Genomic DNA, 288,358 nt, shown 5'->3' with positions numbered 1-288,358 from the left:
TACCGGACCATTCTGCTGCCTGCAGTACCCTACGTCAGTCACAAAAAAATGGTTCAAATCGCTCTGAGCACTATGGGACTCAACTGCTGTGGTCATAAGTCCCCTAGAACTTAGAACTACTTAAACCTAACCAACCTAAGGACATCACACACATCCATGCACGAGGCAGGATTCGAACCTGCGACCGTAGCGGTCGTGCGGTTCCAGACTGTAGCGCCTTTAACCGCTCGGCCACGCCGGCCGGCGTCAGTCACACAGCCTGGAAACACAAACACGGCACGTGCTCAGAGCAACTTTCATTCGTCAGCGCCATCTACCTTGGCAACAATGCATTCCCTGTTGATAGGGCCTTTTCTCCTCTACTTTCAGTTAAGAACCCGTCCCTGCAGTTTGTCGGTTTTGTTGATGTTATTCCTGTATAAGTAAAAATGTTAACTGTGCCTAGTATAGCCTGTTGGTGGACTATCACGTAAAAAGTTTACATACAGGGTGTTACAAAAAGGTACGGCCAAACTTTCAGGAAACATTCCTCACACACAAATAAAGAAAAGATGTTATGTGGACATGTCTCCGGAAACGCTTAATTTCCATGTAGTTTCGTTCCACTTACGCTCAGTGGAGCACGTTATCATGATTTCATACGGGATACTCTATCTGTGCTGTTAGAACATGTGCCTTTACAAGTACGACACAGCATGTGGTTCATACACGATGGAGCTCCTGCACATTTCAGTCGAAGTGTTCGTACGTTTCTCAACAACAGATTCGGTGACCGATGGATTGGTAGAGGAGTACCAATTCCATGGCCTCCACACTCTCCTGACCTCAACCCTCTTGACTTTCATTTATGGGGGCATTTGAAAGCTCTTGTCTACGCAACCCCGGTACCAAATGTAGAGACTCTTCGTGCTCGTATTGTGGACGGCTGTGATACAATACGCCATTCTCCAGGGCTGCATCAGCGCACCAGGGATTTAATGCGACGGAGGGTGGATGCATGTATCCTCCCTAACGGAGGACATTTTGAACATTTCCTGCAACGAAGTGTTTGAAGTCACGCTGGTACGTTCTGTTGCTGTGTCTTTCCATTCCATGATTAATGTGATTTGAAGAGAAGTACTAAAATGAGCTCTAACATGGAAAGTAAGCGTTTCCGGACATATGTCCACATAAGATATTTTCTTTCTTTGTGTGTGAGGAATGTTTCCTGAAAGTTTGGCCGTACCTTTTTGTAACACCGTGTATAGGAGAGTTGGAATGGCGAGTTGACCAACCACTACAGTACAGACGGAATCTAGGGCGAGCGCCTGGCACTGCAAGTGGAATTTCGCAAGCAGTAAGGAAGACATCACTAACAAGGTAACCTCGCCATCGCAGCCCCCTCAGGTTTAGTTATAAGTTGGCACAGTGGATAGGCCTTGAAAACCTGAACACAGATCAATCGGAAAAACAGAAAGAAGTTGTGTGGAACTATGAAAAAAATAATCAAAATATACAAACTGAGTTGTCCATGCGCAAGATAGGCAACATCAAGGCTAATGGGAGCTCAGGAGCGCCGTGGTCCCGTGGTTAGCGTGAGCAGCTGCCGAACAAGAGGTCCTTGGTTAAAGTCTTCCTTCGTGTGAAAAACTTACTTTCTTTATTTTCGCAAAGTTATGATCTGTCCGTTCGTTCATTGACGTCTCTCTTCGCTGTAATAAGTTTAGTGTCTGTGTTTTGCGACCGCACCGCAAAACCGTGCGATTAGTAGACGAAAGGACGTGCCTCTCCAGTGGGAACCGAAAACATTTGATCGCAAGGTCATAGGTCAACCGATTCCTCCACAGGAAAACACGTCTGATACATTCTATACGACATTGGTGACGGCATGTGCGTCACATGACAGGAATATGTTGTCGACCCACCTAACTTGTACACTTGGCGAATGGGTAAAAAGATTCTTCTACCTTGCCCGATTTAGGTTTTCTTGTGGATGTGATAATCACTCACAAAAAAGTCATGAAAACATAAGAGTTTATCACATAAACTGCAACAAATGAATGCAACAGTTTCACAGTCACACAGTTTTCCCTGTGCTCTGTCAAAACATATGTTTTTAACGTTTTCATATTTTTCCGTGTGTAGACCGTCAGTTACCTCGCATCGGACGGTTGTTGTTGTTGTTGTTGTGGTCTTCAGTCCAGAGACTGGTTTGATGCAGCTCTCCATGCTACTCTATCCTGTGCAAGCTTCTTCATCTCCCAGTACCTACTGCAGCCTACATCCTTCTGAATCTGTTTCGTGTATTCATCTCCTGGTCTCCCTCAACCACATTTCGAAAGCTTCTATTCTCTTCTTGTCTAAACTATTTATCGTCCATGTTTCACTTCCATTCATGGCTACACTCCATACAAATACTTTCAGAAACGACTTCCTGACACTTAAATCTATACTCGATGTTAACAAATTTCTCTTCTTCAGAAACGCTTTCCTTGCCATTGCCAGTCTACATTTTATATCCTCTCTGCTTCGACCATCATCAGTTATTTTGCTCCCCAAATAGCAAAACTCCTTTACTACTTTGTCTCATTTCCTCATCTAATTCCCTCAGCATCGCCCGACTTAATTCGACTATAATCCATTATCCTTGCTTTGCTTTTGTTGATGTTCATCTTATGCCCTCCTTTCAAGACAATGTCCATTCCGTTCAACTGCTCTTCCAAGTCCTTTGCTGTCTCTGACAGAATTACAATGTCATCGGCGAACCTCAAAGTTTTTATTTCTTCTCCATGGATTTTAATACCTACTCCGAACTTTTCTTTTGTTTCCTTTACTGCTTGCTCAATATACAGATTGAATAGCATCGGGGAGAGGCAGCAACCCTGTCTCACTCCCTTCCCAACCACCGGACGGACAGATAATAATTGTCTGAAAATAATAAATTAAATTTGTCACTCGAGAGAAGACTTGAACTAAGGACCTCTCGTTCCGCAGCTGCTCACGCTAGCTACGGGACCACGGCGCTCCTGCACTCCCATTTTCCTTGATGTTGCATATCTTACGCATGGACTATCCAGTTTGTATATTTTGCTTATTTTTTTCATAGTTCCACACAACTTCTTCCTGTTGTCTCGATTGATCTGTGTTCAGTTTTTCAAGGCCTATCCACTGAGCCAACTTATAACTAAATCTGAGGGTGGTGCGATGGGGAGGTTCCCTTGTGAGGATAAGTTTTTTATTTTGTTCTGCTTTTTTCGGCCACGCACCTGTGCCGTTGCTGGGACCTGGAGACTCTGAGGGCTCGGCCTGTGTGACGTCACCGTTGTTGGCCGGCTGCTGCTGCTGCTGCTGTTGTTGTTGTTGTTGCTGTTCTTGCGTCTGCGGCGCAGTCTTCTGTTGGGCCTCGCTGACGTCAGAGGGCGCTGGAACCGGCGCCTTGTTCTGTTCGGCGCTGACGACTTCCGTCGGCTGGGCCACTTCCGTCATTGCGTCTCCTCTTTTTGGCGAAGGCAGGCAGAGAGAAATGCAGATGGACACACACGCACACGCGCGCGCGGATGCGGTGCGGAGTTCGAAAGGAGCGGGCGGCGATTGCGCGCGGAACGCAGACCGGGTTCGAAAGCGCGGGAAGCGGTCGAACACACTCGCGGGCAATAAACGCGGCCGAGCGGCGACGCGCGACTACCAATCGCAGCTCGCGAGCGACACGGACCGCGCGCGCCGGCGACAATTGACTGTCGCGCCCGACTTGGCGCCAGAGGCGCGTAGGGGGTAACGTCGGAGCCGAGCGGGCGCGCGCAGCGCCGCGTTGCGGCCGGATTGCGAACTACGTGGCGCTCGTCGCGAGCCGGAGTTAATACGAGGGAAAACAAAAACTTGTTAAGCGCTACTCATTTGTTATTTATAACTGCGCGGTCACTACATTTTCATGCTACACAACTAGGAAACCTGTTTTACGCTCTCGTGTTTACATTTTATGCCTGAATAGAAGCGTTGAAATGTTTGTACTGCGGTGTTTTTCACAAAACGAGTTTTCAGTGCCATTGTGTTTTCGATACTCTGTTGCATGTCCCTAGACTTGATCCAGATGTCACACCACAGAGAAGTCTTTCAAACATGCGCTAGTAGATGACGCGTACTCGTTGTCTGGAGTTCCGGAAGGTAAAACATAAGAACAGGGGCGCCGACTTATAAAAAATATTGGATGGCCATTCGGGGGGGGGGGGGGGGGGGGGGGCTTCCCCAGGGAAATATTCTAAATTTTAGATGAAAAATTGTGAGTTTTAATGTTTTTTTAAGCATTTTAGAGTCATGTGATCCACATTGGAACCCCGAAAAATGGACTCTCGATAACTGGGAAACTCGACAAGCTCTGGCGTTAGGAACTTGCTTATTCTGTATAAGAAATTGTAGTACATAATAATAGTGATGCTATCAGTGTTTGTAGGTAATATCTACTGACAAAATGCAACCTAACGCTAGATTGCGTACTTACGGCTATCCTGTGTGGCCGTTTTATAGTACGACTTAAAAAGAGTGAGACATTATTAATTGATCACCGATGCGTCGGTTCTCGATTCTTTTCAGGAGACGTACGGATTGATTACGTGAAAGGGTTTTATTAATTGATCTTTTGACGCGGATTGCCTTCACGCAATCAGAATCTTCGATGAAAATACCTAAGGCATCTATTTGAATATAAAAATGGAAATGAAAGCAAATTAGTGGAATTTCGTAAGAGAAAGAGTAATAGATCGGAAGTTGAACACATTAGTGGTCTCCCAATCACAATCGAGACACCGCGATAAAGAGCGAACCTGTAATAAAGCTCGTATACTATTTGAACATCATTTCTAGTTCAAAAATGGCCTCGAGCACTATGGGACTCAACATCTGAGGTCATTAGTCCCCTAGAACTTAGAACTACTTAAACCTAACTAACCTAAGGACATCACACACATCCATGCCCGAGGCAGGATTCGAACCTGCGACCGTAGCGGTCTCGTGGTTCCAGACTGCAGCGCCTAGAACCGCACGGCCACTTCGGCCGGCTCATCATTTCTGGTTAGTGAAAGAAAAGAATAAGAAGAAAATTACTGCATCGTAAGATATTGATATATTGTGAACAAACTGGCTTTAAACTTCTAGACATTGACAAATACACAATAAATACATGACTTATATTTGATATTTCTTTTGTACATGGCGCAGCCCAATAATCGCTGCTTTGCCAGGCCGTTCCTTCTTAAAATTAAATGTCCTTGCGTGTGCGCAAGTACATTATATCTTCACCCTAGTTACCGAAACGTTTGTTCGTCGTTTCACATAGTTTTACACAAAATAAAAATACAACTTGTGGCAATGCTATGTAGTACGTCTTAACATGTCGGCGACCAAAAGTACAAGGGATAATGAAGTCTCTAGAATATTTCTTAACAAAAGATAGCTTTTTCTTCTGTTTCGCAGCTTCTTGCTATCAAGCGCTGCGGCAATGATTTTAAATATCTGCGCCCAGAGGGTCATAGTGTTTATTTAGAGTATTTGAACGCTGGAAGCGCGTTTTGGTATAGGCGGACGTTAAAAAAAATATTTCGTCTCTTTACTCTCGCGCTGTGAGCTTAGCATTTTTACGAACTACAGCTCGTTGGCTGTGCTTTTCTTTTATGGTAAATATCTCATATGCAAAGTATCTGAAATCTAATAATATTACAAAGCCTGACACATTTTTTGGCTTTGAAAAAAGAAACAAACGGTATTTTCGTAAAAAGGTAATTTAATTTACAGTAATTATCATGCTTGTAGACTATTACAGAGCAGTGAATATATAACTCTGTAAAGAATGAAATTATATTTAAATAAAACCTAAACTCATTAAAAGAATAAAACATAAAATATTACTGTCGTACAGTAAAACCACTTTGATTAATAAGTGAAATAGCTAATTTAAGCTTACTTTGAATAAGGCTCAGGGTTCATTAAAAACAGTATCTCAAAAGTTAATGCTTTAACACGGTTAATAAAGTTAATACAGTATGCCTAATACTTTCAGTCAAAAAGTATGTAAATAGCGTGTTTTAATTGGGTCTTATACCCTAAAAATATTTGAAAATAACTAATACAGTACTATAGTAATATAGTAATACAGTACTAAACTAGTACTAATATTTCTAAACTGAAAATTTAACATTATGTATATAGTTAATTCTCTATTTTATAAAGATTCTTAATATTGCTCTAAATGCCACTATTAAGGCTAGAGTGTCTTTAGAAAGGTGCAAATGCCGACCGTCTGACTGGATTACTGAATATGAGGTCGTTGATGACTGGCCGGATATCCAATTCATCCAAATTATCTCGGTGGGCATGAAGAACAGCCAAGCTGTTCAACATCTTCTGTCCCATTGTTGATCGGAGATATGACTTCAGACGTCTAAGGGCGCTATATGACCGTTCTGCTGTTGCTGTCGTGATTGGAAGTACTTGGAGAAGCTTAATGCATTTAACTACTTCACATAACATTTCTCCAACTGCAGGCTCTTGTGTAATGTACTTTCTTACATCACGCATGTTTTTTTTAAGACCAGTTGTTTTTTATTAGCGATATCGGCTAACATATTCAAGTCTAAGCGCAGTCTCTCAATATCTAGGTCATTTTTGAAAACGTCAGTTGATTTTTCCAAATTTGTTTCTCCTTTGTTTACTAAAAGCAAGCACTTTTGTTCAACTGCAATGACCTGTGTGAGTCCAGTTGAAGAAAACCGCTCAGTAATACAAGATTGCACCGTTTCACAAACTTCAATGTAAATAGCTTTGTAGTATTCCTTTGAGGTTTTGAAAGTGTGCAGTGATTTGGCTTCGGTGTTTTCATACTTCTATGTTATACTTCGATTCTTTTTCTTCTCAATACAATTCCCAAAAGTGTTCAAAACTATCCCGTCTTCCATTCAATATACAAATCAAGCCGTCACATATTTTTTCCAGATCAGCAACACTTAGATGAGGGCACTGAATTTTTTCATTGACATCCCCTACTGAGTTCATTGCATGGCAATAAAGACGTAAAAAGAAATAAGTCTCGCATTGTAACATTGACTCAAGGTAGTCTGCACGTTTGTAACCTGCCTCTGTTTTGTCCTCTGCAGAAAAAGTTTCAAAAAAGTCTAAAAGTTCTTCAAAGTGTTTCAGTATTCTCAAGATACTATAAGCTCGCATAGTCCATCGAGTCGGGCAAAGGGTTTGTAGACCAGCTTCGTCGTTGGCGCTCTCACAGCGTATGCTTTTGAAAAGTGCCATCCTTTTGTTGGATTCCCTTACGGTGTTTATCGAGTCCTTGGCTAAAGCCGTAACATCCCTCATAGACGTAAGATGACGGAGACTGTCTACAGCTGACAAGTCAAAACTGTGAGCAGTGCAGTGCACATAATATGCTTTTGGTTGTATATCCAAGACTAACTTTTTTAGTCCGTTGAACTTATCTCTAATATTCGAGGCACCATCATAACACTGTCCTCTAAAGTTATCCACTGACAAATAAAGTCGAGCAAAAACGTCTTTTAAAATACTAAACAGAGTTTGTGATTCAGTGTTGGGGTCATCGTATAAACCAATAAAGTCTTCATTGATGATTAATGGCCGCGCGGAATTAGCCGAGCGGTCTCAGGCGCTGCAGTCATGGACTGTGTGGCTGGTCCCGGCGGAGGTTCGAGTCCTCCCTCGGGCATGGGTTTGTGTGTTTGTCCTTAGGATAATTTAGGTTAAGTAGTGTGTCAGCTTGGGGACTGATGACCTTAGTTAAGTCCCATAAGATTTCACACACATTTCAACATTTTTGATGATTAAGGAACCATCGACAATATCACATTTGTTCGTGAATCGAAGAATCATTTGTTTCGTCAACCATAATAGAATAATGTTCAGTCTTCTTGATTGAAGACAATGCCTTTCTCAACACAGACTTTCCTAGTAGATCAATGATCTCGTTTTGAATGTCGTGGGACATCCACTTATACCCTGAACGCCCTAACCATCCTTTAAACTCAGGTATGTCATTCTTTCGGAGTTCCAACAATTGAAAAAAGTTTGAGCTTACATCTTGGTGCCCTCTAATTGCTAGTCCTTGTCGCCATAGAAATTTCACAGTAGTAAAAATTGTCTCAAGAACTAAACGTCCTTTCTTCATATCACTATCTAACTGTTCATTCAATTGGGAGGCCAAACTTCGGTTAATGATAGAATTTAGTTTCAGAACACCTTCTTTATGCGTCAACTTATTTTCATGAAGATGGAATTCTCCCAAAGCCTTTTTACAGGTCGGAAACCCTACAGAAGTAAATGCATCTTCTTTTTTTGAAGAAAATTTTAATAGACTTTTAGCATGTCTCTTTGCAGGTTTTGCAAAAAACTTTATCGGCAGATGCTTCGTATTTTAACCATGCATACTTTATCAACCAAGACTGCTGAAACTATGTTCCCTTACCGGATTGTCCAGGTTTCGGCTGTGAGTGGCTCTTGCCTGAAGATGATGCAGTAGACGACACTATAATTGTTGGAGATTGACTTGCAATATCATCGACTTCCATGCGCGCCTTTTTGGTAACAAATTTACCCATTGCAAACTTAATTCGCGATACACTTAGAGACTAAAATAAACGAATAAAATATAGTCATATAAAACAGTCCACTAGACACTGAAGGCAGAACACTAAACACGTCTGCAGCATGCACTGAACGAAACTATCCACACTGAATGACTGCGACAGCAGGGTCGGCTTCATACGAGGTGCATTCAAGTTCTAAGGCCTCCGATTTTTTTTCTCCGGACTGCAAAGAGATAGAAACATGCGCATTGTTTTAAAATGAGGCCGCGTTCATTGTCAATACATCCCAGAGATGGCAGCACCGTACGGCAGATGGAATTTTACCGCCAGCGGCGAGAATGAGAACTGTTTTAAACACTTAAAATGGCGACGTTTTCCTTACTTGAACAGCGTGCAATCATTCGTTTTTTGGATTTGCGTGGTGTGAAACCAATTGAAATTCATCGACAGTTGAAGTAGACATGTGGTGATGGAGTTATGGATGTGTAGAAAGTGCGTTCGTGGGTGCAACAGTTTAATGGAGGTAGAACATCGTGTGACAGCAAACCGAAACATCCTCGGACTCGCACAAGCCGGTCTGACGACACGATCGAGAAAGTGGAGAGAATTGTTTTGGGGGATCGCCGAATGACTGTTGAACAGATCGCCTCCAGAGTTGGCATTTCTGTGGGTTCTGTGCACATAATCCTGCATGACGACCTGAAAATGCGAAAAGTGTCATCCAGGTGGGTGCCACGAATGCTGACGGACGACCACACGGCTGCCCGTGTGGCATGTTGCCGAGCAATGTTGACGCGCAATGACAGCACGAATGGGACTTTCTTTTCGTCGGTTGTGACAATGGATGAGACGTGGATGCCATTTTTCAATCCAGAAACAAAGCGCCAGTCAGCTCAATGGAAGCACACAGATTCACCGCCACCAAAATAATTTCGGGTAACCACCAGAGCTGAAAAAATGGTGTCCATGTTCTGGGACAGCGAGGGGGGCGTAATCCTTACCCACTGCGTTCCAAAAGGCACTACGGTAACAGGTGCATCCTACGAAAATGTTTTGAAGAACAAATTCCTTCCTGCACTGCAACAAAAACGTCCGGGAAGGGCTGTGCGTGTGCTTCTTCACCAAGACAACGCCCCCGCACATCGAGCTAACATTACGCAACAGTTTCTTCGTGATAACAACTTTGAACTGATTCCTCATGCTCCCTACTCACCTGATCTGGCTCCTAGTGACTTTTGGCCTTTTCCAACAATGAAAGACACTCTCCGTGGCCGCACATTCACCAGCCATGCTGCTATTGCCTCAGCGATTTTCCAATGGTCAAAACAGACTCCTAAAGAAGCCTTCACCGCTGCCATGGAATCATGGCGTCAGCGTTGTGAAAAATGTGTACGTCTGCAGGGCGATTACGTCGAGAAGTAACGCCAATTTCATCGACTTCGGGTGAGTAGTTAATTAGAAAAAAAACCGGAGGCCTTAGAACTTGAATGCACCTCGTACAGCCGCGGTGAGGGTTCCAGGCGCATCTGCTCCAGGCCTTTTGATGTCACCGCGGCCGCAGCGCTGGCCTGCCGGCGCCAGACTTTACCCGAAGGTTCGCGCACCGGGACTAATTCCAAGTGTACCCGCAGCACCGTAAAACTATTACGATTCACGTCACTCATTTTCAGTTAACCTGCTTACTACTGTGATAATTACAAAAAAAAAAGGTTCAAATGGCTCTGAGCACTATGGCACTTAACGTCTGTGGTCATCAGTCCCCTAGAACTTAGAACTACTTAAACCTAACTAACCTACGGACATCACACACATCCATGCCCGAGGCAGGATTCGAACCTGCGACCATAGCAGTCGCGCGGTTTCGGACTGAGCGCCTAGAACCGCGAGACCACCGCGGCCGGCTGTGATAATTACACTACTGGCGTTTATAATTGCTACACAAAGCAGAAATGCAGATGATAAACGGGTATTCATTTGACAAATATGTTATACTAGAACTGACATGTGATTAAATTTTCACGCAATTTGGGTGCATAGATCCTGAGAAATCAGTACCCAGAACAACCACCTCTGGCCGTAATAACGGCCTTTATAAGCCTGGGCATTGAGTCAAACATAGCTTGGATGGCGTGTACAGGTACAGCTGCCCACGCAGCTTGAACACGATACCACAATTCATCAAGAGTAGTGACTGGCTGTGGTGTGAGTACTGCAAGACCTTCGGTACACACACCATCAGATTATTTGACTTGTCGCTCTAGTGAAGTAGGCGAGTGTCTTATCGTGGCATGTTTATCTTCTGCCGTTAGGTCAGACGATAGAATTGCCACTTGCACGCTTAGAGTAGCAGATTGACGGTGACCAACTATAAACAGAACTTGATTAATTTTCACACACATTTATTAAAATAATAACAAGCAAACAAATAACTGTATTCTGGATGATATTTGCAATTGACAATCTGAAGTTCCTTTGGCCTTAGTACGTTAATCTTATTCTCACATATCTCTCATACTTGACAAAGTGTCTATACATTTCTCTTCATGGCTATGTACAGGAATGTGATAATCTTTTCAGGCGCAGACTGAAACTTGACTACAGACTAATGCAGACTGGTACAGAATAATGCAGACTGAGTAATCGGACGTCTGTACACTCGTTATAATACCTCGAATGTTCAGGTATCACTGCGCGAGTGTGATCCGTGAGGAGAAAAGGTTCTACGTTAGCAGCAATCTCATTGGCTGCGTTACATATTAATATGCGGATTGGCGGAAGCAGAATTTGGTCCGTCTCTAAGGCAGCGCCATCTCGTAGTGCGGAGATGGACGAGCGCTGCGCCTGCGCTGTTGTGCTTAGGGGGGTGCGCTCTAGTGGGAAAGTTGTGTACACGCTGACTACGCGGAACTATGTAACCAACACTAGCGTATTGTCACGAGCCAGTTGCTCGGCCACCATTAAGAAGACGTTTTCAATTGATGAGAGTTCTGGAGAATGTGCTGGTCAGGGCAGCAGTCGTACATTTTCTGAATCCAGAAAGGCCCGTACAGGACCTGCAACATGCGGTCGTGCATTATGCTGCTCAAATGTAGGGTTTCGCAGGGAACGAATGAAGGGTAGAGCCACGGGTCGTAACACATCTGAAATGTAACGTCCACTGTTCAAAGTGCCGTCAATGCCAACAGGAGGTGACCGAGACGTGTAACCAACCAATGACACCCCATACCACCACGCCAGGTGATACGCAGTATGGCGATGACGAATACACGCTTTCAATGTGCGTTCACCGCGATGTCCCCAAACACGGATACGACCATCATGATGCTGTAAACAGAACCTGGATTTATCCGAAAAAATGACGTTTTGCCATTCGTGCACCCAGATTCGTCGTTGAGTACACGATCGCAGGCGCTCCTGTCTGTGATGCAGCGTCAAGAGTAACGGCAGCCGTGGTCTCCGAGCTGATAGTCCACGCTGCTGCAAACGTCGTCGCACTGTTCGTGCAGATGGTTGTTGTCTTGCAAACGTCCCCATCTGTTGACTCAGGAATCGAGACGTGGCTGCACGATCCGTTACAGCCACGCGGATAAGATGCCTGTCATCTCGACTGCTAGTGATACGAGGCAGTTGGGATCCAGCACGGCGTTCCTCATTACCCTCCTGAAGCTACCGTTTCCATATTCTGCTAACAGTTATTGGATCTCGGCCAGAGCGAGCAGCAATGTCGCGATGCGATGAACCGCAATCGCGATAGGCTACAATCGGATCTTTATCAAAGACGGATACCTTATGGTACGCATTTCTCCTACTTACAAGAGGGATCACAGCAACATTTCACCAGGCAACACCGGTCAACTGCTGTTTGTGTATGTGAAATCGGTTGGAAACTTTCTTCATGTCAGCACGCTGTAGGTGTCGCCACCGGCTCCAACCTTGTGTGAATGCTCTGAAAAGCTATTGATTTACGTATCACAGCATCTTGTTCCTGTCGGTTAAATTTCGCGTCTGTAGCACGTCATCTTCGTGGTGTATCAATTTTAATGGCCAATAGTGTATTTGTTTTAACTTATTACTGAATGTAATTGAAAAGGTAAGTATCGTCCAACAAGAAAATAAAAAAGTCCAACATAATTTTGTGATTTTACAAAGTATAATATAACTAATAATTTTCTTAAATTATTGGGGGGGGGGGGGTGGAGTCTCTGCCCCCCAAAATGAATATTTGAGGGAGCTCGGGCCCCATCAGGACCCATCGAGTTGGCGCCTGTGAGCGAGAAATGGTTTTTGTTGACTGCAATTATACCAGTTAGAACCTGATGTTATGTTTCCAGGGTATGAAAAGATTTTTGAAAATATGTCGCTACTGACACAATTTTTAAGCTAGAAGTACAAAATTTGGTATTGAGTTTCTCAGTCAGAAATAAAAAAATACTCGTTTCACCATTTTTTGGGAAATGTACCATGAAAGGGTTAAAATTAAATTAAATCAGTATTACAGAACCTCTGGAGCATTTTTAAAGCCACGTCTATGCTAACTGGTATTTCACTTCTCGCTTAGACATTAGCAAATACATGCAGGATTTAGGTTCGGTGTATTAATACTGTCGAGTGAGTGTCATCCCTTTGCATTGCATACTGTACAGTTGAATAGGCAAATCTGCTCATTTTCGCCACAGTATGTCAGGTGACGTATTCACCTTCCTGTTACGATGTATAAAAACTCCCATGTAAAGTGCCAAATTGACATTCATTTAATACGCCACCTTAAAAAGTTCACTCATCTCAAGAATAAAACTATGAATTTGGCACAAGGGTTCAAAACCTGAGTTATTGTTTAAAATGTTTTCAAACTTTTCTTTAAGTTTTCTGGGGAATAACCCCGGCAATGAGGAGTTCTCTAGAATAATTTTATTCATTAACTGAATAGATTCATTCAGCGACAAACCTTGAGTTTCAAGCTTTTTAATACTTTTAGACATATGGGAAAAATGAGTGTAATCACAGCAATGTCTTTTTTAATATCGGCGTAATTAAAATCTTCCTTGCACTGTCAAACTGCCAAAGCCTCTACACTATCGAAGTTGTTTACTACCCCTCTAATGGCCTCGAAATGTTTACTGTATAACAACACAGCTTCGGCCCACGTACCCCAACGAGTTACCACTGCATCGGGAGGTAAAGGCACATTTGGTAGTTATTCTTTGTAGGTCTTGACACGAGTAGGAGCCGTTAGAAACACTTTCTTTGTGGATGAAATCAGTTTATTTACATTCACAAACGTGGAACGTACTTCAGCAAGACGATGTACTCCATGGGCAAAGCATGTCACATGAATAAAATTGGGATAAAATAGTAGGAGGGCTTTTCTTGCTTTGACCATATATGGAGCAGCATTTGAAATAAATGCAAACACCCTTTCATCTCCAGAAGATTCTGGAAACATTTTTGTAATAGCTTCATTCACAAATCTGGCGATCGCAGAATGATTTACTTTTCCAAGTTCATTGCAGGCCGCTAAATAGGAAGCAGGCTCTTCTTTTTAAAGCATCAAGAATTAAATTTACAATGTAACAGCCAGAAGTGACTGAAGTTTCGTCATCTGAAATCCAGACAATGCTGACCTTAAGTTCATTGCTTATTCCTTTCAGAACATTTACGTAAATTGTCGGTATGTAACTTTCACGCAATGTTGATTTATCTGGTATATTTAGATTTAAGCAATACTTGCGCAGGAAACCTTTGAGGATAGGGTTCGTAAGTCTGTGAGGAGGAATATTGCTTGCAATGAATAGATCTATTTAAACTGACTTTTTTTGGTTATCTTTGGACAAATCCCTGCTACGGCAGCTTGCTGTTGTCTGAAGTTGTTGTCGTGGTCCTTTCTTCTGCATTCCTGCGATATGAAGACTTGTCTTGACATGCTGATCTGTTTGAAACTTTATTTGCACGAAACGTTCTTCTCGCATACTCGGCAGTGTAAAACAATTCCATCATATCTAGACCTAAATGTTCCAGGATGGTCAGCTATCCACGAAACGACGTTTCTCTTTTCGGGTGGCATGGCGCACAACACGTTAAACACTACACGTCGTAAACAAGTTCAGTGATATATACTACTGGCCATTAAAATTGCTACACCACGAAGATTACGTGCTACAGACGCGAAATTTAATCGACGGGAAGAAGATGCTGTGATATGCAAATGATTAGCTTTTCAGAGCATTCACACAAGGTTGGCGTCGGTGGCGACACCTACAATGTGCTGACGTGAGAAAATCTTCCAACCGATTTCTCATACACAAACAGCAATTGACCGGCGTTGCCTGGTGAAACGTTGTTGTGATGCCTCGTGTAGGGAGAAGAAATGCGTACCATCACGTTTCCGAGATTGATTAAGGTCGGATTGTAGCCTATCGCGATTGCGGTTTATCGTGTCGCGACACTGCAGCTCGCGATGGTCGAGATCCAATGACTGTTAGAAGAATCGGTGGGTTCGGGAGGGTAATACGGAACGCTGTGCTGGATCCCAACGGCCTCGTATCACAAGCAGTCGAGATGACAGGCATCGTATCCGCACGGCTGTAACGGATCGTGCAGACACGTCTCGATCCCTGAGTCAACAGATGGCGACGTTTGCAAGACAACAACCATCTGCACGAACAGTTCGACGACGTTTGGAGCAGCATGGACTATCAGCTCGGAGACCACGGTTGCGGTTACCCTTGACGCTGCATCACAGACAGGAGCACCTGCGATGGTGTACTCGACGACGAACCTGGGTGCAAAACGTCATTTTTTCGGATGAATCCAGGTTCTGGTTATAGCATCACGATGGTAGCATCCGTGTTTGGCGACATCGCGGTGAACGCACATTGGAAGCGTGTATTCGTCATCGCCATACTGGCGTATCACCAGGCGTGATGGTAAGGTGTGCCATTGGTTACACGTCTCAGTCACCCCTTGTTCGCACTGACGGCACTTTGAACAGTGGACGTTACATTTCAGATGTGTTACGACCCGTGGCTCTACCCTTCATTCGATCCCTGCGGAACCCTACATTTCAGCAGGATAATGCACGACCGCATGTTGCAGGTCCTGTACGGGCCTTTCTGGATACAGAAAATGTTCGACTGCTGCCCTGGCCAGCACATTCTTCAGATCTCTCAGCAATTGAAAATGTCTGCTCAATTGTGGCCGAGCAACTGCTCGTCACAATACGCCAATCACTACTCTTGATGAATTGTGTTATCGTGTTGAAGCTGCATGGGCAGCTGTACCGGTACACGCCATCCAAGCTTTGTTTGATTCAATGCCCAGGAGTATCAAGGCCGTTATTACGGCCAGAGGTGGTTGTTCTGGGTACTGATTTCTCAGGATCTATGCACCCAAACTGCGTGAAAATGTAATCACATGTCAGTTCTAGTATAATATATTAGTCCAATGAATGCCCGCTTATCATCTGCATTTCTTCTTTGTGTAGCAATTTTAATGGCCAGTAGTGTACAAGCAAATAGAAGGCTAAATTGAAACAATAGATGTGCGACTAAACGCTAGTATAGTTTAATTTAATTATTGCCAGCGCATATGGAATGACAGCGGAGGGGATTAACTCTGCGGTAGGCACGTGCTGTATGGTTACGAGGTGAGCGCGTGGGGCACTCTTGTCCCCCATTTGTGATTCTTAATGACTCAGTGAAATGATTGTCAAATGTTTTTTAGTTGATGCTTTTTCTATGTGTTTATATGTATAGGAATGGAAATGAAACAAATTTCCGAAAAAATATGCCAATAATTTACACTCCTCGAAATGGAAAACAGAACACATTGACACCGGTGTATCAGACCCACCATACTTGCTCCGGACACTGCGAGAGGGCTGTACAAGCAATGATCACACGCACGGCACAGCGGACACACCAGGAACCGCGGTGTTGGCCGTCGAATGGCGCTAGCGGCGCAGCATTTGTGCACCGCCGCCGTCAGTGTCAGCCAGTTTGCCGTGGCATACGGAGCTCCATCGCAGTCTTTAACACTGGTAGCATGCCGCGACAGCGTGGACGTGAACCGTATGTGCAGTTGACGGACTTTGAGCGAGGGCGTATAGTGGGCATGCGGGAGGCCGGGTGGACGTACCGCCGAATTGCTCAACACGTGGGGCGTGAGGTCTCCACAGTACATCGATGTTGTCGCCAGTGGTCGGCGGAAGGTGCACGTGCCCGTCGACCTGGGACCGGACCGCAGCGACGCACGGATGCACGCCAAGACCGTAGGATCCTACGCAGTGCCCTAGGGGACCGCACCGCCACTTCCCAGCAAATTAGGGACACTGTTGCTCCTGGGGTATCGGCGAGGACCATTCGCAACCGTCTCCATGAAGCTGGGCTACGGTCCCGCACACCGTTAGGCCGTCTTCCGCTCACGCCCCAACATCGTGCAGCCCGCCTCCAGTGGTGTCGCGACAGGCGTGAATGGAGGGACGAATGGAGACGTGTCGTCTTCAGCGATGAGAGTTGCTTCTGCCTTGGTGCCAATGATGGTCGTATGCGTGTTTGGCGCTGTGCAGGTGAGCGCCACAATCAGGACTGCATACGACCGAGGCACACAGGGCCAACACCCGGCATCATGGTGTGGGGAGCGATCTCCTACACTGGCCGTACACCACTGGTGATCGTCGAGGGGACACTGAATAGTGCACGGTACATCCAAACCGTCATCGAACCCATCGTTCTACCATTCCTAGACCGGCAAGGGAACTTGCTGTTCCAACAGGACAATGCACGTCCGCATGTATCCCGTGCCACCCAACGTGCTCTAGAAGGTGTAAGTCAACTACCCTGGCCAGCAAGATCTCCGGATCTGTCCCCCATTGAGCATGTTTGGGACTGGATGAAGCGTCGTCTCACGCGGTCTGCACGTCCAGCACGAACGCTGGCCCAACTGAGGCGCCAGGTGGAAATGGCATGGCAAGCCGTTCCACAGGACTACATCCAGCATCTCTACGATCGCCTCCATGGGAGAATAGCAGCCTGCATTGCTGCGAAAGGTGGATATACACTGTACTAGTGCCGACATTGTGCACGCTCTGTTGCCTGTGTCTATGTGCCTGTGGTTCTGTCAGTGTGATCATGTGATGTATCTGACCCCAGGAATGTGTCAATAAAGTTTCCCCTTCCTGGGACAGTGAATTCACGGTGTTCTTATTTCAATTTCCAGGAGCGCATTTCAGAGATATACAGTATGCAAATGAAACAATCACATCCACCTTCTACATTTATGACACCATTTTTAGTTGTCTTTCTGCCTTCCACATTCGTAGCAACGTCCTTTGGAACCTTCTCTGGGACTGTCTTGTGCTGTAACTGTTGAATTTATGCCCAGTAAAACACGTGCCGTAATTCAGTGGGAATTTGAGGGACAGCAGGTGTGTACTGAATTTCAGGCTTCATCATTTCCCAGGCCAACCTCTACACAAAGACCGTTATTTTCAATGAGTTAGGTGTTCTAGAATTTGCTCGATATATGCGCAGTGCGTTGATGGCAGAAACATTAAGTAAATTACAAAAATAGTTCAAATGGCTCTGAGCACTATGGGACTTAACATCTGAGATCATCATTCCCCTAGAACTTAGAGCTACTTAAACCTAACTAAGCTGAGAACATCACACACATCCATGCCCATGGCAGGATTTGAACCTGCGGTCGTAGCGGTCACGCAGTTCCAGACAAGCGCCTAGAACCGCTCGGCCACACCGGCCGGCAAGTTGGCTCTGAGCACTATGGGACTTAATATCTGAGGTCATCAGTCCTCTAGAACCTAGAACTACTTAAACCTAACTACCCTAAGGACATCACACACATCCATTCCTGAGGCAGGATTCGAACCTGCGACCGTAGCGGTCACGCAGTTCCAGACTGAAGCGCCTAGAACCGCTCGGCCACATCGGCCGGCAAGTAAATATTAGAAAACAGCCATAGGCCACCTACGAGTGTTTCGCGACACATCGTTTTTTTTTAATTAATTGATCAAGTAATAAACCCCAATCTTTGTCGTATTGTAAAAAGTTACAATTTCTGGTTCCCGTGAATCTCTTGTATTTTTATCAGAGGTATGATCATAATGTAATGTAGATATCAAGAGAACAGCTTGATTAACTTTAGGGCAGCATGAAATTAGGATACAATTCTGTTGGAAGCCAAACAAAGAAGAATAATGAGGTCTTTGCTTACTAGGTACAAACTCCTTGCGGATTTGCTTCTTGTTTTTCTGGAGTGTTCCAACGTATATCAGTCTCTTGTCTTCTAGTAGCTTCTTAGCCAGCGGTATGCTGCTGAACTAGTTGCCACCAGTAATGTTACGGTGAGTTCCCCTGACACGTTCCACTAATCTCATTACTACATCCGTAGGAGAATTACTGTGTTGGAAAGGACCCTCTGACTGAGTGCCAGCATAAGTTTCTAAGTTGAAAGTATAGGCAGTTTTAGCATCTACCAAAGCAAACGTCTTAATGCTGTATTTGGCGGGATTTTTAGGAAGATACTGTCTGAATTGGCAATGTCATCGAAAAGAAAGTAACTGTTTGTCAATAGTCATATATTCACTTCGAACAAAGTGTTTTGAAAAATTACGAACAACAGTCCCAAAAATATCTCTAACTGGGGCTAACCTATCAGTTTCTTTTCGAAGGCTTCTGTCCTTTACGTCATCAAAACGTAAACATCTCACAAGAAATTTTAATCTTTTCTCACTCATAATTAGGTAACATGATTCTAAGCCGAGTCCTCTAGAGTTTTCCCAGAGAATGCTAGAACTTCTTAGGGTTCGTATAAGGTAGAGTATGCCGAAAAGTGCTTTTATTACAATCTCAACAGTGAATCTAGCATCTCTATGTCTCTGAAATTTACTTTCAAATTTCTTACATAAATATTTTTGCAGTTAACTATAATTTTGCGAACACTGCTGTTTAAGAAAAGATCTAATAACTTGTCTTCAGGAAGTATTGCTGATGCTTGCATCTTGGGGCCAGGTAGATGAGTTATTATATTCTCTGACCTTTTTCTCACGTTTCTTTTAGGAAAAGACTTACACCATTTTGTTTTACTGTCCTTCCCAAGATAATAGGAAATACTAGACTCACCGTTCTTACTATCGTATTCATCTGCAGATTGTTCCATTTCAGTATGATGCTCGCTTTCCAGTTGATCAACTTCATTTGAATCAGATTCTTCAGAATCAAATACATTTTCATCACTCTCTGCATCTTCTTCGAGCCATCTCATCCACACTTCAAGGGTCAGAAGACACACCCACTCTTCTTTTCTTCGGATCTGACATCACTAAAAGAAAAACATGTTTATGAGTATCTGTTTCTGTAAATTATAGTACAAGTTGAAGACTGCATAAGTAATTACTTCAGTTACCATAGCTATTTTATTTAGATTAATAAAATTTTTAAATACTGTGCTTACAACGAAATTTGTATAAAAAATGTCAAAAAAAAAAAAAAAAGAAGAAAACACCTACCTCAAGAAATTGTTACGCAGGTAGGCGCATGGTGGTCAGTTGTGCCTCAACTGACTTCTACGTCCTGCTGTTCTCTGTTTAGCGGTCCAACTGGCGTTAGCTGTAATCGGATCTTCGACAGTGCACCCTTTTGAAAGGTACTGAGCGCGGGAACGCTGCAACTTTAAACTTAACGGAAATAATCACAATGTAAAACCGCTAGGTGACGGGTGTACCCCACGCGCCCACTCCAAGGTCTTTAGGTCCGGTTCCTAGGAACATGTTTTGCGGCAGTGTGTGTCTGGAACAGTTTTCTGTCAACATTGCTACAATGTGACTTCAGTGCACGGCAGTATTTCTGTATGGCCAGGTAATATTGCTGATGTACAAGGTAGTACAATTAAAAATAAATTATGCGGCAAATTCATGTGTTACATTACGATATTGCTAAGATTTATAAAAAGCTCGGGAACACAATCAAGAAAAACTATTCTTAGTTCATCTTTGAGATGTGACACAACTGTCTCTGTATCTACGTGAATAAATATTCCCACTTGTTTTAGCTGCCCTATTGTGCTTTCGGAGATTTTGTTCCAAATAGTTGGATTAGATGAAATTTAGGGTTTCACAAAAATTTCTCTATGTTCTGAGCAATGTACCTCAAGTTCCGCCACATGTCTAACGATAAACCGAAGAAACAGCAACAGACTTAAACGTTAGGACAAATTTAATAACTGAAACTGTTGCAAATAAAAGCCGATTTGTCTTGGCTGTTTCCGTAGTGTAGTGGTTATCACGTGCGCCTCACACGCGCAAGGTCCCCGGTTCGATCCCGGGCGGAAACATAATTTTTATTTTTTTATTTGTAGTTAGTAAGGATTCCACCGATAAGTACCTACGATCATCGGAAAGGAACAAATAAAATAAGCAACTAAAGTTATTCATTTATGGCGTAAAACGTAACAACATTTACACATGTGCAAGCAATTTCCTTTCTTGCATAGTAATGTGAAACAACTAAGAAGATGCATGTACAGTATGTTTCAAAATGACACATACAGACTTCGAGGGATATATAAGGTGTTTTGAGCGAACAAAATTAGAATCGGAATCCGAGTGCAGAAACGCATTCAGTGACGCTACAGAGCGTAGAAGTCTGTACGAGGTCTGTTCAGAAAATTCCGTCCACAAAATTTTTCTTCCCTTATCTTCTACTTATTGTGCAGGGTCTCCTTCGAAAAACTCTCCCCTACAATTGATACGCCGCTGCCAACGCCGTTACCCCTTCTGTAAGCAGTCTTGGTAAGCCTCATGGTGGATCGTGCGAAGCGCCATCCGTGAGTTTTCTTCTATCTCGTCTATCGTTGCAGGTCATCGTCCTTTCAACGGTGCTCTCAACTTTGGAAATAAAAGGAAGTCCGCACGGGTAGCCACGCGAGTCCGCACGGGTAGCCACGCGCCAACAGGGATGAATGTGCGGGTGCGTTGTCGTGATGAAAGATCCATGAACTGTCTCGCCACACTTGAAGCCGTTTCCTTCTCACATTTTCTAGCAGGCGTCGCAACACGTCCCTATAGTACCATCGATTAACTGTCGTTGTGGCACGAATTCATAATGAACTAATCTTCCAAAGTCAAAGAAAACTATCAGCATGGTTTTGACATTTGACCTGACCTGTCGAGCTTTTTTTAGTCTTGGAGAACCATTCCCGACCTATTCTGAAGATTTAAGATTGGTCCTAAAATCATGACTCACGTCTCATCGCTAGTTATGATTCTCTTAAGAAACATCTCGGTCTCGTTTGCGCGGGTGCCTTGACTCGTTAGCCGTGGGACGAACTTCGCGGCGATACAACGTATTCTAAGACGCTGTTTCATGGCACGATCCAAGTGCATGTTACATTGTTGTTCTGCAGTGTCTCGGACGGTCAGTGTTCGACTGACAAGCACAATTTAGTTGACGTTTCTGGTATGAGCGTCGTCGGTAGACGTCGAAGGGCGTCCTGAACGAGAGTCATCTTTAACTTCCATTCGGCCATTGTTAAGGCCGGTATTACACTATCAAATTTCTTTGTCAAAGATTTGATCAAAGATGTGATCCAATATTCCGTCCAATATATTTGACAAAGATCTTTGACGTAGCGCTAGAAGGGGTATTACACTGTCATCAAATTTTTCGTCAAAGTTCAAGATGGCTGACAACAACTTGTTATTAACCGCGGAAGTGGGAGGAGCACACCACAGAACTGCAGAAAGGCCTTCACAAATCTGTATTTCCAATTCGAGTGTTAGCAGACATAGGCAACATAAAAATGCAAAAGCTTGCATACTTTGCCTACTTTCATTCCATAATGTCTATGGGATAATATTTTGGGGTAAATCTTGAAGTCAAACAAAAGTTTTCAGAGTCCAAAAGCGTGTAATACGTATTATTTGTGGAGTAAATTGACGGACGTCCTACAGAAACCTCTTCAAAGAACTGGATATACTAACTACTGCCTCTCAGTATATTTACTTCTTTCTGAAATTTGTCGTAAATAATATATCTCATTTTCCAACAAACAACTCAGTTCATATATACAAGACCAGGAACAAAAACGATCTGCACAAGGACTTAAAAGCACTTACTTTAGTTCAAAAAGGGGTCCACTACTCAGGAACACTCATCTTCAATAATTTGACAGGAAACATAAAAAATGTAGTTAGAAATAAAAATCAGTTTATAAGGAGCCTGAAAGACTTACTACTGGCCAACTCCTTCTACTGCATTGGCGAAATTTTTAATAGAAACAAATGATGTATTGTATTTATTCATACTATTAGTATTGTTATTTCAGCTTAAAAAAAATCGACATGGTCCACATCCACGAGGATCTCCTCAGCACGGATCTATGGAACGAAAAACTAATCTAATCTGGGTGAAGCCGTGGGTTTTACGACGACACGATAAAAGCATTCAACAAAACTTGTTACGTGAGCTTACACTGGAAGACGTCAAGTCGTACATCAATTACTTAAGAATGGATGAGCATACATTTCTGTATGTGCTCAATGAAGTGTATCGTCATATCACAAAGCACAATATTCACTTAAGAACTGCTACATCTTCAGAAGACAGGCTCACTGTAACACTCCGATTCCTTGCTACAGGAGAGGGGTATGTTAGGTTAGGTTAGGTTAGGTTAGGTCAGGTCTCCAATCTTCTTAATCTATTTTTGTATTCAGGTTGCCTCACGTTGTAAAGCGCCTCATCAGCTTCAGACATCTCTATTAATTTTGTAGTTGTCGGCACACACCAATTGTATTTACCGGCAATGGTTGTAAAAATACTACAGACGACAGAACGCTGCAGCGATGCTAGCGCTCCATGTGGTAACATGTCACATTGCAGTGAACAGAAGACAAGCGGTTTCTTTGATCAAATATACAGCGAGGCCCTAGATTTGATCAAATGTTGGACGACATTTGACAAAGTCCCTATTACACTATCAAATATCTTTGACAAAGATATTGGACAAAGAAATTTGATAGTGTAATACCGGCCTAAGCCATATTAACCATTCGCAACACCGAGTGCGGTATAAGCACTCATCACCGTAGGCTTCCCGCATCACTTGGAGTATCTCTGTAAAGGTTTACTCGAGTAATGCAAAGCAGACGCGTTTCTCCTCTCACTCTGCCCTCTCAAAATTCACGAACCGTGCGATACAACGCTCTACTCAATACAGCACTAATCAATGTCTAACAGACATACAACAACGAAACTTCCGGTAGTTAGACAGGCGTGTGCAGGGATGCCAACCGCATTTCGCTCCAACACACCATTGGCGCTAAATTACACGAGGCCATTGGGATCCAGCACGGCTTTCCGTATTACTCTCCTGAACCCACCGATTCCATATTCTGCTAACAGTCACTGGATCTCGACCAACGCGAGCAGCAATGTCACGATACGATAAACCGCAATCGCGATAGGCTACAATCCGACCTATATCAAATGTCGGGAACGCGATGGTACGCATTTCTCCTCCTTGCACGAGGCATCACAACAACGTTTCACCAGGTAACGCCGGTCAACTGCTGTTTGTGTATGAGAAATTGGTTGGAAACTTTCCTCATGTCAGCGCGTTGTAGGTGTCGCCACCGGCGCCAACCTTGTGTGAATGCTCTGAAAAGCTAATCATTTGCATATGACAGCATCTTCTTCCTGTCGGTTAAATTTCGCGTCTGTAGCACGTCAACTGGTATACCAATTATAATGGCCAGTAGTGTACTTAAGGCAGATGTCTGTCTGTTGTAGATACCCACTATTTATGAGTTTTTTAGTGCCTATTCGTGACCGTTGCTGCTCCCGTTTGGGGGTCCATGCCGAGCCTGTTTTGGAAACAGCTGAGTGAGCGGGAGTCCGCTTCTGGGCGTAGTTTGTTGAATCCCACGAGGTTGCTCGATCACATGAGATTTTATATTTTATATCCTACGTTGTAGAGTGACTGCCATTTACGTAACGTGGTTGTGTGCCATGGTATCTGATTTGTTGTTGTCTGCTACATTTCCTCGTTAAATTTTAATAAATTGCTCTTCAGGTTGATCATAGGTTTGAGTAAATAATTTTAACTCATTTCACTAAACATGTAATAGGCCATAAGTGCCGTGGTTTATGAATTTTTAAATTTTGAAGTAACTTGCTCTCACCCGAATGGTAATTTTAAAAGTGTGTTGATGGTTGATTTGTTATTTGTCTTGTTTAAATGTGCGAAATAAATATTCAGTGCGACTGTCGATGATGATTGCCGGCCTGCCGGCCGAGGTGGCCGAGCGGTTCTAGGCGCTACAGTCTGGAACCCCGCGACTTCTACGGTCGCAGGTTTGCATCGTGCCTCGGGCATGGGTGTGTGTGATGTCCTTATGTTAGTTAGGTTTAAGTAGTTCTAAGTTCTAGGGGACCGATGACCTCAGGAGTTGTCCCATAGTGCTCAGAACCATTTGAACCATTTTTCATGATTGCTTGGTCCAGTCCTACCACCCCACAGCCGACAGTGCTGAGCTTGTGTCATTGTGTAAAAGTTGAATTCCATACTGTGCTGACACATCAATATGTTCCAAGATCCTGCTGCGTGTCGACGTTAATGATATGGGCCTGTAATTTAGTGGATTACTCCTACTACCTTTCTTGAATATTTGTGTGACCTGTCCAAGTTTGCAGTCTTTGGGTACGGATCTTTCGTCGAGCGAACGGTTGTATATGATTGTTGAGTATGGAGATATTGCATCAGTATGCTCTGAAAGGAACCTAAGTGGTTTGCAGTCTGGATCGCAAGACTTGCTTTTATTAAGTAATTTAAGTTGCTTCACTACTCCGAGGATATCTACTTCTACGTTACTCATGCTGGCAGCTGTTCTTGATTCGAATTCTGGAACATTTACTTCGTCTTCTTTGGTGAAGGCATTTTGGAAGGCTGTGTTAACTCTGCTTTGCCAGCACTGTTGAAACCTTCCCGTCTCCTGTATACCTCTTTTGTTATTACGCAATAACCGTCTCCTCTATATCTCTTTTGTTAATGATAACCTTCCATTTTACAATAAATTATGAAACCTTTCCTTAGGATTTCTATCTCTTGCTTAATAATAACAAATGAAATCTTCCCTTTGAAATTTATTCTTTTTCTCAATCTTCGCATACAAATTTAATTGCTGCTTATTAAAAGTGATTTTCTGATTATTTCGAAGAAAACATAGAATGTGTCGTCGTCGTGGCCCTAAGTCGTTACCTGCAATAACCCAAAACTGTTCCTTACCTTTTTTACTGTTACTGGATCGCCATCTGACTGCTACATCGAACTGCGACATGAATATACTTACTCTGTTTCACTATACTCTATTAGCTGCTGGTGGGCTTTCATAATAAGTGGCTGTATTTATTACCAAAGCTGGCGTTATTCTTTAATAGCAAAGCTGACGTTATTCTTTAATTAATTTGACTGAAGTTACGTAATTCATAGTTAAAGTTTTTCTTGACAACAATAAAATTTTGCAAAGTTTTACGTTGATGGTTTTTGGGATGGATTATAATTGTAAATGCAATATTGCTGGCAAAAGTTAATTATATTCTGAATGAAATGATTTTACAAACATTCAAACGGGACCTACTTTTTACAATAATCTTACAGCTAGCATTGCGCAAACATACCTTCAGTAGTCTTGAGTTTCTCACTTATTATAATAGTTAGCTGATGTCTCTGTACACCCGTTTATAATCTCTTGTAAATCATAGCTGGTGGCTGGCAGGCACACCGCTCCTCTCAACCTCTCGCTTCAGATCTGCTATCGACTCGCTTCACATCTCGCTTACTACTGACTTCCTACGAACGCTAAAGTGCGGCCTCTCCTGTCAACAATGCTTTCTAGTGCAGACAATCCCTGCCACCATTACAAAATGTATCATTGCGCGGTCTTTCCCGCTCTTTTCTTAAAATGTATCCATACGCGGTCTCTCCCGCCCTTTTTAAAATTATATCAATGTGCGGTCTCTCTTGTCATCACTACTTTGGTGCAGACATTCCCTGCTACCACAATTATTTCCAACATGACAAATATTAATTATTCCCACTTAATCCTATAAATAAAATATAAACATCTTCCATAAATCGTGATTTGACAACAAACAATAGAAATATACACGTCTTACACTGTCTTCGATAGCATTTGTCCGTTTTTTCATTGGTGCAACAAAAACGTTGCTTTCTCGTTGGCATCTGTCGCTTGAGACGTGGGAAATGTCCGCAGAGGTGAGGCGCTCTGCGCTTGCAGCTTCACTTCGGATTCTGCTCCGAGGAGGATGACGTCAGGGCTCTGCTCGCCCTCTGTTTGCGGCAGAGTCACTTCTCGTCTTACGCTCGGTAGAGACACTCCGGCTTACGCGCGCAGCTGGGATTCCTTGTGGTCGCGCCGCTCTAGGTGGAGCCTTGGCCAGCGGAGTCGCGGGTTCAGACCTGGTCCGAGTCCGAAGCAGCACACGTAGTCGCTCTTAGCCTTCAGCCGTCGGCACACGGACCGTGCATCGGAACGTTGAGCGTTGAGCGTGCCGAGTTTCTGACGTCATAGCGTGGAATAGCACGTTCGGGGAGTCTTTCCGAACGCGCAGAGCAATATCTGGCATATTCTGAGCGTGCATCTGAGCGTTGACCAATCAGATGGCACAACGCCACCTACGTCCCTTCAGAATAGACCTGTGAGGCACCATGTTGGCATTCAGTTCAAGCTTATACGTATATATGTCGTTTCTAACAAGGGTACCTCCCCATCGCACCCCCCTCAGTTTTAGTTATAAATTGGCACAGTGGATAGGCCTTGAAAAACTGAACACAGATCGATCGAGAAAACAGGAAGAAGTTGTGTGGAACTATGAAAAAATAAGCAAAATATACAAACTGGGTCGTCCATGTGCAATATAGGCAATATTAAGAGCGGCATGAGTCGAGGAGGACAGTGGTCCCGTGGTTAGTGTGAACAGCTGCGAAACTAGAGGTCTTTGGTTCAAATCTTCCCTCGCCCGAAAATTTTAACTTTTTATTTTCAGTTTATGTGACAAACCCTTATGTTTTCATGACTTTTTTGGAGTGATTATTACATCCACAAGAAAACCTAAATCGGGCAAGGTAGAAGAATCTTTTTACCCATTCGCCAAGTGTACTAGTTAGGTGGGTCGACAACATATTCCTGTCAAGTGACGCACATGCCGTCACCAGTGTCGTATAGAATATATCAGACGTGTTTTCCTGTGGAGGAATCGGTTGACCTATGACTTTGCGATCAAATGTTTTCGGTTCCCATTGGAGAGAAACGTCCTTTCGTCAACTAATCGCACGGTTTTGCGGTGCTGTCACAAAACACAGACACTAAACTTATTACAGTGAACAGAGACGTCAATGAACGAACGGACAGATCATAACTTTGCGAAAATAAAGAAAGCAAAATTTTCAGCCGAGCGCAGATTCGAACCTAAGACCCCTCGTCCCGCAGCTGCTCACGCTAACCACGGGACCACGGCGCTCCTCGGCTCACATTGCCCTTAATATTGCCTATCTTAGGCATGGACGACCCAGTTTGTATATTTTGCTTATTTTTTCATAGTTCCACACAACTTCTTCCTGTTTTCTCGACTGATCTGTGTTCAGTTTTTCAAGGCCAATCCACTGTGCCAACTTATAACTATATCTGAGGGGGGTGCGATGGGGATGTTCCCTTGTAAGCACCAGCAAATTGAGAATCGCTCGAAAACGCGTTGTTAAATGATTCGTTGCAATAAAATGATGAGAGAACCATATTCGTGGCGAAACAATTATTGTACCTTGCGTATTATGAGAGTATGCTACTTGAAGTTCCGCAGCTCGTGGTCGTGCGGTAGCGTTCTCGCTTCCCGCGCCCGGGTTCCCGTGTTCGATTCCCGGCGGGGTCAGGGATTTTCTCTGCCTCGTGATGACTGGGTGTTGTGTGACGTCCTTAGGTTAGTTAGGTTTAAGTAGTTCTAGGGGACTGATGACCATAGATGTTAAGTCCCGTAGTGCTCAGAGCCATTTGAACCATTTTTTTGCTACTTGAGGGCAGCGACACACTGAAGATCCACTCAAAACGCATTGTTCTTGGTAAAATTTGTTATAATTAGATTTCAATTAGTAATATATCTACGATTAACATCTTATCTTTGGCCGCAAATCATTTGTTGTCACTTTAGCGTAATAACTAGCGTTGAAGATTTACTGCAGTTAGTGCAACCTGTCTTGTAGATCAAGCCAATAGAACAAACGCCGGCACGGTAGCTGATCGTGTTCGGCCAGAGGGTTAGCTGCCCTCTGTAATAAAAGAAACTGAGTTAATCGATCGCCGCGCGGGATTAGCCGAGCGGTCTCAGGCGCTGCAGTCACGGACTGTGCGGCTGGTCCAGGCGGAGGTTCGAGTCCTCCCTCGGGCATGGGTGTGTGTGTTTGTCCTTAGGATAGTTTAAGTTAAGTACTGTGTAAGCTTAGGAACTGATGACCTTAGCAGTTAAGTCCCATAAGATTTCACACACATTTGAACATTTTTCAGTTAATCGATCAACAACGAACTTAAAAACGGATGTCTTACGACGTCCGCCCCGAGCAGATGCAACGAACAAAAGCGAACAAAATGAGATTTTAAAAAAAGAAGATTTATGAGTTATGGCGTTTAATGACGGTTCGCGACTCGCTAAGTCTAAATATTCTTTTTCCTAACATTCGTGTATATATTAGGTTCTGATGCTTTACTATTACTTTCATGTAAGTATATACTACAATATTTGATGTTACGTAAATATAAGTTCACCTTCCTTTTGAGGGGTGACTTTGTTCGATTGGCTTAATCTACAGGACAGCTTGCGCTACTAGTATAAAGATATTTTTTTCCTTTTTCTTTTGAGTTTCGTAATTTACAGGTTGTAAAGATTCTGCTACTGGGTAGGAACAGTGATCAAGTAAGAATGACCTTAGAGGTTTTCTAAAATGTGGGAAAGATAAAATAGTGTTTATCTTATGTGGAGAACTATTGCAAATTTGTATCCCACCGTTTGTAACGGAAATTTTATAAGCCTGTGACCTTATTGAATGGACCTGGTTCTTTCCTTTTTGTCTCAAAGCATGTGCATCGATATTGAAGTTTTTATTTGTGTATATTACATATGCCATAGAACAACGTGACTAGGATATGGACAATGGAGGAAATGTGCGTTTTAATAGAGCTAACGTGGGAATTTTCCGCGCCCGTTGAGTAAACAGTGTGATTTACGAACTAGAAACATCCCTCAACTGCCGCTGGAGTGCGTTGCGATCGCGTATATCACGCTGGGGTTCACGTACCGTATGCACAAGTCGCATCGTTCCTGAGCGTTCAGCAGCACGCTGAACTTGGAACGCTCAACGATAACGTTCGACAGCACGGTCCGTGTGCCGACAGATTTAGCCACCCACATCCACCATATTCACACTCGAACGATGGTGAAATTCATGGTCAGCGGTGGCAGTGAAGGTCTCGCTGGATTTAATAACCGTGAATGATTTCACCGTTAGGGTCTACCTGGTCACTGGGCCTGGCACAGTTGCACAACAATTGCACTGGGGTGACAAAAGTCGTGGATACGTATACATATGACAGTGGTATCGCGTGCACAAGGTATAAAAAAGGGCAGTGCATTGGCGGAGCTGAATCATGTGGAAAGGTTTCCGACGTATGGCCGAACGGCGGGAAGTAACTGACCTGGAACGCGGAATGGTTGTCGGAGCTAGACGCATGGGACATTCCAGTTGGGCAATCGTTAGGGAATTCAGTATTCCGAGATCCACAGTGGCAAGATTGTGCCGAGAATACGACCGTCACCATGGAGAACGCAGTGGCCGACGCACTTCACTTAACGACCGAGGGCAGCGGCGTTTACATAGAGGTGTCAGTGCTAACAGACAAGCAACGCTGCGTGAAATAACCGCAGAAATCAATGTGGGACGTACGACGAACGTACGCGTTACGCGGCGAAATTTGGCGTTGAAATGAAATGCCGTGTGGCTAGGGCCTCCCGTCGTGTAGAACGTTCGCCTGGTCCAAGGCTTTCGAGTTGTCGCCACTTGAGTGTCGATGGGGATAAAATGATGATGATAAGGACAAGAACTTTTTTTCCAAGAATTTATTGATACATACATAACTTGTAAGTAGGCTGTATAGGTTTTTTCATCGGTAACGCCACGTAGCGCTCTGTATGAAAATCACTGACTGTGCTGTGTGAAGTCTGTGGCTGGTCTGCATTGTTGCAATATTATTATTGTAGTGTTGGGCAGTTGGCTGTGAACAGCGCGTAGCGTTGCGCAGTTGGAGGTGAGCCGCCAGCAGTGGTGGATGTGGGGAGAGAGATGGCAGAGTTTTGAGAGCGGACGATCTGGACGTGTGTCCATCAGAAAGAGTAAATTTGTAATACTGGATATCATGAACTGATATATATATATATATATATATATATATATATATATATATATATATATATATATATATATGATGACTTTGGAACATTATTAAGGTAAATATATTGTTTGTTCTCTACCAAAATCATTCATTTGCTGACTATGCCTATCAGTAGTTAGTGCCTTCAGTAGTTAGAATCTCTTATTTAGCTGGCAGTATTGGCGCTCGCTATATTGCAATAGTTCCAGTAACGAAGATTTTTGTGAGGTAAGTGATTCATGAAAGGTATAGGTTATTGTTAGTCAGGGCCACTCCTTTGTAGGGATTATTCAAAGTCAGATTGCGTTGCGCTAAAAATATTGTGTGTCAGTTTACTGATGATCAGAATAAGTAAAGAGAGAAATGTCTGAGTACGTTCAGTTTTACTCAGCCGTTTGAAAATCAAATAACGTAAGGGGTTTATCAGCACAGAAATGCATAAATTTTTCTAAGAGGATATTTCAGTTTTACAAAAAGTGGTTTGTTAATGTGATCACACCTCCAAGCAAATAAACTATTCCGTAGTATGTGTCAGTGAACGGCCTCTTAGCCTCTCTGGAATCATCCCAAAGAGCTCCCCGTTCCTAGCCAGGCGGGCCGCTACTACCAGAAAGCCACTCCATTTATACCATTCTTGTGGTCCCTCCACCACCATACCGAACTTACAACTACAACCTACTACCAGTCAGAGACTTAAACAGACAATATATTTACATTTTGCGCAGTAGATCTTGAGTGCGAACACGCCTTTAACCTCTCCCAAGGTAGGCTGGCTGAGCCTCCTTTGAGATTTTGTTTGTCAATTTTGCGAAATTGTCGAACAATTCGCCATTCCTCAATATTTCATCAACGTTTCTTGTTTGTAGAAGCCGCCTCTCAGCTGAGACAGCCTGTTCATATATTGGACAGAAGTCAAACGCTGTATGTTCAGGCGATCCCTCATGGGCACCACAGTGACACTCTGGTGTTGGCCTTTTCCCTATTGGACGCAGGTACGTGGGATGACCTGTAAGGAAATGGACTAGGCCCTGCGAGGGCTTCGTTACCTTGTTCTTTAGTCTTTCCCTCACGGTAGGTAGAAACATGTGGACTCTACGGCCCGTATTAGACCTACCCCATTCTCCCTGCTAAATATCAAGCATTCTTTCTTTAATAGCAACGAGTGCCCATAATATTTTGCACTTTTTTGTTTGTGCAGCCAACAGAAGGCTGCATGCTGCCTTATTATTAGGTCAAGTGGACAGAGACCCACAATTACCAACAGTGCATCTGTGGGACTGGTGTTGAATACCCCAACACATCTCATCCAAACATTCCTCTGTATTCGCCTGACAGCAGCAGAGCTAACCTGTGGGCCCACACACTGGATGCGTGCCCTACTATTGGAGCCAATATACTGCTATGATAAATACAGGGCTATTACAAATGATTGAAGCGATTTCATAAATTCACTGTAGCTCCATTCATTGACATATGGTCACGACACACTACAGATACGTAGAAAAACTCATAAAGTTTTGTTCGGCTGAAGCCGCACTTCAGGTTTCTGCCTCCAGTGCGCTCGAGAGCGCAGTGAGACAAAATGGCGACAGGAGCCGAGAAAGCGTATCTCCTGCTTGAAATGCACTCACATCAGTCAGTCATAACAGTGCAACGACACTTCAGGACGAAGTTCAACAAAGATCCACCAACTGCTAACTCCATTCGGCGATGGTATGCGCAGTTTAAAGCTTCTGGATGCCTCTGTAAGGGGAAATCAACGGGTCGGCCTGCAGTGAGCGAAGAAACGGTTGAACGCGTGCTGGCAAGTTTCACGCGTAGCCCGCGGAAGTCGACGAATAAAGCAAGCAGGGAGCTAAACGTACCACAGCCGACGGTTTGGAAAATCTTACGGAAAAGGCTAAAGCAGAAGCCTTACCGTTTACAATTGCTACAAGCCCTGACACCCGATGACAAAGTCAAACGCTTTGAATTTCCGCCGCGGTTGCAACAGCTCATGGAAGAGGATGCGTTCAGTTCGAAACTTGTTTTCAGTGATGAAGCAACATTTTTTCTTAATGGTGAAGTGAACAGACACAATGTGCGAATCTAGGCGATAGAGAATCCTCACGCATTCGTGCAGCAAATTCGCAATTCACCAAAAGTTAACGTGTTTTGTGCAATCTCACGGTTTAAAGTTTACGGCCCCTTTTTCTTCTGCGAAAAAAACGTTACAGGACACATGTATCTGGACATGCTGGAAAATTGGCTCGTGCCACAACTGGAGACCGACAGCGCCGACTTCATCTTTCAACATGATGGTGCTCCACCGCACTTCCATCATGATGTTCGGCATTTCTTAAACAGCAGATTGGAAAACCGATGGATCGGTCGTGGAGGAGATCATGATCAGCAATTCATGTCATGGCCTCCACGCTCTCCCGACTTAACCCCATGCGATTTCTTTCTGTGGGGTTATGTGAAAGATTCAGTGTTTAAACCTCCTCTACCAAGAAACGTGCCAGAACTGCGAGCTCGCATCAACGATGCTTTCGAACTCATTGATGGATACATGCTGCGCCGAGTGTGGGAGGAACTTGATTATCGGCTTGATGTCTGCCGAATCACTAAAGGGGCACATATCGAACATTTGTGAATGCCTAAAAAATCTTTTTGAGTTTTTGTATGTGTGTGCAAAGCATTGTGAAAATATCTCAAATAATAAAGTTATTGTAGAGCTGTGAAATCGCTTCAATCATTTGTAATAACCCTGTACTGATTGCTTTTGACAGTAAATGGAATCTTCTTTGTCAAACTGATATTAATTTGTTGAACAAAGCTAAGGACTTAGATGTCATTTACTCGATATGCGGAATGAAACTCCATGTCTCATCTATAGTCTGGGAGACGAGTCTTTGGTATTGGCAGCTCGGTAGCGTCTTTCCGTTGCCTAGCGACCGCAGGCAGGCAGCCAATGACGGCCTGACTTTGAGCGGGTAGCAAGGGCCACGCTGCCGCTCTGAAACCCGGTCGCGCGCGCTTATGGAACTTACCAGTGTCTCGCGTGCAGGCGGTGCGGTCGTTCGTCGTTTGTCTGAAGTTGAATTCGCAGTTTATTTCGTTTTTGTTGTTTTTAGTGTTTCTTTGTTTATGTTTCGTTGTAAACAATGTCTAGTGCGGCGGGTAGTACCAGCCCAACACAAGAAGTGAAACGGAGGAAGAAAAGTGCGCTACACACTCAGGCCCGTGAATTCGTGTGCTGTGTGAGGGATTACTTTGAGAAAGAAAAGGACAAAGGTGGGCCCTTAATTCCTGTTGTTCAGGTTGTGAAGAGAACTGCAGCAGCATTGAAAATAAGTAAGAACACTGTTGTAAAGATAGGGAAAGAACAGTATAGTGTAGATTGTGACGAGAGTGGCACAACAAAGCTGCACACACCAGGAAAGAAGCGACCGAGAAATAAGCAGGTGACAGCTTTGGACGATTTTCAGAAAGACGCTATTCGTCGTCATATATACAGCTATTATAAGAGAAGGGAACATCCCACTCTATCTAAATTACAGGTGTCGCTTCAGAAAGACGATCTTTTTAAAGGGAGCAAATTTTCATTGCGACATAGGCTTCAGCTATTCACTGTTTAACGGACGCAAAATACTAATGGAAAGGACAGATGTAGTTGCATGGCGGTGCAGATTTCTGCGCAGGATCATGGGTGTGGAATTCGAAAGTATAGTGTGGTTAGATGAAACTTGGGTCAATGCCAGCCATTCTTTACGTAGAGGCTGGAATGATGGAACGCCCGAGGGGACAATGGCAGTGCCTGTTGGCAAAGGAGGGCGTATTATTGTCTTACATGCAGGAACATCGAAAGGTTTTGTGCCAACCTGCTCGAAAATGTTTCGGTCAAAAAAGACGGGAGATTACCATGAAGAAATGAACAGTGTAGTATTTCAAGAATGGTTCGAGACATCGCTTATGACGAATCTGACAAGTCCATCAGTGATTGTTATGGACAATGCGCCTTATCATTCCGTTGTTCACGATAAGGCACCAACCTTGGCAACAAAAAAAGACGATTTCATTCAGTGGTTGAAACGGTGAAAAGTAGATTTCAGAGAAGATTTAAGGAAGGCGGAACTGCTCGAAATTGTGGCACAAAAGAAACCCCAATTTCCAACATATGTAATTGACGAGATTGCTAAAAGGCACGGGCATGAAATCGTTCGGCTTCCTCCATACCACTGTCACTTCAATGCAATTGAAGGAGTGTGGGCGCAGATAAAAAATTACATTGCTACAAACAATAAAAAATTCACGATCTCTGAAGTGGAAACTCTCCTTCCAGCAGCTATCAATAAAGTGACAAGCGAGACGTGGGCTAAAATTGTAAACAGCACTGCATGTGCCATCAGAGAGGCGGCCAAAACCGAAGGGGTTGTGGAAGAATGCACCGAAAATTTAATTATACATCTGGGAGAGAGCAGTGATAGTTCGAGTAGTGCTGAGGAAGACAATGTCAAATCAGATTCTGACAGTGATGTGAGTGGTGTTTTTCCATTACAGTAACTACAACGTATTCAGGAATGTAAGGAGGGAGTTTGCTATCGATCTACAACCAGATCATCATATTGTGAGTACTTTCTTCAGATTATAACTCTTAATACACTGACCAATTATTCTGTAGCTTGTAGTAGAACAAATTAATAATGCTAATACTTAACAATGGAAACCAAAACTGCTAATGTTCAACAACTTGCGAAAATAGTTTTCATTTCAGTTGTGAAGTTTAAAAAATAACTTTATTATGTTTCACCATCTTAGATACTTGTACTAAATAGCTCTTATCAGTTTTCGAGTTAATATATTTCAAGCATCAACTTTAAATAAATTCACGCGTACCAATACGACTTGTATTTTGTCCCGCTTTTATTTCTGCTGCTAGAGAATGCGTGTAGCAGACAGGGCGCCGCGTGCTGTGAGCCACGTTCGGCAACAGCGCCGCCTGCCCGCCGGAACTGTCACTACCAATCACTCGTCTCACGGACTATAGATATACCCCCAAGTAGCGGGCATATCCCTGACGCGATACTATCCGGCCATTAATTCTGACCTTGGGGCCCTGTTTAACTTGCATATACAGGGTGAAAAGTATTTAAACCGACAAACTCTGGCAGGTTGTAGGGGACATGAAAAAAAATATTTTTCCCTAATGTCATTTTTTCCTATGAGGATTATTTAAACCAGTAGAGGCCATATTACGCTCTTCAGTTGTTAGAGGCGGTATTACGATCTTCAGTTGTTAGAGGGCGTATTACGCTCTTCAGTTGTAGGCGACTGCTGTCGACCAGTGCAGTAGTGCATTGTCTCTGTTTACTAGTGGAGCGATACACCTGGAGTGAGTACACTGATATGGTTGGTACGTACTACGTAGCGCACCACAACGGACCAGCTGCACAGCGGGTTTATCAACAACGATATCCTAATCTCCGTATCCCGCATCATACGACCTTTGCTGCTGTGTACCAACGTCTCCATGAGACCGGGTCATTTAGCAAATTACCTGGACAGGGACGCCGTCGCACGGTAAGAACGCTGCAGTTTGAGGAAGCTGCCTTACAACATGTGGAGCGGGATCCTTCAATCAGCACTCGGGCAATTGCACGTAACACGAGGACGAATCAGACGAATGTAGGAACAGTCCTTCGAGAGCAGTTGTTACGTCCATTTCACATACAGCGTGTCCACAACCTGGAACCAGTTGATTATCCACCCAGAGCACAGTTTTCGCAGTGCTACCTTGGACACTGTGAAATGCATCCTACATTTCCATCCTCTGTATTGTTTACCGATGAAACAACGTTCGGTCGTGATGGAGTCTTCAACATGCACAATCCGCATGTTTGGAGTGAGGATAACACACATGCCACAGTTACTAGCGCTCATCAAGTGCGGTTCTTCGTTAATGTGTGGGTCGGTGTTGTTGGAGACTGTTTAATTGGGACGTATCTGCTACCTAGTTGTTGTCTCTTGGTCATAAAAAAATGGGTAAGAATTTGTTGGTTTAATTAATTTGCCGCGAGAGAAATGTTCCTCTACCGGTTTAAATACTCCTCATAGGGAAAAATGACATTAGGGAAAAATATTTGTTTTGATGTCCCCTACAACCTCCCAGAGTTTGTCGGTTTAAATATTCGCCCTGTTTTATGATTTCTGTGGTGCAATAGACACTTTAGTCTTCCGACACCAACCTGTTAACAGAGCAATAGCCAGCCGAGAACGTTCCTCAATCGCATTACGATTGTCACCCTCTAACAGAATTACGAGATCATTCGCGTATGCAACGACACCCAGAACTGCAGTATCCTCCTGCAAGACATAAGGACAACACGACACCCAGTCCCTGAGCGGAGAAAATCTCCGACCCAGCCGGGAATCGAACCCGGGCCCGTAGGTATGACATTCCGTCGCGCTGACCACTCAGCTACCGGGGGCGCACAATTTTGCGTTAGTGGGCGTAGACCCCAAGAAGCCATGGATTCAAGTTGTTAGAAAGTTGTGCTAGGTTCCTACGGCACCACACTGCAGAGGTCATCGGTCCCTAGGCTTACACAGTACTTAATGTAACTGAAACTAAAACTAACGTACGCAAAGGACAAGACACACACCCATGCCCGAGGGAGGAATCGAACCTCCAACGGGTCGGGGGGACCCGGCGTGGCTGACCCAAGTTGTGAACAAGACACTGTGCAACCTGGTGGCGGCTCCATAATGGTGCGATCTGCGTTTACGCGGACTGTACTGGGTCCTCTGGCTCAATTGAGCCGCTTATTGGCTAGAAATTGCTACACTACTGGCCATTAAAATTGCCTACACCAAGAAGAAATGCAGATGATAAACGGGTATTCATTGGATAAATATATTATACTAGAACTGACATGTGATTACATTTTCACGCAATTTGGGTGCATAGATCCCAGAACAACCACCTCGGGCCGTAAGACCAGCCTTGATACGCCTGGGCATTGAGTCAAACAGAGCTTGGATGGCGTGTACAGGTACAGCTGCCCATGCAGCTCCAACGCGATACCACAGTTCGTCAAGAGCAGTGACTGGCGTATTGTGACGAGCCAGTTGCTCGGTCACCACTGACCAGACGTTTCAATTGGTGAGAGATTTGGGGAATGTGCTGGCCAGGGCAGCAGTCGAACATTTTCTGTATCCAGAAAGGCCCGTACAGGACCTGCAACATGCGGTCGTCCATTATCCTGCTGAAATGTAGGGTTTCGCAGGGATCGAATGAAGAGTAGGACCACGGGTCGTAACACATCTGAAATGTAACGTCCCCTGTTCAAAGTGCTGTCAATGCGAACAAGAGGTGACCGAGACGTGTAACCAATGGCACCCCATACCATCACGCCGGGTGATACGCCAGTACGGCGATGACGAATACACGCTTCCGATGTGCGTTCACCGCGATGTCGCCAAACACGGATGCGACTATTATGATGCTGTAAACAGAACCTGGATTGATCCGAAAAAATGTTTTGCCATTCGTGCACCCAGGTTCGTCTACACCATCGCAGGCGCTCCTGTCTGTGCTACAGCGTCAAGGGTAGCCGCAGCCACGGTCTCCGAGGTGATAGTCCATGCTGCTGCAAACGTCGTCAAACTGTTCGTGCAGAAGCTTGTTGTCTTGCAAACGTCCCCATCTGTTGACTCAGGGATCGAGACGTGGCTGCACGATCCGTTACAGCCGTGCGGATAAGATGACTGTCATCTCGACTGCTAGTGATACGAGGCCGTTGGGATCCAGCACGGCGTTCCGTATTACCCTCCTGAACCGACCGATTCCATGTTCTACTAACAGTCATTGGATCTCGACCAACGCGAGCAGCAATGTCGCGATACGTAAACTACAATCGCGATAGTCTAAAATCCGAGCTTTATCAATGTCGGAAACGTGATGGTACGCATTTCTCCTCCTTACACGAGGCATCACAACAACGTTTCACCAGGCAACGCCGGTCAGCTGCTGTTTGTGTATGAGAAATCGGTTGGAAACTTTCCGCATGTCAGCACGTTGTAGGTGTCGCCACCGGCGCCAACCTTGTGTGAGTGCTCTGGAAAGCTTATCATTTGCATATCACAGCATCTTCTTCCTGTCGGTTAAATTTCGCGTCTGTAGCACGTCATCTTCGTGGTGTAGCAATTTTAATGGCCAGTAGTGTATGTTCGGCTACTTGCAGACCGTTTGCAGCCATTCGTGGACTTCATGTTTCCGGACGAAGATGGAATTTTTGCTAATGACAATGCGCCGTGTGACCGCCCCACAACGGTTCGCGAGTGGTTTGAACAACGTTCTGGACCATTCGAGTGATCGATTTTGCCACACAGATTGTCTGACTTTAACGCCAACGAACATTTATGGCACATAATCGAGAGGCCGATTCGTGCACGAAATCTTGCAGTGGCAACATTTTCGCAATCGTGGGCGGCTGTAGAGGCAGCATGGCTGACGAGGGAACCTCCCCATCGCACCCCCACTCAGATTTAGTTGTAAGTTAGCACAGTGGATAGTCCTTGAAACACTGAACACAGATCACTCGAGAAAACAGTAAGAAGTTGTGTGGAACTCTGAAAAAAATAAGCAAAATATACAAACTGACTAGTCCATCTGCAAGATAGGCAACATCAAGGAGAACTGAGCTCGGGATCGCTGTGGTCCCGTAGTTAGCGTGAGCAGCTGCGGAACACAAGGTTTTTGGTTCAAGTCTTCCCTCGAGGGAAAATTTTACTTTCTTTATTTTCGCAATGATCTGTCCGTTCGTTCATTGACGTCTCTGTTCACTATAATAAGTTTAGTGTCTGTGTTTTGCGACCTCACCGCAAAACCGTGCGATTAGTAGACGAAAGGACGTGCCCCTCCAATGGGAACCGAAAACATTTGATCGCAGGGTCATAGGTCAACCGATTCCTCCACAGGAAAACACGTCTGATATATTCTATACGACACTGGTGACGGCATGTGCGTCACATGACAGGAATATGTTGTTGACCCACCTAACTTGTACACTTGGCGAATGGGTAAAAAGATTCTTATACGTTGCCCGATTTAGGTTTTCTTGTGGATGTGATAATCACTCCCAAAAAAGTGATGAAAACATAAGAGTTTGTCACATAAACTGCAACAAATGAATGGAACAGTTTCACAGTCGCTCAGTTTTCCCTGTGCTCTGTCAAAACATATGTTTTTAACGTTTTCAAATTTTTCGGTGTGTAGACTGTCAAATCCTGCATATGTCCAAGCAAATCTGAACATGTCCTGGAATTTTGGAGAGTGAAGTTGATTTTGTGTGAGTGCCTGCACTTCGATAATTGTCTGAAAATAAAAAATTAAAATTTTTGCTCGAGGGAAGACTTGAACCAAGAACCTCTCGTTCCGCAGCTGCTCACGCTAACCACGGGACCATTTTTTTTTTTTAACGTATATAGACTTTTATTTACAAAATAACAAATTCGTTTTACAAAATACAGTTTACATTTTACTTGTATAGACGAGACAATCCATTCTTTATTTTTATTTTTCTGTTACTGTACTGTCCAGGTAATTATTTCATTTGGTATTTTTTTTTAATTTTTTTAATATTTTTCGAAAGTCTGTCAGTCAGAGGTTTTTTTAGTTGTTTCTTGCACCGTTTATTGTTGTAGTTTAGCAATTTTAGCTTTTCTGAGCCTTTGTACGCTACATTTATACGTATGGCAGAGTGAATATGGAGTAAGCATTGATTGTAGGATCTAGTTATTTACAGAGAATAATTAGTATATAAGAAAACAAAGTTATTTTATGGAGTTTTACTTATTACTAGTTATGGTATTATTATTGTTATTATTTTTGTAGACGTTTTGAGTTGAGGATGTGCTCTATTCATTTTAAAATAATGTTGTGTTATTACTATCCTCTTTTTAAATCTTGTGTTAGAAAACAAGGGGGAGGCATTTTACGTTGGGTCTTCAAAAACGAGACCTTAGTGGGACATGCACTAGGCATGAAATCAGTTTGATAGAAATATTAACGAGTGTATCAGTTGTCAGCTCTTGTTTGATGGGTAAAGTGGTATCCAAAGAGGAAACCCTCATGGAAAAACTATCTTAACATATTAAACAATCCATGACAAAAGAAAAAGGACATTACTATTTTAGCGAATTATTAAACCTATTTTTTTTTTTCGATTGAGCAAAGAGTAGGAAGCATTATATAGTGCAATTTTAGAGCTAGTTTACTATCGGTGGTGCGTGAGAGTGAGGAAGACTGAAAGGAGGAAACTATTCGTGGTGGCAAGACAGACATATATAAGCATGTAAATCACTAGTTTGTTGTACTGATAGACCTGTAATAGTTTTGTGGTACTCACAGTTTCGCACACCTCTCGATTGCACACGATGGAAGGTAGAAAAAAAAAAAAAAAAAAACACAAAAGACGAAGGGACACTCGGAGCTACGGTTATATTGACACTATATTGTAAACTTTTACGCGTTCGATCACTTTTCACTGTCACTTTTTTTTTCTTTTTTTAATAAAAAGCACTTTAGCACTGTAACACACGCATCACTGTTGGTGCTTTTGGGATGTGGGAGGACATCTGCGACTGCGGCAAGGGCGTGGGGGGGTTTGTGGCGGTGGACGGCGGCGATGGCAGCGGCGGCGGCGGCGGCAACGGTGGTGGCGGTGGCGGACACGTCACGTGGCGGCAGACAGGGCGTCCCTGAAGGCGGCGGTCAGCGGGATCTCCAGGAAGTTGTGGAAAGTCTGACGATATGTAGCGCGTTGTTTTGCCCTCTTGTGCTCTTCCCACAAGTCCGTGAGGAACTGCACGCTGTCTACGGCGCTCCTGAGCTGAAACTACCCTCTATGCTGCCTATCTTGCGCATGGACTACTCAATTTGTATATTATGCTTATTTTTTTCCTAGTTCCACACAACTTCTTCCTGTTTTCTCCATTGATCTGTGTTCAGTTTTTTAAGGCCTATCCACTGTGCCAACTTATAATTAAATCTGAGGGGGATGCGATGGGGAGGTTCCCTTGGGAGTATTTGTGCATTACGCCAGCCAATAGGAGTTCAGATTCGTTATCAGAGCTACGTCATGACTTCCGTCGCCTCAGTGTACTTGTTTTGCAAGCGTCAATGCAATGAGCGTCGTTTAGTCACAGATTTGTCCAAGTCAAAATTTAATATACGGTGTAGAACTCTGCTTCCGACGTTTGCCGATAGGTGGCGACAACGGTAAGCAGCGGTCTAAACAGATCGCAGAAGTCGGGCACTTAGCTTGGACCTCGGTCGACATGAACTCATGCAAACATTAGTCGATTTCTGTCTGCATCATAAAGTTGTTCTTGATTGAAAATGTCAGTTTACGAGCCTAATTCTCGTCATTTGCGGGACGTGTTACTGTTTTGTTTCAATATGAAGAAAACAGCGGCTGAGTCTCATCGAATGCTCTCAAGTACGTATGGTAAGGACGCTATTAGTGAAAGAACGTGTCGTGAGTGGTTTTAACGCTTCAAGAACGGTGATTTTAACGTCGTAGACCGGCATAGTGGTGGAAGAGAGAATGTTCTCGAAGATGCTGAATTGGAGACATCTGCTGAGTGAAGACTCGCGTCAAACTCGAGAAGAATTGGCACGATTAGTGGGAGTGCCACAGCAAGCTATTTCAAGACGTCTCAAGACTATGGGCATGATTCAGAAAGAAGGAACTTGGGTCCCGTGTGAGCTGAAACCAAGAGACGTTGAACGGCGTTTGTGTGTATGTGAACAGTTGCTTCAGAGGCAAAAGCGGAATGGATTTCTGCATCGCATTGTGACCGGGGACGAAACATGGGTTCATTACGATAACCCTAATCGCAAAAAATCATGGGGATATCCCGGCCATACTTCCACGTCGACGGCCTAGCCGAATATTCACGGCTCCAAGATCATGCTCTGCATTTGGTGGGACCAGCTCAGCGTCGTGTACTATGAGGTGTTAAAACCAAGTGAAACAATCACAGGTGGTCGTTATCGAACGCAATTAATGCATTTGAGCAGAGCACTAAAAGGCAAACGGCCGCAATACAGCGAGAGGCGCGATATAGTGATTTTGCAGCACGACAACGCTCGACCTCACGTTGCGAAAGAGGTCAAAACGTACTTGGAATCGTTAAAGTGGGAAGTCCTACCCCACCCGCCATATTCTTCAGACACTGCTCCCCCTGACTATCACTTGTTCAGACCAATGGCGCATGGCCTATCTGACCAACACTTCCGATCTCATGAAGGAGTCACACATTGGATCGATTCGTCGATCGCTTCAAAAGATGGGCAATTTTTCGACGCGGGATTCGTGCACTGCCCGAAAGCTGGGAGAAAGTAGTGGCCAGCGATGGAAAATACACTCCTGGAAATTGAAATAAGAACACCGTGAATTCATTGTCCCAGGAAGGGGAAACTTTATTGACACATTCCTGGGGTCAGATACATCGCATGATCACACTGACAGAACCACAGGCACACAGACACAGGCAACAGAGCATGCACAATGTCGGCACTAGTACAGTGTATATCCACCTTTCGCAGCAATGCAGGCTGCTATTCTCCCATGGAGACGATCGTAGAGATGCTGGATGTAGTCCTGTGGAACGGCTTGCCATGCCATTTCCACCTGGCGCCTCAGTTGGACCAGCGTTCGTGCTGGACGTGCAGACCGCGTGAGACGACGCTTCATCCAGTCCCAAACATGCTCAATGGGGGACAGATCCGGAGATCTTGCTGGCCAGGGTAGTTGACTTACACCTTCTAGAGCACGTTGGGTGGCACGGGATACATGCGGACGTGCATTGTCCTGTTGGAACAGCAAGTTCCCTTGCCGGTCTAGGAATGGTAGAACGATGGGTTCGATGACGGTTTGGATGTACCGTGCACTATTCAGTGTCCCCTCGACGATCACCAGTGGTGTACGGCCAGTGTAGGAGATCGCTCCCCACACCATGATGCCGGGTGTTGGCCCTGTGTGCCTCGGTCGTATGCAGTCCTGATTGTGGCGCTCACCTGCACGGCGCCAAACACGCATACGACCATCATTGGCACCAAGGCAGAAGCGACTCTCATCGCTGAAGACGACACGTCTCCATTCGTCCCTCCATTCACGCCTGTCGCGACACCACTGGAGGCGGGCTGCACGATGTTGGGGCGTGAGCGGAAGACGGCCTAACGGTGTGCGGGACCGTAGCCCAGCTTCATGGAGACGGTTGCGAATGGTCCTCGCCGATACCCCAGGAGCAACAGTGTCCCTAATTTGCTGGGAAGTGGCGGTGCGGTCCCCTACGGCACTGCGTAGGATCCTGCGGTCTTGGCGTGCATCCGTGCGTCGCTGCGGTCCGGTCCCAGGTCGACGGGCACGTGCACCTTCCGCCGACCACTGGCGACAACATCGATGTACTGTGGAGACCTCACGCCCCACGTGTTGAGCAATTCGGCGGTACGTCCACCCGGCCTCCCGCATGCCCACTATACGCCCTCGCTCAAAGTCCGTCAACAGCACATACGGTTCACGTCCACGCTGTCGCGGCATGCTACCAGTGCTAAAGACTGCGATGGAGCTCCGTATGCCACGGCAAACTGGCTGACACTGACGGCGGCGGTGCACAAATGCTGCGCAGCTAGCGCCATTCGACGGCCAACACCGCGGTTCCTGGTGTGTCCGCTGTGCCGTGCGTGTGATCATTGCTTGTACAGCCCTCTCGCAGTGTCCGGAGCAAGTATGGTGGGTCTGACACATCGGTGTCAATGTGTTCTTTTTTCCGTTTCCAGGAGTGTACTTTGAATGATACATGTGTAACCAATTTGTTTCATTAAAGCCTCAAATGTTGGGGAAAAAACTGCGGAAGGAAAGTTGTACACCTTGTACATTAGAGAGCTGAACTTACCAACACGCGCTCCACTTCCCGATCTTTACCAGCCACAAGACACTTCAGTTTTATCTTCTTTTGTGTTTATCAGTATATTCATTGCACCTCGAGTAGATTCTACTGAATTACTTGCCAGTGATTGTAACGAAATAAACTTGTGGTAAAAGACTCAGGAATTTATCGTATCTTCAGTTTCTTTCCATAGCTAGTTTATCTCTAGGATTGCTCTCTCACCCCACCCTCAGCCCATTAGCGTTTATTAATTCCGTTGCGCACCTTCTAATTTGCGTGGTTGCTTGGGGAAGAGATCTGGATAAGCAACAAACTACCATCATTTCCCACAAGGAAACCACATTTCTATCGGATTTTTGTTACTTTTCATACAGGGTGATTCAAAAAGAATACCACAACTTTAGGAATTTAAAACTCTGCAGCGACAGAAGGCAGAGCTAAGCACTATCTGTCGGCGAATTAAGGGAGCTATAAAGTTTCATTCAGTTGTACATTTGTTCGCTTGAGGCGCTGTTGACTAGGCGTAAGCGTCAGTTGATGCTAAGATGGCGACCGCTCAACAGAAAGCTTTTTGTGTTATTGAGTACGGCAGAACTGAATCGATGACAGTTGTTCAGCGTGCATTTCGAACGAAGTATGGTGTTAAACCTCCTGATAGGTGGTGTATTAAACGTTGGTATAAACAGTTTACAGAGAATGGGTGTTTGTGCAAAGGGAAAAGTTCTGGATGGCCGAGAACGAGTGATGAAAATGTAGCACGCATCCAGCAAGCATTTGTTCGCAGCCCATGGGGCACTGAGAATCCGCGGGAAACAACTCAGTATGAACGTGACTCGCCTAAGGTGAACGTTTTCTGTGCCATTTCAGCCAATAGAGTTTTTGGTCCCTTTTTCTTCGAAGGTGCTACTGTAACTGGACTACAGTATCTGGAGATGTTAGAGAATTGGCTGTTCCCTCAGCTCGAACAAGAAGCACAACAATTCATATTTCAGCAGGATGGAGCGCCACCACATTGGCACTTATCTGTCCGTAACTACCTGAACGTCAACTACCCGAGGCGATGGATCGGCCGCCAGGCAGCCCGTGACAGAGCACTTCATCACTGGCCTCCAAGAAGCCCTGATCTTACCCCCTGCGAGTTTTTCTTATGGGGGTATGTTAAGGATATGGTGTTTCGGCCACCTCTCCCAGCCACCATTGATGATTTGAAACGAGAAATAACAGCAGCTATCCAAACTGTTACGCCTGATATGCTACAGAGAGTGTGGAACGAGTTGGAGTATCGGGTTGATATTGCTCGTGTGTCTGGAGGGGGCCATATTGAACATCTCTGAACTAGTTTTTGAGTGAAAAAAACCTTTTTAAATACTCTTTGTAATGATGTATAACAGAAGGTTATATTATGTTTCTTTCATTAAATACACATTTTTAAAGTTGTGGTATTCTTTTTGAATCACCCTGTATTTGTGGCAGCTACAAGGGGTGGAAAAAATAATGTGAATAGCACGTTACATAGTACATCTTTAATTTTGTCCATATTTCGCAGCTTCAAACGTGACTGCGTTCAATACACTGGAGGTATGAGCTAAAAAACGCCTTCAGTCACAACTTTTCGTGTTTTATTAAATACACGACACATTTCGGACTCTAAGGGTCCATCATCAGGTGTAATTTGTCTTAATACATACTTTATTTTTTCGCTTGATTTAGGTGAAATGCATATTCCTGCCACGAAAAGGTCTGATACTAGGTTATGAATTCGTAAGTCAAATGCGGAAGTGCGAAATAGTGGAAGAGATGAACAGTGTAAACTTACCACATAATCCAAGAAAAAAGTTTTTAACGTTTTAGCACCAGTAAACATTCTTTTCTCCGTCGTTTTCGTACATGCCACTTCATTCATGGGGTATATTTTCGTACATATGTTTGTAAATACTTCACACATGTTTTTGTACATGGTGTGGTCAAAGATGAATTCATTCCTACAGCTAATGATATATCAGTTGTTTAATAATTATATATTATATATATGTTAAACTATTCTACTACCTAGGCAGCAAAATAACGCGTGATGGACAGACTAAGGAGGACATCAAAAGCAGCCAAGCACTGGCAAAAAGGGCATTCCTGGCCAAGAGAAGGCTACTAGTATCAAACATAGGCCTTAGTTTGAGGAAGAAATTTCTGAAAATCTACGTTTCGAACACAGCATTGTATAGTAGTGAAACATGGACTGTTGGAAAACCGGAACAGAAGAGAATCGAAGCTTTTGAGATGTGGTGTTATAAACGAATGTGGGAAATTAGGTGGACTGATAAGGTAAGGAATGAGGAGGTTCTGCGCAGAATCGGAGAGGAAAGGAACATGTGGGAAACACTAACGAGGAGAAGGGACACGTCTGTTAAGACATGAGGGAATGACTTCCATTGTATTAGAGGGAGCTGTAGAAGGCAAAGACCGTAGAGGAAGACAGAATTGGAATATATTCAGCAAGTTATTGAGTACGTAGGTTGCAAGTGGTGCTCTGAGATGAAGAGATTGGCACAGGAGAGGAATTCGTAGCGGGCCACACCAATAAAAAAATTAAAAAAATACATGGTAATTAGACATAAGATGTGCATTTTTCATAAAACTAACCATTAGGCATATGGGACCTGATGTTCTTCTAGCGAATCCAGTGTTCAATTACCTTACAGGAATGCAGTCGGATGACATCAACAAAGCCCGATATTTGGACCGGAGCACACACTGCGATTTTCAAGGCAAAATAGCAGTAAATAAGCGTAGTGAAACGCAGTGAAGTCATATATGTCTTAATGAGCATACATTTCATGACTTTTTGATATAAGAGACGCAGATATTATAACTGAACGAAAAATAGCGAAACAATAATAACCGTAACGAGACGCGAATCAGTGATTCATCGCCTACCAGTCGCGAGCTATTTTTTCCATCTTTATACGTTTTACGCTTCACTCTAACGCTCATAGAAGATGTGCCTTCGTTTAAAAGTTTGCGTCGACCATAAACCGAACCCAGATCAGCCACTTGCCGTTCAAGCAATCTGCCACAGAGAAAAACTGACCATTAACGTACTAAAGACAGTCGGAATATTTCGCACTCGATTCTCTTGAGTATTTCTCTGAGCTGCATCGAACTGTTTTGTAGGACTGATAATTGAGCTCTGAACATCACGCACCATTAATACAAATAATTACAAAAATCCGATTGCGGCATTGTGTTTTGGTCAACCTTTCTTTTTGCTCCTTACAGCGCTGCAGCACGTAATCTGAGTGGTGGAACAGTATTCTTTCGCCTCTGTTCGAAAGATGGTGTGCTTAGGAAGAGCCGGCCGGTGTGGCCGAGCGGTTCTAGGTGCTTCAGTCTGGAACCGAGCGACCGCTACGGTCGCAGGTTCGAATACTGCCTCGGGCATGGATGTGTGTGATGTCCTTAGGTTAGTTAGGTTTAAGTAGTTCTAAGTTCTAGGCGACTGATGACCTCGGATGTTACGTCCCATAGTGTTCAGAGCCATTTGAACCATTCTTTTTTTTTGCTTAGGAAGACGAAACCGATTCATATGTTATCTACAGGTATCTAGAGGTGCGAAAACGGGATAACTGTGAATTCCATAAATTTGATACGCATATGTATTACCGGAGCTGTGGAACACAGACATTGTAGGCAACAATATGAAAAAGGTACTAGCGGCGTACTACAAGATCTGCGGTAGTCAGCCCTAATTGCACTAAAAAAGAAAAAAAAGGTGCCTCACGAAGGGATTATATAAATGGGACGGAAATGGGTAGATATGATGTACGAGGGTAGTTCAATAAGCAATGCCTACATTTCTTCCTCTAACATGTTTATTGTAAAAGGAAATTTCATATCAGCGCACACTCCGCTGCAGAGTGAAAATCTCATTCATGTTTATTGTTAAGCGTTAGACTTTAATGAAGTTGTACATGAACATGTCTTGTCCATGTGTTATTTTTCTACTTAGTCTCCATCACGTTCTGTGGCCGTATCCCAACGTTATGGAAGAACGTGTGTTCCCTGCTGGTAAAAGCTCTTGTCCTGTAGGCGTAGCCATGTTTTCACTGCATGACTGTGACACTCTCGTCATCTACAAAGCAAAGTGTGTTCCCTGTGGTGTCACCGCCAGACACCACACTTGCTAGGTGGTAGCCTTTAAATCGGCCGCGGTCCGTTAGTATACGTCGGACCCGCGTGTCGCCACTATCAGTGATTGCAGACCGAGCGCCGCCACACGGCAGGTCTAGAGAGACTCCCTAGCACTCGCCTCAGTTGTACAACCGACTTTGCTAGCGATGGTTCACTGACAAAATACGCTCTCATTTGCCGAGACGATAGTTAGCATAGCCTTCAGCTACGTCATTTGCTACGACCTAGAAAGGCGCCATTACCAGTTACTATTGATACTGTGAATAATGTACCGTCAAGAGCGACGTTCACCATTTATGGATTAAAGTTAAGTATTCCACCAGCTACGTCCGTTTTTCTATATTCTAATTTCCTTGACCTGTTCCAGACCTCACGCCAGCCTGCGTGAGCTAAAACGCGTGCCTTTCTGCTTCCTCTAGTAACGGTGTTGGCTCTCCTGCCAACCCACCACATTCCCCATAGAGAATCTTTAAGCGGTCCAAAGGGATGGAAGTCCGAGTGTGTCAGGCCTGAAATGTAGGATGGACGAGGCTATGATGTCCAGCCCAATTTGGCGATGTGTTCCCGAGTTCTCAGACTTGTGTGTGGGCGTGCATTATCGTGTTGGAACAAGATTTCTGCTGTATTCTTGTCCGATAGAACACTTCGGAAACGGTCCTTGACTTCAGAGCCTTCACTTATGCCTCTCAACTGACGGTTGACCCTCTTGGCATCACATCCACGAGAATGACGCCACCACAATACCACAAGACTGTGAAAATGACATTCCCGGCACAGGGAATTGTCTCGAATTTCTTCTTTTGTGGTGAACCCACAACATTCCCCATAGAGAATCTTTAAGCGGTCCAAAGGGATGGAAGTGCGAGTGTGTCAGGCCTGAAATGTGGGGTGGACGAGGCTATGATGTCCAACCCAATTTGGCGATGTGTTCCCGAGTTCTCAGACTTGTGTGTGGGCGTGCATTATCGTGTTGGAACAAGATTTCTGCTGTATTCTTGTCCGATAGAACACTTCGGAAACGGTCCTTGACTTCAGAACCTTCACTTATGCCTCTCAACTGACGGTTGACCCTCTTGGCATCACATCCACGAGAATGACGCCACCACAATACCACAAGACTGTGAAAATGACATTCCCGGCACAGGGAATTCTCGAATTTCTTCTTTTGTGGTGAATGAGAATGATGTCGCTCCACGGACTGCCTCTTTGTTTCTGGCGCAAAGTGGCGCTCCCAGCTTTCGTCCCCTGTAACGATCCGTGACAGAAAGGCCTCTCCGTCGGTCTCAAAACGCTCCAACAATTCAGATGAAATGGCCTTTCTTTGAATGTTGTGGTCCGCTGTGAGCATTCGCGGAACCCACCGTGAGCACCTCTTTGAAGAGAGTCTCGATCATTGCAGACGCACTTCCAATGCTGACCGACAACTGTAGAGGCAATTGTCGAGTTGTGATGCGCCGGTCGGCACGAATAATGGCATCCGCACGATTCAGCACGTCTGGAGCAGTGGCTGTGACAGGACGTCCCGAGCGTGGATGATCGTAGAGTTCCGTTTCTGCATTTCCTCAGGCTTTCCTCACCCATCTCCCAACTGCACTCCTACCAACCGCAGCTTCGCCACGTTCACCACGGTTTCTTTTTCTGCACACAAGAATTTAACAACAGCACTCTGCTTGCAACGTGAGTCGTAGGACGTTGTGCTACGGCTCTGCCATCTGCCAGAACGGTTCGAAACTTCACCGGCGCATAGAACATACAGGGTGTTTCAAAAATGACCGGTATATTTGAAACGGCAATAAAAACTAAACGAGCAGCGATAGAAATACACCGTTTGTTGCAATATGCTTGGGACAACAGTACATTTTCAGGCAGACAAACTTTCGAAATTACAGTAGTTAAAATTGTCAACAACAGATGGCGCTGCGGTCTGGGAAACTCTATAGTACGATATTTTCCACATATCCACCATGCGTAGCAACAATATGGCGTAGTCTCTGAATGAAATTACCCGAAACCTTTGACAACGTGTCTGGCGGAATGGCTTCACATGCAGATGAGATGTACTGCTTCAGCTGTTCAATTGTTTCTGGATTCTGGCTACACACCTGGTCTTTCAAGTGTCCCCACAGAAAGAAGTCACAGGGGTTCATGTCTGGCGAATAGGGAGGCCAATCCACGCCGCCTCCTGTATGTTTCGGATAGCCCAAAGCAATCACACGATCATCGAAATATTCATTCAGGAAATTAAAGACGTCGGCCGTGCGATGTGGCCGGGCACCATCTTGCATAAACCACGAGGTGTTCGCAGTGTCGTCTAAGGCAGTTTGTACCGCCACAAATTCACGAAGAATGTCCAGATAGCGTGATGCAGTAATCGTTTCGGATCTGAAAAATGGGCCAATGATTCCTTTGGAAGAAATGGCGGCCCAGACCAGTACTTTTTGAGGATGCAGGGACGATGGGACTGCAACATGGGACTTTTCGGTTCCCCATATGCGCCAGTTCTGTTTATTGACGAAGCCGTCCAGGTAAAAATAAGCTTCGTCAGTAAACCAAATGCTGCCCACATGCATATCGCCGTCATCAATCCTGTGCACTATATCGTTAGCGAATGTCTCTCGCGCAGCAATGGTAGCGGCGCTGCGGGGTTGCCGCGTTTGAATTTTGTATGGTTAGAGGTGTAAACTCTGGCGCATGAGACGATACGTGAACGTTGGCGTCATTTGGACCACAGCTGCAACACAGCGAACGGAAACCCGAGGCCGCTGTTGGATCACCTGCTGCACTAGCTGCGCGTTGCCCTCTGTGGTTGCCGTACGCGGTCGCCCTACCTTTCCAGCACGTTCATCCGTCACGTTCCCAGTCCGTTGAAATTTTTCAAACAGATCCTTTATTGTATCGCTTTTCGGTCCTTTGGTTACATTAAACCTCCGTTGAAAACTTCGTCTTGTTGCAACAACACTGTGTTCTAGGCGGTGGAATTCCAACACCAGAAAAATCCTCTGTTCTAAGGAATAAACCATGTTGTCTAAAGCACACTTGCACGTTGTGAACAGCACACGCTTACAGCAGAAAGACGACGTACAGAATGGCGCACCCACAGACTGCGTTGTCTTCTATATCTTTCACATCACTTGCAGTGCCATCTGTTGTTGAAAATTGTAACTACTGTAATTTCGAAAGTTTGTCCGCCTGAAAATGTACTGTTGTCCCAAGCATATTGCAACAAACGGTGTATTTCTATCGCTGCTCGTTTAGTTTTTATTGCCGTTTCAAATATACCGGTCATTTTTGAAACACCCTGTACGTCAAATGTGAAAAACCAATAAGGGCGTTTGTCTATGTACGTATATTAATGGCTTTTTATAAAAATATAGGGCGTTAGTTATTGAAAGACGCTCGTAATTGTACAGACAAACAAATGATAACTATTTTAGAAAAAAAGTTGGATAGAACAGAAGGAGGTTTACAAATTCAGCAAGTCATTAACTCATTGGTCCACCTCTGGCCCTTATGCAAGCAGTTATTCAGCTTGACGTTGACTGATAGGTTGTTGGATGTCCTTCTGAGGAATATCGTGCCAAATTCTGTCCAATTGGCGCGTTACACGGTCAAAATCCCGAGCTGGTTGGTGGGCACTGCCCGTAATGCACCAGACATTGCCATTTGGGGAGAGATCTGGCAACCTTGCCGGCCTAGCTAGGGTTTGCCAAGCCCAAATATAAGCAGCAGAGAGTCTCGCAGTGTGCGGGCGGGCATTATCTTGCTGGAATGTAAGGCGAGGATGGCTTGACATGAAGAACGACAAAACGGGGCGCAGAATATCGTGTACGTTTCGTTGTGCCGTAAAGGTGCCGCAAATGACGACCAAAGCAGTGCGGCTGTGACACGAAACGGTCCGCAGCTCGTGGTCGTGCGGTAGCGTTCTCGCTTCCCTCGCCCGGGTTCCTGGGTTCGATTCCCGGCGGGGTCAGGGATTTTCTCTGCCTCGTGATGCCTGGGTGTTGTGTGCTGTCCTTAGGTTAGTTAGGTTTAAGTAGTTCTAAGTTCTAGGGGACTGATGACCATAGATGTTAAGTCCCATAGTGCTCAGAGCCATTTGAACCATTTTTGACACGAAATGGCACGCCAGACCATCAGTACTGGTTGTCGGGTAACATGGCGGGAGAGAGCCAGGTTTGTGTCCTGCCGCTCTCCTGGGCCTCTTCAGTATCAGTATCATTCGGTCTGGAATCTCGTTGAGTGCAGCAGGCTTCTCTTCAGTGATGAGTCCCGCTTCCAACTGGACGCTGATGATTGGATTAAAGATCTATTCAGCATCATCTACACCGGCCGGTGTGGTCGACCGGCTCTAGGCACTTCACTCTGGAACCGCGCGATTGCTAAAGTCGCAGGTTCAAATCCTGCCTCAGGCCTGGATGTGTGTGATGTCCTTAGGTTAGGTTTAAGTAGTTCTATATTCTAGGGGACTGATGACCATAGATGTTAAGTCCCATAGTGCTCAGAGCCATTTGAACCATTATTTTTTGATCATCTACCACCACATTTTTCTCACCACTCTCGACATCCTGTTCTAAGAAAATGGCATCATCTTCATCTAAAAGAACGTCGTCTTCATCATCAGTATCATTTGCATGGAGTACCAGAGGAATTTCCTCATTCTTGAGAGAGAGCTACATTCTTTTTGCAATCTAAAAATTTTTGGTTATCAAATAAATATTAGATTCGTCTGGGATAATCACTTACTAGTGTACCTGTGTTGTACTTGAAAAGAAATAAAAAATATAAACAGTTAAGATTCTAAACTTTTGAAATACATAGGGACCTATCTGTGGCTTGTGAATTAAATAGCTCTGTTACTCAGGAACCTGAAGTGAAGCACTATAAATAAGTCTAAATATCTGAAGATATTAACTTTTAAAGTGTTGTCTCCGCTTCCAGCGCTTCCAGATGATTTGCGTTAAAAAAAAAAAAAAACCACCATAACTGGAGGATATTAAAACCGAAGCTGACTCAACAATATTTGCGACATTATTCTTTCTCATAAGAAAGTTTGTGATCATTGTTGAAAGACAAAGAACGTAACAACAACGAGAGCAAGCTTTCTCAACAGCATGTAGCTTTTTAAAAACAAAGTTTAGTGTATGTTTTATAAGTGCACAAACGTGTCCTCGTACTTGAAATAGATACGAATTCATAGACCGAGTCATCTGAAGAGTGGTACCAGCTCTGTGCAGTATACCTTTTTCGGTATTTATCTTATCATTGCTGCGAGGTACATTTTTTTCCCTTTTGCACTTCTATGTTTTCGAAATACTTCATTTGTTGTTGAGTCTCTGGTTTACTACATACGTATTTAATTTCCCCGATATGTTATGTTATCATCACAACATATTTTTCTTTTTTTAAAATGCATTGCGGTACTGCTAAGCGAGGGACAGCTGTATACGTACAGTACAAGGCTGATATTGCCAGTGTTGCAAAGAGAGAGTTTTTTAGTTTATTAAACAGATACAGTACGAGAGAGAATAATCTCTGGATGGGAAAGGGTGAGAGTGGATGGGGGGGGGGGGGGGGGAGAGAGAGAGGAGGAGGGAAAATTGTCTCTCAGTGTTGCCACGCTGTTAGGCATTAACAGTACAGGTTAAAAAAATTATAATATATTATTTGACAACGTACTGTTGGAAAGAGCAAATTTTCGACTTTTAGATGGTACCCGCAAGGAAGGCTCAAATGGCTCTGAGCACTATGGGACTTAACATCTGAGGTCACCAGTCCCCTAGAACTTAGAACTACTTAAACCTAACCAACCTAAGGACACCACACACATCCATGCCCGAGGCAGGATTCGAACCTGCGACCATAGCGGTCGCGTGGTTCCAGACTGAAGTGCCTAGAACCGCTCGGCCACCCTGGCCGGCCGCTAGGAAGGAACAGTGCGACAACAGAAAGTGTTCTGTGTTCTACGTATTGCGCAGTGCACGTCAGTAATAATTGTTCAGCGTGACTTTCGTACTAGGTATGGTGTGGATCCTCTTACAGCACAGGGCATTAAATGATGGCAGGAACAATTCCTAGAAACAGGTTGTTTGTGTAAAGGCAAATCGCCGGGCCGTGCCCGAGTGTCTGACACAGACGTCGAACGCATCCCCCATAGTTTCACGAGGAGTCCGCAGAAATCCGTTCGCCGTGCAGCTTGACAGCTCAACATACCCCGATGTCCGTCTGTCGTGTGTTGCGTCGACATTTATACGGAAAACCGCACAAAATTCAGCAACTGCGAGCTCTTCGTGAAGGTGACAAACAACAACTTGTGGAGTTCCGTAATTCCGTTCTTGGCGAGATGGAGGATCACAGTTTTCTTCCACGCTTAGTGTTAAGTTACGAGGCAACATTCCATTTAAATGGATAAGTGAAGCGTCATAATGTGAGAATATGGGGTACGGAGGGACTCTCCGAAATTTAATGTGTTTTGTGCAGTTTCATACGAAGTGTATTGACCATTTTTCTTTGCCGAGAACACTGGTACCGGAAGCACATATCTCCGTCTATGTGGAAAGAACTAAACCAAACTCCTCACGAACAGCCCATGAAGGCTCAACGGTACCGACCGGCCGCCGTGTCATCCTCAGCCCACAGGCGTCACTGGATGTGGGTATGGAGGGGCATGTGGTCAGCACACCGCTCTCTCGGCTGTATATTAGTTTACAAGACCGGAGCCGCCACTTCTCCATCAAGTAGGTCCTCTGTTTGCCTCACAAGGGCTGAGTGCACCCCGCTTGCCAACAGCGCTTGACAGACCGGATGGTCACCCATCCAAGTGTTAACTAAGTCCGACAGAGCTTAACTTCGGTGATCTGACGGGAACCGGTGTTACCACTGCGGCAAGGCCGTTGGCTTATTTGGAAAGAAGCCGATTACAAACAACAGATATGTGACAAAAAGAAAGTTGTGTATATCACAAAAAAAATCCTTCCTTCGCTACAAAAAGTGCCAAATCCTTTCTTTAATAAACCTGTAATACTTACTTGATCTGAAGTTATTATTGGTGTATTCACTGTCAGTAATAATCCTGTGCCTCTTTCGTGTTTGTAGCATTATGCGTATGTAGGCGAGTATAGCAGCCACTTAGAACTGGTAAGAGCTGAGGGGAATTTGTGTGCAAAGCTTTTTGGTCCCGCATGCGGGTGGGATACTTTGGCCACTCCAGGTGAACCAGGAGCAGAGAGGAGCGAAGGTCCGTATGTGGGGATAATCCCAGTGTGGGGAATTTTAGCGGTCGACGTTTGCAGGACAGACAGTGCTCCGAGAAATGTCAGAGTGTGTGATGTTACAAAATAGAAGTGATGTTGCTATTCAATGGAAAGTTGGAAATTGAGATTTAACTAACTGTTTTATCAATCACAATTGGCGTAAGAATCATGGATTGACCATTGTCATAAAATATTGCATTATGAGATGTGAATAGTTTTTACTTGCGGTTTCGCGTGGCTTGAGGCAGTCACAACTAGCGTGCTATTGATTAAGAAATTGCGTTATCGTCTTTCTAATTACTTCATGATCGTAGATACGATCATACCCGGTTGTGAAGTTATTGTTATGACAAAACAATTTCCTAAGGGACCAGAAAGTTCTTAAGGGCGCAAAAACAACTGTAACATCACACAAAAGAGAAATTCAATATTAAAGCTGATGCAAGAAGACGATAAAACAGTTTTCTTTTTATCAATGTAACACGCACATTGGACTGCTGATCTTGGAGTCTGTAATATTAGCGAAATGCATAATTAAAATGAAAATAATACTGAGGAGATGATAGGAATGAGCACTGCTAAATGATTCAGTATTCCCAGAACAAATATTTATTATAACTAAAACATATATCGTACCTTAAGCTTAATACTACAATGACGGTAGATTTTTATGTCCATATCATGTCCACTGAGCGCTCTTTTATATAGCCATTGTCCTCTTGAGTCGCTCGTGCTTCGTCACGGTAAGTTACCACAGTTCTTCTTCCTACACTTCACTCAAAACTTAGACGGAACACGTTTTTATTTATTTAGTAAAAATAATTAGATCAGACCGCCACAAATCTGCGTCCGTCTTACTCGAGAAAAACAGTAAAAGTCTTTTTAGCGCTCAAGGCTTCATTTGTTCTCCAGCGAACAAAATAGTGAAGGATCGCATATCCATCCGTACTTTTCTGTTTATATTGCCACCCAAAGACGACGAATTACATTATTTAGAAAATTCCACCGTCGCCATGCGACGCCTTATTATATATTAATCATTCTTTATAAACAAGTATTTGCCTTCTGGCTGAATTTGCTGTTTTAATTAAGCCAAAAATAGCGAATATCACATTGCCTCCCATGAGGAGAGAGGGAATGCCGAAGGATTACCTCGATCCTCATGTCCTCATGAGATATTCGTGATTTTTGGTGTGACATTTACATAACGTTACTGGCGTACAAAGTACATAAATTGAAATCACATTTATAAACATATATCAGATATTTATCATTTTTCAAAATAAAGTTTTTCATTCTTTGTTCATCAGTCACTTCATTCCATAATACCAAGACTAACATTTATGTGCATATTTAAGTTTGGTCCATATTTGCTTATAACAATAAGTGAACGTTCATTTCGCTCTTCATGGGATAGAATTCAGAAATTACTTTCTCTTGAGCTTAACAACTAATACATGAGTACAGTGAGTGCTTATTTTCACTAAACTAGAGTGGACAATGTTCGAGCATCTGTTGACTCCTTGTGGTTCAATTACAGTTTAATAACGTAGCACTACACTTCGTGATGCTTTCACTTTCTGTGTTAGCTGTCTACGGCGTTCATCATGCAGTACATCTGTCCTTTCCACTGTGGTGCCAGGAATTCAAGTGGCTTCCCGGGTTTTTATTTACAATATGAAACAGAAGAAGTGGAAAATTATTAGTATGACTTACAAGCTACTGGATACATTTGTTAAGGATCGGGACTGGTCTGGAGTTTAGGGTCTTCCTATAGTGCACATTCATTTTCTTTGTCCATCAAGAGACAGGATTATAATTCATTTTAGCAGTGTTCAGGAGTGCCGGTATTAATGGCTTTAAGGCCTGAGTAATCTAACAATCTACTTCTCACTCATCTTAACTTCAACTCAAGAAAATTGCTTAATTTACACATGAAAATGTAGTCACACAAGTGTACAAATGTCTTTCCTCCAGTATGTACGATTGAAGTCATGGCGGTTAGTAGTTTAAAGTTTGGATTGTTTCGTCACCCACACGTCAGCCACTCACAGCGGCTGCACAGTGTTGCGTGAGCTCCAATACTTAGTATCCGTTCGCGCTCAGGCTGTAACAGAGCTGCTGGTCGTAGATTGCTCCTTTTTTTTGTGAACTTCGTATCACACGAGTGCATCGATACAAACACCTCGCGCGTTTTCCATCGGAGGAGCTGGACACTGACGCTGCCTCCATACTTCTCTGTCAACTGCCTCCCATGAGGCTCACAGGTAAGTGACGACGAATGTTTTAGCTGTCGCTGCACTTAGAACAACACTGAACTTTGCGTTGCACCTGTTGTCGTAGCCTTGACTTCTCTTTTTTTACACTTGCAGTACAACACTACCACTAGTATACAGTGAACAGTTATTTTTATTATGCACGTCGCACTTTAGTGTGCATCTTCACACAGCATTCGTGCTTAGTTCCTTCGCCGATGGAGTTCATTTACAAAACAATCAATTTTGCAGGTTTCCTCCATTGGTACAGAAAGACTTATATTCTACTATTTACAAAAGATCACTTACGAGCTAATATTTACAATTAATGGTCACTCCTTTTGTTAAGTCCAGTGAACAACTGCTTTATGAATGGACTCTTTATATCTCAAGGTTTACTTTCACTTGTGAACCTAAACATATTCTTTCAAACTTTCTTTTAAGGGCTCATCTCCTCATTATGAAAACTACAGGTTTCGCAACACTCGTTGCATTTATTCTTTAGTGCACCCAAGATCATTTTCTACTGCCACGCAGCATATCTACTACTTAACGAGTACACATTTAACGCTGAATCTTTTTTTTTCTTTTTGTGCTTTCCTTTGTGCTTGCCAAATTTTTTTTATATTTGAGGGCAGACTGGATAACAATAGGTCTCCCTCTTCGCTTCATGTACTCAGCAATCGTTCTTTGTTAAAAAAAAATACGGTAACGCGCGTCTACTATTTTTCGCATGAATGGAATAACCGACAGTTCACTGGGTTTACGCAACCGGTCCATAACAAACATTACCAAAGCTAGCGAAGTTCATCACGCTACGTGTCTCATTTCTCATGAGCACTGCTTTGCCCCGAAGCACACGTGCCTTTTACAAGTCGACCCTTGGTGTGGGTTAATGAACCAAGATCAAAAGGAACGGGCACAAGGAAAGAGGAGTGTCTTAGGAGACATTTTTGCAATTAAATCTGTACGTAAATAAAATTATCATAATAAACATAGGCACATATATAAATTTCAACGTCTTTCATTACAGCATGCTTTGCTACTTCTACGTCTTACTCTGGTTATAGTCAGTATTAAGTTTAAATATCACTGAATTGCTTGTTCTTTAGATTAGCCTTCAATTAGGGTATTGAATGGTCGCTAGATTACACTACAGATCTTCTGAAGATCTTTACTTGGACTTATTTATGATACAGGTGGCTTGCTGTGTGGTTATTTAGTGCCTCGATTCTACTGAAATCAATTCGTCAGCTAACATTCCTCATATACTCTTTACATTGGGCTCAGATCACAGGGAAATAGTTTACTTTCATAGCAATTAATGGCCTCGTGGAGTACTTACGCTACATTATTGATGCTTCATGGTTTGCCTCTATTTGTACTGTATTTCACCTAACTTAGTTTACTACAGCTTATTGTCTCCTTGCGTGAACACATGTGGGTTACCACTTGTTTTTCCATTTAACAGCACGCTTTAACTGAACTTTAAGCTATTTCTTCTACTCCTGTCCACTGTCTGGACTGTTTGAACATGTACCCTTTTTTTTTAAACAGGTAATTTGGGCTTTTACTACAGAACTTCAAGTACTTACATTACTAAAAATAAATCTATAAATATTCTTGTACCTTGAGAGAAGTGCTTATTTACGCATCCTCCTCCATTTCTCACCTTTACATATTTTATTTAGCTCCGGGCAATCACCTCGCAAGCACTTTTTTTCTTATTACTAACTTAAAATTAAATTGAAATTCTTGGTGCAACCTCAATTTCCTGCTTCAGCTTGTTGAAGAAATATCAGTTCATGTCCATCACTATAAACAATTTTTCCATACATAGCATTTAATACTTAAAGATGACATGTAGTAGCCGTTACCATGTAGTCAGTGCGCTGTTCAACACAATACCTGTCATTAACAGTTCACACAAGGAAATTTCCAGTACGCAAGAGGTAAGAAACCAAAACAGATTCTATCTGCAGTTGGAGCTGTGTCTGTAAACTAACTCTCTGTTTCAATGGACCAATCGCTCCCGATATGGAGCAGCCCTGAATCGGCAATGATAAAACTTTTGAAACAGAAGACACCTGTCTGAAAAGACATGATGACATCACATTGATGTTTGCTCCTGTATCAACAATGGCTGTGACAGAAATGTTAGTAATAGAAATCTTAATCGAAGCCTGGACCTGTTCATCATAAATGTCATTAATGTCTTGAGCTTCTAGGTCAGGTGCAAGGTCATCTCGTAAGTCGTTCTCATGGTCGTACCGTATCGCATTAACATACTCAGAATCAGAGTATTTGTTAGTACCCCCACTGGAACCGGCAGCGACCTCTAGGAGGCTGAAAGGCGCTGCCTCTAATTTTCCGCAGGATGTTTAACCTGTTTGTCATTCATGGCCTTAAGTGTTTGTTCCGTTTCATATTGGTGCTGGTTATGTGGTACAAATGCCGGTGTAAAGGGGTCAAATCCACTGGGTGCATTCACTTGTGAATAGAATACTTGAGAAGGCTGATGTCGCCCGATCTTTTGGTTGCCGGCAAAACCATTTCCTTGTGAAGGAAAGTTCGCATTTGGTGCCATTTGAAAATTGTTCCGCGGTCCTCTATCCTGTGAATAGTTGTTCTTATGTTGTGCTGGGTGGCCTCCGCCTTGCCCATGCCACTTGCTATATTTCGACCTATAACTTTGATTGTACACTGGCCCATTTGAAAAATTACCACTAGTTTGTGGAGAATTTCCATACTGCTCAGGCGCAGAATTAAAGGGTGGGTTTCCGTACTGATGTTGTACCTGGTAATTGTAAATTGGGTGGTATCTCTGCTGATTACTGTAATTGGTTTTCTGCTTCCGTTTAAAGTTATTGCCGTTTGCGTTTTGATAACCGCTGGCAGGTTGGTAACAGCGGTCGCAGTAGCTCGCTCTCTCCTTCGGCGCATTGTTGTCCGCGTGCGATGCATTCTGCTGGCTGCTAGGGAAGAATTTGCCGCTGCCAACCTTGGAGCGCACATCCTCGCTAATTAAATCTAAGGAATCCAGCACAGAAAGGAATACATCCGTGTCTTCTTCGGACACATTTACTAATTTCTCTCTAATAGACACAGGGAGTTTGCTTTTGAGAATCATAATTACGTCCTTGGAAGAAATCGGAGAATCCCAGAATTTAATTTTTGCTAGATACTTCTCAAAGTATCGCCGGAGACTTCCATGCTTCTCATTGAAAATTTCCGCACCATACACCTCCTTCCTTAATCTTTGCTGTACCCCATTACTCCAAAATTTTGCCAAGAACATTTTCTCAAACTCTTCATAATTCCTACACGTGTCTACCATTTCCGTTCCCCATAATGCTGCATCACCAGAAATAAAGCCAGTGACGAACTGAATACGCTGTCTGTCTGTCCAGCTCCTGGGAAATATGCCGGAAAAATTCTTTAGGAACACGATGGGGTGTATTTCTCGCTTCTGCGGATGAAAAACAGGAAAAGTGCGATGTTTAATCACACTTTCCTCTTGCATTAAACTCACGATTGTGGGCGGATCATTTATTTTCCCTACTCGGGACTCAACATGACTGTCGTTTTGCATGTAATCAGGCGGTGAACGATAAGGAGTTGACTGACATTCGTCACCGTCTAAAGAGTTGTTCCCTATAGTTTGCGTATGTGTGTGCGGATTTTCTACCCAGTTTCTCAGCATTCTGACTTCGTCCACTACTTGCTGCTTCCACTCGGGAAGATCCCGTGTAAGTGTCCTCCGAATCTGTCCCAATTCAGAAACTACTGTGTCTCCCGACTTACCAGGAGCAGCTAAGATTTCATAAGTTACATCCTTGACAGTCTCCCTAAGCTCCTCCCTGACCTTCTTTTCGATAAAAATATCTTTACCTTTATCCATTCACTGTAGTGTTCCGACAATGCCTCCGCGTGTGCTTTCACGGTGCTCTTAACCTGTTCTTCGATATTGATTGAATCTATCTGCCTCGACAGATCCTGTACTACACCTTCAATGTCAGATACTGCATTTCTAACTGAGTTTATTTCTTTGGTAGCTGCCTGAATTTTTGTGTTTAATGTTCCAGATACTTCAGCTATTTCACTTTTCACCTGTTTCTGCATTTTCTGAATTTGATCACTGATCTTAGTTTGCACCTCACCCAAATGGGTATTTAATTCAGCCGTAATTTCTTTATGCAGATCTGTTTTGATTGTGCCTAGCTCTGTTTTTAATGATTCGCTTACAGCATCTAGTCGGGCGTTAACAGTCTCATTTTGTGTTTTTATAGTCTCATTTTGTGTTTTTATATTCTCATTTACTGCGTCAAACTGTTGTTTCAGCATTTCCATTAACGCACCGAGGTCATTTGTAGCTGCAGCGGGACGAGTTTGGACTTCAGAGTCACTTTCCCCTGTTACAGACATGGTTAGTTCAGTTTCCACACGGGAACCTACCGTTCGCGATCGTAAAGGGTATGGAATACTATTAACGTCTTCACTCCCGTCTCCTGTTGTCACCTGTCTCTGTTTACTATCTGCCATTTTCGTCAGTAAATCAGGTGCTACGCAAGGCTTTCGTCGTTTGTCAGTGACGTGGTGAGTCCGCTAAGAGCACCACTCTCGCGTGAGCAACAAATAAAATTCTATCTGGCGAGAAGACAAGATGGAACCTAAACGTTTCAGACAAACGAATGAAGATGCTCTTCACTGCAAATTGCACACAATATCCACCATGTTGAAAATGCAATACAGGTATACTAACAATGGGGAGAAATAATTTCTATTATCAGACTACGAAGAATTTTACTTTGAAAGATAAAATAAAGCAGATTTTCTATAGCGGGAAGGAGATAGAAAGGATGTGGATCGACTTGGAAAAGCAATGTTGCTACTGAAGCACTACACTGCGTATGCAAAATTCTGACTTACTTTTTGATGGCTTGGTTACCGCTATGTTGTCTCAGCAAATTCACGTCTCTTTTCTTTTCTTTTCTCTCGGTAATTAAACTGCATTATTGACCGTTATTCTCACAGAGAGACGATGTGTACATGAAACGACAGAACATTTATTAACACAAGCACATAGAAAATTTTCCAAGAATTCGAACTAATTTTTGGTCAAGTCCCTGTTCGGGCGCCAAGTGTGATGTTACAAAATAGAAGTGATGTTGCTATTCAATGGAAAGTTGGAAATTGAGATTTAACTAACTGTTTTATCAATCACAATTGGCGTAAGAATCATGGATTGACCATTGTCATAAAATATTGCATTATGAGATGTGAATAGTTTTTACTTGCGGTTTCGCGTGGCTTGAGGCAGTCACAACTAGCGTGCTATTGATTAAGAAATTGCGTTATCGTCTTTCTAATTACTTCATGATCGTAGATACGATCATACCCGGTTGTGAAGTTATTGTTATGACAAAACAGTTTCCTAAGGGACCAGAAAGTTCTTAAGGGCGCAAAAACAACTGTAACATCACACAAAAGAGAAATTCAATATTAAAGCTGATGCAAGAAGACGATAAAACAGTTTTCTTTTTATCAATGTAACACGCACATTGGACTGCTGATCTTGGAGTCTGTAATATTAGCAAAATGCATAATTAAAATGAAAATAATACTGAGGAGATAATAGAAATGAGCACTGCCAAATGATTCAGTATTCCCAGAACAAATATTTATTATAACTAAAACATATATCGTACCTTAAGCTTAATACTACAATGACGGTAGATTTGTATGTCCATATCATGTCCATTGAGCGCTCTTTTATATAGCCATTGTCCTCTTGAGTCGCTCGTGCTTCGTCACGGTAAGTTACAACAGTTCTTCTTCCTACACTTCACTCAAAACTTAGACGGAACACGTTTTTATTTATTTAGTAAAAATAATTAGATCAGACCGCCACAAATCTGCGTCCGTCTTACTCGAGAAAAACAGTAAAAGTCTTTTTAGCGCTCAAGGCTTCATTTGTTCTCCAGCGAACAAAATAGTGAAGGATCGCATATCCATCCGTACTTTTCTGTTTATATTGCCGCCCAAAGACGACGAATTACATTATTTAGAAAATTCCACCGTCGCCATGCGACGCCTTATTATATATTAATCATTCTTTATAAACAAGTATTTGCCTTCTGGCTGAATTTGCTGTTTTAATTAAGACAAAAATAGCGAATATCACAAGTGTCAGACAATCCTGTGGATGGCTAACTTTCAGCTCTCTGAATTTCGACAATACATCACAGTTAAATATTAAAGTGAGTCTGAATACGTCTGTAAAATTAGAAAGAAGGGGTGCATCCGCTGACACAGCAGTATTTCAACGTTTTTAACACTGCAGAAGTTAATATTTCACGGCAATTAAACATTTTCGCCATGAACCTCTGAATTAACAACTTTTAAACGCTTCATGCAATTTCAACACACGATATCTCAGATGATAGCATTGCACATAGCTATCATCTCTGAAAGTTATGTGTCCGCCTCTGTTTTACTTCTTGATTCCGTATGTCTTTTATACCATTTTTATAACGCAAATATTGCTCAGAAGATTACACAGCAAATGAAAACAGTATCAGCACCTCATTTTTGTCATAGTTGTATTTTTACTTAACAAATATGTAACATTTTTTAAAAAAATGTTGATTGCGAATGCTATTAAAAACTGTGCTAATTTATAAATCGTCAATTGGATATACTAGTGGACATCACAACTGAGTAGAGAATGAAAAGGCACTTACGTGAAGAAGGAATAAATAATTCTTTAAATACTGTTAAGTGACAATTCATTTTCATTTAACTTAAGCGCAGTTGTACAAGAATACTAGCTTATTCATTTGTGAACGCTCCCTTACTTGTAATTATTGTGAATGATCTGAGTGTGACTGAATGTTTATAAAGTTTCTGCATTTCAGCGTTCTTGTAATGTATCAGTGTATCCCCAGGAAGCACTCAAGCTGAAACAGATCATGTTTGTTGAAGTTAAGAAAGATGTATTTTTGATGGGGACAGCCTTCAGCCAATGGAAAAGCATACAGTAGCAGAACTTTATGGGAATCAAGTAGAGAGTGGGGCTTTTCGAATGAACTCAAGGTAGCGATTCTGGACATTTTATGTCGAGTGCTGGAAGAAAGCAGACTTACCTGTGGTAAAACGCACGATTCGGTCCTATAGGTGGTTGATAATGGGTGGTTTAACAGCTACTACCATAGTTTAACACCTGGACAGACTTTAAATTTCGAGAGGTCTGAAAGTGCTCCAGTGAAGGACTCTGTCTCAACTTGTGTTACAAAACTGAACATAGGCGCCGTGTAAGTTACTATTCTTTGTACCACGTATGTCAGTTTGGGAATCATCAAGTTGAACTCTGAACTGTTTTCAGCTGATTAATATTTCATGTATTGTGATCGTAAAACGGACTTGGTTTCCAAATATCTTTGATAACTATTTAGCTTGGGGACTTTGCTACCATTCTCGTAATGTTCTCGATGTAACTTTACAGCATTTGATAAGAGTGCTTTTTGTCTCCATTTCAAGTGAATATTGTGCAACCACCACCCATTTATTTTAGATGTCCTTTCTCGAATAAATATTATTCATAATATTCTCTGTCGTCTACATCAATTACAGATGTTTGAGTAGAATTCTTGTTATTAAATTATTCATTTAACGTTTATCTTGTATTCCTGCGTATTTTATTAAATCACAAATATAGCCAGTACATAGGCTATTTGACTGCACAATCAGATTTGCATGCCATTATTTGCAGCGAATTAGGTACGGGGCATGAAAGTAGACATTGCATGGCTTGATCCTATACTACATCGCGGAATTGTTTTTTAAACAGAGCCACGCATAGCTCCAGTACTCAATGTACAAGTAACTGCAGGCAAAGATGCAACTGTTTTGCTCGTGTTGGATGTTGTTTGGAAGAGCAACTTCTCGGCAATAACCATTATGTAACATCGCATGTAATGTACAAAATTATTTCTTGTTGGTAATTCAAAATTTCATAAACTTCACTTATATTATATGTATGTTCTTTTGCTTGTTTTTCTTTTTCCATATCTTTTGATAATTAATTCATTTATATGTATTTGTGCTTTCGGGAATTTGTACTTGTTATCTTTGGCCATGATATTACTTTACTCCGTAATACGAGTATTTGTGCGTTCGCCATTAACGTGCAGGCTCTCAGCCAATCAGGATGCAGCAAGTGCTAAGTTGTGTCCCATTGGCAGAAGTAGTACACAGAACGGCATATTTTAATCAGGAAGCGTTGTCTGACTGCAATGTGCGTTCACGCTTGAAAACGATAATGCGTTAATGTGTTCCGCACTTGTACAACTTCTTTATTAATTCAGCAAAACCGTGTAGATTACAGTCTGCGTGCAGTAGAGAATTTTTAAAGATTTACTTAATTTTTGAAAATATATATACATTTTTTCTGAAATTATGTTAGGAGTTGTGATATTTCGTAGAGACCTTTACAGTAATTTGTCAGATCTTACCACACGAATAATGATTGCCTCAGATTTGTGTGTGGTGTTAAAGACTTTTATCAAAAGTTCGGTGACACAGTTTTAAAGGGAGATGTGATTACCGTGTTAGATGGAACTAGTAGAAATCGTAGTGAACTCTGTAAAGATTGTCACTGTATTTGTTCGACCTGTACAGGGTTACAATTTGTTTGATGTTCTCTTGATTACATAATAGTGTGTACAGTGTACTGAGAGATGCGACGGCGTAGAACTCGGGCACCAATGTCGCCGACGTCGACGACGCGCCGGGCAGCGGCGTTAGTGGTTCATCTTCCTCAGCTTGGCCTCTGATGGAAGCAGCGTCGACAGCACTCCGCAACCTGCCGGACAAGGGAAAGATCTAGCGAATATCGGCCACACGCAATCCGTATTGCTAACATTCATGATTGGCGAATGACATGTGAACCACTGATTTATATTCTGTGGAAGTCAGATCTTGTACACTACAACTGAATTGTACTGTTCTGGTAAACAATATCACAAGATCAGAAAATATTGCTGTATCTACGACACACAATATGTGATGAGAATTATCTTGTAGCAGTAGCACCGTTTGGGATAGAGAAAGTTAGTTTTGTGCGATATTCGGAGCATGAGTTACAGCCATGTGCAGGCCAGATTGCAGTAAGCTACGCATACCAGCAGTTGCGAAGGCAAATAGAGACCACGGGGACGTAGAACTGCCAGAGAGGGCGCACACGGCAGTTTCTATGGCACAAGTCACAGGCAGAAGAGAGCCACTGGCCAACCTAAGTGATATGCGTATTTGACGCGAAGCGGTGCGTTGGCAAAACAGAGGTGCACAGCCGAGTATAAGTAGGTGCCATTTCCTAATGAGATTCATTCTAGTATGGCAGCTCTCGTGGACGGCGGGGCTTATCACACCACCGGGCTACACGCAGCAACAGATAGGCTGCCAGCATCCCAGTCGACGGCAGGTCATTGGTTCGAACCTCTGAGGCCGACGCGTGGTCCATAGCCAGCCGGGGCGGGCCACTCTTCTAACACCAAATGTTGTGGCGACTTCTGCCGAATGTATCAGGATGACCAAATGTAGCAGGCAGACACCAAATGGATGGAGTGCCAGCAGGTGCCGTATTAAACCTTGGTGAGAACTTTCCAAATGATTTATTTGCTTCTACTACAGTGCTCCGTTCACCTCGGTCTGCATCACAGGGGCCCCGCAATGCTGAGGAAGCACCCCAGCGGCCTGTGCAATGCCACACTGTGTCGTGACAGCCTTGGCCGGCCCACTGAGTTCTGTGATGTCAGGATGGCTGCACCAACAGCTGACTCAGCAGCCACTGTCCCCGTTGACTCCACGCTGCTCTGCCGGGAGCTGTAGGCCGGCCCCGCTGCTGCTTCTTCCTCGCTGGCGTAGCTGAGAATGTGGCCGCAACGACCACCCATGATCCGGCGTCCGAATCTGTGGCCCTCGCCTTAGAAGAGCTGAGACGACTGCCCGCAGTAGCAAGCCAAACAGTGGCCCGCCATGGCTGGCTGCAGACCCTGCATCGGCCTCAGAGGGTCGAACCAATAACCTGCCATCGACTGGGCGCTTGGCCCCAACTGTTGCTGCTTGTAGCCCAGTGGTGTGATATGCCCCGCCGCCAGAGCTGCCACACTTTAATGAATCTCATTAGAAAATGGCACCTATTAATACTCGGCTGCGCACCTCTGTTTTGCTAACGCACTGCGTAGCGTCACGTACGGTTAACACTTAGGTTGGCTGCTGTGTGAGACCTCTCCGGCAGTTGTACGCCCCTGTGGCCTCTATTTGCCTTCACAGCTGCTGGTATGCGTAACTTACTGCTATCCGGCCCGCATTTGGCTGTAACTCGTGCTCCGAATATTCTTTAAGAAAAGATTTTGAAAGTAAATTCACAGTTCAATGTGACTGTAGCGACTAATTTCATTCGGTTCTTTTGTTCGACTGAAAAAAAAAAACGACTGGATGAAAAACTATCGACTGACCAATCGATTGTTAAAAACAGTCGGTTGCCCCATCACTATGGGTGGGGTTTTCCCGAGGCCAAAAGATTGTGCGAGGTATTCCGTGTTCGATTCAAGCGAGTAGGTCTGGCGTGCCTCAGTGGCGCCAGCTCCAGTTCGGCCACTCACCGAAGACGAAGCCGCCCAGGATAGAGACGGCGAGCACGCAGCTGGACTCGATGAGCGCTCCCAGCATCAGCGACGTCACGAAGGTGCCCAGCCGGCCACAGCACAGGGACAGGCACACCGCCATCGCCCTGGAAGCACCGTGAGCATAGGGGTCGCGAGCTGTCCACAAGTGTACACACAGTGCCAGCAAGCTTCTTATCAGTCATGGGACAGGAGAAGATGAAGAGGCAGAGGAAGCATCTGAGGAAGTTCAATGGGTAATTGAGTATGAAAGAGAGATGAAAGTCCAACAGTCATCGAGGATTGGAATAGAAAAAGGTTACAGGAAAATATGGGTGTGGAATTGGAAAAGAAAAAGGGGAAAGACTAACTGAGGTCTGTAGTAAATATCATCTACATCTACATCTAAATCTACATGACTACACTGCAATTCACATTTAAGTGCTTGGCAGAGGGTTTATCGAACCACAATCAACTATCTCTCTACCATTCCACTCCCGAACAGCGCGCGGGAAAAACAAATACCTAAACGTTTTTGTTCGAGCTCTGATTTCTCTTATTTTATTTTGATGATCATTCCTACCTATTTAGGTTGGGCCCAACAAAATATTTTCGCATTCGGAAGAGAAAGTTGGTGACTGAAATTTCGTAAATAGATCTCGCGGCGACGAAAAACGCCTTTGCTTCAATGACTTCCATCTCAACTCGCGTATCATATCTGCCACACTGTCTCCCCTATTACGTGATAATACAAAACGAGCTGCCCTTTTTTGCACCCTTTCGATGTCCTCCGTCAATCCCACCTGGTAAGGATCCCACACCGCGCAGCAATATTCTAACAGAGGACGAACGAGTGTAGTGTAAGCTGTCTCTTTAGTGGACTTGTTGCATCTTCTAAGTGTCCTGTCAATGAAACGCAACCTTTGGCTCGCCTTCCCCACAATATTATCTATGTGGTCTTTCCAACTGAAGTTGTACGTAATTTTAACACCCAGGTACTTAGTTGAATTGACAGCCTTGAGAATTGTACTATTTATCGAGTAATCGAATTCCAACAGATTTGTTTTGGAACTCGTGTGGATCACCTCACACTTTTCGTTATTTAGCGTCAACTGCCACCTGCCACACCATACAGCAATCTCTTCTAAATCGCTTTGCATCTGATACTGGTCTTCGGATGACCTTACTAGACGGTAAATTACAGCATCATCTGCGAACAACCTAAGAGAACTGCTCAGATTGACACCCAGGTCATTTATATAGATCAGGAACAGCAGAGGTCCCAGGACGCTGCCCTGGGGAACAGCTGATATCACTTCAGTTATACTCGATGATTTGCCGTCTATTACTACGACCTGCGATCTTCCTGACAGGATATCACGAATCCAGTCGCAAAACTGAGACGATACCCCACAGGCCTGCAGCTTGATTAGAAGTCGCTTGTGAGGAACGGTGTCAAAAGCTTTCTGGAAATCTAGAAATACGGAATCAACTTGAGATCCCCTGTCGATAGCGGCCATTACTTCGTGCGAATAAAGAGCTAGTTGCGTTGCACAAGAACGATGTTTTCTGAAACCATGCTGATTACATATCAATAGATCGTTCCCTTCGAGGTGATTCATAATGTTTGAATACAGTATATGCTCCAAAACCCTACTGCAAACCGACGTCAATGATATAGGTCTGTAGTTCGATGGATTACTCCAACCACCCTTCTTAAACACTGCTGCGACCTGCGCAATTTTCCAATCTGTAGGTACAGATCTATCGGTGAGCGAGCGGTTGTATATGATGGCTAAATAGGGAGCTATTGTATCAGCGTAATCTGAAAGGAACCTAATCGGTATACAATCTGGACCTGAAGACTTGCCCGTATGAAGCGATTTGAGTTGCTTCGCAACCCTTGAGGTATCTACTTCTAAGAAACTCATGCTAGCAGCTGTTCGTGTTTCAAATTCTGGAATATTCCATTCATCTTCCCTGGTGAAGGAATGTCGGAAAACTGCGTTCAATAACTCCGCTTTAGCGGCACAGTCGTCGGTAACAGTACCATCGGCAGTGTGCATGGGACAGGAGAAGATGAAGAGGCAGAGAAAGCACCTGAGAATGTTGAATGGGTATCTGAGAGACGATAATCGACAGTCATCGGGGATTGGAACGTGGTTGTAGGTGGATGCATAGAAGAAAAGTTACAGGAAAATATGGGCGTGGCATTGGAAAAGACAGAGGGGAAAGACTAACTATAGTAAATATCATATGGTAGTAGTGAATACTCAGTTCAAGGATTACAATCGGAGGACATAAAACTTGTCAGCATGACCAGGAAGGATTCAGGATCCACACTCATAGCAGTGGAATTTCAAAAACATAACAAAATAATTTTTTTACATGTGAAATTTCATCATTTTATCACTTACTATTGGCTGCATTTGTTTCTATACACACACTATTCTTAAGTAAGAGAGATTCTTCGATGAGTTTTGTGTAGCATACAAACCATAATTACAGTGTATGAAACTCTAGAATTTTCCAAATCTGATAAGAACTGTGGTAAAAATTTTATATAATTCAATATAAAATTTCAGTTTCTTTCTAAACATGAAGCTTAAAATGCAACAGCTCATTCATTTTTTCATAAATTAAATAAATTCTAGAATTTCATACAGCTGTAAGTACGGTCTGTATGCTGTGCAAAATTCAGTGAAGAATCTCTCCTACTTATGAAAGAAAGTATACCTATAGCAACAAATGCAGCCAATAGTTAGTGAAAAAAATGATGAAATTTCACATGTAAAAAAGTTATTTTGAGTTATGTTTTTGAACTTCCACTGTTATGAGTGTGAATCCTGAACCCTTCCTGGTCATGCTGACAAAGTTTTATGAACTTTTTGTAAAATTATAGGCAATGGAAATTAAAATGTCCTGTGGTGCCTCTCCTACTCCAACTCGGTCTGACGTCGTTCCCCCCGTAAACAAAAAAAAGGCTCTGAGCACTATGGGACTGAACTTCTAAGGTCATCAGTCCCCTAGAACTTAGAACTACTTCAACCTAACTAACCTAACGACATCACGCACATCCATGCCCGAGGTAGGATTCGAACCTGCGACCGTAGCGGTCGCGAGGTTCCAGACTGAAGCGCCTAGAACCGTTCGGCCACCCCGGCTGGCTCCCGTAAACAGCTAAAGCAGTTCTCACACTACAGACACGATTTACATGAAGTTGTAGGTGGATACCGACATGCCTCTGTGTGATACTGAAGGTAGGAAAGTGTTCGTGTAAGCATATATGTCAAGTGAGTGTGGCTGGTGGTGTACAGCTAGTATCGGGTTGGGACATCTCGGTACTAACAGAATCGCCTAAGTGCATGATGGTAGCACCTATCCAGCTGCGAACATTAAAAATACATAATTAAATCCTGATGTAAATCAAATAGCCTTAGCTGTCCTCTACTCAGTGTCTGAATCGCTGTCTCATGCATACTACTCTTAAATGGTGTGATTGTGGAAGACCAGCAGTGATGGTGGGAAATCTAAGTCCAGCTCGACTTCTGTACTCTGCTCTAAGTTGGAGACATTCTCTTTAACGACTCATCGATCTCCATGCAGCAAGTGTTCTCTGACATAACTCTCCGAAACTTAACTGGTTCTAGACTTGATGTGTGCCGTGTGACAAATGGTGGTCACATTGAACATTTATAAGGTTCTTGGTAAAACTGTGAGTTGCTCTTTCATTTGACATGTCATTTATAGCTGTAAGTTAAATATAATAAATACCATAAAGCGTTAAAACCCCGATATTCATTTATGAACACCCTGTATATGGGATACACTGACAGGAAAAAGGGACAGAATGGTAGGAGATCTCTTAAGATATCACAGAACAGCTGTTATGGTACCAGAGGGAGTTGCAGAGACTAAAAACCGTTGAGGAAAACAAGAGATTGGAATACATCCAGCGCATAATTGAGGACCTAGGCTACAAGTGTTCATCTCAGAGTTTGTCACAAGAGAGGAATTAATGGCAGGCTGCCTCAGACCAATCAGAAGGATGATGATAAAAAAAAAGTTGTTTCACTCATTGCAAATTTTCGTTGTAGCACCTGAGGTAGGTGGGGAAGATGTCGATCACGACGCTATTGACGACGGAGATGCACATCCCGGAGAGTACGACGAACACCATGGGCAGCATCAGCACCTCCAGCTCCGTCTGGGCCCACATTGTGGCCACGCCGCATGCTCCGGACACCACCAGGCACACCGCTGAAACACGACACCATTCCAGATAGGGTCAGCTTGGAGTTGTCCAGCTGGACCTAGATGATAGCCACACTACACATCTAGGGCAATACCAGGCATACTACTTCACCACAGTACCATTGTAAATATGGTCAGTTGAGGGTTGTCCAGCTGGACCTGGATGATGGCCACACTACACACTCAGGAGAATGCCAGGCATACCACTTAAACATGATACAGTTCTAAATATGGTCAGCTCAGGGTTGTCCAGATGAACCTAGATGGTGGTGGCACTATACACACAGGACAATGCCAGAAATACCACTTAAAAATGATACCACTCTAAATATGGTCAGCTCAAGGTTATCCAGCTGGTCCTAAATGGTGACCACACAACACACCCAGAATAATACCAAGCATACCACTTAAATATGATACTATTCCAAATTTGGTCAGCTCAGGGTTGTCCAGTTGGACAAACTACACACCCAGGACAATACCAGGCATATCAGTTAAACACAATACCCTTCTAAATATAGTCAGCTCAGGATTTTCCTGCTGGACCTAGATGGTGGCCACACTACACCAAGGACAATACCAGGCATACCACTTACACACAATACCATTGTAAACTGGTCAGCTCAGGGTTGTCCTGCTGGACCCAGATAGTGTGTACACTGCACACCTGGGGCAATACCAGGCATAATACTTAACAGCAATAAAATTCTAAATATGGTCAGCTCAGTGTTGTCTAGGTGGACATAGATGGTGGCCACACTATACACACAGGACAATGCCAGAAACACCACTTAAACATGATACCATTCTGAATACGGTCAGCTCAGGTAGTCCAGCTGGACCTAGGTGACAACCACACTACACACCCAGGACAATGCCAGGCATACCACTTAAAAATGATAGCACTGTAAATATGGTTAGCTCAAGGATATCCAGCTGGACCTAAATGGTGGCCACACAATGCACCCAGGATAATACCAAGCATAACACTTAATCATGATACTATTCCAAATATGGTCAGCTCAGGGTTGTCCAGCTGGACATACTACACTCCCAGGACAATACCATGCATACCACTGAAACGTGATACAGTTCTAAATATGGTCAGTTCAGGGTTGTGCAGCTGGACCTAGATGGTGGCCACACTATACCAAGGACAATACCAGGCATACCACTTAAACACAATACCATTGTAAATTGGTCAGCTCAGGGTTGTCCTGCTGGACCTACATAGTGGACACACTACACACCCAGGAAAATATCAGCCATACCGCTTAAACACGATACCATTCCAAATATGGTCAGCTCAGTGTTGTCTGGCTGGACCTAGATGGTGGCCACACTACACACACAGGACAATGCCAGACATACCACTTAAAACCGATTCTGTTCTAAATATGGTCAGCTCAAGGTTATCCAGCTGGACCTAAATGGTGGCAACACTACACACCCAGGAAAAAAACCCAGGTATACCACGTAAACATGATACCATTCCAAATATGGTCAGCTCAGGGTTGTGTAGCTGGACATACTACACACTCAGGACAATACCAGGCGTAACACTTAAACATGATACAGTTCTATGGTCAGCTCAGGGTTGTCCTGTTGGACCTAGATGGTGGCCACAGTACACACCCTGGATAATACTAGGCATACCACTTAAACACGATACTGTTCTAAGTGTGGTCAGCTCAGTGTTTTTCAGCCAGACCTGGATGGTGGTCACACTACACACCCAAGACAATACCAGGCATACCTATTAAACGCAATTCCATTCTAAATATGGTAAGCCCAGGGTTTTCCTGCTCGACCTAGATGGTGGCCGCAGTACACCAAGGACAATACCAGGCATACCACTTAAGTACAATACTGTTCTAAGCTTAGGAAGCACACGGTTGTCAAGCTGGACATAGATGATGGCCGCAGTACACACACAGGACGACACCAATCACATCCCTGCAATAAGGCGACATTACAAATAGGGTTGCTTTGGCGCTCGGATTGCAGTGTGTATGCTTTCCTGAAATCATGTCAGGCAAATGCAAATATTGCTTCGACACCACATTTCATGTCTGAGGATAGTTCAACAAGTAAAGTAAGAAGAGCCCTTGCTGGTGTGTGAGTACCACATGTGAATTACATTCCATGTCTTATTATAAGAAATCATTGAATCCTTAGAACTGTTCTGATAGATGTGCTGTTATGCTTCAGAATACACTTTCAAGGTGGGGGACTGGCAGATACATGGCCGCCACTGAAGTGAAAAGTGTAGTACCGTATTAATGCAATTTATCAACAATTATTGGAAGTTTATGGGGTGTGTGTAAAGGTAGGTGTGGTTTGCTACAGGAACTGCTCAAAGAAATGAGAAAACGTTAGAGTGGCCAAGCAAGTCTGCCTGATCTGACAATGTCTGACTTGTCCAAAAGTTGATCCAAGAAGACTGTCGTGATATGTAATGTGGGGTTCACATCAACTCAACTTTGCCCTCAGCATTGTAGTCGATATCGCGCACAACATACTGGAATAACAGAAGAAGTGTTCCCGCTGGGCACCATGGCAACTCTGAGATGACTGCACAGGCAGGCAAATGAGACTCACTCTCCAGCTGGTTGGAAAGTCCTGTATTTCTGCACAGTATAATCAGAGAGGGGAAATATTGTGGTATCATGTGATATTCGAGATGCAAAAAAGCGTGAATGTCATACAGACACCTATCATATTCCTCCTACGAGAATTTCAAAACGCCACGACCCGCAAAGACAGTTATAGTCACCATCAGTTGGGACACAGTGGATGTACAGCCAGTTGATATTTTGAGCCAAAGAGAGATCGTAAATGCTGCCAGATATTGTGCCAAACTGGGACGGTTGCAGCAGACTATTGGGAGGAAGCGACTGTTATTGTTTCGAACGGTATCGTGCTTTTGCAAGACAACGTCCGACAGCACACGATCTCTACTACACATGGTTTGGTTCTTTCGCTTCCGATAGGATGTATTGAAACACTCTCCACACAGCCCAGGTCTCGTACCAAGCGTGTGTGATCTCTTTGGACCGTTGGAGAAGGAAGTGAGGTTTTGATGATAGAATGAAGTCTTTCACGACTGGATGACATAGGTGCTGGTAAACCTTTCGGGATGTGAGGTGGTGGTCCAAGAAACTCTTCTACTCCTGACATTTCGTCCAGGACTGCGCTGGACATCCTCAGAGGCGCTTGTCTGCTGAGTCTTGGCAGGTAACCGGTCGGACGTCCGAGGGCGACATAAATACTGTAGGAAAGGGGGCATGGTCCAAGTAACACGTGATGACCAAAGATAATCTTTGTCAGAGATAAAAGTTAACTATCGATTGTCGTCATATCAAAGATAAAACTGTCTAGCGATTCTGCATGAACCATGAACCATGGACCTTGCCGTTGGTGGGGAGGCTTGCGTGCCTAAGCGATACAGATAGCCGTACCGTAGGTGCAACCACAACGGAGGGGTACCTGTTGAGAGGCCAGACAAACGTGTGGTTCCTGAAGAGGGGCAGCAGCCTTTTCAGTAGTTGCAAGGGCAACAGTCTGGATGATTGACTGATCTGGCCTTGTAACAATAACCAAAACGGCCTTGCTGTGCTGGTACTGCGAACGGCTGAAAGCAAGGGGAAACTACAGCCGTAATTTTTCCCGAGGGCATGCAGCTTTACTGTATGATTACATGATGATGGCGTCCTCTTGGGTAAAATATTCCGGAGGTAAAATAGTCCCCCATTCGGATCTCCGGGCGGGGACTACTCAAGAGGATGTCGTTATCAGGAAAAAGAAAACTGGCGTTCTACGGATCGGAGCGTGGAATGTCAGATCCCTTAATCGGGCAGGTAGGTTAGAAAATTTAAAAAGGGAAATGGATAGGTTGAAGTTAGATATAGTGGGAATTAGTGAAGTTCGGTGGCAGGAGGAACAAGACTTCTGGTCAGGTGACTACAGGGTTATAAACACAAAATCAAATAGGGGTAATGCAGGAGTAGGTTTAATAATGAATAGGAAAATAGGAATGTGGGTAAGCTACTACAAACAGCATAGTGAACGCATTATTGTGGCCAAGATAGATACGAAGCCCACGCCTACTACAGTAGTACAAGTTTATATGCCAACTAGCTCTGCAGATGACGAAGAAATTGAAGAAATGTATGATGAAATAAAAGAAATTATTCAGATTGTGAAGGGAGATGAAAATTTAATAGTCATGGGTGACTGGAATTCGAGTGTAGGAAATGGGAGAGAAGGAAACATAGTAGGTGAATATGGATTGGGGGACAGAAATGAAAGAGGAAGCCGCCTGGTCGAATTTTGCACAGAGCACAACATAATCATAACTAACACTTGGTTTAAGAATCATGAAAGAAGGTTGTATACATGGAAGAACCCTGGAGATACTAAAAGGTATCAGATAGATTATATAATGGTAAGACAGAGATTTAGGAACCAGGTTTTAAATTGTAAGAATTTTCCAGGGGCAGATGTGGACTCTGACCACAATCTATTGGTTATGACCTGTAGATTAAAACTGAAGAAACTGCAAAAAGGTGGGAATTTAAGGAGATGGGACCTGGATAAACTAAAAGAACCAGAGGTTGTACAGAGATTCAGGGAGAGCATAAGGGAGCAATTGACAGGGATGGGGGAAATAAATACAGTAGAAGAAGAATGGGTAGCTTTGAGGGATGAAGTAGTGAAGGCAGCAGAGGATCAAGTAGGTAAAAAGACGAGGGCTAGTAGATATCCTTGGGTAACAGAAGAAATATTGAATTTACTTGATGAAAGGAGAAAATATAAAAATGCAGTAAGTGAAACAGACAAAAAGGAATACAAACGTCTCAAAAATGAGATCGACAGGAAGTGCAAAATGGCTAAGGAGGGATGGCTAGAGGACAAATGTAAGGATGTAGAGGCTTATCTCACTAGGGGTAAGATAGATACCGCCTATAGGAAAATTAAAGAGACCTTTGGAGATAAGAGAACGACTTGTATGAATATCAAGAGCTCAGATGGAAAGCCAGTTCTAAGCAAAGAAGGGAAAGCAGAAAGGTGGAAGGAGTATATAGAGGGTCTATACAAGGGCGATGTACTTGAGGACAATATTATGGAAATGGAAGAGGATGTAGATGAAGATGAAATGGGAGATATGATACTGCGTGAAGAGTTTGACAGAGCACTGAAAGACCTGAGTCGAAACAAGGCCCCCGGAGTAGACAATATTCCATTGGAACTACTGACGGCCTTGGGAGAGCCAGTCCTGACAAAACTCTACCATCTGGTGAGCAAGATGTATGAAACAGGCGAAATACCCTCAGACTTCAAGAAGAATATAATAATTCCAATCCCAAAGAAAGCAGGTGTTGACAGATGTGAAAATTACCGAACTATCAGCTTAATAAGTCACAGCTGCAAAATACTAACACGAATTCTTTACAGACGAATGGAAAAACTAGTAGAAGCCAACCTCGGGGAAGATCAGTTTGGATTCCGTAGAAACACTGGAACACGTGAGGCAATACTGACCTTACGACTTATCTTAGAAGAAAGATTAAGGAAAGGCAAACCTACGTTTCTAGCATTTGTAGACTTAGAGAAAGCTTTTGACAATGTTGACTGGAATACTCTCTTTAAAATTCTAAAGGTGGCAGGGGTAAAATACAGGGAGCGAAAGGCTATTTACAATTTGTACAGAAACCAGATGGCAGTTATAAGAGTCGAGGGACATGAAAGGGGGAGCAATGGTTGGGAAGGGAGTAAGACAGGGTTGTAGCCTCTCCCCGATGTTGTTCAATCTGTATATTGAGCAAGCAGTACAGGAAACAAAAGAAAAATTCGGAGTAGGTATTAAAATTCATGGAGAAGAAATAAAAACTTTGAGGTTCGCCGATGACATTGTAATTCTGTCAGAGACAGTAAAGGACTTGGAAGAGCAGTTGAATGGAATGGACAGTGTCTTGAAAGGAGGATATAAGATGAACATCAACAAAAGCAAAACAAGGATAATGGAATGTAGTCTAATTAAGTCGGGTGATGCTGAGGGAATTAGATTAGGAAATGAGGCACTTAAAGTAGTAAAGGAGTTTTGCTATTTGGGGAGCAAAATAACTGATGATGGTCGAAGTAGAGAGGATATAAAATGTAGGCTGGCAATGCAAGGAAAGCGTTTCTGAAGAAGAGAAATTTGTTAACATCCAGTATTGATTTAAGTGTCAGGAAGTCATTTCTGAAAGTATTCGTATGGAGTGTAGCCATGTATGGAAGTGAAACATGGACGATAAATAATTTGGACAAGAAGAGAATAGAAGCTTTCGAAATGTGGTGCTACAGAAGAATGCTGAAGATTAGATGGGTAGATCACATAACTAATGAGGAGGTATTGAATAGGATTGGGGAGAAGAGGAGTTTGTGGCACAACTTGACAAGAAGAAGGGACCGGTTGGTAGGACATGTTCTGAGGCATCAAGGGATCACAAATTTAGCATTGGAGGGCAGCGTGGAGGGTAAAAATCGTAGAGGGAGACCAAGAGATGAATACACTAAGCAGATTCAAAAGGATGTAGGTTGCAGTAGGTACTGGGAGATGAAAAAGCTTGCACAGGATAGAGTAGCATGGAGAGCTGCATCAAACCAGTCTCAGGACTGAAGACCGCAACAACAGCGATTCTGCAGAGCTACTGTCCATACGTCGCTAAGTTTATTGCCTTCCCTTTCCTATTAAAATTATCCTGATGCTTATAAATTTCAGTGGCTTCTCTACATAATCGTGAATAATAATTTGACGTTGTAGAAAACTTCAATTCGTGGTTTCCTGACTGAAGAGCATTCTTCTGCTACAGCTGATTTCTCTATTTTTGCTGGTCGGCAAAGACTTTTATGATCTTTTGCTTTGTATTTACACTCCTTTTGGTAGTTCCAATATAAACTTCGCCACACGTACATGGAATTTTGTATACACCCCATGTAGACAGAAGAGGGCGTGTACTCTTCACAGAGTCTAAAGACCGGTCTGATGTCATGTTTCTGTAAAATCTTACCGATCCGATCCGTTACTTTTTTAATAAAAGGGAGAGAAACTGTATATTTTCGTCGCTGTAGTTCATCCCTGTCTTTCGGTCTTCTGTTCCTTGGTCGAAAATCCTCTTTACCTCTTTCTCTGAGTAGTAATATTTCCCGAAATCCAGCTTCAGATGTCTTATTTCAGCGTACAGGTGTTCCGATGTGCATATCCATTCGTCTCTATCGACAAGACTTTTAAGGACACCTCTCTTCTGTTCTGGATGGTGGTTGGAGTCTTTATGCAAATATGTGTCCGTATTTGTTACTATCCGAAAATATGTTCTAAACTTTCATCGGACCGTCTCCTAACTAAGACACCCAAGAAAGGCACTCTGGCGCTGCAGTCTGGAACCGCGAGACCGCTACGGTCGCAGGTTCGAATCCTGCCTCGGGCATGGATGTGTGTGATGTCCTTAGGTTAGTTAGGTTTAAGTAGTTCTAAGTTCTAGGGGACTAATGACCTCAGCAGTTGAGTCCCATAGTGCTCAGAGCCATTTGAACCATTTTGAAAGGCACTCTGTTATCATTTTCCATTTCCATGGTGAAGTGGATTTTTTGATTAATTTTATTTAGATGATCAAAGAATTCGTCCAAAGCCTGTCTACCATCGGACCAAACCACAAATGTGTCATTTACGACCCGGTACCAGCGAGATGGTTTCTTATTTGCTTTGTCCAGAGCCTATTGTTCGAATTTCTCCATACAGAAATTAGCGATCGCAGTACCTAATGAATTACCCATTGTTACACCATAAAGTTCCACTGGAACTGACTCCAAGTAAGGCAAGGTCTAAAAAGACCAGTCAAATCTCCTGGAAAAATATCCGTAATAAAAATCATAACTTCCTTAACTGGAATCACAGTGAATAAGGACAGTATGTCAAAACTTACAAGAATATCTTCAGGAGCCAGAATTCGGCCTTCAAGTTTTTCAATAAAATGACGCGAGTCTTTTATACACGACCGGCCCTTAAAATTGCTACACCAAGAAGAAACGCAGATGATAAACAGGTATTCATTGGACAAATATATAATACTACAACTGACATGTGATTACATTTTCACGCAATTTGGGTGCATAGATACTGAGAAATCAGTACCCAAAACGGCCACCTCTGGCCGTAATAACGACCTTGACACGCCTTGGCGTTGAGTCAAACAGAACTTGGATGGCGTGTACAGGTACAGCTGCCCTCAGTCACCATTGACCAGGCGTTTTCAATTGATGAGAGATCTGGAGAATGTGCTGACCAGGACAGCAGTCGAACATTTTCTGTATCCAGAAAGGCCCATACAGGACCTGCAACGTGCGGTCGTGCATTATCCTGCTGAAATGTAGGGTTTCGCAGGGATCGAATGAAGGGTAGAGCTACGGGTCGTAACACATCTCAAATGTAACGTCCACTGTTCAAAGTGCCGTCAATGCGAACAAGAGGTGACCGAGACGTGTAACCAACGGCACACCATACTATCAGGCCGAGTGAGACGCCAATATGGCGATGACGTATACACACTTCCAATGTGCGTTCACTGCGATGCGACCATCATTATCCTTTAAACAGAACCTGGATTCATCCGAAAAAATGACGTTTGCCATTCGTGGACCCAGGTTCGTCGTTGAGTACACCATCGCAGGCGCTCCTGTCTGTGATGCAGCGTCAAGGGTAACCGCGGCCATGGTCTCCGAGCTGATAGTCCGTGCTGCTCCAAACGTCGTCGAACTGTTCGTGCAGATGGTTGTTATCTTGCAAACATCCCCATCTGTTGACTCAGGGATCAAGACGTGGGTGCATGATCCGTTACATCCATGCGTATAAGATGCCTGTCATCTCGACTGCTAGTGATACGAGGCCGTTGGGATCCAACACGGCGTTCCGTATTACCCTCCTGAACCCACCGATTCCATATTCTGCTAACAGTCATTGGATCTCGACCAACGCAAGCAGCAATGTCGCGATACGTTAAACCGCAATCGCGACAGGCTGCAATCCGACCTTTATCAAAGTCTGAAACCTGATGGTACGCATTCCTCCTCCTTACACGAGGCATCACAACAACGTTTCACCAGGCAACGCCGATCAACTGCTGTGTATGGGAAATCGGTCGGAAACTTTCCTGATGTCAGCACGTTGTAGGTGTCGCCACCGGCGCCAACGTTGTGTGAATGCTCTGAAAAGCTAATCATTTGCATATCACAACATGTTATTCCAGCCAGTTAAATCTCGCGTCTGTAGCACGTCATCTTCGTGGTGTAGCAATTTTTATGGCCAGTAGTGTATATGAGTCTGTTTTCTGAATATATGATTGTAAACGAGTTGCCAGATATCTTACTATTTCATACGTGGGAGAATTGATGGCACTATGGGTCTCAAAGGAAAATCTGTTTTATGAATATTGGTTACAACACACAGCGTAGGACATGTAGCTTCACTCTTCAACCAAGCTCTTTTATCTCTTTTTTGAATAGAGATACATGACATAATCAGAGTATTTGTTTTCCTCAGTACGCTGATCGTAGGGCCCATCGTGAGTTTTTGTACTGTCCTGACGTTAAAAGGTTCAAAATTTTGCTTCGATAATCGTCTGTATTCACAACAGTAGCATTCCGTAAACCAGATTGGTAAGATTTTGCAGAAACATGACATCAGGCCTGTCTTTAGACCATCAAAGAAAATAAGTCAAGTACTCTTATGTAGGACAGACATAATAGTATTTTCGGAACATAGTAAGTGCTGCATTCCATATGGAAGCTGACTGTGCTTGATACTTTTACGACTTGTGAACTTATATCAGCCACGCAATTGTTGTGTCACAGCAGGACACACTGCAAGAATCCTTGGCAATTTTTATCGTGGTGTAGTTTTTATCTGTTCCACATTAGGATATGGAATGGAAGGTTGGACAAGCATGGGCATAACTTGTAGTGACTAGGTTGTGCCACCATTGCCGCAGTTGCCTGGTATCATTATTTCTCGGAATTGTTGTCAGATGTATGGTCATAATTCTCACTATACATTCTCCAACTGATGTTTTACATTTGAAAATGCCGACGTAGTGCGTTGAAACCGGTAATGTAAGTCCTTTCTTTAAAGAAAAAAATTATGTACTGTGACTATGGCGTCACTATTGCGATGTCAAATGAACCTTTAACTTATATTTAGTCACCCTCCTTACGACAATTATGTCTGAATTTAGAGACAGGTGCACAGTCATCTTGCATTTCTTTGAACTTCCTACCAGTGTCATCTTGAATACTTCGGCGACTGCATCACCAACTAGTGGCGGATGCTAGAGTGGTGGATTAAAGTAATCATAGAGACACTGCTGACAACCATCACTGCTCACTGGTGACCACTCCCAATTCCTGCATGTTACTGAAAAGATTCCAGAATATATTGGCAACATGGACATTGTAGGTCTCTCTCCGTATATCTTGTGATTCCAGGTATTTTACTTCTGTTGTTTCTTATTTTTATATGATTTGTCTGTTTTACATGTAGATATTTACACACGGACAAAAAAAGAAAAGAACGATGCACAATGAAGGAATTATCCGAAAGGGACAGAAATCAGTACATGAGTACATGTGATATTCATTTACAATCAAACAAATAATTACAATTTCAGAGAAATTGGATGATTTATTCAAGAGAAAGAGCTTCACAAATTGAACAAGTCAGTAACATGTTGGTCCACCTCTGCTCCTTATAGTTAGTTAGTTAATTGCGTGTTCCATTGATCAATCGCACCGTACGGTAGCCATTAAGATGTGGAACGTGTCAAGTACACAAGAAATGCACATATGAAACAACATCTATATATATATATTTCTATTATTTACGCCATTCCCTTAAATGGCACAAGATGCATATACTATATTTATAGATTTATTTATTCCTATTCAAGAAGTCATCTATGGTATAGAAGGAGTTGTCAACGAGATATGATTTCAGTTCATTTTTGAAGCTATTACTGCTGTCTGTCAGACATTTTATTTCATTTGGTCATTTGTCGACAATTTTTATAGCAGCATATTTTACCCCTTTCTGTGCCAAAGATAGGTTGAGTAGGGGATAGTGTAAGTCTTTCTTTTTTCTGGTATTATAATCATGTATCACTGTTGTTTTTAAACTGGTCCATGTTGTTGATAACAAATTTCGTTTGTGAGTAAATGTACTGTGAGGCTGTTGTAAGAATTCCCAATCTTTTGAAAAGATGCCTACCAGATGTGCGACTACGAACCCCATACATTATTCTAACAACTTCCTTTTGAGCAGTGAATACTTTTTGTCTAAATGTTGTGTTACCCCAAAATATTATTCCGCATGACATCAGAGAGTGAAAGTATGCAAAGTACTTTCTACATCCTCAAAATTGGCGATTATTCTGATTGAAAAAGTTGCTGAACCTAGTCGCTTTAGAAGATCCAAAGTGTGAATTCTCCAATTAAGATTCTCATCTATATGTACACCCAAAAACTTAGTATACTCTGCCCTGTCTGCTGACTTCTATTGATGTGTTATATTTACTGAAGGAACTGTACAAGCAGTTATTCCGCATTGATTGGCAGAGTTGACGGATGTCCTCCTGGGGAATATCGTGCCAAATTCAGTCAAACTTCCGAGTTAGATCGTCAAAATATCGAGCTGGTTGGAGGGCCCTGCCCATAGGGCTCCAAACGTTCTCAAATGGGGAGAGACCCAGCAACCATGGTGACCAAGACAGGGTTAGGCAAGCATGAAGGCAAGCAGTAGAAATGTCAGCCCAGAATAGCTTGCCATGAAGAGCAACAAAACAGGGCGTAGAATATCGTACCGTTGTGCTGTAACGATGCCACGAATGACAACCCAAAGGCATCCTACTATGAAAAGAAATGGCACCCTGGGACATCACTCTGGGCTGTTGGGCAGTATGGCGGGCGACAGCTACGTTAGTACCCGTCCTCTGTCTGGGGCATCTTTTCTTGTCATCAGCGCTGAAGACAATTCAACCCCATTCAATGACACTCCAGGCTGAAGACGTGACTGTAGATGCCACAGACAACGGTGGGATACAACCCCAACTGTCGTCTGCTATTCGGCAAGACAACCATTTTTTACAGCAGGCCTCCTCTGGTTGTCATCAGTGCCACCCTTACAGTACAGCGGTGCAGTGACGATAGTTTCCGCTCCATTTTGTTGACCAACATTGCGATTTATCCTGCAAGATAATGCCCAGTTTCAACTGTTCGTCTTCGTGCTTGCCAAACCCTACCTCGAACATACAATTTTTCTGAAATTATAATCATTTGTTTGTGTCGTACATGTACATCAAACCTACCAACTCCCATCCCATTCAAATAATTTCTTCATGGTGCATGATTTTTGATCTCAGAGTGTAAGTTTAAATAGAAACCCGCCAGGTTAGCCGAGAGCACTAATGACCTGCTTCCTGTACTCGGGTAGGTGCCCCAGCCCTTAATCGAATCTGCCCAGTGGACTAACAAAGAGGGCCGGTGTGCCAGGCAGCCTGGATGTGGTTTTTAGGTGGTTTTCCACATCCCAATAGGTGAATACTGGGCTGGTCCCCACATCCCACCTCAGTTAACACGACTCGCAGACATTTGAAACACATTCACACTGTAACCACGCTGACCCTGTGAACTGCCGGACAAAGTCGTAAGGAAAAGCAGAAGAAGTGTAATTAATTAATGTCATGTAATACACCAAACTGGAAAGAAATAAATGAATTACGACAATGTATTACGAGCAGAACACACAAAAAAGTAAAATAAAATCTCATGGGGCAAGATGTGTCTAAGGCATGTGATGGTCGACAACTACAACATTCAGGTACATACAGTCTGTTCATTTTAACTAAAGACATTCAAATATCTCGAAAACTACACATCGGATTTGTTTGTTTCAGAGACATCCAATGATACCACACTCGATCCGAACCCCACCGCATGCGTGGTTGCTGGGGGGAGGGGGGGGGGGAGCACCTTTCAAATGTTCAATGGGAATCCCCGTTTTTTATCGCAAATCATAATTCTATGGCAAAATGTTCATACGTTTTGTCTAAAGTATTTTATTGGTTTCTCCACAGATGATGTGGTAATCGGAGGAATGGAAATGGGTACGCAATCTTAATTTATGACGTGGTATTCAGTGGCCCTTGAATATCCAATGCCCTTCCCCCCCCCCCCCCCCACCTCCACCTCCATTCTGCGAGGATAGAATGTGGTGTCACCGCCAGACACCACACTTGCTAGATGGTAGCTTTAAATCGGCCGCGGTCCATTAGTACATGTCGGACCCGCGTGTCGCCACTGTCAGGGATCGCAGACCGAGCGCCACCAGAAGGCAGGTCTCGAGATACGGACTAGCACTCGCCCCAGTTGTACGGACGACGTAGCTAGCGACTACACTGACGAAGCCTCGCTCCTTTGCCGAGCAGATAGTTAGAAAAGCCTTCAGCTAAGTCCATGGCTACGACCTAGCAAGGCGCCATTAGTAACATTGCATGTATCTATGGAGTCTCACTTATATCGTCAATAGCGATGTACCAAGGATGGATTAAAGTTAAGTATTCCAGAAGCTACGTACTTTTCTTTATAGCATTCATTACGTATCCTGTTACAGACCTATTTAGTGCCAACGTGAACTAAACGCGTGCCTTTCGGCTACTTCCGTGGCGTGGCTGTCTTGCTACGCCACAACATAGAACAGGCCAATATAGCATAACTTCTAATTATAAATCCCATTCACAACGTTGTATCCCTCCGACATATCTAACAGGGGAGTACTCGATGCACCACAGTTAGCGTGGCTCAGGGCGAACGCTGCTCTACTTTTCCAGTTGGAGCAAGTATTCAAACGTGGTACTGCCAACTTCGGGACATTTAATATCCACCGAGCGAGGTGGCGCAGTGGTTAGCACACTGGACTCGCATTCGGGAGGACGACGGTTCAATCCCGTCTCCGGCCATCCTGGTTTAGGTTTTCCGTGATTTCCCTAAATCGGTTCAGGCAAATGCCGGGATGGTTCCTTTGAAAGGGCACCGCCGATTTCCTTCCCAATCCTTCCCTAAGCCGAGCTTGCGCTCCGTCTCTAATGACCTCGTTGTCGACGGGACGTTAAACACTAACCACCACCACCACCATTTAATATCCGCTTTTCAATGACCGTACGCAGGACAGAAGTGTTGTGTCTAGACAAGACAGCCTAGACACAATGAGAGGAAGCCGAAAGGCACGCGCTAAGCTAAAGCAGGATGTAATGAATGCTGTAAAGAAAAGTTCGTAGCTGCTGGAATACTTAACTTTAATCCATCCTTGTTGTATACATCGCTATTGACGATATAAGTGAGACTCCATAGATACATGCAATGTTACTAATGGCGCCTTGCTAGGTCGTAGCCATGGACTTAGCTGAAGGCTATTCTAACTATCTGCTCGGCAAAGGAGCGAGGCTTCGTCAGTATAGTCGCTAGCTACGTCGTCCGTACAACTGGGGCGAGTGCTAGTCCGTATCTCGAGACCTGCCTTGTGGTGGCGCTCGGTCTGCGATCCCTGACAGTGGCGACACGCGGGTCCGACGTGTACTAATGGACCGCGGCCGATTTAAAGCTACCACCTAGCAAGTGTGGTGTCTGGCGGTGACACCACAAGAAACATATCTGCGGCAATAGCAGTACAGGCGTTTCTGATGCGGTCGACCTTGTCTTCATCGCCTGTTGGCTCTTGCTGGCACACCTTATCTATAAATATCCCCATAGAAATAAATCCGGCGATGTCAAATCCGGCGACCTAGCGGGCCAATTAATAGGGCCACCTCAGCCGACCCACTGGTCACTGTAAGCACAGTCTAATACCTCCCGTGCTTCAGTTGCACAATACGCTGGGAAACCGTCATGCTGAAACCAAGTACATTGTCGAACGTCCAGGACAGCATCCTGCGGTAGTTCCTGTACCAAAGACGTTCGATATTTGGTTCATTCAACGTGCTGTCGATAAAATATGGACTAATGAGTATGTTCCCCATGATGCCACACCATAAGTTTACCTACCAACTTGCTGCAACGATTGAGGATTATCTACACTCCAGTAATGCATGTTACGCTGGTTAACGCTACCATGGTTTGTGAATGCAGACTCACTGGAAAATGGTTCCCCGTCAGAGGACGTGAGGGTCGTTTGCGTTTGTTGACTTGCCCATTCACAAACCTCTACACGCTTATGGAAATCGGCGCCATGATGTTCTTCCTGCAGAGACACATGGTATGGATGAAAATTATGACGAGGGAGTATTAAGACAACACTACTGACGGACATTTGGAAATTTGTGGTATGTTCCCATGAGGCCAAACTGCTGATGTAATCGGTCCCTAGGCTTACGTACTACTTATCTAAATTAAACTAAGTTAGTAAGGACAAGACACACACACCTATGCCCGAGGGAAGAGTCGAACCTCCAACGGGGCAGCCGCGCAAACCGTGCCAAGGCGCCATGGACCACGCGGCTATCCCGCGATGAAACTGACGGATATACCGGAGTGGAGGTGTAATAGCCAGGCGCTTATCCTTGGTTTCTGGTGCACTGCCACCAGTAGAGTTATTTCATTAATTTCTCGTGTAACATGCGTGCTTCTTTTCCTTTAGCCGGTCTGCTCGCTGCCATCAGGCATAAGGGCGTTCACAACCTTGTAAGAGAACGAACGAGGGCGCGCTTTCTCTGTAAAACGCTCGCCATACAAGGCAACAAAAAAATGGCTCTGAGCACTATGGGACTTAACTCCCGAGTTTATTAGTCCCCTAGAACTTAGAACTACTTAAACCTAACTAACCTAAGGACATCACACACATCCATGCCCGAGGCAGGATTCGAACCTGCGACCGTAGCAGTCGCGCGGATCCAGACTGTAGTGCCTAGAACCGCTCGGCCACCCCGGCCGGCATACAAGGCAGAAGCGGCCTCAACATTTCTCCTGCATTCTGTATAAATCAGGATAGTTTCAGTTTTTCCTCCTGTGGTTTCTTGCACGTCTGTTCACCAAATGACAGGTAGGTGTGCAGGCAGTAAGCCGGCCGCTGTGGCCGAGCGGTTCTAGGCGCTTGAGTTTGGAACAGCGCGACCGCTACGGTTGCAGGTTCGAATCCTGCCTTGGGTATGGATGTGTGTGATATCCTTAGGTTAGTTAGGTTTAAGTAGTTAAAGTTCTAGGGGACTGATGACCTCAGATGTTAAGTCCCATAGTGCTGAGAGCCATTTGAACCATTTTTTGCAACAGTACACACTGCGCGAGTATTGTGATATTAGGAGCTGCTGACTGTTCTACGTCTGCACGATACGTGAGCTCCAGTAGCAGTGCACCGCCTGTTATGAAACATCGTAGCTCGCTACATGGCCACAGTGGGGCGTCACACAGTCCCCTCTTCGATATTATGGAGGAATACAACGTAGTGAATGCGGTTTCCAGTTAGCAGCATGGAGGTGGGGTCCCACGTGCCATTGGATAGTCAAGGGCCATTGAGTAGCAGGTCGCAAATTAAGATTGTGTACCCCTTCCTATTCCTCCGATTACAGCACCATCCGCAGCGAAACGAAAAAAATGCTTCCGACACAACGGATGTAGATTTTGCCATAGAAACGTAATCTGCAACGAAAAACTGGGGTTCCCATTGAAGATTTACAAATTACCCATCAGCACACCACCATCCACGCATTGGATGCGGTGCGTGTCGTGTCGTTAGATGGTCCTCTCCGACAGAAACAAATTAGTGTTCCAAGATGCTACTCCAGGCGGATGTAAAAATCACTGTGTTCCACGGAGAATACTAAACACTAAAATGAAGATTTGGCCCTGTCTGACTACCCCTTGAAGCAGATCTTAGGATTTCTTAATTCTATAAATTGCAATCTAAACATAAATGAATGATGAAGGCAACTAATCCTACTAAATGATAAACGTTGTTCCTGCTTCTATACCAGGTGATCAAAAAGTCAGTATAAATTTGAAAACTGAATAAATCACGGAGTAATGTAGATAAAGAGGTACAAATTGACACACATGCTTGGAATGACGTGGGGTTTTATTAGAACAAAAAAAAAAAAAAATACAAAAGTTCAAAAAATGTCCGACAGATGGCGCTTCATCTGATCAGAACAGCAATAATTAGCAGAACAAAGTAAGACAAAGCATAGGTGGTGATCTTTACAGGAAATATATCCACCATCATTCCTCAACAATAGCTGTAGTCAAGGAATAATGTTGTGAACATCACTGTAAAGCATGTCCGGAGTTATGGAGAGGCATTGGCGTCGGATGTTGTCTTTCAGCATCCCTAGAGATGTCGGTCGATCACGATACACTTGCGACTTCAGGTAACCCCAAAGCCAATAATCGCACGGACTGAGGTCTGGGGACGTGGGAGGCCACGCATGACGAAAGTAGCGGCTGAGCACACGATCATCACCAAACGACGCGCGCAAGAGATCTTTCACGCGTCTAGCAATACTTTTTTTGGGTCTAATAAAACCCCATGTCATTCCAAGCATGTGTGTCAATTTTTACCCCTCTATCTACATTATTCCGTGGTTTATTAAGTTTTCAAATTTATAATGACTTTGTGATCACCGGGTATTTATTGTGGATTAAAAAAAACCTTTATATTACACAGTTTATATTTCCTAAGTAAAATTACTAATCAATTGCCCAACTATACCCCATATTATGACTGCGCGGTCTCATGTAACGCGAAATGACTGACTTTATCTACGTACCAAACACTAGAAGACACTACTTTTAAAGATGATCTATGGTGGTGTGGAACCTCAGAGGAAATAAACTAATGTAATCACAGCTGTTCACCTTTTATAGCCCTTATAAGCCGAAGCATTTTGCGACATCACCGTATGTACTGCGTCCGATGGGTCGAAGTGATGGTTCTCGTACTCGTCTGCGACGATGGAAGAACTCCAGCCACAAATAAACTCTTTCAAACACTAGGACGGCAGAAGGTGTTCCTCTCACCTGCGTCCAAGATTTTCAGCGTTCGGAACTATTATCCGGTTATTAAGCAGGAGCAACACCTGTGCGGGCCTTCCACCCAGAGCTTGAGTTCTGCCTGCTGTTTCATCTCCACTGGAGTTCCAACCTCTACTAGTATTGGCAATCATTCATTACACCGTTTTTATAATAAAGACACTCCGTCACCTTTCATGCAATAAGCGTTAACAATTATTTACAAGACGTACGTGACAATTTCCGTCTCCTTTATACACTCCTGGAAATTGAAATAAGAACACCGTGAATTCATTGTCCCAGGTAGGGGAAACTTTATTGACACATTCCTGGGGTCAGATACATCACATGATCACACTGACGGATCCACAGGCACATAGACACAGGCAACAGAGCATGCACAATGTCGGCACTAGTACAGTGTATATCCACCTTTCGCAGCAATGCAGGCCGCTATTCTCCCATGGAGACGATCGTAGAGATGCTGGATGTAGTCCTGTGGAACGGCTTGCCATGCCATTTCCACCTGGCGCCTCAGTTGGACCAGCGTTCGTGCTGGACGTGCAGACCGCGTGAGACAACGCTTCATCCAGTCCCAAACATGCTCAATGGGGGACAGATCCGGAGATCTTGCTGGCCAGGGTAGTTGACGTACACCTTCTAGAGCACGTTGGGTGGCACGGGATACATGCAGACGTGCATTGTCCTGTTGGAACAGCAAGTTCCCTTGCCGGTCTAGGAATGGTAGAACGATGGGTTCGATGACGGTTTGGATGTACCGTGCGCTATTCAGTGTCCCCTCGACGATCACCAGTGGTGTACGGCCAGTGTAGGAGATCGCTCCCCACACCATGATGCCGGGTGTTGGCCCTGTGTGCCTCGGTCGTATGCAGTCCTGATTGTGGCGCTCACCTGCACGGTGCCAAACACGCATACGACCATCATTGGCACCAAGGCAGAAGCGACTCTCATCGCTGAAGACGACACGTCTCCATTCGTCCCTCCATTCACGCCTGTCGCGACACCACTGGAGGCGGGCTGCACGATGTTGGGGCGTGAGCGGAAGACGGCCTAACGGTGTGCGGGACCGTAGCCCAGCTTCATGGAGACGGTTGCGAATGGTCCTCGCCGATACCCCAGGAGCAACAGTGTCCCAAATTTGCTGGGAAGTGGCGGTGCGGTCCCCTACGGCACTGCGTAGGATCCTACGGTCTTGGCGTGCATCCGTGCGTCGCTGCGGTCCAGTCCCAGGTCGACGGGCACGTGCACCTTCCGCCGACCACTGGCGACAACATCGATGTACTGTGGAGACCTCACGCCCCACGTGTTGAGCAATACGGCGGTACGTCCACCCGGCCTCCCACATGCCCACTATACGCCCTCGCTCAAAGTCCGTCAACTGCACATACGGTTCACGTCCACGCTGTCGCGGCATGCTACCAGTGTTAAAGACTGCGATGGAGCTCCGAATGCCACGGCAAACTGGCTGACACTGACGGCGGCGGTGCACAAATGCTGCGCAGCTAGCGCCATTCGACGGCCAACACCGCGGTTCCTGGTGTGTCCGCTGTGCCGTGCGTGTGATCATTGCTTGTACAGCCCTCTCGCAGTGTCCGGAGCAAGTATGGTGGGTCTGACACACCGGTGTCAATGTGTTCTTTTTTCCATTTCCAGGAGTGTATATTCATATATACGATGTACAGCCTATCACATGATACCTAATTGTGTTTGTAAATCGCGGCAAAGTATGTGGATGAGTTCTTGTAAGATGCGAAATTATAGCCACCTTACAAAATTATAGCTCTTTTGGACAGATGTGTAGTTTTCGTGATATTTCAACGTCTTCAGTTGCAAGGCATACCCTGTATAGTACCGACAGAACCGTTGTCTGGAGAAGCGGGTCCAGGGGCGGCACTCACCAATGATGGTCTTCTTGGAGATGACCCTGAGTAGGAGGACGACCGAAGCATAGGAGATGGCGGAGCCGCAGCCGATGATGAGAGTGTTTTGGAAGCTGGTGGAGCTGATGGACACGGCACAGACGCGGGGAGCCATCTCCAGAACTGGAGGCTCCAGTGAGGCATTCTCCAGCGTCCAGGCGTCCGGCAGGACCCCCGTGGCAGTCTCGGTCCAGTTGAAGGTCTCGCTCCATGAGTTGGCAACGGAGGTATTCAGGACACTGAGGCACAAGACACAGTAGATGAGCCACTCTGACAGGATAGGTGCTGGTGCAGCATGTACGCAGCCAAGCGAGACACCTGCAGCTCAAGAGGGACCCATGTATGTGGAATGAATTGTATGCAATAGCATGACGAAATGAGAAAATATAAAAAAGCAGCAAATTAGACAAGAGAGAATACACAAATATAAGAAATGTGACTGATAGGTTGTGCAAAATGCCTATAGCAGAGACGCGAAGCTGAAGAAGAAGACATGACCAAGGGTAGAATACTTTTCATCTATAACAAGATTATCCGCTGATTGTGCATTACTTACTGAACAACCCTCGTATTTAATCGCTGGCATAGTTTAATACGAAAATATTATGGCAGCATTATGTACACTACCGGCCATTAAAATTGCTACACCAATAAGAAATGCAGATGATGAACGGGTATTTATTGGACAAATATATTATACTAGAACTGACATGCGATTACATTTTCACGCAGTTTTGGTGCATAGATCCTGAGAAATCAGTACCCAGAACAACCGCCTCTGGCCATAATAACGGCATTGATACGCCTGGGCATTGAGTCAAACAGAGCTCTGATAGCGTGTACAGGTACAGCTGCCTATGCAGCTTCAACACGATACCACAGTTCATCAAGAGTAGTGACTGGCGTATTGTGACGAGACAGTTTCTCGGCCACCATGGACCAGACGTTTTCAGTCGGTGAGAGATCTGGAGAATGTGCTGGCCAGGGCAGCAGTAGAACATTTTCTGTATCCAGAAAGGCCCGTACAGGACCTGCAACATGCGGTCGTGCATTATCCTGCTGAAATGTTGGGTTTCGCAAGGATCGAATGAAAGGTACAGCCACGGGTCGTAGCACATCTGAAATGTAACGTCCACTGTTCAAAGTGCCGTCAATGCGAAAAGGAGTTGACCGAGACGTGTAACCAATGGCACCCCATACCATCACGCCGGGTGATACGCCAGTATGGCGATGACGAATACACGCTTCCAATGTGCGTTCACCGCCATGTCGCCAAACACGGATGCGACCATCATGATGCTCTAAACAGAACCTGGATTCATCCGAAAAAATGACATTTCGCCATTCGTGCACCCAGGGTCGTCGTTGAGCACACCATCGCAGGCGCTCCTGTCTGTGATGCATCGTCAAGGGTAACCCAGCTGATACTCCGTGCTGCTGCAAACGTCGTCGAACTGTTCGTGCAGATGGTTGTTGTCTTGCAAACGTCCCCATCTGTTGACTCAGGGATCGAGACGTGGCTGCACGATCCGTTACAGCCATGCGGATAAGACGCCTGTCATCTCGACTGCTAGTGATACGAGGCCGTTGGGATCCAGCACGGCGTTCCGTATTACCCTCCTGAACCCACCGATTCCATATTCTGCTAACAGTCATTGGATCTCGACCAACGCGAGTAGCAATGTCGCGATACGTAAACCGCAATCGCGATAGGCTACAATCCGACCTTTATCAAAGTAGGAAACGTCATGGTACGCATTTCTCCACCTTATACGAGGCATCACAACAACGTTTCACCAGGCAACGCTGGTCAACTGCTGTTTGTGTATGAGAAATCGGTTGGAAACTTTCCGCATGTCAGCACGTTATAGGTGTCGCCACCGGTACCAACCTTGTGTGAGTGCTCTGGAAAGCTAATCATTTGCACATCACAGCATCTTCTTCCTGTCGGTTAAATTTCGCGTCTGTAGCACTTCATCTTCGTGGTGTAGCAATTTTAATGGCCAGTAGTGTATAATGCAATGCATACAAAACCTTAGAAGAGGCTCTTATCTACCACTCGATGTGGAATATCATGCACACTTGTCTAGTAAGGTTAAAAACAAGTCGAGATGTTCTCAGATATCTTCAGCACCCTGAGAATTCGTTTGGCAGAGCGCTTGGTGGAAGAGTGGGCTGGACTCACCTGGGCAGACTGGCCTGTCCAGCGAAGGGCGCCTGCTGCTGGCCAGCCAAGATGGCGATGACGTCACACACGCTGGCCTCGTGGTCCGGGTACATGGACTGGAAGTCCGTCATGCGCGTCATCAGGTCAGGCAGCCACAGGAAGAAGCCACCGGAGCTGCGAAGAGAGCGCAGTTTGACAAGACACAGTTGCTGGAGACTAGGTTACATGAAAGACAAATCAGAAAGTTACTACCACTTTACTTTTTTTTTTTTTTTGAGTCATCAGTCTTCTGACTGGCTTGATGCAACCTGCCCTGAATTCCTGTCCTGTGTCAGCCTCTTCATCTCAGAGTAGCACTTGCTACCTACCTCTTCTGCTATTTGCTGGATTTCCATCTCTGTCTTCCTCTACAGTTTTTTACCCTCTACAGCTCCTAGTACCATGGAAGTCATTCCCTGATGTCCTATTCTGCTGTCATTCTGTCCCATCTCTTTCTCAATGTTTTCCACATATTCCTTTCCTCCCCAATTCTGCGCAGAACCTCCTCATTCCTTACCTTATTAGTCCACCTAATTTTCCACATTCATGCATAACAAATGGCTCTGAGCACTATGGGACTTAACATCTGAGGTCATCAGTCCCCTAGAACTTAAACCTAAGTAACCTAAGCACATCACACACATCCGTGCCCGAGGCAGGATTCGAACCTGCGACCGCAGCAGTCCCTCGGTTCCGGACTGAAGCGTCTAGAACAGCTCGGCCACCGCGGCCGGCCATGTATAACACCACATCTCAAATGATTCGACAGTCTTCTGTTACGGTTTTCCCACAGTCCATGTGGATGTAAGGTAGCATTTATGTTAAGTCAAGATATAAGCTGTCTTAGTTTCGAATTTCATCCAAATCCGTCCATCCGTTTTAACGTGAAGGAGTAACGAACATAGCAACACATACACACACACGTACAAACTTTCGCGTTTATAATACAACGGGCTAGTCACCTGAAACGTGCACCGCAAATATTGCGGAAATTTAAAGCGATGAGCGGTTTTCACAGAATGGGTTGGTCATTAGGGGCCCGTCAAGAGATTGTAATAATATGAGGGTGAAACTTCCTGGCAGATTAAAACTGTGTGCCCGACCGAGACTCGAACTCGGGACCTTTGCCTTTCGCGGGCAAGTGCAAAGGTCCCGAGTTCGAGTCTCGGTCGGGTACACAGTTTTAATCTGCCAGGAAGTTTCATATCAGCGCACACTCCGCTGCAGAGTGAAAATCTCATTCTGGAAAAAATATGAGGGTGGTTTGAAATGTTCTCTGAACGGAATAGAAAAAAAGTACTAAATCACTGAAACGTTTTTTTTTTATTTTTGCATGTAGTCTCCTTGTAGATTAATGTACTTGGTCCAGCGATGATCCACAACCTTGATCCCATCTCGAAGATGAGTTTCCTCCAGGTCTGCAAAATAGTTGTCCGGCTGTCAATTCTTCGGTTGTAGTGAATCTTCTGACGGGGCCATATCAGGAGAATAAGGCGGGTGTGGCAACAATCCATACCTTGGTTCGTGTAATTTTGCCATGGCAACGGCACGCGTGACATCAGGTCCGGCAGCCACAGGAAGAAGCCCCCGGAGCTGCGCAGAGAGTGCAGTTTGACAAGACACAGACTAGTTTATTTCGTTATTAAACATAAACCAAAATGTTACTACCACTTTACTTTTTTTTTGAGTCTTCAGTCTTTGGTTTGATGCAAGCCGCCCCGAATTCCTCACTTGTGTCAACCTCTTCATCTCAGAGTAGCACTTGCAACCTACGTCTTCACTTATTTGCCGGATTTCCATATCTGTCTTCCTCTATTGTTTGTTACCCCCTACACCTCCCTCTACTACCGTAATATATTGACAGGTGTCCCATCATCCTGTCCCACCTCCTTGTCATTGTTTCCCACATACAGGTTGTAAATTTTAAGTTGACAAACCAGAATAACTCGATAATTAAGCTTCACACGAAAAAATGTGTAGAATCCAAAGTTGATTATTTTTGAGGGGGACATCTTCTAGTACTGAAATTAGCCCACCACCCCACGCTCCTGGGGGTGGGGCGGGAGCCAGCTTTAAAATTTCAAATGGGAACCCTCATTTTTTTATTACAGAATCAGATTCTACATAAAAAACTACGTACATTTTCTCTTAAGCATTTGTTTTGATTATTGGTAGTTCGCACTGTAATTCAAGAAAATCCATGTTCTCATTTTTGCGTCGAAAATGGTTGCAACCCTTGTTCACAGTACGAGCAGCCCTTAGCGGCTCGCCGTCTCACAACTGTTCATGACGTCGCCTTTCCGGCTTATATCCTTTTTTTAATATGTGACTTGTAAGTACTGCGTCTTTTCGAGTCAGTACAAACTTTTTTATTAATGTACTATATACCTAATATGTTTTACAACAGTTAGTCTAATACTGAAGACGACTTAATATTTGTGACCGAGGGCTTATTTGTTCCAATATAAATAAAAATACTTATTTACTCCACAAATTTTGATTCGCTAAAACTAAAACTATCCCTCTCTCCCCATAGGGTGAGGTTTGAGAGAGAGGAATTAGAGTTTTACAAATGTTGACCCAAATATTAATTTTTTCCGCACATTCGGATAAGTTTTGTTTGTTTCGTGGTCTTGAGGCCACACAACTTTTAATTATCAAACAAATCATCTGACTAGCTGACTAACTAACCAAACATCCTACTTACTAACGAGTGAACTCATTTCTTATTTATCCTTAACCATTTTTTACCCAAAAATGAGAACATGAATTTTTTTTTTAATTACAGCACCAACTACCAACAATAAAAACAAATATTTAATGTAAGATGTACGTAGTTTTTTTATATAGAATCTGATTCTGAAATAAAAAATGTGGGTTCCCATTTGAAATTTTAAAGTTGCCTCCCGCCCCACCCGCAGGGGCCTGCGGTGGCGGGTTAATTTTAGTACTATAAGATGTCCCCCTCGAAAATAATCAACTTTGGATTCTACACATTTTTTTGTGTGAAGCTTATTTTTCGAGTTATTCTGGTTTGTCAACTTAAAATTTACCCTTTATATCCACCCGCAGCAATTCTCTAAGGAACTTCCTCATTCTTTACCTTATTAGTACAACTACTTTCACACATTCTTCTGTAACACATCTGAAATGCTTCAATTCTCTTCCGTCCCGGTTTTCCCACGGTTGATGTTCTGTATATTATTCACAAGAATAATATGCAGAAGAATGAAAAGAAAATTGAGGATGTGTCAGATGATAAGTTTGGCTTTAGGAAAGTAAAGGCACCAGAGAGGCAGTTCCGACGTTGCGGTTGATAATACGAGCAAGACTGAAGAAAAATCAAGACACACTCATGGATGCATCAGCTGTTCAACTGATCGTGCGATAACTCTCGCACTTGTCAGCTCTTGCAGTCTTTGGAATTGTGTGGTTGATACTTTTCCGAAAGTGGGACGGTATATCGCCAGACCCATACATTCTACACACCAACGTGAATACTCGCTTTGTTGCCTCTTCCCCCCAATCGATCATATGTGGGCATTTTAGCGGGAGCCCGAACGATGTATTTCAGCAGTACTGACAGTCGTCGAGAGCGTGATGTTGCCACTGTAGAAATTCGACGAGGCCGATGCAGTGTTGGGAGAGAGGTCTGCTGGCTGAAGGGCGCCGTATGGACCTACAAGCTGAAGTTACGGTTTCTAGGTAAATGCAGGGCAACTATTCGAAACGCTAAGTACGTCAGCCACACAACTCCAAACGTTGCAAGAGCCGTCAAGTGCGGGAATTATAGGACAATCAGCTTAACAGCTCATGCATCCAAGTTGCTGAGAAGAATAATTTACAGAAGAATGGAAAAGAAAATTGAGAATTTGTTAGAGGACGATCAGTTCCGCTTTAGGAGCGGTAAAGCCACCAGAGAAGCAATTATGATGTTGCGGTTGATACTGGAAGCAAGATTAAAGAAAATCAAGACACATTCAAAGGATTTGTCTACCTGCAAAAACCTTTCGACAATGTAAATTGGTCAAAGACCTTCGAAATCCTAAGAAAAATAGGAAATACGGGTAACATAAAAGAGCCAAGAGGGAACAGTAAGAATGGAAGACAAAGAAGGAAGTGCTCGGATTATGAAGGTTTTAAGGCGGGAATGTAGTCTTTCACCACTACTTCCCAATCTCTGTATCGAAGAAGCAATGTCTGGAATAAAAGAATGGAATTAAAATTGAAGGCGAAAGGATATCAATGATAAGATTCGATGATGTCATTGCTATCTACAGTGAAAGTGAAGAATAATTACAAGATCTGCTGAATGGAATGAAGAGTCTAATGTGTAGGGAACGTGGATTGAGAGCAAACCAAAGAAAGACGAAAGTAATGAGAAATTGAGAAAATGAGAAGAGCGAGAAACTTAACATCGTAATTGGTGATCCTGAAGTAGACGAAGTTAAGGAATTCTGTTATATACCAGCAAAATAACCCATGATGGATGGAGCAACGAAGACGTGAACGGTAGACAAGCTTTGGCAAAAAAATAAAAAATAAAAAAAAAATGTTCAAGTGTGTATGAAACCTTATGGGACTTAACTGCTGAGGTCACCAGTCCCTAAGCTTACACACTACTTAACCTAAATTATCCTAAGAACAAACACACACGCACCCATGCCCGAGAGAGGACTCGAACCTCCGCCGGGACCAGCCGCACAGTCCATGACTGCAGCGCCTTAGACCGCTCGGCTAATCCCGCGCGGGAACAAGCTTTGGCAAAAGGCGCATTCCTGGCCAAGAGAAGTCAACTAGTATCAAACATAGGCCTCAAACTGAGGAAGAAATTTCTGAGAATGTACGTTTGGAGCACAGCACTGTGTGGTGGTGAAACACAGACTGTGGTAAAACCAGGACAGAAGAGACCCAAAGCACCTGAGATGTGGTGCTACAGATGAAAGTTGAAAATTAAGTGTGGTGATGAGGTAAGGAATGAGGAGATTCTGCGGAGAATCAGCAAGGAATGGAATATAAGCGAGACATTGACAAGAAGAAGGGATAGGGTGGTAGGGCAGCTGTTAAGACATCATGGGATGAATCTGATAGTACTAGAGGGAGCTATAGTGGATAAAAACTGTAGTGGAGAGACTGGAATACATCCATCAAATAATTGAGGACATAGGTTTCACATGCTACTCCGGGATGAAGAGGCTTGCACAGGAGAGGAATTCGTGGTGGGCAGCATCAAACCAGTCGGAAGACCAATGACTAAAAGAAAAAAAAAGGAAAAGGGGGATTACATCACAAACTTAGAGCCATGGCACACCAAGTCATCTCAAGTCTACTCCAGCAGCACAATAGAGTCCTGCACAGGGGCAAAGATTCAGATCCCCTACTCACCATCCATCTTATGGCATCACAGGACGTGGAAATGGAAATGAGCGTTTGGCGTCATTGGTTGAAAGGCCCCTTACGGGGCAAAACCGGCCGCCTTGGTGCAGGTCTTAATGACATTGGACGCCACATCAGGCGACCATCACAGGACATGTACTGCTGCCATTGTGTATCTTGGCCAAGGACTGCGAAGACAGGATGAGAGAAATTAGGACACATAAGGATAAATATAAACAATCGTTTTTCTCGTGTTGTATTTGGTGGGAGCAGAAAGGAGATCACTAGTACAACGTACCCTCTGCTGTGCACCATACAGAGGATTCCATAATATGTATGTAGATATAGATGTGGATGATGTTGCACTGCGTGAGAAGATTGGGGTCGGCACACTCATCTTCAAGGTTGTGGTCAAAGCACACTGTAGGCCCTTCACTTCTGTGAAAGGGACCAGAGAACAAACACTCCCCGAAAATTTTTGTGTCATGCCGCATCATTGATCAGATAATGGAAGGATGCTTGGGCTGCTATTAACGCCGCAATGCAAATGGCCTTGGTGCTGTGATCTGCAAACATGGACTGGTGGTGGCTGGCATCCCATTGAATTAGGCGATAACTCGTGGTCCTGCACTATCCTGGATGATCATCGTCGGCGAGTATGGTGGTAAGGCGGATGTTAGTCCTAAAGTGGTGGTGTGGGGAGCCACAATATATAACTTCAGGTCACCGTTGATTGTGATTGAGAGAAATGTGATGGCATGATGATACATCACAGACATCCTGTGTCCTTGTGTTACCTCTCGCGTGACAGTATCGTGGTGCCATATTTCAACAGCAAAATGCTCATCCACACATGGATATCCAGAATGCTGTGCCATCTTGGCATCACAAGAATGTGTTCAGTCTCCCTGTAGTGACAAGCATTTGGCTGTCAGACCCTACCAAGTGAGAAACGGATTTCCCATTTACGTAGGGTATGCTGGTGTTGTGTCTGTAGTTTATCTGCAAACGGTAAGTGACTGCAATAGATGGATCATGTCAAATGTGGCCGGCCGGAGTGGCCAAGCAGTTCTAGGCGTTTCAGTCTGGAACCGCGCGACTGCTACGGTCGCAGGTTCGAATCCTGCCTCGGGCATGGATGTGTGTGATATCCTTAGGTTAGTTAGGTTTAAGTAGTTCGAAGTTCTAGGGGACTGATGACCTCAGAAGTTGAGTCCCATAGTGCTCAGAGCCATTTGAACCATCTTTTTTTTTGTCAAATGTGTGTCGCATGATGGTGAGAGAGGGGAGAGGGTTTGGAATTTCATCCAGGTCACTGGCACAATCTCTGATGATCAGGAACTGTACACCACCGCCAACTTTCCTCTGGGCTCTGTCCCAGTACTGATACTGGAGATTCCTCTAACACCAGGGAGTGAACCAAACACCTCAGAAACGCACAGGTGGACGCTAGCTACTGTAGCTACATGGAGCCACTGAAGTTTTGCACAACCTGGTAAAAGTCAGCCCTGCAGTGAATGGTCTCTTGGTTTCTGTTACAGTATTAAATGGTCTGCCTAAAAAAATGTTTCCATATACTGACTTTGGCTACAAGCGCCTCCATCTGTAGAACACCTACCTGGCATAAAGTCCAAACTGGATGAGGCAGCCGAGCAGCGTGTAGGGCAAGAAGGGAGTCTTGAACAGCGGATATGTCTGCCTCCACATGTGGCGTGCGATGTACAGTGGCGACTTGGGGTTCCCGGCCACTGTTGTGGATGACTGAAGGTCCTTCTGTAGGGCCAACACCTGGCGAAAGATACAACAGGACAGCTAGAGGGACTACATGCATACTGGACATTCATTCACATGTATTTTTTAAATCTGCCACATCTGATAGCCAGGCTCACTGAAAAAAGAGGAAGGATTGCCTTAATGGCTAATACTGAAAAAGTATGCAGGAAGAAATTTCTAAATATGGAATAATTCTGAAAAATTCCAAAATAAATGGGGAATAAAAAGTATTAGAATTTAATGTTGTGTTAATGAGGGCACTAGAAACAGAACAGATTGGAGAACAAAATCAGCTGTAAGTTTCTCCAGGGACCTATTACAGATTTCACTTCAAGCGATTAAACCACTGAAAACTACTTTTGAATACCTCGTGGGAGTGAACAGTGATCAATGTGTTACAAATACTTACTATCAAAAACAGTCTTGATCACAATTTATTTATTACAGTGACTGGTTTCGATCACTACTGTCGTCATCTTCAGACCAATGAGTAAGAACCTCACTACTAGTGGTTTGCCACCAAAAGGAGGTTCTTACTCATTGATCTAAAGATGACAACAGTAGTGGTCGAAACCGGTCACCATAATAAATAAATTGTGATGAAGACCGTTTTTGATAGTATATATATATATATATATATATATATATATATATATATATATATATATATATATATATATATATATATCGCTCACACATCTGTTTGACGCATTTCCTCCTCCCTTTCTCTGTGTCTACCTATTGATCTTCTCTCTCCTACTCTCCTACCTCCATCTGTCAATCTCCCCATTCTCTACCCACTCTCTCTCTTAATCTCCTCCTCCCACTTTCTTTGTCCATTTCCTTCATCTCTCTGACCATATTTCGCTCACCCTCCATCCATCAGTATCCTCCACCCACTCTCCCTTTCCAACTTCCTCTCTTCCTTTTCCACCTCCCTTCCTCCCCTTTCTCTGTCCATTTCATCCTCCCCTCGCTCTGTTCAACACCTCCTCTATCCATCTCAACCTGTCCCCAGCCATGCTCACCGTCATGTGTAGTACCTTCAATACAGTTCAATAACACAAGTCGGTACTACCCTCACAACATCCCTGTCATGCAAGGTAGCCTACATGTCAGGGGCTTAAAATCATTTTTTTGCCCCCAATGTACAGGCCGCCATGTAAAGCAGGACGATGAAGCAGGGCAATACTACTCCAACACAAGACACCTGTCATGCAGGTAAATCTACATGTTGTGTCTCATAAAACCTTTTTTGCCCTTGACAGGTAGGTTGCCTTGCTAAGCCAATACTGTTCCCATACAACATGTCTGTTATACAGATTACATTATATACCAGGAGCTTGAAAAAACATATTTTCCGCCAATGTCTCCACTCCCACTGGAGATAGGAGGTTGTACTCTTTGCGGTGCTGATACTCAAGAGGCCTGCAGTTTTTGTACCAAATGTGGCCAACTCGATCAGATGTTTGGGAGGAGATCTCAGACATTCACTCAGCTATGCACATATACATATATATATTCATTCATTCTAATCCACTGATATGTGTCTTTTCCTTTGTCCTTTATGTTGTTTTTGTGCAGTTGTCTTCTGAAACGCCTGATGTATTTATGAGTAGGCCTGTACATTTCTCCCTCTTAAGAGAGCACACTTACTGCTTTTGAGCGCTATGCATGGTGTGTAACTGGAACCTTGCAGTCATCTGACCGTACACAACTGATGTAAGCTATCACACTGAAATGATTTGAATGTACCAGCCAGTTGCATGGGACAAGTCCAGTAATGTGCATTGAGATGGAGATGTGACACTATGTCAGAAGGATGTAATGTTTTTTCTTACTTACACGTGTGCCAGAAGGAACAGACACTGTTGAAGATCCACAGGTATATGAAATACTTATCCACTGACTAATTTCGTTGACATTGGCTGTGTTAGGTAGAGACTTACAAGCCAATTGCTTACATATGGAAATTTGTGCCAGTTTGACAGCTGGCCCAGATTTCCTGCTTATCGCGAGCGATCGACTTAATCACTTCGACTATCCGTGCACGCTTCCCGCACTGACCCAGACCTCTATATGTGGCACTGCCTACATCCTTATATTGTAGTCTGTCCTTGCAGTTATGCATGTAAGTACTATAAGTCCAGTCATGCATATGAAGATAGCAACATGGTTTCGGTTCCTCGTTGTCTCATTTACACTGTTGCAAGAATCAAAGTAACATGAAGATAGCGGACTACGACAGAAGGATGTAAAACGTGTAACATATGGAGGATTGGGTCAGTCGATTGAGTGTGCACGGATAGGTTCAAATGGCTCTGAGCGCTATGGGATTTAACATCTAAGGTCATCAGTCTCCTAGAACTTAGAACTACTTAAACTTAATAAAGCTAAGGACATCACACACATCCATGTCAGAAGCAGGATTCGAACCTGTGACCATAGCAGTCGCTCGGTTCCGAACTGAAGCACCTAGAACCGCTCGGCCACGGCGGCCGGCGTGCACGGATAGCTGGTTAAGGTGGCCACTGAATGGCTCGAATTTTCATATGTAGTTCGACAGATAATATAGGTGATGTCAAGTTTGCACTCAACGAATAAATTTTGAAGAGATTATGTTTAGATGTGCTCATGATCACACTGTGAATGGGCGTCCTAGTTTCGTTCGTGCATTAAATTGGAATGCCCACATCTGCATCTGTTTCTATATTCCACAAGCCACATTACGATGTGTGTCAGAGGGTACTTCTGTTCCCCCATTTGCTGTTCCAACCACGTGGGAAGAATGTTTCTCTGTATACCTCTGTATGATCTCTAATGTCTCTCATTTTCTTGTCGTGGTCATTTCGTGATATGTATGTGCAAGGAAGTAATGTGTTGATCGACTCTTTCCGCAAACGTATTGTTCCAGAAATTCTAATGGTAATCTCTTTGTGACATGAAACGCCTCTGCCATAACATCGGCCACTAGAGTTTGTTGAACATCTCTGTAATGCCAGAATGAGATTTTCACTCTGCAGCGGAGTGTGCGCTGATACGAAACTTCCTGGCAGATTAAAACTGTGTGCCCGACCGGTAGGGCACACAGTTTTAATCTGCCAGGAAGTTTCATCTCTGTAATGGTTTCGCGCTGATTAAACGATCTACTGAGGAAACGGGTTGCTCCTCATTGGATAGTCTCGAGTTCTCCTGGCCTTAAGATCCAATCTGGTGAGACTAAATAGGCAATAACTAAATAAATAAAAGGAACTGTCTCTCAATGCCCACCCACACAGTGTGTCACATAGCTTTACCCTGTGCCCCACTGTGCTTCCGCCCCAGTATATACAGGGTGAGTCACCTAACGTTACCGCTGGACATATTTCGTAAACCACATCAAATACTGACGAACCGATTCCACAGACGGAACGTAAGGAGAGGGGCTAGTGCAATTGTTTAATACAAACCATACAAAAATGCACGGAAGTATGTTTTGTAACACAAACCTACGTTTTTTAAATGGAACCCCGTTAGTTTTGTTAGCACATCTGAACATATAAACAAATACGCAATCAGTGCCGTTTGTTGCATTGTAAAATGTTAATTACATCCGGAGATATTGTAACCTAAAGTTGACGCTTGAGTACCACTCCTCCGCTGTTCGATCGTGTGTATCGGAGAGCACCCAATTACGTAGGGATCCAAAGGGAACGGTGCTGGACCTTAGGTACAGAAGAGACTGGAACAGCACATTACGTCCACATGCTAACACATTTTATTGGTCTTTTTCACTGACGCACATGTACATTACCATGAGGGGTGAGGTACACGTTCGACGGGCGTTTCATAGGACGTGGAGGACGCACAAATTGGCCAGCCCGTTCTCCTGATCTTACACCTCTGGACTTCTTTCTGTGGGGTACGTTAAAGGAGAATGTGTACCGTGATGTGCCTACAACCCCAGGGGATATGAAACAACGTATTGTGGCAGCCTGCGGCGACATTACACCAGGTGTACTGCGGCGTGTACGACATTCATTACGCCAGAGATTGCGATTGTGTGCAGCAAATGATGGCCACCACATTGAACATCTATTGGCCTGACATGTCGGGGCACGCTCTATTCCACTCCGTAATTGAAAACGGAAACCACGTGTGTACGTGTACCTCACCCCTCATGGTAATGTACATGTGCGTCAGTGAAAAAGACCAATAAAAAGGTGTTAGCATGTGGACGTAATGTGCTGATCCAGTCTCTTCTGTACCTAAGGTCCATCACCGTTCACTTTGGATCCCTACGTAATTCGGTGCTCTCCGATGCACACGATCGAACAGCGGAGGAGTGGCACTCAAGCGTCAACTTTAGGTTACAATATCCCCGGATGTATTTAACATTTTACAATGCAACAAACGGCACTGATTACGTATTTGTTTATATGTTCAGATGTGCTAACAAAACTAACGGGGTTCCATTTAAAAAAACGTAGGTTTGTGTTAAAAAACATACTTCCGTGCATTTTTTATGGTTTGTATTAACCCATTACACTAGCCCCTCTCCTCACGTTCGGTCCGTGGAATCGGTTCGTCAGTATTTGATGTGGTTTACGAAATATATCCAGCGGTAATGTTATGTGACTCACCCTGTATATATATATATATATATATATATATATATATATATATATATATATACTGATGGTGGTACTGACTCACCGGGAACGTGTCTGGGGGCACGGAGTTGTTGGCGGAGAACATGTGCCGCAGCACGGCCAGCGCCTCCTGGTGGCGGCCGGCCACCAGCAGGAACTTGGGGCTCTCGACCATCAGGGTCCTCAGCAGCACCAGGGTGAGCGCACTCAGCGCCGCGCCCAGCAGCAGGAAGGCCCGCCACGAGCTCAGCCGCAGGCCGCCGCCCAGGGGCACGTCCCACGGCTGGGGGATCACCACCCACGCCACCGCTGCAAATCACACACGGCGCTTTAAACGTGCTGACGTATACCAGGTGATCAAAAGAGTCAGTATAAATTTGAAAACTGAATAAACCACGGAATAATGTAGATAGAGAGGTACAAATTGACACACATGCTTGGAATGACATGGGGTTTTATTGGAACCAAATGGCACTTCATCTGATCAGAATAGCAATAATTAGCATAACAAAGTAAGACAAAGCAAAGGTGATCATCTTTACAGGAAATGCTCAATATGTCCACCATCATTATGCTCAATATGTCCACCATCATTCCTCAACAATAGCTCTAGTCGAGGAACAATGTTGTGAACAGCAGTGTAAAGCATGTCCGGAGTTACAGTGAGGCATTGGCGTCGGATGTTGTCTTTCGGCATCCCTAGAGATGTCGGTCGATCACGATACAATTGCGACTTCAGGTAACCCCGAAGCCAATAATCGCACAGACTGAGGTCTGGGGACCTGGGAGGCCAAGCATGACGAAAGTGGCGACTGAGCACATTATCATCACCAAGCGACGCGCGCAAGAGATCTTTCACGTGTCTAGCATTATGGGGTGGAACGTCATCCTGCATAAACATCATACGTTCCAGCAGGTGTTTATCAGCCAGGCTGGGGATGATGCGATTCTGTAACATATCGGCGTATCTCTCACCCGTCACGGTAGCAGTTACTGACGTTTTGCTGTCCAGGGCCATCTGTCGGACATTTTGTGAACTTTGTTTTTTTTTTTTTTTGTTCTAATGAAACCCCATGTCATTCCAAGCATGTGTGTCAATTTTTAACTCTCTATCTACATTATTCTGTGGTTTATTAAGTTTTCAAATTTATACTGACTTTTTGAGCACCTGGTAAATTGAAAGCCAACATATATTGTGGAGTTTGTCCGCAGGTCGTGGTCTAGTGGCTAGCATTGCTACCTCTGGCTGATGGGGTCCTGGGTTCGATTCCAAGCCAGGTTGGGAATTTTTCTCTACCCGGGGACTGGGTTTTGGGTTATCCTCATCATTTAATCACCTTCCTTACCATTCGAACTTTCGTCTGTAATACGCAGGGTGGTGACAGGAAGGGCATCTGGCAACGCCTTAAATTAACCATGCCAAATCCGTTTGTAACTACGCCAAACCTGTGTCAATGTGTGCCATGGCCACAAGCAAAAGAAGAAGAACATACAGTGTGGAGTTTCACGCCACTTCATTGTGGGTGTGGTGAAACATTTTGATTATTTTTACTATCTGACAGGAGATAATCAACAGGATTGTATCTCTCTATCCATCGCCTCCTCCACCTCACCCTCTCTCTATCCATCTCCGCCTTCTCCTTTTCTCTGTCCATATCCTGTCATCTGTCGATCTCCTGCTCCTCCCTGTGTTACTTTCCTCCTCCCTCTGCCTCTTTCCATCCTCTCCTCCCCTTGTATAAGAGACATCGTTTTGAAATGAAAAAAAGACGTGCTAAGGTATCTCAAAAATTTAATTTTTACATGAAAACCTGTATCTTAATCTATAGTACTGGCCATTAAAATAGCTACACCATGAAGATGAAGTGCTACAGACGCGAAATTTAACCGACAGGAAGAAGATGCTGTGATATGCAAATGATTAGCATTTCAGAGCATTCACACAAGGTTGGCGCCGGTTGACATCTACAACGTACTGACATGAGGAGAGTTTACAACCCATTTCTCATACACAAACAGCAGTTGACCACCGTTGCCTGGTGAAACGTTGTTGTGATGCCTCGTGTAAGGAGAAGAAATGCGTACCATCACGTTTCCGACTTTGATAAAGATCGGATTGTAGCCTATCGCGATTGCGGTTTATCGTATCGCGACATTGCTGCTCACGTTGGTCGAGATCCAATGACTGTTAGCAGAATATGGAATCGGTGGGTTCAGGAGGGTAATACGGAACGCCGTGCTGGATCCCAACGGCCTCGTATCACTAGCAGTCGAGATGACAGGCATCTTATCCGCATGGCTGTAACGGATCGTGCAGCCACGTCTCGATCCCTGAGTCAACAGATGGGGACGTTTGCAAGACAACAACCGTCTGCACGAACAGTTCGACGACGTTTGCAGCAGCACGGACTATCAGCTCGGAGACCATACCTGCGATGGTGTACTCAACGACGAACCTGGGTGCACGAATAGCAAAACGTTGTTTTTTCGGATGAATCCAGGTTACATTTTACAGCATCATGATGGTCGCATCCGTGTTTGGCGACATCGCGGTGAACGCACATTGGAAGCATGTGTTAGTCATTGGCATACTGACGCACACTTGGCGTGACGGTATGGGGTTCCATCGGTTACACGTTCAGCAGGATAATGCACGACCGCATGTTGCAGGTCCTGTACGGGCCTTTCTGAATACAGAAAACGTTCGTCTGCTGCCCTGGCCAGCACAGTCTCCACATCTCTCACCAATTGAAGACGTCTGGTGAATGGTGGCCGAGCAACTGGCTCGTCACAATACGCCAGTCACTACTCTTGATGAACTGTGGTATCGTGTTGAAGCTGCATGGACAGTTGTACCTGTACACGCCATTCAAGCTCTGTTTGACTCAATGCCCAGGCGTATCAAGGCCGTTATTACGGCCATAGGTGGTTGTTCTAGGTACTGATTTCTCAGGATCTATGCACCGAAATTGCGTGAAAATGTAATCACATGTCAGTTCTAGTATAATATATTTGTCCAATGAATACCCGTTTATCATCTCCATTTCTTCTTGGTGTTGCAATTTTATTGGCCAGCAGTGTACCTTTGTACATAATTTCCGTCAATATTGAGGGACTTGTCATAACGTTGTACCAGTTTTTGAATACCCTCCTCACAGAAGTCTGCCGCCTGACTTGTTAACCACTGCATCACCACTGTTTTGTCATCGCCTTGAAGACGCTGACCGCCCAGGTGTTTCTTCTAGTGCAAGAACAGACGGTAGTCACTGGGCGCAAGATCGGGGTTGTATGGAGGATGATCTAGAGTTTCCCATCGAAAAGATGTGACGAGATCTTTGGTCTGATTCGCCACATGCGGACGGGCATTGTCTTGCAGGAAAATGATGCCCTTGATCAACTTCCGTGGACAGTTACTTTGATTCTGGTGTGACGTAGGCCACCCATGTTTCATCGTCCGTTGTAATTTGGCTTAAGAAATCATCACCGTCGTTGTGGCACCGCTCAAGGAAAGTCAGTGCACTGTCTAAACGTTTGGTTTTGTGCACATCCGTCAACATTTTCGGTACCCAGCGTGCGCACAATTTACGTTAATTCAAGTGATCGGTCAGAATGCCATACAAAACACAACGAGAAACATTAGGAAAGTCATCCCGCAAGGGGGAAATCGTAAAGCGCCTGTTTTGTGTCACCTTATTGTCCACTTCCTGCACCAAACTTTCATTAACGACCGTTGTTCATCGTGCACATTTGAGCGGCCATCTTTAAATGCTCTCACCCACTTTCTTACCATTCCGTCACTCATAATGTTTTCTCCGTAAACTGCGCAGATCTCACGATGAATATCGATAGCTTTTAGGCCTTTAGCACTAAGAAATCTTATAACAGCCCGTACTTCACAGTCGGCGGGTCTCACTATTATCGGAGGCACCTTAAACACTCAGTACACAATGTAAACAAGGAAGAACCAGACTGTAATGGCGTCAGTGCGTAGATTAAGGTAAAAATAAAATTACTGAGATATCTTAGCACGTCTTTTTTTAATTTCAAAACAGTACTTACTTAAAAAACACGCCTCGTATTTCCATCTCCTCCTAACCCCTCGCTCTTTCTCCATATTCTCTTCCACCATCTTTCCCTATCCATCAACCCCATCTGAGCAGGAAGTTGGTGGTTCTTACCACCACCGTATTAGTTTCCTTATAGTGAGTTCCATATTTGATTGAATCGATTCAGAGGTTTAGGAGGAGGTCTTTACCATGGCTCATCCACGTACAGACATGTCACACATATTTCACATCCAGGGTGTCCGTAAATTATATTGATATCTTGGTATTTTAAAAACATTAAAACTAAACTAGAACTGAAGACATGGTTTCCATCATGTGATAAGATAACTCATAAAGTTTTTTTCCCTTCCATGTGACGCAATCTTATTGCAAAACTTAACTTGAAAAACACATAAAATGTGGCAGCCATAGGAGAAAGGTCAGCGTGTGACGTCTGATACACAAGCGCAACGAAACTTTCGAACATGGTACGGAATACAGCCACAGTACCTACCAATTATTCCGGCTCGGGATGTGTTATTCATGGAAATAGGTAGCGTTTTAATGGTGTTTCAGACACCAACGTGAACGATGTATGGCAGACGTTTACAACGAGTCCGGCAAAATCGGTGTGTACGGTGACCAGACAGTTGAAAATGAGACAGTGTCTCAACGTCTTGAGTAACAGGCTGTGGCTGTATCTTTACAAGGTTTGGCTGGCTGGGACAGTAAATCCTACGGACAAACCTGAGCACTAGCAGTTTGCCGTGGGTGTGCTAGAGAAGACTGACGGAAATTTATTTTTCCGATGAAGCAACGTTTCATGTATGAGGCAAAAAGAATCGTCATAACGTTAGTATATGGCGTTCACAGCTTCCTCATGTTACGCTTGAAATGGAAAGAGACAGTCCCAGAATCAATGTTTAGTGCGGACTGATACACAATTGGTCCATTCTTTTTCATCGAGTATGCCATGCACGGAGGTGTTTACATGGATTTGTTACAGGAGTTTTCTGTGCCACAACTGGAACACCTGCAAGCTTGTGTGGTATTCCAGCAGGACGGAACACCATCCCACTGGTCGCTAAATGTCCATAAGTTTCTAGATGAAAAGTTTCCGGACAGGTGGAGTGGACGAAGTGGTCCAGTTCCATGACGGCCACGATCCGCTGACCTCACACCACTACACTTCTTCCTGTGGGATTTTGTAAAATATCTGGCCTACCGAACAGAGGTTTAGAGACTTCCAGGTTTTGAAGGCACGAATTCGCAATGTATTTGATCATGTAACCTTGGAGGTCTTGAATCGCACGTGAAGAGAAACGGAACGCCCGCTACATATCCGTGGCACTTACGGCGCCCACACTGAAGTGTATGAATGAGGAAACAAAAGTTTATGAGTTATCTTAGCACATGTTGAAAACGATTTTTTTAAAATCTAATATAGTTTTAAACGTATTAAAGTCTTAAGTTGCAAAGATAATTTATGGGGACCCTGTATATTTACCATATTTCACAAATATCTGTGCACATACACTAAAGCGCCAAAAAAAGGTATAGGTATGTGTATTCAAATAGACATATGTAAGCAGGCGGAACACGGCGCTGCTGTCAGCAACTCCTATGTAAGACAACAAGTGTCTGGCGCTGTTGTTAGATCGGTTGCTGCTGCTACAGTGGCTGGTTAAGTGAGTTTGAACGTGGTGTTAAAGTCGGCGCACCAGCGATGGGACACAGCATCTCACAAGGGAACCTCCCCATCGCACCCCCCTCAGATTTAGTTATAAGTTGGCACAGTGGATAGGCCTTGAAAAACTGAACACAGGTCAATCGAGAAAACAGGAAGAAGTTGTGTGGAACTATGAAAAAAATTAAAAGTAAAATATACAAACTGAGTAGTCCATGCGAAGATAGGCAACATCAAGGAAAATGGGAGTCTAGGAGCGCCGTGGTCCTGTGGTTAGCGAGAGCAGCTACGGCACGAAAGGTCCTAGGTTCAAGTCTTCCCTCGAGTGAAGAGTTTAATTTTTTATTTTCAGTTTATGTGACAAACTCTTATGTTTTCATCACTTTTTTGCGAGTGATTATCACATCCACAAGAAAATCTAAATCGGGCAAGGTAGAAGAATCTTTTTACCCATGTACAAGTTAGGTGGGTCGACAACATATTCCTGTCATGTGCCGCACATGCCGTCACCACTGTCGTATAGAATATATCAGACGTGTTTTCCTGTGGAGGAATCGGTAGACCTATGACCTTGCGATCAAATGTTTTCGATTCCCATTGGAGAGGCACGTCCTTTCGTCTACTAATCGCACGGTTTTGCGGTGCGGTCGCAAAACACCGACACTAAACTTACTGCAGTGAACAGAGACTTCAATGAACGAACGGACAGATCATAGCTTTGAGAAAATAAAGAAAGTAAAATTTTCAGTCGGGGGTAAGATTTGAACCAATGGCCTCTCATTCCGCAGCTACGCACGCTAACCACGAGACCACGGCGCTCCTTGAGTCCGAGTGTCCTTGATGTTGCCTATGTTGCGCATGGACTACTCAGTTTGTATATTTTACTAATTTCTTTCATAGTTCCACACAACTTCTTCCTGTTTTCTCGATTGATCTGTGTTCACTTTTTCAAGGCCTATCCACTGTGCCAACTTATAACTAAATCTGAGGGGGGTGCGATGGGGAGGTTCCCTTGTCAGAGGTAGCGAAGAAGAGGGGATTTTCCTGTACGACCATTTCGCGAGTATACCATGAATATCAGGAATCCGGTAAAACATCAAATCTCATCCTCAGCGCTTTGCGTGCTTGGTAACTAAGCGACGGATTGATCGAGCGTCGGTTAGACTTGCTATATTCTGCGAGCTGTTGTAACTGTTTCGTGTGGTAGTGCCCGGCATGCTGACGCCTGCGTGGTTTCGCAGCGGGTTTAGAGAGGGAGAGCGCGCTTGTGTGTGTGTGTGTGTGTGTGTGTGTGTGTTTTCCTAGTCAGTTTAAGGGGCTCCGGAACGCCCTATACTTGCAATGTTAAAATAACGCTTATAAATTACATCTTTCCTCACAAAGTATTTGAGGTAGGAAGTTGAACTTTTTACAGATTATTTATTGGAATATGAGCTACAACTTAACACAGGAATTTTACAAAATTTTAGTTCAGTTATTAAAGACGATTTTCTTTCAATTGTAATGAAAATTCACAACATTTTTTTGCAATTTTTTATTTATATATTCAAAAATATACAGTTTTTTGGAAAAAGGCTGTGTTAAATTATGCAGAAGGTACTGTGTAACATTTACTGAAAGTTTGAAACAAATATGTTTGGAAGATCCTTAGAAAACATGTAATTAGTATGAGAAAATAAAAGTTTTGGGAATCGAGCGACAAAGGTTGGATTAACTTTTTAGTGCATTCCAGGTCCATAGGATGGATTATCTTCATCCTCTGCAAACTCCTCCTCCAGCTTTCTCTTGTTCCTCCTCCTGTTTACTCTTGCTTGTATTTCTAGACTCTTTACAGCCCTGTCTGTAGCCCGAAGGCGTTCCTTGTCTAAAGCAAGCATCGCTCGTTGTTGTGTTCGTAGATTTTGCTACCATTTTCTTCAGTTGCAGTTACTGCAACACTGTTCCAAAAGGTGGTCGTGTATGAACACTTATCACATTTCAGTTGTATTTCATTAGCAAGTCCTACGTGCTTTATTATGGAGAGTTCCAGACCAACTTCGCTACAATGAATACATCTTACACAGTTTGAAAAAATTCCTTTGAGAACCGACATATCAAATATTTCATTCACATCCGATTCGCCCATAAAACAATCATAGTTTTCACTCATTGAACCAAGCTTCTTCTGTGAAGTATTTTCTTTCCCACTTTGACTGCTATGGGCAGGTGTACTTGAGAGGTTAGGTTCACTCACTTGGTTATCGTCTTTATTGTTTACAGTAATAACACATACCTTTGGCTTTCCAACATTTCTCCTTTTCTTAAAAGCCTTCAGAGGATTTCTAATAACTTTACTTTTACTCATTATTATACTTCAACAAAACAGAGACTCAAGAAACAGAATTAATTACGAATATTTTCGAGATAACGACAGAGTAAATAAACATGAAACAATCGACAATCACACCAGCGATATATATTGAACCATCACAGGTTAGCCACAACACATACTTTATCTCACATCACTAAAATGTACCTGATGCACACGGACGTTAATAATAACACCATTTGACAGCAGTTTAACAGCGCCACGGTGGGTCACGCCCATGTAGAACACATTTCAAAAAAAAATTTAAAAATAGTTGTAGTCTTCGGAATTGAATAAATTATATATCTATTAAAAGGTAATAGTCTGCAGATTCAGAAAACGCAAAAAAGTAAAAATTGAACTTTTCATGATTTTGAGCCTTTCCGGAGCCCCTTAAGCCTCTACGGACGCACCAATTTATCGGTCGGCCGGCCCACCAACCGACCGACGGATCAATTTCTTGTCAGCCTATGCACCTCCCGACCGACCGACCAACCAATTCTTGTCAGCCTAAACACCTCCCGACCGACCAATTTCTCGTCACTGTACACGCCTACATCTACAGCTACGTCATTACTCTGCTATTCACAAACACACTGTCGCCTTGTGCGTCGAGCGAGCAGGTCGTTGTTAACTTCCGCCTGTGCCGCAGCGCAGCTTGTGTCGAAGCTCCTCAGTCTTATTGGTGTATCGGCCGGAGTCACATCGTAGTTGCGTAGCGGAGTTTGTTCTCGTTTTCGTCTTGGCGGAGGTGTTTTCTGCCCGCGCTATGGTGTCTGTCGAGTCTGGCTCCTTAGATATTCACGATTGGTTGGCTGATGTTATCCGTGTTACACCTGATCAGGTAGATACCGCCGGCCGGTGTGGCCAAGCGGTTCTAGGCGCTACAGTCTGGAACCGCGTGACCGCTACGGTCGCAGGTTCGAATCCTGCCTCGGGCATGGATGTGTGTGATGTCCATAGATTAGTTAGGTTTAAGTAATTCTAAGTTTTAGGGGACTGATGACCTCAGAAGTTGAGTCCCGTAGTGTTCAGAGCCATTTGAGCCATTTGTTACCGGATGCATGTCACGTATACAGGGCAAGAAGGAACTGTTTTCTCTCTAACGAAAGCGGTCATTTCAGATCTGACTGCACGCGCCGTACTACTGTTCTGACGTCATCTTATCAAAAGTGTCTTCCTTTAACGATAGCAGACATAGTAACTTCGCAGTCAGCTGTCAGTCAGTCTCCAGCTTTAAGCGACGTAGGGGTAACATTACCCCCTACTCCTCGAGAATTTCCTCCGTTACCGACGCGTACCAGTGCGGCCTCTGTCCGCGAGGGGACGACGGCTCCTGCAGCGCACGTCAAACGCCGGCGGACTGAGAGCGGTACAGATTTCGAGGACGCTCGACTCCAGTCACTTTCTTCTGACAGAGGGTGCACCTTCTGGCGGTAATGCGTTGTCTACTGATGTTAATTATGATTCCAGTATTACCAGAGAGGATGTAGCTGCTTCTGTTGATGTTGAAATGTGCGTTCAATCTGCGTCCCCCACTTCACCCGTCGACGTGACGGTTCCCGTGGGTTCCGTTGTTCCCGCAGAGACGTCGCCTGCTGGCCAGCCTTTACAGTGTTCCAGTGCAGGACCACCCCTCCTCCACGCTGAGACGGTCGAGCAACAGGATTCTACGGGTTCTCTTCCTGATGTTCAGGAGTTGCCACCCGACACCCGTACTGCATTACCTGTGTCTTCTGTACCCGATCTTGCTGTTGGTCATTCTGAGTTGTGTTGCCCGATTTCCGATAAGTGCGATGACGATGGCTCCTCTGTCAAATCGGAGCTTGACGTGCCCCCAACCCCTCCACATCAAGAGTGTATGTTTTCACAGTGTGGTGTGCGTACTGTAAGACTTCAGGAACATTGCAGGTTAAGGGCTCTACACAACAATGCAAGCGACAGACTGACTAACGGACGAATTGGTCATGTGTAGGCTTTTTGACCGGCCGAACGACTGACCGACTAACATTTTGTGATGTGCGTACTGTAAGACCTTCAGTACACACACCATCAGATTATTTGACTTTTCGCTCTAACGAAGTAGGCGAGTGTCAGCAATATGTCTCGTGGTCTTATCATGGCGTGTTCATCTTCTGCCGTTAGGTCAGACGATAGAAATGCCACTTGCACGCTTAGAGTAGCAGATTGACGGTGACCAACTTTAAACAGAACTTGATTAATTTTCCCACACATTTTTTAAAATAAGAACAAGCATTAAAATTAGCTAACTTGGTTCTGCATGCTATTTACAATTGACAATCTGAAGTTCCTTTGGTCTTGGTACGTTAATCTTATTCTCACATATATCTCAGATACTTGACAAAAGTGTCTATACGTTTATATTCATGGCTATGTACAGGAATATGGTAATCTTATTAGGTGCAGACTGAAACTTGACTATAGACGGGTATAGACAAATGTCGAACTCGTACGGACGTACAGACGAATGCGGACTGGTACACACTAGTTCTAATACCTCGCGCATTCTTGCATCACTGCGCAAGTGTGATCTGCGAGGAGAAAAGGTTCTACGTAAGCAGCAATCTCATTGTCTGCGTTACATATTAATACGCGGATCGGCAGAAGCAGAATTTGGTCCGTCTCTAAGGCAGCGCCATCTCGTAGTGCGGAGACAAACGAGTGCTGCGCCTGCGCTGTTGTGCTTAGCGGGGCGCGCTCTAGTGGGAAAGTTGTGTACGCACCGACTACGCGGAACTATGTACACAACACACGGAGTGGTGTGAAACAGCATTTTCAACCTGTCCGTGCCACGGCGCATCGTAAAAAGAAAGAGAGGATTCCTCGGCGCCAGGTAGGGAGGACTAGCATTATACCTTCTTTTCCCCGCCTCCGCTGTGTGACAAGCTCGCCCATATTTTATGTAAGTGGCCAGCCAATGACGATTTCCTGTGGCATTCTTGTTGCTACGTTTTCCGTTTCCTTACGTTTTACTTTCTTATGTAGCATTTACCTTCTTTTCCTGCTTTCTTTGTGTGTGTGCTTCATTTTTTTTAGGTCTGTCCACTTTCATTCCTTTTAATGTGTGTCAGGGCGCTGATGACCTCAACGTTGAGCGCCCATAAGTCCCAACACACACACACACACACACACACACACACACACACACACACACACTCCCCGCCTCCGGACGTTGGGGATAGACGGACGTGATAGTGCTTTTTCCTAAATGTTGTTTTATTGGCCTTAAATGTGTTAACAGATGCAGGCGTATACATTTGTAACCGTCAATGTTAATAGGATACGTTCCCAATTACGGCTTTCTGTGTTACACCAGTTTATTTACGATTCCCAAGCTGATATCGTCTGTTTACAAGAGGTATTATTTGATGTGCTTTGTCTTCCAGGATATTCTATGTTTTTCAATGTCGCGCCTGAAAATTCTACCGGTATGTCTTTGCTTTATCGAGATGGAATCCCGCTGACGGACTTCGAAAAGCTAGATGATGGTCGCAGTATAGGCTGCAGTTTCTTTACGCTCCGTCTGGATACTGTCGTTCATCCGATCGCGCGCGGATTTATAAGGAGGAAGTTGTATATTTTCTCCGACGGAACCCGCGCAAGATTTTGTTAGTTGTGACGGTACGTCACATAAATATTGACGTTTTTAGCGGTTGTAAATCGTAGTTTACGTATTTTATGAATATAATTAGTGTAAAAATATAGCTAATGTTCTTGAAACAACTGATATGCAGCACTAGCATCTTTATTCAATGTCTATGAAAATAAAAAGGGATCGAAAGAGACGCGATTGTACGGCCGAGGAGGAAGGACGTATTTTGTGGTACACACACTGTTTTGTTTCGCTATACGGAAGGCAGCCATTGAGTAGCTACACATATTTTATGTAAGTTATTCGTATTTCTGCTAAAATAAATTGTCTTATTATTACAAAATGAATTTCTTTGTAATAGTTGTCACCTCAAATGCTCGCAGTGGCTAATAATTTTTAATAAGCATTTTTTTCTGTAATTGCGCTGCGGGAAGCTCATCTTCCGATGCAGGCTCTGGGCGACCATTACGCGCCGAACTATTAATTTATTTATCAAAGTGTTAACAGTAAATGTAAATGCGAGAGATTTCGTTGTACGAACCTTTTAAAATTGCAACAGATAATTAATTTACGTTAAAGTTCATGTTTTTAAATTATACAGATTCTATGAGTTCAGTAAGTTTTATCTTGGCAGCTCCACAGCAACATTCGAAATTCCCTCAAGTCTTGCTTTGCAATCAATAAATAGAAATTAACAAAATTACATTCAATTCAGTTAACGGCAACTATATTTTAGTCATCATGTTCAAAATCTAAAGTTGGTACATGAATAACTGAGGCCCTTTAAGAACCCGTTTCATATTTACTTATGCACGTAAGTAAAAGTGATAAAAAAAAGACAATATCCCAGAGAGAAAGAAGGATGCTGATAAATTAAAAATAAAAAATATATAAAATATATATGTAATTTCCTTTGTATGTGATGTAACGAATCCCAATGGACATCACATAGTCTGGTACCGCGCGCCGCGGAATTTGAATCCGCGCCAGACGTCTTGGACGTCGAAGACCCCTAAAGGTCTCTGCACCATCGCGCCCTAAGCTGTGGCGGCGCGCGCCTCCTGGCCCGCATTTAGAGTGAGGGCGCTACAGTGGAACACGTGGCTGCAGCGGCCAATAACGGCGCCCTCGATAGAGTACTTGAGAGCCGGCCTCTCGCTCACCCAGCTGACATCTCTCGCGCTGCTGCCTTCCTGCACCAGACCTTGTCTGACGCCGTCGCCACCCATATCCCCACCAAAGTCATCCACCCTCACCGCCCCGCCCTGCCTCCACAGGCCGTCCTTCTCCTTCGAGAGTCCCGCCACCTCTACCGCTCCTTTCTCCGCACTCGTGACCGGGACACACTTACCCGCCACTGGCAATCACAGTGACACATCCGCAACCTGCTTACTGCGAAGAAACGCCGTGCCTGGCACCAGACATGTACATAACTCAACACCACACTCCCAATAAACACTTCCAAGTATTAGCCTGCTTTCCACCGCCTTACTGGGAACCGCCCCACCCCCCAGTACCCTATCCTCCTTAATGACCGTCCCTTTCCTGACAACCTCAGTAAGGCCAACCACTTTGCCTCTCACCTCTCCGATGTTTTTTCCATCCCAGATGATCCCCACTTTGATTATTCCCTCTTACCTGATGTCATGGACCGTACGAATACCTCTGTTCCTCCCCTTGCTCCTAGCTTCCAGTACTTGGGCCACACACCACCATCTGAACTTAACACTCCCTCACTACACAGGACATCACCCTCACACTCCGCACTAAACGCAACACTGCTCCCGGCCACGACCGCATTACCTACCGCCACCTCAAACACTGCCCTCCCTCCTTCCTTTCAATCCTTGCCACCCTCTACAATGTCATGCTTGCCACTGGCTTCTATCCTGACCTGTGGAAAACCTCCCGTATCCTGATGTTCTCCAAACCCAACAAGCCTCCATCTGATGCCTCTTCCTATTGTCCTATCTGTCTCACATCAGTGTTCATCAAGCTCTTGGAATTCATCCTTTCCCGGCACATCCATCACCACCTCCACCAAGACCACCTCCTCCCCAACACCCACCGTGGCTTTCGACCTTCCTTCTCTGCCGATGACCAACTCCTCCACCTCACTCATCTCCTCTCCCTCCCGTCGCTCTGCCATTTTTGTCTCCCTTGACCTTGAAAAGGCCTACGACCTTGTCTGGCATCATGGTCTCCTGTTTAAACTCCAAACCTACCCCCTTCCTATCAACTACATCCGTCTGATGGCCTCCTTCCTCTCCCACCGCCCCTCCTATGTTACCATCCATAATGCCAATTCCCACACCTTCTACCCCTCTGCAGGTGTGCCCCAGGGCTCTGTCCTATCCCCTCTCCTCTACCTCCTGTACATGGCAGATATGCCCCAACCCCCTCCCCCCTCCAGTGCACCTCTTGCAATATGCTGATTACACCGCATTCCTCCCCCTTGCTCCTACCCTCCAACGGTCCCAACGCTTTCTCCAGAATCACCTTGACCTTTTTGCTGCATGGTATAACCAGTGGCTCCTGAAAATCAATCCTTCAAAGACCCATGCAATCATTGTAGGTCATACCACTCGCTCCTTCCGGCTCCTGGGTTTCTCCCTTACTGTCTGTGCCCGTCCTGTCCGCCTCACCCCCACCCTCACCTACCTTGGCCTCACCATTGACCGTCACCTCACCTGGATCCCTCATCTCTGCTCCATACAATCCAAAGCCCACAACTGCCTCTGACTCCTCAAACTCCTCTCTGGCCGGACATGGGGATTGCACCCCTCTACCATCCTCAACACCTACAAATCTTTAATCCGCCCCATCCTCTGTTATGCCAGTCCTGCCTGGATATCTGTCCCTCCTCCCCCCAAATTCTATAAGTCCCTCCAGATCCCTGAGCGTCATGCACTCCGCCTCGCCTTCTGTATGTGCCTCCTGTCCCCCACGCGGATCCTCTATGATCTCATTCCTTTCCCCCATCTGCTCCTATTCCTCAAACATATCCGCATCCTCTACACCTCCCGCCGCCTTGAACCCCCTGGTTGCTCCTCTCCTCTCCCAGCCCTGCCCCCTGCCTTGCCTTCACTGTTGTGTCCCCCCTACCCTCCATCTCTACACCCTTCATCTCCTTTCCCAAGGTGGCTTCCATCAACTCCCCCTCCCGGATGATGCCCTCTCTCCCTCCATTTATCCCTCCTATCAACTCTGATCCTCACTCCCCCTCTGTCCTTTTCCTGGGCTCCCTCTGCCCCCCTTCCATCCTCTTTCTTCCCCACCTCCCCTCTCTTTGCCCCCTTCTCTCCCCCGAGTCCTTTTACATTTCCCTCTTCTGCCTCATTCCCTCTCGTGTCTGCCCTTCTCCCCCTTTATTAGTCCCTCCTTGGTTCCCCCCCTCTTTTTTCGTTTTTTTCCTTCCTCGCCTCCTTGTTCTTCCCCCTCCTCCAGATCCCCCTCCCCCATCTGCCTTTGGCTCGGGAGTGTCATCTTTTTGCCGCCACTTTCGTGCAGTGTTCTACAGTGAGTGTTCTACAGTGCGTGTTTTACAGTGATTGTGATTTTTGGGAAGTGTTGCGAACGGCCATGATACTGTCGCTGGGTGTGCCTTTTATCTCTTGTGAACAGAAACCAGACTGTCGCCGTGTTTTCATAATTGTGTGTGTACTATGTTACTTGTCTGATTCCTGTGTCTTTTATTAACGTTGCCAACCCCTTTTGCTTTCTGTTTTAACTTTCCGCATTTTTCCGCCATTTTTCACTTGACGTCTCCGTTTTATCGCCTGTTTTTCTTGTTTCTTTTCTCTTCCGTTCTTTAAAATAAAACTCTGTAGGCTGTAGAGCAGCGTACTAAGCTGCTGCCAGCCCGCCCCCCCCCCCTTCGGGGGGAATTGAAAATCAATAAAGGAAAAAAAAAGCTCAGGCAGCAGTCTAACATCGCGTGCGTCTCAGGACATATCGCCTCAGACTGCGTATTGACTTTCGTGTTTCTATTCCAGTGGACGTAGTTGCCTTATTTGGTTCGTTACTCTGTTGTCTGTTCTTGTTGTGTCGTAAGGTCCTCCGTTGGTCGTGTCCGTCCTCTCCCGTTGTGTTGTTGTTCGCGGGCCGCTCCGCGGGTACGGCCACGTTTCTGTCACTACTACGCCGCGACCGTTCCGGTTTCCGTTGCAACATTTTGGCGACGAGGTTTACGGCGGTCGTTGTTGGTATGGAGGCGAAGTTGGTTTGTCTGCTGGAGCAACAGCAGCAGCTCATGCAGCATCAGCAGCTCCAGTTAGACATCTTTACAAAAGTCGCTGCAGTTGCTATATAGATAAGCGTGTGACGAGGGCCTCCCGTCGGGTGGACCGCTCGCCTGGTGCAAGTCTTTCGATTTGACGCCACTTCGGCGACTTGCGCGTCAATGGGGATGAAAAGATGACGATTAGGACATCGCAACACCCAGTCCCTGAGCGGAGAAAATCTCCGACCCAACCGGGAATCGAACCCGGGCCCTTATGATTGACAGTTTGTCGCGCTGACCACTCAGCTATCGGGTGCAGTTGCTAACGGACAAAGTCGATGGCTGGGATGCGTTACCTCACCAGCTTCAGGGTCCTCGGGTGTCCGATGCTTTCCCGCGTCCGCCGTCGTTTCCACCCTTTAATGACGCTAAAGAGGACTGGGAAACCTACTTACATCGGCTGAAACAACATTTCACGGCTTTCCAAGACACAGACGACTCCTTGCAGCGGTCGATGTTTTTGTCTTGGGTCTCTCCAGACACGTTCTTTCTCCTCCGCACCCCCCTGCGCATTTGGCGGTAAGAATAGGCCCACGGTATTCCTGCCTGTCGTAAGAGGCGACTAAAAGGAGTCTCAAACGTTTCGGCCTATATGTAATGGTCTCCTGAGGGATTTGACCACTACATTTCAAAATTTTCTGTTAGTGCGTACCATTTGGGGAAGGACGCCTTACAGGATGCATTATATATCCATCTTGCGCTAAGATCTGGCACATTCGTTGTTGTCATGGAGTTTGACTCCCACCGAGCTTCCGGGCACATCTGTGCCCTCGTGATATATATGGATATTCGACACCCGACATCCAGCACGGCAGTCAGTCCGTTGTGGTGGGGTCGTCATGTACCCTCTTGGTGGTAGCCCCCTGACTACACAGGGATCGCACTGCTGATGCCTGAGCTGCTACCTCCCCACGTATGCCGAGGAGTAGATGCCTATCCCTCTGGGGCATCGAGATTCCCAGCAAAAGCCATCCTGCCAGGTGGTCTTTGCTGCGGCTGGGTGGCGCCTGTGGGGAGAGCCCCTGCACGGAGTGGGTGCCATCAGGGTGGATGACCCGCAATGAAGCGTGGTACATCATCTCTCGCTGGTGGGCCCCCACCAGCAGTCTCTAAGCAATCGCGGTCTAACCTCAACGGCAAGAAATACGATCGAAGATCGTTTCCCACCCTGGCCACTGCATTGGAGGAACATATGGCTAAAGAAGGCAGTGGAGATTATTCATCCTGGTACCTCGTCTGTACACAAGTAGATGGTGAATCATTTATGTCGACAAAACCTCAGTATTTTATGGAGCATATAGAGGACACGTTCTGGGAGGTGGAGGGCTTGTCCAAAATGCGCTCCGGTACAGTTCTCATCAAAACAGCATCCTCTGCCCAGTCATGGAGATTGTCCGCTTGTGACAAGTTGGGGAATGTTTCAGTTAGCATCACGCCCCATAAGAGTCTAAACATGGTCCAGGGTATTATCTTCCACAGGGATCTCCTTCTGCAGTCCGACGATGAACTACGCGCCAGCCTAGAACGATGACGTGTTCACTACGTCCGGCGCGTCCATCAGGGTCGGAGGGATAAACAGGTAGCCACCGGTGCCTTCATCTTGGCCTTTGTGGATGATGTCTTACCACTGTGATGTGAAGTCATATATCCCTCCTCTGATGTGGTGTTTTAAATGCTGGAAGTTTGGGCATATGTCATCCCGATGTACTTCCGGCATCACGTGAGGAGATTGTGGACGTCCTTCGCATCCCAATACTCCATGTGCCCTGCCTCCCGTCTGTGTTAACTGGAGAAAATCATTCCCCCTGCTCGCTAGACTGTAGGATATTCCAGAAAGAATGGAAGATAATGGAATATAAGACCCTGGACCGCCTGACCTACACTGAGGCTAAGCAGAAATATGAGAGGCTACATCCAGTGCCAATGACGTCAACCTATGCCGCTGCTGCAACAACGGTTATATCATCTCCCATGTCATCACGTGCGGTTCGCTCTATGATCTGTCAAATTCCACCTGCCCCCTTGATTGTGGGGGCACTTCACTCCCTGTTGCTCCTGCTCCATCTACTTCAGGAGCAACCCCCCCCCCCCCCCCAACCATCGGGGACATCAGTTCCCACTTCCCAGTCCGAGAAGCATAAGGCTTCTTCAGCTCCTCTCGCCAGGAGGGGGTCCCTTCGCAATTTCCTACCAGCGCCAAAGCAGACACCCGCAAGTGGCTGAAACAACCACCGGTCGCTGGTCGTAAGACCTCACGGTCCATCCCTGAGACTGATCCAGTGAGGCCCTCCCAGCTTGAACCACCGAAGGCACAACACGAAAAGCAGCAGAAGAAAAAGGTTCCCAAGAATCCCGACATTGCAGTGGCACCCGTCCCACCGCTTCCTACAAGCTCAGTGTCTGAGGATGAGGTCGATATTCTGGCGTCTGCTGAAGACCTGGATCTCACCGGACTCTCGGACGCAATGGATGTCACTTGTGCAGGTACTGAACCGGTGGCAGCAAGTGACCCAGCGGCGTAATCTGCCTCCCCCATCTCTTCACGCCTTTCTCAGCCATGGACAATGTCACCCTCCAGTGGAAGTGCGGCGGTTTCTTCCACCTTCTAGCTGAGATCCGCCAACTTATCAGCCTTCACCCTTTCTTCTGGATTGCTCTTCAGGAAACTTGGTTTCCAGCGATGCGAACCCCCGCCCTCCGTGGCTATCGGGGTTATTATAAGAACCGGGCAGCTTATGAAAGGGTATCTGGTGGCGTCTGCATCTATGTCCTTCACTCTCTTCACAGCGAGTCTGTCCCGGGTGTGAACGTCACAGGCTATCTGCAGTCTCTATCTTCCACCGGATGGTGATGTCCCGCAGCATGTCCTGGCACTTGATCCGCCGGAATCCAACCAGGGGACAGCCACGGACCGACCGACACAACGACTTGCATCCCGTCAATCAGTTCATGAGAACTCAAACACCAAATTTTTCAAATCTAGACATGATTGTCTTATTGGGATGGCCGCGAATGTTCTTTGAATAAAAATATGGCATTTCAGTCTTCGATCGCTATTTTTATTTTCAATGACCGGTTTCAGGCTAGCTGCCCACCTTCAGATCATACATTGCAGTTACAGAGTAACCTGTCAGTACAGAACCATTGGTCTGCTGTCATAACTCACTCATCACTGGCCGGCCGGAGTGGCCGAGCGGTTCTAGGCGCTACAGTTCTTGAACCGTGCGACCGCTATGGTCGCAGGTTCGAATCCTGCCTCGGGAATGGATGTGTGCGATGTCCTTAATTAGGTTTAAGTAGTTCTAAGTTCTAGGGGACTGATAACCTCAGAAGTTAAGTCCCATAGTGCTCAGAGCCATTTTTTCACCCATCATTGAAAATAAAAATAGCGATCGGAGACTGAGATGCCATATTTTTATCCAAACACCAAAGGTTACGAACATGATTATCCCACAATGGAGTATGTGTTGGCTGTCAAAACTACACACAATGTTGGACAACGACAACAGGTGAGGAAAGGACGCTGCCTGAAATTACTTTAGTCGCCAGGGCAGGTAACTATAACACTAATGGCCGCAAGACAGAAAATTGCGCTGGTACACTTGTAATTGAAATACTGTAATATAGTTACCTTCACCCAAAAGGAACACTGCCTAAATTTACGTCAGTGGCCAGGGCAGGTAACCAGAACATTGACGGCCACAAGGCAGAATATTCCGCAGTTACACTCGAATTGCAGTCAACTAATATAGTTATTTACACCGCATGGCGGCTAAATTTCAGCAGTAGAAACAGCTGGTGTTGCTCACAGGAAAACCTCCCCAACAGCGAACCACCGAAATGAAGCACCACAACATGAATGGACGTGGCTTGGGTAGTTGAAGCCACTACTCTGACGTCCTGGGTCGGTGAACCACGAAGCTCGTAGCGATCGGACAGCTCCACACACACTCCGACACTGCTCACGGACCGCCAGCAGACCCAGCCGAATGCACCACACGGAGATAACTTCCCTCGTCAGCAACAACCGACCGACTAACTGCAGATCCCCTAGCCGGAAACTATACGCACTACCAAAGATGGTACACGGTGCAGATATCGATACACATCGCTGCTGCCACACGCAGAAGGAACAAGAACCACGACGTAACCGCAACAAGAGCCGGAAACCAAAGACAGATAAACAGCGAAGTTCACGAAAACGCATGGTTGGGAGTGAGCACGGCTCACCTATGATTTTAATAGATATCTAAGATTGGACGAATCACGAATTTCGGAGCTGCTGAACAACATTAAATCATTCTTAACGAAAAAGAACACGGTTATGAATTTGGCAGTAAGCTGCAGGGAGAGGCTGTTAACTACTTTCTGGTGCTAGGTTAGTAGCAGAAGTTAAGAGGACCTCAGATTCGGTGCCGTGTCTATCGTATGACTTGCAGCTGCGTCATATATTGGTCACATTAGCAGGACTGTGGAGAACCGGTGTACTGACAAGGGAAACTCCCCCCCCCCCCCATATTTAGTAGTAAGATGGACCAGCGGATAGCCAATCACAAAGTGAACACAGATCAAGTATGAAAACAACAAGGTGTACTGAACTGCGAAAAAAAAAGAAACATAGAAACAGTGAATGGTCCAAGCTCAAGACGCGCAGCATCGACGGAATTTAAGTAACCTCAGTGTAGTTATGTGGTCACAGTCTGGAGTACGAAGGGGGAGATCCATGCTCAATTTTCTCTACTGGCCTATTTTTTTTTCACAAAATTATAAACCGTCTATCTGGTCATATACGTGACTGTTCGCTGTACTCAAATCTGTAAAATGGTTCAAATGGCTCTGAACACTATCGGACTTAACACCTGAGGTCATCAGTCCCCTATACTTAGAACTACTTAAACCTAACTAACCTAAGGACGCTACACACATCCATTCCCAAGGCTGGATTCGAACCTGCGACCGTAGCAGCAGCGCGGTTCCGGACTGAAGCGCCTAGAGCCGCTCGGCCACAACGGCCGGCACTCAAATCTGCACGTGGTGCAACATCCGTTTGTAACAGCGACGTGTAACCTCCAGACGTGCTATTGACAAGGGATTTCAAATCGATTACGTATTTCTGGATTTCCGGAAGGCGTTTGACACAGCACCACACAAGTGGCTCGTAGTAAAATTGTGTGCCTATGGAACATCGTCTCAGTTGTATGACAGGATTTGTGATTTCCTGTCAGAGGGGTCACAGTTCGTAGTAACTGACGGAAAGTCATCGAGTTAAACAGAAGTGATTTCTGGCGTTCCCGAAGGTAGTGTTATAGGTCCTTTGCTGTTCCTTATCTATATAAACGATTTTGGAGACAATCCGAGCAGCCGTTTTCGGTTGTTTGCAGATGACGCTGTCGTTTATCGACTAATAAGGTCAAAACAACCTGCAGAAAGATTTGGAAAAGATATCTAAATGGTGCGAAAAGTGGCAGCTGACTATAAATAACGAAAAGTGTAAGGTCATCCACATGAGTGCTAAAAGGAACTCGCTTAACTTTGGTTATACGATAAATCAGTATAGTCTAAAAGCCGCAAATTCAACTAAATGCCTAGGTACTACAATTACGAACAACTTAAATTTGAAGGAACACAAAGAAAACGTTGTGGGGGGAAGGCTAACCAAAGACCGCGTTTTATTGGCAGGACACTTAGAAAATGTAACAGATCTACTTAGGAGACTGCCTACACTAGGCTTCTCCGTTCACTTTTAGAATACTGCTGCGCGGTGTGGGATCCTTACCAGATAGGACGGACGGAGTACATCGAAAACGTTCAAAGAAAGGCAGCACGTTTTGTATTATCGCGAAATGTGCGAGACAGTGTCACAGAAATTGTACAGGATTTGGGCAGGAAATCATTAAAAGAAGGCGTTTTTCGTTGCGACGGAATATTCTCACGAAATTCCAATCACCAACTTTCTGTTCCGAATGCGAAAATATTTTGTTGACACCGACTTACATAGGGAGGAACGGTCACCTCGATTAAATAAGGGAAATCAGAGCTCGTACGGAAACATATAGGTGTTCATTCTTTTCGCGCGCTGTACCAGAGTGCAAAAAGGTGGGAATTTAAGGAGATGGGACCTGGATAAACTGAAAGAACCAGAGGTTGCACAGAGTTTCAGGGAGAGCATAAGGGAACAACTGACAGGAATGGGGCAAAGAAATACAGTAGAAGAAGAATGGGTAGCTTTGAGGGATGAAGTAGTGAAGGCAGCAGAGGATCAAGTAGGTAAAAAGACGAGGGCTAGCAGAAATCTTTGAGTAACAGAAGAAATATTGAATTTAATTGATGACAGGAGAAAATATAAAAATGCAGTAAATGAAGCAGGCAAAGAGGAATACAAACGTCTCAAAAATGAGATCGACAGGAACTGCAAAATGGCTAAGCAGGGATGGCAAGAGGACAAATGTAAGGATGTAGAGGCTTATCTCACTAGGGGTAAGATAGATACTGCCTACAGGAAAATTAAAGAGACCTTTGGAGATAGGAGAACCACTTGTATGAACATCAAGAGCTCAGATGGAAACCCAGTTCTAAGCAAAGAAGGGAAAGCAGAAAAGTGGAAGGATCATATAGAGGGTCTATACATGGGCGATGTACTTGAGGACAATATTATGGAAATGATGTAGATGAAGATGAAATGGGAGATACGATACTGCGTGAAGAGTTTGACAGAGCACTGAAAGACCTGAGTCGCAACAAGGCCCCTGGAGTAGACAACATTCCATTGGAACTACTGACGGCCTTGGGAGAGCCAGTCCTGACAAAACTCTACCATCTGGTGAGGAAGATGTATGAAACAGGCGAAATACCCTCAGACTTCAAGAAGAATATAATAATTCCAATCCCAAAGAAAGCAGGTGTTGGCAGATGTGAAAATTACCGAACAATCAGTTTAATAAGCCACAGCTGCAAAATACTAACACGAAATCTTCACAGACGAATGGAGAAACTAGTAGAAGCCGACCTCGGGGAAGATCAGTTTGGATTCCGTAGAAATACTGGAACACGTGAGGCAATACTGACCTTACGACTTATCTTAGAAGAAAGATTAAGGAAAGGCAAACCTACATTTCTAGCATTTGTAGACTTAGAGAAAGCTTTTGACAATGTTGACTGGAATACTCTCTTTCAAATTCTAAAGGTGTCAGGGGTAAAATACAGGGAGCGAAAGGCTATTTACAATTTGTACAGAAACCAGATGGCAGTTATAAGAGTAGAGGGACACGAAAGAGAAGCAGTTGTTGGGAAGGGAGCAAGACAGGGTTGTAGCCTCTCCTCGATGTTATTCAATCTGTATATTGAGCAAGCAGTAAAGGAAACAAAAGAAAAATTCGGAGTAGGTATTAAAATCCATCAACATCAACAAAAGCAAAACGAGGATAATGGAATGTAGTCGAATTAAGTCGGGTGGTGTTGAGGGTATTAGATTAGGAAATGAGACACTTAAAGTAGTAAAGTAGTTTTGCTATTTGGGGAGCAAAATAACTTATGATGGTCGAAGTAGAGAGGATATAAAATGTAAACTGGCAATGGCAAGGAAAGCGTTTCTGAAGAAGAGAAATTTGTTAACATCGAGTATAGATTTAAGTGTCAGGAAGTCATTTCTGAAAGTATTTGTATGGAGTGTAGCCATGTATGGAAGTGAAACATGGACGGTAAATAGTTTGGACAAGAAGAGAATAGAAGCTTTCGAAATGTGGTGCTACAGAAGAATTCTGAAGATTAGATGGGTAGATCACATAACTAATGAGGAAGTATTGAATAGGATTGGGGAGAAGAGAAGTTTGTGGCACAACTTGACCGGAAGAAGGGATCGGTTGGTAGGACATGTTCTGAGGCATCAAGGGATCACCAATTTAGTATTGGAGGGCAGCGTGGAGGGTAAAAATCGTAGAGGGAGACCAAGAGATGAATACACTAAGCAGATTCAGAAGGATGTAGGTTGCAGTAGGTACTGGGAGATGAAGAAGCTTGCACAGGATAGAGTAGCATGGAGAGCTGCATCAAACCAGTCTCAGGACTGAAGACCACAACAACAATACGAGATTGGAATAATAGAGAATTGTGAAGGTGGTTTGATGAACCCTCTGCCAGGCACTTGAATGTGATTTACGGAGTAACCATGTAGATGTACGTATCTCCTGTTTGTTCTACAAAAGTACTGCAAGTTTTGACTTTTCCGTTCCGTTTTGAAAGTTTTGGCTATTGAATTCCTTTGTTGTAACAAAGGTCACACCCGTTTATATGTTGTTTGAAAATTTCTGTGACTGGTTTATGCGGTATCCTGCCTGCTCCCACTGTTCGTCACATTTATTTGCGATGACTCATATTGTACAACCAGTGTATAGTATGACAGTTGCCTAAGACCACAGAAGCAGAACAGGCACTTCAATGACGGTTCGCATGCCGCTGTTGTTACACTATACTGTACATGGCAAAACGGCGCTATTCAAAGCCGGCGCCGAGGGAAACTATGGTGTACCACGGGCCATAGATCCTGTCTGGGACGTGTAGGAGATCATTTCCTAAGTTTTTCGGAAAAGACATAATAGGCTGCAGCGGCACTATTCTGCTCATTTCAATTGTAAGCCATATATGAGGCGTGTTTTTTAAGTACTGTTTTGAAATTTAAAAAAAGGCGTGCTAAGATATCTCAATAATTTTATGTTTACATGAAAGCCTGTACCTTAATCTACTTTTCTACATAATTTCCGTCAATATTGAGGCACTTGTCATAAATTTGTACCAGTTTTTGAATACCCTCCTCATAGAAGTCTGCCGCCTGACTTGTTAACCACTGCACCACCACTGTTTTGACTTCGTCATCGTCTTGAAGACGCGGACCGCCCAGGTGTTTCTTCAAGTGCAGGAACAGATGGTAGTCACTGGGCGCAAGATCGGGACTGTACGGAGGATGATCTAGGGTTTCCCATCGAAAAGACGTGATGAGATCTTTGGTCCGATTCGCCACATGCGGACGGGCATTGTCTTGCAGCAAAACGATGCCCTTGTTCGACTTCCATGGACTGTTTGCTTTGATTCTGGTGTGACGTAGGCCACCCATGTTTCATCGCCCGTAACAATTTGGCTTAAGAAATAATCACCGTCGTTGTGGTACCGCTCGAGGAAAGTTTGATTTTGTGCACATCCGTCAACATTTTCCGTACCCAACGTGCGCACAATTTTCGGTAATTCGAGTGCTAGGTCGCAATTCCATACAAAACACTACGAGAAACATTAGGAAAGTCATCCCGCAAGGAGGAAATCGTAAAGCGTCTGTTTTCTCTCACCTTATTGTTCACTTCATGCACCAAACTTTCATTAACGACCGAAGGACGCCCACTCCGTTGTTCATCATGCACATATGTGCGGCCATCTTTAAATGCTCTCACCCACTTTCCTACCATTCCATCACTAATAATGTTTTCTCCGTAAGCGGCACAGATCTCACGATGAATATCGATCGCTTTTAGGCCTTTAGCACTAAGAAATCTTATAACAGCCCGTACTTCACAGTCAGTGGGACTCACGATTAACGGAGGCACCTTAAACACTCAGTACACAACGTTAACAAGGAAGAATCAGACTGTATAAAATTATTGAGATGTATTAGCACGTCTTTTTTTAATTTCAATACGGTACTTACTTAAAAAAACACGCCTCGAATGTCATGAAACTTTTTAAAAATCTGTCATTGTGTCAAAATTATCGTATTTTAAGTGTGAATACATTCCAGGATATAAAAGGTCGAAATTCCTGTACAGGGACAGAGTATTAAACAAACATGTGAAGAAGGCAGAAATCACAGTATATAAAATGGTGGGGCTATTCCACGCAGTCAAGAGTCTATTCCGCACAGTGTATTTCAGTGTCAAAATCAGGGCCATTTACCAAAAGGAAACACTTTTCGCCGTTTTGATACCACACACACAATTCCCGAAAACAGGTAGCACCTTGCTGGCACTTTATCCAGAGGAGCTGGCTATAACATTTGTTACCGTACTGCTTGTTTCATATCTTCCTCGGACCATGAAGCACTTGAACTTCTCCTTTCGTGTGTACGGGCCGTCTCAAAAGAAACCAAGAAAACGTGGTCTAGAATTTCGTAGTAAAATGTCAATTAAACTAATAACTTGACCGAGCGGAAATAGACCCACGTGTACAGGGCGAAATCACCCCACGTACAGACCTTTAGAAAGACGTAGCAGGTTCGAATCCTGCCTCGGGCATGGATGTGTGTGATGTCCTTAGGTTAGTTAGGTGTATTTAGTTCTAAGTTCTAGGGGACTGATGACCTCAGATGTTAAGTCCCATAGTGCTCAGAGCCGTTTGAACCAATTACTGCTCCAGTCACCTTCGTCCTCAAACCACACTGAGTAAAATACAGTGTGAATCTTACTAACGTTTGCAAACCCCCGAAGCGACATAGATGACACCGAGATAAGTAATTTGAGACACTTTCGGGCCCAAACGTCGGGATATACACCAGAAGTGGATGACAGATGTTGAACATGTCACGTCAGCAGATGACGTACCTCGGCATACGTGCAGTGGTTGAACCTATGGGCCAGTCGCACCTGCTCATCCCAATACGAGAGCAGTACACCCATCGGTGGGGCTATTGGCCCCAAGTGCGCGGCTGTAGGGCGTGGGGATCGGGGTTCGACTCTTGCGTCTGGCAGGCAGTATTTTTTTCACTGCGTTAGACTTATATGTTTATACTTAGCCAACAAGGGGAAGCCACGACGATGACATCGTGGATTTGCTTCAAACATCGTACACCTTTAGTAGGCCATTAAAGCAACATAATGAGCAAGAGCAGCTCGTGGTCTAGTAGCTAGCGTTGCTGCCGCTGGATCACGGGGTCCCGGGTTCGATTCCCGGCCGGCTTGGGGAGTTTTTCTGCCCGGGGACTGTGTGCTTGTTTTCCTCATCATTCGTGACAGTGGTTAGATTGGACAGCGTAAAAAATACTGAAAAATTGGGACTTCGTATGGGGCTGATGACCGCGCAGTTGAGCACGCCACAAATCAAACATAATCATCATAAAGTACAAAGGTATACTAGTCTGCCAATTCCGAGAAAATTTCAAGACAAGTTTTACGTGTCTATTATGTAACTGGTGTACATGTGGAGTTCATGGTGGTCATGTGTGTAGCGTTCGAGCTTCGTAAGGCGAATGTGTATGACACGACATTTCGAGTCCCGCTCAAACCTTTATTCTGGTACTACAAATGCAAGTTTATGATATTCAAAAAATTTGCACCTGCACAATCCGTTCTCGCTACATAAGCAACGCCTCAGCGCTACGCAGGTTAACTGCCAAACTGGGCGGGTCATCTCTTCCAGCTGTAGACATAGAGATGAGGTGCTAAGTAGTTCCGGGTACCTTACCAGATCACATGTACTCCTATTAGGGACTTCGCAAATCAGGCATACATTTTCAGGAAAGGTCTATGCGTTTCTTTATTTAACTGTCGATAGTTATAAATATGTTTGTTTTAATAACAAAATTTTACTGAAAATAGTAAGTAGTCAAGTAACACGAAATTCACTAAAAACTCATGCCAATACATGTGCACTTTTTTTATATAATATCACCTCTAAAATGTTATATAAATTAAATAATATGACCAGCGATGAAAAAAATATAAATTAAAAATTGTGAGCAGGAGTCGAACTGTCGCTTCATACACGCTCATCTCACGTAGCACGACCGCTAACCACGTTTTCTTCTATTTCATTTTGTTCGTTGCATTTGTTTGGGATCGACGTCCCATGACTCTCGATCAAGTTTAACTTTGATCCAGTCACTCAGCCTTTTTGTTTATTATTATTATTATTATTATTATTATTATTATTACGAGGGGAGTTTAAAAAATCTGTGCAAAGTCCGAGAGATGGCACCACCGGCGCGTATCGAGGTCATGTTTAGTTAGTAGCATCTTTGTAAAGAACGCACACCAAGTTCCAGCCATATTGGTCTATTTCTTTGTGTTTGGAATTCGTATGAATCAAGGAAGTCGAGTGATTGTCAAAATATGAACGAAAAAAAAATTTCATGTGGTGATTAAACAATGGTTTATAAAAGGCAAAACGATTCAGGAGACTAAAGAGAAGCTTCACAAACATTACGGTGACTCTGCATCTTCGATTAGAACAGTTTGTAAGTGGTTTCAAAATTTTTGGAGTGGCCATATGGGCACAAGTGATGCTGAACGTTCTGGACGCCCTGTGGAGGTTGCGACTCCAGAAATCATTGATAAAACCCATGATATGGTGATGGATGACAGAAGAGTTAAGGTGCGTGAGATTGCTAGTGCTGTGGGCATCTCGAATTAACGGGTGCATAATATTTTGCATAAACATTTGGACACGAGAAAGCTATCCACAAGATGGGTTCCTCGATTGCTCACGCTTGACCAAAAACGGAATCGTATGAAGTGTTGCAAGGATGGTTCGCAGCTGTTCAGGAAGAATTCGCAGAACTTTACGCGTCGTTTCGTCACTGTGGATGAAACATGGACACTATACTCCTGGGATCAAATAGCAATCTAAAAAATGGGTTACCAAGGGAGAATCTGCACCAAAAAAGGCGAAGACCATTCCTTCGGCCGGGAAGGTTATGGCGACTGTCTTCTGGGATTCGCAAGGGATAATCGTCATCGACCATCTGGAAAAGGGTAAAACTATTAGAGGCGCATATTATTCATCGTTTTTGGACCGTTTGAAAACCGAATTGCAAGAAAAACGCCGGCGATTGGATCGGAAAAATGTCCTTTTCCATCTCCACAATGCACCAGCACACACCTCAGCAGTTGTGGTCGCAAAATTAATGGAAATAGGATTCCAACTCGTTGCACTTCCTCCCCTGTTCTCCAACCTTGGCTCCTTTGGACTACCATTTGTTCCCCAATTTGAAGAAATGGCTCGCGGGACAAAGAATTTATTCACACGAGGAGGTGATTGCAGCAACTAACAGGTATTTTGCAGAGTTGGACAGTTCCTATTATTCGGAAGGGATCAACAAATTAGAACAGCGTTGGAAGAAGTGTATAAATCTAAAAGGAAACTGTGTCAAAAAATAAAAAAGGTTTACGCCGAACATGTAAGTAGTTTTTATTTTTGCACGGACTTTTCAAACGGCCCTCGTATTACAGACGGCAGCTAACTCTCTGACCGAATAAGCTAAGCTACCGTACCGGCAAAAAATTATTCGTACATCACCAGATTCGAACTCTCGACGCCATGGCCTTTTACATCTCAGACCTACGCACACATACGTCAGATACATAACACATGCGTAAAACGTCTCTTGCGATTTTCCCGGAATTTCCAGAGCAGTGCACGTTACTATTTGCACGTTATCTTGTTTTTAATGTCCTACTAAAGGCGTATGAAGTTTGAGGTAAATCTGCGATCCCACCGTCGGGCACCCCTATTGTAAGATTTATGGTCTCGTGGTCTGTTGCTGGTCAGTTGCGAAGTACAGCGTAACAAAAACCTACTGTAGCGCGTCACAAGTGATTATGTATAAGCTTCCGAATTGCACCACTACCAGTAAATAATTTACGTGTTCTTTACTAAATGAAATATGTAAACAAAAAAGAAAGAAATGAAGGGAACAAAGGACAAGATCGCACGAGGGAAAAACGACTGTCTGAACGCCTCAGTACGAGCTCTAATTTCCATTATCTTTGAATGGTGATCATTACGCGATTTGAAAGTTGGTGGTAATAATATGTGCTCTACATCCTCGGTGAAGATTGGATTTCGGGATTTAGTGAGCAGCCCCCTCTGTTAAGCGCGTCGTCTATCTGCAAGTGTGTCGCACTTCAAACTTTCTGAGATTTGTAACGCTCTCGCGGTGGCTAAATGTACCAGTCACGAATCTTGCCGCTCTTCTTTGGACCTTCTCAATCTCTTGAATCAGACCCAACTGGTAAGGGTCCCTTACAGACGAACAATAATCTAAGACTGGACGAACTAACGTATTGTAAGCTATTTCCTTTGTTGAAGGACTGCATCGTTTCAGGATTCTACCAATAAACCGCAATCTAGAATTCGCCTTACCCGTTAGTTGTGTAATCTGATCATTCCATTTGAGATCATTTCGAATAGTCACACCCAGATACTTGACTGATGTTACCGCTTCCAAAGACTGATCATTTATTTTGTACTCATGCATTAATGGGGATTTTCGCCTTGTAGGTTAAAAAAAAAAGGTTCATATGGCTCTGAGCACTATGGGACTTAACATCTAAGGTCATCAGTCCCCTAGAAGTTAGAACTACTTAAACCTAACTAACCTAACGACATCACACACATCCATGCCCGAGGCAGGATTCGAACCTGCGACCGTAGCGGCCGCGCGGTCCCAGACTGAAGCGCCTAGAACCGCTCGGCCACCCTGGCCGGCACTACCTTGGAGGTTACACTTACTGATATTGAGAGATAGCTGCCAGTCATTGCACAACACATTTATTTCCTGCAAATTCTTATTGATTCTTTCACAACTTTCGTGTGATACTACTTTTCTGTAGACTACAGCATCATCAGCAAACCGTCTAATGCCGCTGTCAATACTGTCAACCAGATCGTTTATGTAAATCGTAAAAAGCAGAGGACCTATTACGCTGCCTTGGGGCACACCTGAATTTTGTTTCTGTTGAAGTTACCCCGTTCAGGACGACATACTGCTCTCTGTCTGTTAGAAAACTTTCTACCCAACAGCAAATAACACTGGATAGACCGGAAGCGCGCACTTTTGTAGCAAGCGACAGTGCGGAACTGAGTCGAACGGCTTTCGAAAGTCGAGAAATATGCCATCAACCTGCGAGCCGGTATATAGAGCCTGTTGAATATCGTGCAAAAAGAGTGCCAGCTGTGTCTCGCATAACCGCTATTTCCTAAAAGCGTGCTGGTTTCTGCAGATGAGCTTCTCAGAGTCTAGAAAGGTCATTATGTCTGAACACAAAATATGTCCCATGATTCTACAACAAATCGATGTCAGTGAAATTGGCCGGTAATTATCTGGATCCGATTTTCTACCCCTCGTATAGATTGCTATGACCTGGGCCTTCTTCCAGTCCCGTGGAACTTCCCGCCGTTCCAATGATCTCTGATAGATGACGGATAAGCGTCTGCTCTTTAGCAAAGCGGTTATCGCTCGTGAAGGTGCATCGTTTTTCTTCCAGTGCTTGCTCTAAGGGGGATAAACGGGCTGCTAGCTTGTTGATGCACAGAATATCTAATAATAAATCAATACTTAACAGATCTAAAAGCGGCAGTATATTTACAATGTGTGGTGTGCGTACTGTAAGACCTTCGGTGCACACACCATCAGATTATTTGACTTGTCCATCTAACGAAGTAGGCGAGTGTCAGCAATATGTCTCGTGGTCTTATCGTGGCGTGTTTATCTTCTGTCGTTAGGTCAGACGATAGAAATGCCACTTGCACGCTTAGAGTAGCACATTGACGGTGACCTACGTTAAACAAAACTTCATTAATTTTCTCATACATTTATTAAAATAATAAAAAGCATAGACATTACATAACTTGATTCTGGATGCTATTTACAATTGGCAATCTTAAGTGCCTTTGGTCTTGGTACGTTAATCTTATTCTCACATATCTCTGATACTTGACAAAGTGTCTGTTCATTTATCTTCATGGCTGTGTACAACAATATGGTAATCTTATTAGGCGCAGACTGAAACTTGACTATAGGCTGGTACAGACAAATGCAGACTGGTACAGACTAATGCAGACTAATGCAGATTCGTATGGACTGACTAATCAGAGGTCTGTACACTCGTTATAATACCTTGCGCTTTGATGTATCACTGCGCGAGTGTGATCCACGAGGAGAAAAGGTTCTACGTTAGCAGCAATCTCATTGGCTGCGTTACATATTAATACACGGATCAGCGGAAGCAGAATTTGGTCCATCTCTAAGGCAGCGCCATCTCATAGTGCGGATACGGACGAGTGCTGCGCCTGCGCTGTTGTGCTTAGCGGGGCGCGCTCTAGTGGGAAAGTTGTGTACACGCTGACTACGCGGAACTATGTACACAACACAATGTGCCGCCAATATTCTTATAAGCCGCTACGTTGGTATCTTTTTCATCGAAATGCCTATATATCGATATCCTTCTCGATATATCGACATGTGTCGGTTACCTGTTTTCTAATATCGATATTTCGGATTCACGATGTTTTTAGAAATATCAACAGTCATATATACTAACGATAAACCCAACCGCTGCACGTACGGCGAGGTACGTCATCTGGTGGTGTCACGTGCCCAACATTTGTTGACCTTTTTTACTTTCGCCGCCTCATGTGTCCTATAGTTAATTACTTGTCTCAGCATATTTATGTTTCGGGGTACTTAAATATTACGAAGTACCGCCCTGCACCCCAACAGCTGCACTGTGGGGCAGAGAGCGAGTGCTGTTTGCCAGAGCAAGACTTCCCCCTTAATACACGGCGACAGATAACAGCTTCAGGACTGCAGTGACGCCTCGGAGATGACGTCACAGCAGGGCGAGGTCACACGTCGCAAGTTAAACCCCGGAACAAAGGCCTGTCAGCTGCGAACGCGTCGTAAACCTGCTACTTGTTTGACTTACTCGCTCGGCGACAAACAACGGTAATGCACTGAGCAGTGGCATCCTTAAATTGTTTTTCCCGCGTCAGCACAGAAGTGTTCCGTCCAAAATAAGGAGAAATATTTCCGAGACCAATTACTTCGGCCTCGTGATACGGATCACACTCTTGTGATTGTACTGTTTCACCTGTTCTTAGGGACGAATGTATTCCGAGGTGACAAAAGTCATTGGGTATCGATACATACGTGTACAGATGGCTGTAGTACCGCGTACAAAAGGTATAATACATTGTAATGTATTTACTAGTTTACCGTAAGTGACGAAGAACTATTTGACTGGGACTTCGGGTTTCGATATACCATCATGAACATCGCATGCCTGAAAAATTATAGGCGTTTGCCACCAGCAAGTTTCTTACAAATTTATTTAATTGTTTACATTTAAAGTGGTTGTAGCTTCATGCGTCTTTGTTTGCAGGTATGTCTCTTGCAGAGGAACAAACAGCTCTGTTAAGTGTGTATAGTGTCAGTTAGACCGTCAGTGAGAGCACACCGCGATTTCCTTCTACTAGTAAGGCGAGTACAACGTTCGCCTGTTACATACAGCGTGTTTCAAAAATGACCGGTATATTTGAAGCGGCAGTAAAACCTAAACGAGCAGCGATAGAAATACACCATTTGTTGCAATATGCTTGGGACAACAGTTCATTTTCAGGCGGACAAACTTTCGAAATTACAGTAGTTACAATTTTCAACAATAGATGGCGCTGCAAGTGATGTGAAAGATATAGAAGACAACGCCGTCTGTGGGTGCGCCATTCTGTACGTCATCTTTCTGCTGTAAGCGTGTGCTGTTCACAACGTGCAAGTGTGCTGTAGACAACATGGTTTATTCCTTAGAACAGAGGATTTTTCCGGTGTTGGAATTCCACCGCCTAGAACACAGTGTTGTTGCAACAAGACAAAGTTTTCAACGGAGGTTTAATGTAACCAAAGGACCGAAAAGCGATACAATAAAGGATCTGTTTGAAAAATTTCAACGGCCTGGGAACGTGACGGATGAACGTGCTGGAAAGGTAGGGCGACCGCGTACGGCAACCATAGAGGGCAACGCGCAGCTAGTGCAGCAGGTGATCCAACAGCGGCCTCGGGTTTCCGTTCGCCGTGTTGCAGCTGCGGTCCAAATGACGCCAACGTCCACGTATCGTCTCATGCGCCAGAGTTTACACCTCTATCCATACAAGATTCAAACGCGGCAACCCCTCAGCGCCGCTACCATTGCTGCACGAGAGACATTCGCTAACGATATAGTGCACAGGATTGATGACGGCGATATGCATGTGGGCAGCATTTGGTTTACTGACGAAGCTTATTTTTACCTGGACGGCTTCGTCAATAAACAGAACTGGCGCATATGGGGAACCGAAAAGCCCCATGTTGCAGTCCCATAGTCCCTGCATCCTCAAAAAGTACTGGTCTGGGCCGCCATTTCTTCCAAAGGAATCATTGGCCCATTTTTCAGATCTGAAACGATTACTGCACCACGCTATCTGGACATTCTTTGTGAAGTTGTGGCGGTACAAACTGCCTTAGACGACACTGCGAACACCTCGTGGTTTATGCAAGATGGTGCCCGGCCACATCGCACGGCCGACGTCTTTAATTTCCTGAATGAATATTTCGATGATCGTGTGATTGCTTTGGGCTATCCGAAACATACAGGAGGCGGCGTGGATTGGCCTCCCTATTCTCCAGACATGAACCCCTGTGACTTCTTTCTGTGGGGACACTTGAAAGACCAGGTGTACCGCCAGAATCCAGAAACAATTGAACAGCTGAAGCAGTACATCTCATCTGTATGTGAAGCCATTCCGCCAGACACGTTGTCAAAGGTTTCGGGTAATTTCATACAGAGACTACGCCATATTATTGCTACGCATGGTGGCTATGTGGAAAATATCGTACTATAGAGTTTCCCAGACCACTGCGCCACATCTTGTTGAAAATTGTAACTACTGTAATTTCGAAAGTTTGTCTGCCTGAAAATGTACTGTTGTCCCCAGCATATTGCACCAAACGGTGTATTTCTATCGCTGCTCGCTTAGTTTTTATTGCCGTTTCAAATATACCGGTCATTTTTGAAACACCCTGTATTTTTACGAGGTTCAAACAGGAGCGACTTATTTTCAGTTATCTGTGTAGTTACTAGTTTATTTTCATAATTTCTTGCGTGTTCGAGTGCTTACTAGGCACAACCTTTTATTTCAATAACAGTGTAGTGTAGAGTAGCGCCGTTGCTATCGACCCTCATATTGTACAGGCTTTTGTTTGTTTCGTTAGAACAGCTCAGTGTTGGTTAGACCGTCAGTGAGAGATCACTTCAATTTCCCGCTGCTAATAAGGCGAATACACCATTCGCTTGTTACATATTTTTACGAGCTTCAAACAGAAGTGACTGCAGTAATGGATAGAAACTGTGATGGCTGTGTAGAGATGCGAGCTGACTTGGCGACTCTTCGCTCACAGCTCCAGGCTGCTTTGGCTTCCATCACACAGTTTGAGGCTGCTGCCAAGGGGCGTCACTGTGGGGGATTGGAGGCGGGGATGCGAGGGACATCGAGCACGTCCCACGTGTCCCCCGATTGGTCAACTGCTGTGGCTGCCCCGGGTACTGCGTGCACTGAGGTTGACCCCTCACCTGTGGTCGAGTGACAGATCATTCCAAAGTCTGGCAGGCAGCGAAAAACTTTCCGAGGGGCCGATCGTAGGACCTCCCTGGTTCGTTTGACAAACAGGTTTCGGGCTTTATCTGTGGCTGACGATGTCTCTGAGCCGGATGCAGTCGTCCACCCCATTCCAGAGGAAGCTTCTCTGCCCTCAAGGCCTGGGCATTCACAGAGCGTGCGTTTGCTGGTAGTTGGGAGCTCCAACGTTAGGCGCGTAATGGGGCCTCTTAGGAACATGGCTGCCAAGGAGGGGAAGGAAGCCAGTGTGCATTCCGGGGTGAGTCATTCCGGATGTGGAAAGGGTGCGTCTGGATGCCATGAAGAGTGTAGGGTGCAGCCAACTGCAGGTGGTGGCTCATGTCGGTACCAATGAGATGTGTTGCTTTGGATCAGAGCAGATTCTGTCTGGTTTCGGGCAGCTAGTGGAAATGGTAAAGCCTGCCAGTCTTGCTCCCGAGATTGAGGTAGAGCTCACCATCTGCAGCATTGTCGATAGAAACGACTGCAGTCCTTTGGTGCAGAGCCGAGTGGAGTGTCTGAATCAGAGACTCAAGCGGTTCTGTGACCGTGTAGGCTGCAAATTCCTTGACTCGCGCCATCGGGTGGTGGGTTTCCGGGTTCCGCTTAATAGGTCAGGAGTCCACTACACACAGGAGGCGGCTACACGGATAGCGGGGGCTGTGTGGAAGGGACTGGGCGGTTTTTTGGGTTAGAGGCTCTCGGGGAACCACAGAAGGGGCGTCCGTCAGAAAGTGGGTAGGTAAAACACAGTAAGGTAGTTATAGAACCTATTGGCATTGCATTTGTAAAATGTCGTAGCTTTGTTGGGGAAGAATCAGAGCTCCAAGCCCTAATAGAAAGCACTGAAGTTCAAATAGTTGTAGGTACAGAGAGCTGGCTAAAGCCGGAAATAAATTCAGGCGATTTTTTTTCGAACGATCTAACAGTGTTCAGAAAGGATAGATTAAATACAGTTGGTGGTGGAGTATTTATTGCTGTCAGAGGCAGTTTGCCTTGTAGTGAAATTGAAGTAGATAGTTCGTCTGAAATAGCATGGGTAGAGGTTATACCTGACAATCGGACTTAACTATTAATTGGATCGTTTTACGGAACCCCCGACTCAGATGATATAATTGCTGAACAGTTCAAAGAAAACTTGAGTCTCATTTCAAATTAGTACTTTGCTCATACAAAGCCGGCCTCAGGCGTAAAACGTCATCCGAAATTGTACTGAATGCTTTCTCAGCAAATTGTTTTGAACAATTAGTTCATGAGCCCATTCGAAGAGTAAATACACTCCTGGAAATTGAAATAAGAACACCGTGAATTCATTGTCCCAGGAAGGGGAAACTTTATTGACACATTCCTGGGGTCAGATACATCACATGATCACACTGACAGAACCACAGGCACATAGACACAGGCAACAGAGCATGTACAATGTCGGCACTAGTACAGTGTATATCCACCTTTCGCAGCAATGCAGGCTGCTATTCTCCCATGGAGACGATCGTAGAGATGCTGGATGTAGTCCTGTGGAACGGCTTGCCATGCCATTTCCACCTGGCGCCTCAGTTGGACCAGCGTTCGTGCTGGACGTGCAGACCGCGTGAGACGACGCTTCATCCAGTCCCAAACATGCTCAATGGGGGACAGATCCGGAGATCTTGCTGGCCAGGGTAGTTGACTTACACCTTCTAGAGCACGTTGGGTGGCACGGGATACATGCGGACGTGCATTGTCCTGTTGGAACAGCAAGTTCCCTTGCCGGTCTAGGAATGGTAGAACGATGGGTTCGATGACGGTTTGGATGTACCGTGCACTATTCAGTGTCCCCTCGACGATCACCAGTGGTGTACGGCCAGTGTAGGAGATCGCTCCCCACACCATGATGCCGGGTGTTGGCCCTGTGTGCCTCGGTCGTATGCAGTCCTGATTGTGGCGCTCACCTGCACGGCGCCAAACACGCATACGACCATCATTGGCACCAAGGCAGAAGCGACTCTCATCGCTGAAGACGACACGTCTCCATTCGTCCCTCCATTCACGCCTGTCGCGACACCACTGGAGGCGGGCTGCACGATGTTGGGGCGTGAGCGGAAGACGGCCTAACGGTGTGCGGGACCGTAGCCCGGCTTCATGGAGACGGTTGCGAATGGTCCTCGCCGATACCCCAGGAGCAACAGTGTCCCTAATTTGCTGGGAAGTGGCGGTGCGGTCCCCTACTGCACTGCGTAGGATCCTACGATCTTGGCGTGCATCCGTGCGTCGCTGCGGTCCGGTCCCAGGTCGACGGGCACGTGCACCTTCCGCCGACCACTGGCGACAACATCGATGTACTGTGGAGACCTCACGCCCCACGTGTTGACCAATTCGGCGGTACGTCCACCCGGCCTCCCGCATGCCCACTATACGCCCTCGCTCAAAGTCCGTCAACTGCACATACGGTTCACGTCCACGCTGTCGCGGCATGCTACCAGTGTTAAAGACTGCGATGGAGCTCCGTATGCCACGGCAAACTGGCTGACACTGACGGCGGCGGTGCACAAATGCTGCGCAGCTAGCGCCATTCGACGGCCAACACCGCGGTTCCTGGTGTGTCCGCTGTGCCGTGCGTGTGATCATTGCTTGTACAGCCCTCTCGCAGTGTCCGGAGCAAGTATGGTGGGTCTGACACACCGGTGTCAATGTGTTCTTTTTTCCATTTCCAGAAGTGTAGTTACGAAAGCGTACTTGACATTTTAGCAACAAATAATCCTGGACAAATAGTGAGTGTTGTGACGAATACAGGGATTAGCGACCACCAGGCAGTTGCTGCTAGGCTGAATACCGTAACACCCACAACCATGAAAGAGAAAGGCAAAGTACATCTATTTAAAAAAGCTGATGAAAATGCTATTAACGCCTTTTCAAAAGACGGTCTTCACTCCTTCCGATCTCATCATGTAAATGTAGAAAAGTTGTGGAATGTTTTCAAAGAGATATATACCACATAAATTAATAAGTGATGGTACTGATAGCCCATGGTACACAAAACAGGTCAGGTCGCTGTTGCAGAAGCATCGAAAAAAAGCACGCCAAATTTAAAAGAGCGCAAAATCCCCAAGATTGGCAAAGTTTTGCAAAAGTTTGAAATATCAATGCGACATCCTTTTAATAATTTCCACAACGAAACTCTGTCTCGGAACCTGGCAGGAAACCCAAAGAGATTCTGGTCATACATGAAGCACATCAGTGGCAGGACGCAATCAGTACCTTCAATGCGCGATAACAACGGTGAAGTCACTGATGACAGTGCCACTAAAGCAGAGTTATTAAACACGGTTTTCCGCAATTCCTTGACAGAAGACGACGGAGTAAATTTTCCTGAATTCCAATCAAGAACAATAGCCAAGATGAGAAACATATATCCTCTGAGTAACGAAGCAGCTTGAATCACTTACTAAAGGCAACGCCTCCCGTCCAGACTGTATACCAGTCAGGTTCTTTTCAGAGTATGCTGATACAATAGCTCCATATTTAGCAATTATATACAACCACTCGCTCACAGAAAGATCCGTACCTAAAGACTGGAAGGTTGCTCAAGTCACACCAATACCCAAACAGAGAAGTAGCAGTAATCGGCTAAATTACAGGCCTATATCACTAACGTCGATTTTCAGTAGGGTTTTGGAACATATGCTGTATTCGAACATTATGAACTACCTCGACGAAAACGATTTATTGACATATAGCACGGAGTGAGAAAATATCGTGCTTGTGAAACACAACTAGCTCTTTATACTCACGAAGAAATAAGTGCTATCGACAGGGGATGTCAAATTGATTCCATATTTTTAGATTTGCAGAAGGCTTTCGACACCGTTCCTCACAAGCGTCTTCATACAAAACTGCGTCCCTACGGAGTATCGGCTCAGTTGTGTGACTGGATTCGTGATTTCCTGTCAGAAAGCTCACAGTTCGTAGTAATAGACGGAAAGTCATCGAGTAAAACAGAAGTAATATCCGGCGATCCCCAGGGAAGTGTTAAAGGCCCTCTATTGTTCCTTATCTATATTAACGACATAGGAGACAATCTAAGTAGCCGTCTTCGATTGTTTGCAGATGATGCTCTCATTTACCGTCTTGTAAAGTCATCAGATGATCAAAACGACTTGCAAAATGATTTACATAAGACATCTGTATGGTGCGAAAAGTGGCAGTTTATCCTGAATAAGGAAAAGAGTTAAGTTATTCACATGAGTACTAAAATAAATCCGCTAGATTTGGATTAAGCGATAAGTCCCACAAATCTGAAGGCTGTAAATTCAACTAAATACTTAGGGATTACAGTGACAAATAACCTAAATTGGAACGATCACATAGTGAATATTGTCGATAGAGCAAACCAAAGACTGCGATTCATTGGCAGAACACTTAGAAGGTGCAACAGGTCTAGTAAAGAGACTGCTTACACCACGCTTGTCCGCCCTATTCTGGAGTACTGTTGCGCGGTGTGGGATCCGCTTCAGGTGCGACTGACGGATGACATCTAAAAACTTCAAAGAAGGCCAGCTCGTTTTGTGTTATCGTGAAAAAGGGGAGATAGTACCACAGACATGATACGTGAATTGGAGTGGGAATCACCGTCGCAATGAAAAACGCATTTCTTTTAGTATCTTGTCATCAAATTTCAGTTATCAATTTTCTCCTCCAATTGCGAGAATATTCCGTTGGCGTCGACCAACATAGGGAGAAATGATCATCACGATAAAACAAGAGGAATCAGGGCTCGCACAGAAAAATTTAAGGCTTATCTTATCCGCACGGCGTTCGAGAGTGCAACAGTGAGAGAGACAGCTTGAAGGTGGTTTATTGAACCCTCTGGCAGGCACTTTATTGTGAAAAGCAGAGCAAGCTTGTTGTTGTTGTTGTTGTTGTTGTGGTCTTCAGTCCTGAGACTGGTTTGATGCAGCTCTCCATGCTACTCTATCCTGTGCAAGCTTCTTCATCTCCCAGTACCTACTGCAGCCTACATCCTTCTGAATCAGCTTAGTGTATTCATCTCTTCGTCTCCCTCTACGATTTTTGGCCTCCACGCTGTCCTCCATGTCTCAGAACATGTCCTACCAACCGATCCCTTCTTCTAGTCAAGTTGTGCCACAAGCTCCTCTTCTCCCCAATTCTATTCAATACCTCCTCATTAGTTATGTGATCTACTCATCTAATCTTCAACTTTCTTCTGTAGCACCACATTTCGAAAGCTTCTATTCTCTTCTCGTCTAAGGTATTTATCGTCCACGTTTCACTTCCATACGTGGCTACACCCATTACAAATACTTTCAGAAACGACATTTAAATCTATACTCGATGTTAACAAATTTTTACTTTTTCAGAAACGCTTTCGTTGCCATTGCCAGTCTACATTTTATATCCTCTCTACTTCGACCATCATCAGTTATTTTGCTCCCCAAATAGCAAAACTCCTTTACTACTTTAAGTGTCTCATTTCCTAATCTAATTCCATCAACATCACCCGACTTAATTAGACTACATTCCACCATCCAGGTTTTGCTTTTGTTGATGTTCATCTTATACCATCCTTTCAAGACACTGTCCATTCCGTTCAACTGCTCTTCCAAGTCCTTTGCTGTCTCTGACAGAATTACAATGTCATCGGCGAACCTCAAAGTTTTTATTTCTTCTCCATGGATTTTAGTACCTACTCCGAACTTTTCTTCTGTTTCCTTTATTGTTTGCTCAATATACAGATGGAATAACATCGGGGATAGGCTACAACCCTCTCTCACTCCCTTCGTAACCACTGCTTCCCTTTCATACCCCTCTACTCTTATAACTGTCATCTGGTTTCTGTACAAAATGTAAATAGCCTTTCGCTCTCTGTATTTTACCCCTGCCACCTTCAGAATTTGAAAGAGACTATTCCAATCAACATAGTCAAAAGCTTTCTCTAAGTCTACAAATGGTAGAAACGTAGGTTTGCCTTTCCTTAATCTTTCTTCTAAGATAAGTCGTAGGGTCAGTATTGCCTCACGTGTTCCAACATTTCTACGGAATCCAAACTGATCTTCCCCGAGGTCGGCTTCTATCAGTTTTTCCATTCGTCTGTGACTTATTAAACTGATAGTTCGGTAATTTTCACATCTGTCAACACCTGCTTTCTTTGGAATTGGGATTATTATATTCTTCTTGAAGTCTGAGGGTATTTCGCCTGTCTCATACATCTTGCTCACCAGACGGTAGATTTTTCCCATGACTGATTCTCCCAAGGCTGTCAGTAATTCTAATGGAATGTTGTCTACTCCCGGGGTCTTGTTTCGACTTAGGTCTTTCAGTGCTCTGTGAAATTCTTCACGCAGTATCACATCGCCCATTTCATATTCATCTACATCCTCTTCCATTTCCATAATATTGTCCTCAAGTACATGGCCCTTGTATAGACGCTCTATATACTCCATCCACCTTTCTGCTTTCCCCTCTTTGCTTAGAAGTGGGTTTCCATCAAAGCTCTTGATATTCATGCAAGTAGTTCTCTTTTCTCCAAAAGTCTCTTTCATTTTCCTGTAGGCAGTATCTATCTTACCCCTAGTGAGATAAGCCTCTACATCCTTACATTTGTCCTCTAGCTATCCCAGTAATCACGTAGAAGTAGATACAGCCCTGTTCCGACAAGGAGCGATCTAAGATTGCGGGACATGTGACCAGCATGAGTTCCTGGCGGTCGTTATTGCTAGAAAATGAATCCTGACGAGGGCGCTGCTTCTCTCAGAGTCACGGAGTGGAACCCTTTCGTGTCTACGTACATATCTCAGAGAAAATCCGAGGACGTACTGGGAACCGAACCCAGGTCATTTTGAACCAAAGGCAGCTATGTTAACCATTCAGCTACAGGGGTATTCACAAATATAGCTGAAGACACAATTGTACTGTCACATGTACGAGGGCAGTTCAATAAGTAATGCAACCCATTTTTTTTCTCGGCCAATTTTGGTTGAAAAAACCGGAAATTTCTTGTGGAATATTTTCAAACATTCCCGCTTCGTCTCGTATAGTTTCATTGACTTCCGAAAGGTGGCAGCGCTGTACGGAGCTGTTAAAATGGCGTCTGTAACGGATGTGCGTTGCAAACAACGGGCAGTGATCGAGTTTCTTTTGGTGGAAAACCAGGGCATCTCAGATATTCATAGGCGCTTGCAGAATGTCTAAGGTGATCTGGCAGTGGACAAAAGCACGGTGAGTCGTTGGGCAAAGCGTGTGTCATCATCAAAAATGGTTCAAATGGCTCTGAGCACTATGGGACTCAACTGCTGAGGTCATTAGTCCCCTAGAACTTAGAACTAGTTAAACCTAACTAACCTAAGGACATCACAAACATCCATGCCCGAGGCAGGATTCGAACCTGCGACCGTAGCGGTCTTGCGGTTCCGGACTGCAGCGCCTTTAACCGCACCGCCACTTCGGCCGGCGTGTGTCATTATCGCCGCAAGGTCAAGCAAGACTGTCTGATCTCCCGCGTGCGGGCCGGCCGTGCACAGCTGTGACTCCTGCAATGGCGGAGCGTGCGAACACACTCGTTCGAGATGATCGACGGATCACCATCAAACAACTCAGTGCTCAACTTGACATCTCTGTTGGTAGTGCTGTCACAATTGTTCACCAGTTGGGATATTCAAAGGTTTGTTCCCACTGGGTCCCTCGTTGTCTAACCGAACACCATAAAGAGCAAATGAGAACCATCTGAGCGGAATTGCTTGCTCGTCATGTGGCTGAGGGTGACAATTTCTTGTCAAAGATTGTTACAGGCGATGAAACATGGGTTCACTACTTCGAACCTGAAACAAAACGGCAATCAATGGAGTGGCACCACATCCACTCCCCTACCAAGAAAAAGTTTAAAGCCATACCCTCAGCCGGTAAAGTCATGGTTACAGTCTTCTGGGACGCTGAAGGGGTGATTCCGTTCGATGTCCTTCCCCATGGTCAAACGATCAACTCTGAAGTGTATTGTGCTACTCTTCAAAAATTGAAGAAACGACTTCAGCGTGTTCGTAGGCACAAAAATCTGAACGAACTTCTCCTTCTTCATGACAACGCAAGACCTCACACAAGTCTTCGCACCCGAGAGGAGCTCACAAAACTTCAGTGGACTGTTCTTCCTCATGCACCCTACAGCCCCGATCTCGCACCGTCGGATTTCCACATGTTTGGCCCAATGAAGGACGCAATCCGTGGGAGGCACTACGCGGATGATGAAGAAGTTATTGATGCAGTACGACGTTGGGTCCGACATCGACCAGTGGAATGGTACCGTGCAGGCATACAGGCCCTCATTTCAAGGTGGCGTAAGGCCGTAGCATTGAATGGAGATTACGTTGAAAAATAGCGTTGTGTAACTAAAAGATTGGGGAATAACCTGGTGTATTTCAATGCTGAATAAAACAACCCCTGTTTCAGAAAAAAAATGTGTTGCATTACTTATTGAACTGCCCTCGTATTTTTGTGATACAATTGTGCAGGGTGATTCAGAAGTCCCTTGCCAATTCCCGTAAGGCGCTAACCAGTGTCTCTTATTCCTTGCAGATACTCCTGAAGAATACTGACTACTGCAGAAACAATGACCTTTGTTTTGACTCGAGAGCGAGGGATGACCTACCAAGAGATCCAACAGGACTTACTGGCGAAGTTTAGAAAACCACGCCCATCTAGGCAAGCTACGACGGATTTAATGAATAAGTTCAAAATAACAAGAAATTTTGATATGTTTTGGAGTTGGTGGAATATGTTTGGGGAGGCCAGCAACATCACCATGGACCGTAGACGCCATACAGAATCCCATGAACCGCAGCCCAACCACCTCAATACGACTGATCAATAGGGTGCCAAATGTCCCACAAACGGCGCTTTGGCAGACACAGAGATTCTCGCTGAAAAAATGTGCATGCCACATCCAAACTACGCACCACCTTCACCCTGAAGACATCGCTGTTCGTTTTGCCGTGTGTGTGCAGACCTGCTAGAAGCAATCGAGGACGAAACTGTAATTCAAAACTTTCTGTTCAGTGTTAAATCCACATCTCCACGTGTGGCAGGGTGGATGGGCGCAACAGTCGCATTTGTACGGGTGAGAGGCCAAACGCAGTTCAGGATTGGGAATGAGACACATCTAAGGTGACTGTGTGGAGGAGAGTGACCAAAACAAAGATATACTGACATCTGATGTTTGCCAAAAAGACAATTACAGGAACAATTTTACCTAGACATGCTCTAACAGTATCTGCTACCACAATGGAACAGGATGGGATAAAAGACACTGGTGTTTTCCAGCAACATTGCGCATCGTTCGTGATTGCTTGGAGGAAACATTTTCATCTAGACAATGGGTTGTCTGCTCCCCTCACATGACGCTATCGGATTTCTTTGTTTGGGGTGTTATAAGGTCACAGGTGTACCAGGCAAAGATGATCAGCATAGACCAGGCGATACAGCTGATAACCGATGCAGCAGGAGCAAGAACACAAGAGATGCTGGATGCCGTGTTTCGTATAAACAAGAGAGATGGGAGCTGTGGCGTAAATCTACAGGGTCACCACATCGAAATGTATTCACGTAGTGTGTAATGAAGCTGAAACTTCCATTTTGAGAATAAACATTTGCATCTAAACAATGTCAAGTGACGTTTGAATCACGCTGTATGAAGCTAACCGACTGTTTAATGTGGAAGACTTTTTTCCTTGAAAGGGGTAGGGTGTCAAACGGGACCTTGGAGCAGGAGAGGCACCACAGCACATTTTGATCTCTACTGTCTATACTTTTACAAATAAATTCATAAAACTTTGTCAGCATAACCAGGAAGGATTCAGGATTCACTCTCACAGCAGTGGAAATTCAAAAAGGTAACAAAATATTTTTTTACATGTGAAATTTCATCATTTTTTTCACTTACTATTGGCTGTATTCGTTGCTATCTGTACACTTTTCTCCATAATTAAGAGAGATTCTTCGATGAACTTTGCACAGTGTACAAAGCATACTTACAGCTGTATGAAACTCTAGAGTTTACCAAATCTATTAAAAACTGTGTTAAACATTGAGACAATTAACTATAGAATTTTAGTTTTTTCTAAATATGAAGTTTAAAATGTAACAGCTCATTTATTTCCTTATAAACTAAGTAAATTCTAGAGTTTCATACATCTGTAAGTACGGTTTGTACGCTGTGCAAAATTCATCGAAGAATCTCTCTTACATATGAACAAAAGTATAGATATAGCAACACATGCAGCCAATAGAAGTGAAAAAATGATGAAATTTAGGATACAAAAAAATTATTTTGTTTTGTTTTTGGATTTCCACTGATATGAGCGTGCATCCTGAATCCTTCCTGGTCATGCTGACAAAGTTTTATGAACTCATTTGTGAAAGTATAGACAGTGGAAATCAAAATGTCCTCTGCTGCAAGTCGCTCTGTTTGACGTCATACCCACGTTAAAAGAAAGCTGGATGTTAAACTGAAAAAAATGGTAATTTGCTACTATTTCAGGGATAAACCCAATATGAATTCTGTGGTGTCACCGCCAGACACCACACTTGCTAGGTGGTAGCCTTTAAATCGGCCGCGGTCCATTAGTATACGTCGGACCCGCGTGTCGCCACTGTCAGTGATAGCAGACCGAGCGCCACCACACGGCAGGTCTAGAGAGACGTACTGGCACTCGCCCCAGTTGTACAGCCGACGTTCATAGCAATGGTTCACTGACAAAATACGCTCTCATTTGCCGAGACGATAGTTAACATAGCCTTCAGCTACATTTGCTACGACCTAGCAAGGCGCCATAGCAGTTGATAATTAATAATATGAAGCATGTACCGTAACGAGAGATGTTCTACAATTGTGGATTAAAGTTAAGTATTATATCAACTACGTACTTTATTTGCAATTCTCAAGATATTGTCCTGTTCCAGACCTCACGCCAGTCAGTGTGTAATTGTTGTTGTTGTGGTCTTCAGTCCTGAAACTGGTTTGATGCAGCTCTCCATGCTACTCTATCCTGTACAAGCTTCTTCATCTCCCAGTACCTACTGCAACCTACATCCTTCTGAATCTGCTTAGTGTATTGATCTCTTGGTCTCCCTCTACGATTTTTACCCTCCACGCTGCCCTCCAATGCTAAATTTGTGATCCCTTGATGCCTCAAAACATGTCCTACCAACCGATCCCTTCTTCTAGTCAAGTTGTGCCACAAACTTCTCTTCTCCCCAATCCTATTCAATACCTCCTCATTAGTTACGTGATCTACCCACCTTATCTTCAGCATTCTTCTGTAGCACCACATTTCGAAAGCTTCTATTCTCTTCTTGTCCAAACTGGTTATCGTCCATGTTTCACTTCCATACATGGCTACACTCCATACAAATACTTTCAGAAACGACTTCCTGACACTTAAATCTATACTCGATGTTAACAAATTTCTCTTCTTCAGAAACGATTTCGTTGCCATTGCCAGTCTACATTTTATATCCTCTCTACTTCGACAATCATCCGTTATTTTACTCCCTAAATAGCAAAACTCCTTTACTACTTTAAGTGTCTCATTTCCTAATCTAATCCCCTCAGCATCACCCGATTTAATTTGACTACATTCCATTATCCTCGTTTTGCTTTTGTTGATGTTCATCTTATATCCTCCTTTCAAGACACTGTCCATTCCGTTCAACTGCTCTTCCAAGTCCTTTGCTGTCTCTGACAGAATTACAATGTCATTGGCGAACCTCAAAGTTTTTACTTCTTCTCCATGAATTTTAATACCTACTCCGATTTTCTCTTTTGTTTCTTTTACTGCTTGCTCAGTATACAGATTGAATAACATCGGGGAGAGGCTACAACCCTGTCTCACTCCTTTCCCAACCACTGCTTCCCTTTCATGCCCCTCGACTCTTATAACTGCCATCTGGTTTCTATACAAATAATTAAACGCTTGCATTTCGGCCTCCTCTAGAAAAACAGTGTTGGCTCTTCTGCCAACACTACAAATTCTGTCGGGATCTTGTCCGATTGTACTAGTTTCATTAGTTTTCTAGGACGTAAGGAGCACAACTCGTTAGGGAATAGGATTTTCGCTTACTATTGTAAAACCTGGTTATGTGCTTTCGGAAGGGATACTGAGTGAGGCCATGTTGCCCGCCTGGTTAGCCGCGCGTTCTAACGCGCTGCTTCCCGAGCGGGAAGGCGTGCCGGTCCCCGGCACGAATCCGACCGCCGGATTAGTGTCGAGATCCGGTGTGCCGCCCAGCCTGTGGATGGTCTTTAAGGCAGGACGAAGCCACTCCGTCGTTTCTAGGTCCCCAGTTCCATACACAACACACACACACACACAATACATAAGGCCATGTTTCTAAATTTCGAATAGTTACTTTAAGGGGCTCCAGAAAGGCTCAAAATCATGAAAAGTTCAATTTTTACTTTTTTGCGTTTTCTGAATCTGCAGACTATTACCTTTTAGTAGATATATAATTTATTCAATTCCGAAGACTACAACTATTTTTAAATTTTTTTTGAAATGTGTTCTACATGGGCGTGACTCCCTGTGGCGCTGTTAAACTGCTGTCAAATGGTGTTATTATTAACGTCCGTGTTCATCAGGTACATTTTAGTGATGTGAGATAAAGTATGTGTTGTGGCTAACCTGTGATGGTTCAATACATATCGCTGGTGTGATTGTCGATTGTTTCATGTTTATTTACTCTGTCGTTATCTCGAAAATATTCGTAATTAATTCTGTTTCTTGAGTCTCTGTTTTGTTGAAGTATAATAATGAGTAAAAGTAAAGTTATTAGAAATCCTCTGAAGGCTTTTAAGAAAAGGAGAAATGTTGGAAAGCCAAAGGTATGTGTTATTACTGTAAACAATAAAGACGATAACCAAGTGAGTGAACCTAACCTCTCAAGTACACCTGCCCATAGCAGTCAAAGTGGGAAAGAAAATACTTCACAGCAGAAGCTTGGTTCAATGAGTGAAAACTATGAATGTTTTATGGGCGAATCGGATGTGAATGAAATATTTGATATGTCGGTTCTCAAACGAATTTTTTCAAACTGTGTAAAATGTATTCATTGTAGCGAAGTTGGTCTGGAACTCTCCATAATAAAGCACGTAGGACTTGCTAGTGAAATACAACTGAAATGTGATAAGTGTTCATACATGACCACCTTTTGGAACAGTGTTGCAGTAACTGCAACTGAAGAAAATGGTAGCAAAATCTACGAACACAACAACGAGCGATGCTTGCTTTAGACAAGGAACGCCTTCGGGCTGCAGACAGGGCTGTAAAGAGTGTAGAAATACAAGCAAGAGTAAACAGGAGGAGGAACAAGAGGAAGCTGGAGGAGGAGTTTGCAGAGGATGAAGATAATCCATCCTATGGACCTGGAATGCACTAAAAAGTTAATCCAATCTTTGTCACTCGATTCCCAATACTTTTATTTTCTCATACTAATTACATGTTTTCTAAGGATCTCCCAAATATATTTGTTTCAAACTTTCAGTAAATGTTACACAGTACCTTCTGCATAATTTAACACAGCCTTTTTCGAAAAAACTGTATATTTTTGAATATATAAATAAAAAATTGCAAAAAATGTTGTGAATTTTCATTACAATTGAAAAAAAATCATTTTTAATAACTGAACTAAAGTTTTGTAAAGTCCCTGTGTTAAGTTGTAGCCCATATTCCAATAAATAATCTGTAAAAAGTTCAACTTCCTATCTCAAATACTTTGTGAGGAAAGATGTAATTTATAAGCGTTATTTTAACATTGCAAGTATAGGGCGTTCCGGAGCCCCATAAGTGGGACGTATAAGCCGACCGCCGTGGCGGAGCGGTTCTAGGCGGTTCAGTCTGGAACCGCGTGACCGCTGCGGTCGCAGGTTCGAATCCTGCCTCGGGCATGGATGTCTGTGATGTTCTTAGATTAGTTAGGTTTAAGTAGTTCCAAGTCTAGAGGACTGATGACCTCAGATGTTAAGTCCCATAGTGCTTAGAAACATTAGAAGGTTTCCTTTTACCGTAAAATTACTTAACATATTATGATGGAAAATTCCCCATCGTCTGCATTCGCAAGGCCTTGAAACTTTCTCACACTAGTTTGTACAGCGTTTGTCAGCAGAAAAATGATCTGCACATTTACTTTAGACCACATTCACGCATCATTGACACTAATAAAAGCATATACAAAACTGTACAAACATAAATAAAAAAGCCTTCAAGAAAGAAACAGAACAATTCACAAAAACATTCTCTTGACCTGTTTCTGGAATGTCTGTGTGCACTACTGGACTCTGGTGGTCAAAATTCTTAACTACATTATGGTTCTTTATGTTTAGTACTGTCCGCTAGTCCTCCAGCAGATGAAAATTAGAGCTACGTACTGGACTGAACCAGCTTCAGACCATCTGTCACTGTGCACGCATGAGTCATTCTTCCGATACACAGGCTCTAGACAGGAGCGACATAAAGCGGCACGCATCGCATTGATCGGCGTTCGAATCTCGATGGTTTCGTGGCCACTCCATTCACAACTGATGTCGTTGGGTCAACAAGTGAACACGCAAGGGTGGTCTGCTGCAGATCTGCATGTTCGATGAACGGTGTGCTCCGAAACACTTGCGCGTGCACCAGCATTGTGCTCTTTTGGCAGAGATTCTGCAAGTCAACATCTGTCCTACTTTACACAGCAGAGAGACTTCTGAGCCCCACATTGTGTGGATAGTCGTGTACTTACAACCATTTAGTGCCTAGTGGTATTTTCACTGTCGATCTACCTCTTTCCTTAGTTACTCACGGCAGTAGCACGTGAACATTCGACCACCTTTGCTGTTCACAGGCTCTCACTCACTCACTCCTTCTTCAGGCCACGACTGGCCTACCGGGACCATCCGACCGCCGTGTCGTCCTCAGTGGAGGATGCAGATAGGAGGGGCATCAGGTCAGCACACCGCTCTTCCGGTCGTTATGATGGTATTCTTGACCGAAGCCGCTACTATTCGGTCGAGTAGCTCCTCAATTGGCATCACGAGGCTGAGTGCACCTCGAAAAAATGGCAACAGCACATGGCGGCCCGGATGGTCACCCATCCAAGTGCCGACCACGCCCGACAGCTCTTAACTTCGGTGATCTCCCGGGAACCGGTGTATCCACTGCGGCAAGGCCATTGCCGTTCACAGGCTCTGCAAAATAATAACCTTACCTTTGTCAAAGTCGCTTATCTCAATGGATTTCCCCATTTGCAGCCCATATCTTGGCTAGGGTGATCTGCCGTCCTTGTCTGCTCCGCTTATATACTTTTGTTATCGCATCACGTACACCCCTGTGGTGTGTGCCTCGCCCTTGCCTTCGGCTCGAATTGGCACAGAGTTCGAAGGACTCAGTCCCTCCGGAGGCCTTCCGCCGCAGCTTTTATTGCATCCTAGCCACGTATCAGGGCTCTGGCGTTGTATACACTGACGGTTCGATGGTAGCTGGTCGGGTCGGTTATGCTGCAACTCTAGGGGACCATTACGAACAATGATCCTTGCCGGCTGGCTGCAGCGTTTTCACTGCTGAGCTGGTCGCCATCTTTCGTGCCCTAGAGTATGTCCGCTCCTGCTCAGGTGAGTCCTTCGTTATCTGTAGCGACTCCCTGAGCAGTTTACGAGCTCTCGACCAGTGATTCCCTCGCCCTCGTGTCCAGGAGTCCCTCCATGCTCTTGCCCATTGCGGCCGCTTTGTGGTCTTTGTGTGGCCCCAGGTCATGTTGGCATACCCGACAATGAAAATGTTGACCGCCTGGCGAAAGAGGCCACCAGTAACCATCTCTGGATGTTGGCCTCCCAGAGACTGATTTGAGGGCAGCCTTACGCCGCAAAGTTTTAGGGCTATGGGACGATGAATCGCGCGATCTGACCACGCCCAATAAACTCCGTGCTCTCAAGGAGACGACGACTGTGTGGCACTCCTCCTTGCGAGTCTCTCGCAAGGAGTCTGTCGTCCTCTGCCGACTGCGCATTGGCCACACACGGATGACGCACGACCACTTACTGCGGCGTGAGGACCCCCCTCTATGTCGCTGCGGGTCGGCATTGACAGTGGTCCACATTTTGTTGGCCTGTCCACTTTTAACTGTGCTCAGGCAGACGTTTGCGCTGCCTGATACGCTCCCTGGCCTTTTAAGGGGCTCCGGAACGCCCTATACTTGCAATGTTAAAATAACGCTTATAAATTACATCTTTCCTCACAAAGTATTTGAGGTAGGAAGTTGAAATTTTTACAGATTATTTATTGGAATATGGGCTACAACTTAACACAGGGATTTTACAAAATTTTAGTTCAGTTATTAAAGATGATTTTTTTTCAATTGTAATGAAAATTCACAACATTTTTTTGCAATTTTTTATTTATATATTCAAAAATATACAGTTTTTTGGAAAAAGGCTGTGTTAAATTATGCAGAAGGTACTGTGTAACATTTACTGAAAGTTTGAAACAAATATGTGTGGAAGATACTTAGAAAACATGTAATTAGTATGCGAAAATAAAAGTTTTGGGAATCGAGCGACAAAGATTGGATTAACTTTCTAGTGCATTCCAGGTCCATAGGTTGGATTATCTTCATCCTCTGCAAACTCCTCCTCCAGCTTCCTCTTGTTCCTCCTCCTGTTTACTCTTGCTTGTATTTCTAGAATCTTTATAGCCCTGTCTGCAGCCCGAAGGCGTTCCTTGTCTAAAGCAAGCATCGCTCGTTGTTGTGTTTGTAGATTTTGCTACCATTTTCTTCAGTTGCAGTTACTGCAACACTGTTCCAAAAGGTGGTCATGTATGAACACTTATCACATTTCAGTTGTATTTCACTAGCAAGTCCTACGTGCTTTATTATGGAGAGTTCCAGACCAACTTCACTACAATGAATACATCTTACACAGTTTGAAAAAATCCCTTTGAGAACCGACATATCAAATATTTCATTCACATCCGATTCGCCCATAAAACAATCATAGTTTTCACTCATTGAACCAAGCTTCTTCTGTGAAGTATTTTGTTTCCCACTTTGACTGCTATGGGCAGGTGTACTTCAGAGGTTAGGTTCACTCACTCGGTTATCGCCTTTATTGTTTACAGTAATAACACATACCTTTGGCTTTCCAACATTTCTCCTTTTCTTAAAAGCCTTCAGAGGATTTCTAATAACTTTACTTTTACTCATTATTATACTTCAACAAAACAGAGACTCAAGAAACAGAATTAATTACGAATATTTTCGAGATAACCACAGAGTAAATAAACATGAAAAATCGACAATCACACCAGCGATATGTACTGAACCATCACAGGTTAGCCACAACACATACTTTATCTCACATCACTAAAATGTACCTGATGAACACGGACGTTAATAATAACACTATTTGGCAGCAGTTTAACAGCGCCACAGTGGGTCACGCCCATGTAGAACACATTTCAAAAAAAAATTAAAAATACTTGTAGTGTTCGGAATTCAATAAATTATATATCTATTAAAAGGTAATAGTCTGCAGATTCAGAAAACGCAAAAAAGTAAAAATTGAACTTTTCATGATTTAGCCTTTCCGGAGCCCCTTAACTGATGACAATACTATGGCAGGCTTAGTTTTGCGTTTTATTCCGGCAGGGAGCCTTTATCCATCTAAGTGTTTGTCCTTTTGTATTGATTCTGGCCTTTGGCCAACGATTTTAGTCTGAGTTTTTAGTGTTTTTTCCTTCGTTGCTTGGCTTTTCCTTTTTTGTCTCTATGGTCGGGCAACCACTGTCACACTTGGTGTGATTTTAGTTCGTTTTGTCATTTCTCTGTCTGCGTCTGTCTTGTCCTGTGTCGTCTGTTGTCTCCGTTTTTACTCTGTGTGGGTGTTTTTAAGTTTTGGAACAAGGGACCGAAGACCATAGCAGTCTGGTCCCTTTAATCCCACAAACCAATACCAATACCGCGTCACGTGGCCACAACGCCACCAGGCGGCATCCAAAGTCACGGTGCGCAGTGGTCATGTTTTGGTTGATCAGTGTATGTCCCACTGGTCACGTAAAGGTTAATGCTCGTAATTTTCCGAGTTTGCTCGTGCGGGCGTGTGTGGCTTACCAGGCTGGGCGATGCTGGCGATGGCGAAGAAGAGGCAGACGTAGACGATGTGCTGCGTGCGCGTTCTGTCCGTGTGGAACTCCCCCAGGTAGGCGTACGTCACGGCAGAGGGCCCACACACGCTGCGGGAAACCAGACGCAAGAGCATTACTCCACGCTGCGGGACGTTTCGGCAAGAAGGCAACACAGCTCCAGTTACAAAACAATTCACAGAAGCTACTTATATTTTTAAATGATTAATGAACGTAACAATATGGGAGTTCACTATTCAACAGTAAACAGAAATGCATTAAAAGTGCATAAAAGAAAAGTTGAAAAAAGTGGGGCAATTTACACGAAAGGTATGTTGCAAATAAATTTCAAGAAAAAATGAAGAAAATCGTCTTGACACACAGAAGCGTTGGATGAATGAAGTTTGTTCTGTAGACCTACATCTAAGCACGGGAAGCCATGTTACTGAAACTTCCTGGCAGATTAAAACTGTGTGCCGGACCGAGACTCGAACTCGGGACCTTTGTCTTTCGCGGGCAAGTGCTCTACCAACTGAGCCACCCAAGCACGACTCACGTCCCGAACTCACATATTCTGCCAGTACCTCGTCTCCTACCTTCCAAACTTTACAGAAGTTGTCCTGCGAATCTTGCAGAACTAGCACTGCTGAAAGAAAGGATACTGGGGAGACATGGCTTAGCCACAGCCTGGGGGATGTTTCCAGAATGAGATTTTCACTCTGCAGCTTAGTGTGCGCTGATATACTTCCTGGCAGATTAAAACTGTGTGCCAGATCGAGACTCGAACGCGGAACCTTTGCCTTTCGCGAGTAAGTGCTCGAGACGAGATACTGGCCAAAGTGAAGCTGTGAGGATGGGGCGTGAGTCGTGCTTGGGTAGCTCAGTTGGTAGAGCACTTGCCCGCGAAAGGCAAAGGTCCCGAGTTCGAGTCTCGGTCCAGCACACAGCTTTAATCTGCGAGGGAGATCAGCGCACACTCCGCTGCAGAGTGAAAATCTCATTCTGGAGCCATGTTACTGTTGTTACGGCGTAAAGTCAATCGCCGATCCGCTAGTCGGGAACTACAGAGCAGAGGTGGCTGTGAGAAGACGCCAACCAATCGCACGCTGACCGACCCCTCTCCAGGACGACAACGCAACCAGCAGTGGCCTCTATGTGGAGATGACCTAAGCGCCGCGAACGACTGGCGACGCCCCACTTGAATAACAGCTTTCAGATTGGGCACTTGCGCAGCAGCTACTTGGAATTGTTTGTACGGAAGAAGCTCGATTATTTTGTATGTCACACTTTCCTTGCGACACAGCTGTGTGATTGCCAGAGTTAAGCATTGTCATTTACTTTTTCGTAAAAAAACGCATTAATACGATTTGTTTGAATTGTTCATCAAGCGAACTGAGTACGTAGACTCCACATATTTGACGACGAGCATAGAGTCGGAAGTACTTCTCCAACTATACTTCCTGACCAAAAATGTGAAGCACCCAGAAGTGGAGGAGGAAACGAAATGAAACCTCCCCAATAGGGAGGCTATGTGAATGCAGTGATTACAAAACCGAGTCAATTTAACAAGGAATTTGCTGGTTGTTGTTGTTATGCTTTGATGCAGCTGTCCATGCTACTCTACCCTGTGCAAACTTCTTCATCTCCCAGTACTTACTGCAACCTACATCCTTCTGAATCTGCTTAGTGTATTCATCTCTTGGCCTCCCTCTACGACTTTTACCCTCCACGCTTCTCTCCAATACTGAATTGGTGATCCCTTGATGCCTCAGAACATGACCTACCAACCGATCCCTTCTTCTAGTCAAGTTGTGCCACAAACTCCTCTTCTCACCAATTCTATTCAATACCTCCTCATTAGTTATGTGATCTACCCACCTTATCTTCAGCATTCTTCTGTAGCACCACATTTCGAAAGCTTCTATTCTCTTCTTGTCTAAACTGTTTATCGTCCATGTTTCACTTCCATACATGGCTATACTCCATACAAATAGTTTCAGAAACGACTTCCTGACACTTAAATCAATACTCGATGTTAACAGATTTCTCTTCTTCAGAAACGCTTTCCTTGCCATTGCCAGCCTACATTTTATATCCTCTCTGCTTAGCCCATCGTCAGTTATTTTGCATCCCGAATGACAAAACTCATTTACTACTGTAAGTGTCTCATTTCCCAATTTAATACACTCAGCATCACCTCATTTAATTCGGCTACGTTCCATTATCCTCGTTTTGCTTTTGTTGATGTTCATCTTATATCCACCTTTCAAGACACTGTCCATTCCGCTCAACTGCTCTTCCAGGTCCTTTGCTGACTCCAACAGAATTACAATGTCATCATCAAACCTCAAAGTTTTTATTTCATCTCCATGGATTTCAGTTCATACTCAAAATTTTTCTTTTGTTTTATTTACTGCTTGCTCAATATACAGATTGAATAACATTGGGGATAGGCTACAACCCTGTCTCACTCAGTTCCCAATCACTTCTTCCTTTTCATGGCCCTCATTTCTTATAACTGCCATCTGGTTTCTGTAGAAACTGTAAATAGCCTTTCGCTCCCTGTATTTTACCCCTGCCAGCTCCATAAGGTGAAAGAGAGTATTCCAGTCAACATTGTCAAATGCCTTCTCTAAATGTACAATTGCTAGAAACGTAGGTTTGTCTTTTCTTAATCTATCTTCTAAGATACGTCGTAGGGTCAGTATTGCCTCGCGTGTCCCAACACTTCTACGGAATCCAGACTGATCTTGCCCGAGGTCTTCTACCAGTTTTTCCACTCGTCTGTCAAGAAACTGTATTAGTATTTTACAGCCGCGACTTATTAAACTGATAGTTCGGTAATTTTCACACCTGTCAATACGTGCATTCTTTCTGTCTTATACACCTTGCTCACCAGATGGAAGAGTTTTCCCATGACTGGTTCTCCCAAGGCTGCCAGTAGTTCCAATGGAATGTTGTCTACTCCGAGGGCCTTGTTTCGACTTAGGTCAATTTTCTGGTATGAACCTACTTATTAGTATGATATTGGTACTGCACCCCATCTGGTATGGATCCACGCACTAATTAGGTTGGTAAGGTTGTCACGAAATTGTTGTATTCCCTCCTGAGGGAAGCTCGCCTGCTGCTGCTGTAACTGGTTTCTGATATCCAGGCTACTGGCAATGGGATGAAGACGATGTCTGAGCTGGACCCACACGTGTTGTATTGGGGACGTATCTGGGAATCTTGCTGGCCACAGGAGTGTATCTCGGCACTGTGCAAGACAGGTCATAGAGACACATGCCATGTGTGGATGGCAATAAGCCTGTCGAAGAGTCCCCCCACAACAGCGACAGACGACGATGCATGGTGTCCATGAGGTAATTATTGTACCACCAGAGTTCCCTCAATCACAAACAGCTGTGACCTCAAGTCATACCAGATGTCTCCACACACAGTGCTGGCGGCTGTGGCCGAGCGGTTCTAGGCGCTTCAGCCTAGAACCACGCTGCTGCTACAGTCGCAGGTTCGAATCCTGCCTCGGGAATGGATGTGTGTGATGTCATTAGGTTATACTAAAATGTAAGCTTTCACGGCCGGAAATATCATGTCCATTATAATTATCCGGGCTGTTATGCCGTGGTCGGTTGATGAATTCTGAGGTGATTCCCAACGTTTCGTCTCCGACTGCGGGAGACATCTTCAAGGGGGTCCGTAGCTTGATGGAAGGTCCAACACACACACTGGCTCGCTACTGACTGCCGCTAAATTCCGTGTCCGCGCGCTCCCGCGCCGCGGCGTGACGTCACGTGTTATGGAAACGTCAGTGCAATTGGCCGCTGTCCGTCGCCGTCGATCGCCGTTGCCATCACCCAGTAGTGGACGAGTGGTACACATCTTCTTTAACTCCGGCATCCTTATACCGTTTAATTTGACGCCCTCCTCCTTTCGGTTGAAATTATTTGGGTGTTTAGCGATTTCAGTTGCCTCCCTGTAGAGCCTTTCGTAGTATCCGCTCGTGGCCGCTAGTACTTGCGTCTCCTCGAAACGAATATTGTGGTTCCCTGGCTGGAAAGCATGCTCCGCAACAGCTGATCGTTCCGTTTCTCCTCTTCTACAATTTCCCTTGTGCTCTTCCAAACGTTTAGAAACAGTTCTTTTGGTGGTACCCACATAAACATCACCACAGCTGCATGGGATCCTATACACTCCAGATTTTTCCAATGGTTTGCGAGCGTCCTTGGCAGACCTAAGGTATTCCTGTATCTTCCTGGTGGGCTTGTAAATTACGGTAATATTCCGCTTCGTCAAGATCCTCCCTATTCTTTCCGTTACATTTTTAACAAACGCCAGGAAAACCTTAGATTTTAAAGAAGATGTGTACCACTCGTCCACTACTGGGTGATGGCAACGGCGATCGACGGCGACGGACAGTGGCCAATTGCACTGACGTTTTCAAAACACGTGACGTCACGCCGCGGCGCGGGGGCGCGCAGACACGGAATTTAGCGGCAGTCAGTAGCGAGCCAGTGTGTGTGTTGGACCTTCCATCAAGCTACGGACCCCCTTGAAGATGTCTCCCGCAGTCGGAGACGAAACGTTGGGAATCACCTCAGAACTCATCAACCGACCACGGCATAACAGCCCCGATAATTATAATGGACATGTCATTAGGTTAGTTAGGTTTAAGTAGTTCTAAGTCTAGTGGACTGATGACCACAGATGTTAAGTCCCATAGTGCTTCGAGCCATTTGAGCCATTTGAGCCATTTGAACCATTTGAAGTAGCACAGCCACTGTGTATCTCTTTTCACGTCGTCATAATAGTCGCTGACGATGGTCATTTGAGGTAGAGCAGAACCGCAGTTCGCCCTTGACACAATGCTACTGGATTCATTAGCATTCTATGTTTCCTGGGCACAGCACCATTTCAAAGAGACCCATTCGTGTTGGGGAGTTAATAGCAGCATACCTGTGGGGGCAGTAATTCCCTTGACCATTCACGCTGATCTAGCAGCAATGGTGCAGGATGACACAGAATGTTGCAGTGACTCCATAACTTCTTCTGGAATGACAGGCAGATATGTGAAGGGATTACCATGCACTGTGTATAGTATGTCGATCCTCCCTTGCAGCGACCATGCATCGTCGACCAGAACTTTGACGATGTCCCAGTGCAGTCAGCATCGGAGCACTGCGCCACAAAATCTAAATATTGCTCGATTCAACCAGCTTCATCAAATTGGGAATTAATTATATATGGTGTTCCTTAAGGTTCCATCTTGGATCCATCGCTTTTTCTTGTGTACGTTAATGACATCTCGTCTGTTGCATTGCCAGATGATACAAATATTGCAGTAAGTACCAAGTAAAGTACAGATTTAGAAATGGCCAATAATCAAATTTTTACTGACATTAACAAATAGTTTAAAGCTAATTCACTGTAAATAAACTTTGAAAAGACCCACTTGTGCAGTGCAGAACGTGTAAGAGATTTCCTTCGAGCATGTGTAAAACATATTGAGGCATGCAGATCAAAGAGGTTGACAGTGTTAAATTTCTGGGATTACAAGTCAGTAATAAATTCACTTGAGATGGGCTTACACAGAACTGCTAAAGTGCCTGAACAAGACTACATTTGCAGTGAGAATGTCAGACGAAGGAGATATCAATACAAAAACCTTGCATACTTTGCTTACTTTCATTGTATTATACCATATGGGATCATTTTCTGGGTAACTTGTGAAACCGATCAAAAGTTTTTAGAGCGTAACATCACGTAATAAGACTCATTTGTGGTGTAGATTGAAGAACATCATGTAGAAAACTGCTCAGGAAACTTTATATTCTTCTCAGTATATTTATTCTTGAATGAAATTTTTTGCAAGTAATATATGTCTGTTTCCAACCAGCAGTTCAGTACATACTATCAGTACTAGGAATAATAACCATCACATATAAAGATCTAAAATCACTTACCTTGGTCCGAAAAGAGGTCCAATATTCAAGAACATACATATTTAATGAATTACCAGAAACCATTAAAAATTTGGTTTCAGATAAAGCACAGTTTAAACAGAGTTTGAAAGCCTTATTGATAGGCAATTCCTGCTACTGTATAGATAAATAACATGAACTGTTAGACTAATTTAAGTAAAAATGTCTGTTAGATTTCAGTTTTAACAGGACTTAGACACAACAGCCAAAATTAAGTATTTTGTGTATGATAAATTTATTAAAAGTCCGAAGCTATGTCTCATTCTGACTGTATTAATTCTGTAAATATTAGCAGTTCCAGTTTACTGTAAATAATTCACATATTTTGACAGTCGCCTGACAAATGATGAGGATGGTGAGTATTATATGCAAATGTTTTATGTTGTACTTTCTGACTTGTTCCACGTCCACGACAAACATTCATTTCTGGGTCTGTAGGATGAAAACTGAATCTAGTCTAACAATCAGTGCACCATAGAAAGCAATTCAAGGCGACAATGAAAAATATGTTTCTCGTCACGAAAAGAAAACTCATGTTGTACGACGGGCAGAGATTATGCACTGTCGCAGTGTTCACCGTTGTTATCTATGACATTGCTGTATACAAATTATGCAATTAATAAGTACTTTGAACTCACGCCGTCTCGAAAAAATATGGTATTTGTGGTAAAATAATATGAAAATGGAGTCTCTTATTGTTTGTTAGCTTCGTAAAATGGAGGTAAGAAGTTTGGCAATCATGACGCCCTTTTGCTTGTGATTGTTCAAGGTATCAGTTACTTTAAACTGTTCCACATATAAAACTTCCTGGCAGATTAAAACTGTGTGCCCGACCGAGACTCGAACTCGGGACCTTTGCCTTTCGCGGGCAAGTGCTCTACCACTGAGCTATCGAAGCACAACTCACGCCCGGTACTCACAGCTTTACTTCTGCCAGTACCTCTTCTCCTACCTTCCAAACTTTACAGAAGCTCTCCTGCTCTCTGCGAAAGGCAAAGGTCCCGAGTTCGAGTCTCGGTCGGGCACACAGTTTTAATCTGCCAGGAAGTTTCGTATCAGCGCACACTCCGCTGCAGAGTGAAAATCACATTCTGGAAACATCCCCCAGGCTGTGGCTAAGCCATGTCTCCGTAATATCCTTTCTGTCAGGAGTGCTAGTTCCGCAGGTTCACAGGAGAGCTTCTGTAAAGTTTGGAAGGTAGGAGAAGAGGTACTGGCAGAAGTAAAGCTGTGAGTACCGGGCGTGAGTTGTGCTTCGGTAGCTCAGTGGTAGAGCACTTGCCCGCGAAAGGCAACGGTCCCGAGTTCGAGTCTCGGTCGGGCACACAGTTTTAATCTGCCAGGAAGTTTCTTATCAGAGCACACTCCGCTGCAGAGTGAAAATCTCATTCTGTTCCACATATAGTCTGTTTTAGCGCAAAATCGATTTGCAGTGCCAGAAGCTTGTTAAAAACTGTTTCTATCGATGCCCCATTCATCTCTGTACGATTTGTAAGAGTTGAGAAAAGGGGATGTTAAATTGAGAAATAATGTATGTGTTGATAAAGGACATGGAGAGGATCGAAGGCCGTGCGATGAGTATCATGACGGGTTAATTTACCAATCGCGAGGGCGTTACGGAGATACGTATCTAACCTCAGTGACACGTGCAGTAAAATGGGTGTCTTGGAAATGTTGACTGATAACATACTGGGGGCGTACCTTCAAGACACGTCAGACATCACAATACCTATGCGATCTGAAGCTTTCCCGCCGTGTATGATGGTTCCAAGTTTTTCGGGGGTACTGCCGGATGTAATCGTCACGGTCAATGATATTTCGGCGAAGAACCGTTCCGCCATCATCAGGTGGTACTGATGGAATGAGGGATCTGCGGTGCGCTCCCGATATATACACTGAAGCGCCGAAGAAACTGGTACAGGCATGCGAATTCAAATACAGAGATACGTAAACAGGCAGAATTCACTGCTGCGGTCGACAACGCCTGTATAAGACAAGAAGTGTCTGGCGCAGTTGTCAGGTTGCTTACTGCTGCTGCAGTGGCAGGTTATCAAGATCTGAACGTAATGTACGAGGGCAGTTCAATAAGTAATGCAACACATTTTTTTTCTGAAACAGGGGTTGTTTTATTCAGCATTGAAATACACCAGGTTATTCCCCAATCTTTTAGCTACACAACACTATTTTTCAACGTAATCTCCATTCAATGCTACGGCCTTACGGCACCTTGAAATGAGGGCCTGTATGCCTGCACGGTACCATTCCACTGGTCGATGTCGGAGCCAACGTCGTACTGCATCAATAACTTCTTCATCATCCGCGTAGTGCCTCCCACGGATTGCGTCCTTCATTGGGCCAAACATATGGAAATCCGACGGTGCGAGATCGGGGCTGTAGGGTGCATGGGGAAGAATAGTCCACTGAAGTTTTGTGAGCTCCTCTCGGGTGCGAAGACTTGTGTGAGGTCTTGCGTTGTCATGAAGAAGGAGAAGTTCGTTCAGATTTTTGTGCCTACGAACACGCTGAAGTCGATTCTTCAATTTTTGAAGAGTAGCACAATACAGTTCAGAGTTGATCGTTTGACCATGGGGAAGGACATCGAACAGAATAACCCCTTCAGCGTCCCAGAAGACTGTAACCATGACTTTACCGGCTGAGGGTATGGCTTTAAACTTTTTCTTGGTAGGGGAGTGGGTGTGGCGCCACTCCATTGATTGCCGTTTTGTTTCAGGTTCGAAGTGATGAACCCATGTTTCATCGCCTGTAACAATCTTTGACAAGAAATTGTCGCCCTCAGCCACATGACGAGCGAGCAATTCCTCACAGATGGTTCTCCTTTGCTCTTTATGGTGTCCGGTTAGACAACGAGGGACCCAGCGGGAACAAACCTTTGAATATCCCAACTGGTGAACAATTGTGACAGCACTACCAACAGAGATGTCAAGTTGAGCACTGAGTTGTTTGATGGTGATCCGTCGATCATCTCGAACCAGTGTGTTCGCACGCTCCGCCATTGCAGGAGTCACAGCTGTGCACGGCCGGCCCGCACGCGGGAGATCAGACAGTCTTGCTTGACCTTGCGGCGATGATGACACACGCTTTGCCCAACGACTCACCGTGCTTTTGTCCACTGCCAGATCACCGTAGACATTCTGCAAGCGCCTATGAATATCTGAGATGCCCTGGTTTTCCGCCAAAAGAAACTCGATCACTGCCCGTTGTTTGCAATGCACATCCGTTACAGACGCCATTTTAACAGCTCCGTACAGCGCTGCCACCTGTCGGAAGTCAATGAAACTATACGAGACGAAGCGGGAATGTTTGAAAATATTCCACAAGAAATTTCCGGTTTTTCAACCAAAATTGGCCGAGAAAAAAAATGTGTTGCATTACTTATTGAACTGCCCTCGTATACAGTCGGCGTACGAGCAATGGGACACAGCATCTCCGAGGTAGCGATGAAATGAGGATTTTCCCATACGCCCATTTCACGAGTGTACCGTGAGTATTAAGAACCCGGCAAAACATCAAATCTCCGACATAGCTGCGGCCGGAAAAACATCCTGCAAGAACGGCACCAACGACGGCTGAAGAGAATCGTTCAGCGTGACAGAAGTGCAACCCTTTCCGTAAATTGGTGCAGATTTCAGTGCTGGGCCATCAACAAGTGTCAGCGTGCAAGCCATTCAAGGAAACGTCATCGATACGGGCTTTCTGAGCAGAAGGCCCTCTGGTGTACCCTTTCTGACTGCACGACACAAAGCTTTACGCCTCACCTGGGCCTGTCAACATCGGCATTGGACTATAGGTAACTGGAAACTTTTTGCCTGGTCGGACGAGTCTCGTTTCAAATTGTATCGAGCAGATGGACGTGTACGGGTATGGAGACAACCTCAGGAATGCGTGGACCCTGTATGTCAGCAGGGGACTGTTCAAACTGGTGGAGACTCTGTAATGATGTGGGGAGTGTGCAGTTGGAGTGATTTGGGACCCCTGATACGTCTAGATACGACTCTGACAGGTGACATGTACGTAAACATCTTGTATGATCACCTGGTCCATGAACACTCTGCTGAGTTTAAACACTTCCGCTGGCCACCAGACATGAACATTATTGAGCCCATATGGTATGTCTTGCACAGTGCTACTCAGAAGAGATCTACAGCTCCTAGTACTGATTTAAGGACAGTCCTGCAGGATTCATGGTGTCAGTTCCTTCCAGCACTACTTCAGGCATTAGTCGAGTATGTGTCACGTCGTGTTGCGGCACTTTTGCGTGCTCGATGCTAGGCAAGTGAACCAGTTTTTTTATACATTCCTGGGGGGGTAGAGTTTTCATGTCAGAGGCGACTTAAAGTTGTGATCTGCGAAAAGCTTCACTTTATTTGAAGAGTCTATCCGCCGCATTACTAGCCATTGGATTATGTCCATTATAATTATCCGGGCTGTTATGCCGTGGTCGGTTGATGAATTCTGAGGTGATTCCCAACGTTTCGTCTCCGACTGCGGGAGACATCTTCAAGGGGGTCCGTAGCTTGATGGAAGGTCCAACACACACACTGGCTCGCTACTGACTGCCGCTAAATTCCGTGTCTGCGCGCCCCCGCGCCGCGGCGTGACGTCACGTGTTTTGAAAACGTCAGTGCAATTGGCCGCTGTCCGTCGCCGTCGATCGCCGTTGCCATCACCCAGTAGTGGACGAGTGGTACACATCTTCTTTAACACCGGCATCCATATACCGTTTAATTTGACGCCCTCCTCCTTTCGGTTGAAATTATTTGGGTGTTTAGCGATTTCGATTGCCTCCCTGTAGAGCCTTTCGTAGTATCCGCTCGTGGCCGCTAGTACTTGCGTCTCCTCGAAACGAATATTGTGGTTCCCTGGCTGGAGAGCATGCTCCGCAACAGCTGATCGTTCCGTTTCTCCTCTTCTACAATTTCCCTTGTGCTCTTCCAAACGTTTAGAAACAGTTCTTTTGGTGGTACCCACATAAACATCACCACAGCTGTATGGGATCCTATACACTCCAGATTTTTCCAATGGTTTGCGAGCGTCCTTGGCAGACCTAAGGTATTCCTGTATCTTCCTGGTGGGCTTGTAAATTACGGTAATATTCCGCTTCGTCAAGATCCTCCCTATTCTTTCCGTTACATTTTTAACAAACGGCAGGAAAACCTTAGATTTTAAAGAAGATGTGTACCACTCGTCCACTACTGGGTGATGGCAACGGCGATCGACGGCGACGGACAGCGGCCAATTGCACTGACGTTTTCAAAACACGTGACGTCACGCCGCGGCGCGGGGGCGCGCGGACACGGAATTTAGCGGCAGTCAGTAGCGAGCCAGTGGGTGTGTTGGACCTTCCATCAAGCTACGGACCCCCTTGAAGATGTCTCCCGCAGTCGGAGACGAAACGTTGGGAATCACCTCAGAATTCATCAACCGACCACGGCATAACAGCCCGGATAATTATAATGGACATGATATTTCCGGCCGTGAAAGTTTACATTTTTGCCATTGGATTGACTCAACACTTCACTTCACCGCCCGTGACGACAGAAAAGCTGGAAACCGCCGCCCACTGAGGCTCTGCCCCCCTGCCAGCCGTCTCCCCCTCCCCTCCTGGAGCCATAAGCGTCTCCTTCCCCCCCCCCCCCCTTCCCCCCTTTCCACTTCCACTTCCGCCGAGCAAGGTATGGAGCCCTTGAGGTAAGAAATGTGGACCCGCAGGTACATATACAGGGAGCTTCACCACAGGCTCCCTCATTCCGTCAGGACCACCTGATGATGGTGCAACGGTTGTTCTCCGAAACAACGTGGATCTGCGACGATTGCATCCGGCAGTACCTCGGAAGCAACACTTGTTTATATTAAAAATGAAGAAATTCCTCCAGCTGTATTTAAGGTGTCTAGTTTATGTTGGCAAAATAAAATCGACACCTTATATAAAGATGGAGGAATTACTTCATTTTTAATATAAATTTATACCAGCTGACGTCCTCCATTTCAACTATGGATGTACGAAGACAATACTTGTTTCGTTGTACTTCTCGCGAAACGACTGTAGTGATGAAGTCAGAGGAATTCAGGTGCCTACAGAGACTCAGCGAAATTGGCTCTTCCCCTGACCTACGAAAAGGGTAAATCATCGTGAGTGCAGAAGCACCCGTTACCACACACTGGAAGGTGGCCTGTGGAGCGTAAGCGCCAATGAGTGAGAGCCATAGATTGCAAATTGGAAAAAAAAATCGATGGTTTCCTGAGAAGGACTTCGCCAATGCAAAGCTGAAGTTATTGACGTAAAAACTGTTGGAAAACACAGGTGATGTACAGACGTTGTAAAGAGCGGCGTTCTATTGCTCATCGCACTGCGAAGTCCCGACCGCGACATGTGAGGGAATCAGCGCCCCCAAGGGAAGGGGTGGGTTCAGTGGCGTCCTCTATGCCTCACTCTGTGGACTTTCCGTATCGATTGTGAGCGGAGGTGTGTCTGAAATGTTTTCCTCGGCCACTCATAAGAAAACTTCGTGATTTCGACCCTAGCTGTCGCGGTTCTGACCTCCATTGCGGAGGCGTCAAGAGGAGCGGTCAAATGTGGGTTAGAGATAGGACTGTCGATATTTTTAAAAAATGTCGGGAAATAGATGTATCGTTATTTAAAAGAAAATCGCTGCAAGGCCTCGATACAACAAAGACGGATATCGATATATCGACGTTTCTGCTTGTAAAAATTTTGGCTGCACATTATAAATATCCTGCGGTTTAGAGTTGTACGAGGTGTATTCAAAAAGTAAGGTGACTTTGAATTTTAATGAAAAAAATATTTATTTATTCATCAATGCTCATGTTGTCCCCTGCAATGAAATCCCCCTCAGATACAATATACTTGTGCCAACGCTTCTTCCAATCCTTGAAGCACTTCTCATAAGAACTTTTTGGTACAGCCTCGAGTATTTTCAATGTTGCAATTTTTATTTCCTTAATTGTTGAAAATCTTCGTGCTTTCTTAGGTCTCTTCGGTTTTGGGAACAGGAAAAAGTCACAGGGGGCCAAAATCTACATCTATATCTACATCCATACTCCGCAAGCCACCTGACGGTGTGTGGCGGAGGGTACATTGAGTACCTCTATCGGTTCTCCCTTCTATTCCAGTCTCGTATTGTTCGTGGAAAGGAGGATTGTCGGTATGCTTCTGTGTGGGCTCTAATCTCTCTGATTTTATCCTCATGGTCTCTTCGCGAGATATACGTATGAAGGAGCAATATACTGCTTCACTCTTCGGTGAAGGTATGTTCTCGAAACTTTAACAAAAGCCCGTACCGAGCTACTGGGGTCTCTCCTGCAGAGTCTTCCACTGGAGTTTATCTATCATCTCCGTAACGCTTTCACGATTACTAAATGATCCTATAACGAAGCGCGCTGCTCTCCGTTGGATCTTCTCTATCTCTTCTATCAACCCTATCTGGTACGGATCCCACACTGGTGAGCAGTATTCAAGCAGTAGGCGAACAAGCGTACTGTAACCTACTTCCTTTGTTTCCGGATTGCATTTCCTTAGGATTCTTCCAATGAATCTCAGTCTGGCATCTGCTTTACCGACGATCAACTTTATATGATAATTCCATTTTAAATCACTCCTAATGCGTACTCCCAGATAATTTATGGAATTAACTGCTTCCACTTGCTGACCTGCTATATTGTAGCTAAATGATATGGGATCTTTCTTTCTATGTATTCGCAGCACATTACACTTGTCTACATTGAGATTCAGTTGTCATTCCCTACAGCATGCGTCAATTCGTTGCAGATCCTTCTGCATTTCAGTACAATTTTCCATTGTTACAACCTCACGATATACTACAGAATCATCCGCAAAAAGCCTCAGTGAACTTCCGATGTTATCCACAACGTCATTTATATATATATTGTGAATAGCAACGGTCCTACGACACTCCCCTGCGGCACACCTGACATCACTTTTACTTCGGAAAACTTCTCTCCATTGAGAATGACATGCTGCGTTCTGTAATCTAGGAACTCTTCAGTCCAATCACACAATTGGTCTGATAGTCCATATGCTCTTACTTTGTTCGTTAAACGATTGTGGGGAACTGTATCGAACGCCTTGCGGAAGTCAAGAAACACGGCATCTACCTGTGAACCCGTGTCTATGGCACTCTGAGTCTCGTGGACGAATAGCGCGAGCTGGGTTTCACACGATCGTCTTTTTCGAAAGCCATGCTGATTCCTACAGAGTAGATTTCTAGTCTCCAGAAAAGTCATCATACTCGAGCATAATACGTGTTCCAAAATTCTGCAACTGATAAACGTTAGAGATATAGGTCTATAGTTCTGCACATCTGTTCGACGTCCCTTCTTGAAAACGGGGATGACCTGTGCCCTTTTCCAATCCTTTTGAACGCTACGATCTTCTAGAGACCTACGGTACACCGCTGCAAGAAGGGGGGCAAGTTCCTTCACGTACTCTGTGTAAAATCAAACTGGTATCCCATCAGGTCCAGCGGCCTCTCCTCTTTTGAGCGATTTTAATTGCTTCTCTCTCCCTCTGTCGTCTATTTCGATATTTACCCTTTTGTCATCTGTGCGATATTCTAGAGAAGGAACTACAGTGCAGTCTTCCTCTGTGAAACAGCTTTGGAAAAAGACATTTAGTATTTCGGTCTTTAGTCTGTCATCCTCTGTTTCAGTACCACGTTTCTGAAGTTGCGTTCCGTTATGGAAGTCTTGACTCTGCAATTTGTTTACTGTAACGTACTTATTTGTTGTTTTCATTTCTGTCAGACGTCTATGTGGTATCTTGCCTGCTCTCACTATTCATCACCTTTACTTGCGGCGGTAATGTAGTATGACAACTGCCAAGACTACAGAAAGAGAACAAACTCTTCAGTGACCGGACGGACAGTTCATAATGTTGTGATAAAAAAAAAGAATAAATAGCATGAGGGAGTTCTGAGTATGACTTGGCAGCCCAACACCATAACCACATACCCGCGACGCCGTTGGTGTTTTAGGCTACTCTTTACGGCACTTCTTTTTCTTGGACCATTCACTCCTTTCTATTTTGCTTTCTTTCACCTTCCTATTTTCGTGCTTGATCTGCATTCAGTCTTTGACGGGCTACCCACTCGGGGATCTTACCACTAAATCTGAGCAGGTCGCGATGGGGAGTTTGCTTTGTCAGTAACAACCTACAGGATGGAAGAGGAAGAGAGAATGAAGAGTAGGGGAGGGATGTGATGACAAAAATGATGTCTATCGAATGAGGAAAAGCCCAAGGATACCAAAGCCTTTGGCACCATCAGCAGCAATGAAGTCTTTGCCATGTACCTAACTGACATGGTGTATAAAATACAAAAACGTCGTTGCCTCGATATAAGGGTCTGACATTTATGTATTACAGTAAACGCAAAGCATATAAATGTTTCACAAAAAGAACGAACTGTTTTCTGCAGTTTCATAAAGATTTGCAGATGTTTCAGATGTAATAATAAAACAAGATTCCGTGGTAACTACATAAATACGAGGATTGGAACTCTAATAGTGACAACTACTTATTTACAGCCCGTAACTGTTTATTTACTACCCAGTTTTTGTTTGAGGGGATATCTCGGTGTAAAGTAATATTAACATCGACATAAAATTAATGTTAGTTAAGAAATGAGATACAGCAGGATGTCGGTTGCAACGGGAAGTTTAGAACAGAGCAGGAATATATTTGCGATTTCAATTAACTGGAGCGTGTTTATTTGCTATCTGAGGTGTTGTGAATGGTTCACACTTGTAGCTGTTGCCACTTCTAAGGCCGCTATTACACTATCATACTTCACTGACAAAGAAATATGATCAAATATTCGTCTTTGACAAAGATATTTGAAGTGGCGCTAAAAATAGGTATTATTACAATGTCATCTTATTCTCGTGAAAGTTCAAGGTGGACCGGAAACAACAACTTGTTGTTATGAGCTGCAGTTGCTTGTACCACAATTGCATTGTGTGTGCGTTTGGAAGACAAGCGGCGAAAAACAAGGGGCTTAGGTCGAGACAGTAAAAGCATTCTGCAAAATTTGTTACGAGAGCTGCGAGTGGAGGACATCAAGTCGTAATATACGACTATAAATAACTTACTAACGGATGAGAGTGCATTTCAGTATTTGCTCTATAAAGTGGCTTCTCATGCTGCAAAGTATAATACTCACTTGACAGATGCTATATTTGCAGAAGGCAGGCTCAACGTAACACTGCAATTTCTTGTTACAGGAGAGAGCTACTCTAGTTTACAAGACAGCGCTCGAATACCACAGTGCACATTAACCAAATTAATTCCAGAAACATCTGAAGCAATTTATAAAGCTGGGAAGTGGGAATATGTAAGGGTAAATAAATATTTAGTACACTAACGGGCCGGCCGGAGTGGTCGAGCGGTTCTAGGCGCTACAGTCTGGGACAGCGCGGCAGCTATGGTCGCAGGTTAGAATCCTTCCTCGGGCATGGATGTGTGTGATCTCCTTAGGTTAGTTAGGTTTAAGTAGTTCTAAGTTCTAGGGGACTGACGAACTCAGAAGTTAAGTCCCGTAGTGCTCAGAGCCATTTGAACCATTTTTTACACTAATGGTGGCAATAAGAACTATTTGTATTTTTGAATAACTTAATTAATAGAATTAGTCTTCCAACAACTAGAAAATTAATAAAAAGTGCGAAAAAGCATTTTGACCACACTTCTAACCGTTGCTTCTCAGTACATTTATTCCTTAATGAAATTTGTGGCAAATAATATGTCTGTTTCCAACCAATAGCTCAATATATAGGGTGTTTCAAAAGGAATATACGTATTTCGAATGCATAAATTAATTAAACCGTAAGACTTACCAATATGAAACTTAACACGCCTATTTACGAACCTCTCAAGTTCAGATTACAGATGTTCAATATGTCCTCCATCAGCGACACGAACAATATCACATCGATACTCAAATTCCTCCCATACTCGGGCAAGGCAGTACAGATCCGGTTCTTCAACTCTTCCAGGTTCTGTGGGAGTGGTGGTAGATAAACGTTGTCTTTATCGAAATCCCACAGGGAGAAGTCAGAGGGTGTCAAATCCGGTGACCGTGTAGCCCAGCTGACAAGGGGAGGCCGCCAATTGTGAAATTCAGATTCGATTCATACTGCGCATAATAAAAGCTCATGGCCAGAGGTGTAATGTGGCAAAGCACCAAGATGCACTTCTCAGCCGTTGTCAAGAAAATCGACAGTTAAAAGAAACCGTTGCGGTGAAATACTCTCTACTATTAGTAATTTTCTACAGCGTGGAGGTGCAGCGGTAAGCGCTCCGGTTCGTAATCCGAAGGTCGCCGGATCGAATCTCGCGCTATGCAACTTTTTTTTTGGTATTTGTTTTTTGTAATTCTTATATATATATAATCCCCGGCAATCAGTTGCAACAATTATGCATATAATAAGTTGTTGAAAGTCGTTTGTCGTGGAAAAACTAGCGACTTCGAACATCATTATGTTTTCCGCAAACAAAGTTGTATTTCACAAATGTTATTAATTGTCTTCATAATCTTAACCACGTATAGTCAACGAAAGTCGTAGAAACGAATACGTATAGCGTAAGTCAAACGTTCGAATTAGAATAGAGACCCCACGAACACAAACTTGCTGTGGCAGGTATGAAATATAAACTCCGTTACTGGCTCTTTACACTTGAAGGACAGATGTTGAATGGGCCGAAACGAGCCGCCGCATAACAGCGTAGTTGCCTGCTAACTTCGAAAGAAGGTAGATGCGGTCCCTAGCGCAACTTATAACATCGTCGAAAATCGGTGCGGACGGGACAGCTTTGGTACACCCTGTTAAACAAACGGAAAAATGGAGGCGGTACAATTGGAGAGCGATCCGCCTTCACCAACATGCATAAGCAATTCATTAATACTTTATATATATATATATATATATATATATATATATATATATATATATATATATATATATATATATATTTGAATTGCAAAAAACTAATAATAAAAAAATATTGCATGGCGCGAGATCCGATCCGGCGACATTCGGATTACGAACCCCAGCGCTTACCGCTGCGCCACGACGCTGTAGAAAATTACTAATCGTAGAGAGTATTTCACCGCAACGGTTTCTTTTAACTGTCGATTTTCTCGACAACGGCTGAGAAGTGCATCTTGGTGCTTTGCCACATTACACCTCTGGCCATGAGCTTTTATTATGCGCAGTATGAATCGAATCTGAATTTCAGAATTGGCGGCCTCCCCTTGTGAGACATGCTAAGTCGCCATCTCCTTGGCGACCAATCCAACGGTTCGGTAGAGTTCCGTTCAGATATCCACGCACTTGGCGACTCCAGTGAGGCGGTGCCCCGTCTTGCTGAAAACTGAAGTTGTCTTCGTGCAGCCTCGGAAACAACCAGTTTTGTAACACAGCGAGATACTGCTGGCCGTTAACCGTATTTCTATCAAAGAAGAATGGGCCGTAAACAGATGATCGGGATATCGCGCAAAACACACTGACTTTGGGCGAATCTCGTACATATTCATTGGCTACCCCAAATTCAAACATCTTGTTTGTTTACTTGACCATTAACATGGAAAGTCGCTTTACCACTGAACACGATGCGTTGTGCAAAAGTGGTATCGTTGTCAATAGCATCAAGAATTTCGTTACAACATGCCACTCGTTGTCATCAGGACGCAGAGCTTGTAACAGCTGTAACTTGTACGGCTTCATAACCAACCGACGTCTCAAAACACGCCAAACTGTTGTTGTAGGCAGTTGTAACTCCCGACTGGCACGGCGAGCTGATTTTGAAGGACTACTTTGGAAAGCAGCTTGAATTCGTGCAGCAGTTTCTTCAGGAACACGAGGACGCCCAGGACTCTTTCTTTTACATACGCATCCTGTATCTCGAAACTGTCAAAATCATCTGTGAATGTTCCACCCATTCGGAGGATCAATTTGGTACCTCAACCTGAAACGTCTTCGCACTGTAATCACGGAATTGCACTTCGCAAACTCGAGAACACAAAATGATTTCTGCTGTGGAGTTGCCATTTTAAATATATGACGGTTTCCAAGCAAAACAGAAGACAACTGACATCTAGCGGCTATAAACATAAACCAGACCATGTATCCGTTTCTCCAAAAGCAGAGCTGAGGCGCAGCGATCGATAATTTGGACAAAATAATAATTTGTAATTCATATATTCTTTTTGAAACACCCTGTACTATAGCACTTATCTTGTTCCAAACATTGATCAAATATTCAGTAACACACATTTTCAGTAAATTGCCAGCAACTATACAAATCTTGGTTTCAGATAAAGCCCAGTTTAAGCAGGGTTTGAAAGATTTTTTCGTAGGCGAATTCTTCTGCTCTACAGATCAGTATCCTAACAGGACTGTTAGGCCAGCTTAAGTGAAAATGTCTGTTCAAAATGGTTCAAATGGGTCTGAGCACTATGGGACTTAACATCTGAGGTCATCAGTCCACTAGACTTAGAACTACTTAAACCTAACTAACCTAAGGACATCACACACATCCATGCCCGAGGCAGGATTCGAACCTGCGACTGTAGCACAGCTCGGTTCCGGACTGAAGCGCCTAGAACCGTTCGGCCACATTGGCCGGCAAAATGTCTGTTAGATTTCAGTTTTGACAGCACTTGGTCACAACAGTGAGGATTAGGTATTTCCTGTATGATAAATAAAGTGCATAACAATGTTTCATTCTGACAATGTATTAATGGTGTAAATATTAACAGTTCTCATATTTTGACAGTCTCCTGACAAATTACCAGAGAAATGAGTACTTGGGTCTAATGGACGAAAACTGAATCTAATCGAATGTAATCCCACTGCCACAACCGACTCTGACAAAGTACAGATTGTTATGCCATGAAATCTAGGAACGAGCATCTCGGAAATGGTGAAGCTGGTCGGCTGAAGGTGCGGCTGCTGTTGTCAACGTCCATGGAAACTGGTTGAGGAATGGTGCGGACATCTACAGCTCGTCATGGAACATGCAGTTTGGAGTTTTGCCCACTCTGTAAAGTTACATGGCAGACCCAATGATAGAGTACAGTGATGGTGCAGGCACATGTGTTTCAGAGCGCAGCATTTAGCATACACCACTGAACATGGAGCTCTGCTGCCAATGAGCCCTACATGTTCCCATGTTGACCCAATGATGTCGTCAGTTACCACTGTAGTGGGCACGGGACCATTGACGTTGGACTGTGCGTCAATGGAGATCTGTCATATGGTTGGATGAATTACGTTCCTTATTATACAAGGTGCAAGGTAGTTTTCTAGTATGCCATCTTCCACACAATTTACCTATGGTAGTAACGTGTATCCACAGGACATGTGGCCTGTAATTGAAGAAGTGTCATGATGATCTCTCCATTGGCAAAAGATTCCGGAATAGTCCCCCATTCGGATCTCCGGGAGGGGACTGCCAAGGGGGAGGTTACTATGAGAAAAAGATTGAATAATCAACGAAAGGATAACGTTCTCCGAGTCGGGGCGTGGAATGTCAGAAGCTTGAACGTGATAGGGAAACTAGAAAATCTGAAAAGGGAAATGCAAAGGCTCAATCTAGATATAGTAGGGGTCAGTGAAGTGAAGTGGAAGGAAGACAAGGATTTCTGGTCAGATGAGTATCGGGTAATATCAACAGCAGCAGAAAATGGTATAACAGGTGTAGGATTCGTTATGAACAGGAAGGTAGGGCAGAGGGTGTGTTTCTGTGAACAGTTCAGTGACCGGGTTGTTCTAATCAGAATCGACAGCAGACCAACACCGACAACGATACTTCAGGTATACATGCCGACGTCGCAAGCTGAAGATGAACAGATAGAGAAAGTGTATGAGGATATTGAAAGGGTAATGCAGTATGTAAAGGAGGACGAAAATCTAATAGCCATGGACGACTGGAATGCAGTTGTAGGGGAAGGAGTAGAAGAAAAGGTTACAGGAGAATATGGGCTTGGGACAAGGAATGAAAGAGGAGAAAGACTAATTGAGGTCTGTAACAAGTTTCAGCTAGTAATAGCGAATACCCTGTTCAAGAATCACAAGAGGAGGAGGTATACTTGGAAAAGGCCGGGAGATACGGGAAGACTTCAACTAGATTACATCATGGTCAGACAGAGATTCCGAAATCAGATACTGGATTGTAAGGCGTACCCAGGAGCAGATATAGACTCAGATCACAATATAGTAGTGATGAAGAGTAGGCTGAAGTTCAAGACATTAGTCAGGAAGAATCAATACGCAAAGAAGTGGGATACGGAAGTACTAAGGAATGACGAGATACGTTTGAAGTTCCCTAACGCTATAGATACAGCAATAAGGAATAGCGCAGTAGGCAGTACAGTTGAAGAGGAATGGACATCTCTAAAAAGGGCCATTACAGGAGTTGGGAAGGAAAACATAGGTACGAAGAAGGTAGCTGCGAAGAAACCATGGGTAACAGAAGAAATACTTCAGTTGATTGATGAAAGGAGGATGTTCCGGGAAAATCAGGAATACAGAAATACAAGTTGCTGAGGAATGAAATAAATAGGAAGTGCAGGGAAGCCAAGACGAAATGGCTGCAGGAAAACTGTGAAGACATCGAAAAAGATATGATTGTCGGAAGGGCAGACTCAGCATACAGGAAAGTCAGAACAAACTTGGTGACATTAAAAGCAACGGTGGTAACATTAAGAGTGCAACGGGAATTCCACTGCTAAATGCAGAGGAGAGAGCAGATAGGTGGAAAGAATACATTGAAAGCCTCTATGAGGGTGAATATTTGTCTGATGTGATAGAAGAGGAAACTGGCATCGATTTAGAAGAGATAGGGGATCCAGTATTAGAATCGGAATTTCAAAGAGGTTTGGAGGACTTACGGTCAAATAAGGCAGAAGGGATAGATAACATTCCATCAGAATTTCTAAAATCATTGGGGGAAGTGGCAACAAAACGACTATTCACGTTGGTGTGTAGAATACATGAGTCTGGCGACATACCATCTGACTTTCGGAAAAGCATCATCCACACAATTTCGAAGACGGCAAGAGCTGACAAGTGCGAGAATTATCGCACAATCAGCTTAACAGCTCATGCATCGAAGCTGCTTACAACAATAATATACAGAAGAATGGAAAAGAAAATTGAGAATGCGCTAGGTGACGATCAGTTTGGCTTTAGGAAAAGTAAAGGGACGAGAGAGGCAATTCTGACGTTACGGCTAATAATGGAAGCAAGGCTAAAGAAAAATCAAGACACTTTCATAGGATTTGTCGACCTGGAAAAAGCGTTCGACAATATAAAATGGTGCAAGCTGTTCGAGATTCTGAAAAAAGTAGGGGTAAGCTATAGGGAGAGACGGGTCATATACAATATGTACAACAACCAAGAGGGAATAATAAGAGTGGACGATCAAGAACGAAGTGCTCGTATTAAGAAGGGTGTAAGACAAGGCTGTAGCCTTTCGCCCCTACTCTTCAATCTGTACACCGAGGAAGCAATGATGGAAATAAAAGAAAGGTTCAGGAATGGAATTAAAATACAAGGTGAAAGGATATCAATGATACGATTCGCTGATGACGTTGCTATCCTGAGTGAAAGTGAAGAAGAATTAAATGATCTGCTGAACGGAATGAACAGTCTAATGAGTACACAGTATGGTTTGAGAGTAAATCGGAGAAAGACGAAGGTAATGAGAAGTAGTAGAAATGAGAACAGCGAAAAACTTAACATCAGGATTGATGGTCACGAAGTCAATGAAGTTAAGGAATTCTGCTACCTAGGCAGTAAAATAACCAATGACGGACGGAGCAAGGAGGCCATCAAAAGCAGACTCGCTATGGCAAAAAAGGGATTTCTGGCCAAGAGAAGTCTACTAATATCAAATACCGGCCTTAATTTGAGGAAGAAATTTCTGAGGATGTACGCCTGGAGTACAGCATTGTATGGTAGTAAAACATGGACTGTGGGAAAACCGGAACAGAAGAGAATCGAAGCATTTGAGATGTGGTGCTATAGACGAATGTTGAAAATTAGGTGGACTGATAAGGTAAGGAACGAGGAGGCTCTACGCAGAATCGGAGAGGAAAGGAATATGTGGAAAACACTGATAAGGAGAAGGGACAAGATGATAGGACATCTGCTAAGACATGAGGGAATGACTTCCATGGTACTAGAGGGAGCTGTAGAGGGCAAAAACTGTAGAGGAAGATAGAGATTGGAATACGTCAAGCAAATAATTGAGGACGTAGGTTGCAAGTGCTACTCTGAGATGAAGAGGTTAGCACAGGAAAGGAATTCGTGGCGGGCCGCATCAAACCATTCAGTAGACTGATGACAAAAAAAAAAAAAAATGTAACGAAGGGCACCATTACAGCTATGTACTACATGATCATCTGTATCTACGGACGATCTACACCTTTGATGCTTGATATTTTCTGTGATGTCGTGGAGTCTTAGAGAAAGACGTACTTCTGTGTTACACAACCACAATCATGCTACAGCGGTTTGAGCAGCATGGTACTGCGCTCACAGTGATTCCTTGACCACCAAATTCGCCTGATATGAACCCAATGGAACACATGTGGAACACTATCTTCGCCCTGCAATTCATTGGAATAGCATATACCGTGGGTAGACGACAGGCACCACATACCTTTGGAAATCTACGATGAGTGTACGGTATCTATGTGCAGAGGCGATGACAGGGTACAGTGTTTATATGTACACATATGTCTGTATGCATTCCAAATGTAGTCGAACATGTAGTAATGTAAGAGCTTTGCATCAGCGCAGTAAAATTTGGTGGTGTTAGAAGGTAGACTCACAAGACGCCATTGAGGAGCCTCACGAAGATGAGGAGGGGCAGACTGGGCATGAAAGCGGCCGCGACGGAGCAGAGGCAGTTGCCAGCCAGCGTCAGAGACAGCACCAACCGGCGACCCCGTGTGTCCGCCACGAAGCCCCACAGGTGCGAGCTCAGGATCATGCCTGCCAACAACAATACAAAACCACTGGGTGGGACCTCAGCATCATGCCTGCCAACAGCAGAGACAGCTTGCTCTGAAAGCAGAAATTGTAATTTAATGTGGGTTTGTGGGAAAAACAATTCCTCAATGTTTGAGTACAGCATCAGTAGTGTCTTGCTTGACATTGTCTCATAGATTAAAGACCTAGACGTAACATTGCAGAGAGACATGAAATACAACGAGCATGCTAGGATGTACTAAGAGAAGGCGACTTTGATTTATGCGGAGAATTTTAGCAAAGTGTGGAGAATGTGCACATAGCACTAGTGCAACCAATTCTTGAGTACTGCTCAAATATTTGGGATCCACAGCAGATCGGATAAAAAGGAAAACATAGAAATAATTCAGATGTGGGCTTCTTTTGAGTACCATCATTTGAGGCTGCTGTCGCCAATGTACATTTCTTTCCAGGACCATGAATATAAGACAAATTTAGGCTTGTATGAAGGCATACGGACAATCGTTTTCCACTTGCTCTGTTTGCCAGTGGAAGGAAATGGTTAGCAGTGGTACAATGTGTCCTCCACCTGCAGTATATGATGGCTTGAACAATATGTACACACATGTGGATACACCATATGGGAGCTCACGACCATGCCTGCCAACAGTAGAATGCTACAGAGTGTGTGATCAGAATGGTGAGTGCCAAGACCAAGACAAGGTTACCAGGTGAACCTACAATGACTGCAACCCTGCAGCTGATTTCTGGCACATTCATTATTAGTCTGACAGCCTCTACAGGTTGTTTCACTATCATAAGGACAAACAAAAGGGATAAGTAGAGAACAAGGAAACGAGGAAATAATCCCTATAAACAAAGGTGTGGAAATCAGTAGTTTACATGATATGACATATTACCACTGAGTGCATTGATACCTTATAACACATTCCCAGACGATCCAAATTACAGATGTCCACTTGAGGACAAACACATTGTAAATGTGTCCCACATGACCAGTTCATGTGAAGGCTGGCTTCACGACATTTCCTCATTGATACACATGCACGATGAGAAATCCTAGCCATGTTCCAAACGCATGACCAACCATCCACAATGCAGTCCTGGACTTCATCGACACTATCAACAGGGTTGGATTATTCCACATTCATTAAATTTCCCATACCTCAAAAATCTATCGGTTCAAGATGGAGGCAGTGGAGTATTGATGAGCCACAACTAATATATTTGTTGCCAACGATTTGTGCCACTTATTCACTAGCTGCCATATGTACGTGTGCTGAGTACAATCATACATGTACCACACATGCAACATTTCACCATAAGAAACATCATCGAAATACTGATAAATCAGCTTGTGTTGCAGAAAATGGTCTCACACAGCGAGTAAGTCGACAAGTTAGAAAATGAGGCCCTGCCAACTGGTTACCAACGACATCTGCCCAAACATTAACGGAAAATATCTGCTGATGTACCGTCTCAATGGCAGTGTGTGGATTCTCGTGAACACAAATGTTTATGTTGTGGATGCACACAACAGTGTGTTGGGTACCAAATGCTGTATGTCTAAATAAAACATGCAAAATAAACTGTTGATGTATTCCACATTGTGTAAGGATCCATATGCAGAAGGCCACCCTGGCTGGAAAGTCAGATGTGAGCAGGGCTAGCACATGTGGTACAACTGCCCCTCAGGTAAAATCCTTCATATGCTGCAGGGCGAAATGTGTACTGCAGCAGCAATCCTTCTAGTAAGTGCATCCAACATTGTGTCTATTTTTTGTGATGTTTGTTTGTCCACTCACGGTGATGACACTATTGTTGGTCTACCTGGATGTTGCGCATTGGATTTAAATGAACCAGTCTCGTGCAGGTGCTGGTGGTGCCTAGTGAGCACTCTGATTTCTTCTATGGGGTACGCTTCATAATGTAACTGTGCTGTCTCCCATGCACTGCCATTAGCAAGCTGGTACCTGGATATCAGCCATTTCTTCATTTGAAAGCATGTGCAAAGACATGGCAGTGGCTTTAAATGCTACATGTCCACACTGTGTATACCGTTCACTGTTGGAACTGGTATATGGAACATAAGCCCTTGTTCATGTTGCAGCCTCACTGCTTGCATATCACCAACATGGTCAGAGACTGGCTGTGATTGGTTACTTCAAGAATAGCCTTTGCTTCACCCCAGTGAAAGTAATATCTGAACGAATCGACAGCGATGTGTCAGCAGTGAAGTTGCTGTAGAAACATTCGCTTAGGCATTGACTCTGTGGTGACATTGGCATGACTGCACTTGCACACACTTGGCGAAATCATTGGTTTCTGGACCCATGTTTATTTGGACTGTTTGCCTGTGTCATTGCCCTCTACTCGCCCCCTTTCATTTGTAAATCTACACTCCTGGAAATTGAAATAATAACACCGTGAATTCATTGTCCCAGGAAGGGGACACTTTATTGACACATTCCTGGGGTCAGATACATCACATGATCACACTGACAGAACCACAGGCACATAGACACAGGCAACAGAGCATGCACAATGTCGGCACTAGTACAGTGTATATCCACCTTCCGCAGCAATGCAGGCTGCTATTCTCCCATGGAGACGATCGTAGAGATGCTGGATGTAGTCCTGTGGAACGGCTTGCCATGCCATTTCCACCTGGCGCCTCAGTTGGACCAGCGTTCGTGCTGGACGTGCAGACCGCGTGAGACGACGCTTCATCCAGTACCAAACATGCTCAATGGGGGACAGATCCGGAGATCTTGCTGGCCAGGGTAGTTGACTTACACCTTCTAGAGCACGTTGGGTGGCACGGGATACATGCGGACGTGCATTGTCCTGTTGGAACAGCAAGTTCCCTTGCCGGTCTAGGAATGGTAGAACGATGGGTTCGATGACGGTTTGGATGTACCGTGCACTATTCAGTGTCCCCTCGACGATCACCAGTGGTGTACGGCCAGTGTAGGAGATCGCTCCCCACACCATGATGCCGGGTGTTGGCCCTGTGTGCCTCGGTCGTATGACACTGGCGACAACATCGATGTACTGTGGAGACCTCACGCCCCACGTGTTGAGCAATTCGGCGGTACGTCCACCCGGCCTCCCGCATGCCCACTATACGCCCTCGCTCAAAGTCTGTCAACTGCACATACGGTTCACGTCCACGCTGTCGCGGCATGCTACCAGTGTTAAAGACTGCGATGGAGCTCCGTATGCCACGGCAAACTGGCTGACACTGACGGCGGCGGTGCACAAATGCTGCGCAGCTAGCGCCATTCGACGGCCAACACCGCGGTTCCTGGTGTGTCCGCTGTGCCGTGCGTGTGATCATTGCTTGTACAGCCCTCTCGCAGTGTCCGGAGCAAGTATGGTGGGTCTGACACACCGGTGTCAATGTGTTCTTTTTTCCATTTCCAGGAGTGTATATTGGAATCTCACAAATACCACAGTGGAAAGTTAAAACTGAGTACCATAAAGCAATGGTTTGACATGAATGGAACTTTACCCACATTACTGGACTGTAGTCAGTGTTGACTCGCAATCAGACATTCACAGTTAACTCGTAAACATACCAATGTTCGCTGGAACTAACATTTTTTCTTCTCTTATGGTGTGCTTGCACCTGTATCAGTTTTTGTTAGCAACAATGACACATTATGTATGGCACCACCTTGTGCCGTGTGAGTGTTAGGGTGGCTTATGAAAGAGGCGAAGGACTGACATGTCTGGAGATGGGGTAGCGGGATGTACCGATAGAGGTGTGGCAGCAGACAAGGATTGTCAAGGATGGGAGATATAGTTCAGGGTTGGAACACAAATTTGAGTGAAATACACGACGTTCAAATGTAGTTTGAAGCGGTGTGCGATTTTTAGGAGCTGTTGCAGGATAGGGTCCGAGAAGCTCGCTGAATATGAAAAATGAGGTAGGGTGTGCATGCATCGTACATGGATTGGAGGTTGTTGAAGAACCTGTGAGGACTGAACATTCATGTACCATTTATGATCTACACCTACATCTACATTTATACTCCGCAAGCTACCCAACGGTGTGTGGCGGAGGGCACTCTACGTGCCACTGTCATTACCTCCCTTTCCTGTTCCAGTCGCGTATGGTTCTTGGCCGTGCGCGCTCGAATCTCTCTAATTTTACATTCGTGATCTCCTCGGGAGGTATAAGTAGAGGGAAGCAATATATTTGATACCTCATCCAGAAACGCACCCTCTCGAAACCTGGCGAGCAAGCTACACCGCGATGCAGAGCGCCTCTCTTGCAGAGTCTGCCACTTGAGTTTATTAAACATCTCCGTAACGCTATCACGGTTACCAAATAACCCTGTGACGAAACGCGCCGCTCTTCTTTGGATCTTCTCTATCTCCTCCGTCAGACCGATCTGGTACGGATCGCACACTGATGAGCAATACTCAAGTATAGGTCGAACGAGTGTTTTGTAAGCCACCTCCTTTGTTGATGGACTGCATTTTCTAAGCACTCTCCCAATGAATCTCAACCTGGTACCCGCCTTACCAACAATTAATTTTATATGATCATTCCACTTCAAATCGTTCCGCACGCATACTCCCAGATATTTTACAGAAGTAACTGCTACCAGTGTTTGTTCCGCTATCATATAATCATACAATAAATGATCCTTCTTTCTATGTATTCGCAATAAATTACATTTGTCTATGTTGAGGGTCAGTTCCCACTTCCTGCACCAAGTCCCTATCCGCTGCACATCTTCCTGCATTTCGCTGCAATTTTCTAATGCTGCAACTTCTCTGTATACTACAGCATCATCCGCGAAAAGCCGCACAGAACTTCCGACACTATCTACTAGGTCATTTATATATATTGTGAAAAGCAATGGTCCTATAACTCTCCCCTGTGGCACGCCAGAGGTTACTTTAACGTCTGTAGACGTCTCTCCATTGATAACAACATGCTGTTTGCTAAAAGCTCTTCAATCGAGGCACACAGCTGGTCTGATATTCCGTAGGCTCTTACTTTGTTTATCAGGCGACAGTGTGTCAGATGAAGATCTTGCAAATATAAATGATAATCACACTCCTTGTTCAGCTGGTTAGTCGTTTTAGTTTCTTACAGGCCTCCTTGTGGGTGGTTACTAATCACCATATCTAACAAGTTTTTGGTCGAGTTTAGCCCTGAGTGTTTCATCGTTGCGGATTTTAACTTGGAACACTTCAGAGCAGAACACATTGGACGGTCCTTTCTGCTTCGGAGCAGAATGCATTAGACAGTTTTCTCTATAATTATAGGTTTTTCTTTTCTTTTGAAGAATTGATTCAGTGATGGCGTGACACAATTCCAGCGCCATCCTGCTCGGCAGTTGGATCCAAGACTGGTAGTGTGTATCACAACAGAGAGTACAGGGAGCATCGGAGATCGATGGTGCCACCAGAGTTAACGAGTGGGCGAGTGCGACAGTATTACGTAGTCCTGTGTCATGTAGGAGACGGATTGGAGCCTGTCCATAGAAGAACACTAGGCAACAGCTGGCCAACAGCATAAGGACAGTGCCATCGAATACTCCGAGGGTGTCTGGCCTCGTGAATCGTCTGGAGGCTCGCTGTGGGTAATGGGAAGACTGGAGCTTGTGTCTGTGGGCAGTTTCTGGCTAACAGCAACTGAATAGAAGTTTTGGTACTGCTAAGTTGAAACGTGCCAGTCCGTTCTGGATTGGCCCGTTCTTTAGTTCAGATTTCGCACCTGAGACTTACTGTTTTGGTGAAATATATGAGCTCTGATTATGAGTAGCCTCAGGGACTGCAGTGATTAAAACAGTTCCCATTTCAAAGTTCACTCCACACAGGGTAGCTATTGCAGCCTGAATTTTCTATAGCTGCATGTCTGGAATGTGTGGTGAGCAGAAGAAGTGAAGGCGAGTTCCAGTGACTCCAGGCTAATTCCTGGGGTGGTCTGACCAGTCAGTCAACCTCCCCCACTTAGTGGGTCACTGCCCTGTCTGACCATGTGTGGGCAAACTGTGACTGCATGATGGACCCCACCAGAGTGCAGCTTTCACTGTGCCAAATGAGAAGGGAAGAGGATTGAGTGTGGGGCGGATTGTAGAGGTTGGGGCTAGCAGATAGCTGTGCACTGGTGGAGCTGACACACCCAGAGCCCAAAGCCAACTGCTATAAAATTGAAACTTCCTGGCAGATTAAAACTGTGTGCTCGACCGAGACTCGAACTCGGGACCTTTGCCTTCCGCGGGCAAGTGCTCTACCATCTGAGCTCAGATGGTAGAGCACTTGCCCGCGGAAGGCAAAGGTCCCGAGTTCGAGTCTCGGTCGGGCACACAGTTTTAATCTGCCAGGAAGTTTCATATCAGCGCACACTCCGCTGCAGAGTGAAAATCTCGTTCTGCTATAAAATTGTACACCACACAGGCTGTGTTGGACAAGATCAGCTTGGCAGGGGGTTGGCTGAGCAGTCGCACTGTGACTGGACAGCTTAAGAGAAATCCTGTCAAGGGTCAGAGGGGAGTATGCAACGCAGGTAGGCCGCCATCTGCCTTGTTAATGCTGGCACCCAACCATCAAAGGTTGCAAACTTTTTTCCTGAGTATGGTTGGCAGCAGAGCATGAGAGTCCAATGGTTCCATCTTAGAATGTCAGTATACTGCGCCATTATGAAAATTTTCTCTGTGCAGAATACAGCCTGTTTTCACAAACCAAAGCTAATAGGTCAGAGGACTGCTGTATAGAATTTTGTTTGTGTCGACTTTCCTAGAAAGCAGGAGAGTGAGACTCAGATCACAGATAAAGATCTTATAATACGCTGGTCATTGTCCTCTCCCATCCAGCCCCTTCTCTGTTCCCATTCCAGCACTACAGTGCCTTCATTCCTCCATCACATGCAGTCTTCTTACTTCTCTCCTTTTCCTCTAACCCCCCTATCCCCACCTCTCCACTCCCTGTCTAACTTCCCGACTGCACTTACCTGCCCTATCCTGGTCCCTCCATGCTCCCCAACAGCATGTCACCGTGGTCACTTTGTTCCACACCTACCCTACTATCCCTCACCCTCCCTGCTCCAGACTCCTCCTTTTCCTTACCCCCACCCAGTCGCCACTCCCATAATGCACTAGTGCTGCTGCTCACAGTGTGGACTCAGCTGCCTGAGACTGCAGTCATGTGTCTGTGAGTTGCATTTGTGTGAATGTGTTCAAATGGTTCAAATGGCTATGAGCACTATAGGACTTAACTTTCTCAGGTCATCAGTCCCCTAGAACTTACAAGGGGAGGCCGCCAATTGCGAAGTTCAGATTCGATTCATACTGCGCATAATAAAAGCTCATGGCCAGAGGTGTAATGTGGCAAAACACCAAGATGCACTTCTCAGGCGTTGTCGAGAAAATCGACAGTTAAAAGAAATACTCTCGACGATTAGCAACTATCTACAGCGTCGTGGCGCAGCGGTAAGCTCTCTGGTTCGTAATCCGAAGGTCGCCGGATCGAATCTCGCGCTATGCAACCTTTTTTTTTTTTTTAGTATTTGTTTTTTATAATTCAAATATATATATATATATATATATATATATATATATAATTCCCGGCTATCAGTTGCAACAATTATGCATATAATAAGATGTTGAAAGTCGTTTGTCGTGGAAAAACTGGCGACTTCGAACATCATTATGTTTTCCGCAAACAAAGTTGTATTTCACAAATGTTATTGATTGTCTTCATAATGTTAACCACCCATAGTTAACGGAAGACGTAGAAGCGATATTCCGAAACGAATACGTATAGCGTAAGTCAAACGTTCGAATTAGAATAGAGACCCCACGAACACAAATTTGCTGTGGCGGGTATGAAATATGAACTCCGTTACTCGCTCGTTACACTTGAATGACAGATGTTGAATGGGCCGAAACGAGCCGCCGCATAACGGCGTAGTTGCCCGCTAACTTCGAAAGAAGGTAGATGCGGTCCCTAGCGCAACTTATAACATTGTCGAAAGTCAGTGCGGACGGGAGAGCTTTGGTACACCCTGTTAAAAAAAAACGGGAAAATGGAGGCGGTACAATTGGAGAGCGATCCGCCTTCACCAACATGCATAAGCAATTTATATATATATATATATATATATATATATATTTGAATTACAAAAAACTAATAATAAAAAAAAATTGCATGGCGCGAGATTTGATCCGGCGACCTTCGGATTACGAACCCGAGCGCTTACCGCTGCGCCACGACGCTGTAGACAATTACTAATCGTCGAGAGTATTTCACAGCAACGGTTTCTTTTAACTGTCGATTTTCTCGACAACGGCTGAGAAGTGCATCTTGGTGCTTTGCCACATTACACCTCTGGCCATGAGCTTTTATTATGCGCAGTATGAATCGAATCTGAATTTCCCAATTGGCGGCCTCCCCTTGTTAGAACTACTTAAACCTAACTAACCTAAGGACATCACACACATCCATGCCTGAGGCAGGATTCGAACCTGCGACCGTAGCAGTCACGCGGTTCCAGACTGAAGCGCCTAGAACCTCTTGGCCAAAGCGGCTGGCAAATTCATAATGTGTCAAGTGAAGTTTGTGGCGAATTTATAGTGGACCGTAGTACAGTTTTTTGCTGGGTGAAACGTTTTCGTGGTGCATAGATGATAACCCAAGTCCCGGAAGGCCAAAAGTGTAAAAAGATGAGCAAAGTGTGAACCTTGCGGCAGACCCTCTCGAAGAAGACCGCAGTGTGAGTTGTGAGAAACTGTCTGAAGCCACGGCAATTTCCCCAGCATCAGTATTCCGTATTCTGAGAAATAACTGAAGACAACAATTTCTGCGGGATGGGTCCAACACTGTCTGGCTGCTTAAGAGAAGCAGAAACGCCTCGGTATTGCAATCTTGTTCAAACAACGAATTGGTTGTAAAGGTCAAGGATTCTTGTGTCGAATTGTCGCTGCTGATGAGACTTGGATTAATGACTTTGGAGTTGAATTCACAGTCCAGTGTGTGGAGAGCTTCACATTCCCCATGTCCAAAAAAATTTCGACATGCTGGATCAACGCTCAAGCAAAACGTACTTTTTTGTTCTCATCACCAAGGAGTAAACATGAAAGAGTCTCATGTGAAGCAATTGTCACGGTGGTGTGTCATATCGTAGCTTCATGCTAAACTTGTGCAGAAAAGTGCACAAAAACCGACCTGAGGTGATCGAGGCTGGGTCACTCATTCTCAACTACAACGCAAATCGGCAAAGCTGTAGCCTAAAAACTGCGCGAATACCCTTGGAAGTGCGTCCACCAGGCTTCGACTCGTTCCCAAAAACCCGTTTGCGTGGACATTGTTATCTTTCTCTGGAAGAGCTTTCTACCACCGTTACCACGCCGGCCGCGGTGGCCGAGCGGGTCTAGGCGCATAAGTCCCGAACCGCACGACTGCTACAGTCGCAGTTTCGAATCCTGCCTCGGGCATGGATGTGTGTGATGTCCTTAACGCGAATTCTTTACAGACGAATGGAAAAACTTGTAGAAGCGGACCTCGGGGAAGATCAGTTTGGATTCCGTAGAAATGTTGGAACACGTGAGACAATACTAACCTTACGACTTATCTTAGAAGAAAGACTAAGAAAAGGCAAACCTACGTTTCTAGCATTTGTAGACTTAGAGAAAGCTTTTGACAACGTTAACTGGAATACTCTCTTTCAAATTCTGAAGGTGGCAGGGGTAAAATACAGGGAGCGAAAGGCTATTTACAATTTGTACAGAAACCAGATGGCAGTTATAAGAGTCGAGGGGCATGAAAGGGAGGCAGTGGTTGGGAAAGGAGTGAGACAGGGTTGTAGCCTCTCCCCGATGTTATTCAATCTGTATATTGAGCAAGCAGTAAAGGAAACAAAAATTCGGAGTAGGTATTAAAATCCATGGAGAAGAAATAAAAACTTTGAGGTTCGCCGATGCCATTGTAATTCTGTCAGAGACAGCAAAGGACTTGGAAGAGCAGTTGAACGGAATGGACAGTGTCTTGAAAGGAGGATATAAGATGAACATCAACAAAAGCAAAACGAGGATAATGGAATGTAGTCAAATTAAATAGGGTGATGCTGAGGGGATTAGATTAGAAAATGAGACACTTAAAGTAGTAAAGGAGTTTTGCTATTTAGGCAGTAAAATAACTGATGATGCTCGAAGTAGAGAGGATATAAAATGTAGACTGGCAATGGCAAGGAAAACGTTTCTGAAGAAGAGAAATTTGTTAACATCGAGTATAGATTTAAGTGTCAGGAAGTCGTTTCTGAAAGTATTTGTATGGAGTGTAGCCATGTATGGAAGTGAAACATGGACGATAACCAGTTTGGACAAGAAGAGAATAGAAGCTTTCGAAATGTGGTGTTACAGAAGAATGCTGAAGATAAGGTGGGTAGATCATGTAACTAATGAGGAGGTATTGAATAGGATTGGGGAGAAGAGAAGTTTGTGGCACAACTTGACTAGAAGAAGGGATCGGTTGGTAGGACATGTTTTGAGGCATCAAGGGATCACCAATCTAGTATTGGATTGCAGCGTGGAGGGTAAAAATCGTAGAGGGAGACCAAGAGATGAATACACTAAGCAGATCCAGAAGGATGTAGGTTGCAGTAGGTACTGGGAGATGAAGAAGCTTGCACAGGATAGATTAGCATGGAGAGCTGCATCAAACCAGTCTCAGGACTGAAGAACACAACAACAACAACAAGTTCTAGGGGACTGATGACCTCAGATGTTAAGTCCCATAGTGCTCAGAGCCATTTGAACCATTTTGAACCACCGTAACCAAAGCCATTCGAAAGATGATTAGAAGTGGTGTCCTGGATGGCAGTGGGATTCTGTCATAGAGAAGCAGGGAGGCTACTGAAAGACTGTAAAAAGAGAGATTGGAAAAAAATGAATGCATAAGTAAAAAAATTAATATGCATTCTTTATGAAATGTCCTTCGTAGATAACTGTCATCTTGGAAACACCGGTCCCTTCCCCCTCCTCCCAATCCTCAAACATAAACAATGTCATGACCATCATTACTAGGGTGGGAGAGCACCTGGCTACTCTGGGTACTCTTAGTTCAGGGACGTCGATGTTGCCGAAGTACACTATGTGGCCAAAAGTATCCGGACCCCTGGTAGTGCTGGAATTCAATATAGTGTTGGCCCACCCTTAGCCTTGATGACAGCTTCCACTCTCGCAGGCATACTTTCAGTCAGGTGCTGGAAGGTTTCTTGGGGAATGGCAGCCCATTCTTCACAGAGTGATGCACTGAGGTATCGATATCGGTCGGTGAGGTCTGGCGCAATGTCGGTGTTCTAAAACATCCCAAAGGTGTTCCATAGGATTCAGGTCAGGACTCAGTGCAGTCCAGTCCAGTACAGGGATGTTACTGTCCTGCGACCTCTCCCCCACAGGCCGTGCCCTATGAATAGATGTCCGATCGTGTTGAGAGAGGCAATCGCCATCCCCAAATTGCTCTACAATAGTGGGAAGCAATAAGGTGCTTAAAACATCAATGTAGGTCTGTGCTGTGATAGTGTTACGGTAAACAACAAGGAGTGCAAGCCCCCTTCATGAAAAACACGACCACACCATAACACCACTGCCTCCAAATTTTACTGTTGGCACTACACACGCTGGCAAATGACGTTCACCAGGCATTCGCCATACCCACACCCTACCATCGGATCGCCGCATTGTGTACCGTAATTCGTCCCTCAACACAACGTTTTTCCACTGTTCAATCGTCCAGTGTTTACGCTCCTTACACCAGGCGAAGCGTCGTTTGGCATTTACTGGCGTGATGTGTGGCTTTTGAACAGCCACTTGACCATGAAATCCAAGTTTTCTCACCTCTCGCCAGTCATAGCACTTGCAGTGAATCCTGATGCAGTCTGGAATTCCTATGTGATGGTCTGGTTAGATGTCTGCCTATTACATATTACGACCCTATTCAACTGTCGGCGGTCTCTGTCAGTCAACAGACGAGGTCGGCTTGTACGATTTTGTGATGTACGTGTCCCTTCACGTTTCCACTTCACTACCACATCGGAAACAGTTGACCTAGGGATGTTTAGGAGTGTGGAAATCTCGCGTACAGACGTATGACAGAAGTGACACCCAACCACCTGACCACGTTCGAAGTGCGTCAGTTCCGCAGAGCGCCCCATTCTGCTCTCTCACGATGTCTAATGACTACTGAGGTCGGTGATACGGAGTGCCTGGCAGTAGATGGCAGCACAATGCACCTAATATGAAAAACGTATGTTTTTGGGGGTGTCCGGATACTTTCGATCACATAGTGCAGCTCTGGTCAGTGGTCTTCTCTGTCCTTGGTCTAACCCTATGCAAAGACGTAGTGGCATCACATAGTAACCCTTGACATCCCGCCTCCTCTAAGTTCTCTCTTGGGAGTGGTGACCTGCTTACTGCAAGGCTATGCTGGGCAAGCTCGTAATCTGGCCTATTCACCGCGCTGATATGCGACTTCTACGTCTTCGGCTGTCGACCTCTCGCTCTTTCGTCGCAATCTGACCAAAATATTTCAACTGATTTTGGTTGACAAGAGTCGATAATACACTGATCAACGAGGACATTATGAACAACGAGCTACTGTACTATGGATACAAACCAGTCCAAGTGACAGCAGCATCACCTCTCAAGGAATGACTGTTAGTCACAGACACGCACAGTCCCTGTAGTATTAGTGGTCGTGCTATCTGTGTGTAGAATGGAGAAGGTGCACGATCTATCTGTCTGACTGAAGGCAGATTGCGATCGCCCACCAGCCCGACACGAGCGTTTCGGAAACTGCGCGACTCCTCGGGTGTTCGAGGAGTGCTATGGTGAGTGTCTTCAACCAATGTGAAGCCATATCCGGACGTCGTGGGTTTGGGTGACTGCCCCCTATTACAGATGTCGGACGTTGTAGGCTGAATTGACTGGTAAAACAGGGCAGGCAGCGAACTGTGGCGGAACTACCAACAGACTTTAATGCTTTGCGCAGTACAAGTGTGTCTGAACAAACAGCGCACCGAACATTCCTAACGATGGACCTCTGCTGCAGACAACCCATGTACGTGCCAATGTTAACACCAAGGGAACTGTGGCTGAGATGAGCACGTGACCATCGGCACTGGACGTTGGCGCAGTGGCAGAGCGTTGCACGGTCTCATGGATCCCAGTACCTTCTTCATCGTGCCTATGGGACGGCAATCCGTCGTCTTTCAGGGGAACAGCTCCTTGACACCTGTACCGTGGGATGTAGACAAGCTGGTGGCGGCTCATGCTCTCAGAAACATTCATGTGGGCTTCACCAACTGCGACATAATCGCGTGTACAAACAGTGATCCAATACTGTAAAATGCTTTTTTTATTCCAGTCTCTGATCACAAATGAATTCCTTAGACGATTACCGGTTTCAGTCTGTAATGACCATCTTCAGATCTAAAATATATAAATATATACATCTAGTGAGCAGTGTGTCTTTTAACATAAGATAGCAATATGTATCACAATATACTGTCATACACCATGGAAATGTACAGATAAAATACGGTAAACGTACCTTTTTTACACCATGTCCTAAAGTGATACAGCCATAATGGCATCGTCAAAACGTATAAATATAATCAGCATAGCATCGTCACACAGATTTAAAATAGGTTGTAGAATAGGCCACATCGTCCACATAGTGATTATTGCCAACTAGCTACTGAAGTACAGTAGCATCTAGAAAGCTGTTTGCCTACATCATCCCTAGATGTCGCTACTGTGGGCTTGATTATATGTAGTCATCATTTACGCAAAAACATAATCTGCTAAAAGCAAATTAGATAAAATGCATATAGCAGACTTATTAAAATTGATGGCTATCATAGAAACCAGTTATGATACATTAAAAGATGAATGCAGTTATCCATGTAAAATTATTAAAGGAAAATATTTTATGGTGAATTTACGGTCAACAGTTAACATACGTAATACATTGCCTGTGGTAACCTATAAACTACTTATGAAAGATAAAATGTCCGTATGACAGCTGAAAAAGAGAGACATCAATGAACAGCACCCCCTGTTGGGTCGGTGGCTAGGATGTTATGTAGGCGCGCGCCGATCGTAAGAACTTAACCAATAGATGGCTATACATACATCGTGACATGTCTCCCACAGAAAACGTTTAAACAACATATAAGCATTCAACAAATAAAATTATATGGTTTGGCTATACATTCCATGAGTAGGTAGGAGATAATCAGTTACAACATTAGAGCGTCTACTGCGCGGAATTAAGGGAAATGCCTTCTGTTCTCGTCATAACTCATCAAGTAAGGCTAGGTATAAATACGCGAGGCATTATTTGGTTTTTCTCACTCGACGCATCCACCAGCATCTCCGCCAGCACCGCCTCCTTCCCGTTATCCAGTGTGGCTTTCGGCCGTCCTTCTCTGCCGACTACCTACTGCTTCACCTCACTCATCTCCTTGCCGAACGGCTCAATTCCCGTCGCTCCGCCATCTTCCCCTCCCTGGACCTCGAACGTGCTTATGACCGCGTATCGCATTCTGGTCTCCTCTTCAAGCTCCAAACCTTCGCCTTTCCCATTAACTACATCCGTCTGATCGGCTCCTTTCTCTCCTGCCGTCCTTCCTACGTCACCATCCATAACACGGATTCCTACACCTTTTTTCCCTCCGCCGGTGTGCCCCAAGGCTCCGTCCTTTCCCCCCTTCTGTACTTTTTGCATACGGCGGACATGCCGCCGCCTTCACCTCCCATTCACCTTCTCCAGTACGCCGATGACACCGCCTCCCTCAGCCTCGCCCCCACCCTGCAGTGCTCCCAACACCTTCTCCAATCCCATCTTGACCGGTTCACCGCTTGGTGCAACCTGTCGTTGCTCGAGGTCAATCCCTCCAAAACCCAGGCGATCATTGTAGGCAAAACCACCCCTTCCGTCCGCCTCCTTGATTTCTATCTTACCATCTATGGTCGTCCTATCGCCCTCACCCCCACCCTTGAGTACCTTGGCGTCACCCTCGACCGTCGCCTCTCCTGGACCCCACATCTCCAAACAATCCAAGCCGAGGCACATTCCCGACTCCGTCTCCTCAAGCTCCTTTCCGGCCGTACGTGGGGTCTGGACCCCTCCACCATTCTCCACACCTATAAATCCCTCATCCGCCCTATTCTCTGTTACGCCCATCCAGCCTGGATCTCCGCCCCCCCCTACCTTTTATAAATCCCTTCAAATCCTTGAACGCCATGCTCTCCGCCTCGCCTATCGCATCCGTCTCCCCTCCCCCATGTGGATCCTGTACGATCTCATTCCGTTCCCCCACCTCCTCCTTTTCCTTGAAAGGATACGGATCCTGTACACCTCCCATAAACTCGCTCCTCCTCACCCACTTGTCTCGCCCATGCTCTACCACCCCTGGCCACTGCCGCGCCTGTATTCCCACATCCCGCCCGGTCTCCATCTCTCCACCCTCCTTTCCCTCTCCCAAGGTGGCTTCCGCCAGCTCCCCCTCCCTGATGATGTCCTCCTCCCCTCTATCTACCCCTCCTATCAACTTTGATCCTCCCCTCCCACATCCTGTGTCATTTCTTTTGGGCACCCTCCCTCCTCTCTCCTTTTCCCCCCATCCCCCTTCCTCCACCACTCTTCACCTGGGCTTTCCCTCCTCCTTCCTTCCTCCCCTTCCTTCCTCCCCCCTATCTCACCTGCCTTTGGCATCTCTGCTCTCACCGCTCCCTCTCCCACCCCCCTCCTCCTCTCTTGGCAGGTCCCCGGACTCTTACACGCTTAGTGAACATTCGCACGCTGGATATCAATGCCTCGTGTTTCTGTGTGTGCCGTCGTTTGTGCTTAAGTGGTTCAGTGTTATTCGTTTAGTGCACCTGCGTTCGCGTGTGACAATTTTCGTCTATGTGTGTGTCCAAGTGTCTGCACAAATTTTATCTTGGACTCTACGCCCGTGAACGGCTCCATGTATTTTAAAAAGTGTTTGTCTCCGTTTATATGTCCACCGTCTTTTTCTCTAATTGTCTTCATTTGTATCTTCTGTGTTTCTCTGAGGCCAAAGAGCAGCGTAGTATGCTGCTGCTGCTGGCCTGCCTGTAAACAGGTTTAAAATAACAATAAAGAAAAAAAATTCGTAGTATGTTATCAAATAACTCTCCATATATTTCCTTTTAATAATTTTACATGGATAACTGCATTCATCTTTTAATGTATCATAACTGGTTTCTATGATAGTCATCAATTTTAATAAGTCTGCTATATGCATTTTATCTAATTTGCTTTTAGCAGATTATGTTTTTGCGTAAATGATGACTACATATAAGCAAGCGCACAGTAGCGACATCTAGGGATGATGTAGGCAAACAGCTTTCTAGATGCTACTGTACTTCAGTAGCTAGTTGGCAATAATCACTATGTGGACGATGTGGCCTATTCTACAACCTATTTTAAATCTGTGTGACGATGCTGTGCTGATTATATTTATACGTTTTGACGATGCCATTATGGCTGTATCACTTTAGGACATGGTGTAAGAAAGGTACGTTTACCGTATTTTATCTGTACATTTCCATGGTGTATGACAGTATATTGTGATACATATTTCTGTCTTATGTTAAAAGACACACTGCTCACTAGATGTATATATTTATATATTTTAGATCTGAAGATGGTCATTACAGACTGAAACCGGTAATCGTCTAAGGAATTCATTTGTGATCAGAGACTGGAATAAAAAAAGCATTCGTGTGGGTACCAATGGGTCCAGTGGAGCTCGTGCGAGGAACCATGACGGCCAATGAGTGCGTACACTGGTTTCAGAGCACATACACCTCTTCGTAACGATTGTTTCCCGGTGGCAGTGGCATTTTTCACTAAGACAATGCGCCGTGTCGGAAGCCCACGAGTGTGATGGAGTGGTTCGAGGAACACAGTGGCGAGTTATAAGTGATGAGCCGGCCCCTCAACTCACCAGGTCTGAGCCGGATTAAAAACACCTGAGATTAGATTGAACGTGCCGCCAGAGCTCACCGCCCCTCTTCCCGCAATTTACGGTAATTAGGCGACTTGTGTGTGTAGATGTGATGCCAACTCTCCCCATAGACTACCAAGGCCTCACTGCTTCCATGTCACGATGCGTCGCTAGTGTTATCCGTGCCAAAGGTGGACATACCGGCTATGAGGTAGGTGGTCACAATGATCTGGCTGATCAGCGTAGATGCTCCTTCACAACACCAGCCCCTTCCACTGCACAGTCTACGGTGCTGCTAGATTCTACCGTGCGATTTTGGCGTATAGGTACCACTGATTCCACCAGAAGGTGTAGTTGTCGACACGGAACTGGAGGGATTTTCCTGGTGGAGGGGGTGTAGTATCTGATAGACTGTCCCAACTTTTAGTCTGGACTCAGCTGTCTCTGTTGTGACTGACCTATGTAGATGGAGCCGCTGAGGAAACCCTTCTCGAAGGACGACATCTCGAAGTCGCACTGGGCGGCCGGTGTGACGTAGGCTGCCGCCAGCGACTCGAAGAGGAGCGTCATCAGGCAGAAGCCGCACACCACCAGCGCCGTCCAGTGGAAGCGGCCCTGACCTGAAACACGCCGAGCGTATCCATAACTCAACTGTTTAATACTCTAAAAGGTACAATTGGAAGAAAACAGCTCACGGTCACAATTTTAAACGAATTAACCGGGGTTCAACACTGCTAGGAATGTCTTCCTCAGAATTTAAATCAGAAAATGGTCTATAACATGTTTACAGAATTATGACTAAAAACGTATTGAGAGGCACCCACATGCCTTGCTCATACTGTGGCATCAAGCAGTCAGGCCTGCAAGATGAATGATCTGCCAAGCGAGTGGGTTCATTCTTATTTATGAAGTAACATGAGCTCTAGTTCTCACAATTAAGTTACAAATTATTCTCATGTTTGAATATTACGCAACGGAAACGGAAACGTACATCTGACTATCAGTAATTTACACAACTCTGAATGTTTACTACGCACTGGCAATACCACATTTTCTTTCTTATTTAACGGCTTTGATCAACACGTGGCCATCGCACTGAATATGAATGGCGCACACATTATAAATTCTGGGTATCATGACAACATACTATTCGAAGGAAAAGGCTACAAATCTTTTTCTTTTCACGGTCTTATTTATTCCGATAAATTCTATAACCTAAACACACAAATTCTATAACCTAAAACAATAACACGTGAGAAATTCCGCCCAGTGGGCATGGCTTTACATTGGTGATTCTCTACCTTACGGTCTCGTAATTATTTAACGCTACAGTGTACTTTCTGGATAGGATGGTGGATCTTTTTGCTATATCTCACACTTCGACTCTCACACCCATCATCACGAAAATTTCCTCCAGACCGAGCGGTACAAAAAGGAACATGCATGACCCACTGCCTCTGAACCTATCTTGCTACTCTCCCATGCAAACCACACATACTTAAATTACATGAAATACACCACACTGGCAACATGGAATACAACACAAGGAATAGTCACAACGTTAGAACCACATCACTTTCAGCTTTCCCATTTCAATTAGTATTCATCCCAGTTTCACACGACACTGCCCCACTTCGTAAATTTTCTTTCCTACTATGAACTCCGGAGGATATAAGCACGTCTTCCTGTGCAATGCAAGCCAAGTGGTGTTGCTGGATAGACGGCTGACTCACCTTGCTTCTCTCTCAGAGTATTATAGTTTGAATCAAGCGTCACACGGAAACATAACACGCAAAGTAATATTAAGAACATATTCGTCACACACGCAAGTCCTCAACTGATACCATGGACGAGTACTTCTGTTTATCCTTTGTCTCATACACAGATTGAATTGAGACTCACACAGTATTCACCACGTGGAAGTACTCGTCTCTAATTTCAAGTCCTGCACACGCTATTTCTTAAATATTTCCAACTTATAGTACACACGCCAGTAATTCAGCTTAACTTAAGCTCTCGGAAGTATTTCAACTTATTTCTACACGTGCTTTCATTGTGACCGTTGGTCACTTCCGAAGGTTACTATGATCCCCTTAATATTACCTGCCTGACATTTAGTTCTCCCCACAAAAGTTCCTGAAACAGAGAAAGTATTATTCCAAACTACTCTTAAGTATTTCACATGCATGCCATTCTCTCCACTCTTTTGTCTTTACGGAGCACGCCTAAGGCAGGTCTTACCAACACTATATCCAGCGGCAGAGTGCTGAAACATGGCCGATCTTCAGGTCCTCTCGCACCTCTGCCGAAGTGAGGGAGCACCTTGCTACCGTATTGGTCAGCCACATTTCAGGCGCTCAAAGCTCCGGCAAATTTTATCTCTTTGGTTCCACCAAAGGTGACCAAAGGATCATCTCAAAGATGATCATATATTCACATTCACTATCTGCGGTTAGCAGACGACCATACATTCATTCATTTCACAGATCTCACCAAACTGGATGCAGGGATTTATTTTGTGGGAGTGCACATGTGATCAATTAAATAAATAAATTGTCATTCTTTCCCACACTGGTATCCGGCTTCGCTGTATTAATTGAAATTGAGTTATTATTAGAAAAAAAATGTTGTACTGACAAGAATAACGAAGAATGTTGTACCTATTTTCAATGTCGGGCGGTACTGTACCCTTTCAGTATGATACAGAGTACAAGTACGGAATCATCGAGAAAGATTGGCAGTACTTATATGCCATTTATAAAATAATAAATATGCCAAAAGGGCATTAGTCCGTTTGCAACCTGTAACCGCGCAAATAAGGAGCATCCCTTAGTGGCTCGCCAGCACAGGTTTTTTTATCTTAAATATCTACACGTACATCTACATCTATATACATACTCCGCAATGCACCATACGGTGCGTGGCGGAGGGTACCTAGTACCACAACTAGCATCTTCTCTCCCTGTTCCACTCCCAAACAAAACGAGGGAAAAATGACTGCCTATATGCCTCTGTATGAGCCATAATCTCTCTTATCTTATCTTTGTGGTCTTCCCGCGAAATATAAGTTGGCGGCAGTAAGATTGTACTGCAGTCAACCTCAAATCCTGGTTCTCTAAATTTCCTCAGTAGCGATTCACGAAAAGAACGCCTCGTTTTTCCTCTAGAGACTCCCATCCAAGTTCCTGAAGCATTTGCGTAACACTCGCATGATGATCAAACCTACCAGTCACAAATCTAGCAGCCCGCCTCTGAATTGCTTCTATGTCCTCCCTCAATCCGACCTGTTAGGAATCCCAAACGCTCGAGCAGTACTCAAGAATAGTTCGTATTAGTGTTTTATAAGCGGTCTCCTTTACAAATGAACCACATCTTCCCAAAATTCTACCAATGAACCGAAGACGACTATCCGCCTTCCCCACAACTGCCATTACATGCTTGTCCCACTTCAAATGGCTCTGCGGTGTTACGCCCAAATATTTAATCGACTTGACTGTGTCAAGCGCTACACTACTAATGGAGTATTCAAACATTACGAGATTCTTTTTCCTATTCATCTGCATTAATTTACATTTATCTGTATTTAGAGTTTGCTGCCATTCTTTACACCAATCACAAATCCTGTCGCAGTCATCTTGTACCCTCCTACAGTCACTCAACGACGACACCTTCCAGTACACCACAGCATCATCACCAAATAGCCGCACATTGCTATCCACCCTATCCAAAAGATCATTTATGTTGATAGAAAACAACAGCGGACCTACCACACTTCCCTGGGGCACTCCAGATGATACCCTCACCTCCGATCTTTGTGACTAATGCCCTTTTGGCATATTTATTTTTTTATAAATGACATATAAGTACTGCCAATCTTTCTCGATGATTCCGTACTTATACTCTGTATCACACGCTTTTAGTCATAATTCTGTGAACATGTTATAGACCATTCTTTGATTTAAATTCTGAGGAAGACACTCCTAGCAGTGTTGAAACCCGGTTAATCCGTTAAAAATAGTGACCTAAGGGTGTTTTCTTTCAATTGTAACTATTCACGGTCTCTGAACGTGCTGCCATGTAAAAAAGAAAAAAAGAAAAAAATCTAAAAAGTAATATAGAGACGAAAAATTTACAAATTCACTCACATACGCAAAACACTATTTTCCGTCGTAGCCGAGGGATGAGCTCATTGATACCTTCAAAAAGGTTTTTTTTTTTTTTTTTTTTTTTTATCAGTCTACTGACTGGTTTGATGCGGTCCGCCACGAATTCCTTCCCTGTGCTAACCTCTTCAGCTCAGAGTAGCACTTGCAACCTACGTCCTGAATTATTTGCTTGACGTATTCCAATCTCTGTCTTCCTCTACAGTTTTTGCCATCTACAGCTCCCTATAGTACCAAGGAAGTCATTCCCTCATGTCTTAGCAGATGTCCTATCATCCTGTCCCTTCTCCTTATCAGTGTTTTCCACATATTCCTTTCCGATTCTGCGTAGAACGTCCTCATTCCTTACCTTATCAGTCCACCTAATTTTCAACGTTCGTCTATAGCACCACATCTCAAATGCTTCGATTCTCTTCTGTTCCGGTTTTCCCACAGTCCATGTTTCACTACCATACAATGCTGTACTCCAGACGTACATCCTCAGAAATTTCTTCCTCAAATTAAGGCCGGTATTTGATATTAGTAGACTTCTCTTGGCCAGAAATGCCTTTTTTGCCATAGCGAGTCTGCTTTTGATGTCCTCCTTGCTCCGTCCGTCATTGGTTATTTTACTGCCTAGGTAGCAGAATTCCTTAACTTCATTGACTTCGTGACCATCAATCCTGATGTTAAGTTTCTCGCTGTTCTCTTTTCTACTACTTCTCATAACCTTCGTCTTTCTCCGATTTACTCTCAAACCATACTGTGTACTCATTAGACTTACACACTACTTAAACTAACATATAAGTACTGCCAGAAGACGCTACCCACCCGCAAACTGACGTTGGAGATCAACCTCCCGACAACTGATCTGCGAAAGCTGTTGCGCCGTCGGGTCTTTGGTATGTGGGGAGACGAATGGCGCACTCTGTCTGCACCCAACAAGCTGCGGCGAGTTGAGGAGACCACGACTGTGTGGGGGTCCTCCATGCGGGCCTCTCGCAGGGTTCTGTTGTTCTGTGTAGGCTCCGCATTGGTCACTCTTGGCTGACGCATGGTCATCTGCTGCGTCGAGAGGACTCCCCTCATTGTCGTTGTGGTACAAACACGACGGTGGCCCATATGTTGTTGAAATGTCCTCTTTTAACCACTCTCAGGCGAACTTCTGATCTCTTAGGTGATTTGTCATCTCTATTAGGTGACAATGCCTCTATGGCAGATCGAGTTTTAAGTTTTATTCGCGCAAGCGGCTTTTATAGGTCCCTCTAATTTTATTGCGTCACCCTCTTTTGTGCTGTATATTTTACTTAGTTTTGTGTTGTAATTCGACTCCACCCTAATCTTTTTAACGTGTTGCAGAGTGGCTGGCTCATCCTTTTGTTTTCGTGATCAGCCAGCCACGGTCCTCTGCTGTACAGTTTTAATTCTTTCTGCCTTTCTTCTATATGTTGTTTTTGTCGCTGTGCTCCATTTTCCATGTTACCTTACCGATAACCTTGGGGCTTTTCTTCCCCCGGAATTTTTATTTTAGTGCTTACCCTGACTGGTGGATGGTTTCTATATGCTCTGTGTGTTTGTGAAACAAGGGACCGATGACCTTTGCAGTTTGGTCCCTTTAATCTTTAAACCAACCAACCAACCAAGTGCTGCCAGTCTTTCTCGATGATTCCGTACTTGTACTCTGTATCATACGTTTTTAGTCATAATTCTGTGAACATGTTGTGGACCATTCTTTGATCTAAATTCTGAGGAAGACACTCCTAGCAGTGTCGAAACCCGGTTAATTCGTTAAAAATGGTGACCGCGGGGTGTTTTCTTTCAATTGTAGCTATTCACGGCCTCTCAACGTGCTGCCATGTAAAAAAAAAATAAAAAAAAAATAAAAAAAATAAAAAAAAAAAACTTTGAAAGGTAATATAGAGACGACAAATTTACAAATTCACTCACGTACGCCAAACACTATTTTCCGTCGCAGCCGAGGGATTAGCTCTCTGATACCTTCAAAATGTTCAGATGTGTGTGAATTCCTATGGGACGAAACTGCTGGGCTCGTTGTTCCCTAGACTTAGCCACTACTTAAACTAACTTATGCTAAGAACAACACACACACCCATCCCCGAGGGAGGACTCGAACCTCTGGTGGGAGGGGCCGCGCAGTCCGTTACATGGCGCCTCAAACCGCGCGGCCACACCGCGCTGCTCTGACACCTTCGTCAGACAAGTCTCCCACCACCTCTTTTTGACAGCACGCTGGACCTCATCACCTCATCGTCGATAGGAAAACCTCCTTCCTCACAGAAACAACTTTTGACAGGTGAAAAGTCTGAAAATGCCAGTTCAGGCTGAAACGTCCCCATAGAAAAATTATGAAATACTGTGCTGGTAAACCTCTTACGTTATTAGAGTTACAAACAGCTGAGCAAAACTCACAGTACTCAGACAGTTTTTTCTCTTTACTTATTCTGATCATCACTAAACTGACACAATATTTTATGGCAACGCAATCTGACTTCCAATAATCCCTACAAAAGAATGGCCCTGACTAACAATAACCTTTCCCTTTCATCAATCACTTAGCTCACAAAAATCTTCGTTACTCGAACTACTGCAATACAGCGAGCGCCAATACTGCCAGCTAATTAAAAGATTCTAACTACTGAAGGCACTAACTATTGATAGGCATAGTTAGCAAATGGAAGGTTTTGATAGAGAACAAACAATGTATTTACCTTAATAGTGTTGAAAAGTCATAATATATACTTGGTGATCAAAATGTCAGTATAAATTTGAAAACTGAATAAATCATAAATAATGTAGACCGAGCGAGGTGGCGCAGTGGTTGGACACTGGACTCGCATTCGGGAGGACGACGGATCAATCCCGCGTCCGGCCATCCTGATTTAGGTTTTCCGTGATTTCCCTAAATCGCTCCAGGCAAATGACGGGATGGTTCCTTTCAAAGGGCACGGCCGACTTCCCTAATCCGATGAGACCGATGACCTCGCTGTCTGGTCTCCTTCCTCAAACAACCTAAACCCCAATAATGTAGATAGAGAGGTACAAATTGACACACATGCTTGGAATGACATGGAGTTTTATTAGAACAAAAAAAAAAAAAAAAAAAAAAAAGAAAGAAAATACAGAAGTTCAAAAAATGTCCGACGGATGGCGCTTCATCTGATCAGAATAGCAATAATTAGCATAAAAAAGTAAGACAAAGCAAAGATAATGTTCTTTACAGGAAATACTCAATATGTCCACCACCATCATTCCTCAACAATAGCTGTAGTCGAGGAATAATGTTTTGAACAGCACTGTAAAGCAGGTCCGGAGTTATGGTGAGGCATTCGCGTCGGATGTTGTCTTTCAGCATCCCTAGAGATGTCGGTCGATCACGATACACTTGCGACTTCAGGTAACCCCAAAGCCAATAATCACACGGACTGAGGTCTGGGGACCTGGGAGTCCAAGCATGACGAAAGTGGCGGCTGAGCACACGATCATCACCAAACGACGCGCGCAAGAGTTCTTTCACGCGTCTAGTAATATGGGGTGGAGCGCCATCCTGCATAAACATCGTACGTTCCAGCAGGTGTTTATCAGCCAGGCTGGAGATGATGCGATTCTGTAACATACCGGCGTACCTCTGACCCATCACGGTAAAAGTTACAAAACCAGAATCACGCATTTCCTCGAATAAAAAAGGCCCGATAACGGTAGATGTAGTAAATCCGACCCATACCGTGACTTTCTCGTCGTGCAATGGAGTTTCCACGACAGTTCTAGGATTTTCGGTAGCCCACATACTGCAGTTGTGGGCGTTGACAGACCCTCGGAGCGTGAAATGAGCTTCGTCGGTGACTGACGTTTTGCTGTACAGCGCCATCTGTCGGAAATTTTGTTCTAATAAAACGCCATGTCATTCCAAGCATGTGCGTCAATTTTTACCTCTCTATCTCCATTATTCCGTGGTTTATTGAGTTTTCAAATTTATACTGACTTTTTGATCGCCCGGTATATCAGTTCATGACATCCAGTCTTACAAATTTCGTTTTTCTGACGGACGCGCGTCCAGATGGTCCGCTCTCAAAACTGTGCCATCTCTCTCCCCACATCCACCGTTGCTGGCGGCTCACCTCCAACAGCGCAACGCTACGCGCTGTTCACATCCAGCTGCCCAACACTACAATAGTAAATTCCAACAATGCAAACCAGCCACAGACTGCACACAGCGCAGTCAGTGATTTTCGTACAGAGCGCTACATGGCGTTACCAACATAAAAACCTAACCAGCCTACTTACAAGGCCTGTGAGCGAGAGTAGTTGTTGACGTTCGAACCAAAAGAATCAGAGATTTACTTTGTGGCATGGGCTGTACGGGTATGTTCACTGCCATCGAAGAAGCTCACTGCTTTTGTTAAAGGGTGTAGGACATCAAACGGGCAGACCTGGAGCAGGAGAGGCACCACAGGACATTTTAATTTCCAGTGTCTGTACTTTTACAAATGAGTACATAAAACTTTATCAGCGTGACCAGGAAGGATTCAGGATTCACACTCATAGCAGTGGCAGTTCAAATATATAACAAACTAACTTTTTTTTTACATGTGAAATTTCATCATTTTTTCACTTACTATTGGATGCATGTGTTAATATAGGTACACTTTTCTTCATTAGTAAGAGGGATTCTTCGATGAATTTTGCACAGCATACACCCCATACTTACAGGTGTATAAGACTCCAGAATTTTCCAAATCTGTTAAAAACGGTGGTAAAAACTGGTTTAATTAACTATATAATTTGAGTTTTTTCTAAACATGAAGTTTAAATTGTAACAGCTCATTCACGTTTTCATAAATTAAATAAATTTGCAGTCAGGGTGTGGGGATAACCACTGCATCTTAGCACGCAGACAAATTGCTTGCAGGCAATCAGCTAGTCTCCTTGTAACCAACACTCGGCCATCATTGGTACCAAGGCAGAACCAGCTTACAACAGGAAACACAACAGACCTCCACCCTGCCCTCTTGCTCGACACAACAGAAGTCGAAGTAGGTGTTGGTCTGAGGTCAGTGGAGTGCACGCTACAGAGCGTCTGGCTCAGAGCTGTCGTGGTCTCGCGGTCGCGTTCTCGCTTCCCGAGCACGGGGTCCCGGGTTCGAATACCGGCGGGGTCAGGGATTTTCACCTGCCTCGAGATGACTGGGTGTTTGTGTTGTCCTCATCGTTTCATCATCATTCACGAAAGCGGCGAGATTGGACTGAGCTAAATCCATCGGCACACGGACCGTGCTGTCGAACGTCAACGTTGAGCGTGCCAAGTTCAACGTGCTGCTGAACGCTCAGGAACGATGCGACGTGTGCACACGGTACGTGGGCGCCAGCGTGGTATACGCGATCACAACGCACTCCAGCGTCTAACAACCCTACCACAACAAAGGTCAAATATTAATTATGATTGTAGTGTTGCTTACGCTGCTAAATATTGCACTTTCTGGCAACAACAAAGTCATATTGTGTGGCAGGTGTCATTAGAGCACAGTTAATAAAGTCATTTCTTGAAATACTGGATAAACTAGGCACTCATCTTTTCGTGATTCCCAGGCTGGTCTCGTTGTGAACTCATGGCTCAATCGTCGAAAATCTAGGTGGTGATGATTCCAAGCTCGGATGCTAAGAGGCCTAGGTGTTATTCTGAGATGTTCAAAAGTTTTAAAGATGTGTTTCATAAACCATTCTTGAAGATTAAACTTTTGCAAGTTAGGACAATGGTGATGTAAAAAAGTAATCAGCACTCCGAATTTAAGTTACACTTATTTTTTATTACTTTTGTTGCAATATCACGTAACTCGTTCCAAAACATCACTTCACAATATAAAACATACTTGAAAATATCTTCCTCACTGTTAAAGTTCACATTTCATACACTGACTAATATTTGCGTCTTTTTAACATGACCACCAAAGTTTGACTCTCTAATAACCGCTTACGCGCCCAAAAATCAGAGTTACAAGTATGTCAATGATCATAGTGACAAAAGAAAGAATACACATAAGAATAATATCATTGCAATATATACATATCGATGTATCGAAGTACCTCGAAATTAATGAAATGTTGTCACAGAAATATGTTAACTATTTTACAGAAACACAGTAGAATATTGCTGGAATCGAGAGGTTGAGGTGAGGTGACATAATGGTTACGTAATTCAAGTACCATTACAAGCGGCAGCTGCGCTATGTCTCTAGTTCGTAAATCACACTGTTTACTCAACGGGCGCGCGTAAAATTCCTACGATAGCTCTAGTAAAACGCACATTTCCTCCATCGTCCACGAAAAGGAAAGTACCGTGTCCAATCAATAAGGACACAGGCTTATAAAAGTTCCATTACAAACAGTGCTATACAAATTTGCAATACCTCTCCACATTATTTCATCATTCACACATTTTAGTAAAACCCCAAGGTCAGTGTTACTTGATCACTGTTCCTACCCAGTTGTAGAATCTGTGCATCATGTGAATTAAGCAGTGCGAAAGAAAAAGGAGCAAAATATGTTTATACAAGTAGCGCAAGCTGTCCTATAGACTAAGCCCATAGAACAAACTCACCCCTCGAAAAAAGGTGAACTTACACTCGTATTTACATAACATCAAATATTATTAGTATATACTTATATTAAACTAATAAGAAAGTATCAGAGCCTAATAAAAACGCAAATTTTAGGGAAAAATTTTTTTGAATGTTCAGGGACGCGAACCACCGCCTTAGGTTGCAATCTATGTACAGGTTGATCAAAAAGTAAGTATAAATTTGACAACTTAATAAACCACAGAATAATGCAGATAGAGAGGTAAAAATTGACACACATGCTTGGAATGACATGGGGTTTTATTAGAACCACCCCATTATGCTAGACGTGCGAAAGATCTATTGCGCGCGTCGTTTGGTGATGATCGTGTGCTCAGCCTCCACTTTCGTCATGCTTGGCTCCCAGGTCCCCAGACCTCAGTCCGTGCGATTATTGGCTTTGGGGTTACCTGAAGTCGCAAGTGTATCGTGATCGACCGACATTTCTAGGGATGCTGAAAGACAACATCCGACGCGAATGCCTCACCATAACTCCGGACACGCTTTACAGTGCTGTTCACAACATTATTCCTCGACTACAGCTATTGTTGAGGAATGATGGTGGACATATTCAGCATTTCCTGTAAAAAACATTATCTTTGCTTTGTCTTACTTTGTTATGCTAATTATTGCTATTCTGATCAGATGAAGCGCCATCTGTCAGACACTTGTATTTTTTTGGTTCTAATAAAACCGCATGTCATTCCAAGTATACGTGTCAATTTTGTATCTGTCTATCTACATTATCCCGTGATTTATTCAGTTTTCAAATTTATACTGACTTTTTGATCACGCGGTCTGTAACAGTGACGCTACTCACTACGCTCTTTCCAAAAATGGTTCAAATGGCTCTGAGCACTATGGGACTTAACTACTGAGGTCATCAGTCCCCTAGAACTTAGAACTACTTAAACCTAACTAACCTAAGGACATCACACACATCCATGCCCGAGGCAGGATTCGAACCTGCGACCGTAGCAGTCACGCGGTTCCAAACTGACGCGCTTAGAACCGCACGGCCACACCGGCCGGCTACGCTCTTTCCTTTTTTTTTTTTTTTTTTTTTTTTTTTTTTTTTTTTTTTTTTTTTTTTTTTTTAATCTCATTTTGGACGGTTTTGTTCGTAGCATCTGGTCGGGGCGGACGTCGTAAGACATCCGTTTAAGTTCGTTGTTGAACCATTAACTCAGTTTTTTTTTTTTTTTTTTTTTTTTTTATTAGAGAGGGCAGGCAAGTTAAACCAACACCACACTGCTGACGCTAAATCATAGCATGTTACTACTTACTGAAAACTTTAATCGTAGATATGTTACTGATTGAAATTTAATTATAACAAATTGTACCAAGAACAATGCGTTTTGGGTGGATCTTCAGTGTGTCGTTGCCTTCAAATAGCCTACTCTCATAATACGCAAGTTACAATAATTCCTTTGCCACGAATATGATGCTTCTCATTGTTTTATAGGAACGAATAACACAGTTAACAACGGGTTTTCGTGTGATTCTCAATTTGCTGGTGCTCAGAAACGGCACATATACGTATAGGCTTGAAATGAATGCCAATATGGCGCCTCACAACTCTGTGCTGAAGGGAAATGGCGTGTGCGTGTGACGTAGGTGGTGTTGTGCCATCTCATTGGTCAACGCTCAGACAAACGCTCAGAATATCTGACAAGCCAGATATTGCTCTGCACGTCCGGAAAGACTCCCGAACGTGGTGTTCAACGCTATGACGTCAGAAACTCGGCACGCTCAACGCTCAACGTTCGGATGCACGGTCCGTGTGAGGACGGCTTGCTGTTGTTGTTGTGGTCTTCAGTCCTGAGACTGGTTTGATGCAGCTCTCCATGCTACTCTATCCTGTGCAAGCTTTTTCATCTCCCAGTACCTACTGCAACCTACATCCTTCTGAATCTGCTTAGTGTATTCATCTCTTGGTCTCCCTCTACGATTTTTACCCTCCATGCTGCCCTCCAATACTAAATTGGTGATCCCTTGATGCCTCAGAACATGTCCTACCAACCGATCCCTTCTTCTGCTCAAATTGTGCCACAAACTTCTCTTCTCCCCAATCCTATTCAATACTTCCTCATTAGTTATGTGATCTACCCATCTAATCTTCAGCATTCTTCTGTAGCACCACATTTCGAAAGCTTCTATTCTCTTCTTGTCCAAACTATTTATCGTCCATGTTTCACTTCCATACATGGCTACACTCCATACAAATACTTTCAGAAATGACTTCCTGACACTTAAATCTATACTCGATGTTAACAAATTTCTCTTCTTCAGAAACGCTTTCCTTGCCATTGCCAGTCTACATTTTATATCCTCTCTACTTCGACCATCATCAGTTATTTTGCTCCCTAAATAGCAAAACTCCTTTACTACTTTAAGTGTCTCATTTCCTAATCTAATTCCCTCAGCATCACCCGACTTAATTAGACTACATTCCATTATCCTTGTTTTGCTTTTGTTGATGTTCATCTTATATCCTCCCTTCAAGACACTGTCCATTCCATTCAACTGTTCTTCCAAGTCCTTTGCTGTCTCTGACAGAATTACAATGTCATCGGCTTAAGGTTCGGAATTTGTAGAGGCGCTGATAACCGTGCAGTTGAGCGCGCTACAAACCAATCATCATCATCATCACTATCATCGGAGCTGCCCCTAAGGTAATCGATTTGTAACAGTTCGTTGTGTTACCGTGGTGCCACCTACTGATCAAATTGCTGCTGCAGTGGAGTACGATGCGCCAAAGCCATTCTCAGAACACGATGGTCTTCCCTCTCGTAGCTGTACGGAGCCCGGTACTCTTGCGACCGTACATTATCCTCACCACCGCTGCCACCAGTCATATACATTGGCTACACTTCGGCCAAGTGTTTCTGAAATGTCGCAGAAAGAACGTGTATCTTCTTGTAGCTCTCTTACACGTCCTCGTTCAAAGGCCAGTGAGGTGTCGATAATGACGCCTTTGTCGCCTTAAACCAAAGCCTTCTAGATACAAGGCCTGCGCACAGCGGCCATATTGGCACGTAACGTCACAAACTGTTGGCCATCTTATCTGTAGTCGGCAGTCCTGTTGTGTTGAAAGTGTGCCACGTGAAAGTGATATATATTTCATAAAGTATTCGCCTACAGTTCTACATCTACATTTATACTCCGCAAGCCACCCAACGGTGTGTGGCGGAGGGCACTTTACGTGCCACTGTCATTACCTCCCTTTTCTGTTCCAGTCGCGAATGGTTCGCAGGAAGAACGACTGTCTAAAAGCCTCCGTGCGCGCTCGAATCTCCCTAAATTTACATTCGTGATCTACTCGGGAGGTATAAGTAGGGGGAAGCAATATATTCGATACCTCATCCAGAAACGCACCTTCTCGAAACCTGGCGAGCAAGCTACACCGCGATGCAGAGCGCCTCTCTTGCAGAGTCTGCCACTTGAGTTTGCTAAACATCTCCGTGACGCTATCACGGTTACCAAACAACCCTGTGACAAAACGCGCCGCTCTTCTTTGGATCTTCTCTATCTCCTCCGTCAGCCCGATCTGGTACGGATCCCACGCTGATGAGCTATACTAAAGTATAGGTCGAACGAGTGTTTTGTAAGCCACCTCCTTTGTTGATGGACTACATTTTCTAAGGACTGTCCCAATAAATCTCAACCTGGTACCCGCCTTACCAACAATTAATTTTATACGATCATTCCACTTCGAATCGTTCCGCACGCATACTCCCAGATATTTTACAGAAGTAACTGCTACCAGTGTTTGTTCCGCTATCATATAATCATACAATAAAGGATCCTTCTTTCTATGTATTCGCAATACATTACATTTGTCTATGTTAAGGGTCAGTTGACACTCCCTGCACCAAGTGCCTATCCGCTGCAGATCTTCCTGCATTTCGCTACAATTTTCTAATGCCACAACTTCTCTGTTTACTACAGCATCATCCGTGAAAAGCCGCATGGAACTTCCGACACTATCTACTAGGTCATTTATATATATTGTGAAAAGCAATGGTCCCATAACACTCCCCTGTGGCACGCTGAGGTTATTTTAACGTCTGTAGACGTCTCTCCATTGATAACAACGTGCTGTGTTCTGTTTGCTAAAAACTCTTCAATCCATCCACACAGCTGGTCTGATACTCCGTAGGCTCTTACTTTGTTTATCAGGCGACAGTGCGGAACTGTATCGAACGCCTTCCGGCAGTCAAGGAAAATGGCATCTACCTGGGAGTCTGTATCTAATATTTTCTGGGTCTCATGAACAAATAAAGCGAGTTGGATCTCACACGATCGCTGTTTCCGGAATCCATGTTGATTCCATACAGAGTAGATTCTGGGTTTCCAAAAACGACATGATACTCGAGCAAAAAACATGTTCTAAAATTCTACAACAGATCGACGTCAGAGATATAGGTCTATAGATTTGCGCATCTACTCGACGACCCTTCTTGAAGACTGGGACTACCTTCGCTCTTTTCCAATCATTTGGAACCTTCCGTTCCTCTAGAGACTTGCGGTACGCGGCTGTTAGAAGGGGGGCTAGTTCTTTCGCGTACTCTGTGTACAATCGAATTGGTATCCCGTCAGGTCCAGTGGACTTTCCTCTGTTGAGTTCTTCGAAGTATGGGATACAAGTGTTGTGTTCCCTTTTGCCAGGGAGATTATAAATCCCAAAAACGCATGAAAGTGCAAATGTTTCGATTTCCCAAATGTGTGAAGGTGAAATCGCTGGATTGCAGCTGTTCTCAGACAGGAATTTGTGTCTACGCATCAACCAAGGGTAAGTAAATAACAAAAAATTTATAGCGTGTTATTTGTTTCCATTGCACCACATTTGCCAATTGTTTTTCAAAGCAGTTATGTGTCATGTACCAATATAATTTGTTTCTTAATTCTGGACCATTGCTGCGAAGTTAATACGAAGCAACTCTTGTCACACAGAATAGTTACATTAATTAGTGAGGCTCGAAAATGTTTAGTATTCCTTATCATTCCTACCATATTATTGAGTTTCCGGTACTTTTATTTGGAAGAGCTACAGAATGATTTTGTTCAGTTTTACATATACAGCTAATCGGAAATAATTTCAATTTGAGTAAACTACCTTAGAAATTTGCTTTAATGAATTCAGTGTTCGACAGATTAAGCAGTATAGAAAGCAGAATTTCGGTGTAAGTGCATTGTGGTTAAATTAACAGCACCCTGTGACACGAATTTTAGTCAGGGATATAGGAGAAACAATCTTTTCATGTTTAAGGTTCTAAAGTTACGGAGACACAGGGAAATAAAATATTTCTTCGGTTTTTTTTTTCATTTTTTAAACATTACGTCAGGAGGTGCTCCATTTCGTCGAATGATTCGAGTTTCGTGTGAGGTCAGCAAATTTTGAAGTGGAGAGGAAAATTTACGAAAATAACCGGGGAAACAAATTCTTAAATTCTGTAGTAGCTCCGGCTACTTTATTTAAGGGGCTCCGGAAAGGCTCAAAATCATGAAAAGTTCAATTTTTACTTTTTTGCGTTTTCTGATTCTGCAGACTATTACCTTTTAATAGATATATAATTTATTGAATTCCGAAGACTACAACTATTTTTAATTTTTTTTTGAAATGTGTTCTACATGGGCGTGACCCACTGTGGCGCTGTTAAACTGCTGTCAAATGGTGTTATTATTAACGTCCGTGTTCATCAGGTACATTTTAGTGATGTGAGATAAAGTATGTGTTGTGGCTAACCTGTGATGGTTCAATATATATCGCTGGTGTGATTGTCGATTGTTTCAGGTTTATTTACTCTGTCGTTATCTCGAAAATATTCGTAATTAATTCTGTTTCTTGAGTCTCTGTTTTGTTGAAGTATAATAATGAGTAAAAGTAAAGTTATTAGAAATCCTCTGAAGGCTTTTAAGAAAAGGAGAAATGTTGGAAAGCCAAAGGTATGTGTAAACAATAAAGACGATAACCAAGTGAGTGAACCTAACCTCTCAAGTACACCTGCCCATAGCAGTCAAAGTGGGAAAGAAAATACTTCACAGAAGAAGCTTGGTTCAATGAGTGAAAACTATGAATGTTTTATGGGCGAATCGGATGTGAATGAAATATTTGATATGTCGGTTCTCAAAGGAATTTTTCCAAACTGTGTAAGATGTATTCATTGTAGCGAAGTTGGTCTGGAACTCTCCATAATAAAGCACGTAGGACTTGCTAGTGAAATACAACTGAAATGTGATAAGTGTTCATACATGACCACCTTTTGGAACAGTGTTGCAGTAACTGCAACTGAAGAAAATGGTAGCAAAATCTACGAACACAACAACGAGCGATGCTTGCTTTAGACAAGGAACGCCTTCGGGCTGCAGACAGGGCTGTAAAGAGTCTAGAAATACAAGCAAGAGTAAGCAGGAGGAGGAACAAGAGGAAGCTGGAGGAGAAGTTTGCAGAGGATGAATATAATCCATCATATGGACCTGGAATGCACTAAAAAGTTAATCCAATCTTTGTCGCTCGATTCCCAAAACTTTTATTTTCTCATACTAATTACATGTTTTCTAAGGATCTTCCAAACATATTTGTTTCAAACTTTCAGTAAATGTTACACAGTACCTTCTGCATAATTTAACACAGCCTTTTTCCAAAAAACTGTATATTTTTGAATATATAAATAAAAAATTGCAAAAAATGTTGTGAATTTTCATTACAATTGAAAAAAAAATCATCTTTAATAACTGAACTAAAATTTTGTAAAATCCCTGTGTTAAGTTGTAGCCCATATTCCAATAAATAATCTGTAAAAAGTTGAACTTCCTACCTCAAATACTTTGTGAGGAAAGATATAATTTATTAGCGTTATTTTAACATTGCAAGTATAGGGCGTTCCGGAGCCCCTTAAAACCGAAAACGTCTTATAGAATATTGCCGATTTTTTACTGCAAGAAAACATAGCTCCTGAGGTAAAAGACAGAATTTAAAATTACAGTTTGTATTCCAGCCTAGAAACGCGTATTTAAGAGAAATCGTCAAAATAACTTTACATCTTGAAATATCATAGGGCAGTTTTGTTCAGTTACTTTACGCAATGATATAAATTTCCATACTTTCGTTACAAGGCCATGTAGAAGGGGAAAGCAGGAGAATCCCAATGTGGTATCAGCTCTGAAACTCGTAAAGTTCGTAAAGCTGCAGAGTGCTTAACAGGAGCGTTCCCATACAGACCCGGCCATCAGTATCTGACGTCACAGGTGTGCGCGCAGGCCTGTAGTCTAGGCGGTGGTGGCTTAAGGGGCTCCGGAACGCCCTATACTTGCAATGTTAAAATAACGCTTATAAATTACATCTTTCCTCACAAAGTATTTGAGGTAGGAAGTTCAACTTTTTACAGATTATTTATTGGAATATGGGCTACAAGTTAACACAGGGATTTTACAAAATTTTAGTTCAGTTATTAAAGATGATTTTTTTTCAATTGTAATGAGAATTCACAACATTTTTTTGCAATTTTTTGTTTATATATTCAAAATATACAGTTTTTTGGAAAAAGGCTGTGTTAAATTATGCAGAAGGTACTGTGTAACATTTACTGAAAGTTTGAAACAAATATGTGTGGAAGATCCTTAGAAAACATGTAATTAGTATGAGAAAATAAAAGTTTTGGGAATCGAGCGACAAAGATTGGATTAACTTTTTAGTGCATTCCAGGTCCATAGGATGGATTATCTTCATCCTCTGCAAACTCCTCCTCCGGCTTCCTCTTGTTCCTCCTCCTGTTTACTCTTGCTTGTATTTCTAGACTCTTTATAGTCCTGTCTGCAGCCCGAAGGCGTTCCTTGTCTAAAGCAAGCATCGCTCGTTGTTGTGTTTGTAGATTTTGCTACCATTTTCTTCAGTTGCAGTTACTGCAACACTGTTCCAAAAGGTGGTCATGTATGAACACTTAACACATTTCAGTTGTATTTCACTAGCAAGTCCTACGTGCTTTATTATGGAGAGTTCCAGACCAACTTCACTACAATGAATACATCTTACACAGTTTGAAAAAATTCCTTTGAGAACCGACATATCAAATATTTCATTCACATCCGATCCGCCCATAAAACAATCATAGTTTTCACTCATTGAACCAAGCTTCTTCTGTGAAGTATTTTCTTTCCCACTTTGACTGCTATGGGCAGGTGTACTTGAGAGGTTAGGTTCACTCACTTGGTTATCGTCTTTATTGTTTACACATACCTTTGGCTTTCCAACATTTCTCCTTTTCTTAAAAGCCTTCAGAGGATTTCTAATAACTTTACTTTTACTCATTATTATACTTCAACAAAACAGAGACTCAAGAAACAGAATTAATTACGAATATTTTCGAGATAACGACAGAGTAAATAAACATGAAACAATCGACAATCACACCAGCGATATATACTGAACCATCACAGGTTAGCCACAACACATACTTTATCTGACATCGCTAAAATGTACCTGATGAACACGGACGTTAATAATAACACCATTTGACAGCAGTTTAACAGCGCCACAGTAGGTCACGCCCATGTAGAACACATTTCAAAAAAAAAATTTAAAAATAGTTGTAGCCTTCGGAATTGAATAAATTATATATCTATTAAAAGGTAATAGTCTGCAGATTCAGAAAACGCAAGAAAGTAAAAATTGAACTTTTCATGATTTTGAGCCTTTCCGGAGCCCCTTAAACGCATTCTTGATTAACATCTACTCACCACGTCCAATCTCAAAGGTAAGTAACGGTAACGGCCATTACAGCGCATGTTTAAAGCAAATCAGCCTTATGTACACATACTGGCACTACTAGCAGCACTATAATGGGACTGGTGTGAAGTATGAACAGACAACCTCTTTCAGAAGTATAAACACGTCAAGCAACTTTCGTTTATATTAAAAATGAAGAAATTCCTCCAGCTGTATTTAAGGTGTCGATTTTATTTTGGCAACTAGTTTCAACGTTGTAACAACGTCATCTTCAGACCCATACACTTGTTGATGTCAACTGCGTGCGGCTGATACTAGAAGAGCTGGCCGTTGTGGCCGAGCGGTTCTAGGCGCTTCAGTCTGGAACCGTGCGACCGCTACGGTCGCAGGTTCGAATCCTGCCTCGGACATGGATGTGTGTGATGTCCTTAGGTTAATTAGGTTTAAGTAGATCTAAGTTATAGGGGACTGATGACCTCAGATGTTAAGTCCCATAGTGCTAAGAGCCATTTGAACCATTTGATACTAGAAGTCAGTGTTGAGATACGGACGTGCTCCGTGTGGAAGGTTGTTAGTAACTTACGTTTGCATCGCTGCACTCCTTCCTGGCTTCTTTTGCAAAGGATCAGTTATATATAGTGAATTACTGTCTGTGGGAAGGTGCATAAATATGCATTCAGATCTTGGTAAGTTTTCAGTGTGGTGCAACACAATGCATGCGCGTTTGCATGCTTGGATTCAACATTCCGCCAGTTTCACCAGTTATTAATGCACCAGCATTTCACACTTCCAATGGCTTACCTCGCGCTTACATTAACCTGTGATCTTGCAGTGTTAATCGTTAAGATACGTCACCTACACAAATACCGGGTGATGAGAAAGTCAGTATAAATTTGAAAACTTAGTAAACCACCGAATAATGTAGATAGAGAGGTAAAAATTGACACACATGCTTGGAATGACATGGGATTTTATTAGAACCAAAAAGAAAAAAAAAAAGTTCACAAAATGTCCGACAGATGGCGCTGGACAGCAAAACATCAGTGACTGTGCCTGACAATTGTGTCTAAAAGGAGCTGTAATGAGAGAGAATCAGATGCGCCAGCAGTCGCAGCATGTTGACGTTACCTGAAAAGGCGCTTTTAGTGAGGCTGTTTTATCAGAATGGGGAATGTGCTAGTTCAGCGTTACGATCCTATCGCCATAGGAAGGGGATTCGAACGGGTAAAGGTCCGTTGACAAATGCAGCTGTGACGAGAATGATTTCGAAGTTCGAAGCCACGGGTTGTTTAGACAATAGACCCCGTACTGGCTGACCGAGCATAAGGCGTAATGCTGCTAAGACAGTTCAGGAAGAAATGGAGACTGTAGCGGGTTCGTCTGTGCACGGGGAAGTCAGCGTTCCTGCAGTCGCAAGTCGCACCGGCATTCCATACACTACTGTTTGGTTGGCACTTAGGCGTTCCCTCCGATGCTATCCGTACAAAATCCATCGCCATCGTGAACTGTTACCTGGCGATTTAGTGAACCGGAGGGCATTTGCGGTGTGGGCGCTTCAAAAGATGGCGGAAGATGACGATGGGTTGAGTGACGTGTTGTGGACCGACGAAGCTCATTTCACGCTCCGAGGGTCTGTCAACGCCCACAACTGCTGAGTTTGGGCTACCGAAAATCCTAGAACTGTCGTGGAAACTCCATTGCAAGACGAGAAAGTCACGGTATGGGTTGGATTTACCACGTCTACCGTTACGTAACTGCTACCGTGACGGGTGAGAGGTACGCCGATATGTTACAGAATCGCATCATCCCCAGCCTGGCTCATAAACACCTGCTGGAACGTACGATGTTTATGCAGGATGGCGCTCCACCCCATATTGTAGACGCGTGAAAGATCTCTTGCTCGCGTCGTTTGGTGATGATCGTGTGCTCAGCCGCCACATTCGTCATGCTTGGCCTCCCAGGTCCCCAGACCTCAGTCCGTGCGATTATTGGCTTTAGGGTTACCTGAAGTCGCAAGTGTATCGTGATCGACCGACATCTCTAGGGATGCTGAAAGACAACATCCGACGCCAATGCCTCACCATAACTCCGGACATGCTTTGCAGTGCTGTTCACAACATTATTCCTCGACTACAGCTATTGTTGAGGAATGATGGTGGCTATGTTGAGCATTTCCTGTAAAGAACATCATCTTTGCTTTGTCATACTTTGTTATGCTAATTATTGCTATTCTGATCACATGAAGCGCTATCTGTCGGACGTTTTTGAACGTTTGTAGTTTTTGGTTCTAATAAAACCCCATGTCATTCCAAGCATGTGTGTCAATTTGTATCTCTCTATCTACATTATTCCGTGATTTATTCAGTTTTCAAATTTATACTGACTTTTTGATCACCGGGTATATTCTCGAAATTTCATTACTCTACATAAAGGGGCGACGTTGAGGAAAAACACACTCTATTTCAAAAATGTACCAAATCCACAGATTTGGAGATATGGCAATGCAATTTTGTACCACGCTTTACATGAAAGTAACACATTTACATGTAAAATCCTTTTATTATATGTATTCAACTGTTTTTGAATGAAATTTGAAGTTTTACTTTCAAAAAATAATATATGTTCCTTTTTCTCAGAAAGTATTCAAGAGGTTTCTACAAAAATTCCTCTGTTTCATTTCTTTAAGCTTATCTGATGAGGTTTTTGGAATAGGTCAAACAGGAGAATTTTTATAATTTTTAATTCCACAAGTACATTTTTAAATTCATGCAAAATTCCAAGCACTTTGTCTCACATCTCAGCTTGCAATCAGAATTCCAAAATTTGCACTTCAGACAACGTTCATTTGATTTACAGAAATATGTGTACAAAATACCATAATTCTGGGATTCCTAAAATTTGAGGAAAAGGTACATAAACTGCAAAAAAAAAAAAAAAACAATCTTTTCAGGAAACGCAATTTAAATTTCGACCTAACTTTTTTTCCTTATCTCTTCAGAAGGCACCACATTTGTACTATGGGTCGTCTTACCCTTCAAGACTTACTTGTTGTCTGTCTTCTTTCCTTTACCAGGTCTTCAACTGACTTTTCAGCTGCAGAGACGCGCTGTAAATCTATTTTTCTCAGTATGTCTTGAGTAACATTTCCTATCTTGAATCCCATTCTTTCTAATACCTTCATCCTCCCGACGTTCCCATCATTAAATACAATAACTGCATCACAAGTTGCAATTCTGACAATTTTTAGGCATTGTTTCCATATGAGTGAATTTAGAGACTCTCACGGCCTTCTAGATGTAGCCTGCACACGTTTGGTTGAAAGTAATACGCAGAATTGTTGTTCACTGATTCAAAACACAGAGGTGGCAGGGAGACCACGTCACGCTTTTAATTAATTGTCAGGCATTTCGGATGCGATTTAAACATTGAAACTTTGGGAACTTATTGTCCGTGAGTTGTACTAAGAAATAAAAAATAAATCGAAAACTGAAATTTTTGGTCAGTTTCATCAACGTCCCCCCTTAACTATTTTTTTGGTTTCAATCGTTTCAGAATAACAAACATGCCAAAATGTTACAGTTGTCATTGACAAAATACGTCTAATACTGTTTCATAATAATATTTGTTGCCCGTCTGCGTATTAACATTGTCAGCAAGGTTATCAATAGGTGAGACAACAGCGAGGGACCCAACACAGTTCCCTGCGGCACACCCGATTTTACTTCTTCATCTGGCGATGACTCTCCATCCGAGAAGTTCGCAGCTCGTGGTATAGTGGCTAGCATTGCTGTCTCTGGATCACGGGGTTCTGATTTCGAATCCCGGCCGGGTTGGGGATTTTCCCTGCCTAGGGACTGGGTGTTTGTGTTGTCCTCATCATTTTATCATCATCATCATCATTCGTGAAAGTGGCTAAATTGGACTGTGTATAAGATTGGGACTTCATACGTGCGCTGATGACGGCGCAGTTGAGCGCCCTACAAACCAAACATCATCATCATCATCCATCTGAGACAACCCGCTGCACACCCTCACCTCTCACCAAATAGTGCACTGTCCACCAGCTCGTGGCTTCACGCCTTGCTGAGTGAACAGCTCAATCTTTGATGCCTATGCCGTAAAAATGACAGTGTTCTCACTGGGAGCGAGAGCACTGCATAAAAATGCTGGGCTAAAAATTAGTCATCACCGCCTGTAATACCCCAGTGGTGTGTGCCCCGCCCATGCCTTCGGCTCGATCTGGCACAGGGCCCGAAGGACTCAGTCCCTCCTGAGGCCCTCCGCCGCCGCTTTCTTTCAATACTTGCCGCTTTCCAAGGTGTTGTGTACATAGTTCCGCATAGTCAGCGCGTACACAACATTCCCACTAGAGCGCGCCCACTAAGTACAACAGTGCAGGCGCAGCGCTCGTCTGTCTCTGCACTACGAGATGGCGCTGCCTTAGAGATGGTCCAAATTCTGCTTCCGCCGATCCGCGTATTAATATGTAACGCAGCCAATGAGACCGCTGCTAACGTAGAATCTTTTCTCCTCGCGGATCACACTCGCGCAGTGATACATGAACGCACGAGGTATTATAATGTGTGTACAGACCTCTGACTTGTCAGTCTGCATTAGTCTGTAACAGTCTGCATTTGTCTGTACCAGTCTATAGTCAAGTTTCAGTCTGCACCTAATAAGATTATCATATTCCTGTACATAGCCATGAAGAGAAATGCATAGACACTTTGTCAAGTATCAGAGATATGTGAGAATAAGATTAATGTACCAAGACCAAAGGAACTTCAAATTGCCAATTGTAAATAGCATCCAGAATCAAGTTACGTAAGGTTTATGCTCGTTCCTATTTTAAAAAATGTGTGTGAAAATTAATCAAGTTCTATTTAAAGTTGGTCACCATTAATCTGCTAATCTAAGCGTGCAAGAGGCATTTCTATCGTCTGACCTAACGGCAGAAGATAAACACGTCACGATAAGACCACGAGACATATTGGTGACACTCACCTACTTCGTTAGTGCGACAAGTCAAATAATCTGATGGTGTGTGTACCGAAGGTATTACAGTACGCACACCACACAAGGCTCTGACGTGGTATATATACCGACGGTTAGATGGTTGCTGGTTGCATCTGTTATGCTCTTACTCTGCGGAACTGCCGGTTTGCTGCACTGTTTTCACTGCAGAGCTGGTCGCCATCTCTCGCTCCCTATATCATATCCGCTACTGCTCAGGTGAGTCCTTTGTTATCTGTAGTGACTCCCTGAGCGGTTTACGAGCTATCGACCAGTGTTTCCCTCGCTCTGGTGATGGCTATCTAGGAGTCCATACATACTCTTGCCCATTGTGGTTGCTCCATAATTTTTCTGTGGACCCCCGGTCATGTCGGCATCCTTGGTAATGAACGTGTTGACACGCTAGCGAAACAGGCTGTCGGTGCACCGGTCTTGGAGATTGGCCTTTCGGAGAGTGACCTCAGGTCGGTATTGCGGCAGAAGGTACTTGGTACCTGGGATGATGAATGGTGCACCCTGCCTTCACCCAACAAACTTTGGACCCTCAAGGAGACCACCGGTGAGTGGCACTCCTCCTTACGGGTCTCTCGCCAGGACTCTGTTGTCCTCTGCCGGCTGTGCATTGGCCACACCTGGCTGACACACAGTCATTTATTGCGCCGCAAGGACCCACCTTTATATTGCTGCGGGTCAGTTTTGACAGTGGTCCACATTTTGTTGACCTGTCCACTTTTAACTGCGCTCAGGCAGACGTTTGCACTGCCTGATACGCTCCCTGCACTTTTAACGGATGACGCCGCCATGGCATGCTTAGTTTTGAGTTTTATTCATGCAGGGGGCTTTTATCGCTCGATCTGAGGGTCTCTCTTGTGTTGAGTTTAGCCTTTGGCCTAAGGTTTTAGATTGGGCTTTTTGGTGTGTCTCTTGGTCATTGGCTTTTTCTTTTTTTGTTTCCATGGTCGGCCAACCAGTGTCACACCCTGTGTGCTTTTAATTCCTTTTGTCTGGTCTTTGTCTGTGTCTTTCTGGTTCCGTGTCGTCCCTTGTCATCTCAATTGCTTGTTTTTTTAATTCCTTGCATGATTTGATGGCCGTGGACCAAGGGACCGATGGCCTTTGTAGTCTGGTCCCTTCAACCTCCAGAAAGCAACCAATCGCCTGTAATATCGATAATGGAATCAATTTGGCGAGGAGAGAGTCAATGAGTTGTTTTCATGCGTGTAACGTTATGATGAAGCCACTGGTTGGTGGTTAGCTCCGCCAGAACTGCCTTACTGCAGGGGTGTTGACTGATGAATTCCACATGCCATTACAAACAGTCCCAGACATTTCATTTGCGGTCGAGATCAGATGATATAGAGGACCAGTCAGTGTGTGACATGGCGTCTGAGTGACCATTGGACGAGGAACATAAAATGCAGTAGTGTCAACATGGGTGTTGTCATCTTGGAAGATGACATTCTGCACAGCCCACTCACTGTGAAGGTGGTGATGTTGTTGACGACAGTGGCACTAAAGTAGAGTTACTAAGCACGGTTTTACGAAAGTCCTTCGCCTCGCGGGATTAGCCGAGCGGTCTAGGGCGCTGCAGTCATGGTCTGTGCGGCTGGTCCTGGCGGAGGTTCGAGTCCTCCCTCGGGCATGGGTGTGTGTGTGTTTGTCCTTAGGATAATTTAGGTTAAGTAGTGTATAAGCTTTGGGACTGATGACCTTAGCAGTTAAGTCCCATAAGATTTCACACACATCTGAACATTTTTGAAATTCCTTCACTGAAGAAAACCCAGTAAATATTCCAGAGTATGCTGATACCATTACTCCATACCTAGTAATCGCATAAAAACGCCCGCTCAAAGGAAGATCCATATCCAAAGACTGGAAAGCTGCACAAGTCACACCAATCCCCAAGAAAGGAAACTGGAGTAATACACTGTACTACAGACCCATATCGCTAACATCTGTCTGCAGTAGGATTTTGGAACATATACTGTGCTCAAACATCATGAGTCACATTGAGGAAAACGATTTATTGACAAATATCCAAGTCGAATTCCGAAAATGTCGTTCTTATGGAACACAACTAGATCTTTATTCTCACTAAGTAATGACTCCTATGGACACGGGACGTCATATTATATTGAATATTGGAACTGAGGACCTAGAAACGACGGGGAGGCTTCGTCACACCATAGCCCTCAGTGGTTCACAACCCCACAACAGGCCACAGCAGTCCACCCACCCACCGCTGCCCAACACCGAACCCAGGGTTATTGTGCAGTTCAGCCGATAGAGCCCCCCCCCCCCCCCCCCCCCCCCGGAAAGTCTCATACCAGACGAGTGTAACCCCAATGCTTGCGTGGTAGAGTAATTATGGTGTACGTGTACGTACCTCTTCTGCTTCCCACTCGGGAAGCAGAGCGTTAGATCATGCGGCTAGCCAGTTGGGCGGACTTCATATTGATTCCATGTTTTCAGATTTCCAGAAGGCTATTTGACATCGTTCCACATCAGCGACTTCTAATAAAGTTGCGTGCCTGTGGAGTATCGTCCCAATTGTGAGGCTGGAGTCGTTATTTTCTGTCAGAAAGGTCACAGTTCCTAGTAATTGACGCAAAATCATCGTGTAAAACAGAAATGATCGCCGTCGCTCCTCAAGAAAGTCCAACAGACCCTCTGCAGTTCTGAGAAAAGATTTACGACACAATCTGAGCAGCCCTGTGAGATTGTTTGCGGATGAGGTTGTCATTTACCGTCTTCTAAAGTCATCAGATGATCAAAGCGAACTGCAAAATGATTTACACAAGATATCTGTATTGTCCAAAAGTAGTAACTGATTCTAAATAATGAGAAGTCTGAAGCATCCACATCAGCACTAAAAAGAACACGATATATTTTCAGTTACATTATAAATCACACGGATTTGAGCACTCCGTCTTCAGGCCACCAGTGACCTACCGGGTCCATCCGACCGCCGTGTCATCCTCATTGGATGGATGCGGATAGGAGGGCCGTGGGGTCAGCACACCGCTCCGTCGGTCGTTATGATGGTATTCTTGACCGAAGCCGCTACTATTCGGTCGAGTAGCTCCTCAATTGGCATCACAAGGCTGAGTCACCCCGAAAAATGGCAACAGCGCATGGCGGCCTGGATGGTCACCCATCTAAGTGCCGACCACGCCCGACAGCGCTTATCTTCGGTGATCTCACGGGAACCGGCGTATCCACTGCGGCAACGCCGTAAATCACACGGATGTAGAGGATTTAAAGTCAACTTAATACTTAGGAATTTACAATTAATAATAACATAAATTGGAACAATCACATGGATAATGTTGTGGGGAAAAAAACCATAGACTGCGATTTATTGACAGATCACGTAGAAAATGGACCAGGTCTACTACAGAAGCTGCTTACACTACGCTTGTTCCCTCTTTTCAGGACTACTGTTGTCCGGTGTGGGATCTGCATAAGATAGGACTGATGGAGATCATCGAAAATTTTGAGAGAATTCAAGAGCATCCCACAACATTTCAGAATGTTTCGGAATGTTCCTCAATGATTCGTCATGTTCTGGCACATTTGGGAACGTTCCAGAATATCCCAGGTAATGGTGGAACATTCCAGAACTCGCCCAAGAATACCACAGGAAATTGTCATTAGGTGGCCACTTACGTAAAATGTGGGCGAGCTTGTCACACAGTGAGCAAATTAAGACCCTTTCACTAAAATCTTGGTAAAAACATTGGACATGTTACAGAACTTTAAAACTTTAACCACATTCGTTTGGGTATTTCCTAAAAGAGGTGGCACATCCGCTGGCAAGTCAGCCACGGCCAGCTGGTCAGAAAGTAAAACGCGCTGGCCGGAGTGGCCGTGCGGTTCTAGGCGCTACTGTCTGGAACCGCGTGACCGCTACGGTCGCAGGTTCGAATCCTGCCTCGGGCATGGATATGTGTGATGTCCTTAGGTTAGTTAGGTTTAAGCAGTTCTAACAAGGGGAACGCCTCAGACACGACCAACCGATTCGGCTCAAATTGGGCAGGTCGCTTGTGTACAACCTAAAACGAAGGAATCTAATATATTTTGGGTCAACACCACCGCAATTTTGAGAAAATCGCCCCTAAAGGTTATGACGAGCAATCGACTCAAAATTGGCGCGATCGATAGATAATTGTAAATAGAGCATTTTTCATCATCAGGTATGGGGTCCGAAAATGCATACTTTTCCAGAAATCGAGGTAAGAAACTTCTACAACTGCCGTTTCTGTATCCACATGGTAAACGCTTTACGCCGACAGTACCGATAGCGCAACGGCCAAGGTAACTGGCTGGGACTTGGAGAACAAGGATTCGAATCTCGAAGAAACCTAGAGGATGTTGTTCTTTTCGTTTGTATTTTTCCATATCTCAATTAATAGGGATAGGAGAGTCAATAAGGTAAGTATCATTATCATTCCTTATTGATTTACTTATTAACCCTCCTATCCCTATCAATTGAGATATGGAAAAATACAAATGAAAAGAATAACATCCGCTACGTTTCTTCGAGAATCGAACCCGGGTTTTCCGATTCCCAGCCAATTACCTTGGCCATTGCGCAAAATTTTTTTTTTTTTTTTCTTTGAAATTTTATTGATCTGCGCGTCGATGGGGATGAAATGATGATGATTAGGACAACACAACACCCAGTCCCTGAGCGGAGAAAATTTCCGACCCAGCCGGGAATCGAACCCGGGCCCTTAGGATTGACAGTCTGTCACGCTGACCACTTTTTTTTTTTTTTTTTAATTACAATTTTAACTCGAGGGCGGACTCTTTTTTTTTTTTTTTTTTTTTTTTGCAGTCGCGCGGTTCCGGACTTTGTTTTTTTTTTTTTTTAACTTAAATGTCATACATCTATACAAATACATAAATAAGATTTACATACAACTTAAATGAAAGTGAAAAAAAAAATAAAAAAAAATATAAAAAAATCCGTATTTCAAGCGGATGGTTTTATCTTTTTTTTTGGGAGCAGGAAGGCAGGGTAAACAAACAATCTTTATTCGTACAATTGTACTATCTTAGGGATAAGAAAAGGATCGAGACAGCAAAAACAAAGCAAAAACAATTTGGAAACCAGAAAATCAACGTAAAGGCCGCCCTTTTTTGTTTGTGTAACATGAAGAAAGTAAATGACAATCCTAGTCACGGGCGGGAGTGAAAATGAAGTTATCATCTGCATCACAATCCCTGCAGCACGCGGTGTCGCATCATAAATCTGGCAGACAGCCATATAATCTTGACCATTTCTGCCTTTGTGGGCGGCATATATTCATGTATTTCTCCTGCGTCGACCATGTAGGGGCCCGTTGTCTTCTCAGTGTGCCGTATGCCAATATAACTGAGCCGCGCAGTATTGTTTCTAGTCGTTCTGCTGCAGGAGTCTTCTCAGTTCTGGGACACCCCAGCTGTCGGGCGGATTGTGAAAAACACTTCCTAAAAAATTGGAAAAGTAAGTCCTGTATTTCGTATGACTCCGTATGAGCTCGTGTTGTTCTTGTAAATACATCCAATAATCCATCACGGACTTAATATCGTACGAATACAAATATTTCGTCGCATGTCCAGCGATCCAATTGACCGCATACGTCTTTTGTTTGGGAAAAAAGGTCTTGTCCGGTAGAAAAAGTACATCCGATGTGATTTCTGTGTAGTTAGTGCGCCGAAGGAAGGCCAGTATTCGACGCGTCAGCATCCAGACGTCCCTCGCTGCGCCACACACTAAACCATGTTCTTCCGTGGCTAACAGTCCACAGTTTGTGCCAAGAGGAGAATCGACCATCTGAATTGTATGTAATCGACTCCTGGTCACAAGTTTACGGTTCATAAGAATATACCACATCGATCTCGCTGCTGTTGACAGTAATGGAGTATGCACTGCACACCAAATGTGGTTCCACGTTCTCGACGGGTATTTGAATTCCATGACGTTGCGGGCATGGTGATCCATCAAGCACCTATAGATCTCCCGAGTCGTGGGTATTCTCGTCGAAGGTACTTTCAGACGAACATAACTGTAATCAACCAGAAATGAGGCAATGTGTGCAAGAGCAGGCGAAATATTGCCCACCGCAATAGGGGGTTCGTACGAAGGCGGGACAAGTACTTCTATCAGAGCTGACGTAATGGTGTGCTTTCGTTGTTGCCAATTTCGTATCATCGCTCGCATGTAAAGCGCCAGAGCTTTGTTTCGCACGTTTGTGAGGTTGAGGCCACCGTTCCGGAACCGTAGCGTTAACGTGTCATATGTGATCTTAAACAACATCCCAGTACTAACATAGTAACCAAAGGCAGCCATGAGGCGGTCTGCAATACCCTTCGGTATTGGTAGGATCTGCGCTAAATGGGGCAGACGTGACGCTATGTGAACGTTAGTGTATGCCACACGCTGGATCATGTCAAAGGCTCTCAGTGAGTTGTTCCGTATCGCCAGACGAACATTTTGCAGAAGCCGCCGAGAACTCGCCGCCGCTGACCGCCGTAGTGAGCGGGTAAATGTGATCCCCAGACATCTCAGCGATTCCACCGTCTGAAACGGTCCCGGTATGTCTTCCAGACCCCGTCCAATGTGCATAATTTTGGATTTCGTCATGTTAATGACACTGCCTGCTGCCGTCCCGTAAGAGTCTAGATATTCAACAGCCTGATGCACTTCATGACCTGATCTGACAAGAAGGATCAGGTCGTCCGCATATGCACGACAAACGAAAGAGTTCTCATTAAGCGCTATCCCAGTAAGTGAGCGCCTCATAACACACATCAGCGGCTCAAGCGCTATCGCAAACAGCATCATGGAGAGTGGGCACCCTTGTCGGACGGAGCTGTTAATAGGAACCGAGCCCGCTTCCCGACCGTTTACAATCACCTTCGATGTAGCCCCTCGTATTAGCCTCATAATGATGGAGATGAAAACAGGTGGAATCTCCATTCGGCTCATGACTGACGCCAAGAAGTCATGGTTTATCCTGTCGAACGCACGGTCGAAGTCCACAGATATCATCGCTGCTCGCATTTTACAAGTTTCCGCAAGGGCGATAACGTCACGGTATTCACTTAACGCCGAGGAGATGTTGCTTCGCACCCCTAGGCAAGCCTGATCAGGGGATATTGTCCTGGATATCGCCAGCTTGAGACGAGACGCTAGTAGCCGTGCAAAAATTTTATAATCGGTGTTTAGCATAGTGAGAGGCCGATATTGAGTAACACTACGACTCCTCTCCATCTTCGGTATGGGAAGAAGAAAGCCCGTCACAAAATCCGACGGTAGGCGCATGTCCGGACGCATCGCCTCATTGTACATCGACACCAACTGTGGCATCATCATGTCCACGAATTCTCGATAAAACTCTAGCGTAATCCCATCTGGCCCCGGTGATTTATGGGCCGCTCCTTTTGTGAGTGCCACCTTTATATCGTCTTCTGTGAGTGGCTCCATAAGCGCTGCCTTATCCGTCTCTGTCAGTGTCGTTTGCAGGTGTTGCAGTATCTCTTCCCCTACCTGACGGTCCGTCGGTGTACCGGCATAGAGATGGCGGAAATGCTCTAAAAATTCATTTGCAATGTCCTGTTGTGTTGTCAGTTGACGGCCATCTAAACCGTGGAGCACTGTTACCAATGCCCGGCGGTAACGCTTATGTTCCCGCGACACATGGTGCATCGAGGTACGTTCCCCAGTGATGGTGTCAAGACATCTTGCCCGTATTGGGATGCCACCCAGTCGTCGTCGCGTGATCGATAGGATTTGTGCCTTGACACAATGAACTTCCGCATGATGTTCTGCAGACGGCACCTGGAAGGACAGCTCACGAAGCATGGTGTAATAATAATCAAGAGTGTCTCTCTGCCATCTCGCCTTATCCCGACCATACTGTATTAGAGCTCTTCTTATTGCCGGCTTAGTGCACTCGAGCCACCATTGAAGCACGTAGGTATACGTTGGTAGACGGCGTTGACATGTGGTCCATACCTCCTCGACTCTCTGACGACATTCGGGGTCCGCCAAAAGGGACGAATTGAGCTTCCATGTCCCGCGGCTTCTCCACACACTTTGCCTAGGGAGTGACATGGTACAAATGTAAGCCAGATGATCAGTAAATGCCGCAGATGGCTCTGAGCACTATGGGACTTAACATCTATGGTCATCAGTCCCCTAGAACTTAGAACTACTTAAACCTAACTAACCTAAGGACATCACACAACACCCAGCCATCACGAGGCAGAGAAAATCCCTGACCCCGCCGGGAATCGAACCCGGGAACCCGGGCGTGGGAAGCGAGAGCGCTACCGCACGACCACGAGCTGCGGGCAAATGCCGCAGGCCATCGTTCCGCGTCGACCACCTTATCCTGTAGGCCAACCGAAACATATATTCGATCGAGTCTGCTCGCCGAGTGACTGGTAAAAAAAGTATATCCCTCACGGTTACTATGAATCATGTCCCAGGTGTCGCTTAACTCCAGATCCCGGCATAGCACATGCAATTCACGACAAGTATTGTAATGTGGTGTCTGGTCTTTTTGGGCTAAAACACAATTGAAGTCACCACCTATAATGAAATGATCGAATCTGCCGGTAAATAAGGGCACAATCTCTTCCGAATAATATCTCGCACGCGCCCGTCTGTTGTCCGTGCCGGAAGGGGCATAAACATTGAGAATGCGAATTCCATTAACAGTTATCGCCAGTCCTCGTGCCGAAGGTAGATAAGCCAGGTCTCGGACCGGAATCCCGTCCCGGACCAATATCGCCGTTCCACTGTCGTTGTTCGAGTGCGGCGAGGTGTAGGAGATGTATCCATGTACGTCCTGGAACTCAGAAATGTAAATTTCCTGCACCATCAGTATATCCACATCCGACGCGTATATCATGTCCCTAAACAACTGCTGTTTCACGGGCGATCTAATGGTATTTACATTCACTGTCCCTATTCTGTATGCCTGGGGTCGAGTAGCTGTCATCTCCACATGATGTTAAAATGACAAAGTTTCACCGTGTCGATAGTCCCGTTGCACATCCGCCGAGGGTTGCCCGAGGAACGTGTCCCTGCGGCATTAGGTTTCTTGAGATGCGGACGGATGCAAGGCCCCACCAATAGAATGGTCCGCATCGGTGATGCCGTCGTCCTGCTCATACCAGCTGATACTATTGGTGTGCTCCAAATTTTCCTGTGCGGCATTGTTGTGTGACATCTGTTGTTCTTTCGCAGCTGTAGACTCCACCGCCGAAGGGGTAGCAGGCCCCTGAGCGGATGCGTCGTCTGAACGATATGACATCATTTCACTGTCCGAATTCATATGATCTGCGACATCCGAAGCTTGTGGTTCCATGTCAGACAGGTCCATAGTGTTAGACTCGTCTGGGCTCCCTAGAAGAGAAGGGAGCGTCTCCGCAGAGTTTAGTCGGCGCTTCTTGCGGCGCTTTGGCGAGCGTTGTTTGCGGGCCCTAACCTCGGCCTCTGGTGTTGGCGCATCTTGCATCTCCTGCGTTCCCGCCGCCGCCACAATCCCCTGGGGCCGTTCCACTTCAGCTTCCATGCCTATTGTGATGCTCTCATCCTCTTTCTGCGCCACCTGTAGTGTCTCAGATTGGAGGTTGGTCTGAGCCATTCCTTCTTCAGTGGCGTCCGAAGGCGCCTCAATCAACTGTGGCGTCGGTTCGATGGTGCGCTCCGACCTCGGCGTCACCTCCCCGCGAAGTGCCGTCACGTAAGTCATCGGCAGTGACGTTGGTGTGGTCGGATTCTGGAAGTCTCCGCTGGGGAGTTGCACGAGTCTCCTCTGCATACACGCTGATCGAAGATGTCCTTCACCACCACACCCGGAGCATGTCCTGGGCTGTCCATCATAGATGACAATAGCTCTACAGCCGCCGATGTTTATGTACGATGGCACATGTTTTGTAAGGGCAATTCGCACCTGTCGGACACCATTGAGCACTGGATACGTGCTAAAACTTGCCCAGCGTTCGGCCGTATGACTAATAACTCTGCCATATGGCTGGAGTGATTCAGTGACCAATGATTCGGGTACCTCGAAAGGCACCTCGAAGATTCGAATCGTACGCACGCCCAGGCCCGAATGAGCGACTAAAACTTCGCCAATATGACCATCGGAGTGTCGGAACTGGAATCCTCGTTTGGCGGCTTCAATGATCCTATCACATGCTGCGTCGTCAATCATCTTCACGTAAAGAGTGCTGCTCACGATTGATAAATGAATTCCAATAATCTCCGTGTAATTAAGATGCACTTCGTCCCTCAAGAAACGTTCGATTTCGAAAGCCTTCGGTCTTGCATACTCGTTACAGAACGTGAACTGTATCGTGGTTTTTCGGAAATTGTGTGCCATTGCGTTCGATTTAAACAGTAACACACGCGAGTGACGACGGTGTAAACACCGCTTCTTCCGCGACCGTTCGCAGCCGAGACGTAAACAAGTCCGAGCTGCTCCGCGGCGAAAGGCGGACTTCGCTATCGGCGCTGTCGGCGCTGTCGGCGAAAGGCGTTAACCGTGTGGGTACAGAAGCGGCAGTTGTAAAAGTTTCTTTCCTCGATTTATTCAAAACTTTTTCGTTTGCGGACCCCATACCTGATGATGAAAAATGCTCTATTTACAATTATCTATCGATCCCTCCAATTTTGAGTCGACTGCTCGTCATAACCTTTAGGGGTGATTTTCCCAAAATTGCGGGGGTGTTGACCCAAAATATCTTAGAGTCCTTCGTTTTAGGTTGTACACAAGCGACCTGTCAAATGTGAGCCGAATCGGTTGGCCGTGTCTGAGACCTTCCCCTTGTACGTTCTAGGGGACTGATGACCTTAGAAGTTAAGTCCCATAGTGCTCAGAGCCATTTGAACCATTTTTTGAAAATAAAACGCAATCCAATAAAACGTGGCGCACAGTGACCTGGACGCCACAAGCATCACACACTGGAGGGACCTCTCGCCGGAGCAGAAAGCCATGCGTCATAGGGCTGTGGCCCATCCGAAGCCGAGTGAGGAGAACATCGTCCCGTCGACGGGGCTGAAAGGAAGTACACCACACACTTGTCAGTCACTCCCAGCCACTCATCCTCCCACCGACACATGACCCGTGAGCTCAACAGCGAGGTGAGTGCGTGCACGGGGATAGCACACTGAGATACTTGTGGATCGAGACACGCCTCCTTGGCTGCGAGATCTGCCCTTTCATTCCCAGCAATGCCGACATGCCCCGGAACCCAGCAGAAAGCCACCACCTTCCCCAGTCGCTTCTAACAACCCTACGACAACAAAGGTCAAAAATTAATTATGATTGTAGTGTTGCTCACGCTGCTAAATATTGCATTTTCGGGCAACAACAAAGTTATACACTCCTGGAAATTGAAATAAGAACACCGTGAATTCATTGTCCCAGGAAGGGGAAACTTTATTGACACATTCCTGGGGTCAGATACATCACATGATCACACTGACAGAACCACAGGCACATAGACACAGGCAACAGAGCATGCACAATGTCGGCACTAGTACAGTGTATATCCACCTTTCGCAGCAATGCAGGCTGCTATTCTCCCATGGAGACGATCGTAGAGATGCTGGATGTAGTCCTGTGGAACGGCTTGCCATGCCATTTCCACCTGGCGCCTCAGTTGGACCAGCGTTCGTGCTGAACGTGCAGACCGCGTGAGACGACGCTTCATCCAGTCCCAAACATGCTCAATGGGGGACAGATCCGGAGATCTTGCTGGCCAGGGTAGTTGACTTACACCTTCTAGAGCACGTTGGGTGGCACGGGATACATGCGGACGTGCATTGTCCTGTTGGAACAGCAAGTTCCCTTGCCGGTCTAGGAATGATAGAACGATGGGTTCGATGACGGTTTGGATGTACGGTGCACTATTCAGCGTCCCCTCGACGATCACCAGTGGTGTACGGCCAGTGTAGGAGATCGCTCCCCACACCATGATGCCGGGTGTTGGCCCTGTGTGCCTCGGTCGTATGCAGTCCTGATTGTGGCGCTCACCTGCACGGCGCCAAACACGCATACGACCATCATTGGCACCAAGGCAGAAGCGACTCTCATCGCTGAAGACGACACGTCTCCATTCGTCCCTCCATTCACGCCTGTCGCGACACCACTGGAGGCGGGCTGCACGATGTTGGGGCGTGAGCGGAAGACGGCCTAACGGTGTGCGGGACCGCAGCCCAGCTTCATGGAGACGGTTGCGAATGGTCCTCGCCGATACCCCAGGAGCAACAGTGTCCCTAATTTGCTGGGAAGTGGCGGTGCGGTCCCCTACGGCACTGCGTAGGATCCTACGGTCTTGGCGTGCATCCGTGCGTCGCTGCGGTCCGGTCCCTGGTCGACGGGCACGTGCACCTTCCGCCGACCACTGGCGACAACATCGATGTACTGTGGAGACCTCACGCCCCACGTGTTGAGCAATTCGGCGGTACGTCCACCCGGCCTCCCGCATGCCCACTATACGCCCTCGCTCAAAGTCCGTCAACTGTACATACGGTTCACGTCCACGCTGTCGCGGCATGCTACCAGTGTTAAAGACTGCGATGGAGCTCCGTATGCCACGGCAAACTGGCTGACACTGACGGCGGCGGTGCACAAATGCTGCGCAGCTAGCGCCATTCGACGGCCAACATCGCGGTTCCTGGTGTGTCCGCTGTGCCGTGCGTGTGATCATTGCCTGTACAGCCCTCTCGCAGTGTCCGGAGCAAGTATGGTGGGTCTGACACACCGGTGTCAATGTGTTCTTTTTTCCATTTCCAGGAGTGTATTATGTGGCAGGTGTCATTAGACGCCGGCCTGAGTGGCTGAGCGTTTCTAGGCGCTACAGTCTGGAACCGCGCGACCGCTACGGTCGCAGGTTCGAATCCTGCCTCGGGCATGGATGTGTGTGATGTCCTTAGGTTAGTTAGGTTTAAGTACTTCTAAGTTCTAGGGGACTGATGACCACAGCAGTTAAGTCCCATAGTGTTCAGAGCCATTTGAACCATTTTTTGTCATTAGAGCACAGTTAATAAAGTCATTTCTTGAAATAATGGATAAACTAGGCACTCATCTTTTCGTGATTCCCACGCTGGTCTCGTTGTGAACTCATGGCTCAATCGTCGAAAATCTAGGCAGTGATGATTCCAAGCTCGGATGTAAAGAGGCCTAGGTGTTATTCTGCGATATTCAAAAGTTTTACAGATGTGTTTCATAAACCATTCTTGAAGATTAAACTTTTGCAAGTTAGGACAATGGTGATGTAAAAAAGTAATCAGCACTCCGAATTTAAGTTACACTTCTTTTTTATTACTTTTATTGCAATATCACGTAACTCGTTCCAAAACATCACTTCACAATATAAAACATACTTGAAAATATCTTCCTCACTGTTAAAGTTCGCATTTCATAAACTGGCTAATATTTGTGTCTTTTTAACATGACGACCAAAGCTTGACTCTCTAATAACCGCTTACGCACCCAAAAATCAGAGTTACAGGTACGTCAATGATCATAATGACAAAAGAAAGAATACACATAAGAATAATATCATCGCAATATATACATATCGATGTATCGAAGTACCTCTACATTAATGAAAGCAAATCTGAATGTTGTCACAGAAATATGTTAACTATTTTACAGAAACACAGTAGAATATTGCTGGTATCGAGAGGTTGAGGTGAGGTGCCGTAATGGTTACGTAATTCAAGTACCATTACACGCTGTAGTTGGAGGAGGGCACCCTGGATGGTCTGGACTATTTTATCTGCTGGATACGAATGTTGCAATGAGTGAAGGGCACTTAGTGAATCGGAACAGACAAGAAATTTAGGACAGGAAGAATGTCTCATCTGCTCCAGTGCCCGCAGTTGCTACGTTTTCCCTTTCCTTACGTTCTACTTTCTTACGTAGCATTTTCCTTCTTTTCCTGCTTTCTTTTTGCGTGTGTGCTTCAGTTTTATTAGGTCTGTCGACATTCGTTCCTTTTAATGTGTGTCAGGACGCTGATGACCTCGATGTTGAGCGCCCATAAGCCCCAACACACACACACACACACACACACACACAACAGAACTCTCCCGAATGTTGTGAAATGTTCTGGAACATTTTGCACCATTCGAAGCCTTTTGGTATGCTCTGGAATTCCCCTGTGGTGGGGCTACTCATTTAAAACAAGGCCCGTCTTGGAACCGAACGTCAGTTTCTTATCAGTGACGAAAGAAGGAACCGAAAAAGAAGTGCAATGAGTGAATAAAAACAAACAGTGGAGTGTACTGTGAGTCTTACTGTGACAGGGCAATGTTTTCAGGACATTAATACCGGAGTCGTAACTGCTATGCCGCGCGGATTAGCCGAGCGGTCCGGGGCGCTGCAGTCGTGGATTGTGCGGCTGGTCCCGGCGGAGGTTCGAGTCCTCCCTCGGGCATGGGTATGCGTGTTTGTCCTTAGGATAATTTAGGCTAGGTAGTGTGTAAGCTTAGGGACTGATGACCTTACCAGTTAAGCCCCATAAGATTTTACACACACAAAAATGGTTCAAATGGCTCTGAGCACTATGGGACTTAACATCTGAGGTCATCAGTTCCCTAGACTTAGAAACTACTTACACCAAACTAGCCTAAGGACATCACACACATCCATGCCCGAGGCAGGATTCGAACCTGCGACCGTAGCGGTCACGCGTTTCCAGACTGAAGCGCCTAGAAGCACACGGCCACACCGGCCGGCGTTGAGAACGAATGCGGCTACTACAACGAAAAATAGTGTTTGGCGTATGTCAGTGAATTTGTAAGTTTTTAGTGCCGGCTCACACACACACACACACACACATACAAACATACACACACACACACACACACACACACACACACACACACACAACTTCTACGGACTCTTAGGTGTAATTATAACAGGTGGCAGTGGGCTTTCAAACTGGAAACAAGGCGCCAGCGAAGGATATTTCCCTGACCTGTGAGGCCGATGGCGACCTCGAAGGGCGTCGCGGCGTCGACGTCTGCGTTGGTGAGGCCATTCACTTGGCCGCCCTTCTTCTGCCCACTCTCCGTATCCTGCCCTGCAACAGAAGAACCAAACATCTGCCGTGTAAACTAACCGTGTGAATGAACCTGGGGATGCAAAAGACAGCCGGGCGGAGTAGCTGCGTGGTCTTATGTGCCCCCCCCCCCCCCCCCCCGTCCGTCCGAGGTTGGAGTCCTCCCTCGGGCACGGGTGTGTGTGTGTGTGTGTGTGTGTGTGTGTGTTTTGTTCTTGGCGTAAGTTAGCTTAAGTTAGATTAAGTAGTGTGTAAGCCTAAGGACTGACGACCTCAGCAGTTTGGTCCCACAGGAACTTACCAGCAGCACCACAAAAGCCATGGCCTTGGTTCAAATGGCTCTGAGCACTTTGGGACTTAACATCTGAGGTCATCAGTCCCCTAGACTTACAAGGGGAGGCCGCCAATTGTGAAATTCAGAGTCGATTCATACTGCGCATAATAAAAGCTCATGGCCAGAGGTGTAATGTGGCAAAGCACCAAGATGCACTTCTCAGCCGTTGTCGAGAAAATCGACAGTTAAAAGAAACCGTTGCGGTGAAATACTCTCGACGATTAATAATTTTCTACAGCGTCGGGGCGCAGCGGTAAGCGCTCGGGTTCATAATCCGAAGGTCGCCGGATCGAATCTCGCGCCATGCAAATTTTTTTTATTATTACTTTTTTGTAATATATATATATATATATATATATATATATATATATATATATATATATATATATATATATATAGTATTAATGAATTGCTTATGCATGTTGGTGAAGGCGGATCGCTCTACAATTGTACCGCCTCCATTTTTCCGTTTTTTTTAACAGGGTGTACCAAAGCTCTCCCGTCCGCACCGATTTTTCGACAATGTTATAAGTTGCGCTAGGGACCGCATCTACCTTCTTTCGAAGTTAGCAGGCAACTACGCTGTTATGCGGCGGCTCGTTTCGGCCCATTCAACATCTGTCATTCAAGTGTAACGAGCGAGTAACGGAGTTTATATTTCATACCTGCCACAGTAAATTTGTGTTCGTGGGGTCTCTATTCTAATTTGACTTACGCTATACGTATTCGTTTCGGAATATCGTTTCTACGTCTTCCGTTAACTATACGTGGTTAACATTATGAAGACAATTAATAACATTTGTGAAATACAACTTTGTTTGCGGAAAACATAATGATGTCGCCAGTTTTTCCACGACAAACGACTTTCAACAACTTATTATATGCATAATTGTTGCAACTGATTGCCGCGAATTATATATATATATATATATATATATATATATATATGAATTATAAAAAACAAATACTAAAAAAAAAAGGTTGCAAAGCGCGAGATTCGATCCGGCGACCTTCGGATTACGAACCCGAGCGCTTACCGCTGCGCCACGACGCTGTAGAGAATTATTAATCGTAGAGAGTATTTCACGGGTACGGTTTCTTTTAACTGTCGATTTTCTCGACAACGGCTGAGAAGTGCATCTTGGTGCTTTGCCACATTACACCTCTGGCCATGAGCTTTTATTATGCGCAGTATGAGTCGAATCTGAATTTCACAATTGGCGGCCTCCCCTTGTTAGTACTACTTAAACCTTGTGGCCCTCGCAGCTACAGCCCCTCGATACGGCAGTGCCTGCGTACCGCCAGCGGTCCAGGCACGTCCTCACGCTGCCGGACCTTACTACTGCTCTGTCCCAGCCGAACTCCTCGACACACTCTGACCCGGAAAACACTTGACGCCCTTCCAAAGATAGAACTAGAGAACTAGATATCGATAACCGCTGCTGCTGCAACTCACAGACAGACAACAATAACAAATGTGGTGGCGCTAGTAAACACGAGAATAAACGAGACGCCACTATCCCTATTACATGATGCCAACCTACCAACGTCACCAACGCGAGCCGCAACATGGCTCAACCCATACCTCGATCATCACATGTGCCAGTTATCTAGTACACTGACGCGGATACATAGTCGACTGATGAGTTTAAACCATCATGATCAGACCTGTAACTTTTCCTGAACATAGAGAGTCACTGATGTCAAAACGATCCTCCTTAAAACGAAGAAACCCATTTTGTTGGTGTGCACTGACCAGCAGTGTTTTCCCCAGACACGGGGCAAATGTTTCTGGTTGCCTCTGGTGCTATTACTGCTCTATTGAACTCAGACAGTAGAGTATGTAGGAAATGTTCCGATATCCCCACTCGACAATCCATTTTGTAGCGTCCACAGCTATCTCGAAATGGCCAAATAACAATACGTAAATTCAAATACAAACAGTGAACCAGAAATAAAAAATGACAGTCTATAAATAAGCCGATAGCAACCGGAATACCAACATGCACGACAAAAACGCTGGTAACTTATGCGCCAAGCCTAATAGAAGCAACTGCCCGCGGGTGTGGCCGAGCGGTTCTAGGCGCTTCAGTCTGGAACCGCGTGACCGCTACGGTCGCAGGTTCGAATCCTGCCTCGGGTATGGATGTGTGTGATGTCCTTAGGTTAGTTAGGTTTAAGTAGTTCTAAGTTCTAGGCGACTGATGACCTCAGATGTTAAGTACCATGGCGCTCAGAGCCATTCTTTTAATAGAAGCAACTAAGTATTGACACGAGAGATAAAAATGGAACTGACACAATGGCTCACTAAACGCATAAGACGATGAATGGTAATTTTGAAAGTCAGACTAACTAGAAATGAAAGAAAATAACAAGCCGTGAATTCTAAATGAAGCTTAAGTTAATGGCACTATTTGTTGCATACGTAAAATAATCTCCTTACGTAGCTGACGACTCTCAGCCGTGGTGGAATTGGGTTCGATTGCTGGTGACAGCGAAAATGCAAAATTACACACTCGTCACTGGAAAGGCCTCAGATGAAAATACCAGGGTCGTTCAATAAGTAATGCTCCGCATTTTTTTTCTCAGAACATACGAGGGCAGTTCAATAAGTAATGCAACACTTTTTTTTTCTCGGCCAATTTTGGTTGAAAAAACCGGAAATTTCTTGTGGAATATTTTCAAACATTCCCGCGTCGTCTCGTATAGTTTCATTGACTTCCGACAGGTGGCAGCGCTGTACGGAGCTGTTAAAATGGCGTCTGTAACGGATGTGCGTTGCAAACAATGGGCAGTGATCGAGTTTCTTTTGGCGGAAAACCAGGGCATCTCTGATATTCATAGGCGCTTGCAAAATGTCTACGGTGATCTGGCAGTGGACAAAAGCACGGTGAGTCGTTGGGAAAAGCGTGTGTCATCATCGCCGCAAGGTCAAGCAAGACTGACTGATCTCCCGCGTGCGGGCCGGCCGTGCACAGCTGTGACTCCTGCAATGGCGGAGCGTGCGAACACACTCGTTCGAGATGATCGACGGATCACCATCAAACAACTCAGTGTTCAACTTGACATCTCTGTTGGTAGTGCTGTCACAATTGTTCACCAGTTGGGATATTCAAAGGTTTGTTCCCCCTGGGTCCCTCGTTGTCTAACCGAACAACATAAAGAGCAAAGGAGAACCATCTGTGCGGAATTGCTTGCTCGTCATGTGGCTGAGGGTGACAATTTCTTGTCAAAGATTGTTACAGGCGATGAAACATGGGTTCATCACTTCGAACCTGAAACAAAACGGCAATCAATGGAGTGGCGCCACACCCACTCCCCTCCCAAGAGAAAGTTTAAAGCCATACCCTCAGCCGGTAAAGTCATGGTTACAGTCTTCTGGGACGCTGAAGGGGCTATTCTGTTCGATGTCCTTCCCCATGGTCAAACGATCAACTCTGAAGTGTATTGTGCTACTCTTCAGAAATTGAAGTAACGACTTCAGCGTGTTCGTAGGCACAAAAATCTGAACGAACTTCTCCTTCTTCATGACAACGCAAGACCTCACACAAGTCTTCGCACCCGAGAGGAGCTCACAAAACTTCAGTGGACTGTTCTTCCTCGTGCACCCTACAGCCCCGATCTCGCACCGTCGGATTTCCATATGTTTGGCCCAATGAAGGACGCAATCCGTGGGAGACACTACGCGGATGATGAAGAAGTTATTGATGCAGTATGACGTTGGCTCCGAGATCGACCAGTGGAATGGTACCGTGCAGGCATACAGGCCCTCATTTCAAGGTGGCGTAAGGCTGTAGCATTGAATGGAGATTATGTTGAAAAATAGTGTTGTGTAGCTAAAAGATTGGGGAATAACCTGGTGTATTTCAGTGCTGAATAAAACAACCCCTGTTTCAGAAAAAAATGTGTTGCATTACTTATTGAACTGCCCTCGTATTTATTGTTAAAAGTCAGAATTTGGTGACAATATACATCAACATGTCTTGTCTACGTCCTATTTCTCTACGTAGTCTCCATCACGTTCTATGGCCGTACGCCAACGTCGTTGAAGAGCATGTAGTCCCTGCTGGTAAAAGCTCTTGTCCTGTAGGCGTAGCCATGTTTTCACTGCACGACTGACACTCTCGTCATCTTCAAAGTGTGTTCCCCGTAGAGAATCTTTAAGCGGCTCAAAGAGATGGAAGTCCGAGCGTGTCAGGTCTGGACTAGAGGGTGGATGCGGCAATGATGTCCAACTCAATTTGGCGATGTGTTCCCGGGTTTCTCAGACGTGTGTGGGCGTGCATTATCGTGTTGGAGCAAGATTTCTGCTGGATTCTTGTCCGATCGAACACGTCGAAAATGGTTCTTGAGTTTATTGAGTCTTCACGTACGCCTCTGAATTGATGGTTGACCCTCTTGACATCACGTCCACGAGAATGACGCCATGGCAGTCCCAGAAGACTGTCATCACGACTTTTCTGGCAGAGTTGTTTGTCTCGAATTTCCTCTTTTCTGCTGAACGAGGATGATGCGACTCTGTGGACTGCCTTTTTGTTTCAGACACAAAGTGGTGCACCCAGCTTTCGTGCCCCGTAACGATCCGTGGCGGAAAGGCCTCTCCAACAGTCTCAAAAACCTCCAACAATTCACATGAAATGCCTTCCTTTGAATCTTGTGATCCCCTGTGAGCATTTGTGGAACCCATCGTGAACACCTCTTTGAATTTGCGAGAGTCTCGATCATTGCAGACGCACCTCCAATGCTGACCGACAACTGTAGAACCAACTGTCGATTTGTGATTGGCAAGTCGCCACGAATAATGGCATCCGCACAATTCAGCCTGTCTGGAGCAGTGGCTGTGACAGGACGTCCCGAGAGTGGCTGATCATTGAACTCTGTTTCTGCATTTCTTGAGACTGTGACTTTCTTTACCCATCGCCCAACTGTACTCCTATCATCCGCAGCATCGCCATACACTGCACACAAACGGTTACGGATGTTCACAACGGTTTTTTTTTTTTGTGCACACAAGAATTCAATAACAGCCCTCTGCTCGTAACGTGAGTCGTACAGGGTGTTTCAAAAATGACCGGTATATTTGAAACGGCAATAAAAACTAAACGAGCAGCGATAGAAATACACCGTTTGTTGCAATATGCTTGGGACAACAGTACATTTTCAGGCGGACAAACTTTCGAAATTACAGTAGTTACAATTTTCAACAACAGATGGCGCTGCGGTCTGGGAAACTCTATAGTACGATATTTTCCACATATCCACCATGCGTAGCAATAATATGGCGTAGTCTCTGAATGAAATTACCCGAAACCTTTGACAACGTGTCTGGCGGAATGGCTTCACATGCAGATGAGATGTACTGCTTAAGCTGTTCAATTGTTTCTGGATTCTGGCGGTACACCTGGTCTTTCAAGTGTCCCCACAGAAAGACGTCACAGGGGTTCATGTCTGGCGAATAGGGAGGCCAATCCACGCCGCCTCCTGTATGTTTCGGATAGCCCAAAGCAATCACACGATCATCGAAATATTCATTCAGGAAATTAAAGACGTCGGCCGTGCGATGTGGCCGGGCACCATCTTGCATAAACCACGAGGTGTTCGCAGTGTCGTCTGAGGCAGTTTGTACCGCCACAAATTCGCGAAGAATGTCCAGATAGCGTGATGCAGTAATCGTTTTGGATCTGAAAAATGGGCCAATGATTCCTTTGGAAGAAATGGCGGCCCAGACCAGTACTTTTTGAGGATGCAGGGACGATGGGACTGCAACATGGGGCTTTTCGGTTCCCCATATGCGCCAGTTCTGTTTACTGACGAAGCCGTCCAGGTAAAAATAAGCTTCGTCAGTAAACCAAATGCTGCCCACATGCATATCACCCTCATCAATCCTGTGCACTATATCGTTAGCGAATGTCTCTCGTGCAGCAATGGTAGCGGCGCTGAGGGGTTGCCGCGTTTGAATTTTGTATGGATAGAGGTGTAAACTCTGCCGCATGAGACGATACGTGGACGTTGGCGTCACTTGGACCGCAGCTGCAACACGGCGAACGGAAACCCGAGGCCGCTGTTGGATCACCTGCTGCACTAGCTGCGCGTTGCCCTCTGTGGTTGCCGTACGCGGTCGCCCTACCTTTCCAGCACGTTCATCCGTCACGTTCCCAGTCCGTTGAAATTTTTCAAACAGATCCTTTATTGTATCGCTTTTCGGTCCTTTGGTTACATTAAACCTCAGTTGAAAACTTCGTCTTGTTGCAACAACACTGTGTTCTAGGCGGTGGAATTCCAATACCAGAAAAATCCTCTGTTCTAAGGAATAAACCATGTTGTCTAAAGCACACTTGCACGTTGTGAACAGCACACGCTTACAGCAGAAAGACGACGTACAGAATGGCGCACCCACAGACTGCGTTGTCTTCTATATCTTTCACATCACTTGCAGCGCCATCTGTTGTTGAAAATTGTAACTACTGTAATTTCGACAGTTTGTCTGCCTGAAAATGTACTGTTGTCCCAAGCATATTGCAACAAACGGTGTATTTCTATCGCTGCTCGTTTAGTTTTTCTTGCCGTTTCAAATATACCGGTCATTTTTGAAACACCCTGAATGTAGACGCCATTTTGACGCTGTACTACGGCTCTGCCATCTGCCAGAACGGTTCGAAACTTCACCGGCGCACAGATGAAACATCAGATGTGAAGCACCAACAAGGACGTTTGTCTATGTATATTAATGGCTTTAAAAAAATGTGGAGGATTACTTATTGAACGACCCACGTACATCGCATGCTCGGAAAGTAAGTGTACTATATTTTAATTATTTTAGAAAAAGCGTATTTGAAAAAATGCAGGATATTGATGATACAGTTGTTGAGTACTTTTCGACAAGTTTCTTTATGCCCTCCTCGAACAACGGCCCCCACCAGCGCCTTCCCACGTTTCAGAACATCTTTCCCCCACTTGCTCGGCGGTCGAAAATTTAATACAACAAGTGTGCCTTCAGGGAGGTGAAAAGATGACAAGCTTTAGGCTCCAAGTCAGTGGAATACCGAGACTGGCTCAAAACATCACAACCAAATGAGACCAGGAGCGTCTCGGTGACTAAGGTTGTGTGAGGACGGGTGTTGTTGTGGAGTGACCACACTCTTATCGTTAGCATTCCTCACACTCTGTCCTGAAAGCTCCTTCTTAGTGTTTTTAGGGTCTCGCAATATCGTAGTGCACTGTTAGTCACCGCCTGAGGTAAACATTCGACCAAAATGATGCCTTCTCTGTGACAAAACACCAAGGCTATGCTCGGTCGCAGGTTCGAATCCTGCCTCGGGCAGTGCAGTCCGGCAGTGTGAGGACATGCCTGGACGGCTGGCGGCACGCAGGCACTGCCGTATCGAGGGGCTGTAGCTGCGAGGGCCACAACCTCGTTCTCCACTGGACCCAGGACGTTTGAGTTGAGTGAACATTAACCCAGTAGTGAAACCTCCACTATTTTGAGATCACGCCGTTTGTTCGCGCGTTGCTGCTCGGAGGGTCACTGAGATGAAGAGCAACGAGTGGAGTGTTTGCAGTTGGCGAAATTAATTAGCTGTCCTTCATCTTTTATTATTAATCATTTAATTCCTTCTGTTCATTGATAAAGTTCAACCAGCGGTATTTTTCTGCCTAGTGGCCGCTAACGCCCCAGTTACCTGGCTTGGAGGTTAGCGTATTTTCGCCTCAGCGTACCTTTTCTCGCCTTGCCGCTGCTGTCCAATAAGGCGGATATTTATTTCTTTCGGACTACTTTGGTCACAGTGGGTCCTTGTGCTTCTGGATGTTCTAAACACCGGACTCTGAAGACTTAGTGCTGTCCGCCGGTTCCGCCTTGCCTGGGTTATTCCATTGTTGTGTTGGTTACCAGACGTTAGGCAGATGTTGCAAGAGTGTTGGTCTGCGTTTAAACTGTCACTAGTTTGAATTGCCATACGGTTAAGTGAATACAACTCCTGGCTGCCTGTCTCATTGTTTACAAAGTTGAGCGACTTTTCCAGGTCAGTCCTTGGAGTAGTGTCTGAGGCTCACTTCTCTCTTGATTTGGTCAGATTGTGATAATTGTCAATAAGGCCTTCAGCCGTGAAAGCAATTTGTCTTACTAATTTTTAATTAGATATTGTCTCTTAATAGTGAAAATTTGATGATAGTCCTTTTTTGTAATATTTTAGTATCTCTTGGAGAAGTTTAATTCGTTCTTAAGAAATTGCTATTCAGGCCTTCAGCTGTCAAATTGTTTTTTGAGTTATTACTACTGGGGCCTTCAGCCGACAAATAAGTTGAATTTCTGGTCAGTAAGGCCTTCAGCTGTGAGTGCAAATTGCTTAAGAAAATTGTTATTAGACATTGTATCTTAATAGTCAAATTTGAAAATTGCTCCTTATTGTCAACCTTATTTGCAATTGTTTTCAAATAAAGTGCGTGAGATTTAAAAATGAAACTGAGCAACCAACGGTAACTGAGTACATCCCCGTCCAGGCTGAGTCCTGTCTTTCCCTGAGTACCACGTCTCGTGGGTACAGCATGCTCTAACCCAAAATCACAAAAACAGGTGGGTGGCATCATGTGCATCTCTGTTTGCTCGCCATTAATTAGCTCGTGAACATCAGGGACCATTCCTATCCTGCATCGCTCCTGCTGACGAGAAATGGTCTCTTTATGCTAACGTGAGTAAAAGAAAGGAATGGTGGAGCCCTAAAAAATAAAGCAGCAACTGCCCGTACAAAGATCTGCGCACATCCATCTGATGGAACAGCGATGCAGTGGTGTACTACGAGTTGCTTCCGCCAGGTATAACCTTCACTGCTGAAATTTGTCAACAAATGAGACGTGTTGTAGACACAGTCCAAGAACAACATCTACATCTACATACATAATCCGCAATCCACCATACGGTGCGTGGCGGAGGGTACCTCGTACCACAACTAGCATCTTCTCTCCCTGTTCCACTCCCAAACAGAACGAGGGAAAAATGACTGCGTGTATGCCTCTGTACGAGCCCTAATCTCTCTTATCTTTGTGGTCTTTCCACGAAACGTAAGTTGGCGCCCGCATCTCGTGGTCGTGCGGTAGCGTTCTCGCTTCCCACGCCCGGGTTCCCGGGTTCGATTCCCGGCGGGGTCGGGGATTTTCTCTGCCTCCTGATGGTTGGGTGTTGTGTGCTGTCCTTAGGTTAGTTAGGTTTAAGTAGTTCTAAGTTCTAGGGGAGTGTTGACCATAGATGTTAAGTCCCATAGTGCTCAGAGCCATTTTTTTTTTGTAAGTTGGCGGCACTAAGATTGTACTGCAGTCAACCTCAAATGCTGGTTCTCTAAATTTCCTCAGTAGCGATTCACGAAAAGAACGCCTCCTTTCCTCCAGAGACTCCCACCCGAGTTCCTGAAGCATTTCCGTAACACTCGCGTGATGATCAAACCTACCAGTAACAAATCTACCAGCCCACTTCTGAATTGCTTCTATGTCCTCCCTCAATCCGACCTGATAGGGATCCCAAACGCTCGAGCAGTACTCAAGAATAGGTCGTATTAGTGTTTTATAAGCGGTCTCCTTTACAGATGAACCACATCTTCCCAAAATTCTACCAATGAACCGAAGACGACTATGCGCCTTCTCCACAACTGCCATTACATGCTCGTCCCACTTCATATTGCTCTGCAGTCTTACGCCCAAATGTTTAATCGACGTGACTGTGTCAAGCGCTACACTACTAATGGAGTATTCAAACATTACGGGATTCTTTTTCCTATTCATTTGCATTAATTTATCTATATTTAGAGTTAGCTGCTATTCTTTACACCAATCACAAATCCTGTCCAAGTCATCTTGTATCCTCCTACAGTCACTCAACGACGACACCTTACCGTACACCACAGCATGATCAGCAAAGAGCCGCACATTGCTATCCACGCTATCCAAAAGATCATTTATGTAGATAGAAAACAACAGCGGAGCTACCACACTTCCCTGGGGCACTCCAGATGATACCCTCACCTCCGATGAACACTCACCATCGAGGACAACGTACTGGGTTCTATTACTTACATATTTGGGAACCAATCCCATATGCTCGTACCTTACAACGACCAGGAAGACTGCATGAAGTGATGCTACTCCATGGTAACTGACTGTGAGACTGACAAAAAACACTGTACAGGAGGTGGGTTTGGAAGTCATTTCGCACCCACCTTATCCGCCAGATCCTGCGCCCTTCAGGTTTTCACCTTTCCCTCTCTCTAGAAGACAATCTTCAAGGAACTTCTTTTCTGGATGAAAATGCGCTCAGAACATGCCTCGAAGAGTTCTTCGCCTCAAAACTAGGTAATTTCTATAGTCCCTGAATTGAAAAGTTACCCCAACGTTGGCAGACTGTTGTAAATAGTCAAGGAGAACATATTGTGTAAGTAGGCTGTTTAAGTTTTTATATTGGTAACGCTACGTAGCACTCTGTATGAAAATCACTGACTGTGCTGTGTGCAGTCTGTGGCTGGTTTGCATTGTTGGAATATTCGCTATTGTAGTGTTGGACAGTCGTATGTGAACAGCAGGTAGCATTGTGCAGTTGGAAGTGAGCCGCCAGCAGTGGTTGATGTGTTGAGAGACATGGCGAAGTTTTGAGAGCGGACGATCTGCACGTGTGTCCGTCAGAAAAAGGAAATTTGTAAGACTAAATGGTTCAAATGGCTCTGAGCACTATGGGACTTAACATCTGTGGTCATCAGTCCCCTAGAACTTAGAACTACTTAAACCTAACTAACCTTAGGACATCACACACATCCATGCCCGAGGCAGGATTTGAACCTGCGACCGAAGCAGTTGCGCGGCTCCGGACTGAGCGCCTAGAACCGCGAGACTTGTAAGACTATATGTCGCGATATATATATATCTTTTGAGCACTATTAAGGTAAATACATTGTTTGTTCTGCATTTGCTAACTATGCCTATCAGTAGCTAGTGCCTTCAGTAGTAAGAATCTATTACTTAGCTGGCAGTATTGGCACTCGCTGTATTGCAGTAGTTCGACTAACGAAGATTTTTGTGAGGTAAGTGATTCATGAAAGGTATAGGTTATTGTTAGTCAGGGCCATTGTTTTATAGGGATTATTGGAAGTCAGATTGCGTTGCGCTAAAAATATTGTGTGTCAGTTTAGTTTTGATCAGAATAAGTAAAGAGAGAAATGTCTGAGTACGTTCAGATTTGCTCAGCTGTTTGAAAAACAAATAACGTAAGAGGTTTTCCAGCACGGTAATTGATAAATTTTTCTAAGGGGATGTTTCAGTTGGTGACTACAGTCTCTGTTACGTGTACGTGAGGTGTTTATTAAACTTATGGGAAAACGCTACGAACTTATTCACTAACCTAATATAACAATAATAATAATAATCCGACTGCGCGTTGCCAAAAACAAATCATATCTTGCATTTGCAGACGACCCGGCGATATTAACAGAGGATGAGCAAACTATAAGCAAACAGCTGTAAATACTCAAAGAATGTGCAGAAAAAGTAGGTTTACAAATTTCATTTGAGAAAGCTGAATTCTTTTGTTCAAAAACAGAAATTGCAAGCATGAAAACAAAGTATGGTAAAATTAACAAGGTCCCATATTTTAAATACCTTGGAGGATTTATCGAACCGACAGGTATTGAAAAAATCTCACAGCAACATAGGCTTCAAAAAAATTAAAAAAAGGATTAGAGTGAACGCAAAACCTCTACAACAAAAAATCAATGTCAAGAAGGGCAAAAATTCGACAGTACAGTACTGCCATAAAACTAACAATCCTCTTCACAAGTGAAACACTAACCCTTAACAGAACACAACTTCAAGACAGCAAAAAAGGAGAGAGAAACATCATCAGGAAAATTCTAAAATGTTGGTGCTTAAGTTCGTTGCGTTTTCCCATAAGTTTAATAAACACCTCACGTACACGTAGCAGAGACTGTAGTCACCACGGCGGTTATAGTCTACAATCAATTAAAACAACAGAAAAGTTTTCAAACACCGAAACTGATATTGGGAAAACGGCGAATGAAATCCTTTGGTCATCTCAGCCGACTACCAGAAAATCGATTGACAAAGAGAATAATAGATTATGTAGCCACACTTAAGAATTCCACACCTTGGCTAGATGAAATTGAAAAGGTCCTAAATAATGCAAACATAACACCAGCCGGCATTGTAGGAAGAGACACCTTCAGACACAAAGTAGACGAATGGGAAGTTATATCAGAGCAGTCAAAAGAACATCAGTACAGACCAAAGTGGTCGGATAAGCGTAAACAATCCCCTTCTGGAAGAATGAAAGCAGTTCTAGGCGCTTCAGTCCGTAACCGTGCTGCTGCTACGGTCGCATGTTCGAATCCTGCCTCGGGCATGGATGTGTGTGATCCCCTTCCCCCAGCCAGAGATACATGGCCGTCATCTAGCTTCTCACAACAGGAAGGGCTCCCTCAAAACACTCTCCTCCAAAGTTTCTGCCAGTCTGCAGCCAGATGTCAGCCAATGTCTGTAGCAGCTCCAGACCGCTGGTTGTAGGGCTTCACGATCTTCTTCAGTCTTTGAAACTGGTTCAGGGAAACACTACCAGTCGTCCAATCCTCCTAACGAAACTAAAGACAAAAAGAAGTGGCCCTCTCGCCACTATATCTCACACGTTCTGCTTCTGTGTCCATGGCAACGACCCCAGTGGACGTCGAGGCTCCATATCACACCACACAACATGTCTCAGAACCTATGTGTCTTGATACCATACTCTACCAACCAGACATAGCAGGTGACCCTGGGACATAACCTGCCTCTTTGGTCCCTTCATGGCCTCACATCATATCGACAGCATGATTCTCCAGTGGAACTGTAGTGGCTGAGCTATGACGTTTTCTGCATTGCCCTTCCATAAACCTGGTTACCAGCAGAGCACACTCCTGACCTTCATGCTTTCAATGGATACTTTGAAAATCTTGGCAATAGGGTGGTTTCTACATATGCTCTGGACTCTGTGTATAGTGAACTTGTATCTTTTGATAGAACTCAGGATGCTTTGGCTGTCTGGGTAAGGTCATTTCAGGATTTTACTATCTGTAATCTTTAACTCCCTCCTGATGGTGGAGTGACACAGGACGTATTGTCTACATTGATTTCCCAGCTCCACTAGCTTGTCCTAATTTTAGGCGACTTGAATGCCCATAACCCTGTGTGGGATAGAACAATGATCATTGGGCATGGTAGAGACACTGAAAACTTACTGACAGATGTCGACCTCTGTTTCTGGTGCTTCCACACACTTCAGTGTGCCACATGTAACTTACTCACCCACTGATATTTCTATTCTCAGCTCTGGTCTTCTCCCATCCATCCACTGGAGGGTCCAAGATGACATATATGGTAGCGACCACTACCCAATCTTCCTGTCACTCCCTCAGCGTCACTTCACTGAGCACCCACCTAGATGGGCTCTCCGCAATGCTGTCTGGGATGCTTTCACCTCCACTGTCGTTCTGAGCTTCTTGATAATTGGAGGCATTGATGAGGCTGTCCATGAAGCAACAGCAGCCATTCTAGTGGATGCTGACGTAGTGCTCCCCTATTCTTTGGGATCCCCCCATTGGAAGGTAGTGCCTTGGTGGACTCTGCAAATCACCGATGCCATTAGAGATCAGAGACAGGCTCTCCAACACCATAAGTGACATCCATCAATGGAGTACCTCAGTGGCTTTAAGCAGCTCCATACATGGGTCCACCACTTAATAACATGAGAGAAGCAAGGATGCTGCGAATGGTATATTTCAATACTGGACCACATGTGTCTCCTTTGGGCGATGATCGGATGCCTCTATGGATACCAGTCCTCTGCAGGTATTGCCTCGAGTGAAACTGTTTTCATTGACCTGGATACTGTAGCCAAACATTTTGCTTTGGATTATGCTCGACCCTGTGCATCTCAGAACTATCAACATGTCCTTAAACAGGTGAGTGAGTGATTGTATTTAACGTGGAGCCCTATAATTCACCATTCAGTGAGTGGGAATTCTTAAGTGCCTTGATACCTTGCCACAGGACCAGACCTCATCCACAACCAAATGCTCACACACCTATCAATCAATTGTCAGCGCCATCTCCTTACCATCTCCAAACGTATATGGAGTGAGGGTGAGTTCCCATCTCAATGGCGGTAAAGCATCATAATTCTGAAACTAGATAAGTATGTCCTACAGACGGACAGCTACTGCCCAATTACTCTCACCAGTGCTCTGTGTAAGTTGATCAAATGCATGGTGGCTGTGTTGGCTCCTTGAGTCTCAGGGCCTTCTGGCTCCATCCCAGTGCGGTTTTCGCCGAGGCCATTCCAGTGCTGATAATTTGGTTTTCCTGCAGTTTGCCGTTTGGACAGTTTTCAACCGATGTCAATACCTTATTGCTGCCTTCTTCGACCAACAAAAGGCTTATGACATCACATGGGGACACCCCATCCTCGCTACCTTACTTGAGTGTTGTCTCTGGTGCCCAACTCCGATTTTTACCCAGAACTTCTTGTCGCATCATATTTTTTGGGTTCAAAATTGTGTTTCCTACAGTATCCTCCATATCCAGTAGAATGGAATCAAATGGTTCAAATGGCTCTAAGCACTATGGAACTTAACATCTGAGGTCATCAGTCCCCTAGACTTAGAACTACTTAAACGTAACTAACCTAAGGACATCACACACATCCATGCCCAAGACAGGATTCGAACCTACGACCATAGCAGTCGTGTGGTTCTGGACTGAAGTGCCTAGAATGGAACCCTTCAGAGTTCTGTATTAGGTGTCCCTCTCTTTCCAGTGGCCATCAACAGTCTTGCAGGAGCTGTGGGATCTTCAGTATCACCCTTCTTTTACTCTGACAGTTTTTGCTTTTACTGTTGTTCCTCTAGTGTGGATGTTGATGAACGCCGAACACAGGGCGCCATTAGAAAGACGAACTCATGGATCCTGACCCACAGCTTTCAGTCTGCCACGAGCAACATTCAAGTCATACACGTCCACAACCAGACTTTACCTCAACGACCAATTAATGTTATTGAGACTTCTAGCGTTTTTGGGATTGGTCTTCGATGCCTGGCTGAGGTGGCTGCCCCATTTTCGCTAACTTAAGCAAGGGTGCTGGCTATACATTAATACGCTTCGCTGCCCTAGTACACCTGCTGGGGTGCATACTGCTCTATCCTTCTGCAGCTTTTCAAAGCCCAGATCCTCCCCAGTCATGATTATGGGAGTCTGGTATATGGTTCAGCACGGCCCTCAGCATTACAATCACAGGACGCCATACACCATTGTGGAGTGCAAATTGCAACAGTAGCCTTTCGAACTAGCCCTAGAGCAGTCTGCATTCTGAGCAGAGTACTTTGCGTGGAATAGCCGCATCGTCTGAGGTGCCTTGCCATGGTTCACGCAGTTCCCCCTGTCGGAGGTTCAAGTTCTCCCTCTGGCATGGGTCTGTGTGTTGTCTAAAGTTAAATGTTCAAATGTGTGTAAATTCCTAAGGGACCGAACTGCTAAGGTCATTGGTCCCTAGACTTACACACTACTTAAACTAACTTATGGTAAGAACAACACACACATTCCCATGCATGAGGGAGGATTCGAACCTCCTGTGGGAGGGGCTGTGCCATCTGTGACATGGCGCTTTAGACTGTGCAGCCACTCTGTGCAGCATTGTAAGTTAGTTTAAGTTCGATTATGTAGTGTGTAAGCCTAGGGACCGATGACCTCAGTAGTTTGGTCCCATAGGAACTTACCACAAACGCAGAGTGGCTCACCCACCATACCCCCTCTTACTCCCCTCTTACTTCTCTTTGATTTTATCTTTGTCATACAGGGTGATTGAAAAAGAATACCACAACTTTAGGAATTTAAAACTCTGCAGCGACAAAAGGCAGAGCTAAGCACTATCTGTCGGCGAATTAAGGGAGCTATAAAGTTTCATTTAGTTGTACATTTGTTCGCTTGAGGCGCTGTTGACTAGGCGTCAGCGTGATGCTAAGATGGCGACCGCTCAACAGAAAGCTTTTTGTGTTATTGAGTACTGCAGAAGTGAATCGACGACAGTTGTTCAGCGTGCATTTCGAACGAAGTATGGTGTTAAACCTCCTGATAGGTGGTGTATTAAACGTTGGTATAAACAGTTTACAGAGAATGGGTGTTTGTGCAAAGGGAAAAGTTCTGGACGGCCGAGAACGAGTGATGAAAATGTAGCACGCATCCAGCAAGCATTTGTTCGCAGCCCAGGAAAATCGACTCGCAGAGCTAGCAGAGAGCTGCAAATTCCACAATCAACTGTATGGAGAGTGCCACCACATTGGAATTATCTGTCCGTAACTACCTGAATGTCAACTACCCGAGGCGATGGATCGGCCGCCAGGCAGCCCGTGACAGAGCACTTCATTGCTGGCCTCCAAGAAGCCCTGATCTTACCCCCCGCGATTTTTTCTTATGGGGGTATGATAAGGATATGGTGTTTTGGCCACCTCTCCCAGCCACCATTGATGATTTGAAACGAGAAATAACAGCAGCTATCCAAACTGTTACGCCTGATATGCTACAGAGAGTGTGGAACGAGTTGGAGTATCGGGTTGATATTGCTCGTGTGTCTGGAGGGGGCCATATTGAACATCTCTGAACTTGTTTTTGAGTGAAAAAAAACCTTTTTAAATACTCTTTGTAATGATGTACAACAGAAGGTTATATTATGTTTCTTTCATTAAATACACATTTTTAAAGTTGTGGTATTCTTTTTGAATCACCCTGTATTGTGTCTTGCTCACAGCTGGTCTTCCCCGGATTTGCGATTTGCATCCCTCTTCTGATAAGTATTCCTGGTTCGACATATAGAGGATAAAGGGACTGATGACGTTGCAGTTTGGTCCCTTTAACTTCGACAACTAATCAACTAATTACTTGACAGATGATGTTATTAGCAGCGTCACGCGTTTCGCAGATGATACAATTATCTATAATGAAATACTGTCCAAAAGAAGCTGCACAGATATTCAGTTGGACATGGGAAGACTTAGCCCGCCCAGCTAGCCACGCTTTCTAACGTGCTGCTTCCCGAGCGGGAAGGCGTGCCGGTCCCCGGCACGAATCCGCCCGCCGGATTAGTGTCAACGTTCAGTGTGCCGGCCAGCCTGTGGATGGTTTTTAAGACGGTTTTCCATCTGCCTCGGCGAATGCGGGCTGGTTCCCCTTATTCCTCCCCAGTTACACTATGTCGAGCCGGCCGCTGTGGACGAGCGGCTCTAGGCGCTTCAGTCTGGAACTGCGCCGCTGCTACGGTCGCAGGTTCGAATCCTGCCTCGGGCATGGATGTATGTGCTGTCCTTTGGTTAGTTAGGCTTAAGTAGTTCTAAGTTCTAGGGGAGTGATGACCTTAGATGTAAACTCCCGTAGTGCTTAAAGCCATTTGAACCATTTTTGAACACTACGAGGTGCTGCTAGAAAAAAACCGGACTGATGCTGGAAAAAACATTTATTTACAATTATTTACAATTTCATGTTATCTCCTTCAATGTACTCTCCTCCTCGGTCTCTACACCGCTCCATACGAATTTTCCACTGTTCATAGCAATGCTGCAGATCATTTTCGGTAAGTCCATACATTACTTCCGTCGCTTTTTCTTTTACTGTTTCAACAGTCTCAAATCTAGTTCCTTTCAAAGCTGACTTGACTTTAGGGAAAAGAAAAAAGTCACAGGGGGCCAAATCAGGTGAGTAGGGTGGATGATCTAAGATGGGAATGTTGTGTTTTGCCAGAAACGTCTTCACTGACAACGCACTGTGAGCTGGGGCATTGTCTTGGTGAAGGATCCGTGACTTTTTTCTCCACAAATCGTTCCGTTTTCTCCGTACTCGCTCACGTAGGGTAGCCAGGACGCTAATGTAGTAATGCTGATTCACTGTTTGTCCCTCTGGTACCCAATCAATGTGCACAATCCCTTTGATGTCAAAAAAAAACAATCATCATTGCCTTGAATTTCGATTTTGACATTCGTGCTTTTTTTTGTCGTGGAGAACCAGGAGTTTTCCAATGCATCGATTGGCGTTTAGTTTCGGGATCGTAAGTAAAAAACCACGATTCATCGCAAGTAATAACATTTTGTAAGAAGGTGGGATCACTTTCAATGTTTTCCAGGATGTCAGAACAAATCATTCTTCGGCGTTCCTTCTGTTCAATTGTGAGACACTTTGGAACCATTTTTGAACACACTTTGTTCATGTTGAAACTTTCATGAAGAATCTGCCTAACACTTTCCTTGTCAACTCCTGTTAACTCAGACACTGCTCTGATTGTTAAACGGCGATCTTGTCGAACAAGTTTACCGATTTTTTCAATGTTTGCATCAGTTTTTGCTGACAACGGTCTGCCAGTGCGAGTGTCATCACTGGTGTCTTCGCGGCCATCTTTAAATCGTTTAAACCACTCAAACACTTGTGTTCGCAATAAACAATCATCGCCGTACACTTGTTGTAACATTACAAAAGTTTCACTTGCAGATTTTCCTAGTTTGAAACAAAATTTGATGTTAACACGCTGTTCTTTCTGTACACTCAACATTTTCCGACGCACGGACAAAACGTCAACTACTTAAAACAGACGCCACGGGCAGACTGAGTGCAGGAGGCAGATGAAACTCGAGCAGTAGGCGGGGCGAGAGTCACGTGACAGGCCACGCGACTTTCAGCCTTATTGCATTCGTTTTATTGTTTCACCAGTACTAGTCCGGTTTTTTTCTAGCCACACCTCGTATGTCGGCGATTGCTGCACAAACACTGTCTCTACGTATGCGTACACCGTAATTACTCTACCACACAAACATTTGGGGTTACACTCATATTGTATGACGCTCCGGGGAGGTGGGTGGTGGGGGGGAGGGGTAGGGGGAGGGGGGTCCACTGGGGGTGGACCGCTGAGGCCTCTTGTGGGGTAGTGAACCACTGAGGGCTACGGTGGGGCGATGCCTCTCCATGGTTTCTACGTCCCCATTTTAATACACAGTACACAATACGGGAAGATTTCGTAGGAAATTGCTTTCGATGATCGGAAATGTAAAATCGTGCATTTCACGAAACGAAACTACATGTTATTCTATGACGAAGGATCGAATAGAGTAACTAGGTTCAACTACGTTAAATCTCGGCTAGATAAATCGCAGAAATTTGAAGGCTGTCAGTTTCAGTAAATACTTAGACATTACAACAACGAATAACTTAAATTGGAACTAACACATAAATAACGTTGTGGGGAAGGTGAAACAAAGACTGCGTTTCAGTGACAGAAGACTCAGAAGATTCAACAGATCTACTAAGCAGACTGCCTGCACTACGCTTGTCCGCCCTCTTATGGAGTGCTGCTGTGCGGTGTGGAATACTTAACAGATAGGATTGGTGAGGACACTGAAAAAGTACAGAGATGGGCAGCTCGTTTTGTATCATCGCGAAATAGGGGAAACAGTTTCACGGACATTTGACACATGTACACCACAATGCATGCACATCTGAATGCACATTCAAGATTCTGGCGGTTACACTCGTTGTTAATGTACCAACATTTCGCATTTCCCAAGGCATATCATGTGCTTAAGGACCTGGAATAGCAGTTCAATACAATGGACCGTGTCTTGAAAGGAGGATATAAAATGAACATCAACAAAAACAAAACGGGCGTAATGGAATGTAGTCGAATTCAAGCAGGTGATGCTGAGGGAATTAGATTAAGAAATGATACACTTAAAGTAGTATATGCGTTTTGCTATTGGGCAGCAAAATAACTGATGATGGTCGAAGTAGAGACGATATAAAATGTAGACTGGCAATAGCAAAAAAGTGTTTCTGAAGAAGAGAAATTTGTTAACATCGAGTATAGATTTAAGTGTCAGGAAGTCGTTTCTGAAAGTATTTGTGTGGAGTGTAGCCATGTATGGAAGCGGAACATGGACGATAAATAGTTTAGACAAGAAGAGAATAGAAGCTTTCGAAATGCGGTGCTACAGAAGAATGCTGAAGATTAGATGGGTAGACCACATAAGTAATGAGGAGGTATTGAACAGAATTGAGGAGAAGAGAAATTTGTGGCATAACGTGACTAGAAGAAGGGATCGGTTGGTAGGACATGTCTCGATGCATCAAGGGATTACCAATTTAGTATTGGAGGGCAGCGTGGAGGGTAAAAATCGTACAGGGAGACCAAGAGATGAATATAGTAAACAGATTCAGAAGGATGAAGGTTGCAGTAGTTATTCGGAGATGAACATACTTGCACAGAATAGAGTAGCATGGAGAGATGCATCAAACCAGTCTCTGGACTGAAGACCACAACAACAACATCATGTCCTTACATTTAACTGTGATCTTGCAATGTTAATCACTTAAATGCGTTACCTAGCCAAATTTATTCCTAAAATTTCATTGCTCTACATTACTTATTTTTTGGTGTTGTAATTTTTTTCTGTCAGTGTATATCGATTCTAGGTAAACGAGAAGAAAGGGGCTAAGCAGCCGAACAGACAGCTAGACGGACAAAAAAATCATTGCTGGCACTGAAAGACATAAGTATCCGTTTTCCCGCGCGCCGTTAGACAGGAGATCGGTAGAGAAATAATCTGAAGGTGTTTCGATGAACTCTCTGTCATGCACTTCACTGTGAATTGGAGATAAGTCATGAAGGCGTAGATGTGGATGTTGCAGTGGTTGTGCGGAAGTAGCGTGGAGAGCTCTACGAAACCAGTCTACGGACGGAAGACCACAACAAGAACACTGGCCATAGCTGCGGGTTGTCGCAGGAGCGCCGTGACAACACGGGGACGCGAAAAGTTTTCGTGCTCTGCTACTCACCCGCATCCATGCTTGCCCGCCGCCGTCGTACAGTGCCGCCGGGGCAGAGGACAAACGGGAGCCCCTTTGTCCTGCCGTCACCAGGTGGGCCTTATCTGTCGAGGCCGATGACAGTTAGATCCTGAGATAAAAGAATGCAGTCTCATACGCACACGCAACTATTGCGCAACTTTGTTGCATACGCCATAAAGTCTGCACAAGTGTTTTCGCTCTTTCGTGCATATAATCACGACAAGACGACGTTTAGAAGTCGTTTCGTCACAGCAGTCGACATGGTTTATATATATAATTTTTTAATTTCATTACTCGTCTGACTGGTTTGGATGTGGTCCGCCATGATGCCCCTTGCCAACGTCTTCATCTCAGAGTAGCACTTAAACCCAATTATTTGTCAGATCTCCATCTGCATCTACACTACTGGCCATTAAAATTGCTACACCACGAAGATGACGTTGCTACAGACACGAAATTTAACCAACAGGAAGAAGATGCTGCGATATGCAAATGATTACCTTTTCAGGGCATTCACACCAGGTTGGCGCCAGTGGCGACACCTACAACGTGCTGACATGAGGAAAGGTTCCAACCGATTTCTCATACACAAACAGCAGTTGACCGGCGTTGCCTGGTGAAATGTTGTTGTGATGCCACGTGTAAGGAGGAGAAATGCGTACCATCATGTTTCCGACTTTGATAAAGGTCGGTTTTTAGCCTATCGCAATTGCGGTTTATCGTATCGCGACATTGCTGCTCGCATTGGTCGAGATCCAATGACTGTTAGCAGAATATGGAATCGGTGGGTTCAGGAGGGTAATACGGAACGCCGTGCTGGATCCCAACGGCCTCGTATCACTAGCAGTCGAGATGACAGGCATCTGATCCGCATAGCTGTAACGAATCGTGCAGCCACGTCTCGACCCCTGAGTCAACAGATGGAGACGTTTGCCAGACAACAACCATCTGCGCGAACAGTTCAACGACGTTTACAGCAGCACGGACTATCAGCTGGGAGACCATGGCTGCGGTTACCCTTGACGCTGCATCACAGACAGGAGCACCTGCGATGGTGTACTCAACGACGAACCTGGGTGCACGAAAGGCAAAACATCATTTTCTCGGATGAATCCAGGATCTGTTTACAGCATCATGATGGTCGCATCCGTGTTTGGCGACATCGCGGTGAACGCACATTGGAAGCGTGTATTCGTCGTCGTCATACTGGCGTATCACCCAGCGTGATGGTATGGGGTGCCATTGGTTACACGTCTCGGTCACCACGGTACTTTGAAAAGTGGACGTTACATTTCAGATGTGTTACGACCCATGGCTCTACCCTTCATTCGATCCCTGCGAAATCCTACATTTCAGCAGGATAATGCACGACCGCATGTTGCAGGTCCTGTACGGGCCTTTCTGGATACAGAAAATGTTCGAGTGCTGCCCGGGCCAGTACATTCTCCAGATATCTCACCAATCGAAAACGTCTGGTCAATGGTGGCCGAGCAACTGGCTCGTCACAATACGCCAGTCACTACTCTTGATGAACTGTGGTATCGTGTTGAAGCTGCATGAGCAACTGTACCAGTACGCGACATCCAAGCTCTGTTTGAATCAATGCGCAGGCGTATCAAGGCCGTTATTACGGCCAGAGGTGGTTGTTCTCGGTACGGATTTCTCAGGATCTATGCATCCAAATTGCGTGAAAATGTAATCACATGTCAGTTCTAGTATAATGTATTTGTCCAAAGAATATCCGTTTATCATCTGCATTTCTTTTTGGTGTAGCAATTTTAGTGGCCAGTAATGTATGTGACTATTCTCCAATTCATACTTAAGTGCCTGGCAGAGGGATCATGGAACCGCTTTTACACTATTTCTGTACTGCACCATTGTGTAACAGCGAGCTTTATATCTTCATTTATACCCACATAGATATTCCGCAAGACACCATATGCTGCGTGGCTGAGTGTACCATGTACCACTCTTCCACTCGCAAACAGAGTGAGGCGAGAACAACTCTCTACACCTGTATATTTGCCATAATTTCTCGTATGTTGCCTTCTTGGTCCTTACGCGCAATGTATGTTGGTTACAGTAGAATCGTTCGTCGGCCAACTTAAAATGCCGGTCCTTTAAATTTTCTCAGTGTTGTCCCTGGCGAGGATGTCGGCTTCTCTCCAGGGATTACTATTTCAGTCCCCAAAAAACGCAAGCACTCCCTTTTCAGGACACATGTGGCCCATCGGGACTATCCGACCGCCGTGTCATCCTCAGTTGAGGATGCAAATAGGAGGGGCGTGTGGTCAGCACACCGCTCTCCCAGTCGTTATGATGGTTTTCTTTGACCGGAGCCGCTACTATTCGGTCGAGTAGCTCCTCAATTGACATCACGAGGCTGAGTGCACCCCGAAAAATGACAACAGCGCATGGCGGCGGGGGTCGGGTGGGGGTGGTCACCCGTCCAAGTGCCGGCAACGCCCGACAGCGCTTAACTTCGGTGATCTGACGGGAACCGGTGTATGCACTGCGGAAAGGCCGTTGCCCTATTTCAGTCCCCAAAGCGTCTCCGTAACACCTACGTGCCACTCGAGCTTTCCAGCAACAAATCTAGCAGCCCGCCTCTGAACTCCTTCAATGTCTTACTCTAATACGATCTGATATGGATCCCAAACACTCGAGCAGTACTCAAGAGTAGGTCACACCTTCGTCCTACATGCAGTTTTCTTTACAGATGAATCATTCTTTCTTAAAACTCTCCCAATACACCAAAGTCGACCGTTCGCCTATCCTACCACAGTTCTCACATGCTCATTCCATTTCTTATCTCTTTGCAACGTTACGACCAAATATTTAAACTACTTGCTGTGTCTAAACATTACAGGTTTGATCTTCCTACTCATCTGCACTAATTGACATTTTTCCACATTTAGGGCTAGCTCCAATTCATCACACCCTACTGGTAATTTTACTTAAGTCGTCTTGTATCTTCCTTCAGTCACTCAACTTCCTTACTGTACACCACAGCGTCATCAACAAACAATATGAGATTGCTGCCCACCCTGTGCGTCAAATGATTTATGCATACAGAGAACAACATCGGTCCTACCACACTTTCCTGGGGCACTCCTGACCATATCCTTGTCTCTGGTGAACACTCGTTGTCGAGGACAACATATTGCGTTTTATTACTTAAGAAGCCTTATTGCACATCGGGAAACTTCTCCATATGGTCGTACCTTCGTTAGCAGCCTGCAGTGGGGCACCGTGTCAATTGCTTTCCGGAAATCTAGGAACATGAAATCTCACTGTTGCCCTTCATCCATAATTCGCAGAATATAGGGCAAGCTGAGTTTCGCACGAACCGTGCTTTCTAAAACCATCCTGATTCGTGGATAGAAGCTTCTCGGTCTCCAGAAAATGTATTATGTTCGATCCGGGAATACGTTCAAGGATTCTGCAGCAAACCAAAGTCTTGGTCGGTAATTTTGTGGGTCCTTTGTTTAAGCCCTCTTATACACAGGTGTCTTCTGCGCTTGGGACTTTCCTCTTATGCTATGGAAACGGCCATTTCTTCCAATATAGGTGGGTGCCATCAAAATATTTTCAAAGTCGGAGGAAAACGTTGGCGTTTGAAGTTTCATGAAGAGATTTCGCTGCTACGAAGAATGTCTCTGTTTTTATGATTGCCGCCCCAACCCGTGTATGATACGCGTGACACTCTCTCTCCCCTATTTCGCGATGATACAAAACAAGCTGGACTTCTCTGAACTTCTTCGAATTCCTCCGTCAATCCAGTCTATTAAGGATCCCATACTGCACAGCAGTATTCTTGAAGAGGACGAGCAAGCGTTATAGGGGCAGTCACTTTAGCAGACCTGTTGCGTCTTCTAAGTGTTCTGTTAGTAAGACTCAGTCTTTGGTTTACCTTCCCTACAACATTATCTATGTGATGGTTACAATTAAAGTTGTTCGTAATCGTAATCTCTGTTATTTAGTGGAATGAACAGGCTTTCTCACACAACCGAAATCCAACGGATTCCTTTTAGTACTCGTGTGGATGGCCCCACAGTGTCCTTATTTAGGGTCAATTACCACTTTTCACACCATGCACATACCTTGTATGAAGCAGTTTAGCATTGTCTTTGTTCTTCTGATGACTTTACTGGATGGCAAATGACAGCATCCACAATCTCTGTCTTCCACTACAGTTTTCACTCTCTACAGCTCCCTCTGGTACCAGGGACGTTATTTCCAGATGTCTTAATTCTGTCACTGTTCTTCACCTATTAGTGTCCTCATTGACAGTGTGGAGAACATCCTTATTCTGTACCTGTCCACCTGGTCTTCAACATCTTTCTACAGCAGCACATCTCAAACCCTTCCTTTTGCCTGTCGTCAACATCTTATCAGTGTCTTCTTCCACTTGCAAATGGCTTAAGACACCACATGGCATCACATCTTGGTGCCCTACAGGGGTCGAGTCTCTGGGGTCATTCCAGATTTTTGTTGGGAACTTCTTGTCTCACCGTATTTTCTGGGTTGAACTTGCTGATTCCCACAGTACCTACTCCCCAGCACCCTGGTTCCCACCTACATGCAAAGAGTGTCCCTCAGAGCTCTATATTGAGTGTGCCCCTTTTTCTGTTGGCTATCTATGGTCTAGCTGCAGTTGTGGGGGTCTACAGTGTCACCCTCCTTGTATGCTGACGACTTCAGAATCTCGTGTTTTTCCTCATCTGGAAGTTTTTCTGAACGCTGACTGGAAAATGACGTACTAAAGGCACAGTCCTGGGCTCTCAGCCACGGCTTCCAGTTTTACGCAGACGAGACATGTCTCGTACATTTAAGTTGCAGTTGTACTGCCCATCACCAACCAGAATTCTACATCGAAGTCAAGTGCGCAATGTGGTGGGTTCTTATCTCTTTTTGGCATTCGTTCCCGAACTCCAATTGATGTGGCTTCCCCATTTTCGACAACATTAGCGGACATTCTGGTGAGACCTTACTACTCCTCGCTGCCTCAGTAACATCAGCTACCGTGCAGACCGCTCTTCAAAGCTCTGATTATGACCTCTATTCATTACTGTAGCCTGGCATGTGGCTCAGCATCGCTTTCAGCGGTTCGGATGGTGGACTCAGTATAATCTTGTGGAATTTGATTTGTGACAGGTGTTTTTCGGAACAACCCTGCGAACAGCCTACTCGCGGAGGCTACCATTCGTCCCCTAGAGATCAGACACCAAGAACTGCTGCTTACTCAGAGTTTTGGCCGAGCTGATGCCCTTTCAAAATTTTTAATTCTTCTCATTCTTCTACTGGGGTGCACTCAGCCCTTGTGAGGCAAACTGAGGAGCTACTTGATTGAGAAGCAGCGGCTCCGGTCTCGGAAACTGACATACGGCCAGGAGAACGGTGTGCTGACCACATGCCCCCCCCCCTCCCGTATCTGTATCCAGTGACGCCCCTGAGCTGATAGGATGGCACGGCGGTCGGTCGGTGGCGTTGGGCCTCCCAACGCCTGTTCGGACGGAGTTATCAATTTTGTATTCTTTTACATCTGTCGTTGTTATCACTCCTAATATTTTACCAAATCGTCCGTGTGGTTAGTTTTTTTGTGGTAATGAAGACTATGGATGCCATGGTCACATGCAGAGAGGCTGCGTCCATCATCGCATAATGTGTCTCAAATGCCTCCACTTGCTTGCTGCCTGTGGCAACTCTCGCAGCTCCACCCCTTTCTCCCCTCTCTTTACATCTCTTCTTGCTTCTCTCTCCTGGATACTGAGAGGTTCATTCGACTTTTTGTTAAAATTCATGGTGAAACCTTCAGCTATTATTTATTTTTCGCAAATCGCTATTAATTTCGGTCAAAGACCATTATCAAGTTTAGCCTAGAAAGAATAAATCTCCATTAGAGACTGCATAGCTTACAGCAAAATATGAGGTTAAATCGTATTTCACCTACTAGTATAAATGGCCGAAAAGTTCAACCATATTCTGAACAAAAGCAATATTCTAGGATTGTTTGCACAAGTGATTTGTGAGCAATCTGCTTTGCAAACTCCATTTCCCCAATCTTCTAACAATAAACCGAAGTCTTGCACCTGTTTTACCCACAGTTGAACGTATTTGCTTATTCTGTTTCACATCCCTACAAATTGTTATACCCAGGTATTTGTATGACTTCAGGTTACAACTGTGACAACCTGATACTGTAGTCATAAGATACCTTTTCTTTTCACTTTGTGAAGTGCACAGTTTTATATTTCTGAACTTTTAACGCAAGTTGCAAACATGTTCACCACCCACACACGGCACAATATTGATAGGAAACGCAATATTTGTCCACACAATGCGACTTCCGTTGTGCGCAATTCCAAGACGCACGGGAATAAAAGCACGCACAAAAATTAGTGGATTTCCTCGTGTCCACTCTTTGCCTCATATCACAAGCTGTGCTGTGCATTCCCTTCTTCACTTGGGTGCATCTGCTCCAATTGTCACGTAAAGTCGACAGAAAAAGTAAATGCAAAAGCGGCTGTAGGTAAATTATCTAAATACAATAATAGGTGTTAGCAATTGTGGCGTTTTGTTTGCAGATTCGACGTCACAGCAGAAATCTTAATTTCCTGCTTGGAAAAATGCAACAATAAGGGTGGAAATAAGTTAGCTAGTAACCAGCAACTTACAAACTAGTATTTATTTCGCAGTTAAAAACATACCGTTTATTATTCCTGAAACTGAAAAATAATTCAGGGAGTTTGTTAGTCATTACGTGAAGATTAACTTTCAACGCATCAGTTTCATTTCATAAAGTTATTCACACAAATTTAATAACGAAAAACGTTAACATTCTCCAACTCGACAAATTTGGAAATTTCATGGACGCCAAAAGCAACTAGAATAGGGGTTGTTTCTTCCATTTGTTTCTTCAGAGTCCTATGATCTATTCCTAGCAGTTCGTTGAGGAGCTGCACACACGCTGCGAAGTTAAGTATTGTGTCTTTTCGTTTTGTAATAAAACTCATTAATACCATTTGATTGAATTGTTTGTCTACCGAACCGAATACGAAGGATTCTTAGACCGCTTATATGACGACGAACAAGGAGACAAAATAGTTAGTCGTAGGATACTGCTTTTTGGTTTTGTGGAGTGTACAATTTTAGTGTTCTGAGCATTTGAAGCAAGTAGCCAATTTTTTGCAGCACTATTATCAAGATATGACTGAATATTTATGTTGCGTCTCTGATTATAGGTAACTGCATCATCTGCAAAAAGCCTGATTTTACTCTTCATATTATCTCAAAGATCATTAATATATATCAACAGCAAGGGTCCCAAGACACCTCCCTGGGCACACTTGAAGTTACTGCTACGAGGGTTGACTGAAAAGTAATGCCTCGACCTTTGTAACTCTTCAACAGTTGGCAGCATTGGTATGCAGCAGGTACTGGCTTATTCCGTAGTCTCTTCTCTACAGCTCCAGTTGGCGGGTAGCCTTAGCATTAAACGGCTGTGTTGTTACAGTGGTAGCGTTCTCGCTTCCCACGCCCGGGTTCCCGGGTTCGATTCCCGGCGGGGTCAGGGATTTTCTCTGCCTCGTGCTGACTGGGTGTTGTGTGCTGTCCTCAGGTTAGTTAGGTTTAAGTAGTTCTAAGTTCTAGGGGACTGATAACCATAGATGTTAAGTCCCATAGTGCTCAGAGGCATTTGAACCTACCAAAAAGTCATCAATCCAGTCACAAATTTCACTTGATATGATCGTATTTTTGACAATAAGCGTAGGCGCAATAGTGACTGAAATATTTTCAGAAATAAAGAAATGCGGCATCTCCTCGTGGGCCTTGGTCCACAGCTTTCAGTATGTAATGTGAGAAAAGTGAGAACTGGATTTCACATGATCGATGTATTCGGAATGCATTCTGGTTGGCGCTTAGATCATTCTGTAAAAAATACCTGATTATGTTTGAGGTCAGAATAGATTGTAAGATTATACAAAAAATGGATATCAATGATACTGGACAGTAGTTTTGGGAATCACTTCTACTACCCTTCTTGTAGATGGGTGTGACGGTGTGACCTGTGCCTTTTTCCAAGAACTGGGCACAGGGTTTTTTTTTTTTTTTTGTTGGAGGGATGTACAATAGATTATACTTAGAAGCAGGGTTAACTCGGCCACAGTTTAGTGTAGAATCTCACAGGGATTTCATCAGGCCCTGAAGATTTGATCATTTTCAAAGATTCCAGCTGACGCTAATACATACTTCATTAATCTTTTCAATAGTACGAGGATTAAATTGAAGCTATTTGTGGTGTGCATACTGTAAGACCTTCCGTACACACACCATCAGATTATTTGACTTGATCGCTCTAACGAAGTAGGCGAGTGTCAGCAATATGTCTCATGGTCTTATCATGGCGTGTTTATCTTCTGCCGTTAGGTCAGACGATAGAAATGCCATTTGCACACTTAGAGTAGCAGATTGACGGTGACCAACTTTAAACAGAACTTGATTAATTTTCACACAGATTTATTAAAATAATAACAAGCAGAAAAATAACTTAACTTGGTTCTGGATACTATTTAAAATTGCCAATCAGAAGATCCTTTGGTCTTGGTATGTTGTTAATCTTATTCTCACATATCTCTGATACTTGACAAAGTGTCTATACATTTATCTTCATGGCTATGTACAGGAATATGGTAATCTTATTAGGCGCAGACTGAAACTTGACTATAGACTGGTACAGACAAATGCAGACTTGTAAAGACTGACTAATCGGAGGTCTGTACACTCGTTATAATACCTCGCGTGTTCAGGTATCACTGCGCGAGTGTGATCCGCGAGGAGAAAAGGTTCTAGGTTAGCAGCAATCTCATTGGCTGCGTTACATTTTATTACGCGGACCGGCGGAAGCAGAATTTGGTCCGTCTCTATGGCAGCGCCATCTCGTAGTGCGGAGATGGACGAGCGCTGCACCTGCGCTGTTGTGCTTAGCGGGGCGCACTCTAGTAGGAAAGTTGTGTACGCGCTGACTATGCGGAACTGTGTACACAACACTATTCCACTGGGTTATCCTTCCTAAAGTAACATTGGAAAACAAAGTTGAACATTTCAGCGTTTGCTTTGCTACCCTCAATGTCAGTTCCCGTCTCATTCACTAGGGACTGGACACTAACTTTGTAACCACTAACAGCCTTTACACATGACCAGGATTTCTTTGGGTTCTGTGAAAAATCACTTGACAATATTCTGCTACAGTAGTCACTGAAGGTATCATTCATGGCTCTCTTGACACCCGAACGCATTTCATTCAGAATATCTCTATCTATAGCCCTACAATTTGTTTTACAGCAGTTATGCAGTAATCTCTTTCTTTAGTTTCTTTACACTGACAGTATACCATGGAGGTTCCAAACCATTATGCACTGCTCTACTGGATACATGTGTATCCAGTGCATGGTCGACTGTTCTTTTAAACTTGAGCCTGAGTTTCTTTACATGCTCCTGCCCTGTGCTGAAAGTTTCAAGTTTCTCACTGAGATATGACACTAATCTAGTGTTCTGAACATATATATGTTTCTGCATGTTGTAATTGTTATCTTCGTCGCCACAAGTGCGTCATGGTCACTGATACCAGTTTCTATGTGGACTTCCTCAGAGGTCACGTCTATCTGTTGCCATTATATCCAATATATTCCAATCATGAGTGGCGTTCCTAACTGTCGTATGTAGTTTTCAGAGAAGGCATTTTCTACAGTTTCACAGGATGTCTTATCAAGCCCAACACTAACAGAACTGTAATTTTCCCAGTTAATTGTTGGATGATTAAAGTATGCACAAGTGATCCCAATGTGATTGGGGAACTTACATACAAGTGAACTGGGATATTTTCTGAAGTTTTCGGTTACATCAGGAAAAAGTCTGCTGGACTATAGAAGGAGTCAATCATTTTATTCCCAGCCCTGATACTGAGTCTCATCCAGTCGCTCATGCCCACCAGCTTCAGTGGATTTAAGTTTGTCTATTGTGACAAATACACGACATCCATTTCCCATTTGCCTGTCCTTTTGATATACTTAGATTTTCCCCAAAGACCAATTTCAGGTTTTAACCAGCTTCTCATAGGCTCTTCAAACTCTGGCACTTGGTTGCGTGGGGGACTGATGACCTTCGCTGTTTAGTCCCCCTTAAACATCCAACAACCAACCAACTTGGTTGCGAATCCTTCGACAGTTTACCATTGAGAATTCTATACTCTTACCTGTGGGAGGCATCTCTTTCGATATTTCTGTGTTTCCTACAGCTATTGTTATCTGAATTCAATAGTGAGACGCCTGACGCAAAAAAAGCCCTTGTGTGCACCCCACACGGTGGGATACTTGAGTAGCAACCTCTGAGGTGCAGTGCATACCAGACCCATTTAGGGGATCCTACAGTTCTCAACCCTATGGTGCAAGTCCAGAAAGTCACAGTCTAGCATATTACGGAACCCTGGAAGTATCTGGTTCAGTCCTTCCACTTGTTCGGAACCAAAGGGACATTATGGGCTCTGGGGACAATGCAGAAAATCGTGGACGTCATTGAAACTCCATGCGCATGGCTGATCTTCCCAACCTTCTGCCAGTCGTTGGAATGCCCTGAGTATGACCTCAGAGACCAGCCGACAGGCATGATTTGCTCCAATGTGCTCCACGATCTGCAGTTGGTTGCACCCTGCTCCCTCAACAGCTGCCGGATTAGCCTCTTCACCATTCTGAACGAGATCTCCAGGCATATACTCTGAGTGCATATGGTGTCCAATGCTCCCATTTCCGTAAGGGGTAGTATAATATTCCATTAAACTGCAGACGTTTTATAGATCCCTGCCCCTCTGTGTATACTGCCTCCTGACACTGGAGGAAACCTGTTTCCCCAAAACAGGTGAAGTGAGTCACATAGGATACAGGATAAGTTTGTTTCAGTGAAAGACAGCACCTCAAACTTGTTGGTCAGGGGGATCTGTACAACAGCTATCCCTGGTCCCTGTCCACCCAATGCAGGATGCATAGATCTGCCATTGACATGCCACTCGCAGTCGAGGGTACGGATAACAACAGAGCCAGTACTTTCTGCAGAGGAGTCAGGATCTACAGGAAAGGACAGTACTTGAAGTACCACAGGTACAGGTGCCACAGGTACGGGTACCACGGGTACACGACTCTCGGGAGCTCTTCCCACACACGGATTCGCAGCAGCTGCCAATGCTTTGGCGATTGCCAGATGCTCACGAAAGTCAACCAACTCGCCCTGTGTTTGAGAACAGCATTCACAGTGGGATTGCACTTTGGCTGGTGCCGTGCCTTACAAGTCAGTGAACAAGTTACACTCCTGGAAATGGAAAAAAGAACACATTGACACCAGTGTGTCAGACCCACCATACTTGCTCCGGACACTGCGAGAGGGCTGTACAAGCAATGATCGCACGCACGGCACAGTGGACACACCAGGAACCGCAGTGTTGGCCGTCGAATGGCGCTAGCTGCGCAGCATTTGTGCACCGCCGCCGTCAGTGTCAGCCAGTTTGCCGTGGCATACGGAGCTCCATCGCAGTCTTTAACACTGGTAGCATGCCGCGACAGCGTGGACGTGAACCGTATGTGCAGTTGACGGACTTTGAGCGAGGGCGTATAGTGGGCATGCGGGAGGCCGGGTGGACGTACCGCCGAATTGCTCAACACGTGGGGCGTGAGGTCTCCACAGTACATCGATGTTGTCGCCAGTGGTCGGCGGAAGGTGCACGTGCCCGTCGACCTGGGACCGGACCGCAGCGACGCACGGATGCACGCCAAGACCGTAGGATCCTACGCAGTGCCGTAGGGGACCGCACCGCCACTTCCCAGCAAATTAGGGACACTGTTGCTCCTGGGGTATCGGCGAGGACCATTCGCAACCGTCTCCATGAAGCTGGGCTACGGTCCCGCACACTGTTAGGCCGTCTTCCGCTCACGCCCCAACATCGTGCAGCCCGCCTCCAGTGGTGTCGCGACAGCCGTGAATGGAGGGACGAATGGAGACGTGTCGTCTTCAGCGATGAGAGTCGCTTCTGCCTTGGTACCAATGATGGTCGTATGCGTGTTTGGCGCCGTGCAGGTGAGCGCCACAATCAGGACTGCATACGACCGAGGCACACAGGGCCAACAACCGGCATCATGGTGTGGGGAGCGATCTCCTACACAGGCCGTACACCACTGGTGATCGTCGAGGGGACACTGAATAGTGCACGGTACATCCAAACCGTCATCGAACCCATCGTTCTACCATTCCTAGACTGGCAAGGGAACTTGCTGTTCCAACAGGACAATGCACGTCTGCATGTATCCCGTGCCACCCAACGTGCCCTAGAAGGTGTAAGTCAACTACCCTGGCCAGCAACATCTCCGGATCTGTCCCCCATTGAGCATGTTTGGGACTGGATGAAGCGTCGTCTCACGCGGTCTGCACGTCCAGCACGAACGCTGGTCCAACTGAGGCGCCAGGTGGAAATGGCATGGCAAGCCGTTCCACAGGACTACATCCAGCATCTCTACGATCGTCTCCATGGGAGAATAGCAGCCTGCATTGCTGCGAAAGGTGGATATACACTGTACTAGTGCCGACATTGTGCATGCTCTGTTGCCTGTGTCTATGTGCCTGTGGTTCTGTCAGTGTGATCATGTGATGTATCTGACCCCAGGAATGTGTCAATAAAGTTTCCCCTTCCTGGGACAATGAATTAACGGTGTTCTTATTTCAATTTCCAGGAGTGTAGTTGTTAGCAAACTGTTTTCGAGTTAATTTTCCCTTCTTTATTGGAAAATTAAATGTGAAACAATATGTTCGTTAGAAAATTTGCAACAGAAATTCAATCACAAACGCCGATTTACTAGAATTTTCTTGTAGATTATGGAAAGGACAATAGTAGCTTCCGAAAATTCTCAAAAACGCACATTTGCGTTGATATACACTGAAATTCAGAGGTTGTTTTCTTTTGCTATACCATGATCGACAAACTGATTTGCTACGAAGTAAATTACGTATCAAAAACACTCGTAATGGTCACTTATAAAAATATAGTTTTGTAAGTGTTCTAAAATTCTCAAAACAACCACTTTCATGTAATTGTACAATGAAATTAGTGAACAACTGTTTTGATAGAGGATTGGTCTACTGCTCCAAACATTTTAAAAGAGCGCAATTAAGTTTACATCTACATCTACATCTACATGGATACTCTGCAAATCACATTCAGGTGCCTGGCAGAGGGTTCATCGAACCATCTTCACAATTCTCTATTATTCCAATCTCGTATAGCGCGCGGAATGAATGAACACCTATATCTTTCCGTACGAGCTCTGATTTCCATTATTTTATCGTGGTGATCGTTCCTCCCTACGTAGTTCGGCGTCAACAAAATATTTTCGCATTCGGAGGAGAAAGTTGGTGATTGGAATTTTCTGAGAAGATTCCGTCACAACGAAAAACGCCTTTCTTTTAATGATTTCCAGCCCAAAGCCTGTATCATTTCTGTGACACTCTCTCCCATACAAAACGTGCTGCCTTTCTACTTTTTCGATGTATTCCGTCAGTCCTGTATGGTAAGGATCCCACACGATGCAGCAGTATTCTAAAAGAGGACGGACAAGCGTAGTGTAAGCAGTCTCCTTAGCAGATCTGTTACATTTTCTGAGTGTCCTGCCAATAAAACGCAGTCTTTGGTTAACCTTCCCCACAAGATATTCTACGTGTTCCTTCCAATTTAAGTTTTTCGTAATTGTAATACCTAGGTACTTAGTTGAATTTATGGCTTTTAGATTACACTGATTTATCGTGTAACCGAAGTTTAACGAGTTCCTTTTAGCACTCATGTGGATGACGTCACAGTTTTCGCTATTTAGGGTCAACAGCCAATTCTCGCACCATTCATATATCTTTTCTAAATCGTTTTGCAGTTCAAGTCTACAATTAAAGATAACAGTAGAGGTTATCGCGGCACTCGCAACTGTTCCAAATTTCGCAAATTATCACAATACAAACAGGTATTGATACAATCAATGAATTACGCAGAAGCGACGGAAACAAAAAATATGTGAATCTATCACTTTGACCCAGATGAGGCTGAATTATTTTTTGCTTGCACTTTAATAAAAACTTTAATCGCCTAACTATAATGAAACTTACACGGACATAACACTTTAACAATTTTTATTTGCATGGATTTTGAAAAATGGCCCATCCTTCTTGAAGGACTTTAGCTGAATATACATTCACTTAGTACAATGTCGCTATGTAAGCATTCAAACGAAACTGCCTTACTATTTTGTGTGGAGCAGTATGAAACGTGATACATGAAGTGGTGCACTACATTTAATGCACTCTGTTGTAGATTTTTTTTGACACTGCGACAGTGAAGTTTTCTCCTTTCCTGCATGTTCCAGCTTGTCATATCTACGAGGGCATTTCGAAAAGTAAAGATAAAATGGCTCGCAGTCCTTAAATAGAAAATTTATTTAGAAAACGTCAGTTACATCTTATTAACTGGATTATTTGTTATTTTTCGACATAATCACCCCCGTTTTCCAAACATTTGTTACGTCAGTGCACAGCTTTTGTATCCCACAGTCATAGAAGGTTGCCATCTGTTGTCGGAACCACATTTCAACGTCATCTTTGATCTCTTCATCATCGTGGAATGATTTTCCACCAAGATGAGACCAGGTAGCGGAAGACATGGAAGTCGGTGGGCGCAAAGTCCGGGCAGTATGGCGGATGGTCCAGTACATCCCATTTGAATTGTTTGAGTAGTGCTTTGGTTACGAGCGCTGTGTGAGGCCGAGCGTTGTCATGCAGCAAGCGGACTCCACTTGTCAGCATTCCCCTGCGTTTGTTTTGAATTGCCCTTCAAAGGCGTTTCAGAGTCTGGCAATAAGCAGCAGCATTAATTGTCGTTCCAGGAGGCATAAATTCCAACAGAAGAATGCCTTGTCTGTCCCAAAAAACAGAAGCCACGATTTTCTTCGCTGAAATCGACGTTTTGCATTTCTTGCCTTTTGGTGAATTCGAATGGCGCCATTGCATTGATTGTTGCTTGGATTCAGGTGTATGATGATAAACCCAGGACTCGTCACCTGTCACAATGTGATCAAGGAAATCATCGCCTGCTTCAGCATAGTGTGTGAGGAAGTCGAGTGCAAACCCCATCCTTTTCTTTTTGTGTTCTTCCGTTAACAGTTTTGGAACCCAGTGCACACACAATTTCCTGTACCCTAACTCGACGGTCACAATAAAGAGTTGTCATTGACATGTCCGGTATGATGTGAAGCAATTCTTTCAATCTGAGACGTCTATTCTCACGAATTCCTTCCTCCATTCTCCGAAGAAGGGCATCAGAGATCACAGATGGCCGACCTGTTCTTTGTTCGTCATGAACATCGATCCTACCTTCAGAGAAATGACGACACCATTTCGTTACATTTTGTCGATTCATAATGTTCCCATAAACATAAACAATTTCTTTGTGAATATCCGCTGGTCGCTGACCTTTTTCATGAAGAAAACGTTTGATGGAGCGCACTTCGCATTTGGCGGGATTCTGAATCGGCGCAGCCATTTTAAACACGACCTCCTCCAACCAGAAGCAACGTTCAACTTCCGAACGACCGCGAGGAGAAAGCTAACGGTTCAAGGTTAACACCAGTGTTGCCAACTTGCTCGCCAAAACTCTTCTGTTCCTCTGGCGTACAGTGTATCTTTACTTTCCGAAATACCCTCGTAGAAACAGTTTTTGCCGTTTTACATGGTCTTCCTCTCGGCGTAGCAACACGGCAGTTTGATTCCAGAATTGCAGTGACGATTCTTCGCCAAAACGCCATGTCATCTAATTTACCACCATCCTCCCTGTAGAGCCGCCATGCAGTGTCCTCAGCTCCATCAACAAAATATGCAATTATGGGGAAGTACCATTTCTTGTCCCTGATAGATACTCTGTAGAGTGAAATATTTTAGTGATAAATGACTCTTCATTGTTGAATTACTATCTCTCTCCTCCGGACGTTAATATTGCATTACTGAATGAGTTGGATATATAGTGTTAAAGTACGTCGCTATTGCCACCACACTGTTGTCATTCCATGAAGCCACTAATATATTAGCTGAACTGTCTGATCTGAAGTCAAATGTCCTTCTAGGATTCTTTTTCAAATCGTCTCCCTTTTATAACTGACAATCTTTGCCAATTTTGTTGGTTCTTATATTAGCTACCTGTGGTTTTGGTATTTCGTAGATGAAATTCAAACAGAAAGTGAAATGCAGTAAATAAATTCTCAAAATACAGTCTATATGGAATTTCTTCCAGCTAGTCGACATAAGCTATGACTACTCTGTAACCAAAATCGTTGTGGACACATTTTATTGGCAGTGTGCCAGTTGCTTGGTATGGTTCAAGCCATGTCAGATATCCATTACTGGACCCCCCCCAAACCAGAACTTAAACCCATATTTTATAGGTTTGCCTCGAATAAACTGTTTTGCCCCATGTCGCCCAAAATAAGGCACCATGTTTTCGTCGACTGAATGATTTTGCATATGAGGCGTATGCTCTCTGCATTTTACAGTTATCATTCTTATAAGGGGGCGAACCTTAGAAAATGGTCCCTGGATATTGCATTAGAAACTAAAATCTTGTGTACATCTGTTGACATGTCTTTCCTTGTCAGAACGACGTAACCACTAGCAAGCAAAATAGCTGAAAAACATTTCATTTCCTCATCAGAGCAATCTCCAAGTTGGTTCCTCTTCGCTGCATGTTGGTTGGTGTATTTCACCATCATGCATATAAATAACATCATTCTCAAAAAATAGTTCAACTTCAAGGAATATTTGCAGTACTCATTTGTGGCCAGACTTTGGTTGTAGGTGAAAGTGTCTGTTTTACCCAGTTGTACGTACGAGACTGGTTAGTTGAATTTTTTCGCTTTAGTGAAGTGGATTTTTTTGGTGTTTCATCGGATACTGAAGTAGTGGATGTGGAAAGCAGAGAATCTCTACTTGTTGGAAGGGCAGTATCTGCATCATAGGTAAAGATAGATGGAATTGGAATTTCTATGTTTTTAGACATAGCCTTACTGCAAATTGCAGCTGGAGCTTTCAACAGACTTGCTGCAACATTATCAATATTTGGTGCTTCTCCATCACCATAATCTTCTAAACCATCCAAACCATTTTCAGGAATGCCATCATCAGTACTCTCTGGAAGTTCATATAATCTCACTTGTTCTCTGCAAATAACTGTTCGGGAAATGTAATTTTTTTCTTACATTGCCGATACTTTCATTAGTATTTACTCTAACTGCTGGATTTTATTTTCATATAACTAAATAAGAGCAATCCTATTCAAAGCTGTAGGTTATAAAAAAAAAATTTTGTAAATAAGATTTTTATATGAGAATGTATGAAACAGTAATATAAACCTGCGTTCTCATTTCTGATATAAGAAACAACGAAAATTTAAAAACCCATTGTGATGTTAAACATGTTTAAGAGCATATTTTATACATTTCAGTGATTAAAACCACAACCTTTGTTGCTAAAATTTTGTATAAGCACATGTAATTACGTTGCAGCAAAATGAGAATCTCAGAAAACATTGTGCCTGATTTTTGTGTGCAATAAGCTAATTTCCTTCTAGAAGGATGTGCTTAAATAGACGGTCATGGTGGTAATATTTGGCAAAGAAATATCTATATTACCCTTTAGTATGCTAATATGACATTCTGAGATAAAATGTGAATAGTTAAATCTCTAATAAATACACACATCAAAAAACATTTTTCTTCACCTCGGTCCCGGAAGTTCCGGAAACTGTACAGAAAATGGGAATAGAGATCAACATAAACATCATTTCCGCCCTTTTTATCGTTCATGAAAACCACACGTTGCATGTTGTACCACCATACAGCGAGACCTTCAGAGGTGGTAGTTCTGATTGCCGTACACACCGGTACCTCTAATACCCAGTAGCACGTCCTCTTGCATTGACGCATGCCTGTATTCCTCATGGCATACTATCCACAAGTTCACCAAGGCACTGTTGATCCAGATTGTCCCACTCCTCAATGGCGGTTCGGCGTAGATCCTTGAGAGTGGTTGGTGGATAACGACGTCCATAAACAGCCCTTTCCAGTCTATCCCATGCATGTTCGATAGGGTTAATGTCTGGAGAACATGCTGGCCACTCTAGTCATTCACAAGACGTGCACGATGGATGCACGAATTGTCGTGCATGAAGACGAATGCCTCGCCAATATGCTGCCGGTAACCATATCAGACAGAGGATGGCATTACATATTATACAACCGTCATGGTGCCTTCCATGACCACCAGCAGCATATGCCAGCCCGACATAAAGCCATCTCAAAAGAGCATGGATCCTCCACCTTGCTGCACTCGCTGGACAGTGTGTCTAAGGGGTTCAACCTGACCGGGCTGTCTCCAAACACACCTCCGACGATTGTCTGCTTGGTGGCACATGCGACACTCATCGGTTTCTCGTGATGCCAATCGGCATGTTGTTTGGCCCGTCTGTACCGCGCTGCACGGTGTCGTGATTGCAAAGATGGTCCTCGCCATGGACGTCAGGCGTGAAGTTGCGCATCATGCAATCTGTTGCACACAGTTTGAGTCATAATATGGCGTCTTGTGGCTGCATGAAAAGCATTATTCAACATGCCAATGATGCTGTCAGGGTTCCTCCGAGACATAACCCGTTGGTAGCGGGCATACACTGCAGTAGCAGCCCTTGATCAGCCTGAGCGAGGCATGTCATCGGCAGTTCCTGTCTCTCTGTATCTGCTCCATGTCCAAACAACATCGCTTTGGTTCACTCAGAGACGCCTGGACACTTCCTTTGCCGAGAGCCCTTCCTGGCACAAGGTAACAACCGCGGTATTGACTGTCTAGGCATGGTTGAACTACAGACAACACGAGCCGTGTACCTCCTTCCTGGTGGAATGACTAGAACTGATTGGCTGTCGGACCCCCTCCGTTTAATAGATGCTGCTCATGAATGGTTGTTTACATCTTTGGGCGGGTTTAGTGACATCTCTGAGCAGTCAAAGGGACTGTGTCTGTGATACAATATCCACAGTCAACGTATATCTTCAGAAGTTCTGGGAAATGAGGTGATTCACAACTTTTTTTTGATGTGTGTACACACATAGACGCTACACTTACCTGTTGACGAGAAGTTCGGGCAGATAATCCATTTTCAGCACACCAAGTTTTCACATGCACACAGAATAAGCATGACTCGAAATGGAAGCTAAATTATGTCTTAAACAATGGAGAGGATCTATTGGATGAAATGTATACTAATCCCATCTGTTGCCAATCAGAATAACAAAGTGCTATAAGCAGTTTTAAGCGCCACTGTAAAAATCCTTCCAGGACAAAAGCTGTATCAGGGTTAAGTCGTACACTCGGTCTCACACAAACGAAAATTCCGAAGTCAGCTTTTATGTATACATAAACGTGTATACTGCACCGATTTTTCACTTAGGTGATTCTGTGCACACTTCTAGACCGGTGTGCCGAAGAACAGCACTGCAGCGTGAATTTATCTCAATCAAAATTGCTAAAATGTGACACCAACAGAGCATGTCTTCTGCCTGTTGCAACTAACTACCTAACAGGTCACCTTTCATCTTCCAAAATCAAAGGAAATATTCCATGCCTCTCCCCCTCCCTCCACACTCCCTTTCACGGTCAGCCTCCCACCTCTGCTTACGTAAGAAGTCAAGATTTTGTCTGGTGCAGTAGTGAAAAGTACACGCGCAATGAAGTTTGTAAGTTAGCACTACATGCGTTCAAATGCGCAATCGGATGACACTGCTGCGATTGGCTGGCTGATATCGCCACAGCATTTGTTACTGTTAATTTAATAAAAATGTGACGATATGTTAGCTATGTAAAGAAACTGGTCAATTTTTACAAAAAGTCAAAAGGAAGGGGCCACTGTTTATATGACTACTTTATAAAATAGCGGAGTTGCCATTTACGAACCCAAAGGTTAATCACATGGCAGTTCCCGTTTGTCAGTTTTCTTCTGTCTTCTATTTTTATAAAAATGCAACGAAAGATATTTGAGATTTAAATTTCTAAAATGTAATTATGAACATGCTGGTTCGATACAGATGACAATGCTCTTCTACATGGATAGCGATACTAACTGTGGTGTGCGTACTGTAAGACCTTCGGTACACACACGAAGTAGGCGAGTGTCAGCAATATGTCTCGTGGTCTTATCGTGGCGTGTTTATCTTCTGCCGTTAGGTCAGACGATAGAAATGCCACCTGACGGCTTAGAGTAGCAGATTGACGGTGACCAACTTTAAACAGAACTTGATTAATCTTCACACACATTTATTAAAATAATAAAAAGCATAGAAATTACGTAACTTGATTCTGGATGCTGTTTACAATGGACAATCTGAAGTTCCTTTGGTCTTGGTACATTAATCTTATTCTCACATATCTCGGATACTGGACAAAGTGTCTATACATTTCGCTTCATGGCTATGTACAGGAATATGATAATATTATTAGGTGCAGACTGAAACTTAACTATAGACTGGTACAGACTAATGCAAACTGGTGCAGGCAAATGCAGACTGATACAGACTGGTGCAGACAAACGCAGACTGGTGCAGACAAATGCAGACTGACTAATCGGAGGTCTGTACACTCGTTATAATACCTTGCGCGTTCAGGTATCACTGTGCGAGTGTGATCCGCGAGGAGAAAAGGTTCTACGTTAGCAGTAATCTCATTGGCTGCGTGACATATTAATACGTGGATCGGTGGAAGCAGAATTTGGTCCGTCTCTAAGACAGCGCCATCTCGTAGTGCGGAGACGGACGAGCGCTGCGCCTGCGCTGTTGTGCTTAGCGGGGCGCGCTCTACTGGGAAAGCCCGCATCTCGTGGTCGTGCGGTAGCGTTCTCGCTTCCCACGCCCGGGTTCCCGGGTTCGATTCCCGGCGGGGTCAGGGATTTTCTCTGCCTCGTGATGGCTGGGTGTTGTGTGCTGTCCTTAGGTTAGTTAGGTTTAAGTAGTTCTAAGTTCTAGGGGACTGATGACCATAGATGTTAAGTCCCATAGTGCTCAGAGCCATTTGAACCATCTACTGGGAAAGTTGTGTATGTGCCGACTACGTGGAACTATGTACACAACACTAACAATTGTATTAAATGGCAGTTTTAATTTTAAAAATTAATGCCAGTTCTTAGTCTTCCACAAAACTCCTAGGGCTCTATTGTCACCTAGAGCATTGAAGCAGGGATAAAACACTCTTATAGAGGAGACTGTTTAAAAAATTAGGTATGTTGAACTGCAATACAGTGAGGACGAGTGGGATATAGTTTTTGCATCTGCAGTACAGCATTTTCGTCGCTGAAGACTAAGTTTATAACTTAATCGTTAATTGACATGACGGACACTATTTGCTTGTTGAAAGTGCAGTTAATTAACCATACTAGGAAGTTGGTTTGTGTATAAATATGCACAGCAACAAGAAAGACATGAATCGAAGGTAGCACTACTGAACTCTGTTATAACGTGCAGCAGATGGATTGTTCTTAAAAAATACTGAGACAATTAGGGAGTCTACTCATTTGACACAGTAATACCATCAAATTAAAGCTTCTTTAGGAACGTTCTTTGGTGTATTATATCAGTAACTGCAGTTAGGATTAAATATACATGCTGTTTCGTTTTTCAGTATCATTTTTCCAATACATCTAAAAATATAAGTTTTTTTGCCGTGAACTGATAGTCATTATTCTTCTCACGCACCTTTGAAAATAGAAATTGCTGTGTTTCCAACAATTCAGGAAGACTGCCCCATTCAAATGATCTGTTACTTAAGTGACAGATGTCTATTACATTGTGGTTGGAAACCTGTAAGATAGCGTTGCATGTGCCATAAAATTTGTAAGAATGTCACTAAATTGAACAACCTCAGTTTCATCCCTGTGAACATGACCAACAACCATCATTTAAAATGTGTAACACACAGCAAATGTGTAATCATAACTAATCTGCTTTCTGATAATGAGGAAGTACCAGTACACTATGAGCTCAACTGGATATTAGGTTTACAGTAATACATTTTTGTGAACACTAATGCCAAATAGTTCAAAATTGCACTCATGTTAGCTATTATTATTTGGTGCACTTCATGAGGCTATTCATTTCATAATTTTACTTAGCATCTAGCAGCTGCTTTGTACATCAAAATTGGTTCAAAAGGCTGTAAGCATTATGAGACTTAAAATCTGAGGTCATCAGTCCCCTAACTAACCTAAGGACATCACACACATCCATGCCCGAGGCAGGATTCGAACCTGCGACTGTAGCAGCAGTGCAGAGCCTTTGTTCATCAGCAGCAGTTTCACGTGCAGTTTCTGTATGTTCAGTTTTGCATTCACTCAACAGGAATATGCCCCATTTGGGAAAGAAATGTGTCTTCATAAAGTGAGTCATATTACACACACCAAAAAAGTTTTGCATCACCCCAGTTCCCTGAACTCCTGAAGATAGACACTGACTGTAGATATTGATTGTTCCGAGATGTCATTAAAACCTGCCGAAAAATGTAAACAACCATGCATGAGCAGCAGCTATTAAACAAAGGGTGTCCAACAGCCAATCAGTTCCAGTCATTCCACCAGGAAGGAGGTACACGGCTCGTGTTGTTCGTAGTTCAGCCATGCCTAGCCGGTCAATACCATGGTTCGATCGCATCCACATTGTTACTTAGTGCCAGCAAGGGCTCTCAATAAGGGAAGTGTCCAGGTGTCTCGAAGAAAACCAAAGTGATGTTGCTCAGACATGAATGAGATACAGAGAGACAGGAACTGTTGATGACATTCCTCGCTCAGGCCACCCAAGGGCTACTACTGTTGTGGGTGACAGCTACCTATGAATTATGACTCAGAGGAACCCTGATAGCAATGCCACCATGTTGAATAATGCTTTTTGTGCAGCCACAGGGTGACGTGATACAACTCAAACTGTGCACAATAGGCTGCATGATGCGCAACTTCACTCCCGACGTCAATGGTGAGGTCCATCTTTGCAACCATGACACCATGCAACACAGTATTGATGATCTCAACAGTATGCCGAATGGATCTCTCAGGATTGGCATCATGTTCTCTTCACCAATGAGTATTGCATATGCCTTCAACCAGACAATCGTTGGAGACGTGTTTGGAGGCAACCTGGCCAGGCTGAACACCATAGACACATTGTCCAGTGAGTGCAGTGACGTGGAGGTTCCCTGCTGTTCCGGGGTGGCATTATGTGGGTCAGACATACACCTCTGGTAGTCATGGAAGGTGCTTTAATGGTTGTACTATACTTGGATCTCATCCAATAGGTCAACCATATTGGCAGCATATTGGCAAGGCATTTGTCTTCAAGGACAACAATTCGTGCCCCCATGATGCTCATCTTGTGAATGACTTTCTTCAGGATAATGACATTTCTTGCCTAGAGTTGTCACATTCTCGAGACATGAACCCTATCGAACATGCCTCAGATAGATTGAAAAGGGCTGTTTATGGACAACATGAACCACCAACCACTCTGAGCGATCTGTGCCAAATCACCATTGAGGAGTGGAACAATCTGTACCAACTGCGCCTTGTTGAACTTGTGGATAGTATGCCATGACGAGTATAGGCATGCATTAATGTAAGAGGACGTGCTACTGGGTATTAGAGATACCGGTGTGTACTGCAATTTGGACCACCACCTCTGAAGATCTTGCTGTATGGTGGTGCAACATGCAATGTGTGGTTTTCATGAGCAATAAAAAGGGCGGAAATGATGTTTATGTTGATCTCTATTCCAATTTTCTGTACAGGTTCCAGAACTCTTGCATCCAAGGTGATGCAAAACTTTTTCTGATGTCTGTAGTTAGTGTAGTTAGTAAGTAAGGGTTGGTGTACATAAACTTCAGTTATTTTGGAAAGTAATAATAAATATTTGTTGTAATATTTGACAATGCCAATGCAGTTAAGTCTGCAACTTCTAACAGCTTTTGACCATACTAGTTCAAAATATAAAAAAATGCCAACATCTTCAAAAAGTTTTTCAAATTTGACTAAAAGTCACGGTTGAAACTATAGCCAGTAATAAACAATCATAGGACCTAACAAGCTACAAAAATTTAACTGTTATTGGCGTGCTTTTTGAACTATGTAGATCAGAAAAAATTTCTTGTTCAGATTTAGTAACTCATCTTATGCTCTTGTACTGAATTCACTGCATTGTTTTGTCAGGCTGCGGGTAAGCATACTCCTTGAATGGTAAATGAAGTATGCAGACCATTTCATACCACCATACGTCCTGACTGACTGAAACGTCACTAAAGCTAGATAAAGTAAAATAGCCTTAACCAACAGTGCCAATTTGGTTTGTGGGAGCAGCCTAGCTTTTTGAAAAAAATTGTCTCAAAAGTCAGAATTAAAGTCCAATTGTCTCGATTTATTTTTTCTTGAGTATTCCCTGAAGCCATAGGTGAGCTCCTTGAGTCCCAAGAAATATTAAGCCCAGGCCGTCTATTGAAAAGGTCTCTACTTAGAACATGAACATAATAATCATGATCTCCTCCAAAAATCTGAAGGAATGTCATAAAATTTCAAGTAGAAAGCGATTGCTTTGTGCAGATTGTATTTTTTATCACTTATCAGAAACTGTAAAATGGCAGGTGTGTCACATAAATTTGTATTGTTGTTACTGCATTATATTGTATTGTCAGCCAACTGATCATGCAGTAATACACCACCCGAGTTTACACAATCCACTTAACTCAGTAAACTACTGCATCTACTTCATCCTCTGACTTGATTTCACATCATGAGATTCTGTCATCAGATCTGTCAAGGACTGCCTAAAATATACATCCACACTTGGTATTCTTGTCAATTTTTTATTTTTATTTTGGATTCACAGAATCTTTCCTGTGACATTTCTTGGAGCTGTGATTGGCGATGAAGTGTCTGTGGTACACTTGCTCTGGTGTAACTGGTTGCTGCTCCCCAACGCCACCTGTAGTGTGATGAGTACTTCAAACAGAAAGTGCACATGACAGATGTCATGTTAAATATTTAAAAAAACAAGGTTCGTAACACTAATTACAAAGAGCCATGCTACAGCCCAGTACATTTACCCATTCATACTTGGCATCAGGGAGCAGAAATTTTTGTCTGGTAACTTTTGCACATTTGTTCCTGTAGTCCCTATTTCTGCACACTTTATTTTTGTATAGTGATCATTAAAGAAATTCCTCCAGTTT

At 44.4% G+C, this 288,358-nt stretch overlaps 1 protein-coding gene, 2 non-coding genes and 2 pseudogenes across 3 annotated transcripts; 1 reads left to right on the top strand and 4 right to left on the bottom strand.

Moving 5' to 3' along the window:
• The first annotated feature begins 20,848 nt into the window (after positions 1-20,848).
• On the top strand, positions 20,849-20,921 carry Trnav-cac (transfer RNA valine (anticodon CAC)). Its single transcript has one exon. It is a non-coding gene; the product is annotated as a tRNA-Val (tRNA).
• Positions 20,922-55,977: 35,056 nt separating this feature from the next.
• On the bottom strand, positions 55,978-56,095 carry LOC126428502 (5S ribosomal RNA; annotated as a pseudogene).
• Positions 56,096-67,377: 11,282 nt separating this feature from the next.
• On the bottom strand, positions 67,378-262,990 carry LOC126428294 (synaptic vesicle glycoprotein 2A-like). Its single transcript, XM_050090211.1, has 12 exons — positions 262,979-262,990; positions 241,675-241,779; positions 202,624-202,785; positions 185,010-185,172; positions 161,130-161,251; positions 107,695-107,939; positions 102,845-103,014; positions 95,830-95,985; positions 93,624-93,883; positions 73,470-73,629; positions 69,370-69,497; positions 67,378-67,568 (listed from the first exon to the last, which is right to left on the bottom strand). Exons 1-12 carry the CDS (start codon positions 262,986-262,988, stop codon positions 67,507-67,509), a joined length of 1,743 nt encoding a protein of 580 aa, XP_049946168.1. The 5' UTR covers positions 262,989-262,990; the 3' UTR covers positions 67,378-67,506.
• On the bottom strand, positions 158,083-158,200 carry LOC126428581 (5S ribosomal RNA; annotated as a pseudogene).
• Trnas-cga (transfer RNA serine (anticodon CGA)) lies at positions 167,944-168,017 on the bottom strand. The gene has a single exon. It is a non-coding gene; the product is annotated as a tRNA-Ser (tRNA).
• Positions 262,991-288,358: the final 25,368 nt, after the last annotated feature.

Source organism: Schistocerca serialis, chromosome 12 (genome assembly GCF_023864345.2).
Source record: "Schistocerca serialis cubense isolate TAMUIC-IGC-003099 chromosome 12, iqSchSeri2.2, whole genome shotgun sequence".
Classification (NCBI taxonomy): Eukaryota; Metazoa; Arthropoda; class Insecta; order Orthoptera; family Acrididae; genus Schistocerca; species Schistocerca serialis.
This window is presented reverse-complemented; position numbering and strand designations above follow the sequence as displayed.

Bases quoted from the DNA above. Each gene is read 5' to 3' on its own strand.
- LOC126428294 (XM_050090211.1), bottom strand. The intron at 202,786-241,674 runs GTCAGGGAAATA...GGCGTGTTTCAG, and splicing joins GGTCGCCATCGGCCTCACAG to GTCAGGGCCGCTTCCACTGG. The intron at 103,015-107,694 runs GTGAGTCAGTAC...ATCTTTCGCCAG, and splicing joins TGCCCCCAGACACGTTCCCG to GTGTTGGCCCTACAGAAGGA.